The 288,358-nt window shown below is 35.8% G+C and overlaps 6 protein-coding genes, 4 long non-coding RNA genes and 1 other non-coding gene across 44 annotated transcripts; 8 read left to right on the top strand and 3 right to left on the bottom strand.

Moving 5' to 3' along the window:
* Positions 1-6,904: 6,904 nt before the first annotated feature.
* Positions 6,905-19,334, bottom strand: LOC145788711 (histone-lysine N-methyltransferase SUVR5-like). Of its 7 annotated transcripts, XR_014342860.1 has the most exons (8): positions 19,127-19,334; positions 18,674-18,801; positions 17,976-18,257; positions 17,755-17,865; positions 16,042-16,159; positions 10,795-10,834; positions 8,568-8,679; positions 6,905-7,152 (listed from the first exon to the last, which is right to left on the bottom strand). XR_014342860.1 is itself a non-coding variant. In XM_082892778.1 (7 exons), the coding sequence occupies exons 3-6, from the start codon at positions 18,171-18,173 to the stop codon at positions 10,800-10,802; spliced, it is 462 nt and encodes a 153-aa protein (XP_082748904.1). In that variant the 5' UTR covers positions 18,174-18,257; positions 18,674-18,801; positions 19,127-19,334; the 3' UTR covers positions 8,345-8,679; positions 10,795-10,799. The 7 variants fall into 7 exon arrangements, 6 of the variants coding, with proteins under 6 accessions (XP_082748904.1, XP_082748905.1, XP_082748908.1 ...); XM_082892778.1 differs by lacking the exon at positions 6,905-7,152 and having other exon boundaries at positions 8,345-8,679; XM_082892779.1 differs by lacking the exon at positions 6,905-7,152 and having other exon boundaries at positions 8,345-8,679; positions 17,976-18,252.
* Positions 19,335-52,305: 32,971 nt separating this feature from the next.
* LOC114268873 (uncharacterized) lies at positions 52,306-204,655 on the top strand. 20 transcript variants are annotated; one of them, XR_014342864.1, is made up of 7 exons: positions 199,764-200,000; positions 200,627-200,840; positions 201,134-201,177; positions 201,424-201,516; positions 201,797-201,847; positions 202,283-202,482; positions 204,333-204,655. XR_014342864.1 is itself a non-coding variant. In XM_082892785.1 (5 exons), the coding sequence occupies exons 2-4, from the start codon at positions 200,645-200,647 to the stop codon at positions 201,496-201,498; spliced, it is 315 nt and encodes a 104-aa protein (XP_082748911.1). In that variant the 5' UTR covers positions 199,763-200,000; positions 200,627-200,644; the 3' UTR covers positions 201,499-201,516; positions 204,333-204,655. The 20 variants fall into 20 exon arrangements, 3 of the variants coding, with proteins under 3 accessions (XP_028065907.2, XP_082748911.1, XP_082748910.1); XR_014342863.1 differs by having other exon boundaries at positions 202,283-202,598; XR_014342872.1 differs by lacking the exons at positions 199,764-200,000; positions 200,627-200,840; positions 201,134-201,177; ... (2 more) ...; positions 202,283-202,482; positions 204,333-204,655 and adding exons at positions 52,306-52,578; positions 53,068-53,321; positions 53,856-53,951; ... (1 more) ...; positions 56,149-56,225; positions 58,207-58,529.
* On the top strand, positions 100,403-125,421 carry LOC114279673 (WAT1-related protein At3g28050). 3 transcript variants are annotated; one of them, XM_082892774.1, is made up of 7 exons: positions 100,403-100,699; positions 100,958-101,022; positions 101,387-101,500; positions 124,177-124,408; positions 124,499-124,657; positions 124,843-124,937; positions 125,051-125,421. In XM_082892774.1, the coding sequence occupies exons 1-7, from the start codon at positions 100,526-100,528 to the stop codon at positions 125,202-125,204; spliced, it is 993 nt and encodes a 330-aa protein (XP_082748900.1). In that variant the 5' UTR covers positions 100,403-100,525; the 3' UTR covers positions 125,205-125,421. The 3 variants fall into 3 exon arrangements, with proteins under 3 accessions (XP_082748900.1, XP_082748899.1, XP_082748901.1); XM_082892773.1 differs by having other exon boundaries at positions 124,786-124,937; XM_082892775.1 differs by lacking the exon at positions 100,958-101,022 and having other exon boundaries at positions 100,403-100,698; positions 124,786-124,937.
* LOC114270631 (uncharacterized) lies at positions 138,880-146,508 on the bottom strand. 5 transcript variants are annotated; one of them, XR_014342877.1, is made up of 6 exons: positions 146,437-146,504; positions 146,151-146,247; positions 145,995-146,034; positions 145,428-145,511; positions 140,865-142,867; positions 138,880-139,289 (listed from the first exon to the last, which is right to left on the bottom strand). It is a non-coding gene; the product is annotated as an uncharacterized LOC114270631 (transcript). The 5 variants fall into 5 exon arrangements; XR_014342879.1 differs by having other exon boundaries at positions 140,865-141,864; XR_014342878.1 differs by lacking the exon at positions 146,151-146,247 and having other exon boundaries at positions 146,437-146,507.
* LOC114268904 (WAT1-related protein At3g28050) lies at positions 166,817-175,704 on the top strand. Of its 2 annotated transcripts, none has more exons than XM_082892776.1 (7): positions 166,817-167,166; positions 167,266-167,331; positions 167,696-167,809; positions 174,326-174,557; positions 174,662-174,820; positions 174,939-175,090; positions 175,228-175,704. In XM_082892776.1, exons 1-7 carry the CDS (start codon positions 166,991-166,993, stop codon positions 175,379-175,381), a joined length of 1,053 nt encoding a protein of 350 aa, XP_082748902.1. In that variant the 5' UTR covers positions 166,817-166,990; the 3' UTR covers positions 175,382-175,704. The 2 variants fall into 2 exon arrangements, with proteins under 2 accessions (XP_082748902.1, XP_082748903.1); XM_082892777.1 differs by having other exon boundaries at positions 166,844-167,166; positions 167,308-167,331.
* Positions 204,656-224,424: 19,769 nt separating the features above from the next.
* On the top strand, positions 224,425-225,013 carry LOC145801420 (uncharacterized). The gene is made up of 2 exons (XR_014342859.1): positions 224,425-224,690; positions 224,791-225,013. It is a non-coding gene; the product is annotated as an uncharacterized LOC145801420 (long non-coding RNA).
* A 182-nt stretch (positions 225,014-225,195) lies between these two features.
* On the top strand, positions 225,196-238,661 carry LOC145800837 (WAT1-related protein At5g40240-like). The gene is made up of 7 exons (XM_082890583.1): positions 225,196-225,298; positions 233,957-234,182; positions 234,283-234,441; positions 234,575-234,726; positions 234,838-234,907; positions 237,670-237,849; positions 238,452-238,661. Exons 1-7 carry the CDS (start codon positions 225,204-225,206, stop codon positions 238,659-238,661), a joined length of 1,092 nt encoding a protein of 363 aa, XP_082746709.1. The 5' UTR covers positions 225,196-225,203.
* A 268-nt stretch (positions 238,662-238,929) lies between these two features.
* LOC114281669 (uncharacterized) lies at positions 238,930-240,391 on the top strand. Its single transcript, XR_014343435.1, has 3 exons — positions 238,930-239,054; positions 239,219-239,278; positions 240,324-240,391. It is a non-coding gene; the product is annotated as an uncharacterized LOC114281669 (long non-coding RNA).
* An 11,056-nt stretch (positions 240,392-251,447) lies between these two features.
* Positions 251,448-254,147, top strand: LOC145801782 (uncharacterized). Its single transcript, XR_014343434.1, has 3 exons — positions 251,448-251,543; positions 253,726-253,805; positions 253,909-254,147. It is a non-coding gene; the product is annotated as an uncharacterized LOC145801782 (long non-coding RNA).
* Positions 254,148-258,920: 4,773 nt separating this feature from the next.
* On the bottom strand, positions 258,921-264,721 carry LOC145801418 (uncharacterized). The gene is made up of 3 exons (XR_014342857.1): positions 264,409-264,721; positions 259,571-259,617; positions 258,921-259,161 (listed from the first exon to the last, which is right to left on the bottom strand). It is a non-coding gene; the product is annotated as an uncharacterized LOC145801418 (long non-coding RNA).
* Positions 264,722-267,238: 2,517 nt separating this feature from the next.
* On the top strand, positions 267,239-286,820 carry LOC114264223 (WAT1-related protein At3g28050). 2 transcript variants are annotated; one of them, XM_082892769.1, is made up of 7 exons: positions 267,239-267,603; positions 267,705-267,770; positions 268,130-268,243; positions 285,455-285,686; positions 285,782-285,940; positions 286,059-286,210; positions 286,348-286,820. In XM_082892769.1, the coding sequence occupies exons 1-7, from the start codon at positions 267,428-267,430 to the stop codon at positions 286,499-286,501; spliced, it is 1,053 nt and encodes a 350-aa protein (XP_082748895.1). In that variant the 5' UTR covers positions 267,239-267,427; the 3' UTR covers positions 286,502-286,820. The 2 variants fall into 2 exon arrangements, with proteins under 2 accessions (XP_082748895.1, XP_082748896.1); XM_082892770.1 differs by having other exon boundaries at positions 267,304-267,603; positions 267,747-267,770.
* The last annotated feature ends 1,538 nt before the right edge of the window (positions 286,821-288,358 follow it).

Genomic DNA, 288,358 nt, shown 5'->3' with positions numbered 1-288,358 from the left:
AGAACTTGTGGGTTTGTTAACAAAAGAGTTGCCTTGCTTCAAGAGGTATAATTTTGAGCATCTTCGCACTCTTCCTCTCCTATCTTTTCTTGTTATTTTTATGTGTTAGTTTTATTTATGCTTTGTATATCATGCTTTTAGTGTAATAGTCCTCATAAGTTTGGTGTTTTAGGCATTAGACACCAACTTATTCGAGTTAATAGTATTTATTTCAAGCTTTCCATACTTGTGTTCACCTCTAAGCATCTCTGCAACTTCCCTCATTTCTTGATTTTTCATTCATTTTGAGAGTTATTTCAACCGATGGATTGTTTAAGTTTGAGATTGAGGTCGTTGTGCTTAATGTTTTATGTACATGATATGAGATCAGCCTCTACTAATCATGATATGATTTTTATGTACATTATATACTCTTGTTCCAGTTTATTTAGGCTAGCATTTACTATGTGATGCGCACACGCACAAGTATAGACTAAAATTGCAAGAATTGGAACAACTCGAGTCATGTTTGTTTTTGAAAATTGTTTCAAAATACGTACTATTTGAAAAAGTGATCGCATATGAACATAACTCAAATTATTCTAATTCAAGCAATAAACCTTCATCCACAGACATTCAAGCAGTTTATCAATTAAGCATTTAGCCTCATGGCAAGCATGCTAGACATGGCAACATTCACACGCATGCGATTTATGCTAAAGCAAATAAAAGCTTACCTAGTACTCCAAGCAAAAATAAACAAAAGAGTTAGAAAAATGCATGATCCTAACTTTATGCAATATGACTAATGCAACACATGTGATATGCAATTAGATAGGGTCGGCTACTAAATATGGCATATGAATCGATTTGATAACATGCCGTCTATGCACGTATTCAAAGAAGTATTGAAACGACAATGCAGTTAGAATGATGAACCGAGTCTCGGTGTATGCAATACGAATGGATGCAAACATGGAGAATGCTAATCGAAACATTATGTTCCTAAACTAACCATCATAAGCAGTTAAATAAAATGAAGAAAGGCGTGGGGTTGAAAGACATACACATTATTACATTGCGCTCTCACGAAGAAAAGTCCGAATAAACAAACTAGCTAGCTAATTTACTTAACTAATTAAAGCTAAGCTAATTATTACAAAACAAATGAAATTAGCTAAACTACTTAACTAATTATTAGAGCACTTGAATTAATTAACTAACTATTACTAATTAACTAAAATAAATACAACACTTGAATAAAATATACTGGCTATCACTAATTAATTACAACAAGATTTATTCACAACTACGATAATAATACTAATGAAACAATTAATCGCATTTGACAAGAGCGTAATGGAAGTTAGATGAAGGTTGTATGCGCATCGCCTGAAAGCTACTCTGTCTGCCCAAGTCGCCTCTGTTTCACTTTCAACCACTGCCTCTGTTTTCTGCAAAACTGCACTACTGGCCACACACTGAGGGCCGGCTGTGCATCACTGATGGCCGGCCGTGCATCAATTTGGTGCAAAGCTCTGTTTTTGTGTTCTGAGGTGAAACCAGTGCAGAGAGAGCATTCTCAAGCTCTGTTTGTCCCTTCTTCCTTCTCTGTCATGGGAAAGCCTCAAGAGACGGTTGAAATTAATTCCAAAGCCATCAATGAGCAAATTGATTGCTTGATGGTCTCGAATGCAATTTTGGACAAAAGTTAATAAAATGCAAAGACTAAGACCACCCTTCCCTCTTGTCATCGTGTGAACTCAAAGAGGGAAGTTGCAACGCTTCAAGAATCATCAAAATGCCATGGATTAGCATGTGATGACTCTTGACACAAGTAACTTGGCATAACGTCCAGCCAAGTTGAAGCAATTTAAGCCACTTTCTTTATGTGTGTTGATCCAAGTTTTAAACCAATTTTATTAAGCCTTGCCATTCTTTAGTCCATTTGTCCATGGTGATATTAAAGTCCTCTAAACAAGAAGTAATGTCAAACGAGAAGTTCTTTTAAAGCACGAGAGAAAGACTATACCGTTGGCAATGAATCTTCGAAATGATTAAGCCATTAAGTAGGAATCTTTCTTGCATATCTTGAACAACCTCAATCAGTTGAAATCATTGTTAAGAATGAAAAAGATGGATGGTGGATTGATTGTTAAACTTAGACTATTAAACATGGAAATGAGTAAAGGATTGCTTGGAACAACATGTAACAAGTTACATATGCTAACTTGTGAGACCACAAATGAACTAAACAAAGCATGAACCAATTTAAAAGGATTGGACAGCCCTAAAATAGTCCTTAATACATAAAAAAATAGAGGCTAGACATGCATGAAAAGAGCTTAAAAAGCTAAACAATAAAGAGAAGAATGAAGGCTAGTAAGCAAAAGGAAGGAAGGGTGGCTAATCCTTCAACTTTTGAAACCTCAAAACATGAGTTTTAGCCTTTTGAAAACTTTGAAAATCAGTGTAAATATCAAAGAAAAAGAGTGAAAAATGGGTAAAGGTGTAGACAGAGCAAGCTCTTTCTACACTTTTGGTAGCTTTTCAAACCCAACCTTAAATACTTCAAATAGACTCAAAACAATACAAAATAGTAAGAATTATGAAGCAAGTGTAAGAAATGAAAGCGAGAGAAGATAACAAGCTTATACCTTACAAGGGGTAAGCTTGTTGTTAATGATCCAAACTTGGTTTCAACTCACTCTCAAGCTTGAATTATGCTTCTCCAAGATCAACAAAGACTCTAAGGTGGTGAGACAAGGTTGTATATGGAGTATAGAGATGATACAAGGAAGCTAGCTTAGCTTAAAGGTTGCTTGCAATGGAAGAAGGAGGAGGGAGGAGCTCTCAAGGTGTATATAGGCTCTCTAAATTTTGTTCAACCCTCAAAACAATCACATAGCTTTGTTTTTGTAGAATTTGAGCTCAAAAGGTGATAAATATCTTCAAAAATGGACAGTTGGCGGGCTCCTGCCCAGAATAGTGTTTTTCACCACTGAGGGTCGGCCGACCATTCATAGCCATGGCCGGCCATCACTGATGCACGGCCAGGCCTTGATGCCATCTCCTTTTTTTTTTTTGTTCAAATTCAACTTAGAGTGAAAAAAGGTCCAAAAATGAAACTCACAGATTTTTACAAGGTAAATGTTGAAGATTTGAGGTTATTTCGAGAGCCTAATTGAATCTAAATCGTTGTGAATTCACAATTCAACTTTCATCATCGAGTGTATTGAACCAAGCGCCTAAGTCTTGCAGGAGGTCAAAAATGGGATGTCTACAGTGCTTTGTTTGTCCTCTGACATCAATGGCCGGCATGCCACTTTTATTGGACAGCAACCTACTATTAGTAGCCTGCCGGCCACTACTTCTGGGTTGCCGGCCACTTTTTCTAGCCAGGCAGCATCTTTTTTCCAGTAGAGCAGAGCAGAGGCTAAGGTGAAAACATAGTGCAATTTTCCAACTGTGCAACAGAGGCATTCCGGTAGTAAAACGGAGAGCATTATAGGGTGGAAATCCATATCCACGCATGAGTTGTCCCTTGATTCTCGGGATCCGTGAAGTGATGTTATAATATTAGTGTTGTAATATAGTGGACTTGTAATTAATTAGTTAGAATAGTTAGTTAAATTTGTTGTTTTAATAATTACTTAATTAGCTTGTATAGTTAATTTATTTCATTTGGGTTTGTAATAGTTAGTTAATTAGGTAATTAATTAGCTAGGTTATTTATTCGGACCCTTTTGTGTGAGGGCCAAATTGTAATAATGTGTATGTCTTCTAACCCCACGTCTTTCTCCCTTTTATTTGCTTGCTTATGATGGATAGTGTAGAACATCATATTTCTTTTAGCATAATCCATGATTTGCATCCACTTGTCTTGCATGCATTAAGGCTTGGTTCATCATTTTAACAAAGCATTGTAGTTTGCATGCTTCGTTGAATACGTGTTTAAACCACATGCTATCAAGTTGTTTCAAATGTCATAATTAGTAGCCAAGCCTATTAGTTGCATCATTGTATCTGTTGCATTAATCATGTTGTATTAGTTAGAGGCATGCATGTTTTTTAACTCTTTTGATTCTTTTGACTCGCCTTGGAGTATGAGGTGAGTATTTTTATGCTTTAGCATATTGCATGAGTGTGATTGTTGTCATGTCTAGCATGCTTACCATGAGGCTAAGTGCTTAAGTGTTATATCTGCTTAAATGCCTGTGGATGAAGGCTAATTGCTTGAATTTGAATAATTTGAGTAATGTACATATGTGATCGCTTTTTCAAGTGGTACATATTCAAAACAATTTTTAAAAAACAAGCATGAATCAAAGTGTTCTAACTTTTGCAAATTAGTCTATACTTGTGTGCAACACATAGTAATATTAGCCTAATAACTTGAACAAGAGCATATAATATAAATAAGAATCGCATCATGATTAGTAGAGACCGATCTTTGGTCAGGCGAGTGAGAGTACTCAATTCATGATTTCCCCTCTCATAGCTAAGTTCTTGAGCCGAGACACTTTGGTGATGACGGACACGTGGCCTTTGGCATGAGTCATGGTTTTCCTAAATTTTTCAAAAATATTTAGGTGGCGACTCTTTAATCTAGCAAAGCAGTCTATTTTTGGCATTTTGATTCAAAATTGATTTTTCAAAAGATTTGCCGAATTTGGATTCTTTTGTGTTTATCTATTTCACATTGCACTTGTGAGATCAAATTCAGAACCACGGGAGTCCGAACTGTAGGGCTATCATATCCGAAAGGAGCACGAAAAGCCGAGCTATAGTTTCTGGCGACTCTGCTGGGGACATTAGGGAACTTGACTCGAACTTCGTGATGTGATTTTTTATCTACACATAAATGTTCTTTGTATTGCATTTGCATTGGTGTACTTAAGTCACTGTGTTTTCCATCTGCTATTCCTGGATGGTTTACCGAAGGCTTGCCTAAAAGCTTGCCAAAAGGCTAACCAATCGTGGGCTTTGCCATGTTGGGAACACAACCCTTGGATCTGGACTATTGTTGTACCGTTTGATTCTCCTTTCACTTCTCGGTGTTAGGTGTGAGAGGTACATTAGGTAGTCTTACCGAGGTACCCTTTTTGACCATTTGGTCTAGTAGAAAGTCATAGTGACAGTTCCAGACTAGGACATGATGCTCACCCGAATATTGGATTTTGTGAAACTACTTGCTTGAAATAGTGAAATCCTAGTTCATGCCAAAACTAGGACTGGGTAACCCTACCCCCTCATAAGAGTGTTTTGACTCTCTTTAATTGGTATGTGCTTTATAGTGAAACTATACAAGGGTGCTTCATATTAGTGGTACAGTTGGTGTCTATTTTGGGACAAAATTAAGCGGGGAGTACAGTCACTCAATTGTGATCATATTTGTTCTAGTGAAATTGGGCTGAGGTGCTATTTGTTTTCTCTTTTGCTAGGTAGTCCTAGAACCATAGCTTCAAAAGGCTCCGATATTTCCTGGGTACTCTGAACTTGTGTCGATAGACTTTGTAAGGTCGGGGACCCTAGTTCAGGGGCAACCAGTGTTTGCTTCAGAGCCGCCGGTTACAAGGCGAACAAGGATTAGACAGAATTCACCAGTCCAATTCCTACAGTAGTCACCCCTCGGCTCACCTGTGTCTTGTCCGATTCAGGAACAATCATCTACTTCCAGTCTAGTACAAGACCAGTCACGTATTCCAATGGCACAGTATCCCCTGCCCAGTATGGAGGAACTAATACATCATTTGCAACAAATAGTCAAGATATTGTAGGATGACGCAGTTCGTCAAGCTGAGGTTACGGCCCTCAGGCCGAGGTTATAGTCAGGCTACAGCAACAATAACCGCAACCAATAGCGGCCACTACATCACATAAACCCACCGCAGCTATCTCTGTTCCCGGTGCCACTACTAATACTACCAATGTCAAAGAAAAATAGGGCAATCCAACAGAGCCAATCCCAGCACAAGCTTTCAAAGCACTGGTTTATCAGACTAAGGCACCATTTGAATTCGAAGTCGATCCAACTGTGCTCAAAGTCAACAAATTAGAGAAATTGTTCAAAAGAGCACAAGGGGTTAACTCCATCCCGGACATAGAGGATGGATACACTGATTCTGCAGTTACATTGCCAAATCAGTTTAAGATTCTGCACATTGATCGTTTTGACGGCTCCGAGGATCCGATGGTCCACTTGCAATTGTTTTCTGATATCTCGCGACCAATGGACTTAACTAGACCACAAAAGTTATCTCTCTTTGGTCGCACCATGTCAAGTATAGCGGCCATTTAGTATGCTAAGTTGGAAGAATCCGTCAAACAGAATTGGTAGGAGATGGCCGAAGCCTTCATTGCTCAGTACTCTTACAATACACAAATTAAGGTCACAACTCGTGATCTCGAGACAACTCGTCAAGAGTTGAATGAGGGTTTCTCTGAGTTTGTGACAAGATGAAGGGCCAAAGCCTCGATGATGACCACAAGACCTTCCGAGAAAGATCAGATAAGAATGGTTGTTCGGAATCTACATGGCAAGTTACTGTAAAAGATGATTGTTCTACCTCTATTTACCTTTACAGAGCTTCATGAAATGGGGGTTCAAATCGAGGATGCCATCAGACGAGGGATCATTGTGGAAGATAATGAGCCTTTGAAGAAGAATATTTTTCGCAGTTCCAATACTACTACCAGTGGTAGCACAACTTTGAAATGCTCAGAAGTAAATATTGTCATCACTCCCATCAATAGCCAAAAACCAACCTGTCACAACCCAAACCCGTCCCTATAAATTTAACGTCATAACCAGCCAGTAATCCTTGGATTACAAAAGACCTCTTAACAGAATTTCATGTAATTAGGGACTGCAGAAGCAAATATATAAACATACATAGTCTATTGAGATGTGGAGACATACATAGGACAAATAATTTTAAACTTCTACAAATTTATGAGTGACGTCAAAAGGCACAATAATTACACGTCACTCCATACACTATACATGCAAGTAGGACTTGTCCATAGTCAAAATAAAGAACCAAATTCTGAAATACAAAAATGTGGCCACAGGACTTGACATGATCCGGAACCTCCTCGAGAGGCGCGAAGGATGTTTGACAAAATGGAATTCCAGGCCATCAACTTTGAGCTGGTCACGCGCTTGATCACCTACATACATAATATAAATAGTGAGCGGGCGCCCAATGAATAATAACAAAGTAAAGAGGTTTTAATGAATGCTGTCCATACTGTTACAGAAAACAGAAATAGGTTCATGATCATGTTCAGAAATCAAAGTTCATAACAGAAACAGATTCAGAATCATACTCATAATTAGAATTTGCAGTTAATCATACGTAGTACATCCATTAGCACTAGCAGAAATAGTTGACCCATAAAGGGACGGCCATAAAGGCATATAGTTGACTCACGTGCATGGAGACGGTACAATTGACTCATGAGATATACAATTGGCCTATAATTGGGACGTATACAGAAGGATCCATAACAGTTGGCTCATGAGACGTACAGTTGACCCATAATTGGGACATAACAGAACAGATAACAAATGTCATCTGAAGCTAATGATGCCACGAATAAATTTCAGCAACATTGGACAACCATTCATTTATACAGAAAATAATATTTCAAAAAAAAAAAACAAAAAACAAATCATCTTATATCATTCAGAAAATACTTATAAATTGAACATAACTTTACAAAATTATTACTCACAGATAACCAGTGGCTTCAAATAGACGAGTAGAGTAGGCAATGCACTTAACTTGACGGATACATACATTGAAACACACGCTCGAATTGTACATAACTTATTTCATTTGTTATTAATATGTTTCTAGTCTTTATCCTCATTATAATGTTTTAATCTTGGCCTGACACTACAACAAAAAAAGGTTTTTACGGCACGCAATACACGCCGTAAAAACCCTTCTACGACGTGCAGGCGCACGTCATATTATGACCAGTCATGGAAAGTCATTCACTTTTAACGATATGTTTTGTACGCCGTTAAAAACTATTTAACGACAGATTTTGTACGTCGTCGTTACTTTTTCTACGACATGCTATAGTACGTTAAAAATTATTTAACGAGAGATTTTATACGTCGTTGATACTTTTTTTACGCCTACTTTTACACGCCGTTAATTGGTGAAACAAATAAAGACGCTGATTGCAGGCCGTAAAATATGTAATACAACGACTTATTATGCCTGACGTAGAACATGCAATTTTTTTTTTTTAAAAAAAAAAAAAATTCAACAAGTTCCATTTAACCAATTTTGTACAATCTAACAAATATTACAAATAAGTATCACAAAACATTAATCAACCATCAAAATATTGCTTGAAACATCAAAAAGAAACTATATTTATAAATTATAAATATTCAACAATTGTCTATACATTCCAAACATTTAAAAATTATATCATTGAGTTCTAAACTGTACAAAAAGTTTAAACTATCAAAAACTATACATATCTAACTTACTAAACATATCAACAACTATTAAGAGATTATCTAAAACTACCGACAACAGTTCCTATAGCAATTGCAGCTGTACCTGTAGCAAATCCACTTGTTCCTATCACAAGAACGAGGGTGCCCAATGTATGTGTTAAGGCATGTAAACCCGCGGCAATAGCTGGAACAACTAACCCTGTTGCATTTCTTGTCTGCATGACAAAGAAAACTTCACATATTATTACAAAATCATAAATAGATAACACTTTTTTTATGTGATGTATGTTATTTAATCACACTTTTTAAGTTTTGTCAAAGTGTGATAATAAATATTTAGATCGCATCTTTTAAGTATGATTAATAACATTTAGATAATATCTTTTAAGTGTGATTAATAACTAATAAAACTTGTGATGATATACATTTAAATCACAGATTTTAAATATTATTAATATAAAAGATTGGTCTTTAGATTAGTGTGTTATGCATCCCATGGGGTACAGGTTAAACACAACCGCTGTGTTATGTACGAGATAATTATAGATATTTAGTTAGAAAACATTTGAATATTTGAGAAATACTTGAGAGTTTGCAAAGCAATTCTAATGATCAAGTTAAAGAGTTTAGCATATTTTAGAAAGCTTCTTTTTTTTTTTTTTAACCTATTAACTTTTTTTTAAAAAAAATACATATTAAAAAAAAGTGAAGAAGTGATATAATTTAAATAAACTAATAAACCAATAAGTTTTTTTTTTTTTTTCAGTTACCAAAATAGGCCCTTGTCAAAATTAAAAAATGATTTAGAGGTTTAGGAATTGATCTTTCACTTTCTTTGATTTACTTTTCAAAAATTTATTTCAGAAATTAAACCAAAATGACTAATTTTTTTACCAAAAAACATGAAAAAAATATTTTAAAAAAATAATATGACAATTTACAATAATTTTTTGGCCAAAAACTTATCTTCTCAAATGAGGTCTTAGAGTTCACAAATACTCATCTCTTTCAGGGAGCTAAATTTATTATCAAAAAAAAAATCCAATCAAATCTTGTGCTAAATTTAACTCAATATTTTTAATTAATTTCTAAATTAGTGACCCAATTCTGCCCATAAACCAACTTATGATCTCACTTTCTAAACAATCAGAGCTCTAATATCACTTCTCACTACTTAGCTTATTGGCCCAACAATTTGTTTACCAACATGACTCAACAAGCGCAAATCAATAATAATAGCCTAATTCATTCATGATATATCATTCTAATATTTCATATTCGATCGATGTATGATGAATGATTTAATGAAGATGTCAAAGTTGATAAATAATGTGTAATTCAAGTAAACAAGTTAACGGTAATTTCATAATTATAAATAATAATAAAAAATTCCTAAATTCTCATCTTACCCAAATGCATACGGTAAATTAATTTTATTTTTTTTTATTTTTTATTTCACTTCACTTTCTATACTTTTCATTTTTATCATATTTAATTACTTGAGTTGAATGCATGATTGAGCATTTTAAAATATATTTTTATTTTAAATCATTTAAATCTTCATAAGGGTTCTCAATAAAAACGCATAAATAAATAAAATATTATTTTCTTTAGTATACAATTTTAGTTCTACACTCAAACTACCATATTTGCACAGGTTAAACACACATATACACGGCTTTTGAAGACATTCATAATTTGATATATATGGTATATTCTGTGCCTACTAAGTATTAAACTCATGTAAATCTGAAGAATGTCTCTTTTGTTGGGCAGTCAATATTGAAGGCATACTTATTTGTCAAAGACGTAGCAAATATTTAGCAGCATACAACAGGAGGTGATTCAGTTGACTGGGAGTACAGCAATTGCTACATAAGACACATAATGAGGTAATTGTACTCTCCTGTGGTTCAATATGATAAGCAATATCCAGAAAGGAAATTACAGTGGGACACTCTCGCAGAAGTTGGATTAGGAACATCACAAACCACTAGAATGCATTATGTTGCCTGTTTTCTTTCTTTCATCAACAATTCAAATCATTCCAATTGCTATTGCATTAAGGTGGCATAGCTGTATTTTTTTTTTTTTTGGGCCCATCGGTATGTCTGTACCCTAGGTATAACTTTGAATTTTGCATATGCATGTTTGTTATTCCTCTCATATATGAATGCCTAAGTTAATTAAGTGGTTAATAGTTGAGAATGTTTTGTACTTGCTATAAATGTGACATCAGATTCTAAAGTGATACGGGTCATATAATGTATTCTAGAACAGTGATGCTCAATGAAACTATGAACAAGTCGCCACAAAAATTTACTCCTTACCTTAGTCACAGAAGTCTGCCCCATTCACTTTCTTCAGTACTGTTAATATAATATTGTTAATTTGTTAATTGTTGTATAGCTGTCTAGCTTTCTTGCTAATTGTATAGCTGGCTTCTTTCTGCTTTCGGTGGTAATGGATTGGCATCCAATGTACATTGCCTCTCTCTATAAAGAGAGAGTTCATTTCTCTTGTAATAGATAACACACATATACAGAAACACTCTTTTGCTCTCTAGCCTCTCTTTCAAATTAATCTTTCATGGTATCAGAGCGCATAAATCTGTTCGAAATTTTCTCCTGAGTCCAACGGCACCAAGCCCGTTCTCAGAAAAGCCAACACGCGCCCACACGCGCCGCCCTTAGCCTCTGCGCGTCAACACGACCGCCACCACTCTCACACGCGCTCGCACGCGCCAACTCCTGTCGCTCACTTCCGCCACGCGCCCACACGCGCCCACACATCCGCGGCTCCCATACGCCGCGCCTGCTACCGTACGCGTACCGTGCGCCACTTTGCTATTGTGCACCCGCGTGCGCCAAACCAGCTCCTGTGCGCCGCGCCTGCGCTTTCTGCTAACGTGCGCCGTTACCTTCCTGCTAACGTGCTCCTCCCTGCACTCTGCTAACGTGCGCCGCTGACATCATTGCTGACATCATCTCTGTCCAGCATACCTTTCCTTGCTATTTTCGACCTTCCGGACTCACTGGTACACTCTGTTTTACCAAATTTTGCTCCTACGGATCTATTTCTATTACTTTAACCCTACTCAACTAGTATTATGGATCGTCATGATGCCTCCCATCCCATTTCCGTCATTTTAAATGGTTCAAACTATGTTCTGTGGGCCCAAGCTATGTCCTCTTTCCTCAAAGGCAAGAAGCTCTGGCGAATTGTCACCGGGGATGTGGCTAAACCAGTAAAAGACAGTGCCACTACTGAAACTCCTGTTCATACTGCTACTTATGAAGACCGACTTGAGGAATGGGACAGTAAGAATTACCAAATCATTACCTGGTTTCGTAATACCTCTATTACCTCTATCAGTCTTCAATTTGGCCGCTTTCAGCTTGACTCTGTAACTACTCCTGCGAAAGACATCTGGGATTTTTTGAAAGAACGATACCAGACTACTGGTCTTGCCCATCAATATCAACTTCAGAACCAACTTCACCGCATGCGCCAAGAATCCACTCAGTCCATTAATGACTTCCTTTCTCAAATATACTCTGTTTGGGATCAGCTTGCTCTTTCCGAACCAGCATGGCATGACCCCGAAGATGCCGTTTTATTTACTATCCATCGCAACCAGCAAAGGTTGGTGCAATTTCTCATGGCTCTTACCTCATCTTTTGAGCCCGTACGTGCCTCTCTGCTTCATCGCCATCCATTGCCCACTCTTGAACAAGCAATTTCTGAGTTGCTCTCCGAAGAGACTCGTCTCGGTACTCTTCAAACTCATCATGTGGACTCTGTTCTTGCCACTCCTCCGTCCCGGCCATCCTTTCCCCAGCAGACTACTGCTTGCCTCTACTGTCAGAATCGGGGCCTTCCTTCAACCCATCTCCTGGTCCATTGCCCCGTCAGATCCTGCCGCTACTGCAACAAACTTGGTCCTGGCCATCTGCAACAGGATTGTTTTCGCAATCCCTCTCGCTCATCCTCCAATAGCCACTCCTCTCGCGGTGGCTCTTCCCGGGGAAACTTTCACCGTTCCGGCAATCAGTCTCATCACACTGCTGCTGCTGCTTTCGGGAATCAGTCTCATCACACTGACACTGCCACCTCTGCCGGGTTCTCTGAGTCACCTACTCCATCTACCCCTCGCTTTTCTCCAACAGATGTAGAGGCCATGCTCAAACAGCTTCTCTCCCCCTCTGGTACACCTCCTCCTACTGCTTTGTCTGTCATTCCAGGTAACTCTTCTTGGTATTTTGACTCTGCCTGTTGTAATCATATGACCTCCAGTTCTACTATTTTTTCTTCCTTATCTTCCTCTCCTCATATTCCCTCAATACATACTGCTGATGGTTCTCTCATGTCTGTTCGTCATGTTGGTACTGTTTCCACCTCTTCTTTATCCATACCTCACGTTTATCATATCCCTGCTCTTACCTTAAACCTTATTTCCATTGGTCAATTATGTGAACTTGGTCTAACTGTCACATTTTCTGCTACTGATTGTTTGGTACAGGACCCTCAGACAGGGCAGACTATTGGGATCGGCCGTAAGCATGGACGTCTCTATGAACTCATTCACCTTCATGTTCCTGCCTCTCCTCAAATTGCTGCTCCTACATCTACTTCCTCATTATCTCCCTTTCATCTTTGGCATTGTCGCTTAGGGCATATTTCTGTTAATCGCTTAAGGTCTTTGGTTTCTAGTGGACAGTTGGGTCATGTAATTCCCGATAATTTCGATTGTATACCCTGTCAACTGGCCAAACAACCTGCTTTATCATTTAATAAAAGTACTTCTGTTTCTCTTGCACCTTTTGATCTTATACATTCGGACATTTGGGGACCCTCACCTACTACTACTATGGGGGGATCCCGCTATTTTGTTGTTTTTATTGATGATTTTTCCCGATTTACTTGGCTTTTTCTCATGAAACATAGGTCTGAATTGAAACACATTTATTATCGTTTTGCACAAATGGTCCACACCCAATTCTCCAAAACCATCAAAATTTTTCGCTCTGACAATGCTATGGAATATCGGGATTCAGATTTCCTTTCCTTTCTTCAGCATCATGGTACATTGCCTCATCGTTCCTGTGCTGGCACATCACAGCAAAATGGCCGCGCTGAACGGAAACATAGGCATATTCTTGACACTACTCGCGCTCTCCTTCTCTCTTCTTCCTGCCCTGAAAACTTTTGGGGCGAAGCTGCCCTCACTGCTGTTTACACTATCAACTGTTCTCCTACACCTGTCATCCATAATCAAACTCCCTTTGAACGTCTGCATGGCACTCCCCCTCCATACGCCAATCTCCGGGTTTTTGGTTCTGCTTGCTTTGTTCTACTTCAATCCCATGAACACACCAAACTTGAACCTCGCTCTCGTCTTTGTTGCTTTCTTGGGTATGGCATTGAACATAAAGGCTTCCGCTGTTGGGATCCTCTCTCTAAACGTCTTCGTATCTCCCGCCATGTCGTTTTCTGGGAACACCAAATGTTTTCCTCGTTATCCTCTTTTCACTTACCCGGACTTTCCACTACTGCACTATTTACTGATCCTTCCATCGATCTTTTCTCTGCTGATTTTGATACAGGTTCCTCCTCCATCGAGACGCCCTTGCTCACCCCTGATCCTGTCCAGCCTGCTCTCCCTGAAGGTCTACCTCTTGCAACCACACCTCCTTCTCCACCGGCTCTTCCTCCCACCGATCCTTCTCCAGGTCGGCCACGCCGGGTAACTCAACCTCCTATCCATCTTCGTGATTATATTGTTGGATCTGCTGCCTTCTCTACTTATGAACCTACCTCCTATCGTGAGGCTTGTACTAATCCTCTTTGGCAGCAAGCTATGACTGATGAACTTCATGCCTTGGATAAAGCTCATACTTGGGATCTTGTTGATCTTCCTCCTGGCAAGACTGCAATTGGCTGCAAATGGGTTTACAAAATCAAAACACATTCTGATGGCTCTATTGAACGCTACAAAGCTCGTCTTGTTGCCAAGGGCTTCAACCAAGAATATGGCATTGATTATGAGGAGACATTCTCTCCTGTTGCTCGGCTTACATCTGTTCGCAGTTTACTTGCTGTTGCTACTGCTCGCCACTGGGGGCTCTTTCAGATGGATGTCAAAAATGCTTTCCTCAATGGTCATCTCCTTGAGGAGGTCTACATGCAACCTCCACCTGGGTCCACTTTTCAACCTCATCAGGTTTGCAAACTACAGCGTGCTCTCTATGGTCTCAAGCAAGCACCTCGTGCTTGGTTTGCTACGTTCAGTTCTACCATTCTTGACTTCGGATTCACCTCTAGTTCCTATGACTCTGCTCTCTTTATACGGACTACTGCTCATGGTACTACTCTTCTTCTTCTGTATGTGGATGATATGATTATCACTGGTAATGATACAGCTGGTATTCTCCACCTCAAACAATTTCTCCACCAACAATTTGAGATGAAGGACCTTGGTACTCTTAACTACTTCTTAGGCCTTGAAGTCTCTCATGATTCTACTGGTTCCTATTTGTCCCAGGCCAAATATGCATCCGATCTTCTGGCTCGTGCTGGTCTTACTGATTGCAAAACTGCCTCTACTCCGATTGATCCTCAGATTCGTCTCACTCCTCTCGATGGCACTCTTCTCTCTGATGCTACTCTTTATCGCCAGCTCGTCGGCAGTCTTGTCTATCTCACAGTCACTCGTCCTGACATTGCCTATGCTGTTCACATTGTCAGTCAGTACATGTCGGCTCCTCGCACTCCCCACTATACTGCTCTACTCCGCATCCTTCGCTACCTCAAAGGCACTCTGTTCCATGGTCTTCACTTCTCGGCTTCTTCCTCTCTTGACCTACGTGCCTTTTCCGATGCTGATTGGGCTGGGGATCCTATGGATCGACGCTCCACCACGGGATTCTGCTTCTTCTTAGGGGATTCTCTTCTTGCTTGGCGTAGCAAAAAACAATCTCTCACTGCCCGCTCTAGCACCGAAGCTGAATACCGAGCTCTTGCTGATACTACTCAGGAACTTCTCTGGCTTCGCTGGCTCCTTGCTGATATGGGAGTTTCTTCATCTACTCCTACTCCTCTCTACTGTGACAATCGGAGTGCTATTCAGATTGCTCACAATGATGTTTTTCATGATCGCACCAAACATATTGAGATTGATTGTCATTTCATTCGCCAGCATGTTACTTGTGGAACTGTTCATCTTCTTCCTATTGCTTCAGTCGATCAACCCGCTGATATCTTCACTAAGGCTCATCCTCCTGGCCGCTTTACTGATCTTGTTTCCAAACTCAACTTGGTAGATGCTTTCCCTCCTTGAGTTTGCGGGGGGCTGTTAATATAATATTGTTAATTTGTTAATTGTTGTATAGCTGTCTAGCTTTCTTGCTAATTGTATAGCTGGCTTCTTTCTGCTTTCGGTGGTAATGGATTGGCATCCAATGTACATTGCCTCTCTCTATAAAGAGAGAGTTCATTTCTCTTGTAATAGATAACACACATATACAGAAACACTCTTTTGCTCTCTAGCCTCTCTTTCAAATTAATCTTTCAAGTACCATTAACTGGATTATCCTCTTTCTTTTCGGAACTTTGTGCACAAGGATCATTAGCAACAACAGGAGGTGATTCAGCTCCCCCTTGTTCTTCAGTTTGTTCCTCATTCCATTCCAATGACTGGTTGGAAAGGATAATGTGGAAATTGATAGTAGGAAACAGCAATCAACATGTAAGTATTTTGTAAAACTCAAAGTTCAAAAGCTAGCGCTATAGTTCAGTCAAAAATACAAACAAGAGATAGCAGGAGTGATATAGATGCAACCATCTAGCCAATAAGGCAAAATAAAACAAAAGGCAAAATAAACACCAAATCAGTGAATACCAAAGGCAAAATAAAACAGTGAATACCAAAGGCAAAATAAAACAAAACCAAAACCACCTATATATCTCAACTCTTACTCATTTGCTCCACAAAAAAATCATTGTGTCATTTGCAAAAAGAAAATGGGAAACAAACACCATTGCTCCATCCTTTACTCCCACCCCAAAGCCACTAAGTATCCACCACGAGATGCCCTATCTATCATGTGACTCAAAGCAGGGCCGGCCCTGCCTTAAGGCAGGTAAGGCTTGTGCCTTAGACTCCATATTTTGGCCAAAAAATAGGGCTCCAAATTTAAAAAATTGTTATAGGTTCAATCTTTTTTTTTTTGGTTTTAAGATCAATTTAAAGGGCCCCAAATGTTTTATTGGGCCCATGTATAATTTAGCCCATATTTATTTATAAATGTGTTTGGCCCATATTTATTAAAATGAAAATATATAAATAAATAAATAAAAAACAATAGGGCCCCTAAATTTGGTAAAATATTATAGATTCAATGTTTTTTTTTTTTTGGTTTTAGGATCAATTTAAAGGGCCTCAAAATATTTTTTTGGGTCCATGTATAATTTACTCCATATTTATTTATAAGTGTAATTTGGTCCATATTTATTAAAACGAAAATATATATTAAAAAAAAGTGTTTGGGCTCAAGAAAAATAATACATACAATATATGGGCCCTATTTTTTTTATTTTTTATTTTTACCTTCTTTATCTATTAGATTTTAGTGGAATAAATAATTTTTTGCTCAAATTTTTTTACCTAGGTGTTTATCAATTTTAATTGAATAATTTTTTCCTAATTTTTTTGTTCTAATTTTGTTTTATTAAATTGTTTTATTTATAATTTTAATGATTATATGTGTAAGTAAATTTTTTTATGGTTACAAACAAATAAAAAAATTGTAACTTATCATTTTATTCATAATTTTTTTTCAATATAAAAGGCCTCCATTTTCGAAATTCACCTTAGGCTCCGACGAAACCGGCCCTGACTCAAAGCTTCCATAATTAACAAAAGTGAAAAGCCTTTGCCATCTAGAGCTCTCGAAAAAGCCTCTTACCAACCCATTCACTACCTTAGAGATGCAAAATCAAATCCACCTCCACCTCCACCTCTCACCAAAGTCCATCCTCTGCAAAATATTACATAAGAAATCAAATAAAGATTCCAGTGATAAAAATTCCTCCACAATATCACGCCTTATGTATGATCTTTTAACACCTTATAATATTCCAGTGATAAAAATGAATCAAATAAAGACGATGGACTCCAAAATAACCTATCAATCTTATCAATTTGGAAAAACAAATGGAATGTGAAGCAGACAAATAACACATCTTTGTACTTCTACTTCTCTGTCATTTAGCTATAGAAAGGGAGTTACATTATGAAGTTTCAGAAGCATCCTTCCAAGATCAGAATAACCCTTGCAGCGAGAAGCCTCCATTGCAAATTCCTTCCAAACCATCACGCTGTGAGCAGTCTCTGACAGAGCCTAAATAAGTTTGAAGGATCTCAATTAAGAATGGACATGAAAGTAAGATTCAAAATTAGATGAACAGGAAAAAAGAATAAATCAAAAAATGTGCAACAAGCAACGAGCACCTTGGTATGTAATTGGTCAATAATATTTAGCATGCTAACAGGGCAAGAGTCAAATCTTTCACCATTTTCATTCCAACTTTGTGTCCTATATGCAATGGGCTCTGGAAATTCATTAATTGGGCGGACAAGTAGCACATCTGCCCAAGAGTAATTTCTTTTGCGTGGAAAAAATATCACAAGATACTTTTTTCCTGTCATGAGTTGGTTTTGCTTTCACTGTCGACAATGGCCAGTCTGCCCTTGCACATTTGATTGTTGCTTGCCACTTCCCTCTACACTATCCTTGGTAAAACAGAGAGATATAAACACAAAAACAAAATCAGCATTATATCCATAAGTTATACCATGTAAAATTAGATGCAAAAGCTTAAAGCAGTACTGTGTACAAGAAAAATAAGCATAAAATGAAATAAAATATGGTGTCAAAGAACATGGTGATGCACACGAGAGTTGATCTGATTTTCTGGCAACTAGCCAGTTTTCAGACCATCTAAATGCAGCATATGCCAGAGTCAGGTGGAGTTTTAATTTCTACTTCACCAGCCATCATACTAATCTGTACAATCAAACCTCAATCAACAAGGCAACCACATTGAGAAACAGCACCCCAGAACTATCAAACTTGCATATGTGCACTATACTAATGATACAATAAAAGAGAACGAGATAGAAGTCAAAGCAACAACATTAATATATACCTTGACCCAAACAGCCAAAGATTCATCATGTTCTAACCACTTGGATTCTGAAAGAGAAGACTCTCCCTCCTTGTTACTCAACATAGTATCTACAAGTAAATGGTCGGTCTCAGAGGCCAGGCAAGACTCTGTGCAAAAATCATGTCCATTCACGTTCCCATCATTTGCATCTTGATTTAAAAATAGAAACATTTCCAATAGACATTATTGAAAATATATATATATATATATATCAGTATATATCATTTCTGTATCTGCACATTGATACAGAAATCCCTCCCTCCAGGACCAAACTCAGTAATCCCCTCGCCTATCCTCTAAAATCCGACGATCTACCTACCCCTTCCCAGCCCCTCCGCTATCGCAGAACCATAAGAGAGAGAGAGAGAGAGAGAGAGAGAGAGATGAAGGGAACAACAAATAATCGTACAAATTGAGTCAATCCGAACATACCTCAAGAATCGAACTGAGATTTTTTCCAGATCGAAGCGAAGAGAAGAATGAAACCCTTCCCCTTTGAACCATCGATCGTCGTCGCCGCCGCCGAACTAGTCTTGCCACCGAAGAGAGAGCATCGTTCAAGTTAGAAGAGAAGTTGCCTAGTCTACCTTTCTAACCCTCTCTCTTCCCCCTCTCTTGTTTGCTTAATAGCAACTATTACAATTTTTCACCTTTGTATTTTGATCAACTTTTTATTTTTTAATATATTTTTGTAGTTGGCGCTAAATTATTTTGTTTTGCCGCCTCTCTTCTCTTTTCTTTTCTTTTTTTTTTTTTTTTTTTTTTGTCATATCATTTACGACATAAATTGTGCGTCGTAAAAAATACAATACTTTTAACGACAGGCATTATGTGTGTCGTGAAAAATATTCACTTTTCACGACTGGCGTATGTGCGTCCTGTATAAGTAATATATTAACGGCACGTCATATACACGTCGTAGAAAATTTTATTATTTACGGCGTACATTGCAAGTCGTAAAAAAATTATCGTTATTACCATTCACGGCCTACACAATAGACACGCCGTGGTTGGAAAAGTATTTACGACGTGCAAAAAAAGCAAGTCGTAAAAGTGAGAAATTACAGCGTGCATTTATTGTATGCCATTGATGTGGTGTCGTAAAAAGTCTGCTTTGTTGTAGTGTATGGATGCCTAGGATGGAATAAGGATGCAAAAATGTACTTAAAAATATTTTTCAAAACTTACTGAAAATAGGGTCCACGTTGGAGCGTGGCTTTCCTCGCTCAAGCAGACATACAAAATGTGAGGGTAAGCTCGAGCGCAACTTCCTTCGCTCGAGTGGTCTACAAACTTTGAAAAAGTACTGGTTGTTTGATTTTCACGGTTGACGGACACTCGATCCTCGCTTGAGCGTGAGACTCAGACCTTCGCTCGAGCGTGACTTTTGTTGCTCGAGCGATCTGCAAAAACACATAAACTTCTGGGAGCATACATATCATGCTCGAGCGGACTTCTAGTTGCTTGAGCGAAGGTGCAAAAACAAAGGTGATCGCTTGAGCGTAAAATACTTCACTCGAGCGGAGGGTGTAAATTCTGGAATTTCCAGATTTGCTTCCAAAGTCCAAAACTCGATCTTAAAGCATCAAAACTTGATTTTTTGGGCCAAAACTTGAGGAAACACTTAAAAACTCATAAAACATCATGAATTAGGGATCATCTCAAGGAATCATGGCCCAATAGCTTGCCAATTGTGCAAAACTTTAACTTAAAATTTATGAATGTTCCATGAACATGACATGCATGAATTTCTTTGAACTTAAGCTTCTCAAAACATGATCAAATGCTACAAAACAACATGAAACTTGATGATTTCCCAAAATTAAGGTGAATTCAAGACATGCATGGGGAAATTCTTGGGAATTAAACTCAAAATATGAGAAAATATGCATGAATGCATGGTATGGCTCAATACTCTACATTTCTAATTCAATTCTTACATTAATCAACTCAATTCTCTAGAGTTTATGTCTTACACTTCATAGTTTCTCAATCAAAGGGTTGGATTCTTACCTAAACTTGTCAAGATGAGAGCTAGAAGTTTGGTCCTTGAGTTCCTAAGTCCAAATTCAGAAGTTCTCTAGAAATCCCTATAATTTGAGCTCAAATTCTCTTCTTTCTCCCTTTCTCACGTTTTGATGATCAAGCAAGAGAAAATGGAAATGTAAAAGTGTCTAGGAGTCAATGAGATGGCCTTATATAGGCTTGACTAACAAATTCATTAATTTGGGCTTAACTGAGCATTAATCATTCTAATTATTTCGTTCCGAATCAAATTTCAATTAAACCTACCACAAAATTCTAAAAATTCTAATTAACACATAAATCAAGTCAATTTTTTAATCGGATGCCGATAAGGTCTTCAATTTGCGGAACAGATCATTCTATGTTAAATAGATAAGACAACACAAATAAGGCAACACACATGCAATTTAATTCAGGTTTTGATCTCAAGAATTAAAGCATGGATTAATGTTAATTATGGGTCAGGGTTGTTATAGTCTCTCCGCTTAAAGAGTTTAGTCCTCCAAACTCAAGTTACCTTCATTTTGGAAGAATAACGGGTCTAACGGAAACAAATTTGGATATCTCTTCATCATATCTTCGTTCGTTTCCCATGTAGCATACGTTCGTCCATGGTTTTGCTAATCAACTTTCACCAACGGTATTTTTTTATTCCTCAATCTTTTAATCTGGCGATTCACAATCTGAACAGGTCTTTCTTCGTACATATAATCATCCTTCAGAAGCACATGTGTCGGCTTAATAACATGGTGCGGATCTCGTAAGTAATCCCGTAAGATTAAGGCATGAAAAACGTTGTGCATGTTTTCCATCACCGGAGGTAAGGCTACTCGGTATGTTACCAAATTGATCCTTTCAAAGATTTCATATGACCCAATGTATCTCGGTGCCAACTTGCCTTTTACCCCAAACCATGTTTGCCCTTTCATGGGAGTTATTTTTATGAACACATGATCCTTGACTTCATATTCTTTGTCTCTTCTTCGGACATCAGCATAACTCTTTTGGCGGCTCTGTGCAATTTTCAGACGTTGTTAAATCAGCTTCACTTTTTCAGTTGTTTCTTACACAAGGTCTAGGCCCAACAATGGTCAATCACCTACTTCAGCCCAACAGATAGGAGATCGACATTTTCTTTCATACAAAGCTTCATAAGGAGCCATTCCAATGCTTGAATGATAGCTGTTATTATATACAAATTCAGTTAAAGGAAGATAAGTCTCTTAATTCCCTTGGAAGTCTAACACACACATCCGCAGCATATCTTCCAAAGTCTGATTGGTTCTTTCGAATTGACCATCTGTCTGTGGATGGTAGGCACTGCTCAATCATAATTTGGTTTCTAAAGCCTGTTGCAAACTCTACCAAAATCTTGATGTAAACTTCAAATCACTGTAAGATACAATAGATACTAGTACACTATGTAATCTCACAATTTCATTCACATATATGTTAGCTAGCTTGTCCGCATTATAAATAGTTTTAACAAGCAGAAAATGGGCAGACTTAGTTAAACGATCAACAATGACCCAAATAGAATCCATACCTCAAAAGGAGCGGGGAAATCCAACGATAAAGTCCATCGAGACGTGTTTCCACTTCCATCCGGGTATTAGAAGCGACTGTAGTAAACCAGCGGGTCATTGATGTTCGGCTTTAACTTGTTGGCAATGCAAACATCTAGCCACGAAATCTGCAATACACTTTTTCATTCCCCAGCCACCAGAAATTCTGTTTCAAGTCATGGTACATCTTTGTGTTTCCTGAATGCATAGCAAATTTAGAATTATGAGCTTTAGCCATAAGGCATTTTCTCAAGTCACAACAATCTGGTACACAAAGGTGATCTTGAAATTTCAACACATTATTCTCAAGTACAAACCTGGGCCTTGGTTTGGAGTCAATTTCTTCCACGATCTTTTTCAAGAATTCATCTTGCAACTGAGTCTCTCTAATTTCTTCAATGATTGTAGGTTAAGCAGAAATGGCGGCTAAGACATTGCCTTGTTCTTGCAATACCACCTCAATCTCACTCTATTTCAAGTTACATAATAACTCTTTCTGACCGGTGAGTAAACATGACAAATTCCCAATAGATTTTCAACTCAATGCATCTGCAACGGTATTTGCCTTCCCTGGATGGCATAAAATTTGCAAGTCATAGTCTTTGATCAACTCTAGCCATCTTCTCTGTCTCATGTTCAGTTCTTTTTGGGTGAAGAAATATTTGAGGCTTTTATGGTCCGTATACACTTCACAAGTCACACCATACAGATAGTGTCGCCAAATTTTCAAAGCAAACACCAAGGCTACTAGTCAAGATCATGAGTTCGGTAGTTTTTTTCATGAGGACGGAGTTGCTGAAATGCGTAAGCAATTACCTTTCCAGTTTGCATTAGTACACAACCCAAACCTTTGTAAGATACATCACTGTAAATCTGAAATCCATCAATACCATTAGGCAAAACCAAAATCGGTGCAGTTACTAATCTGGTTTTCAATTTTTGGAAGGCAAACTTTTTTTGATCATTCCAATCAAATGACACATTTTTCTAGATTAACTGAGTCAATGGCATAGCAAGTTTTGAAAAGTCTTTTACAAAACTTCTGTAGTAACTTGCAAGTTCCAGAAAACTCCTAACTTCTGACACATTGTCGGTTTAGGCTAGTCCACTATAGTTTTAATTTTTTGTGGGTCCACTGAAATACCATCCCTATTGATCACATGCCCCAGAAACGTCACATTGTCAAGCTAGAATTCACATTTAGAAAATTTCGCATACAAATTCTTTTCTCTTAGGATCTACAAAGTGGTTCTCAAATGGTTCCCATGTTCTTCCTTGCTTTTGGAGTATATCAAAATATCATCTATAAACACAACAAAAAATTCATCTAGATATGATTTAAACACTCTGTTCATAAGGTCCATAAAGGCTTTAGGTGCATTTGTTACCCCAAACGGCGTGACTAAAAATTCATAGTGCCCGTATCTAGTTTTGAATGCAGTTTTCTCTGTCTTCTACCTTAACCTTTAACTGGTGATACCCGGATCTAAGGTCTATCTTGGAGAACACTTGTGCCCCCTGAAGTTGGTTAAATAGATCATCTATTCGAGGTAATGGGTATTTATTCTTCACAGTCACTTTGTTCAGTTCTCTGTAATCTATACACAATCATAAGGACCCATCTTTCTTTTTAACAAATACAACTGGAGCACCCCAAGGTGAAGTGCTCGGGCGAATGAGTTTCTTGTCTAAGAGTTTTTGGAGCTGAGCTTTCAACTCTTTCAGTTGAGAAATTGACATTCTATATGGCGTTTTGAAAATAGGTTGCGTTCTAAGTACTACATCAATTGTAAACTCAATTTCCTTATCAATTAAAATCCTTGGTAAGTCATTAGGAAACATATCAGGAAAGTCACAAACCATAAGAATAGTTTCCATACTGGCACTATCTGAAGACTCAGTCAACACACTACACAGGTAGCCCCTACAATCTTTTCTCAATAATTTTCTAGCTTTCATGGATGAAATCAAATATGGGGGAGGTACTACACCAATTCCAATAAATATAAATTCGGACAATCTAGGTAGTAGACATCCCATTTTTGACCGTCTTCAAGATTTGGACGTCATCGTTTGAACACTCGATGATCTTGTACGCTCGTGTTCGTTTTGAGTGGCTGAAGTTCTTGGCGGAGTGCCTTGTCTTCGAGCCTCTCAACTTGTCTATTTTGTGCTTGGTTATAGACTAAGAGCTTGTTGTTTCAAATCTGGAGGAAAGGGTGGCCTGTCGGCCATCCCCACAGTCCATCGGCCATGACTTGTGCCTGTCGGCCATCAGTGGTGGCCGGTCGGCCACTGGTGATGGCCGATGGCCATTTTTCTTCTTTTTCAGATATTTGTTTGCCAGTTGTGCCAGTTGTTGCTCACTGAAGGCCATCTCCATACACGTGTATGGAGGGATGAATACAAGCTCTAAGCTTGTTTTTCTATATATAGGGGGGGTCTCTCCCCCATTTTGGAGGGTTAGATAATTTGGAGCAAAATTCTTTCTCTCTCTCTCTCTCTCTCTCGCTCTCTTCTTATTTTGTACCTTGTAGTTGGTTTCCTTTACACTTTTGCACATATGCTCTTAACCAAACACCACCCTTTTGGTGTTGAGGTTCCTTGGAGCTTTATTTAAGTCTTGAAAGAGGTTTTGAGCTTGAATTTGTGGCTGAAGTGCTCTTTGCTTCAAAGGTACTAAATCTATCTTGTTTAAGCTTATTGTATGTACTTGATTTACCATCTTTTTCAACTACTTTAAGGTTGTTTTTGAGGTATAAAAATAGTAGTTTAAGTCTTTGTGAGCTAGGGGGTTGTTTTTCCCTTTTGGTCTCTTTGCTTGTGAAGCATTTTGTGCCATTTTCTATCACATTTAAATCAAACCTTTTGGCCCTTTTAACCATTGAAAAACAGAGTTATTTCAGTGGTAAAAAGCATATTTTGAAGTCCAAAAATGGAGAGGTTAGCCTCCCCTCTTTGTGTCTCACTTCCATGCCTAGTTAGCATCACATGGTAGCATGTTTTATGGCTTAACTTAGCTTATTTCCAGCATGTGTTTGCCACTGATTTGACATGATTTAGCTCTATTTTGGGCTGCTTTGGTCATGTGAGCCTTGTTTTGCATAGTTGTAGTGCAAATGGCTTCATTAGCTTGGCATTTTAGGCCTTTAAACATGTTTTGCTTGGAATGATTACATGTTATAGTGTCTTTTAACATGTAATTTTAGTGTATATAGCTCTGTCACATGCTCATTTTTTTTTCACTCTTTCATTGCTTTTGAGAGTTGTGTTTTGAGTCTTGTTTGAAAGCTAACACATGAGCTTGTTTTTCTAGCATTTTGTACCTCAATCTCAGCATGTTTTAGCTATTGTTTTGACTAGTTTTAACTCTATTTTGAGTTAGTTTGGTTCTTTGAGACTTGTATTGTATGGTTGTAATGCAATCTCTTTCACAAGCTTAGTGAGTTAGGCCTTTTAGTATGTATTGCATAAGTTGCTTGCATGATTTAGTGCTATGTTGCACTCCATTTCAACACTGAAATCTCTGTAATCTCCCTTTATTCTTCACTCTTCCTTTTGTTTTGAAAGTGGCTTTGAGCCTCTTGTTGGCTTGAGTGTGGAATTGAGACCCTCATGCCTAATAGTTTAATTCCTTCGGGAGTTTATTACCAACAGTATGAGGCTTCTTTCATGGTCAAGGTACTTGTGGCTTAAGCTCTCTTTCCATTAGAGGACTTTCACCTTGGACTTAACCGGTTAAAGAATGGATCGGTAATTAAAATGAGTAAATAAAATGTGGCAAGTAAAACTTGAGCAAGATAAGGATGTTGTGTTGCATTGCATGTGTTCAATCGAACGTTATATTGAACACAAGGAAGATTGGAGCATTTCATACTCAAAGTGATGAAATGAGCCAATCTCCTTAGTCTCCATTGCCTTTGATCACACATGATAAGGCGATGGTTTTGAGTCTTGTTTTTGACATACAATGAAGTTGTACTTCTTGGTTCTTTGGCCATCATGCATTGAGGATGCTTGGTTGGTGGTTTTGGAGCCAAGAATTACACTCTTTTGACTTTGTGTAATGATAAGGAGGGTAATAGTACACATATATTCCTTGGAATACACTGTTTTGTCTCTGTTTTCTCTCTGTTGCAGTACAAAGGGAAGTCCAGGAAAGCAGTGGCCGACCGGCCACCATTGGTAGTCAACTGGCCAGAGATGAATTTTGCACCAGTGTGTTCCTGAGTTAGAGCAAAGGCATTTTGGGAGTTGACACAATTTTCAGAGATCAAACAAGTGCAAACAGAGGCATCCAAAGGCAAGGCGATAGATTTTCGGGAGGAAGAAAACCGAGCATGCATGCATCCCTCGTTTCTCGAAGCCGTTCATTTAAATTGTCTAGCTAATTAGTTCATTAGCCTAGTCGTTTTGTAATTAATTAGTTAAGTGTTTAATTAATTAATTCGGTTTGCAACATTTTAATTAGCTAAGTTAGTTAATTAATTGTGTTGTAATAGCTTAGATTAATTAGCGTAGCTAGTTAGGTAGCCTTTATTCATTCAAACCGTCCTTCGCGAGGGCGTAATGTTGTAATAAGCGTGCGTACATGTGTGCATGTCTTCCAACCCCACATCTTTCTCCCTTTTATTTAATTGCTTTCGATGGTTAGATTAGGGATCATTTTCAATTAACATACCTTATGCTTACATGTTTGCATCATTCATTTGTATTGCATGCAGCGGGACTCGGCACATCATTCAAACTGCATTGGCATTTCAATACTTCTTTGAATACATGTTTCACAGCATGTTATCAAATTATTGCAAATACCATGATTAGTAGCTGAGCCTATTAATTACATTATCGCATATGTTGCATTAGTCATTTAACATAGTTAGGATTAGGCATCTTTCTAACTAGTTTTTGTTTTGGTCTGGAGTACTCGGTGAGTTTTATGCTTTAGAATACTTGCATGAGTGTGATAGCCATATTATCATGTTTAACATGCTTGTCATGAGGCTATGTGCTTACTTGCTAAACTGCATGAATGCTTGTGGATGAAGACTTTGTTGCTTGGATTGGAACAATTCATCAAATGTGTGTTTTAAGCCCACTTTGTGAAGTAACAAATCACGTTTTAAGCCCACTTGAGGTAGCAAATCCGCATTTTCTAAGCCCACTTGAGGGTGGCAAATTCAAACCATTTTCGAAAACAAACAAGAGTTGAATTCGTTCTAAGTTTTGCGACTAGTCTATATTTGTTTGTGTGTTATATAGTAAAGTTAGCTAATAACTGGAACAAGAACACATGAGGTTTATAAAACAACATATCATGATTAGTAGAGGCCAATCTTTGATCGGGCGAGCAGGGGTGCTCATTTTAGGACCTTCCCCTCTCGTATCCAAGTTCTCGAGCCGAGACAACTTTGGTGATGACGGACACGTGGCCTTTGGCATGAGTCAGGGTTTCCTAAATTTTTCCAAAATAAAATACTTAGGTGGCAACTCTGTAATCTGACAAAGCAATCCAATTTTGGCATTATTTGATTCCAAAATTGATTTTCCGAAATGATTTTTCGGATTGGACTCTTTGGTGTTTATCAGTTTCACATTGCACTTTATGAGATTAGATTCAGAACCGTTACAAGAGTCCAAACTGTAGGACCAATTTGAGCTCTCCGAAAGAGGGCACGAAAAAGTCAAGCTACACAGGTAGACGAAACACAACTTGTTTTGTTACACAATCAATGGAGGCATGATATTTTGTTAACCAATCCATTCCCAAAATTTCATTAAAATGATCAAGATTCAAAGGCAATAAGTCAACATACAAAAGCATATCTCCAATAACAATCTCACATGCATGATACACATAAGCACAAGTCATGGACCCCCCAGCAGGTGAAGATATAGCTAATAAGTAATTCATAGGTGCCAGTGGTCTCTTTAGTTTTCGTGAAAAAGCATGCGAGACAAATGAATGTGTAAACCATGAATCAATCAGAATATAGGCATTTTGAGCACAAATTGAAAGCATACCTGACACCACTGTCTCGGTGTTCTACACATCCCTTGGTACAAATGCGAACACCTGGCTTGCCTCAAAGGTTCCTTTCCCGTATTAGTTCAAACATTTGGTCTTGATCCAGAAGCAGATCTTGCTGAACTTGCTACAGGACGGTTGGCATTCTCTGACCTGATTAGACAATCTCTTATCATGTGGCTAGTTTTGCTGCACCGGAAATAGGCACCAGACACTCGATGGCAAACTCCTCTATGTCTCCTCCCACATTGAGTACAAACAGGTACAAACCCACTGCTTTGACTTGAGCTGCTATAGGATCTTGTATCTTGTTTCTTGTTTATAGTAAATGAACGACCCTTCTTGAAATTAAATCCAGATCTTTTCCCTTTTTCATTTAGTGATCGGGGCTGGAGTTTGTTTCTTCGCTACCAAAGTGGCTTCTGCCATCAATGCCCTATCGAGCGTATTCATATACGTAAGTAGGTTGAAGACTCTTACTCAATCTAATGTCTCCAAATCCAATCCACCCTCAAATTTCCGAGCTTTCTTGTACTCCGTGTCCACCATATGAGGTGCAAACCGAGCTAGTTTAGTAAATTTCACCTCATACTCAGTTACAGACATTTTGTCATGCTTAAGTTCTTGAAACTCTGAAACCTTTAGGTCCCGAAAGTACTAAGGGAAGTACTTGTCATAGAAGATCGCATTAAATTGAGCCCATGTCAAGTTCTCATTACTATTTCAGATAAACAACCACCATCTCTGGGCTTTGTCCTTCAAAGTGTAGGTGGCCAAAAGAACTTTCTAGATCTCAGAACAGGGAAACATTTCGAATAATTTCTCCATCTCCAACAACCATGTTTCAGCTTTTAGTGGTTCAATACCACCAGGGAAAGTTAGCTGCTTCATTTTCATGAACTTCTATGTCAGGTTCGTCATATCATTATTATCTGGCTCATGTTGTGCTGGTGGAGGTGGAGGGAGCAAAGGTTGTTGCCTCTGTTGTTATGTCAATGTTTCAGTCAAGGCTGCGAGCATCTATTCTATCCGGCTCATGCGAGCCTCTGAGGATTCACTTGTATCATTTCCCCTTACATTCTCTATGTTGCTATAGAGACACCACGTAACAATAAACATAGGAATAATCTTGTTCATTTCTTTCAATTTATTTATCCAAATTCAATTCAGTTTTCACATTTATAAGATTACTACACACTCACACATGCAAATGGAATGCCCCTACTTCTTCTAGGACATCCTAAGCTCATATGGACTCGTGTGTGCGGTAGAACACGTGCTCTGATACCACTCTGTCACGACCTAAACCCGCCCCTATAGGTTTAGCATCTTAACCGACCAGTAATCCTTAGATTACCAAAAGTCTCTTAACAGAATTTCGTGTAATTAGGGGCAGTGGAGGAAAATATATAAACATACATAGTCCATTGAGCTGTGGAGACATACATGGGACAGATAATTTTAACATTTTATAAATTTATGAGTGACATCAAAAGGCACAGTAATTACACGTCACTCCATACACTATACATACAAGTAGGACTTGTCCATAGTCAAAACAAAGAACCAAATTTTGAAATGCAAAAATGTGGCCACGGGACTTGACATGATCCGGAACCTCCTCGGGAGGCGCGAAGGGTGGCAGACAAAACAGAATTCCATGCCATCAACTTTAAGCCTAGTTACGCGCCTGATCACCTACATACATAATATAAATAGTGAGCGGCCGCCCAGTGAATAATAACAAAGTAAAGGGGTTTTAATAAATATTGTCCATACAATTACAGAAAACAGAAATAGGTTCATGATTATGCTTAGAAATCGAAGTTCATAACAGAAACAGATTCAAAATCATACTCATAATCAGAATTTGCAGTTAATCATACGTGGTACATGCATTAGCACTAGCAGAAATAGTTAACCCATAAAGAGATGGCCATAAAGGCATACAGTTGACTCACATGCATGGAGACGGTACAATTGGCTAATGAGACGTACAGTTGGCCTATAATTGGGACATATACAGAAGGATCCATAACAGTTGGCTCATGAGACGTACAGTTGACCCATAATTGGGACATAACAGAACAGATAACAAATGTCCTCTGAAGCTAATGATACCACGAGTACATTTCAGCAACATTGGACAACCATTCATTCATACAGAAAATAATATTTCAAAAAAAAAAGAAAAGATCACCTTATATCATTAAGAAAATACTTATAAATTGAACATACCTTTACAAAGTTATTACTCACAGATAACCGGTGGCTTCAAATAGACGAGTAGAGTAGGCAATTCACTTAACTTGAGGTGCGTGACCTACATAACATGATAGATACATACATTGAAACACACGCTCGAATTGTACATAACTTATTTCATTTGTTCTTAGTGTGTTTCTAGCCTTTATCCTCATTATAGTGTTTTAATCTTGGCCTACGAATGCCTAGGATGGAATGAGGATGCAAAAATGTACTTGAAAACATTTTTCAAAACTTGCTGAAAACAAGGTCCATGCTCGAGGGTGGCTTTTTTCGCCTGAGTGGACATTTAAAATGTGAGGGTATGCTCAAGCGCAACTTCCTTCACTTGAGCGGTCTGCAAACTTTGAAAAATTACTGGTTGTTTTATTTTCTCGCTCAACGAACACTTGATCCTCTCTTGAGCGTGAGACTCAGACCTTCGCTTGAGCATGACTTTTGTCACTCAAGCGATCTGCAAAAACACATGAACTTCTGGGAGCATGCATATCACTCTCGAGCGGACTTCTAGTCGCTCGAGCGAAGGTGCAAAAACAAAGGTGATCGCTTGAGCGTACAATATTTCGCTCGAGCGTACAATATTTCGCTTGAGCGGAGGGTGTAAATTCTGGAATTTTTAGATTTGCTTCCAAAGTCCAAAACTCGATCTTAAAGCATCAAAACTTGATTTTCTGGGCCAAAACTTAAGGAAACACTTAGAAACTCATAAAACATCATGAATTAAGGATTATCTCAAGGAATTATGGCCCAATAGCTTGCTAATTGTGCAAAACTTTAACTTAAAATTTATGAATGTTCCATGAACATGACATGCATGAATTTCTTTGAACTTAACCTTCTCAAAACATGATCAAATGCTACAAAATGACATGAAACTTGATGATTTCCCAAAATTAAGGTGAATTCAAGACGTGCAGGGGGAAATTCTTGGGAATTAGACTCAAAATATGAGAAAATATGCATGCATGCATGGTATGGCTCAATACTCTACATTTCTAACTCAATTCTTACATTAATCAACTCAATTCTCTAGAGTTCATGTCTTACAATTCATAGTTGCTCAATCAAAGGGCTGGATTCTTACCTGAACTTGTCAAAATGAGAGCTAAAAGTTTGGTCCTTGAGTTCCTAAGTCCAAATTCACAAGTTCTCTAGAAATCCTATAATTTGAGCTCAACTTTTCTTCTCTAGAAATCCTATAATTTGAGCTCAACTTTTCTTCTTTCTCCCTTTCTCACGTTTTGATGATCAAGCAAGAGGAAATGGAAGTGTAAAAATGTGTAGGAGTCAATGAGATGGCCTTATATAGGCTTGACTAATAAATTCATTAATTTGGACTTAACTGAGCATTAATCATTCTAATTATTTTGTTCCGAATCGAATTTCAATTAAACCTACCATAAAATTCTAAAGATTCTAATTAACACATAAATCAAGTCAATTTCTGAATCGGATGCTGATAAGGCCTTCAATTTGCAGAACATATTGCAAATGTGAATAGATCATTCTACGTTAAACAGATAAGGCAACACACATGCAATTTAATTCAGGTTTTGATCTCAAGACCTTATTAGGCATATTAAAGCATGGATTAATGTTAATCATGGGTCAGGTTGTTACACAACCACTTCAACTCGGCCACAAGCTCAAAATTTCTATCCTCTTTACATGAGTCTCTCTCAAGCCTTGAAAATGCTACAAGAAAAAGAGCACCTAGAGCTCCTAGAACCCCAACCCCTCCCAAATCCTTTTCCACCAAGACATGACCCCGCTAAGTCCTGTGTTTATCATTAACAACTCGGTCATGATACAAACCGCTGTAGCTGCCTCCGTCGTAAGATTCAGGATCTTATTGACAACGAGATCATAGCTCCACCAAAATGACCTCAAGTTAACACTAACCCATTACCTCTACACCTCAACCTAATCCATACACTGCCATCCACCTACAACCCCAACATATACAACATCCCAGTCCATTTACCCAAGCCTGATGTGTTCATTCTAAAAAGCACGGACTTGTGTATGGTGGATGTACTTGAACCCCAATCATCTCAAACCCATGAACCCACTACTTCTGAGCTAATGAGCATGATTGAAGATTTGTAGAGAACTGTAGCAGATTTAGCCTTTGGGATTTTGGCTCCATTATTGACCACATCACATGCCAGAAATTTCACACCAAAAGGCTCCCCAATCTTGGGGCGAGCTGCAATTGAAAAGGGCCAACCTAAAGCTATCTCGAGTCTGGATGATCACATGTCAATAATGAAAGGGCCTCGCTTTAATATAGCCACTTAATCCCTTGGCAAAGAAAAGGCAATGGGCAAGAACAAGGTCAGGGCAAGCATTGATCCCTATGAACATCTTCAGTGGGTTATTGAGGCTTTGAAGGTCAAAGGGCTGAACAAGCAGTAAGTGCTTGCAGTTGTTTCAAAAACTGTGGATGACACTTTTGTCGTTTAGGATGGGAGCATTTTGAATCAAGGAGCAAGCCAGGGAAAGAGATGTCTTACCAGAAACACCGCTTTCAGCTCCAAACCTACACTTACAAGAGATCACCAAACCCAATCAACACCTGTTGACCCCTCTGTCAATCCTGTCTAGACTAGTAACCGCACCTTTAATCCCCTTTATATGATCTTATCCAAAGCTCTCGGAATCCTTATAGGACAAGGCTATCTCAATCCCCTTGACCCTTGGCCTCTCTCTGATACCCTTCCAGCCAAGTATAAAGCTGCCAAGTATTGCGCCTTCCATCAACAAACTAGCCATGACACCAACCATTGTTTTCGTCTTCGCCATGAAGTTCAAGATCTGATTGACAATAAGGTCATCACTCTACTAGGTCCTCCAAAGTCTATCGGCGCTGGATCAATGAACGTGGGAGATAATGTGACTATGTGATCGGGGATGGACCACCTGTTGATGGTGCTCATTTTACTCCAAATGTGGTGGATGGTACACACTATTTTAGCACTTTGAAAATGTTGTTTATTGTACTTTCCGACTTGAGTATTGAGTCAGTCTTATTGTGCTGTATTGAGTCAGTCTTGTTGTGTCGGAGGTAGGTGATTTCGAGTATGTTAACTCGGATATCACTTCCCTGTTTGTTTTTGTTTGTCTTTTCACTCTTTCTTTTGTGTTTGTTTCTATCATTGAGCCAGTTGAGCCAAAAGATCTGAATGGAACGACAGCGATTTTCACCTATTTTTCTGTGCTTTCAAATCATTGCATTAACCAAAGTTTTTCAAAACTTTTCTGCACTACAAAATTTAATCAGCTGAGAGGAAGAAAGGCGTGCTAAGTCCTCAATAAATGAGATCATGTCTGTTAATGTGAGTACCGCGAAGGATCTTGGCTTGATCCAGATTAGTTCTACATTGTCTTCAGAAGAGCATGAATGACTAGTCGCTTTATTAAAAGATTTCAAAAAATGTTTTGCGTGGTCCCATGAAGATATGCCTGGAATTGATCTTGAGATTATACAGCATAGGATCACTCTTGGCCTCGAGACTCGACCCCTTTGCTTTCAAGCCTTGAACTGTGATTCAGAATGTTTTATGGTCAACCACAATATGAGGCTTGCGTGGCCGAATTCGAAACAATCCTTGAACTAGGGGCAAGAAGATTAGATGTGATCAAAGGAAGCTTTTATAGCTGGATGAGAAGCAGCCCTTGAACTATGGGGAAAAAAATGTTAGATGTGATCAAAGATTAAAAAATGGGTCATTTCTCAAGCCAATAGAGATCGGTAAGAAAGCCAAATCCCATAAATGGAGAGAAGAAAATTATTGAAAGGACAATCGAGTTCTTATCCACAACACTAGGGGCAAATTTAGACCCCAATCGGATGGGCCCTTACATCATCAAGACTATTTAGTCAGGGACATCAGCCATTCTCGTGGATCTAGATGGCGTAGGGATCCTACGGCCAATTAACATGGACAAGTTAAACTTTTCTATCCTTGAGAGGCTCGCTGGACCGAAAACCCGGAAGGGCGACCCAGGTAAAAGTTAGAGCAAGAAGAAAAAGAAAAGAACAAAAATGAAAAAATAGAAACAAAGAAGAAGAAATGAAAAAAAATGAAAAATGAAAAATAAAGAAAAATGAAAAGAGAAAAATAGCTCGCAAGGTTGAAAACCCGGAAGGGCGGCCTTGGCAAAAGTTAGAGCGCAAAAGTAGAGTGTTAATACCCGAGTGTACCTTAACCCTGGGACCTACGTACAGCCTGATTCCTATCTTTGGGATACGTAGGCAACTTCATCCTGAATTTCGGCCCCAACCATTTTCAACTTGCTTGTCTTATCCATGTTGATTGGCTTATCCTTGTTCAACTCGGCTATCTTATCTATGTCCAATTGACTCATCTTTATTCAAATTCGGTTGTCCTATTCCGTTAGAAGATTCAACTGCAAGACAAATCAAGTTCAGATCTGAGGTTGTACATCTCAATAGTTAATTCCTTGTTGGTTGAGCAGTGGCCATTTGCAAAAATAATTTTTGAGGATTTTTAATAAAGTTGACCTATTTTCTCAAAAATTATTCCATTTTTTTCCAAAATCGAATCACTTCTTGGACCCAAAAAAGAAAAATTTTAGGTGCTCACAGTTTGATTTACATGATTTCAAATTAGAAAGTCGAACAACCATGCTAATTTAACTCTCATGTTGGTCAAAATTGTTTTAGGAGAAAGCCAAAAATAAAAAATGGTCAAAATGATGAATTGGGGGCATAGTTAAGTCTAGTTTTCTGTCTTTTCCCGTTGTCAGCGTACTCGCCAGAAAGGGCACAACTGAACCTAACCGCAGAGGCCAAAAGTTCTCTCACCCTCCAAGCAGTGAGGTATTGAACCAAGTGCAAAGAACGAACTGGAAATGGAGCTGGATATTTGACCCTCCTCATAAGGTCGACAACTTTCAGCTTATTCATCAACCGCCCCAGGGAGGGATAAAACAATAAGAGAGATTAAAGAATAGAGAGATGTAAGCTGAGAGAAAAAGTAAGGAAAGGGCTTTTAAGAGAAAATAGAGATTGAGTGCCAAAGTGATATAAGAATCACAAATGAGAAAGGGTGGGACATAATACTTGGAGAAGTAGTAGGCTCCCTGTGAACTGAGAGGTCTTCCACCGATGGGAAATATCCAAGTGTTGTGTTTGTTGTTTTTGTTTGTCCCGATTCTTGTTTTGAGTCGTTTTGAGTGTAAATAGACATGTTTAGGTAGTTTTACTTTGTTTTTCCTTTGTTGAGTTCTGGTGTACTGTGGTCAGTCGTAGGCTTAATACCTAGTTAAGAATTCATTCTTGGTTCCAATTTCAAGAAAATAAATCGTTTTGTGCTCAGAGTGTCGTGTTATTCTCAACATAATGTACAAACATGATTCTTTCTTTCATAAACTATAGGGTCCAACCCAGATCAAAAGAGAGAACAATAAAACAAGCACCTATCTGAAGCTACATAGGTTACAGACTACAAGGCAACAGAAAAAGAGGGAAAATTAGAGCATCTGAGTTTGTTTTAATTTCAGCATTTCTGGGATTGCAGTCCGAAAGCACATTTTCAGGCCTTGCAATTTCTCTGAAGTATGAGTGTATCTCGACCTCAAGCTCAAGCCTACTTCAAGCTAGAATAGAGATCAAAGTGCTATCCCCGAACAACATTCCCTGCCAGAGCCATCTTGGCTGTGTTTTGCAATGAGTTCCTAGGAGATCAACTACAACGGTGGAAACTAGAGTTCGAATGACGACGCCTAGAACACAAAGGTTTGGAATTTCTGAGACTAAAGTTTGGTTTAAATACCTAGGGGTGTATCATCGGCTTGAAATCTGTATGGCAGCCCTATAAGTTGAGGTAGCGTGTATGTGCCTCAATTCTGGATACTGAACTAACCTAGTCTGTCACCTCCTCGGAGAATAGAGAAAGTTGTGAATATGATCAGGAAGAAAAGCGGCATCTGTGGCTTCTATATGCAGAGGTTACCCCTTATCAGCATTTGAGGGCCTTTGAACTGTGAGTTGAAGGTAAGAGTTCGGAGAACACAAGAGGGAGATTCCTATCAGAGTAGAGCGGTTCATCGCCACTTACTCCATGAGGTACTTTCTAAAGTGCCACTTTATTTGTTTACTGTATTTTCTAAGCATCATCCACTACATAATCACATCACCTACGTACATCTATCGCATAATCTCACCATTTTCATGCATCTACCGCACAATCTCATCATAGTCTTTGTATCCATCGCATCATCTTAGGACCTCTTCTCACGATTTTAGCGTGGTTTGAGTGTTCCATTCCTCACACAATTTCAACGTGTTTGGAATCTATCTTAGGATGCGTGGAATGCGACCCTGAGCGATTTTCTCAAGACCTCTTCTTACGATTTCAGCGTCGTTAGAGTGTTCCTTTCCTCACACGATTTCAGCATGTTTGGGATTTGTTCTTTCTCTTCTCACGATTTTAGCGTGGTTAGAGTATTCCTTTCCTCACACGATATCAGCGTGTTTGGGATTTATTCTTCCTTTTCTCATGATTTTAGCGTGGTTAAAGTGTTCCTTTCCTCACTCTATTTCAGCGTGTTTGGGATTTATTCTTCATTTTCTCATGATTTTAAAGGTTAAAGTGTTCTTTTCCTCACACAATTTCAGCGTGTTTGGGATTTGTTCTTCCTCTTCTCACGATTTCAGCGTGGTTAGAGTGTTCCTTTCCTCACACGATTTCAGCATGTTTGGGATTTATTCCTCCTCTTCTCATGATTTCAGCATGGTTAGAGTGTTCCTTTCCTCACACGATTTCAGCGTGTTTGGGATTTGTTCTTCCTCTTCTCACGATTTTAGCGTGGTTAGAGTGTTCTTTTCCTCACACGATGTCAGCGTGTTTGGGATTTATCCCTCATCTTCTCATGATTTCAGCGTGGTTAGAGTGTTCCTTTCCTCACACGATTTCAGCGTGTTTGGGATTTATTTCTTCCTCTCCTCACGATTTCAGCGTGGTTAAAGTGTTTTTTTCCTCACACGATTTTAGCATGTTTGGGATTTATTCTTCCTCTTTTCACGATTTCAGTGTGGTTTGAGTATTCCATTCCTCACATAATTTCAGTGTATTTGGGATTTATTCTTCCTCCTCTCATGATTCCAGCGTGGTTAGAGTATGTCACCCTATTCATCTACTACATTATCCATCGCATACATTACATTATGCATCCTTTCTATGTTAAGCTTAGTTTGACATGTGCTCATACCTTTTCCTCGTTGAAACATGGTTCTGTCATGTGTAAGTACTCATGTTGCGCTGAGGCCAGTATTGAGGGTGTTAACACATTTTCTGTGTTATACATGGTTTGTTTTGTGTCCATGCATTTTCTAGGTAAGATGTGGTTCGGCATGCGCCTTTTATTCACTGCATCCATTGCATTGTACTTTGCCTTGTTGCATTTAGTATTTAGGATCATTATCTTTCCCTAGCAGATCATTCCTCACTTATATCATACCACCCAATTCCTTGTACCCTCTCTACGAAAAAACATAGTTCTGTAAGTGCTCGCACACCTTGCACGTTAAAAACATGGTTCTTTTATGTGTAAGCATCCATGTTGCACTGAGGCCAGTATTGAGGATGTAGGCACGTAGCCTGTGTTAGGCATCATTTGGCTGTGCCCACTTCTTTTCTATATAAAATGTAGTTTGATTTGCATCTCCATCCCTTTATGGTATTTGTGTGGTAAGCACTGCTAGTGGTTTGATTATATTATTGCATTGCACTGCATATCATTTGCATGATTTCATTACATTGTATATCATTTGCATGATTTCGTTGCATTGTATATTATTTGCATGATTGCATTACAATTGTGTATCATTTGCATACTGCCCCTGAACTACGCTAGTTTGATTCCTTGCAACAGGCTACGTAGGCAACCCTCAGGTTTAACTAACTGCATTTGCATTTTATTTGTTTGCCCAAGTCTTACGGCCTTGTCAAAATGGGTCGTCTTCGGGCTTTGATATTCACTCACGTCATTTCATGACTTCGAGCTCTGTCAAAGAGGGGTAACTGTAGATATCCCATTTTTGACCACCCTTAAGACTTAGACGCCTCAAGTTGATCACTCGATGATAAAAGATACGCTGTACAAATGTTCGATTTCTTCAGCAAGAAGAGTTTCTAAATCCCAACCTAACGCCCCATTTTGGACCAAAACTATTTTAGACCTTAAAACCCTTTTTTACAAAAATATTTTTGAAAATGTTTCGACGATGTTCTGAGACTTGCATTTTGTTAAAAATTATACTTTTCGATAAACCGAGTAAGGACAAAGTAGATATAAATGGAAGTGAGGTGAACTTTTTGAAAAATCTCAAAAACATCTTATTTATAGGCTTGGAGTTAAAGAAAATAGGAGGGAAGGAAAGAAAACTAGTTGGGGAAATGGTTTAGCATGAAACCGTTAAGAGATAATTGAGCAGCCTTCACCAAATCAGGCCTATCTTTTTTTACACTTAGACTTTAGTTATGAGGCCATAACCATTGGAAATTGGACTTCCGGAGCTTCAATTTAGACTCAAGAATCTCCTAAAGCCGAGTCCGGATGAGGGAGATATGGCCGTTTGAAGTTAGGCATCAATCCGATTAAGATAGAAATGAGCAACCTTCACTAAAATAAGCATATCTCTTTGAAAACTTAGAATTTGGATTTAAGGCTATCTCCATAGGAAATTAGACTTCTGGGGCTTCAATTTAGACTCAAGAATGACCTAAAACCGAGTCCGGATGAAGGAGATATACCCATTTGAAGTCGGGCCTAAAAGCAGATTTTTATGGCTGGCAACCCACTATTTGTGACCACCCACCCACCCACTTGTGTAAATTGCAGATATTTTTAGCCAACTGTCCCCCCAAAGCTTCAATTGTTCCTATATAGATATTTTCGACATGAGAGACTATTTTTCTATATATACTTGACCTTCACTCATGTTTTTAGGTTACAAAAATTCCTTAAGAACCAAAACTTGAAATTCTCTCTCTATCTCTATCTTGCAACATACACACCTTACCCAAACACTTCCTAAACCAATATTGGAGCTCTCCTTGCTGAGATTATTGAGTCCAAATTTCAGCCCTTGAGAGTGAGAACTTGTGGGTTTGTTAACAAAAGAGTTGTCTTGCTTCAAGAGATATAATTTTGAGCATCTTTGCACTACTTCTCTCCTATCTTTTCTTGCTATTTTTGAACTATTTTTACACTGGTTTTATGGGCTGAAGCTTGTGGTTTAAGGCTATTAAAGGTAAAGTGGTTAATCACCCTTCTTTGAACATTGTCTCCTCAGCTTTTACACTTGTGTTTCCCATCTCTTCCTCAACTCTTTTTGAGCTTTTTACCACTGATTTTTAGAGGTTTTCAGAGGCTAACATGTAGTTTTGATGTTTCAAAAATAGAGGGGTTAGCCTCCCCTTTTTGTGCCTGTTTACTAGCTGAAATTCCTCAATATTGTAACTAACTTTTTCAAGCTTTTCCATGTGAATTTCATCACTGTTTTAGCTTAATTTAGGACTGTTTTTATGTGTTAGTTTCATTTATGCTTTATATAGCATGCTTGTAGTGTAATGGTCCTTATAGGTTTAGTGTTTTAGGCATTAGACACCAACCTATTTAAGTTGATAGTATTTATTTCAACCTTTCCATATTTATGTTCACCTTTAAGCACCTCTGCAACCTCCCTCATTTCTTGATTTTTCATTCGTTTTGAGAGTTGTTTCAACCGTTGGATTGTTAAAGCTTGCGATTGAGGTCATTGTGCTTAATGGTTTAATCTCTTCGAAGGTTCATTACCAATGGCATGACCTCTCTCTCATGCCTAAAACAACCTTTCGTTTGACACTTCTTTCCATCAGAGGACTTAATTTTCATTTTTGGACTAAATGAATTAAGGAATAGAAAGTAATTAAAATGAAGTAATAAAACTTGGACTAAAATGGAACAAGATACTAAGGTAATATGGTGTTCAATCGAACGTTAATTGAACACATGAAAACTTAAGTCATTCCATACTTATTAGTGATGAAATGGTTCAAGTTTCCAAAGTCAACCACTTTCCTTAATCAATCCATGATAAGGAGAAGGTTTTGTTGGTCTTTCTTTATCATTTATTGAAATTGTGTCCCTTGATTCATAAGTCATTATGCAATGAAATTGCGTCGATTGATGACTTGCAAATAGAGCCTACTCCTCATTTGACCTGTTTGCTGATAATGAGAGGCAGGGTGGACAAATACCCCCTAAGAATGCTCTGGTTTGTGCTTTGTTTGTCCTTTGTTACTGCAGGAAAGAACCAACATCAGTGGTCAATAGGCAACTTTTACTGGACCGCAACCCACTATTAGTGGCCTGTCGGCTACTACTTCTAGGTTGCCGGTCACTTTTTCTAGCCAGGCAGTGTCGTTTTTCCAACAGAGCAGAGCAGAGGCTAAGGTGAAAACATAGTGCAATTTTCCAACTGTGCAATAGGGGCATTCTGGTAGCAAAACGGAGAGCATTATCGGGTAGAAATCCACATCTATGCATGAGTTGTCTCTCGATTCTCGGGATTTGTGAAGTGATGTTGTAATATTAGTGTTGTAATATAACAGACTTGTAATTAATTAGTTAGAATAGTTAGTTAAATTTGTTGTTGTAATAATTAGTTAATTAGCTAGTATTGTTAATTTATTTCATTTGGGTTTGTAATAGTTAGTTAATTAAGTAATTAATTAGCTAGATTATTCATTCGGACTCTCTTGTGTAAGGGCCAAATTGTAATAATGTGTATTTCTTCTAACCCTACGTCTTTCTCCATTTTATTTACTTGCTTATGATGGATAGTGTAGAACATCATGTTTCTTTTAGCATATTCCATGATTTGCATCCATTTGTCTTGAATGCATTGAGGCTCGGTTCATCATTCTAACAAAGCATTGTAGTTTGCATGTTTTGTTGAATACGTGTTTAAACCGCATGCTATCAAGTTGTTTCAAATGACATAATTAGTAGCCAAGCCTATTAATTGCATCATTGCATGTGTTGCATTAATCATGTTGCATTAGTTAGGGGCATGCATGTTTTCTAACTCTTTTGATTCTTTTGGCTTGCCTTGGAGTATGAGGTGAGCATTTTTATGTTTTAGCATATTACATGAGTGTGATTGTTGCCATGTCTAGCTTGCTTACCATAAGGCCAAGTGCTTAAGTGCTATATCTGCTTGAATGCCTGTGGATGAAGGATAATTACTTGAATTGGAATAATTTGAGTAATGTACATATTTGATCACTTTTTCAAGTGGTACATATTTGAAGCAATTTTCAAAAAACAAACATGAATCAAAATGTTCCAACTTTTACAAATAAGTCTATACTTGTATGCAACAAATAGTAATGTTAGCTTAATAAGCGGAACAAGAGCATGTAATGCGAATAAGAATCACATCATGATTAGTAGAGGCCGATCTTTGATCGGGCGAGCGGGGGTGCTCAATTCACGACCTTCCCATCTCATACCTAAGTTCTCAAGTCAAGACACTTTGGTGATGACGGACACGTGGCCTTTGGCACGAGTCATGGGTTTCTTAAATTTTTCAAAAATATTTAGGTAGCGACTTTGTAATCTGGAAAAGCAGTCTATTTTTGACATTTTGATTCAAAATCGATTTTTCAAAAGATTTGTTGGATTTGGACCCTTTGTGTTTATCTATTTCACATTACACTTGTGAGATCAGATTCAGAACCATGGGAGTACGAACTATAGGGCTATCGTATCCGAAAGGAGCACGAAAAGTCGAGCTACAGTCTTATATTGAGTTTTGGCTGCTAAAACCATTTAGTCACCTACTAGAAAATAAAAAATTATTTTTTATCTTTGGCCACCAAATGTTTGGTCGCCAAAAACTTATTTTCAGCGACAAAAAAATTTTTTAGTCGCCGTATATTGAGTTTTGACTACTAAAACCATTTAGTCGCTGAATGGAAAATAAAAAATTATTTTTTATCTTTGGCGACCAAAAGTTTGGTTTTGGTCGCCAAAAACTTATTTTCAGGGACAAAAAGAAATTTTAGTCGTCAAAAAACTAAAATATTTAGAGGGAGACATTTCAAATTTTGGAGGGATTTACAAAATTAATTAGCGACTAAAAATATTAATCGCTAATGGTGCAATATATATAAATATATATTTGGTTTCCAAACTACAAACTAGTGCCTCTGCCTCTCTCTCTCTCTCTCTCTGCCTCTCCCTCTTCGTTGTTTCTTTCCTTCAAATCGAGGCTTGATTCTAAGTTCAAGGAGAGTAACCAGAAGGGTCCATTATGGGATGAAGTCTCTAGGTACACTTTTACCCTATCTTCAACTCTCTCTCTCTCCCTCTCTCTGTTGGTTCAAGTCATCTCATGAGTTTGAAGTTGAACACTACTAAACTGTCATTTTTTTACATTCGATTGTTAGTCCCTGTCCCCTCAAACTCACAAAACAAGAGAACTGAATTTAGGTATTTGAACATGTTCCTTGATTCTGCTAAACACATTTATGCATAACTATATATATTTGTCTCTATATTTATGTATATAGAACAGAGACCTCTACTTAACTGTCCATATGTTATTCAAATCGAAAATCTAGACCCTATTTTGTGATTTTGAAAATAGGGTAATCACTGGCCTACTACCATACCACTGTTAGCCACCATTGTCCTTGCCAGGTATTTCCTCTTTCCTCTATGTTTCAATTTGAAAACTTTTACTTCTTATCAATAGTTTTTTCTTCTCTTATTAGACCCATTTTGCATGTGTGTTTGATTTTTTGTTTTATTTAATAAATTGTGTTTTTTTTATATAATTTTACATTAATATTTATGGGCATTTTTTATTGATGGGTTTGCTTGGATTGAATGCTTTTAACAACAATATTGATGAGCTTTGAGGTAAATTTTTTTGAGAATGGAAGTCTCTCAATGAATGTAGCGATTAGGATTGTAGATAATGTGCTTGTCAAATTGCCAACAAGAGTGTTCTTTGTCAAGTATGGCGTACAGAACTGGTTTTAATAGGCAGTATTCTTGTATTCAATCTCACTGTTATAATCTAATGCTGCATGACACATCTTAATTTCAAGAGAGATCAGTACATAAAGTGTCCAAACAATATACAATACTTAATTTAAGATTAAAGAATATTAATTCTAATTGTGGTTATGCTTTTAAGGTATTGATAAGGATTTCAAGTATTTGAGGAGTTTTGGTATCAATATGGGTAAACACGGATATAGTGATTCCCTTACAGAATTATCTGTGGTTCATAAGCTTCCATCATTGCTAAATGCATGTAAGAAAAGCTTATGATGGTTTTTTTAAGGTATGAATTGCTGATTGAAACTTCTTATTTCCTTGACTTTTATATATTTTTTTAAATGAATTTATTGATAAATTATCTTGTTAAGAAGTTGCTTGATTCATTAATTCTTTAATGATTTCCAGTTTCAATCACAAAACAGGAGCTAAAGATGTGCACTTTGCCTCTATATCTTCTCATCTTGCACCTAAAGATGATACTGAAGACAACCACGAAGTGATGAGTATGAAAGTACAGATGATAGTGAAGACAACCACAAAAGAGATGAGTATTAAAATATTGGTGACGGTGGACAATTATCTCAAAATTCTTAATCAAGAAAGGGTGTGTAGACCGCCTGAACTCTCTCCGCGCGCGAGGGCGCGGATTGGGTTCTAGCTACTACAGTTCAAACTCCTGTCACGGTTCTGAATCTAATCTCACAAAGTGCAATGTAAGACTGATAAATCACCAAAGAGTCCAAATCCGGCAAATCGTTTTGAAAAATCAATTTTGAATCAAAAAGCACCAAACATGGACTGCTTTGCCAGATTTCAGAGTCGCTACCTAAATATTTTGTTTTGGAAAATTTAGGAAACCCTGACTCGTGCCTAAGGCCACGTGTCCGTCATCACCAAAGTTGCCTCGACTCAGGAACTTGGGTACGAGAGGGGAAGGTCCTGAAATGAGCACCCCTGCTCGCCCGATCAAAGGATCGGCCTCTACTAAACATGATATGTTATTTTTGAAAACACATGTGTTCTTGTTTTAGTTATTAGCTAACTTACTACGTGATGCGTACAACATACAAGTATAAACTAAATCACTCAATTTGGAACAAAAAATCTCATGCTTGTTTTTCGAAAATGGTTTGGAATTGTTACTCACAAGTAGGCTAAAGCGCGGATTTGCCACCAAACAAGGTGGGCTTAAAACACGATGATTTGCCATTTCAAGTGAACTTAAAACTCACATTTTGATGAATTGTTCCAATTCAGGCAATGAAGCCTTCATCCATAGGCATTCATGCAGTTATAGCAGTTAAGCAAATAGACTCATGGCAAGCATGCTAACATGGCAACATACACATCTCATGCAGTATGCTAAAGCGTAAACACTTGTAGTGTACTCCGAGCCAAAGAAAGGAAAGTTAAAAATCAATGCATGATCCTAGCTAAGTTAAGATGCCTAATGCAACACATGCACAATGCAGCTAAATATGCTTAGCTATTCTAAGATGGCATATGAATGCAACACTCAATAACATGCTTTGAAACACGTATTCAAGTAAGTATTGAAATTCAATGCAGTTTGAATGATGCACCGAGCTCGGTGCATGCAATATGAATGAATGATGCACGCATGCAAAGCATAAGTATGCTAATTGAAACATGTCGTAAAACTAACCATCAAAAGCTGGTAAAGAAAAGGGAGAAAGACGTGGGGTTGGAAGACATTCACACACACACGCACAGTTATTACAGCACTTACCCTCTTGACGGAGGGTTCGAATGAAATGAAAGCTAACTAGCTATGCTAATTAAGCTAATTATTACAAATCACAACTAATTAACTAACTAGTTAACTAATTACAAACACAAATGAATAGTTAAGCGCATTAACTATTTAAGTATAGAACCCAACGAATTGACTAGCTAAGTAAAGCAGTTAAAAGGCCTCGAGAACGAGAGATGCATGCATGCTCGGTCGGCTTCCTCCTGAAATCCCGTCATCTTGCCACCGGTTGCCTTTGTTTGCATTCGCTTTGGTTCCTGAACACTGAACCAATTCCCAGACTGCTTCTGTTCCAAAACCAGAATCACTTTGAACCATCTTCAAGCTGGTGGATTGTCGGCCACCAGGGGAGGCTGTAGGCCACTTGTTGGCCACTTAAGGAGGTTGTAGGCCACTTAAACTGGCCAGTTGGCCAGTTGCTTCTGCATACTTCAGTTTTGCTGCAAACAGAGTATAAAATGGGCAAGGCAAGGCATTTGCAGGGTATGTGTGTACAACTACCCTCCTTATCATTTCTCAAACTCAAATGAGTGCGGAACTCTACTCTCAAGCCACCAACCGAGCATCGCAATACACGGTGGCTGAGAAGCCGAGTTTGTACAAGTTAATGAATGCACAAGTAACACACAGGACTCAAGAGGCCTCCACCCTATCATGCACAATCAAGGGGGACGGCGATTAAGAAATGAGGCACGTTTCATCACTTCAAGTATGAAACGTCTCTCATTTCTTGTGTTTGGATTAACGTCTGATCCAAACACATGCAATGCAACGCAAACATGTTATCTTGGCATGTTTTACTTTGATTCATTTTGTTTACTCGTTTTAGATTACCGATAAGCCTTTTAACCAGTTAAGTCTAAAAGTGAGAAGTCCTCTAATTTGAAAGATGGACCAAGCCACAAGCTTCTTGAGCATGAAAGAAGCATCATGCCATTGGGCATGAACGCCTCGGTTTTGTGCTCAAACCAACGAGGGCTTAGGAGCATTTTCAAAGCACATGAAAGAGTAAACAATGGAGTGCAATGTCATGTATTTCAGCTCCGAAGTGACATGCTAAACAACATTAAATCATGTAAACAATGCATACAATGCATGCTAAGGGGCCAAGAACACTAAAGCAAGTGAAGGACATTACACATGAGGCATGCATTATCAATCTCAAATGGTCAAACCAACTATGGACAGACCTACACCATGCCAACATAGTGGCAAAATCATGCTAGGAATGAAGCACCAAAAGCTACAACAACATGCTCATGCATTGGCTCGCAAGCTAGACATTAAACACAACTCTCAAACACAATGAAAGAGTGATAAATAAGAGAGTATGACAGAGATATAGGCACTGAAATCATATGCCAAATGATGACATATCATGCAAACAACACAAGTATATCATGCAAGAGGATTTTATGCATTAACACTAGTGAAGTACACAACACTAGGACTATGCAATACATTGTTCAATGGACTAAACCAACCCTCAACAGACCTCATGTATGCCAAAATAGTGTCCAAAATGATCTGAAATGATAGCATGAAAGGCAAGAGAATGATGTTCATGCATTGGCTCATAAGCGAGGCATAAGGCTCAACTCTCAAACACAATTAAAGAGCGATATATATGAGTGTATGATGGAAGTATATGCTCTGAAATTTCATACCAAATGATACAATATCATGCGCACGCCACAAATATAGCATGCTAAGGGCCTCCAAACTCAAGACTAGTAAAGCCATCTATGCCATAGCTATACAAAACAAGCCCCAAAGGCCCAAGAACACTCAAAATAGTCTTAAAGTATGTCAAAATAATGCCAAAACATGCATGGAGTATAGCTAACACATGCTAGAATGAAAGGCCAAAACACCAAGTATGTAAAACTAGTGAGCATGATTGCACTACAAGTGCAAAAACCAAGCAAGAGGTGACCCCACCAACCAAAATCAGAGCTAAGGCATGTTAAATAATGGCCAAAAATATGCTGGAATGAAGCCAATACATGCTAGAATAATATGCCAAATCATGAAGCATGCTAGGCTTATGAGTAGGATTACACTACAAGTGTATGAAGCATGCATAAGGTGACTCAACCAAGCCAAAACGGAGCTACAACATACTGAAATAAGACCAAAAATAGGCTGAAACCAAGCTAACACATGCTAGAAAAATATGCTCAAGTATGAGGCCAACAAGACCTAGAACCAAGAAGCAAGGAGGGGAGGCCACCCACTCCTTATTTAGACCTTAAAACATGGTTTCTACCACTGAAATTCCTCTGAGTTTCAGTGGTAGAAAGACTAAACAAAGGGTGCCTCCAAAGCTTTAAAAGATGGCACCAAGCTTAAGCAAATAAGGCACACAAGAGGGTAGAACACCCTTAACACCAAAGAGGCCTTAAATAACCATTTTTAACACTTAAAAATAAAAGTTTTTATAGTTGAAAGCTAAGCCAAAAGAAGCATGCAAAGATGGTTAAACACTTAAGCAAAACAAAGCTTAAAGAGGATAACTACTCACCCTTGAAGAACCACAGCAAAACAGGCACTTCTGAGGAAAAAACCAAGCTTTGAGAGCTCAAACAAGCCTTATGGAATCTCAGCTCTAAGGTCAAGATGTTAGGCTAAGAGGGTTGTGTGCAAATATGCGAAGAACACTCACTTTCAAACAGTATAGAGCATAATATATATATATATAGAGAGAGAGAGATATAGAGAGATAGAGATATTTGCCTCTGAAATTTTCTCAACCCCTAGAAAGGGAGAGGAAGCTCCCCTTATATAGAGCAATGCAAGCACAAGCTTGCTTGACAAGCTTAGAGCTTGTTTGAATCCCACCATACATGTATGGAGGATGCATTCTGTGCCTAACAACTGGCACCAAAAATATCTGTAAAAATAGAAAAATGGCCGTTGGCCACTTCAAGTAGCTTACCGGCCACTTAAAGTGGCCTACAAGAGGAGAAAGTGGCCTACAATTTCAAAAAGTGGCCGACAGACCCTCCCCTCCCTCTAGGCAAGGGGTAACAAGGTATGGTCCAAAAACAAACCAAAAAGAAGAGAGCTAAGAGGCCCCAAGACAAGGCACTCAGCCGAAAGCCTCGGAAACTAGCCTATCGGCCACTGCAAGTGGCCTACAAGAGGAAAAAGTAGCCTACAACTACAAAAAGTGGCCTACAAGCCTCTCTCTCCCTCCAGGCAAAGGCACCAGGGCATGGTCCAAAAACAAACTAAGAAGAAGAGAGTTAAGAGGTCCTGAGACAAGGCGTTCAGCCAAAAGCTCCGGAAACTCATAATTAGCACAAACATGCGCAATCACCGAGTGCACAAACGAAGACATCAAAGTCTTAAGGTCGGTCAAAAATGGGGTGTCTATAGGGTACTTCTAATGGTGGTAACTTGGAGTGTTCTTTTTCTAGGGATGATCCCATAGTTTTGGAAATGATTATTGTTAAAGATGTCAAAAGTGGGGCTAAGGTTAGTGTTGGGTATATCTCCTTATTGAAGTATGAGACCCAATTGGTTTATTAAACTATTTAGTTTGGTTTGGTGTTGGTTATAATATATTTTTAATATATTATATCTAACTTTTGGAGGCCCAATGGGTATTTTATAATCAGTTTGGTAACAGCTAGAGTTTTGATAAAAAAAAATCCTAAATTTAACAATATATATATAAATATTATCTTTGTTTTTTTTCGGAGGAGAGTGACAGCTACAAATTCTGTTCGGTGAGAGTGCTTGGTGTATAACTCAATTTGATGGGTTTCAATTGGTGTTGATTGTTGCTATGTATTTGACTTGGTCAAATTCAAGAATTTGTGCCTTCGTTGTTGCTCTGCTTTGAAGCGTCTGGTTCGGTGTTTGGTGTTGATTTGGGTATATTGTTTTGGGTCTTCTACAACTCTGTTTTGAAGATAATTTATTCGTCTATTTGGTGAGGTCTTTCCTCTTGTTTATTTGTGATTATTTGGAATTCACCTAAGGGTGGTTTGTGAGACCATTTGTGTCTCGTTTGTAATCGTTTGAAAACTCTTTGGTTGATAGTGGAATCGGATTTCGATCTCGTGGACGTACCTCACATTAAGGGAACCACGTAAAATTCTTGTGTCGTTATTGATTTAATTTTTCTACATTAGTTTTTATTCCCATTGCTTGATTTACTTGTGGGAAATCATATATTTTCCCTAACAACTAGTATCAGAGCTTACGGTTTATTTGAGTTTATTTATTTGTGTAAATTAATGGAGGGGAATGTGGGTCGTATGTCTAGTTTCAATTGAAGTAATTGGGTAACTTGGAAAACTAAAATGGAGGACCTATTATTCTGTAAAGATTTGTATGGGCTTATTGAGGGTGACAATGGTAAACCTGAGGGTATGCAAGATGATGCAAGGAAGAGTCTTAATCGCAAAGTCGTTGGTGTTATCCGTCAATGGATTGATGATAGTGTGTTTCATCATGTTGCTACTGAAACTTCAGCACATGATTTATGGAAAAAATTAGAAAGCCTTTATAATAGAAAATCAGCCACAAATAAAGTTTTTTTGTTTCATAAGTTGGTTAATTTAAAATATAAAGAGGGTAGCCCTATTTCGGAATATTTGAATGAAAGAAAGAATATTGTTAACCAACTTAATTCTATGAAAATTGTTTTTAATGATGAGTTGTAGACTTTGATGCTACTTAGTTTTTTGTCCGAAAGTTTGGAGACTTTGGTTGTGACGGTTAATAATTCTGCGCCCGATGGAGATGTCACAATGAGCCAAGTCACTAGTAGTTTGTTGAATGAAGAAACTAGAAGAAAATCAGCGGGTTCCTCTCATTCAGAAGCATTTATTGTGAGAGGCCGAAGCAAAACAAGGGGGTGGCGTAAGACTCGTCATGGTCGTGATCAAAGTTGTGGCAAGTCAAGAGATGGTTCTTTTTTAAAGAAAGACATTGTAGTGCTATTACTGCCATGAAAAAGGTTACATAAAGCGGGAATGCCAAATGCTCAAGAACAAGGTGAAAAGGCGTGACAAAAGTGTGGATAAGAAGAAAGAAGACACAATCACTAGAACAAAATTGAGTTTTTACGACTTCACATCAACAACATACAGTAAATGCAAACCGTGGTTTCTCACTTTTATGACTTGTTTTTTTGCATGTCGTAAATAATTTTCCAACCACGACGTGTCTGTTGCATAGGTCGTGAATGCTAATAACAATAATTTTTTTATGACTTGCAATGTTAGTCGTAAATAATAAAATTTTCTATGACGTGTATATGACATGTCGTTAATACATTAACTATACACGACATGCGTACACTAACTATTAAAAATATTGAACATTTCACGACGCACAAAAAGCCAATCGTTAAAAATTACACTTTTCACGATGCACAAAAAGTCAGTCGTTTAAAATATTGCACTTTCCACGACACGCAATTGCTGTCGTGAAAGGTACGACCAAAAAAAAAGTAACGCCAAAATAAAAAATTTGGGCGCCAAACACTACGTGTGTGTTTGGTAACGTTTACGTTTTCAGTTTATATTTACAAAAATTTTATAAACTGGTTTTTGTTTATTTTTTATTTATTTTTAAAAAAACATAAACTACAAACGCGTTTGGTAATTGACAAAATGTTTAAAAAATTTTAAAAATATAAAAAAGAGTGAGAAATGGCAAGTGGTGGCAAGTGGCGGCGGAAGACGGTGATGGAAAGTGGTGACGGTGGGTGGTGGTGGTGGGTGGGTGGGTGACGGTAGCGAGTGATGGGTGGTAGCGAGTGGGTGACTGTGGCGGGTGGTGGCGGGTGGGTGGTGGTGACGGGCGGTGGTGGTGGGTGGTGGGTGGATGGGTGACTATGGCGGGTGGTGGGTGGTAGCGAGTGGGTGGTGATGGTGGTAGTGGTGGCAGCAGGTGGGTGGTGGATGGCGGGTGGGTGGTGGTGACGGGTGGCGGTAGTGGGTGGATGGGTGACTGTGGCGGGTGGTGGGTGGTAGCGAGTGGGTGGTAGTGGTGGTGGTGGCAGCAGGTGGGTGGTGGATGGCGGGTGGTGGTGGTAGTGGTGGTGGCGGCGGCAGCGGGTGGTGGTGGCAGGTGGGTGGCGGATTGCGGGTGGTGGTGGATGGTGGGTAGGTGGGTGACGGTGGCGGGTGGTAGCGAGTGGGTGGTAGTGGTGGCAGGTGGTAGGTAGTAGTGGCAGATGGGTGGTGATGGTGGGTGGGTGGGTGACAGTGGCGGGTGGTAGGTGGTAGCGAGTGGGTGGTGGCGGGTGGTGGTGGCAGGTGGGTGGCGGATGGCGGGTGGTAATGGGTGGTGGTGGTGGTGGGTGGGTGGGTGATAGTGGCGGGTGGTAAGTGGTAACGAGTGGGTGGTGGTAACGAGTGGGTGGTGGTGGTAGGTGGGTGGCGGGTGGGTGGTGGTGGTGGTGGTGGGTGGTGGTGGCGGGTGGGTGGCAGGTAGCTGGTGGTGGCTAGTGGGTGACAGGTGGGTGGTTAGTGGGTGGTGGTGGCGGGTGTTTGTGGCAGATGGGTGGTGAGTGGTGGTGGCAGGTGGTGGTGGGGGGTGGTGGCGGAAGACGGTGGTAGAAAATAGTGGCGGGTGGTGACTAGTGTTGGGTGGTAAAAAAAAAAAACTTAAAACTCAAAACGGAACACATTTTTTGTATTTTTATTTTTTGGCCAAATTTATAAACTGAAACCACCGATTTATAAATCAAAAATTTTACCAAATAAATTTTATTTAAATTTTTTAAATTTTTATAAATATAAACAAAAAATAAAAAATGTAAGTATTACCCAACGGCACCAACAAAATTAAAAAATAAATAAATTAAAAGCCCTAACTCTTCAGCCGCCAACATCAATCCAACAAAAAAAAAAAAAAAGAAAAGAAAAACTTCCCTCTCTAAAGGAACATTTATCTGAAAAAAAAAACCCTCTAGCTTTCGTTGCATATACTAGTGTCTCTATACTGCCTCTTTCTTCATCCCTTTACTCTCTAATCCTCTGTCTCTTCTCCACTCCACAGCTTTCCACTATTGCCATTGCGCCACCGTGACCACCAGTGAGCCACCTGCATCGTCTTCACCTACGTGCTTCTGCTACCTGGGCCCCTACTTTTGCCAAAGTTGAAACCCCATTGGGTATCTTACAATCTTCATCTCCTCTCTCTCTCTCTCTCTCTCTCTCTCAAACAATCTGCCTCTCAACCTCAATCTCTTTCTCTCTATCTTACCCAATTTCAAAACCCTAACATCGTCTAGCTTATTCTAATGATGGGTCAGATTCCACCGTTTTGAAGCTTCTTTTTTCTTTTTTTTTTTACCTCAACAACTGTGAATTTGTTGAAATGGCAGTTCTTTGCTTGTAATTTTGTCTCTAGAGAGTGCTCTACTGTATGGAAGTGTTCAATTAGGGTTTGTTTTGGTGTAACTGTCGTTGTCGGGGTGACTATCTGAGAAATCTAGGGTTCGTGAAAGTTGTTTGATTGATGTGTAGATATGGTTGTCATGGCTTCGCATTTCAAGTGGCACTGGAATTTCAGTTATTATGATGATTTTTGATGTTGCTGAGTGAGTTTCGAGCCAGTGCTTTTGATTTTTGATTTTTGTCGTTATTGTGCAATGAAATAGGAAGGTGGAGATGCCTCCTTCTCCAGTAATGAGGTGTTCCCTTGTGAGGGAGATCCAAGGGGATAATCACAGAAGAGGGCGCAGTCTCGAGGGCGAGATACTCCTCAGGGAGAAAAATGACGATCTTGCTCCATTCAATGAGATGGAGACCAGAGAAAGAGACAGTTTCTTACTTCCATCAAACGATGATTTTGAAGATACATTCAATAAGTTTCCATTCTATTGAAATTGGGTTTTGTGGGTTTCTTCTATTGGTAAGTATGGAATTTAGAGTTTTGTTGTTTCCTCTGGTTTGGGGGCTAGGGTTCAGTGTTAAAAGCTCAGTCTTTTAAATTTGAGGTTATAGTTTCATTCATGAGGTTAGCTACTTTGTGCAAATATTTTAGGTTTGTACCCAATTTACCCACCCAATGGGGCTAAGCTGGGTGTATTTTGTTGTGCTTATTTCCTATGGCTTTTGATTTGCTTTAAACAACCATGAAATTGAGATACTTGTCAGATTACAAGCTTGGAATGAATCACAAAATAAGAAAGGAAGACAAGGTTCAATATCACTTCTCTTCTCATATTATGTATATATATTTATTTCTTCATAAACATATCTTTATAGCAATTTTATTGATTTCTTCATGCTCATTACATTGGTGGTGCTGGGTTTATGGAATACTAATGAAATGATGCAGTCTACCTTGATATGTTCCAATTAATATAGTTCCTTTATTTCGTAATTACTTCTAGGAATATGGTCACTCAATGGCTCTTATTTTATTTTTGGTGTTGGTAATCAGGTGCCTATGATGATGAAGAAGCTGCTGCTGCTTATGCTTATTTATGATTTGGCTACATTGAAATATTGGGGTCCATAAACCATTCTCAACTTTCCGGTGATTAATATTCATTGCATTTAGAGAGTTTTTTTTATTTTATTTTTTGGCCTATAATTTCTTCACCTATTCTATTAAGATTAACAAATTAGGTGATAAGCATTAATAAATATAGTTACCAACTTACCAAAAACAACTGATAGAAATGGAGGGTATATCTAGAGATGAATTTATTGGATCACTGAGAAGGTAAACTTCATTACTAATTAAAAGCTATAGGAAAGAAAAGTAATAAACTATATATTTTGAATTAAGGTAAATTTTTGTGTTGATCCTGCAGGAAAAGCAGTGCTTTTTCTCGAGGAGTGTCAAAATATAGAGGAGTTGCAAGGTAACAAAAAGAATTGCATATTATCTGTTAATTACTTGTTTATTTGTCTGTCATTGAAAAAATAGTTCTTTGATAATTTTCCTTTTATTTATTTATTTTTTATTTTTTGTGTGTGGTCGTTATCAACAGAAAGCTAAACCTATTATTTTCCAATAATACTATAAATCTCCTAATCAAATGCATGATATGATTCAACACGCAACTTGTTTCTTTTTAATGTTTCTTCAAATTTTATGAACATAAATTTTAATTATTGACTTTGAGATGCAAGTAAAGGATTGATTGTCGATTTCAGTGTTTTTAAAGGCTCAAGGCGCACTAATGCGCCGAAGGTCTCTTGGAGCCTAGGCGCAAGGCGAGGCGCGGGCTTTATTGAAGTAAGGCGCACAGTATTCGTAAAAAATAGAAAAATTAATATAGACTAATCATTCATAGTACTAAGACAATTTTTTAAAAAATAAAAAGTAATCAAGATTCAAGACAAAATATAGAATAATTCTCAAAGCCATGTATGTAATTTAATGTATGTAATGTATGAATTAATTAATGTTATGAATCAATTTTCAATTTTTTTAATTAATGGTGAATTATGTTACATTCAATTTTCTATTAATGTATAATATAATGTATGTAATTTAATGTATGTAATGTATGAATTAATTAATGTTATGAATCAATTTTCAATTTTTTTAATTAATGGTGAATTATGTTACATTCAATTTTCTATTAATGTATAATGTATGTAATTTAATGTATGTAATGTATGAATTAATTAATGTTATGAATCAATTTTCAATTTTTTTAATTAATGGTGAATTAATTAATTTCAGTATAATGATGAATCAATTTCAGTATAATATAATCATAATAAATGTAAAATATCTATTTTTTTATTTATGTATGTATGAATTAATTAATTAATTTATTTGTTTATGTAATAATCAGGGTCATGAAAGTCAAATAATTGAAAAAAAAAATTATTTATTTATTTATCATAATCAATTTATTTATTTATTTATTTATTTATGAATTAATTAATTTATCATAATCAATTAATTAAGTTATTTATGAATTTATTTATCAATTAATTAAGTTATTTATGGATTTATTTATTTATTATTTATCATAATCAAAAGAAAAGAAAAGAAAAAAAAATAAAAAATAAAAAATAAAAACAGATAACCTTCAACGAAGGTAAAAGAAAAGAAAAGAAAAAAAAAAAGAAAAAAAAAAAACAGAGAACCTGCGAAGAAGACGATCGAAGAAGAAGGAGAAGGGGAGAGAGTCGATCTGCGAAGCCCAGACGTTGTCGATCGAAGTTGAACTCGAGCCTGCGAAGTCGATCTCGAACCTGCGAAGTCGAACCTGCGAGAAGTCGATCGAAGTCGAGTCGCGAGAAGTCGAGTCGCAGACTTCTTTTTTGGAACACAGGTTCGTAATCGATCGATTAGGGTTCGTATTTGTCTCATATGCTACATGGGTCGTAATCCTCTGTGATTACGAGCCATTCGAAAGGTTATCTGAGTCGTTAGATCTGATCTACGACTTGAACACTGAGTCGCGCCTAGGCGATCGACTTGCGCCTCTCTCGCCTTGATCAAGTCGCGTCTAAGGCGAGCGCCTGGTTCAATCCGCCTCGCCTGGTACCTGTACAGGCGCAGATACTGAGCCTCGACTCGCCTTGCGCCTAGGCGTGCCTTTGACAACACTGGTCGATTTAATGTTAATTTATTTATAATTTAAATTTTGGCATTTTTGCCACTATTATAATCCATATATAGCTCAAGTTGCCTATTTTCTTATCACAAATTCAAGATGGCAAATGTGTTGTTCTTTTTACTATTGTATTTTTATGTCAATAAGCAGACATCATCATAATGGAAGATGGGAAGCAAGGATTGGCATAGTTTTTGGCAACAAATACTTCTATCTTGGGATATATGGTAATTCCTGTTATTATTATTTGATGATGATGATAAATGATGATGAAACTCCTTCACCTTCCAAAAACCCTAAACAACTTTGGACCTTCGAAAAACTTAAATGAACTTGGACCCTTTCTGGCGATAATGACTTTGCGCTCTTGGGCAAGGCCTTAATCTCTCTCTTTTACAAATGGCTACATGTCAAAGACCAACAGGTGCCATGTGTTGAATGAATTATTAATGTGATTTATATCTAAGGTACAAACACAAATGCATTGACAATTTTATATTTAAATTTTGAGCATTTCTATTCAAGACAAAAAAATTAGATTCACTTTTTAAGTTTAATGATGTGGCAATTAATTAGGATATTAAATGTTACACTTTATCTTATATTTTCTCTAATTATTAACCAATTATATTACTTATACATCATTGGGTTCGGCCTTTTGGTGATACAAAACATTATTGGCATCCAATGCTTGTTATATGCCTTCAAGAACAATTGCGCTATCATTCCTTTTATTGTCTCTCTCTCTCTCTCTCTCTCTCTCTCTCTCTCTCTAACTTTTTTAAGAAGCAATTTTATCTATCAAGCAACTTTAATAAATGATAAATGACTAATATCAGTTTTTCGAGTTCTCTTGTTTATTTTTTTCTTTTGACATGCATGACTAATATCAGTTTGGCTTGACTTTTTAAGTGGAATGGTTAATATAATTTATTCTTGGCTAACTTATGCACACGCCTTTTGAATGCTTTTTTTTTTTTTTTGTTCATGTAAGAACACTTGCATGATAGTTTCTTTGCTTGGGTTTCGGTTGTCTAGGAGTTCAGACATCAACTTCACCTCCTTCCCTACATGCCAATAAAAAAGGAAAAAATTATGAAACCAAACAATTGATTTTGTATAAAGTGTCTTTTCTTTCACTGAAGGATTGAAATTTTTCTATGAAATGAGCATGGTATTTTGCTTTTGTCTTGCTGCTTATGCTAGAATTCTAAGGACTGGTAGCAAATAACAGTTGATGAATTTAATGTGATTACAAAAAAGGCTAGTGTTTAAGGTTTTCTCTAACAATTATCATCACATGGGTATTTAAGGTTTTCTCTGACAACTATCATCACATGGGATGGTTAACTTGAAACTAAAATGAATAAGACACTGAAATTTGATTTGAGCTCAATTCCATATTTTATAAAAGTGCCCCCATTCTTTAGTAATAGCTTGGGATTGAATTAGATACTTGTGAAAAATTAGAGAAGAAGAAAAAGATTAGCTTAGGAATTATTCTTATAGTTCCTTATCTTATGTATTTGTTACAAAGTACTTAGGTAGAATTACATCACATTGTCCCAAAAAGCGCCTAAAGCTACTAAAACTTACCTAAATTTCTTCTATAATGGATTGAAAATTTCTTTTTAAACTTGTAACAATATAAACTCTAATTTGACTTGGACTCTTTATTTTAAAACGTACAATAGTAATGAATAAAACCTATACCAACCTAAACCTCATACATAGAGATCCTTTAACATAATAATGCAAGTCCCAAGTAGGTGTTGCATTGAAGTAGATTAATTCCACCTCTTCCTCTTTTTAAATTTAATTTTTCTCTTGAACTTTTTATGGCTTGGATTTAGTAGTAAACTATATTTTCCTGTACAAACTTAATGATTTGTTTGAAGATTCCTACACATTTCCCTCTAGAAACATTGCAACAAAAGAGGTAACTTCATTAAAGGTAACTTCATTTGAGGTATGAAAAAAAAAGGTTTTGCTTTGTGTGAATATACGTTGAGACTATTGAGATCTTGAATTTTTGCTAATTTTTCATTATGACATTGCTTTTATAGGGCCATTGAATTATCTTATTAATTTTGGAAATGTTTTGTTGATGTTTTAAAATTTCTTGATCATTTCTTAATACCTCAAGAAATATTTTTGTCCCTGAGTCGTTGGTTTTTGTACTTATGTGAAGTTTCCTTTGTTATGCAGACAAGAAATGCAACAGGGTTAGTTACTCCAGCTATTGCCGCGGGTTTAGGTGACATACATTGGGCACCCTCATCTCTGTGATAGGAGCAAGTGGATTTGCTACAGATGCTGTTGCAACTGCTATAGGAATTGTTGTCAGTAATTTTAGATAATCTCTTAATAGTTGTCGATATGTTTAGAAAGTTAGATATGCATAATTTTGGATGGTTTAAACTTTTTGTACAGTTTAAGAACTTAAGGATATAGTTTTCGAGTGTTTGGAATGTATAGACAATTGTTGAATGTTTATAATTTATGGATATAGTTTCTTTTGATGTTTTAAATAATATTTTGATGGTTGATTGATGTTTTGTGATGGTTGTTTGTAATATTTGTTAGATTGTACAAAATTGGTTAAATAGAATTTACTGAATTTTAAAACAAAAATAAAAAATTACATATTCTACGGCAGACATAATAAATCGTTGTATTACATATTTTACGATGCACAATCAGCATCGTTATTTGTCTCACCAATTGACGACATGCAAAAGTAGTCGTAAAAAAAGTAGCAACGATACACAAAATTTGTAGTTAAATAGTTTTTAACGGCGTACTATAACATGTCGTAGAAAAAGTAACACCGATGTGCAAAATTTGCTGTTAAATAGTTTTTAACGGCGTACAAAGCATGTCATTGAAAATGAATGAATTTTCATGACTAATCATAATATGACACACGCTGCACGTCGTAGAAGAGTTTTTACGGCAAGCATTGTGCGTCGTAAAAACCTTTTTTTGGTTGTAGTGCATGGCGGTTACTACTGATGATCTCATGGTTGTTTGTGAAGATGATTGTATCAATTTTGTCAGCCAAGAGAGCAATTAGATAATTGATTTCGGTGCTTCTTTTCATGTGACTTATCGAGTTGATTTCTTTACTACCTACACAAAATGAGATTATGGTTCTGTTTGAATGGGTAATAAAGGTTTGTCCAAGATTATTGGCATGGGTGATGTTTGCTTGGAAACAAATTTGGGCTGCAAGTTGTTATTTAAAGATGTGAGACATGTTCTGACATTCACCTCAATTTGATCTCTACCAAGAAGCTAGATGATGAAGGCTATAACAACAAATTTGGTGATGGATTATGGAAGCTCACAAAGGGTTCTTTGGTGGTGGCTAAGTGCATGAAGACTCATACACTTTATTCGATACAAAGAAAATTTTGTAAAGGTGTTGTCAATGCACTTGAGAATGATACTTCTACTGAATTGTGGCACAAGCGGCTTGGGTACATGAGTGAAAAAGGGCTACAAGTTTTGTTCAAGAAAGAGTTTCTGCCTGATTTAAAAGGAATATATCTTAAAACTTGTGTTCATTGTTTGGTGTGTAAACAACATAGAGTTTCTTTTTATAAAAATGTTGTTTTTAGAAAAGAAAATATTTTGGAGTTGATTCATTCAGATGTTTGTGGTCCTTTAAAAGTTAGAAGACATAGTGGTGCACTTTATTTTGTTACTTTCATTGATGATTATTCAAGGAAAGTTTGAGCTTTTATACTAAAAACTAAAGATCAAGTTCTAGATGTATTTAAGCATTTTCAAGCCATGGTTGAAAGAGAAATAGGGCAGAAATTAAAGTGCATCTGATCAGACAATGGTGGTGAATATATACATTGGGCCATTTGATGAGTATTGTCGCAGCCAAGGTATTTGGCACCAAAAGACAGTTAAGAAGACTATTTAACAAAATGGCGTTGCCGAAAGGATGAACCGCACCATTGTGGAAAGAACAAGGTGTTTGCTTTCACAAGCTAAATTGCCAAGATCCTTTTGGGGTGAGGCAATGAAGACAACGGTTGACGTGATCAATTTGTCTCTTTCCTATCTTTTGAATGGTGATGTTCCTAAAAGAGTTTGGACCGACAAAGATGTGTCTTATGAGTACTTGAGAGTATTTGGTTGCCGAGCTTTTGTTCACATTTCAGAGGATGAGAGGTCCAAGCTTGATAGTAAGTCAAGACAATGTATTTTTTTTTGGCTATGGGCGTGATGAATTCGGGTATAGATTGTGGGATTTAGTCGACAAGAAAGTCATTTGAAACCGTGATGTTGTGTTTCTTGAAGACCAAACAATTGAATACTTTGGCAAAGGTGATCAACCAGAGCAAAAAACTAGTGATCTCATTGATATGGATCCATCTCCTTCATTTTCAGTTGATGATGAAAATAGGGGAGATGTGCAGCCATCTATTGAAGATGTGGAGGATGATACTAATCCTATGAAGTTGAGCTAAAAATTGAGGAAAAGCATCTAACTCAAGAATCGCTACCACAACTTGAGTTGAGGAAATCTACAAAAGACTGGCAACATTCGAGAAAGTATCCTCCCAATGAATTTGTGTTGATTTTCGATTAAGGGGAGCCTAAGAGCTACCAAGAAGCAATGGAGCATGCAAAGAAAGATGATTGGAAAAAGGTTATGGAAGAGGAGAAGAATTCCTTACTTGAAAATCACACTTATGATTTAGTGAAGTTGCCTAAGAGGAGGAAAATTCTAAAAAATAAGTAGGTTTTCAAATTAAAGAATGATAGTAAGAATCTAAGGTACAAAGCACGTTTTGTTGTGAAAGGCTTTGGGCAAAAGAAATGTATTGATTTTGATGAGATTTTCTCGCCGATTGTGAAGATGTCTTCTATTCGAGTTGTACTTGGCATGGCTGCAAATATGAACCTTGAAGTTGAGCAACTTGATGTGAAGACCACATTTCTTCGTGGTGACCTTGAAGAAGAAATTTACATGGAGCAACCAGAGGGTTTTGTAGAGAAAGGGAAAGAGAAATTTGTTTGCACATTGAAGAAAAGTTTGTATGGCCTCAAGCAAGTCCCACGGCAATGGTACACAAAATTTGACTCTTTCATGATGAATAATGATTTTTCTAAAATCACTTCAGATCATTGTGTGTTTGTGAAAAATTTCACGGATGGCAAATTTATTATTCTTTTGCTTTATGTTGATGACATGTTAATTGTGGGTCAAGATTCTACCATGATTAACATGTTGAAATTGGAGTTGAGCAAGTCTTTTGCTATGAAAGATTTGGGACCAGTAAAGCAAATACTTGGTATGAAAATTATTCGTCATCGCAAAGACGGACTGATTTGGTTGTCTCAAGAAAGCTACATTGAGAAAGTTCTTGAGAGGTTCAACATGGATAAGGCAAAGCCGGTTGGTTGTCCACTTGCGGGTCACTTCAAGCTTAGTTTGAATCAATGTCCTACAAGTGAGAAAGACAAGAAAGAGATGCAAAAAATTCCTTATGCTTCAGCGGTTGGTTCTTTGATGTACGCCATGGTTTGTACAAGGCCAGATATTGCTCACGCAGTTGGTGTGGTGAGTCGTTTTCTCTCTAATCCGGGTAAAGAATATTGGGCAGCGGTTAAATGGATTCTAAGGTATCTTCAAGGGACTTCGAAGATGTTTGTGTTTTGGATATGGTAAGCCGATGCTTGATGGGTTCATGGATTTTGGCATGGCCGGAGATGTTGATTCTAGAAAATCTACTTCGGGGTATTTGATGGCATTTACAGGGAGAGCTATGGCATGACAATTTAAATTACAAAAATGTGTTACTTTCTCAACTACTAAAGCTAAATTTATTGCCATTACGGAAGCTTGCAAAGAAGAGTTATGGTTGAAGAAATTTTTGCAAGAGTTAGGTTTGAAGCAAGAGAGGTATGTGTTTTATTATGATAGTCAAAGTGCTATTCATTTGAGTAAAATTTCACTTTTCATGTGAGATCGAAACACATTGATGTGAGATACCATTGGATTCGTGATGTGTTAGACTCAAAATTGTTGCAACTCGAAAAGGTTCACACGGATGATTATATTTCGAATATGTTGACTAAGACTTTATCGAGAGACAAACATTTGAAGTGTCGAACTTTAGCGCATATGGTTGATGTCTTCACCTAAGTCGATAAGAGGAGAATTGTTGGGTATACCTCCTTATTGGAGTATGGGACCCGATTGGTTTATTAAAATATTTAGTTTGGTTTGGTGTTGGTTATAATATATTTTTAATATATTCTACCTAACTTTTGGAGGCCCAATGGGTATTTTATAATCAGTTTGGTAACAGCTAGAGTTTTGATAAAAAAAAAAAAAAATCCTAAATTTAACAATATATATAAATATTATCTTTGTTTTTTTCTCGGAGGGGAGCTGTAGTAGCAAATTCTTTTCGATGAGAATGATTGGTGTATAACTCAATTTGGTGGGTTTCAATTGGTGTTGATTGTTGCTATGTATTTGACTTGGTCAAATTCAAGAATTTGTGCCTTCGTTGCTACTCTGCTTTGAAGCGTCTGGTTCGGTGTTCGGTGTTGATTTGGGTATATTATTTTGGGTCTTCTACAACTCTATTTCGAAGATAATTTATTCGTCTATTTGGTGAGGTATTTCCTCTTATTTATTTGTGATTATTTAGAATTCACTTAAGGGTGGTTTGTGAGACCATTTGTGTCTCGTTTGTAATCGTTTGGAAACTCTTTGGTTGATAGTGGAATCGGATTTCGATCCCATGGACGTATCTCACATTGAGGGAACCACGTAAAATTCTTGTGTCGTTATTGATTTAATTTTTTCGCATTAATTTTTATTCCTATTGCTTGATTTACTTGTGAAAAATTATATATTTTCCCTAACAGTTAGCACCTTTTTTTTTCTTTGACAGACCCTTTTTCTTGGATTTTGAAATAAATTTCTCGAAACCATTATTTAAATATGCGCAAAGTGTGTTATCTATATTCACAAATTGAAGTCTGTTAATTGGTTTTTAGCAAAAGGAGGCTGATATTGTTATATATTGACATTATGTGGTTGGTTAATTTTACCTACTTCTCTGAAGGTTTTGTAAATAGAAAAGGGCCTCCTTTGTTCTTACCCTTTTTTGAACGAAATATTGTTTCTTGGTTTTTTTTAATCAATCAATTAAAATGCCCTCAATGCCGTTGTTAGATATACTGATATAGGAAAAATAATATTAATAACCCAACACATTGTGGAATGAGTTAAATAATGGATCACCCAGTAAAATAATGGGTCACCCAATTTACATGGGAAAACCCATGTTGCAATCTGTTTGGCTGTTACCTATCGTTTTCGATTCTTGCATTCATTTTCACAGTTATAATTGTGTTCTTTTCCTATATATGAGATCCCAAAGTCCACACCTTAGCTTGAAATCATCTTTTCCAATACACGGATCTCACACACAAACATCTGATATGTTTCTATACTGTAGGCCTCTCAATCAATAAAGGCTAGTGTTGTACAGCCCTTACAATTGCTTTCTCTTCGAGCCAGTTTCTTCTACTCTCTCCCTTTCTCTCTCTCTCTCTCTCACTTTGTTTGTTGGGTAACATGATGACATATAACTGTTTCTCATTGGAGGAATATTCGTGTGTATCCTTCAAAGTCTCGTTGGTACTAAAAACACCTTTTGACACTTTTATTTTGTTTAACTATTGGATATAAATATTACGGTATGAGCAAGCATTTTATGTATTTGCATTATAAAATGGGTGACCTTAAATGCATCAACTCAAACATGGAAACAGTTCCTACATCTACACATGCTTTACCATATATATCATGTAAATATTAGAATAGGTATGGGTAGTTTAGTTTTGGTTACAAAATTTATATCTTTCTTACGGCAATCAGGGGATGTAATTAGGTTATGATTGGTTAATTTCTAGCATCCGTGATATCTTGGTAGGAAAGTGAAGCACGAGGATGAAAACAAAGTTTAGACAAGTTGGATTATTTTCTTTAGGTCCAGGAATAGCACCATGCAAAGATGCCTATGTCATATGTGGTACGCTTTTTCAATTGTTTTAGGTAAAATGATTTATCATCTTATTATAAGATAAGGGCACAACTACATGATAGGTTGGACCTAACACATAACTTTTTTAGAATAAAGGGAATGGAAATTGGATTTATATTTGACAATTTGTAGAAAGATGCTTTCCTAACTAATCTGGAAAGTGTCAGATAGTAACTAATGACAAAGCCACGGAGGAAATTGAGATACATGGTGAAATTTTATTTGTCTGACTCATTTTGCCTTCCTTTTTTTTTTTTTCGATTAACACTACAAGAAAAGGAGGCAAAAAAGACGGAAGCTTTTGCGACGGCTTATTTTCCGTCACAAAAGATGATCTTTTGCAATGGCAGATTAACCCGTCGCTAAAAAAGGTATTTAGCGACGGCAGTTTTACCGTCGACAATAAACTGTACGGGGAGTGTCATAATATGGGATTATTAGTGACGGCGTTTTCCACTGTCGCAAAAAAATAATTTTTTTGAGACGGCAGAATGTTGCTGTCGCAAATAGTTAGTCATTTGCGACGGCAAAATGTCCGTCGCAAAAAAAATATCAAAACGGCGCCGGTTTAGCAATACGTATTTATCATTTGCGACGGTTTAAAATTTACCGTCGCAAAAAAGTAATAACAAAACTTTTGCCCCGCTCTCCCCAATTTTGGTGCTCGGTCATTTCAATAGAAATCCCTAATTCTTCGAAATCCCTAAATCTATGAAGTCCCTCAAACTTTGAATCATTTGGATCGAAATCCCTAAATCTTCGACTTCGCCTATCAGCCGTCGCCAGCCATCTTCAACCCAGCTTTCAGAGCTCCTTCTCCGGCGAAGTTCTTCGGCTTCGGCGACCCCTCCAATCGATCCTCTCTCTACATGCTCAAAGCCGTAGTTCTTGGAAGCTTCGAAAATCGCAGCAATGGTGCTTCTGCTGACTCTTCTCTGAGGACTCAAATTCAACTTCAACTTCGTTCAACTTCACTTCGTTCAGGTATCTGTTCACATTCTCAAAATAGAGGTTGAACTCATTTTTTTTTATTACCTATGTTTTGTATCATATCATCATTCTCAAAATAGAAGATGAAGCTCACTGTATATTAACCTTGTTGTATACAAAAGTATGCTTTTCTATTATCACAAATTTTCAACTACTACTAAGACAAGGTTCAGTCCTTGTATTGGGTTTTTAATATAAATCTTTTGTTGCTTCTCAAAAAAAAAAAAAATACCATTTGTCATTCTTAGTCTTAGGGATGTCTATTTATTTGCTCTGTTATTTTGTTGTTTTCATTTCTGTTTGAGGACATCTTGGCCTCCCTATGTTACTGTTTTTCCTTATTAATATATATCTTTTGTTGCTTCTCAAAAAAAAAAAAAAAAGAGAGTTCAAAATCACATGAAAAACCTCTCAGCATGTTAGTGGAACTTAGGAAACTGGCATTACCACAAGATGCAGTCAATTGCTGTTGTTTCTTATAGATAACGGCAACAAATAAACATACAGGAGAGAGAGAGAGAGAGAGAGAGAGAGAGAGAGGTTGAGATTTATATGAAAGGGGCCAGTAGCATCTGCCCTTTTTCTTTTCCTTTCCATTTTCTCTGTTTCATTCAGATTGTGTTCCACTACTCAAATGGTTGAAAGTGGCACTTCTGTTATACAAATATTATGGATGACCAACAAATTATCTCACTTCCAAGTATATAATGAAAAGGTTTTCTAATATGATATTTGTTGACAGCTAAATAGCCAGAGAGAAACCCTTATATATGTATGCGTGCACAAAATCTTTCTGCCAGAGCATGGTACTGAACTGTTTTCTATATGTGCCTTTTATCGGACTGATGGATCAACGTCATTTTCCCGTTTGAATTCAGTTTTTGCACTCACTGTTCTGTTTAGATGTTATATATGGACCATTTCCCACAGTTTCACTGTGCGTGAACATTTTTGTTTGATTATGAAGTTAATCATGGTTGAAATATTTTGCCAGAATTGGTGACCCGGGTATCGAGAATGGTTTTGAATTTTTCCTTCTAAGACAGAAGTTGTACCTTTCCTGTCAATTGATTTTTTATCACACAAATAATGTTCTTTATGCTAAGACAAATAATGGTTTAAATTCACTCTCTTGTGTTCCAATGTTGCCAATCAATGACTAATGAAGTTAAATCTTTTGGAAGACCATCAATGTAACTCAGCTACATCCCTTGATTTCAGATCTTTTGTGTTCCAATGTAACTCATTTCTGGTGCATTTGCGCAGACATTCTGTTGGAAGACCAGCCCCAGCTACATCCCTTGATTTCAGATTATCAGTTTTTGATCATCAGATTACTGCCCATTGGTTTTTAGGTTAGCTACAAGATACATATACTTCCATCGTACTTTTTTAAGTTCATTTACATGTGTCCATGCTTCTCTGTTGGTATTGAAGACATTAATGCTGGTGAGGTTTCACGTATTTTACTTTTGCTTTTTCGTATGCTGAATATCAATAAATTCCATTGAAGCATTCTCAGCAGTTCAATATTGAATGGTTGGTTTGGCAAGCAATGCAACTTACTTATTTTGAAACAATTTTGTCTCCTATGTAATATGTATAGCTAGAATTTTTTACGAAGTATTTAAATTTTCCTTTTAATTAGCTGATCTCTGGACTTAAGAATATCCAAGATCCCATAAAGCATAGTAGCATGTCTAGCCTATTCATCTAGCAAATTGCGGCAGTTTGTCCTCAATATTAGACATACACCTTGAAACAAAGACAAATAGAATGATCACTTTCTCTTGGTCTGGAGAAGATTTTTTCTGACTATTAAACTCAGGAAATTTTTATCTCAACTATTTATTCATTTGTCAAAAAATTTCCATCACTTTGCTTTTTCTAGGCTGTAGTTCCTTTTCTACTTGTCTTCTAGTCCTTTATTTATTTTATTTTCTAGTGGAGGGGGTTCTTCTCTGTTGAAGTGGTTTTCTATATATTAGACCTTTTTTTTCATAATCTCTCTCTCTCTCTCTGTGTATGTAGACGTGTACAAAATACATGTTTATGTTCTTAAAATTATTTTATAAATTTAATTGTATTTTTGTGCTAAGTATGGCTTATTTTGTGTTTTTTTGTGGGGAGGTTTCTGCCTCACCTTTATTCATGACTGCACAGTTGAGGTCATTCAGGCGGATTCTTTTTTTTTTATTAAGTGCCTCTCTCTCATGCATGCACATCCAGTGCTTACTCTTTAGTTTATTATTTTTATGTTTTGTTTTGCCTCTTTTGAAAGGATTCTCTTGCTTTATTCTCATTCCTTTCCCACTCTCTTCAGTAAAGTCCCCTTTCCTCCTTATCCTTTTACTCAATTTACTTTTCTTTTGGAGCTTTGCATCTCAATTGTCTAAAATAAAACTAAAAATAAAAAAAATACAAGAGTGCTTGTGTGTTAAAACATTTGCTTCTTACTGGTATTTTTCTAGTCTTATAGGAATATGACCTATGTACTTAATATCTTTATCCTTGTTGATTTTCTATTTAGAGTCCCCATAAATGCTTGTTTTACTAGTCGCATTGTTTCTGCTTGCAATTCATCCACCCTGCCTTGTCGATTTGCCTACTCATTTTATGGACTCTTGAAATGTCTTAAATGAAAGCTACCACAAACAATTTATATGGATGTTAGCCTCTAGGGACCTTCCTTTTATATTTAATTCAGGAAAGTTTGTTATATTTGTCTTGCTTTTATTTATTAAACTTATCAGATTTATTAAATTTTTTTAAAACATGAAATATTATTGTATTTATTCTAAAATTGATTGACATACTAAATTGATATTCATATTCCGTCTCAAATCAATTCATTTTAGATCCTTAAAATTTAATGAATAGCTATATTCATTGCTATGGAATGGAAGTGTACTACTTGTTTTGAGAGATGAGGGTGTAATACGTAGGTATTATATTTAGAGTTACTTTGATGAGATATTTTTGTGGATGTGTACAGATGATGGATAAGAATTGGATTGATTTGCCAAATAGGATGTCGAGCGAATACATTAATGGGATTGATGAATTCCTTGTGTTTGCCCATACCAATAGGGTTGAAGGTTTGATGATCAGTTGTCCGTGTAGGAAGTGTGAGAATCGATACTATTTTGTACGAGAGGGTGTACGGGAGCATCTGATTTTGACTGGTTTTTTTAAAAAATACAAACATTGGATTAATCATGGGGAATCTTACGTATCTCTGCATGGTAATCGAGAGAATGAAACATTAGCTAATTTAGACATTGGGGATGATATGATTGGAATGATACAAGGGGCTATGGGAAATCCACATGCCGGTACAAGTGTTGAGGGTGATGAACCACAGGGGCCCGATCCCCATGCATCTGAACCCCAGCTCAGTCCAAATGCAAAGACTGCAAAGTATTTCAAACTTCTTCAAGATGCACAAAGTGAATTGTATCCAGGTTGTCAGAAGTTCACATCTTTGTCATTCATTGTTCGACTTCTACATTTGAAGGTGCTTAATCAGTGGACAGACAAGTCTGTTGACATGTTGCTTGAGTTATTGAATGAGGCGTTCCCGTTGGGTGTGAAACTCCCGGACTCATATTATAAAGCTCAAAAGGTCACAACAGATTTGGGCTGCACGTATGAGACGTGGGATGCATGTCCCAACAGTTGCATATTGTTTCGAAACGAGGACGCCAATCTTGATAAATGTGTCATATGCAACAGTTCTAGATGGAAATCAAATGGTGATGGTGGTTCAAATGGTCCTAACAAAGGTGGCAAACAAATAGCTGCAAAACAGATGAGGTATTTTCCTTTAAAGCCAAGGTTGCAGAGGTTGTTTATGTCATCCAAGACGGCCAAGTTCATGAGATGGCATGCAGAGGAACGAATTGATGATGGTGTCTTCAGGCATCCTGTTGACTCCCTTGCATGGAAAGATTTTGACCGTCGGAATATTGACTTTAGTAATGATTGCCGAAGTGTAAGGCTTGGCTTAGCATATGATGGTTTTAACCCATTCAGGACGATGAACATAGTTCATAGCACTTGGCTTGTTGTGCTCATTCCATACAACTTGCCGCCATAGATGTGTATGAAGCAACCATTTCTAATTTTATCCGTGCTTATTGACGGCCCGAAAGAACCTGGTGACAAGATTGATGTGTATATGCAACCGTTGATTGAGGAGTTGAACGAACTATGGAATGAGGGTGTGTCAACATTTGATGCATCAACAAATCAAATGTTTCAAATGCATGCAGCTTTACTGTGGACAATTAGTGATTTTCATGCATACGCAAACTTGTCAAGATGGAGCACTAAAAGCGAATATGCATGTCCTTGTTGTAATAAGGAAACTACATCGTGTTGGTTGAAGCATAGTAGGAAACAATCATACTTGGGTCATCGCAGATTTTTACCTACTGACCATAAATTTTGAAAGGATAAAGTATCATTTGATGGTAGTTGGGAAGTCAAACTCAAACCAAAATTGTTGTCTGGAACTGAGATGTTGCTACAATTAGAATCTGAGGGTATTTTAACCCAATACAAGAGGGATGACCTTAAGGAGAGGCATAGGAGACAGGTAGAGAAGGAGAAAGTTAGACATCGCATCCATAGTTAGAAGAAAAAGAGTATCTTTTATGAATTGCCATATTGGGAGCACAATCTAATAAGACACAATCTCGATGTGATGCATATAGAGAAGAATGTTTGTGACAATGTGTTGTGGACAATATTAGGGGTTGCAGGAAAATCGAAGGATGGTGTTAATGCTCGGCGTGATTTACAAGATATGAATATTAGAAAACCCCTACATTTGCAGTTAAGAGGGTCGAATAAAGCCTATTTACCACCAGCACAATTCACGATGACCAAGGATGAAAAAGATTTGTTCTTGAAAGTGTTGAAGGAAGTAAGAGTTCCCAACGGGTATTCATCCAATATATCACGTCGTGTGCGCTCACATGATAGAAATATTGGGGGTCTTAAGAGCCACGATAGTCATATTCTGATGCAACAACTTATTCCATTAGCTATTCGAAGATCGTTACCGAAGAATGTAATTGAACGCTTGATTGAATTGAGCAATTTCTTTAGACAATTGTGTTTGAAAGTGAATCGTGCGACGGATTTGCAATATATTCAAGATCGTATCGCTCTAACACTTTGTCATCTAGAGAAAATATTTCCTCCGAGTTTTTTTGATATAATGGAGCACTTGCCTATACATCTAGCTGATGAAGCCTTATTGGGTGGAGCGATTCAGTTTCGATGGATGTATCCAATTGAGAGGTATCTTCTTACTTTGAAACAATACATGCGTAATAGAGCTCATCCTGAAGGATTAATTGCTAAAGGATATCTTATGGAAGAATGCATAAATTTTTGTGCACAATATCTCAATGATGTAGAAACCAAATCTAGTCGGCCCGTGAGGAATTATAGTGGTGCTGATAATTTGGGTCATGCTATTGGTGAAAACACAAGCTTTTATCGTGATAATACTTCTTGGGTACAAGCTCATCGGTACATCTTATTCAATACAAGCGTGGTTCAACCATTCATAAAGTAGGTTAAGTCACTCACTCAATATTTTATTATGTTTTATTGAATTTTCAACAAAATTTTTTGTATTGCTAAAATCTCAATCTACACAGCAAACACCTTGAAGTACTTCAGCTCAAAATGCCTCGTGTCGACGATCATCAGCTTCGGCGTGAACATTTTGAAACTTTTCACATTTGGTTCAAGGAACATGTATGTATTTAACTCTATAGATTCTAGTTACTTAAGTCGATTTACATTTTAAATTTTACATTTTCGTGTTAAATAGGTCCAAACTTTGCGAAGGACTACTGATGTCATATTTTCTGAAGAGATTATTCTATTGTCAAATGGTCCTCATAACCTGGCAAGGAGGTTGAACGGGTTTCGGTATCGAGTAAAGGCCATGGATGATCGTCGAGCCACACAAAATTGTGGTGTAGCTTTGAAGGCAAATACCATAAGTTATGCTAGTCGAAAAGACAAGAATCCTCGTGTGGGGTCTGTGTACTATTATGGACAATTGACAGATATTGTTGAGCTTCGATATTCCATTGAGAAGAAACATGTGTTGTTTAAGTGTGATTGGATTGACAACATTCACGGAAAGAAAGAAGATGTCTTCAATTTCACGTTAGTGAACTTCAATTATTTGTTGTACCGAGATGATCGAATTACCAATGAACCTTTCATTTTGGCGTCCCAAGCAGAACAAGTTTGGTATGTTGTAGACCCGTTACAACCAGACTGGCAAGTCGTGGTGAAGATGTCTCAAAGAGGTTTATTTGATATGAGTTCGACTGATCCACAAATCGAGCCATACATGAGCGAACAATTGGAAGAAAATATAATGCTTCGTGATGAAGAAGTTAGTTGGGTGAGGGAAGCCGCAGAAGGGGAAACAAGTGATGTTCAAATAGGCTGATATTTAATCAACATTAGTAATTCAATTAAGGCCAAGGTTGTAGTTAATCATCAATTTCTTAATGTACTTTGTCTTTGTAATTGTATTAGTTCAATTAATGTCATATTATAGTTGATGACAACCCGTTGTCTATGTTTCTAATGTCAATTAATGTTATATTGCATGCAGATTATTATGGGAAGGAAGAGGAAGCCTGATCATCCCCAGCGCATGATGTCTGATGTGCTACATAACAGGACATCAGTAGCACCACCATCAGAGGAGGCATCACATCGGCCACCATCGGAGGGGCCATTAGTGCCACCACCATCTGAGGGGCCATTAGTACCACCGCATCGACCACCATCAGTGGCACCACGGCAGCTACCATGTACTCAACCTCCACGCCTACCATCGGTGCGTCCACCATCAGTGGCACCACAGTAACTAGCATCCCGACTAGAGTCATCAGCTTATGAGCCATCCGCAGGTATATAAATTTGCTTTGATTTGTATGAAAATTATTTAAACATACATTTATTTATGCTCATTATATATAACTTGTTTATTCTCATTGTATTTTGCAAACCCTTCGACTTCTTCACAGCCTACATCAGGTATAAGAATTCGATTTGTATTCACATTATTTAAATTTGCATTTGTTTATTACCGTTGCATATTGTTTATTGTTTTTGTATCTCGCAGGTCATGTTAGTTCTTCATCAACCTCGACTAGGCGTGGTAGAGGATGTGCCAAGGGCATTAAAGAGTGGGGTACTGGTAAAAAGCTGGACATACAATTTGATGAAAATTACTGCCCAATAAGGGATAACGTCTCTAAGTTAACTACTCAACTTGGCATCATTGTGCGGAATGGTAACATTGTTCCTCTTACTTTTCTTGACTGGAACAACGTGCTTGATGATATTGTTGATGCTATCTGGAAGGATGTGAAGGTAAAAGTATATTTTTGTCCACAAATTCGAATTCCAAAATTGTGTTATTATTATTTACACTTTGAAATTGTGTTTTATAGGACAATTTGAATATATGTCCAGAGGAGTACAAGCCAATCTGCATGAAAAACTACAACAACATATGGAAGGATCACAAGAACAAGATTAAGGTTAGAAGTTCTGATCCTAATCTGAAGGATGATGTTCCTTTGCACATTGTGCCAAGCCAGTGGGAAGAACTTGTGGAGTATTGGCGTACTTCTGATGCTGAGGTATACAAATAAGTTATATTTATGATATGTAAACATACAAATCATATTTACATACTTACATTTGTTGAACCTGTTATAGAAAATTGCAAGTAGGAACGCTAAAAATCGGCGAGCTCACGGCATAGCTCATACCACAGGGCGTACTAGTTTCTCTCAGATACGACATGAGGTTTACATTTTATTGTTTTATTTTTGTATATAAATAAACATTGTATATTTGCAAATTATTTGGATTCTAATTTTCATATTTCTAAAAAAATGTAGATGACCAATAAGGGGGAGTCTACTGATAAGATAAATGTTTGGCTTATGACACGTAGAGCAGATGACCCAGAGGTTATCCAGACCTTGGTAGTTTCCAAACAGCTTTGATTGTATTTGAAGTTTATTTTTTGTGTGTCAACCATCTTAATTTGGTATATACTTGTATGTCTTATTCAATACAGGATGAGTTTAATCGTCAACTCTATATGCTACCTGAGGATGGTTGGACTTTGGAGGCTAGGAATGCCATTTTCCATGAGTTGATAGGTCATGACGGACATGGATATTGTCGCACATACGGGAGAATTATGCCTCGAAGAGCGGTGTATAAAGATGGTGTTGGGCCATCACAGTCAACACCCCAGCCATCGACTATGGAGCAGATCACACAATAGGTTCGTGCACAGCTAAGGGATGAGTTAAGGGAGGACCTGCGAGTAGAGTTTTCTACACATTTACAGCAGATGAGAGCTGAGATAATGGCCTTTGTGTCACAGGGGGCGAGTGTGGATCCCAACAAACAGGTTCGATATAAATTAAATTGTTTGATAGTTCAATTTTCACACAAGATTATGTATAAAATTCGAATATGATTAACACATTATGCATTGACTATCATAGGTTCCTGATGCATCGAGTGGCCACCGGGCATTTAGGGAATCTGCAGAAGACGAGAATCCATATGCACCACCACTAGAAGATCAGGTATAAAATGTATCTTTGTATTCTAAGCTAAAATGTATCTTTGCATTCTTTACATTGTAAGTTAAGAGACTTGTGGGAAAAGACGGGACTCAAATCGGGTTCCCGGATTGGGAGTTAGAGCTGAATTTAGCACGAAACTTAGCACACACGACTGCCTAGGCACGAGAGACTTGTGGGAGAAGACGGGGCTCGAATCAGGTTCCGGTTTGGGAGTTAGAGCCAGATTTCACTTTAGGCAAACTAGTTCATTAAGAAACTTGAACTCGAGGTGTTAACGCCCCAAAATCATCAAACGGCGTCAGTTTGGCACGAAACTTGGCACACACGACCGCCTAGGCATGAGAGACTTGTGAGAGAAGACAGGGCTTGAATCGGGTTCCCGGTTTGGGAGTTAGAGCCGGATTTCACTTTAGGCAAACTAGTTCCTTAAGAAACTTGAACTTAAGGTGTTAACGCCCCAAAATCACCAAACGATGTCGGTTTGGCACGAAACGTGGTACACACGACCGCCTAGGCACGAGAGACTTGTGGGAGAAAACGGGGCTTGAATCGGGTTCCCGGTTTGGGAGTTAGAGCCGGATTTCACTTTAGGCAAACTAGTTCCTTAATAAACTTGAACTCGAGGTGTTAATGCCCCAAAATCACCAAACGGCATCGGTTTGGCACGAAACTTGGCACACACGACCGCCTAGGCACGAGAGACTTGTGGGAGAAGACGGGGCTCGAATCGGGTTCCCGGTTTGGGAGTTAGAGCCGGATTTCACTTTAGGCAAACTGGTTCCTTAAGAAACTTGAACTCGAGGTGTTAACGCCCCAAAATCACCAAACGGCGTTGGTTTGGCACGAAACGTGGTAAACACGACCACCTAGGCATGAGAGACTTGTGGGAGAAGACGGGGCTCGAATCGGGTTCCCGATTTGAGAGTTAGAACCGGATTTCACTTTAGGCAAACTAGTTCCTTAAGAAACTTGAACTCGAGGTGTTAACGCTCCAAAATCACCAAACGGCGTCGATTTGGCACAAAACTTGGCACACATGACCGCCTAGGCACGATAGACTTGTGGGAGAAGACGGGGCTTGAATCAGGTTCCCGGTTTAGGAGTTATAGCCGGATTTCACTTTAGGCAAACTAGTTCCTTAAGAAACTTGAACTCGAGGTGTTAACGCCCCAAAATCATCAAACGGCGTCGGTTTGGCATGAAACTTGGCACACATGATCACCTAGGCACGAGAGACTTGTGGGAGAAGATGGGGCTTGAATCAGGTTCCCGGTTTGGGAGTTAGAGCCGGATTTCACTTTAGGCAAACTAGTTCCTTAAGAAACTTAAACTCGAGGTGTTAACGCCCCAAAATCACCAAACGGCGTCGGTTTGGCACGAAACTTGGCACACATGACCGCCTAGGCACGAGAGACTTGTGGGAAAGATGGGGCTCGAATTGGGTTCCTGGTTTGAGAGTTAGAGCCGGATTTCACTTTAGGCAAACTAGTTCCTTAAGAAACTTGAACTCGAGGTGTTAACGCCCCAAAATCAACAAATGGCATCAGTTTGGCACGAAACTTGGCACACATGACCGCCTAGGCACGATATACTTGTGGGAGAAGACGGGGCTTGAATCGGGTTCCCGATTTAGGAGTTACAGCCCGATTTCACTTTAGGCAAACTAGTTCCTTAAGAAACTTGAACTCGAGGTGTTAACGCCCCAAAATCATCAAACGGCGTCGGTTTGGCACGAAACTTGGCACACACGACCGCCTAGGCACGAGAGACTTGTGGGAGAAGACAGGGCTCGAATCGGGTTCCCGGTTTGGGAGTTAGAGCCGGATTTCACTTTAGGCAAACTAGTTCCTTAAGAAACTTGAATTCGAGGTGTTAACGCCCCGAAATTACCAAACAGCGTCGGTTTGGCACGAAACGTGGCACACACGACCGCCTAGGCACGATAGACTTGTGGGAGAAGACGGGGCTCGAATCGGGTTCCCGGTTTGGGAGTTAGAGTCAGAGTCAGATTTCGGTCTAGTCAAAATTATTTACTAAACTATCTTTGTAATTATATAGTAGTTAATTTTTTTATATTTTTCTGTAATTAAAATATTAACACCATTATATTGTTATTAATTATTTTTATTTTGTTTTTTTTAGATATTTCCTTAGTAGCAGTTTGCTTCTTGTGGAATGTGGACGTATAAAGATTACGACCAACTTTTATTTTTTTAACCCACGAAAGAATCAAGACGAAAACTTTTGGTTTTGATTTTGATTTATGTTATTTAAATTTGTGAACAACATTATGTATGTATTATGCGACATTATGTAGTGGAATAATTTTTGTTGTTATGAATTTTTATTTATGTATTGTTATGAATGGAACAACATTATGAATGTTCATCATGTGCCAACTTTTGTTTATGTATGTATTTATATTATTATGTAATTTTTGGATTTTTTTTAGTTATTTTTCATTTAATATAGGTTATTTTTATATTTTTAATAATTTTAATACAGGGGTTTTTTTTTAAAATTTTTTTTTGAGACGGCAGAGCACCCCGTCGCAAAAAGAAAATGGTAGTAACTTTTTGTGACGGCATCAATACTGTCGCAAAAGGTAGGAATTAAACTGAAAATAAGGCCTTTAGCTACGACTTAGGTTGCCGTCGCCAATAGTCATTAGCGACGACACTTTTAGCAACGGAAAAATGCCGTCGCAAAAACCTATTTTAGTGACGGCAAGACTTTACCGTCGCAAGAAAACCCAGATTTTCGTGGCTTATTGGCGACAGAAATTTGCCGTCGCAAAAAAAAAATCTTACCGTCACAAAAACAATGGCGACGGCACTTCCCGTCGCTAAAGCCCTTTTGCAACCCCCTTTGTTGCAACCTCCACATGCTGTCGCGAAAAACTATTTTACCGTCGTAAAAACCTTTAGCGACGGTGTTTGGGGTATTTGCGACGGCGTTTTGCCGTCGCAAAAAATAATTTTTTTGTAGTGTAAGGTGCTGAGAATTATGGTACAATTTAAAATACTTCTATTTTGGCTACAAGGTTTTGCCTAATAGATGGTTCAATCCTCAACTTCTTTCTGTCCATCAGAGCCCTTGTTCTTTGAATTATGTTTGGTTATGGATGAAACAAGGGAGAGAGGAGACTTTGTCCAGCGTCGTATATCATAGGCTCTTTTGGTTGGCTTCTTCTCCTTCGCTTGTCTTTTCTATAATTGCTATAATTTGTTAATTTTATAATTGTTATAATTTGAAATGTCAATTTTATTGAATAAGTGCTAATGGATTTTTTTTTACAGACTGCTTTTGCGTGGGCTATTGTGGATATTTATTTTTGTGTATAAAGAGCATTTCTTTTATATATGGAAGACATTTATTTTTGTATAATCCTCTTTTTTGGAAATCCAATGTTCTTGTATGTAATATTTAATTTAGATATATTATATTTGGTTTGTATGGATTTATATGATATTTGGAATATGATGCTACAAGTTAAAGTTTTTGAATAGTTGATAATGAAATGGGTATTATTGATAATGGATTTAGATTATAATTGATAGATGTATTACTCTGTATACGTACAGATTACAGGTTGCATTGATAATGAAATACATATAATTTAGAAATTAATGAAAAATATTCAATTTGTGCATTTAAAAAAAAATTAATAAATAGAGCTTGAGCTTTTGGGGACTAAATATTTAATAGCCAAAAAATAAAAAAAGAACTTATTACTAAACAATTAGTAGCAAAAAAAAAAAAATGAAAGTTTTTGGCAACTAAAAAATTGATAGCCAAAAAGGAGTGTCACGTTTTTAGCGACTAAAAAATTGGTAGCTAAAAACCTGAAAATGGAAAGAAAAAAAAAATTGGTGACTAAATATTTTCTTTTGGGCGACTAAATTTGTAGTCACCAATTGGTGACTTTCGGCGACTAAAAAAAAATTAGTCACCAATACCTTTCCCGACAATCATCTAGCGACGAAGTTGACGACTAAAAAATGACTTTTGGCGCCTAAAAAAATTAGCCACCAAAAGTGTAGTTTGTTGTAGTGCTTGGAGGCTTGAATTGTTGAAGTTTGTAGGAGAGGGTTCAAGAAAGGAGTTGGAAAATTCGAAGATCTTCGAAGATCCTTGAAGAACAACTTCGAATTCTCTAGAAGAAATGTGAGAGGCTTAAATTCTTCAATGGTCTCAACTCAAGAACACAAGAGTAAAGGAGATGATGGAGATAAGAGATTGGGTGAAGAAGAAGGCAAAATGGCTAGAGAGAGAATAATGGCAAGGCTTTCTCATGGATCTCCCACTTTCACTCTCAAGGTTGATAATGGAGATGGGAAATTAGTTCTTTCCCAAGAGTTAACTCTCCAAAATCCATCCCTTGTAAAGCTATGGGTGGGTGCTATTTATAGGCACCTCATGATGTAGGATGGAGCGCATGTGCAAGGCACATGGGGAATATTCTCTCTAACCACCTTGTCCAAGGAGGTGACCTCTCCGAGGATGAGGAAATCTCCGAAGAGGAGATCAACCTCTCGGCGAACCCTTCTTCTTAGCCACACCTAACCAATGATCCCCAATCATCCCAAAAGGGTCAGGGGTAGTCCCAGAGGACGTCCTACCGCAAAATATTGCCGAGTCTCATGGACTGCCCGGGGTCGTGCCACCTCGACCCGAGTATAGGCTAGTTTAACCGAAGAGTGAATTTATCTCCACTCACCGTCCTCGGGATCGGGTCCTTTGTTTGAACTCCATTATGCCCATGGTTCTGATGCGTAGATCCCGGAAAGCTCCGAGCCCGCAAGTGTTCTGGGACTCATTAACGGAGCGGCTTCTAGATTGCGTTTGAATCTATTCGAAGCCAAGTGCTTCGGATCTCTAGATTCGTGGATCCGAATCCTTTCGAGTCCGAGTGCCTCGGATCTCTAGGATAGCTCAATACCCTTTCGAGTCCGGGTCCGAGTAAGTCTCTAAGTTCGTGGATCCGAACCCTTTCGAGGCCTAGAGCAATTCAGCCCGTTTGATGGCGATAAATCCAGGCCCCTCAATCTTAGACTTGCGATAAATTCGGGCCCACTAATCTTGGGCTATTGGGCCTAATTAATTTAGCGGACTGAAATTAGCTCCTCTTACATTTGCCCCTTGCATGTATGAGGATTTTTTTTTTTTTTAAATTTTTCGGGCACGCATATTGTCATTTTTCGGCCCTGCTTCACATCACGTTCCCCAAAAAAAAAAAACATGTTGTCACGACAAAGCCTATGGATAAAGTTGATGACGCACTTCAATTTACAGAAAAAATTGACCTGCAATTTTTTTTTTTGTACTTTTTTTTTTTTTTGAAATACACATTATTATAACATCTGAGAAAAATATATATATATAAATTTTTATTCTAACCAAAGAATAATAAAGCATTTTTTATACAAGGCTCACAGACGTTTTTCTTTGTTGTTTGGCAAACACGGCATACACATATTTAGAATATTCTAACAGCATATTCAAGGATAATGCTCCCCCTTTTTTTCTATTTAAAGAAAGGCCAAAACCCTATTTCACCAACTTTTTTGCCTCAGCCGCTGAAATCACTAACCTTCCTCTTTCTTTTATTTTTCTTTGAAACCAGTGGCATACGCTTTCTCTCTCTCTATATTGAGAGACCCAGCTTCATCCTCAAGAAAGCTCTGCTTCTACAATACTAGAGCAAACTGTAGTGCTCTCATTTTTCAACAACACAGAGGCTCTAACCTACGCTAAAGACCATCGCCACTTGCATGCCGTCCGTCGTCGCAGCCTCAAGCAACGCCATTGACTTGTCCCAGTTTTAACCATTGTGTATGTCGCGAGATCCATACACTTCGGAGCTCGCTGACCAGCACCAACGCCAACTCCTCAGCGATGTTACAGCCGCTTCTGCCTTTCGACTGCCGAGCTCAACCACTGTCGGCTTCTCTCTGTTGCGACTTTGCCTCCTGTTTCGGTTGTCCAGCGCCACCCACACACGTCGCCCACTCAACGCGTCATGTGTGGTTTGCACCGTAGCTCTAGGCACCGCCGGTAATGCGACCCGAGCTGTCGTTACATCACCAACACCGGCACAACTCGCAATTGGTTCCCGTGGCCATTGGTTTTCTTTCTCATCTCTACTTTTGGTTGGCATTTCAAATACATATATATATATATATTGATTATCATATATATTTTTTGTTTAGAGCTCGGATTACCCAGATTTTTGTTCTACTTGCACGCGACTACATTGCCGTGGCCCCAGCTTCCGTCGGCCTCTCACTGTTCCAGCTCCGACCAAACCGCCATGGGCCTCTCTCTACTGAAACTCTGTAGATGGCTTCAACTGTTCCAACGCAGACCACACACGTTGCCCACTCAACGTGACGTGTGTGGTTGCCGACTCTTTTGTGGTACCACTGTTGCTTACGGCTTCAACTTGTCTGATGCCGACCACGCACGTTCGCCACTCAACGCAACGTGTGTGGTCTTGCCCAGCCTAGCTCAGTCTTGTTGATCAATGTCGATGCCAACTCTGCTACATCTTCAACACTGCCTTCGGCCTCAACTGTAACCGGTTATTGACCACGCCGCCCACTCAACGCGGTGTCAGTCTAATTATATTATTTCTTGCCCACTGTCGGCGCTGTTATTGATTTACTCCGGCTATCTTCAGTACTGGTTCCACCTATTCGTGGCCTATTTTTTGATTCCACATTGACTCTAACACAGCCGTGTACTTCCTCCGTTGGCCCAAACTTGTGAGTAAGCTCTTTAATTGTTTTATTTATTTTATTATTATTATTTTTTTTTGGTGGCAGCTTCTGCATGAACCTTCCTTCTTATTGTTTTGGACCGTTTGGCCCACTGCTACACATTACGGTTGGCTTTTGGGCTTACCTATTCTTGGGAGCTCTTTTGGACCCATATAGTTTTGGTGGGTTTTTTAGCCACTTGGATTGAGCAATTAACATTGACTTGAGAGGAATATTCTTGTAATTTGCATGACAATTCATTGAATCTTGCCACTGATGAAAAATGAGAAATGAGAAATACTTCGGATCTTGGGTTTGAAATTTGCTATTGACATACTTCGGATCTTGGGCCTGAAATTTGCTATTGAACTTCACTCTATCCAAATTTTGAGCCCCGTAGAAATTGGATCTTTAATATGGAATGTAGTGATTTTGAGAAAATGATCCGCTTGAACTTCATCACAAAACGGCCTATGACATTGCACCTCTTATTGATGATAGAAACTGAAAATCTGTATGTTGATGATACACCCATCATGTTGCATGTAAATTTTATTATAAAAAAAATGACTGATTGTCGCGACCCTTAGCGTAGTTGACATCGTGCCTGAATTCTTGGCGTAAAAAATTCCTCGTAGGATTTGTTAAATTCATGGATTCTCTGAGAAACGAATAGTTGATGCCGAAATTTCATTCAAATGTGTTGCTTCAATTCCAATATTCTGAATTTTAATACGGTCACCTCCTTGCAATTGATACCTGTTATTTCAGTCATATGTCTTCTCGAAAGAAACCCGTTGTCCCGGGGTCATCAGAACCGGCTCTCATGAAAGAGAGAGATGTACCTCCGGCATCTGAGTGGAGGAAATCTCCTTATTTTGGTCGGAAGGACCCCTTCTGGCGGGCGGCTACCTCCACCACTTCTCTTCTGACTCCGAAGGGAGCTCCATTATGTCTCACTGAGGACACTGACTCCGGACATGAGGCCCCTATTTCAACTTCCTCGGTGCTACGCTTCCGGATTGAGCGAGGGGACTTTCCATACTGTTATCCTCAGTTCAAGTCAAACCCTCCTTTTGGTTGGCAGGAGTGGGTCGATGATGTCCTCTTGGACAAGAGCCTCTGTCAGCGGCTTCAGGAGGCCCGACTATTGATCCCGGTGAAAATATCTCGATCCCTATCCATCCGTCGCAACAATGCTAGCCTGGAAGCCATGGCTCTTCGGTGGAGCACCGAGACACACACCTTTATACTTGGCCAGCACGTGATGGGGCCCACCATTGAAGATGTGTTCATGTTGCTGCGTTTGGAAGGGACCGGCCCTGATGCCTTCAACCCTGAGCAGACACCCCCCGAAGATGATTTTTTGATCCAATCTCTGAAGCTAAATCTTCAAACTTGTGGTCGGTGGAGTTCCGTTTTTGATGGTTCAGCAAGGAGGACTAGTCGAGTAAGGACGGACCGTGCCTCCTATACTGCATGGATCCGCCACTTCTTCAAGGATCTTCAGCCCTTGGCCAGAGATGCTGACCCTAACTCTCGGGAGTATGAGGCCGGTCCGATGTATGGCTCCAGGCTCTATTTCTTGGGATTTCTGGCTTGCTTCCTTTCATTCTTCATTCTTCCGAGCACACCTCCGGATTCCCTCAATCCTTTCGTCTTCCCCTTAGCAGTCAGGCTCTTCAGAGGAGATCAGATCCCTTTGGATCCACTATTTCTTGGAAATCTCTACTATCGGCTGGATCTACTATATCGAGATATGGTTCATTCCGTGGGTCGATATGAGCCTGTCTCCTTCATTCACAGCCAGTTCTTGCTTTGTTTCTTCTTCGAGAGGTTCCCAAAATTTTCCCCTGCTCCGACTGTATTCGAGGCAGAGGTTCTTCAGGAGATAGTGGATAAAGATGGCATCCCCGTGCTCGGTACTGGGTCTCGGACATTTGAGAAAGCGAAGTCTTGCCAGCCGTTGATTACACGTTGGTCACGTACCATTTCCACCTTATCCTTGAATACTCTGGTGGATGATCCCCGGCGCTTTGTGCCACGGCTGTATGTATGCCCACCGGTGGGTGTGGCCACACCGCTTATGTATCATGGTTCCTCTCGCTCGGTGTCATTTCCTTTGCCGAAGAACATCCCTGCACCCTTTGTTGATATGCTGATCATGATCCGTCCGAGTTCATTACCAGTATGGCATGAGGAAGGCGTTGATAGTGCCGTTTATAGACCTGACCGTGTAGCATGTCAGTTTGGGTTTGACCAATGTGCCTCGGGGCCAGCACCTCCTTTGTTATCATTTTCAGAGAGCTATGGGCGCTTCAGTCGTGGACTTATACACATCGTGCTTCCTATATCCGGCTCTTTGACGATGCCAGGCTTGAGCCGAGTAGGGGGTTTCACCCCCTCTTTCAGGCGATATTGGCAGAAGAATATCGATGCATTTATTGCATTTATCTAGAGCAGACCGACCATATGTTTGCCTCTGCCGATCTATAAAAGGGACTCTTCTCTTCGGCTGCCTAAGAGCCAGAAATCGGATCACATGTACGAGAGTTTCTTTACTTCATCTGCTCCAACTAACCCTTCGGCTCGGGCGTCTGCTTCTAGCTTGGCAGTTACTTCTCCAGAGCCCGTCCCTTTGAATAGGGCCTCTGGTCCTTGGACGACCCGCCTTAAGAAGATGGCTCATAAGAGGGCTTCTGATGCCAGTCCTTCCACTCCTCGCCTTTCCAAAAGGCTTCATGAGGTATCCGAAATTTTTTGATTTGAAGTTACTTTCCTTTTTGCGACCATACCTTCTAAAAATGAAAACTTTTATTTGCCCATGTTGTGTAAGACCCTGCAGTTGTTGACGTTCTCAGTACCGTGGCTCCTGGCCATGCTGCCTCCCCCAGGCCGGACTCAGACTTGGACAACACCCTCCCCTTGTCTGCAAGACTTGTGAAGATGCACACCCCTCGTATAGCAGTTATAGGTGACGATGATGATGAGGTTGAGTCCTTCGATCATTTTTGTGACCTTATTCCACACATGCGTCGTCACTGCCCTACCGTAGCTGAGGAGGAGCGCTATCTTGGTGACGAGGTTATTGGGGCTCACCGTTCTGATGTTGAGATTACTGGAGGGACTGATGCTACATAAATTGATGCCGCAGGCCATGCTTCTAGAAGCAATGTAGAGATGAGGTACGCCTCTGGGAATGGTGTGGAGGTGGGTGTGCTAGAAATCTCTGAGACTCGCTCTGGCACTTATGGTGATTCTCATCCTCCGGCCCTCCTTCCTTCTTCAGGGATGACTGCTACTGTTCAGGCTTCATCAGACATTGAGATCGATCAGGTGGTCTCTATACGACCAAGTGACTTTGTTGATGCTAGAAGTCCTTCAGTTGCTCCGGCTTTGCATATTGATTCTCCCTCTGGTAATCTTTCTTTCTGAAGTTTGTCATTTACTTCTATCTGTGAGAAATCTTTACTCAAATGGCTTTACTGTTCCCTACCCCTAATAAGACATCCTTATCTTTTCTTTAGTGTTAGCTGCTACCGGGGTCCTGTCTTCACCTACCTCAGACTCTGCTCCGACTCTCTTTGTGACTCCTCATGGTTCCCCTTCTCAAGGGGGGACACCTGCCATTGAGACGACTGCTAGAGGTTCTTCCTTGCCAGTGCCTTCGAATATTTTGGATTTGAATATTAGTGATTTCCACATTAATAGTGATGCTTTTGGTCTTTCCCCTTATCGCTCCGCATTCTCAGGCTCGAGACCTCTGCCGGGAGTTACCCCTCCGGGTGGTTCATCTAATCCGATAGACATTGGGGAGATTCCTGAGACTAGCAGCTTTCCGGCCCCAATTCCTCCTTCGGCTTTTGGCAAAGTATCATTTCTTCATTATTGGGTAGCTCCTGAGTTTGCTTCAGTTCTACAGCTTGTGCATTCGAGTTACCCGGAGACTTTTGCTTCATTTGCTTGCCAGTGTCTACTCATTCAGACTGCTCTTCTCGAGTTTTTTGCCACTATCTTATATAGTTTAGACAGGCAACGGTTGTGTGACCTTAATGGGAAAGTAGTCGAGAGGGAGTATCAGGGGATCTTTGACATGGAGCATCACCAAGTGGACTTATCATGGCTTCGGAAGCGCTTGGATATAGCTTCGAACGCCCGTCATCGGGTGGAACTTATGTCTGTGCTTGCCTGTTATCGGACCTCCATAGATGAGACAAAGGCAACTCTTCATGAACTTGAGTCGGGTTATGCTCGGGCCTTGGAGACTTTAGAGGCACACTCTACTATTTGTCCTCCAAATGTAGATGCGGCGGGCAGTTTCTTCGAGGGTGTCTTTAGGAGAGATTGATTTTTTTTTTATTACTTTCTTGCCCCTTTCGATAAAAATGTTTTATCTAGGGCAATGCAATGAAATGATAAATGTTTTTGCTGTTTGGAAATTTTCGCATTGTTTTCTCATTCTACTTGATAAAATATTTATTTCGAATGATACAATGGAAAGAACAATCATACGCACATGTTTATAAAAGCTGAAATATTCTCATTAGTTCTTCAACTTTCTTGATAAAAGTATAATAGATTCACTGCAAGTGATGGGATAAAACATACACCATAGAGAAAACCAGCTTCTTCATAACGTAAGGGAAATACAACTTTTAGACAAAGTAAGAAAATGAAAATGAATTTCAACATAGATGAGTCTAACTATGGGTAGTAATGCTTGATAAACTTTGCATTGAGCGGGCCAGTTCGGAAGCCATCTTCAACCCTTACAAGCTTGTAGTACCCGCTTGAGCTCGCCTGAACCACCCTGTAGGGCCCTTCCTATTTTGGAGAAAACTTGGGCAAAGGTTGTCCTCGCATGATTGGGTCTACAATCTTTTATACTAGATCACCTTCTTCAAACTTCCTTGGTACCACAGTCTGGTTATAGGCTCGGGCAATGGACTCATGATACCTTTCCATGACTTTTGCAGCTCTGTCATGCTTTTCCTCTAATGCTTCTAATTTGGTGGTTTAAGGCTCCAATACCATCCCTGAGGCGAGAGCCATCCGAGCAGATGGTGTTTCCAACTCTATAGGTAACACTGCCTCAGACCCATACACAACGGAGTAAGGAGTTGCTTGAGTCGGCTTTCTCTTTGAAGTGCGATACGCCCATAGGGCTACTATCAACTGTTCGGACCAAGTTCCCCCAAATTCATCCATCATCTTGCTTAGAATCCTTATCAGTGTCTTGTTTGTGGCCTCCGCTTGTCTGTTCCCTTTTGTATAATATGGTGTGGATTTGTGATGCTTCACTTGGTATGTCTCTAGGAGGCTCTTCACATATTTGTTTATGAAGGGAGCACCGTTATCCGAGAGGATGGTGTTTGGTACTCCAAACTGGCAAATGATATTCTCCTTGATGAAGTTCGCGACTGCAGGCCCCGTAGCATTCTTCAGAGGAATTGCTTCGACCCACTTTGTACTCAATTCTGTGGCTGCGAGAATCCACTTGTACCCCTTAGAAGGTGTGGAGATGGGCCCTATCAGATCAAACGCCCAAGTATGGAATGACCATGGAATTTAGATACTATGTAGGTCTACAGTTGGAGCATGGATCAAATTTCTGTGTTTCTGACAAGTCTAGCACCTCTTCACGTGATGGGACGCATCTGACTCCATGGTCGGCCAGTAATACCCAAGGTGTATAAGTTGGTCGAATAGCCGAGCCCCTCATTGATGCTCAATTTCGTGGGCTCTTCCGAGGACTAGATCTGACTCCTCCTTGGAGAGACACCTCAGGGGAGTGCCCTCAATACTTCTTCTATAAAGCTTGTTCTGATCAAGAAAGTACCGCCTTGCTCTCCTCTTGAGGTGTGCAATGTCCCTTGGGCTTTCAGGTAGTGTTCCCTCTTTGAGATAGTCAATGTAGACTTGCCTCCAGTCAGGGGTGTCAATTTCAAAGCAACTCTCATCCTCCTGGATGTATGACTGACACTTGGGGCATTCCTTCTGTAATTGATTCGAGGCCTTCTCCATCTTGGGCTAATAATAGTCTTGTCTTTGGATTCTTCTATACAGACTGATATCCTCATCCCCGCAAGACTTTTCATGGATCTGTTGTAGTCGGAAGCTCGCTTCTTGTTGGCCAACACACCGGGATAGGAATCCTGTACCCCATCGGAAGTAAAGTTCTCCTTGAATAATTATGAATTGGGCAAGCTTGGCCATAGTCAGTTTTCCAACTTTGCTTCTGCGTTGTTCGAGGAGTTCTCCTCTCCAGTCCTCCCGAAGGCCTTTGTCTTCGGGAATTATTGAAGGTTCTGTTCTCTTCTTGATAACAATTGTCGCCTCTTCCTCTAGAATGTCAACTCTTGCTCCTAATGTTGCGAGGGCATCTGAAAACTTGTTGTCGGAGCGAGGCACATGCTCTATTTCGACCTTTTGAAATTTGTCAAGAAGCCTTTGGACTGTTGTTCGATATGTGGCCAAGACAGGCTCCTTCAAGATGAACTGTCCTGAAACTTGCTTCACTATCAGTTTTGAGTCCCCCCGAATCCGAATCTTCTTGATACTGTGCCTCTCAGCTGCTATCAAGTCTAAAATAAGAGCCTCATACTCGGCTTCATTATTTGAGCAATGGAAATCCAGTTTATAAGACAAATATAACTTTTCCCCACTTTTGCGTGTAAGGACTATCCCGGTTCCTCCTTTCCCTCCGGCTGCTGCTCCGTCAAAGCTCAGTGTCCAAAAGCTTTCCTTGGAAGCCATAACTGCATGCACCTCTCCTCTTAATTCTTCATTCACTGGTTCATAGTCACCACTTGGAAATTGAGCAAGGAGGTCAGCTAAGGCTTGGCTTTTGATCGCCTTGGGGGCTATACATGTGATCTCAAATTCACCCAGTGCTAACAACCATCTTGCCATCTTCCCGGTTAGAGCAGGCTTGCTGAGGAGGTATTGGATTGGATCACTTCTAGTAACAATCTGAATCTGATGTGCTAAGAAGTAATGTCTGAGCTTTTGGGCAGTGAATACCAAAGCTAAACAATGTCTCTCTACCGGAGTATATCGGACTTCTGCTCCTCGAATCTTCTGACTGATGTAATACACCGGGCGTTTTGCTCCATCTACATCTTGGACCAATAATGCCCCTATGGACTTGGGGGTTGAAGTTAAGTACAACATTAGAGGTACCCCGGGCTGCGGGGCTATCATGGTCTGAGGCGAGGTCAAGGCCGCCTTGATTCTCTCGAAGGCTTTTTGGTGCTCTTGGTTCCACTCAAACTTGGCATCTCCTTTTAACAATGAACTGAAAAGGGCAGAGATCTCTGCAAGTGCTGGGATAAACCTCCAAATATAAGACACCTTCCCGAGGAACTTCTTTAACTCCTTCTGAGAATGTGGGGGAGGCATTGCTTTGATAGACTTGACCTTGTCTTCATCTGCCTCGATACCATGCCTATGTACAAGAAACCCGAGGAACTTCCCAGCCGTCACCCCGAAAGCACATTTGAGAGGATTCATCCTCATTTTGAATTTCTGGCACCTCTTGAATACTTTCTCAAGGTCTCGGAGATGGTCGTCTTCTTTCTTGGATTTCACCACTAGATCATCGACATAATCTTCCACCTCATGATGGATCATGTCATGAAAGATTGCAGTCATAGCCCTTTGGTAAGTTGCTCCGGCATTCTTGAGTCCGAAAGGTATGACTGTATAGAAGAAGTTTCCGAGAGGTGTTCTAAAAGCGGTCTTTTCTGCCTCTTCTTCAGCCATCTTAATTTGATTGTATCCATTAAATCCATCCATGAATGAGAACATCTGGTGTCCCGAGGTGGCATCTACGAGGGTGTCGATGTGTGGTAGAGGGAATTCATCCTTCGGGCAAGATTTGTTCAAATCTCGAAAGTCTACACATACTCTGATTTGACCATTCTTCTTCTTTACTGGCACTATGTTTGCCAACCACGTGGGGTACTGTATTGGCCGGATGAAACCTGCTTGTTGAAGTTTTTCAATCTCCTCCTTAATCTTCTCTTCGAGATCCGGATGATATTTTCGAGCAGCTTGCTTAATTGGCTTGGAGTTTGGGAACACATCAAGATAATGGGAGACTAGGTCAGGATCTAGTCCGGGCATTTCCTTATATGACCAAGCGAACACATCTGAATATCGGCTTATCAACTTTAACAACTGTTCCCGCTTCTCTGGGCTAAGGCTCGAACTTATGAATGCCGGCCTTGGAGCATCTTGTCCATCACTCAGATCTATTTCAATAAGTTGTTCGGGCTGAGGCTTCGGCCCATCTTGCATGCATTCTGGAGCCACTTCAGGCTTTATCACTATATCATTATCAGGAGGCTTTTCTTTTGACTCGGAGTCGGTGACTGAAGAAACCGACTCCCCGCACCTTCATAAATAGTACACCATCTTGCCCCCTTCTCGGACTTTCATCACCTTCCGAGGAATAGGCGGACTTTCTGGTCTAGAGATCGTTCGTTTACTTGATTCTGCCCTTGGATCCTTGTCATCTTTGATATCCTCCCAACGAGGAATTTTGACCCCCAGAGGCTTAGAGGTGGTGGGAACTTCTTCGACAGCCAGTTCGGTGAAGTAGATGGCATCAGAATAATGAGCTTCATGGACCTCGAAAGGCCTTTCTGTAGCCTGAATTGTTACCGTCTTCTTTCCCTATTTAGCCTTAACACACTGATGATAACTTGATGGTACAACCCCATATCTATGCATCTAGGTCCTCCCTAGAATGATGTGATAATTTGCCTCAGAATCGATAATATGGAACTTGGTGGCCGAGCGAATCTCTCCGACGGCTAAATCAACTGTTACGCATCCGATAGTAACTCTCCTTTCTCCACCGAAGCCAGTGATGACTATCGGCTGCTTCACAATGCGTTCTTCAAAGATTTCGGCCTTTTCTAGAGTAGCGCGAGTCATAATGTTGATAGAGGCTCCACTATCTAGAAAGGCCCTTTTGAACTCAACCCCGTTAATAAAAGTAGTCACATAAAGCGGGCGATTGTGAGAACAAGGATACTTCCGATCAGCCTCAGAGAAAGTAATGGCACTAGATTGCTCTTTTGCCTTCCTCGGGATAGATCCCTCAGTCGACATGCATTCCTCATGGTGTGCCTCGGCTATATTAATGATAGACTTGGTGATTTCTGTTCTTGCCTCCCTGGAAAGTCCAAGCTAGTCAAAGAACTGCTTGAACTTTACACAGTCTTGCAAGGTTTTGGCATAGTGATCCGGATCTTTTTCCACTCTTGGAGGCCCTTAGTTAACCATCTCCTCGGTCTCTTCAAAATAAGATGCCACATAAACATGGTGTCCTCCTCTTCCATAGTACTCTTCTCCTCCTTCTGGATCAAAGGGATCGTCGACATGAGTTATGAAGGCTCCGCCCTCTGGATCGAGAGCACTTCCATAGTAAACTTGCTCACCCTCGGGCTTGAGGATGTCGTCCACATAATAATCATTGTCATCGAGATTGGAGATAGCCTCGATCATAGGGCCTTCATAAGCTATCATAGCAACATTCTTTCCCTTGTCTCGGTGCAGAGGATATGGTTGTTCTTGGATGTCTTGAGTCCCTTACTTTTTGAACCTCAATTCGTCTACCTCGACTTTATCTCTGAAGATTTTCCTGAGAGTCCAACACTTCTCTGTCGGATGTTTCAATGTACGATGGTAGACACAAAATTCAGGGCTCTCACGGTCCTTTTTTGATGGCATTTCTTCGACATAAGGCAATTTTAGCTCTCCGTCGGCCACCCATTCCTTAACTAGAGCTTTCACTTCCTTGATTGCACATGGATAAGAAACATTCCCCTTTTCACCATTATATTGCTTTCTCTTCTGGCCTCTATGACCTCCTCCTTGTGACTTTCGGGTATCTGGGCTAGAGGCAGCAGCAACAATAGGTCCACGAGACGATTTGAAGCTAGTCTTGTAACTGGCCTTAAATCCGGACTCCTGAGCATGAGGAATGCTAATGTTCCGAGCTGCTTCTATTAATGCCGAGAAGGTGGGTAGCTTGTGATTAACTATAAACATTTTGTACCTGCTCAACGCCCCTTCTAGACAGATTTGAACCAGATAACTCTCCTCCACTGTTTCATGGCAATCCACGGCCTTGTCCTGAAACCTTTTGACGTAGTCAAGGATGTCTTCATTTTCCTGCTGCTTTTCTTTACACAACGTAAGTGTGGTCACCTTCTCCGCCACTTGAAAGAACTTAGAGTGAAATTTGTTAACCATTTCCTCCCAACTTCGAACAGAGTTTGGGGCCAAATTAACATACCAACTATATGCTCGGTCGGTAAGGGACTCAGAGAATTCTCTCAGCCGGAGGACGTGGTTTGAACCATGAATACCCAGAGTCTCAATGAATCGCACAACATGTTCTCGTGCATTTCCTTATTTGCCATCGAACTTGATGAACTTCGGCACTGTATACCCCTCAGGGTATGGATAGCTCAGCATCTCAATGGGGTAAGGCGGCTTGACATCCGGATCAGGCAAAGAGGGTAAAGTCCTCTTGCCTCGTTCGAGATCGAACATGGCTTGCACATCGGCGAGAGTGAGAAACTGTTGAGGGAGAGAGTTTGATGGTGGTATTCCCGGAACTTGGCTTATGGACCCAAAGACTAAGCTAGGGGCGACTTGGCCATTCTGGTACTGTGAATTCATCATTGGTGAGGACATTTGATGATACTGGCCATCAGCGCCTATACACAAGCCAGTTGGTGATGTGACATTGAATTGAGGCCCGTAAAGTCCACCGCACGGCGCCGCTATACCGGGTTGTGCTTGTAAATTTGTTGTTGGCACCAAAGGAGGCCCGTTTGGTGCTTGGGTAACATTTACTGGTGGCGTAACAAGATTAGGTACAGGTAGAGCTCCCTTTTGCGCCATCATGCTCCTCATGTTTTCCTGGACACCAACAGTCGTCGGAGTATCATTCATTACACCAGAACCTCCCCTAGTCACCATTGGATCTTGGATTGGAACGCCATGGAGCCCGGGCAAGGGCAAACTGCTGCCGCCTACTGCGGTTTGAGCATGTGTTACTGTGGCCATGTTGCCATGAGCCATAGGCCGATTGGGGCCTACTTCTCCTTGGATTTGATTTTGCGCTTCAGCGGGAATAACTCCACCACCAGTTTGATTTCCGTTTGGCGCTGGTGCAAAGTTAGAACTCATCACCAACATGGTGTGAGTGAGATTCTGAAGAGTGGTAAGAATCTCCTGCTAAGTATTTTGAAGTCCTTGAATGGCCTTAAGCAAAAGTGGTTGATCTGGAGCCATGGTTCTGTCATCACCACCATTAGAGGATCCTTGTTGGTGAACTTCATCTTCTCCCGCCATCCTTGTTGGAGTTATGTGGATTCCAGATCTCGTTGAGACCATTAACCAATCCGCCTTCCCCAGCGGAGTCGCCAAAATGTAGGAGAGGGTTCAAGAAAGGAGTTGAAAAATTCGAAGATCTTCGAAGATCCTTGAAGAACAACTTCGAATTCTCTAGAAGAAATGTGAGAGGCTTAGATTCTTCAATGGTCTCAACTCAAGAACACAAGAGTAAAGGAGATGATGGAGATAAGAGATTGGGTGAAGAAGAAGGCAAAATGGCTAGAGAGAGAATAATGGCATGGCTCTCCCATGGATCTCCCACTTTCACTCTCAAGGTTGATAATGGAGATGGGAAATTAGTTATTTCCCAAGAGTTAACTCTCCAAAATCCATCCCTTGTAAAGCTATGGGTGGGTGCTATTTATAGGCACCTCATGATGTAGGATGGAGCCCATGTGCAAGGCACATGGGGAATATTCTCTCTAACCACCTTGTCCGAGGAGGTGACCTCTCCGAGGATGAGAAAATCCCCGAAGAGGAGATCAACCTCTCGGCGAACCCTTCTTCTTAGCCACACCTAACCAATGATCCCCAATCATCCCAAAAGGGTCAGGGGTAGTCCCAGAAGACATCCTGCCATAAAATATTGCCGAGTCTCATGGACTCCCCGGGGTCGTGCCACATCGACCCGAGTATAGGCTAGTTTAACCGAAAAGTGAATTTATCTCCACTCACCGTCCTCGGGATTGGGTCCTTTGTTCGAACTCCATTACGCCCATGGTTCTGATGCGTAGATCCCGGAAAGCTCCGAGCCCGCAAGTGTTCTGGGACTCATTAACGGAGCGGCTTCTAGATTGCGTTTGAATCTATTCGAAGCCAAGTGCTTCGGATCTCTAGATTCGTGGATCCGAATCATTTCGAGTCCGAGTGCCTCGGATCTCTAGGATAACTCAATACCCTTTCGAGTTCGGGTCCGAGTAAGTCTCTAAGTTCATGGATCCGAACCCTTTCGAGGCCTAGAGCGATTCAGCCCGTTTGATGGCGATAAATTCGGGCTCACTAATCTTGGGCTATTGGTCCTAATTAATTTAGCGGACTGAAATTAGCTCCTCTTACAAAGTTCTTCCTAGCTCTCTTCTTCCTCTTCTTTTCCTCTTCTTTGGTGAGCTCTCTAGAACTCCCTCAAGTTTTGTCTTCAGTAAAACACACTTGGTCTCTCTCTCTCTCTTCGGTTCCTTTTCTTTGTTCAACTTGATGAGTAGAAATTAGGATTATAATAAATTTTCTAATTCTTCTTGAATTACCTATTAAGTTAAATTAAACTATATTACTTTCAATCAAATTAAATTAAGTCTCATCGTAATCTAACTAATTAGACCATACTTAATTACACCATTATGAATTAAGCTCTAATTACTTATCCTAGTATTCAATTCTAACTTGTTTAAATTACTGAATTAGACAGGTTTATTTCATATCTAAACACATCTGTTCACAATAACAATACAAGACATATACCACATGGCACATAATTCATAATTAACACATAACCACATGATCAATGCAAATCACATAATTAACTTAATTAATTAAGGAGGTAGTTGTCAACTATATTTATGTATTTTTTTTGCTATCCGTTATTACATAAGTAATTTGTCATATTTTTATGTATTCCATAGGGAGAAGCACACTTTAGGTAGGTTATAGTATGCACCACTGCTATAAGTCAAAAGGAGGTTTTAACTTTTTATGCCTCGGATATGTATTTGGAAATGTCCTTGTATAAATTTTTGTGCCTTTGATGATATTCACAATTAGAATACTGCATTATGTGTTATCAATTATATATATTTGGAAAGGTGTGTTGTAGTGAAAATCTGAAAATAGAGACCAAGAAGTAATACATAGTTGTGCGGTTTATGTTGAATTGTTAGTATTTTCTGAGAACAGAGCTTTGATTTTCGGCAAAGGATTGAATTTGGATTGGTTTATATCTTTCTTTTCAAAAACACAATCCAAGGAAATAATATGGCAATAATTCAAAGCCCCTACTCACTTTAATCAATCCAATACTGCTTATGAAGTAGTAAAGTCCTAAATTTTACTTTTTTTGAAAAATTAATTGCCTTGCATAAGAGCAGAAAGTGTGATGTTGGATAAATTATCGTATATATATATATATATTTTATGGAACTACAATAGTTTTTTTTCCCCTCTTCAAAGCAATCTTCTGTGGAACGTGTACTTGTAGGTTTGTGTTCTTTTCATATTTGCTTAAACAGATATGCAAAATCTACTAGTATGCCATTGTCATTTCTTGAGTTCATACCCTGTTGAAACCATTTTCACAGTTGTTCTTGTGCTTGCATGAGTTATTTTGCATCTATTATTTTTCAAAATCTGTTATTTCTTGTTCTTGCATCAGTTATGTTCAATGTTGGCTGCATTGGCTAAATGCCCTTTTGATATTTTGGCCTCATTTGTCAATTTCATATATGTGGCTGAAAGGTATGAAACAAGATTTGTGGGGGCTTTGTTTTGGATGTTTGAGATATAGAGGAGCTAGTGTCAAAGCTCATTCTGAAAGGTAGTATGAGGCCAAAGGGGATTTGTACTTGGTAGTACTGAATAGTTTTACGCATACACAAGTTTTTAGTCGTATAACATGTAACACATTTATGACTCTGTGCTGTGGTTTAGCTTTATTGGGATAGGGGAAAAGACTCACTTTATCTTAACATCTCGAAAGAATTCTTGGAACTGCTTGCATGTATTTTATGAAAAGAAAGGCTTAACGTTTCCAGATGTATTTTGGGTACTTGTGCATTTTTTTGCTTAAGTAGCAAGGGAATTTTTATTTGATGTCTTTAAATTTATATGACACTACTTGTTCTTGCATCAGTTATTTTGCAACTTTATTTTTTAGCCAGCTATGTCTTTTGCAGTTATTTTTCAGCCATTTCAGGCACGTGTGCTTCAGTTGTTCCAGCCATTTCAACCTTATTTTCCAGCCATTTCAACCTTTTTTTTTTTTTATTATCCATTTCAGCGATCTCAATTCAAAAATAATATTTTCATTGTCTTCATTTACAGATTGACAAAGAATGTTGCAAGTTCAGAACCAAAATCTTAGAGCATCCGGAGTTGATGATTCGCATCTTCACTGGGCTTGTGGCAACAGGTAAAAATGCATGGACGCCCGGCAAGACTCATAACTAGTTGGAGCTAGAAGGGGAGTCCGAAAGTCCTAAATTTTCCAGTGATAGCAATGAATTGGGAGCATAAAAAATGGCTGACATGATGAACTCCGCCAACATCAATGCCTCAGGTAGTGGAAGCAAACGGAAACATTCATTGGCAAAACATTGCAAAACAAGCGTATAACCAGGTCAGCAACGTTGGCAAGCAGCATGGATGACTTGGTAAATTCTGTAAAGACACAAAACAAGAAACTAACTGTCAACCACGTTGTTGCGCACAATTACATTATGGGCCAGGCTGTTACATGGCTTTATGAAATACAGGGACTGGACCCCACTGATTCACTTCTTCATTTCGGCGTCATGCTTATGGAGGTTTCGAACAATCGGGAGATGGTTATGAGTATTCCCACAGACCAAGGCATTATCAGGTGGCTGCAGGCGAAGAAAGAGGACAAAGACAGGAGTGGGGGTCTAACTCTTGCGAGTTTGTTGCGTAATAAAGGCCTTCGCTTTTAAATCCACCGAAGCTGCAACTCTAATGATTCGGTTTCGTTTTAGTTGAACGATTATACGTGTTTTATTTTACTTTTATTTTTTTTATGCTTCAGGTATTATCGTTGGTTAAGAAACTCAATAATGGCATATGCAAGTGGTGCAAAACAATGGACATGGTGGTTTGATTTTTTTAGATTTTTTTTTTTTTTTAAGGTTTGTTGATGCACAGATTCTATCAAGTTATGCAAGTAATTGATTTTCTTTGGTTGTTTTAAAAATTTTTTGCACACGGGACATAGATGTGGTGCATACGACACTGTTTGTTGACATTTTGTTTTTCCCATTGTTTATGGTAACCATGTTTGTCATGGTAGTTTATGAAATGTTTTTTTTAATTGTGGCTGCCCAATTTTTTTTTTTCGAAGACCCATTATCAACAGGTTATGAAATTATGAAATTCTGAAATTTTGTAACGTTACGTTTATGAAAATTTTGTTCATAACCCATGTGTGTTAGGGGTTTGAACATTCTTTGTTTATTATTTAAAAAATTATGTGCTAACCCATGTTTGTTATGAATTAAATAGGTTTGTATACAAATTTTTATATCATGACATCTCTGCAATCAATGTTTTGTGCTAACCATTGTTCGTATTATTACTAGGCATGAAACATGACAATGACGATGATACAAGCGTGAAGTGAATGATAGATGATGTCGTTGCGCTCTCAATACAGTGGCAGAATCAAATGAATTGTGCTTATGTTGAAGCATATAGAATTGCCATTGACTACTACAAGGCCTACGTACTTAAAGTCCTGTGTCGCACTTCCATCTTGACGGGAGGGCATGGATAGCAGAATTGTATAATGGTCACAGTGGCTGATTTTGATACGAATTGTGCATGCCCAAATATGTGTTCAATCAGTTGTGTGCGACATTGGTAAACGACTTCCAGTTGTGTGCACCTGAGCGTAAGCACGACTTGCACATTGAGGAGAATGTTGCAATATTCGTTCATGTGGTAAAAAACTTGTCAAACCGGGAGCTACAAAAAAGATTCCAACACTCCAGTGAAGCAACTTCACAGCATTTTCATAACGTATTGAAAGTAATGAAAAAATTCAATGTCGCTCACTGCAGGCCCTCTGCTAATTTCCAGACCCCAAGGGATCCCTATCTGCAGTCCCAACCACAATATTTGCCATTTAAGATGCACAAAACTATGCTTTAATTTTTCGGATATTGTTTGGTATGAAGATGTGAGTTTAAAAATGCCATTAGACATTGAATTTATTTTTTGATAGCGATGTGCGACTGCTGTTTATGTGATGTGTAGGATTGCTTAGGTGTCTTGGACAGGACACACGTGCCAGCATGCATAAGGAGTTAGAAACAGCTTCGTATTTTAGCCGAAAGGGGTGCCATAATTAGAATATTTTGGCGGTGTGTGATTTCAACATGTGCTTCGTGTTTGTATCGTGCGGTTGGAAGGGCAGCATGTATGATAGCTGGGTTTTAAGCAAAGTCATCGAGGATCCACAATACAATTTTCCAACTCCCGTTGTTGGTATATGTGCGCCCAACCCAAAAATTTTGTGAATAACTTTTGATTTGTTGAGATCAAATTGTTCAACTTTAATTTACGTTGTTATGGTGAATTAAAATTTATCTTGTATGAAAAATTGAAGATAGTTCACGAGTAATGTATACCTCATTTTTTTCGAAAATAAACTGACACCAATCAGATTTATAGTTTACATTTGCAATGATGTTCAAATTTGTGAACACAAGATCAGTTGGAAGCATATAAAAGACATGAACAAATCTTGCAACGTAAAAAATATCAAAAAATTGCAACGTTAATAACTGTGTATATTTCTTTCATACAAACTGAAAAAATATTTTCATTTTTTTTACTGTAATAGGTTCCATTTGTTTGCTCATACGTGAAACAATATAAATGTTATTAACATGTGACCTTCGATAGGCTGATATTATCTTGTGGATAATGGATATAACAATAAGAAGGGTTTCTTGGCACCATACAAAGGCAGCCAATACCACTAACTGAAGTCTCAAAGGAACAACCTAAGGAATCATGATGAGTTGTTCAACCGTGCACAATTTTCTTTGCGGAGTGTGATTGAGCGGACCTTTGGCGCTTGGAAGGCGTGGTGGAGATTTCTTAAAGACATGCCTCGATTTGACTTCCGTAAAGTGTAGGTGCCATTGGTTGCAGCATCCATGGCTTTACATAATTTTATATGAAGAAATAGTCAGGACGATGAGTTAGTTGTTTTTGTCACCATTGCGACCGAGTACACTTATCCGGATATGCCTGACCAGGATGATTTGGTTGCTGTTGACAATGCAATGGTGCCTAGGGACGTCGACGTTGAGAAGGCGTAGGTGCGGGCTCAGATCAGGGCAGAGTTGGTCCAAATTAGGCGAAATGCTCAGTAGCTGGAAATATTATGTGATACATGCAAACACTGTTTTATGTTTCATGTAATTGGAGAAGACAAATTGTGTATGGAAAACTGTTATTTTTTTTTTTCCACAACTTCTTGGTGACAGACATTGTATGCTGCCCATGATAACCTCTATTTAATTTTCATCCTCTGTATGTTGGCTTACCTTTTCCAAAGCATTCCTATTGACACCATTATAAGAAAAAAGGAATATCATTTTACACATGCCAAGCGATTTTAGTTATATTTTTTACAAATAAAAAATATATATTTGTTTTCATAATTGGACAAATTTTGAAATTTTTATGAAGCAGTTGGGTTGGCCAATATAGAATTCATAACAAATTTTAAAATTAAAATATAAAAATAATTTTTTCCAACCAACATCTGAAATCTTTTGGTTATTTTATGCAAACAATTTTTCTTTTGTGTAATCTTGTTATGCAAAACCACTCACATATACTATCAAATTGATTTTTCTATTTTTCTTTGTTTGGAAAATCATTTGTTTAGCAAAGAGTTTGCTTAGAGTTTGTTAATGAGTTTTTGTTCTTGTTTTGAAAAAACTTTTGAAATATTTATTATTAATGAAGTTCTTAACACAGTTTGGTTGTGAATTTTGAGAACACTTTTGCTTGAAATAAAAATTTAACAAAATTATTACATTATGCAAATTACAATTAAACATTCTCGTCAATGAAGGATATACCAAATTGTATACTTTTGGTGCAGTCCAATATTTTGTTTATTTTTAGATATTATTTTCAAAAAATAACAAGACACTTTTTAGTAAAAAATTAAACAAAATTATTACATTCCATGAATTACAAGGAAACATTTTCATCAATAACTAAATTTTGTCAACATGATTACATTCCACAAATTATAACTCAATTTTTTTTCGATGAAGGACGGATTATTTATGAGTATTTTTGGGGAAAAATATATGAGAGCGAAGTCCCATATTAGATTTCCTATTTATATATTTGTTTCGAAAAACAGAGTTTTATATAGAGTTTGGTTAGGTTTGGTCATGTTTTTTTTTTTTTGATCTGTCACAAAAGAGTTCTGCAAAATTTTTGGTTGTCAATTTTGAGAACACTATAAACCAAAGATTAACAAAATTAATTATTGTATTTCGTTTAAATTTTGTGGATTAAAAATGTGCTATATTAAAAAATTTCAGTGAAAATAAAATAACACATACGAGTATATATATATATATATATATATATATATCTATATATGTATATCCTGAAAAGTGATTAAAAACCAAACTCAACTCCTTTTTGTTAGATTTCATAAACTATAACATAATATTTTCGTCAATTAGATTATAACACTTTTTTTTATTAACGACAATATTTTAGAAATAATGAATTGCTATCGTTCAATATGTACATATATTTTTACATAAATTTTTGAAAAAATAGAAATTTTTGAAGAGAGTTTGATTATAATTTGTCCATAATTTTGGAATGAAAATTTGAAAAGAGTTTAGAAATATTTACAATTTGTAATCAAGTTGTGCAAATAATTTAATTATGAAATTTGAAAATATTTTTAAAAAAATGTTAACAACATTATTTCATAAATTACATCACATTTTCGTCAATCAACTTGTAAATTTTTTTTTTTATTTATGAGTATTTTTTCCGAATTACAGGTCAAGTCCAATTTTTACATTTTATTTTTATATATTGTTATGTATTTTTCAGTTAACTCCAATTGGTGAGTCGACTGCAATTTGTCAACAACCCCATCTGCCGCATTACTTCATCTGACACCAGGTTAGGTTGAGAGGGCAAATATGTCAATTTACTCACTTTTTATTATATATATTATGTTTTTTTACATCTTTTTAAAAAATATTAATTTTTTTTCTTAAATATACTAAATTTTTTACATTATATTTTAATTAAAAAATTAAAGAATTATTAAAATAATATATTCTTAAAGGAGATCTAAGTATAACTCAGGATGCTTATGTAATTTACCCTAGTTTGTTTTGAGTTCTTTTGGCAATTGGATTTGGCTTTTTAGTTTTTTTTTTAACGTGTGACTAAAAGTCTCATTTAAAAAGAATTTTGTTTTTATTTTTTTGACTTTTTATAAGAAAAATAATGTAATAATTATGAGTTGAATATGATATTTTATTTTATTAAATTAAAAAATCTATACGATGTTTTAAAAAGTTGATAAAAAATTGACTTTTTAACTTTTTTGATGGATTTTTTGACGACTTTCTCGTGGCTTTTTTTAGAAGAACTTAATAAAAGGTAAAAAAAAACTGACTTTCTGCTTAGTTTCCAAATTACTCCTTTATCTTTTTTATGATTAAAATAGTCTCAAACCCAATCAACCCAACCCAACCCAACCCTTCTTTCAAACGAAGCATTTGTTGTCCAGTATCAGAAAAGGTGTAGTCTTGGTTCCTTCTGTTCTCTGGAAGTCAAGAAGGTGTCTTCTTCACTTGTTTTAGAGAGAGAGAAAGAGATGTGGGCCGCGGGGATGATAGCAGTGATGGTGGGAATAGAGTGTATGGAAGCAGGCTCAAACACTTTAAGCAAAGCAGCCATGACAAATGGAATGAGTGACTGTGTATTTGTTTTCTATTCAAACTCCCTTGCTTTGCTCTTCATTCTTCCTTCTACTCTCATCTACCACAGGTCTCTCTCTCTCTCTCTCTCTCTCATGTTCATCACTTCGAGCAAGGATCCTCTAGAGTTTTTTCTTCCTAAAGTTTCTTAAAGTGGTGCATTGTGTGGTTGAGATTTAATGATAAGTCACATCAATTTTTTAGCATTAAATCTCAACCACACAATACACCACTTTAAAAAAAAAACACTCTAGAGAATCCTTGGTGCATCACTTCTATCTCCTCAATAATCCCCCCCCCCCCTCTTTTTTGATTGATTAATTTGCGGGAAAAGACCATGCCCAAAACTTACTTTCTTGATTGTTTGTAGAATCTTCATCCTAGGCCTCCTCAGGTGTGAAATTGCCCCCATCTAAATTTGGTTTTCTTTGGAGTAAAGTATTTTAGTAATTTCACACTTATAATCTGTAATTCTAATTATATTTATAATTTATGTAATTGAGAGGCACAACTATCTGTATATATGGTTACTAATGCAACTCATTTTGATCATAGTAAAGGTATATTATGTAATTGAGGAAAGTGACTATCCCTGTATCTGATTTATAACTCAACTTGATCTTAATAAAATTACTCTAATAACGACTATAAATCTTGTATTATTTTATGTATTAGTGATTTGTTGTTAATTATGAGTTTTTTTATTTATTTATTTATTAATTTTTGGGTGTGTGTGTGTGTGTGTGTGGGGGAATCAGTTGTACTTTGCAGATTTTAATTTATATTGGAATAGGGTATAGCTCTCCAACCATGGCCTCAGCAATGAATAGCCTCATCCCAGCCTTCACCTTCATACTTGCACTTGTGACCAGGTACTGTTCCTATTCCTGCTTTTTCTTTTTCCTTTTTTCAATCTCACTCATTTTCTCCAATCAATTACCAAACGCCATGTGTCAATTATGGCTTGTCCTTTGTCTTTGTTTGATAGTGCTTGTGCTTTTTTGTGAGGCCTGTTTTTCATGTTCGTATTTCAATAATTTATTATTATTCTAATAGTTTTCAACTATGGTTCCCTTGTTTGAGATGGTGGCAACAACCTGTTAGGCATTATATAGGTCTATTTGTTTGGACGGGTTGGATAAAAGGAATTATAATCTATTGAACGGTTAGTCTTGAGATATATTGAATAAAAGGGAATTATAATCTATCGGATTGTTAGTCCTGTAATACATTGTTCATAGATTATTTGGGTAGATTGAATTTGTATTTTTTGTTTGTTTAGTCATGGGATTGGATGTCTGGATTAGACTATTTTTAGTGAATCCAATATTTGGTTGGATGGACTAGATAAGGATAAATCACTACAAAAAAAATGACTTTTTGCGACGGTAAAATACCGTCGCTAATACTTTTTGCTACGGCAAAATGACTTTTTGCGACGACAAGAGGGGGGTCGCAACTGCAGGGGTTGCAAAAGAGTTTTTGCGACGGTAAATGCCATCGCTAATGTTTTGCGACGGCATTTTTTGTCTTTTTGCGACGGCACCGTGCAGTCGCTAATAACGTTTGAAATTTCTTGACTTTTTTGCGACGGCCCTATTTTACCGTCGCTAAAAATGTTATTTGAGACGGCAAAAAAATACCGTCGCCAATAGTCTTTTTTTTATAAAAAAAACTCTACTTTTTGCGACGGTGTGGTGCCGTCGCAAAAAATATAAAAATATGAAATTTTTTATTTTTTGCGACAGTGTAATGCCGTCGCAAAAAATATTAAAAAATAATAAATTTTTATTTTTTACGACAGTATAACACTACTAAAAAAAATACTTTTTTGCGATAATTATGTTTTACTGTCGCAGATAATTATTTCTTAAAAAAAAATCATATACGAATTTGCTACAACAAAAAAATTAATTACAAGCACCAAACAATTTTTTGTTAATGAAAAATAACAAAATTAACAAATTAATTAAATTTATAATAAACATTATCCATTAACCATCCTTAAATACACTGTACTAAAAAATTCAAGTCTTAAAAAAAAAAAAAAAAGAGCAACATAATCTTCGGCTACCAACACCACCCGCTCGATCATATCAACTATTCCCTCAACAAAATCTGCAAAAACATATATCAAACTCAACCAGGTTCCTTCATACTATAAAATGCTATGTAGTTAAACACAATATAAATTCAGAGAGACAGAGCCATTCTTCAAAGTGTGAAATCCCAACTATTGAAATTCTAAAAATAAAATAACATATGAGTTGAGTTTATTGGGGGCAACTGAAAATAAAAAGTTACTAAATCTTTTGAAACCAAATAGACTCGTCAAAAAAAATGTAATAACATAATTAAATATATATTTTTTAAATTCCTTCATTTTGTATTTAAAAGTAAAATTTATTTTTCCTTTTCCACAATTCTCTCTCAAAAAATTTCCTCTTTGGCTTCGGCTGTGAAATTTGAGAAAAGATCAATTACGCAGAGGATTTACTAATGGCAGTATGAACAGAATTAACAAAAAAAATAAAAGCAAAAACAAGGATCCTGGTGCATTAATAATTAAAAAACAAACTATAAAAGCCGTAAAAATTTATTCCCCTATCATGAAAAGGGGTTAATTGAAAACCTGATGTTTCATTATGGGGAAGAAATACAAAAAATTAAAATAAAAAATTAAAAACTTATCATCATCAGGTAGTAGATAATCTGCTGCCTTTGCCATTTGAGCAGCACATAAAAAATCTGTTATTTCATCAATTGAGGCATCTGGACCTGCAATATTTTACAGGCATTATTAAGAGAAAGATTAAATCTAATGAAATGAGCAACTACAACACACAGGAGGATAGACAAAGTTTAGCAATATCATCCAGCAGAAATAACTGGTTAACAGGACCCAAACGAGTATATACATGACAATCAGTATCACAATTCAGTGGAAGATGGAAATGTAAGATGTCCAGTATATTAATTTAAGTTTGACAGGGTTTCAGAGTATAAGAAAGGTGTGGCTATGTACCAAAAAAACCAATTGCAATCTTCTTTGATTCATTATAATAACATGCTTGTGCAATTTACAAGACACTAGAAACCAAAGAAGCACCGACATGGACAAAAGAATACAAGATATGATATGACATGTGGGGGACACAATATATATATTTTTATCATATGACATATTTGAATATTTCATTCAAAGATAATAAAAGAGTACAACGTAACAATATTTCCTAAAGTCTACAGTAGGAGAGATTGTTATTCTTTTATCATTGAATCCTAAGTTATTTTCTTCAAGCTTGTAATGCGTTTCATGTGTGTCTCCCAAGCATGTAAAGCGTGTCCAAGTCTAAAAGAATTTAAAAAATAATAAGACATGTTTGCATGTATGTTCAACTCACTTCACGAAGTGTCCGACGAGTGTCAATGTCTGACACATGTCCAAAATGAACACGAGAAGTGTCCGTACTTCTTGGCTAGAAACTATAGTAACATAAAGCATCAAAGACCAGTGTAGTGAGAAAAGATATCAAGTAAATAATGTAGTTATCTAGTGTCTCACAATAATAACCCATTCACAATAAAAATAAAAATAAAAAAGGTCAGAATATGCTTTAGGAATCAAATGGAAGGAGACCTAATTCTTTCTCTCAGCAAAGCACACAAAAAGAGAAGAGAACCCAGGAAATTCAGACATCATTCTTTAAAGCAGCTTCAAAAAAAATATGCAGTGTAAATAGCAAGTCCCATGAGGAAATGGAATGCAGATTATGACAACAAAATTTAACAACCAAAACAAAAAGAAACCACAACCAACTATTCACATGTTGACAGATAATGGACAAAACAAAACATACATGGAAAGATACATGTGGCAGAATATAAATCCAAAAACCTGAATGATCTCCAGAACAAACAATATCAAAACCAAAAATAGCATAAAACAAACATATTATCAAATATGCACCACATCTATCCATAGCTATTGACGCCTCTTCCACCATATACCCCATCTTTGCTAGGGATAACAAGGTCTTCTCCTTATCAGACAAAGACTCCGTATTTTCCTGCCAAGAAAAATCAATCAAAAAAACCAAAATCAAACCAGGAAGGACGTGCATCCCAAGGGAATTACAATAGACTCAATTCATTGCTGTTAGTATGAATACTACTTCCCAAAAGCTTAAGAAATCACTCCGATGGCATATCAGATGAAACCTTTTAAGGCTGATAAAGGAAAAGTTACGATTACAAAACAATTACAATCGTAACTACATTTATTTTTCAATTCCATTTAAGGCTGATAAAGCCAAAGAGGAAATCTTGCAACTACATTTATTTTTCAATTCCATCTTCATAATTAGGATTTGCAATTTAACTTGGAACTCAAGATTGAGTATTTGTTTCTCTTTATTCATTAGATTAACTATAGTATTTTAATTTTCTGGTTTCTTGCACATAGCCAAATCATTGAAACTGATGTGCTTGTAGTCCAGAAATCATGTGCATAAAACGGTTCCATAATGCAAGCCCAATTTTATCTACCTATTTCCAAACCCAATTTTAGATCCAACAAAAAATTTTCAACCCAATGAATAAACTATCCCTGTTTTCTGTTATTTTTAAGAAATGCAGTGCTAAAACTTAATCAGCACAAGTCAGCATGCACACCCAACTAATTAAATAGAATCTATCACCAAAGAACATAAAAAAACAGAGTAATATGCAGGCAAAAACACAACAAAAATATAAAGGTTTCACTTCAAAAGGCTATCATACCTCACCTCACCAAGAGGTAGGGTTATGTGTTGGCTCAAGGTAAGATGCATATGTACATAAAAAATATTATAAATTGCAAACTAGTGTTATATTTATCCGATTAGTGAAGTTTGATCACCAAAAAATTAGAAGCTTTGCCTCATTTTTTGCTGCCATAGCTCTTTGGCATCGATCTCAGTCATCGATCTCCATCACCATCTGCAATGCCATGAAGAGAAAGATTCCTATCAGCCTCGACATCTCCAGCATGAAATAGAAAAAAGAAAGAAAGACTTAAGTGGGTTATTGGACAACACTAAAGAGATGATATAAAGCTCCAGATCTATATAAAAAAAGAGATGAAGTAAAAAAAAACAGATCATATATATATATATATATGTAACAGATCAAAAACCCCCCCTATATACACTCACAGATGTATATATATATATGTGTGTGTGTATGAAAACCCCCTATATCCGAAATCCCGACATAGAGAGAGAGAGAGAGAGAGATACCCTTTGAAATCGGCGGTGAGGGAAGATCGCCGGTGAGGGAGGAGTGGCGGTGAGGGGCGGTGAGGAGAGAGAGAGGGAGGCAGCAGCGGCGGTAAGGGAGGAACAGATTAGGGATTTTTGGGTTTGAGAGATTGGGGATTTTTTTGCTTTTGGGGGCGAGGGAGCGGAAAGCTAAAAAAAGAGGAGCGGGAACAAAAAAAATATATATATATATATTTTTTTTTTTTTAAGGGTCAAAAATATATATTTTTTCTAGTTAATGAATTTTTTTTTTTTTTTTTAGTTACGAAGATTGAAAATTTATTTGTTTCATTTTTATTTTAATGAAAAAAAAATATTATTTTTTTTTATTTGGTAGAAGTAGGGGCAATATTTTAATGAAAAAAAGGTGAAAGAGAGATGGTGGTGGTGTTGGTGATAGCGAAAGAAATTAGTGGTGAAGTTGTGGTAGTGGTAGTGTAAATGGAGTGGCAGGGGTGAAAGAGAGGTAATGGTAGTAGTAGTGGCAGTAGTGGTAGTGGTGGTAGTGAAGTGGTGGCAATGGTAGTAGTAGTGGTAGTCGTAGAGGTGAAGTTGGTAAAAGAGATGAGTAGTGAGAGAGAGAGAGAGAGATGAGTGAGAGACAGATAGAGGAGAAAAAGCGAGAGAGAGAGACAGAAACAGAGTGATGAGCGAGAGAGAGACAAAGTGGTCGCTAAAAGTGCATTTTCTTGTAGTGGAGAGCTCAGTAAATAGAGAAGCGATGAGGGAGAGAGTGAGTAATGTGAACACAATGGGGGAGAGAGACAAACAAACAGACAGACACATAGAGAGAAAGAGAGAGAAACAAAAGAGTGAGAGACAAACAAACAGACACAGAGAGAGAAAGAAAGAGAGAAAAGTGATAAGTGAGAGAGAGATAAAGAGAGAAAGAGATATAGAGAGACAAAGAGAGAAAGAGATAGAGAGAGACATATAGAAAAATAGAGAAAAACAAGAGATGAGAGAGACATATAGAAAGAAAGCGAAAAGAGATGAACGAGAGAGAGAATAGAAAAATAGAGAGATAGAGAGAAGAGAGATGAACGAGAGAAACAGAGAGAGAAAAAAGAGATGAGCGAGAGAGACAGAGAGAGAAAAGAGATGAGAGAGACAGAGAGAGAAAAGAGATGAGAGAGATAGAGAGAAGAGAGATGAGCGAGAGAGACATAGAGAGAAGACAAATGAGAGAGATAGAAAGAAGAAAGATGAACGAAAGACACACAGACAGACAGACAAACAGACAGATAGACAAACAGACAGAGAAAGAAGAGTGATGAGTGAAAGAGAGAAAGAGAAGAGTGGTGGTAGTTAAATGGCATTTGCAGTAGTGGTAAATGTGGTAGAGAAGATGGGTGGTGAGAAAGAGAGATGAGTGAGAGACGAATAGAGAAAAAAGATAGAGAGACAGAGAAAGAGACAGAATGATGAGCGAGAAAGAGACAAAGTGGTCGCTAAAAATGTATTTTTTTGTAGTGGATCGATAAATCGAAAGGGAGCTCAATAAATAAAGAAGACAGATAATTCAAAACTCTTTTCAAAACTTAATTCAAATCAATTTTTTAAATATTTTAAAAATATTTTAATTTTGTGAGAGACAGATAAAGAAGAGAGATAGAGAGAGACAGAGACAGAGATAGAGTGATGAGCGAGAGAGAGAGAGAGAGATAGACAAAGTGATTGCTAAAAGTTTATTTTCTTATAGTGGATCGATAAATCGAGAAGGAGCTCGATAAATAGAGAAGATGAGAGTAAGAGAGTGAACAAGGCGAACATAGTGAGGGAGAAATAGACAAATAGACAAGTAAACAGAGAGAGAGTGAGAGGAGAGTGATGAGTGAGAGAGAGACAGGAAGAGAGAGATAGACAGAAAAAGAGATAGAGAGAGAGATAAAGAGATAGAAAAAGAGAGAGAAACAAGAGATAAGCGAGTGATAGACAAAAAGAAAGAGAAATAGAGCGAAAAGAGATGAGCGGGAGAGAGACACAGAAAAAGAGAGAGACAGAAAGAGAAGAGAAATGAGCGAGAGAGATAGAGAGAGATAGAAAGATAAGAGAGAGAGAGAAAAAAGAAATGAGAGAGATAGAGAGAAGAGAGATATGCGAGAGACACAGAGAGAATGAGAGAGAGAAACAGGCAGACATAGAAAGAAGAGTGATAAGTGAAAGAGATAAAGAGAAGAGAGAGAGAGATAGAGACAGAGAGACGGGAAGATGAAAAAATGAATGAAAAGAGAAATGGTATATCAAAAGAGTAAGACGACATTGTTTTTTTTAATTTTTTTTGCGACAGAAAAATACCGTTGAATTTATTCAAACCATTTTGTGACTGTATATATATGAAGCTATCTCAAAACCACAATCACTATGCTAGGTTAGAGTTTTCCAAAAACTTTTTTGAGAAAATTAAACTTTCTTGTTTTCCGTGTTATAGTGTTTTTACTGAATTTTGAAATATTTTAAGTATTTTTAAAAATTTTTAGACACACCTAACATAAATACACCTAAAAATTAAAAAAAATTGTAAAAAAAATCTTTTAAAAATTCACTAAATACCAAAAATACAATAATTCAATACATTTTTTTGTATTTTTATGTATTTATTAATTTTTAAAAAAAAAATTTCATAATTTTTTTTATTTTGTAGATACATCTAAGTAAGGTACATCTAAAAAAAATATTTAAAATTTTAAGAATATTCACTAAAAAAAAAAAACACGAAAGTCACTTTTTGCGACGGCAGAAAATGCCGTCTCAAAAAAGCAGAGTATTTGCGACGGCACCATTTACCGTCTCAAAAAAACAAAGCATTTGCGACGGCACTATTTGCCGTCTCAAAAAATGAGAGTATTTGTGACGGTATTTAGTGCCGTCGCAAATGCTCTGCTTTTTTTAGACGGCAAATGATGCCGTCGCAAATACTCTGCTTTTTTGAGACGGCATTTTCTGCCGTCGCAAAAAGTGACTTTTTGAGATGGCAAGTGTGCCGTCGCAAATAGTTCCGTCTCATATACCCAGTTTTCTTGTAGTGAATGTTCAAAAGACTATTTTACCTTTGTAATTTATAATTTTTATTTAATATATAATTTTAAATTTGTAATCTATAATTTATAATTTAACAACACTAAAAAAAATTTAATTTATAAGATCATAATTTTTAATTTATTATTGTCAATTAAATTAAATTTATAATTTATATTTTTAATTTAATATATAATTTTATATTAACAACACTAAAAAAATAATTTTATTTAATATATAAATTTAATTTTTTAACAACACTAAAAAAATTTAATTTATAAGGCCATAATTTTTAATTTATTATTTTTAATTAAATTTAATTTATAATTTATACTTTATATTTTTAATTTAATATATAATTTTAAATTAACAACACTAAAAAAATAATTTTATTTAATATATAAATTTAATTTTTTAACAACACTAAAAAAATTATAAGGCCATAATTTATAATTTATTATTTTTAATTAAATTAAATTTATAATTTATATTTTTTATTTAATATATAATTTTAAATTAACAACATTAAAAAAATAATTTATAAATGTTTAAAAGATTATTTTATTCTTTTCTAATTGTTTATTAAGTAATATCATGCGGGTAAAATAGACATTTTATATGTTAGTCTCATGAGATACTAATCCCATGAAAATAATCTCACCTCCTCCCTTAGGATATAATAATCCCTCATATGAGGGATTTATAGTGTAAAGGAACAATTAATCCGGAGTAAAAAAATTGAACCAAACAATGAACTATTAATCCGAATAGACTACCAATCCCATAGAATAATCTCTCAAAACAAACACAGTCTAATTAAAATGACTTCATCATTCATTTAATTATGACGATAAATGATAATTCTATTTTTAATATATATTTTTCATAACTTTTGTTTTAGTGAATTAAATGTAAGACTGAACTTCCTTTAAAAACAAAAATATATAAGATTAAACATTTTGATAAAATAATTATTTTATTTTGATTTATTTTAATGAACTAAACATAACATTAACATAATAATCATGCATGGTTGCTTTTGTGCTAATGCTAAATAGGAGATCTTCCATTTAAATTTCTCTTGTTTGAATGATTCACACTTTTATGGCGTGTCTGATTGGGTGAATTAGAGTATGGAATTGGGATTATTAATTCGTGGGCCCAATTATCCCATGTTTGTTTTAACATTTTGATTTAGGATTATTAATCTAATGGATAATTAATCCAACAAATTTGTAGGATTATTAGTAATGGGGGTAGTGGTGAAATTATTAATCCAATTGATATTAATCCAATTAGATAATAAATACCACACTAATTTAATAAGATTATTTATACTTCACTATTAATCTTATGAATCAAACATGAGCTTATTGTATTAAGTTAAGGAGATTCATCGTGTAGTAGAGATGTTTTAGCATAAAAACACAATACAACTAGCATAATGGTGACTCCTATCGTTTAAAATTGGATTCTCTCTCTCTAATCTATTATTTGGAAAGTAGATTATAGGGAACTATAGTAGATTGGACACACTTGGAATTTAGGCCCATTAGTCCATCATGGGTTCAATTCTAACAATCTTTCATTTTGTTGGTCATTGTATGAGATTATTTTAAAAAAAATGAAGTTAGATAGGTTTGATATCATTTTTGTCCTAAAATAATAGGTAGCATATTTTTAAAAAAACAAGTGATAAATTTATAATTTTAAAGAAAATGTGATTAAATCACATGTTTACTATTATCTAATCAATTAAAAAAATTCTTATTCTTAAATTATATATACATAACAAAATATAAAATTGGAAGAGATTATTAGAGTTTATAGCTAGAGACAAATTTTCCACCTACCACCTGTTTTTATCTTTTGTTCTTAAATGATGCCGGAAGAATCATGGCATCTTTAAAGGTGGTTCCCACATCCACCAAACAGCCAAGGTGAACAATTACTAATTGCAGGTGGCGGTGGATCCCAATCCATCTTTATAACAATACAATTTAAATAATGGGCAAATTACGCAAATAGTTTTTATAGTTTGGATCTTGTGTCATTTTAATCTTTGGTTTTTTAATTATGACACATTTGATTCTGAATTTTGAATCTAATCCAAATAAGGACAATCGAATATATAATTAAATTTTTCAAAGGTAAAATTGTCAATTTGATAAAATATAAACTAATTTGATAAAAATAAATGTCAAACAAAAAATTATTTCTACCTACTAAAAATAAAATTATGGAAAATTAATAAATCTTTTAGACATTTATTTATTTTTTTACCAAATTAATTTTTATTATGTATTTCAATGATGATCATGTAAAATTAATTTTAAAAAATTAATCATGTAATTTTTATTAATTTTACATAATTTTATCATTGGTGAATAAAAATAATTTTAAAAAAATTAAAAATATTTTTTTGACATTTATTTTTGTCAAATTAGTTTATATTTTATCAAATTGATGGTTTTACTCTTGAAAAGTCTAATGATATTTTTAATTGTCTTTATTTGGAACAAGATTCAAAATTCATGGTTAAATGTGTCATAATTGAAAAGTTGTGGACCAAAATGACACAAGTCCCAAACTATAAGGTCTATCAGTGTAATTAACCCTTGAATAATTTTAGTTCAAGTAATGTTAGAAATTTAAAAGTTTTGTTAAATTTTTTGTTAAATATTTTATATAGATGTGAGATTTATATCATGTAGGTACTATAATCATGTGAGATATTTAGTAAAAATTTTAATAATTTTTTTAAAATTTCTAACATTTTTATTTTGGTTGCATAGTCATAAGGTACTTTGATTTTGATGAATTGCTTGACCTCCTTTCTTATCTCATGGTACAATCATCTTCCTGCGGAGTCCCTTTCATCTTTGGTCCACAGAGACAAAATATAAGACTGATGCCAACAATTTATAACAATAGAAATGACTCACTAAGCGGGATCATTAACTAAAAATAATTTTATTTTAATAAAACGCAAGTATCTTCTGTCTTTCCTGTGTCTTGGGGTGAATTTATCATACACTTAAAACAGTTATATATATATATATATATATTTTGAATTTTTTTCTTTAATATTTTTTTTTTCGAAATTATGTTATTATTATTATTATTATTATTTTAAACTTTTCAGGTCTATTTGTATAAAAAAATCTAAAAAGTTTAAAAAAAGAAAGAAAGAAAATCTAAAAAATCCAAAAAAAGTTTTTAAAAAAAAGGGCACCCAAAAATGCTAACTATTCTTGGTTTTTTTTTCTTTTTTCTTTTTTTCCAGGTACTTTTTTTTTTTAAAAAAAATTAACGTTATTGGTCCATCTAGTTACAAATGTGCTGGAGACCCCCCAGTCTCCAAGCACCCCCACCACCCCCACACACACGTTGGGGTTGGTCATTAGATCCAAAAAAAAGAAAAAGAAAAAGAAAATGGACCAATCACACCCCACTAGGAGCCTAGGGTCACCCCTAGAAGGGGTCTGAGGCTTTTTCCGTCTAGTTAAATAGAATCCAAAAGTATATACTAAAAAAAAAAGTCACTAACTATGAAAAAACCCAACAAAACCACTTTGCACAAAATATATTTGAATTAATTATCTAAAAGCCTTATTTACTAATGTTATGATAGTTCGGATCCTATTTAAAATTTTTGAACTAATAAATCCTATATAGTAAAATTAAAAATATTATCAATTTTTGAAATGAAGAACATTATCAATTTTCCACCTACTGCCTGTTTTTATCTTTTGTTCTTAAACGATGCCGGAAGAATCATAGCATCTTTAAAGGTGGTTCCCACCATTCACCAAACAGCCAAGGTGAACAATACTAATTGGAGGTAGCGGTGGATCCCAATCCATCTTTATAACAATATAATTTGAACAATTTTAGTTGGAGTAATGTTATAAATTTTAAAAGTTTTATTAAAATATTTATTAAATTTCTTATATAGATTTGAAATTTATATCTTGTGAGAATTATACTCATGTGAGATATTTAGGCCTTGTTTGGTAAGTACTCATTTTAGTCAAAAAGTCAAAAAGTTATTAAAAAAATAAAAAAGTTAACAATCCATACCAAAAAGTCAAAGACTCTACTTTTTGTATATCTTTTCGTAAAAAGTCAAAAAGTCATCCCAAACATACTAATTTTTTTTACATAACATTTTAGTTAAAAAATCAAAAAAATTACTAAAAAAATCTATTTCCAAACGAGACCTAATAAAAATTTTAATAAAATTTTTAAAATTTCTAACATTTTTATTTTGGTTGCATAGTCATAACGTAATTTGATTTTGATGAATTGCTCGACCTACTTTCTTCTCTCATGTACAATCATCTTCTGGCTGAGTTCCTTTCCTCTTTGGGCCACAGAGACAAGATATAAGTAGCAATGATACATCCCTCTAATTTTAAAATTTTAATTAAAATCTAATAATGTGATAGTAAATATAAAAAATAAAAAATAACAGACGCAAGACGAAAACATCACATCACAGTGAAACCCACTTTAATTAGAGCTCATTTATTAGAGCTGACATTCATTTTTGAAACATAAGACTGATGCCAACAATTTATAACAATAGAAATGACTCACTAAGCCGGGATCATTAATTAAAAATAATTTTATTTTAATAAAACGCAAGTATCTTCTGTCTTTCCTGTGTCTTGGGGTGAATTTAGCATACACTTAAAAAAGTTACATTTTTTTTTTTTTGAATTTTTTTTCCTTCATATTTTTTTTTTTCGAAATTATGTTATTATTATTATTATTATTTTAAACTTTTCAGGTCTATTTGTATAAACAAATCTAAAAAGTTTAAAAAAAGAAAGAAAGAAAATCTAAAAAATCCAAAAAAAAGTCCCCAAAAAAAAAAAAGGGCACCCAAAAATGCTAACTATTTTTGGTTTTTTTTTTCTTTTTTCTTTTTTTCCAGTTACTTTTTTCAAAAAAAAAAAAAAATTAACTTTTTTGGTCCGTCTAGTTAAATAGAATCCAAAAGTATAAACTAAAAAAAAAAAAAACACTAAATATGAAAAAAGCCAACAAAACCACTTTGCACAAAATATATTTGAATTAATTACCTAAAAGTCTTATTTACAAATGTTATAGTAGTTTAGGTCCTATTTAAGATTTTTTGAACTAATAAATCCTATTTAGTAAAGCTGATAATATTATCAGTTTTTCTCAATTTTTAAAACAAAGAACATTATTAATTTTGCATAGTACTGTTCCACATAATTATTTTACTAACTGATGAAAAAAAAAGAGCGCATGAGATTAAACCTTTTTGTCCTTCAACTAATTGGTTTGATTTAACTATCTAATAAAATCGAAAATATTATCAGTTTTTTTCTAATTTTAAAACTGAAAACATCATCAATTTTTTTATTTTTAAAGTTTTTTCCCCTACTTTTACACATCAATATTCTATTATCATGCTCTATTATAAATACAAAATTTTCAGTTTTGCACAAAATTTTAATATAATTTTTTCAATTTTTTCAAAAAAAAAAAAAAAAATCAACTTGTTTGGTTTGGTTTTCAAAAAATATTTTTCAGAAAATTCATTTATTTTTTATTTTCCACATTTTTTTTCAATTTTTTTTTATTTTCAATCAACTTTTTTTTTTAATTTTTAGACACACATAACGTAAATACACTTAAAAAGTATAATATTTATAAAATAATCTTTAAAAAATTCACTAAATATCAAAAATATAAATAAAAAAATACAAAAATTTAGTACGTTTTTCATATTTAAGTAAGTTGCATCTAAAAAAAATAAAAAATTTGTTTAAAAATTTAAAAATATTAACTAAAAAAAAACCCCAAAAAACAAAAAACATAAATTTTAGAAAACTGAAATCCAGCACTTTGATTAAATTTTTTTTTTTTGCACATAATTTTTTTGTTTTAATTTTTCAATTTAAAAATTGATATTTTGAAGTTGAATAAAGCTCGGTAGCTCAAAAGTTTTAGGCTCGAGTGGCCCGAAACTCAGTCAAAATGAGTCAAATATATTTCTGTCAATATTTTTTCTCTCCTCTCTATTTTACTTTCTACCTCTATCCTCCCAAGTCAAAACCCATTGCTGCTGCTCTCATCCTCTCAGCAGAATGCTCTATGATTATCATTTTTGGTTTGTTTCCTAGTCAAAAAATGAATCATGCTTGGAACTTGGAAGATGCTAAGCCCATTAATTAACCATAAACTTAGACCATGAGTTAGTCTTAGTCTAAACTCAAAGAAGTTAGCCCCCCAACAATTAAGAACTAGGAAATTTCAGGTATTTGAATCCTTTTTGTAAATACAGCAATCGATACAAGCACAGTCCAACTAAAAAAAAAATGAGAAAATCAAACAGAAAAAACCCTTCCTTTTGTTCTTCACCGAAATCTCTACAACAGAAGAAGATGATTAAAAAAGCAGAGTATAAAATAACTTCTGTATACTATTATTATCAGACTCAAATGAAAGCTTTACAATTTGAAGGAAACCAAAAAACAGAGATCTCATAAACAATCTCTGAGAACTCAAAACAAAAATAAAAGAATCAATTTCAATCCCCCTGAAATAATAGTTTGAGAGAGTGAGAGAGGATCGAGAGAGAGAAAGAGAGAGACACTAAATTGTTTCTGTAATTGTATATATTTACAAAGAGATGTACACTCTTTATAGAGAGAATAAGACAACATAGGATGCCAATTGAGGCACCGAAAGCATAAAGCAAGGGGGGACACTAATTATTAAAGTTAAACACTAACATATAATAATATACTAACAATACTAACATATAATAATATACTAACATCCCCCCGCAAACTCAAGGAGGGAAAGCATCAACCAAGTTGAGTTTGGAAACAAGATCATTGAAGCGGCCAGAAGGATAAGCCTTAGTGAAGATATCAGCGGGTTGATCGACTGAAGTAATAGGGAGAAGATGAACAGTACCACAGGTAACATGCTGGCGAATGAAATGACAATCAATCTCAATATGTTTGGTGCGATCATGAAAAACATCATTGTGAGCAATCTGAATGGCACTTTGATTGTCACAATAGAGAGGGGTAGGACCAGAAGAAGAAACACCCATATCAGCAAGGAGCCAGGAAAGCAAGAGAAGTTCCTGAGTAGTATCAGCAAGAGCTCAGTATTCAGCTTCGGTGCTAGAGCGGGCAGTGAGGGATTGTTTTTTGCTACGCCAAGCAAGAAGAGAATCCCCTAAGAAGAAGCAGAAACCCGTGGTAGAGCGTCGATCCGTAGGATTCCCAGCCCAATCAACATCGGAAAAGGCACGCAGTTCAAGAGAGGAAGAAGCAGAGAAGTGAAGGCCATGGAACAGAGTGCCTTTGAGGTAAAGAAGGATGCGGAGTAGAGTAGTATAGTGGGGAGTGCGGGGAGCCGACATGTACTGACTGACAATGTGAACAGCATAGGCAATGTCAGGACGAGTTACTGTGAGATAGACAAGACTGCCGACGAGCTGGCGATAAAGAGTAGCATCAGAGAGAAGAGTCCCATCGAGAGGAGTGAGACGAATCTGAGGATCAACTGGAGTAGAGGTAGTTTTGCAATTAGTAAGACCAGTACGAGCCAGAAGATCGGATGCATATTTGGCCTGGGACAAATAGGAACCAGTAGAATCATGAGAGACTTCAAGGCCTAAGAAGTAGTTAAGAGTACCAAGGTCCTTCATCTCAAACTGTCGGTGGAGAAATTGTTTGAGGTGGAGAATACCAGCTTCATCATTACCAGTGATAATCATATCATCCACATACAGAAGAAGAAGAGTGGTACCATGAGAAGTAGTCCGTATAAAAAGAGCAGAGTCATAGGAGCTAGAGGTAAACCCGAAGTCATGAATGGTAGAATTGAACGTAGCAAACCAAGCACGAGGCGCTTGCTTGAGGCCATAGAGAGCACGCTGTAGTTTGCAAACCTGATGAGGTGGAAAAGTGGACCCAGGTGGAGGTTGCATGTAGACCTCCTCAAGAAGATGACCATTGAGAAAAGCATTTTTGACATCCATCTGAAAGAGCCCCCAGTGGCGAGCAGCAGCAACAGCAAGTAAACTGCGAACAGAGGTAAGCCGAGCAACAGGAGAGAATGTCTCCTCATAATCAATACCATATTCCTGGTTGAAACCCTTGGCAACAAGACAAGCTTTGTAGCGTTCAATAGAGCCATCAGAATGTGTTTTGATTTTGTAAACCCATTTGTAGCCAATCGCAGTCTTGCCAGGAGGAAGATCAACAAGATCCCAAGTATGAGCTTTGTCCAAGGCCTGGAGTTCATCAGTCATAGCTTGCTGCCAAAGAGGATTAGTACAAGCCTCACGATAGGAGGTAGGTTCATAAGTAGAGAAGGCAACAGATCCAACAATATAATCACGAAGATGGATAGGAGGTTGAGTTACCCGGCGGGGTCGACCCGTAGGAGGATCGGTGGGAGGAAGAACCGGTGGAGAAGGAGGTGTGGCAATAAGAGGTAGACCTTCAGGGAGAGCAGGCTGGACGGGATCAGAAGTGAGCAAGGGCGTCTCGATGAAGGAGGAACCTATATCAAAATCAGCAGAGAAAAGATCTATGGAAGGATTAGTAACAGTACAGTAGTGGAAAGTGCGGGTAAGTGAAAGGAGGATAGCGAGGAAAACATTTGGTGCTCCTAGAAAACGACATGGCGGGAGATATGAAGACGTTTAGAGAGAGGATCCCAACAGCGAAAGCCTTTATGTTCAATTCCATACCCAAGAAAGCAACAAAGACGAGAACGAGGTTCAAGCTTGGTGTGTTCATGGGATTAAAGTAGAACAAAGCAAGTAGAGCCAAAAACCCGGAGATTGGTGTAAGGAGGGGGAGTGCCATGCAGACGTTCAAAGGGAGTTTGATTATGGATGATAGGGGTAGGAGCACAGTTGATAGTGTAAACAGCAGTGAGGGCAGCTTCCCCCTAAAAGTTTTCAGGACAGGAAGAAGAGAGAAGGAGAGCGCAAGTAGTGTCAAGAATATGCCTATGTTTCCGTTCAGCGCGGCCATTTTGTTGGGATGTGCCAGCATAAGAATGATGAGGCAGTGTACCATGATGCTGAAGAAATGAAAGGAAATCTGAATCCCGATATTCCATAGCATTGTCAGAGTGAAAAATTTTGATGGCTTTGGAGAATTGGGTGTGGACCATTTGGGCAAATCTATAATAAATGTGTTTAAGTTCAAACCTATTTTTCATGAGAAAAAGCCAAGTAAATCGGGAAAAATCATCAATAAAAACAACAAAATAGCGGGATCCCCCCATAGTAGTAGTAGGGGAGGGTCCCCAAATATCCGAATGTATAAGATCAAAAGGTGCAAGGGAAACAGAAGTACTTTTATTAAATGATAAAGCAGGTTGTTTGGCAAGTTGACAGGGTATACAATCGAAATGATCGGGAATTACATGACCCAACTGTCCACTAGAAACCAAAGACTTTAAGCGATTAACAGAAATATGCCCTAAGCGACAATGCCAAAGATGAAAGGGAGATAATGAGGAAGTAGATGTAGGAGCAGCGATCTGAGGAGAGGCAGGAACATGAAGGTGAATGAGTTCATAGAGACGTCCACGCTTACGGTCGATCCCAATAGTCTGCCCTGTCTGAGGGTCCTGTACCAAACAATCAGTAGCAGAAAATGTGACAGTTAGACCAAGTTCACATAATTGACCAATGGAAATAAGGTTTAAGGTGAGAGCAGGGATATGATAAACTTGAGGTATAGATAAAGACGAGGTGGAAATAGTACCAACATGACGGACAGACATGAGGGAACCATCAGCAGTATGAATTGAGAGAAAATGAGGAGATGAGGAGAAGGAAGAAAAGATAGTAGAACTGGAGGTCATATGATTACAACAGGCAGAGTCAAAATACCAAGAAGAGTTACCTGGGATTACAGACAAAGCAGTAGAAGGAGGTGTACCAGAAGGGGAGAGAAGTTGTTTGAGCATGGCCTCTACATCTGTCGGACAAAAGCGAGGGGTAGACGGAGCAGGTGACTCAGAGAACCCCACAGAGGCAGAAGCATCAGTGTGATGAGACTGATTCCCGGAAGTAGCAGCAGCAGTGTAATGAGACTGATTCCCGGAAACAGCAGTAGCAGTGTGATGAGACTGATTCCCGGAATGATGAAAGCTTCCCCGGGAAGAGCCACCGCGAGAGGAGTGGCTATTGGAGGATGATCGGGATGGATGGCGAAAATAATCCTGTTGCAGATGACCAGGACCAAGTTTGTTGCAGTAGCGGCAGGATCTGACGGGGCAATTAACCAGGGGATGGGTTGAAGGAAGGCCTCGATTCTGACAATAGAGGCAAGCAGTGGTCCGCTGGGTAAATGATGGCCGGTACGGAGGAGTGACAAGAACAGACTCCACATGATGAGTTTGAAGTGTACCGAGACGAGTCTCCTCTGATAGCAACTCAGAAATTGCTTGTTCAAGAGTGGGCAATAGATGGCGATGAAACAGAGAGGCACGTACGGGCTCAAAAAAGGAAGTAAGAGCCATGAGAAAGTGCACCAACCTTTGCTGGTTGCGATAGATAGTAAATAAAACAGCATCTTCGTGGTTATGCCAAGTTGGTTCTGAAAGAGCAAGCTGATCCCAAACAGAGTACATTTGAGAAAGGAAGTCATTAATGGACTAAGTGGATTCTTGGCGCATGCGGCGAAGTTGGTTCTGAAGTTGATATTGATGGGCAAGACCAGTAGGCTGGTATCGTTCTTTCAAAAAATCCCAGATGTCTTTTGTAGGAGTAGTTACAGAGTCAAGTTGAAAGCGACCAAACTGAAGACTGATAGAGGTAACAGAGGTATTACGAAACCAGGTAATGATTTGGTAATTCTTACTGTCCCATTCCTCAAGTCGGTCTTCATATGTAGCAGTAAGAGCAGTAGTTTCATTAGTGGCACTGTCTTTCACCGGTTTAGTCACATCCCCGGTGACAATTCGCCAGAGTTTCTTGCCTTTGAGGAATGAGGACATGGCTTGGGCCCACAGAACATAGTTTGAACCATTCAAAATAACGGAAAAGGGATGAGAGGCATCATGACGATCCATAATACTAGTTGAGTAGGGTTAAAACAATAGGAATAGACCTGTAGGAGCAAAATTGGGTAAAACAGAGTGTACCAGTGAGTCCGGAAGGTTGAAAATAGCAAGGAAAGGTATGCTGGACAGAGATGATGTCAGCAATGATGTTAGCGGCGCACGTTAGCAGAGTGCAGGGAGGAGCACGTTAGCAGGAAGGCGGCGGTGCACGGTAGCGGACAGGCGCAGGCGCGGCGCACGGTAGTTGTTTTGGCGCACGCGGGTGCACACTAGTGAAGCGATGCACGAGAGACGTACAGTAGCAGGCGTGGCGTACGGGAGAGGCAGGGCTGACGTCAGCCGCGGACGTGTGGGCGCGTGGCGGAAGTGAGCAACAACAGATGGCGCGTGCGGGCGCGTGTGAGAGTGGTGGCGGAAGTGGTGACGCGCAGAGGACAAAGACGGCGCGTGTGGGAGCGTGGAAGGTTTTCTGAGAATGGGCTTGGTGCCGTTGGAATCGTGAGGAAATTCCGAGCGGTTTTATGTAGTGCCACTGTGTACGGGACTAAACACCAAAATCGAAAATTGCCAGAAATGTAACATTGGGCTCTGATACCATGAAATAATAGTTTGAGAGAGTGAGAGAGGATAGAGAGAGAGAGAGAGACACTAAATTGTTTCTGTAATTGTATATATTTACAAAGAGATGTACACTCTCTTTATAGAGAGGAGAAGACAACATAGGATGCCAATTGAGGCACCGAAAGCATAAAGCAAGGGGGGACACTAATTATTAAAGCTAAACACTAACATATAATAATATACTAACAATACTAACATATAATAATATACTAACACCCTCCCCCCCAAAAAAAAGTACAAAGTCATTGAAGAAGCTTTAGCCAATGACAATCCCTCAATCCTCTATACTCGCATAGCTCTTCCTCCCCATCAGTCCACCATTCCTCTTCTTCCCCAAATTCGCATCCTTCTAGGTAAGAAGTACAAAGTCATTGAAGAAACTTTAGTTTTTGTTGGGGATGTACACGATGCAAGTCGTTTTGTTTCACCTGATAATCTTTATGGTTCCTATTCACAACCATTTGGATCCAGATCAGTGCTCAGCGGGGACACACAAATCTGTTACCCGCTCCTCTCACTGTTCCGCTACAAAGCTTTATCCCTGTTCTTATAGGTTACGAAGGAGACGGTGCTCCTCTCTCTCTATTCTCTGTTTTTTTCTTTTTCTCTTTTCAAATGAAATGTGTGGATGTGGAAGTTGAGTTTAGCACACGCACACAGCAGATAAAAAATAAAATTCGAGCCACTCGAGCCACATAGTTTCGAGCTATGTAGCGGAGCCGTTTGGAGTTTTAAAAATCAAAACAAATATCAAATCATCATGTTCCTTTATAGATAATCATAAATGGTGAATAATCATTGTTTGAAGGGCAATTCTAACTATTAAAAATTTAATGAGACTTAAAAATTTTAATTAAGAGAGTATAAATTCATAAATTAAATTTTATATTTAAATGTCCCTATATATTTTTATTTACAGTGCAATTACTTTAAGAGAAATGTTTGAGGGCTACAATTTTGTGGCTACAATGGCTCAAAACTACTAAAACGACGTCGTTTTAGGTGCAAAACATGTCAAAACGACGTCGTTTTGACAATTTTGAGCTATTGTGATCACAAAAATTGTAACTCCCAAGCATTGTTGTTACTTTAAAACTGCTTCACTGAAATACTGCTTCCCAATACAACTTATATATATTTCAAATCTTCTCAGAAATTAATCAGTATTGTGTTCGAAAAAGTTGTAGTTGACTTTTTTTTATCCAGTCCCCAAATGCCCACTGAATTTAAATTTACTCCAAACGCTTTATTTTTTAATAATTTTGTAGACTACTTTTCAGGCCACCCAATTTTTTCCAAAACCAAAATGAAGGAGCCAAAATTTAGGCATCCAAATTTTGGGACACCGAGTGAACCCCTGTAATCTTTGAAGCTTCGACGGCTTCAACTACCGAGTGAACAATTTTCTTAATTTTTTTTTAATAAGTCCTATATTCTCTTAAAGTTTTTATTAATAGTCCTATTAGCACGTAAATCATCATTTTAACACATTGCTCGGCCCTATTTATTGTTAGAAGTGTCAAAAGTGAGATCAAACTTTATACATTAAGTATTTATTAATTTAGAGTGAAAGTGTATTACAATGAAGATGTTAAAAGTGTTTTAAAATGTGTCCCCCCAGGCCTTTGTTAAACCACTGGCCACAATTAATATTGCGGATAGCATCTAACACCATTGGCATTTACTTTAAAAGATACACCGGAGAGAAAAAGGTTATATTTTCCGTTAAACTAATTTAACAACTAACACACCGTTTACATATTCCATTAAAGATGCTCTAACATTTGATATGGCTATAAATAATATAGCAACTTGGGTAAAACAAAGAATTCAATGCAATTGCTATTGGAGCTGCTAAAATTTGATATTGTTATATCTTGTGCCAAATTTAGTAAGGTTTGGATGATTTGGCAAAAGTCTTCTCTCTTGATGAGCTAATAAATGTATTTGTATTTGGTTTTTGTGAAAAAAAAAAAGAAATAGCATTTCTTCTATACAGTGGTGGAGCCACAATGGGTCCAAGGGATTACGTGCCCCCCTTAGGTTTTGAAATAATAATTTTTTTTTTTTTTGTAAACATAAAGAAAATATTTTAAATAAAAAAAATTATAAAATATTATTTGGAGTGAAATATCAATGACATTTTTAAAATTATGAGAATAATAATGGTTGTTTTTTTATTAAAAATAAAGATATTGCGATTAATCATATTATTATTTATGAAAATTTCAATACAATGATGATGTATATCATCATTGACATACAATTATAATTAATCTTAATGAAGATATGGAATTTATTGAATAGTTAGTTACATTTAACATTTGGGGTTGATCCTCTATGTGTTTTTTTACTATTGGTTTGTGATACCATATGTCAATGATAACGTGATATTACTATTATATTGATTTTTCACTGAAATTTTGATATATATATATATATATATTTCTTGAATTAATCGTAAAAATTTATGTTAAATATTTTTGTAAAAATTTTCAATGTTATAGTTAATAAGTGCCCCTCTGATTTAATTTCTTGGCTCCGCTACTACTCCTATATATTGAAGTGTGATTGTCATATTTTGGCATATTGGGTGGTGTTTTGGGAAGTTGGTAAAAAATTGACTTTTTAGTTTTTTGACTTTTTTAGTGGCTCTTTTGGCAAAAAGATGAGTTGTTTTGGGTAAAAAAAACTGGCTAAAAAAATTGACTTTTTTTATCTAAAAAAGTTGAAAAGCCAAAAAATTGGCTTTTTACTGATGTTCCCAAAAGTTGGCTTAAAATTTGACTTTAGGGTGACATATGGGCAATTTCAACATTCGAGATTTTCTTGGCAACAATGTTAGGTACACATAAATCATTGAGTGTCATACATTCATTTTACATGTAAACCCTACAACACTTGAGTTAAATCTGAACCACACAAATTCTGTGCACATACCTTTTTTGGTTCTCTTAAGCATTGCTTATGAGTTAGGACTTCATTATATTGGTGTATTATTCAGTTAGGAATCACTCATGAATTATTATGCATTCATGTATCATGGTAATCTCTTTAGCGGATGCATGAGATTAATGTAGTTAGTTTTGTGTTTAATGACAATCTTTAGGAAGAATTTCCCTTTTGTTTTTGATCAATGTAAACAAAGTACGTAATCTTCTTTTGTCTCTCTTTTTTTTATTTTTTATTTAATGTGAAGAAAAAAGAAAAATGCACATAATTCTCGTTTGATAGAACTTTATTGTCAATATTGAACGCATATAGTTTAGCTCTCTGAATAAATCTTGTGTTTGCCACTGGTAGAGGACCCGCCTTGGTGCAATTGGATGCTTGATGGAATTAGTACTAGTTAAAACCTATCAATTAATAAAATTATTAATTAACATACATAGCTACCTAGTTTTCCTTGCCTCCACATTGTGATTAACCCCAACAACATAGAATCTAGCTTTGTGAACTTCAACTAGAAAGAATTTAAATGTTCATCTAATTCACGTTGAATCAAATGGGTATTTTTTCAGGATGGAAAAGCTGGACTTAAAAGTTCAGAGCAGTCAGGCCAAGTCCATTGGCACCATTTTGTCAATCACAGGAGCATACATTGTAGTTTTTTACCAAGGGCCACCAATCTTGTTCTCTCGACCTCTACCTAACCTTCATTCGTTCTCTGTGTCACTGCAATCTAATTGGATCGTTGGAGGCTTTCTCCTTGCAACATCCAGCTTCTTGATTTCATTACTATATATTGTGCAGGTAGAGCTTGTCAAAAGTCTTTATAACTCTTATTACAATGTAAAAATAAAAAATAAAAAATAAAAAAAATTAATCATTCCGTGTCATCAGACGTGGATCATCAAAGACTACCCTGCAGAGATGGTCGTAACGCTTTTTGGATGTATCTTTGTGACAATCCTATCAGCCATAGTTGCTTTGATTGTAGAAAGGGATCCAAATGCTTGGACACTAAAACCCGATGTGGAGTTGATAACTATTGTCTACTCGGTAAGAATAACAATCAACCTGTTTTGTCAAAGGTGGTGTCTAAATATTAGCATATATTTATATATATATATATATATTTTGGGGGGGTAAAAACTAACAATTTGCTATAATTGTGAATTAACATCTAGGCAGTTTTTATGGTTTCAATTCGGAGTGTGATTTATGCATGGGTTTGTCGCATAAAGGGCCCTGTCTTTGTTTCGACGTTTAGACCACTGGGGATGGCCTTTGCAGTTTTCATGGGGGTTACTTTTCTGAAAGATACTCTCCATATTGGAAGGTCAGTTTTTTTTTTTTTTTTTTAAATAAATAAAAATGACAAAAGAAGAAGAGAAAATTAGATAAGTTTGGGAAAAAATGAAAAACATGGTTTATTTTTTATGCTATGTGTAGTGTAATTGGAGCAGTGACAATTGCTCTTGGCCTCTATGCTGTGATGTGGGGAAAAGCCAATGAAGTTCAGATCATTGAAGAAAATGTCATCTCTAGGGTTGATTCATCGTCGGATAAAGTCCCCCTCTTGCAAAACAAAAGCATGGAGGTATAAAATAATTGTACGTACGGGTGTTTTGGGAAATTAGCTTTTAGTCACTTTTTTGAGTTTGTAACAAAAGTTAAAAGTTGACTTTTTTGTATTTTTTTTTTTCATTTGGGAAGTTGGTTTTCAGCCACTAATAAAATTACAATTCTACTCCTCATGGGTTAAAATATACTACATGAGTGAAGTTGTAAATATTTTAAATTGAATGGGGGTAGTTTGGTCATTTTATTGTGATTTGACATCATAAACAAATATTAATCAAAAAAGTCAAAAATAACTTTTTATTAATTTCTCAAATCATTTGTCTAAAAAAGTCAAAAAGTTGATTAAAAGTAAAAAAAAAATTAATTTTTACCATCTTTTCGAAATAGACTATAATATACTATTATTACTTGTTCCTAATTTACTTCCATCAGACCTTCATCGAGTGAGGATCGTACATAAGGTACTTACTCATTTTCTGTGATTGTATTAGTGTACACCATTATTTTTAAAAAAATTTAAGACACAAAAAAAAATTTCTTATAATTTAAGCTATAATGATGGGATATAATATATATCAATTTTTGATTTGTTGCATAATCAATTGTGGAGCTTATCTCGCCACATCATTTTGAATAAATTTAGAAATCTAATTTATGAGTTTCTAACACTGTTCATTATTATATATATATATATATATATATGTGTACATATGATATATTTTTGACATAAGACTCAAATTGTAGTATTGTTTTATTTGTCTCTCCTTCCTTGTCCCCTTCTAATTCTTTTTGATTCACTGTCTCCAAATTTAGCAATGTTGGGGGAAAAAAAAATCTAAAACATAGGTTTGTTTGTTTGTTTGGACGGAAAATATTTAAAAAATATTTTTTTTATGTTTGGTGGTGGTGGTGGTGAAATGAATGTGGAGATGGTGGTATGGTGGCGGGGCAGCAGTAGTGATAGCGACAGTAATGGTTGCAGTGGCTGTGGTGATGGCAGTGTGGTGGTGGAGATGAGAGTGACGGTAGTAGTATAATAACATTGGTAATCCTTTAGTCTGAAAAAGGTTTTCCGTACTTTAAAAGTAAAAAGTATATTCTACCCATATAAATTTATTTTCTGTTGATCATCAAAAAAATATTTTCATTTGATTTTCGTTTTTTATTATATCAAATGCCAAAAAATATTTAATGCCCAAACAAATGGAGCGTCAGTTCAATTCGCCTTGAACAGTTTTAATCCAGGTTATTGAATTAACATCGTCTTTTTACCTTGAGATATTATGATTAGATAAATAATATAAACTAACAAAAAAAGTAAGGCGCACACAATGCATTTGTGTGATGTATATTCGGGGGGAGACGGAACCAAAAATAAAAAATTGTGAATCATGCGTTGAATGATAGGGCTGACCAAGGAATCCGTGAAATCCGTAATCCGATCCAATCCAGTCCAATCCGATAGGTTTGGATTGGTTTTTTGAATCCGTGGTTCGGTTCCGGATTGAATAATTAAAAATCCGTAGTTCACGGATTGGTTCCGGATTGAATCCCACGGTTCCGGATTGGAACCGATCCGGACCGTATACAAATAGTCTATATTTTTATTATACATCCTCCCCCATAGTATCTTTTCTTATTCTATGTAAAATCTAAACTCAAACCTAAAATCGTATAATATCTTCTTTTATTACTTTTGTTTGTTAGTTTTAAGTTTTAAGTTTTAATTTGCAATGGTCTAAATACTTATGGTGAAACCAGTTTTCTTATGGTTGTTTAAATTCTAGAACAGTATGCCGTTATTATAGAAAAACATGTTGCTATTATGAAACTAATATAGCGCTATGTTTATATTTTTATGAAATTCAAGTGTTATATATATTTTTGTTATTTAATTATGTGAATCCGTGGTCCTAAACCGATCCAATCCGTATTTAAATGGATTGGTTCGGATTGGTTCCATGATTTAAACGGATTGGATTGGTTCCAATTTTTTAGGAACCGTAAATAACGGATTGGTCCTGGTTTTATCCCAATCCGGTCCAATCCGGACCATGCTCACCCCTATTGAATGATATGATAAAATTATAAATAACATAATTAATGGCTGACTTATTATTTAAAAATTCATTTATTTTATTTACGAGATTATATTTGATGTAAACATTTAAAAATTTTATAATTTTTACAAGATTTGATGTAGACAAGATTAGTAATATATATAACTAATTGTTCTGACAAGATTTTGTTGGAAATGGTAGAAAATTTTGGGTAAGATCAGAATTTTTTCTTAAGTTTGGTCTATTTTTCAGGTGGGTCCCGAGTGTCGATTTACTCGGGTCAAAGTGGTAACGCGTTCTATGCCGCGTTGTGATTCACGTGGTATATTTGGTTGCTCAAAACCATTACCGATTGAATGGGAAACTGAAGCCAAAGTGTGCTCCATGGAAATGGAGTTTTGGTGAAAATTCCTTAAGGTTGTAAATTGGCTTGTCCCACATTAATTTGGTGGGAAGTTTTGAAAGGGTTTATAAGGCTTGGGTGAGATACTTGGGGTGTGCCCCAAGGGGTACCCAAGTGTTTTAGAGGGAGAGGTTATGGGCAAAATGGGCTAGACCCATCGGACCCAAAAATCACCACACGCGCGCACCGCCTCCGTCCGGTGGGGTTGGGCTTCTAATCTTTTTGGGCCAAAAACATTTGAATTTAATTTTATTTTTTGGTAAAATAAAATCCAGAATTCAAATTAAACTGATTTTGGCTAAAAACATTTGAATTTAATTTTATTTTTTGGTAAAACAAAATCCAGAATTCAAATTAAACTGATTTGAATTTTCTGTATATCCAAACAGGGCCCTTCCCGTTTTCAAACAGAAATAAACTAGTTTGGAATTAGTGCACACCTAAATAGGGCCCTTCCCGTTTTTTGCTATCTGTTTGAATTCAAAACCAACAGGTGTCATACCTGTTCAATTTAAAACCAAGAGCCACCTTTACATCTATAAGTAGGACCACCCTCATTTGATGTTAAAAATTAGAAAATTTCGTATTTCACCTCTGCTTATTCTATTCTTTATTTTGTTGCATTTTATTTCTGAAAGAAAGAGTGTAAACACTTAGTGTGTTCGTAAGGCAAACAATTTGTAGTGCTGCTATTGTTTGTGGTAGATCATTTCATCCCGGGAGATAGACGTCCAAATTCTGATAGCACCGTGGAGAAGACGAATCTGTCTTAAGGACACAGTGTCAAACACTGGACTTGATCAGAAAATAATTCGAAAAAATTAAATCAAGTAAGTTATATAATTTATTTTCAGTGTTGTTTTTATTTATTAAATCAGATTTAAATTTTGTTTTTGTAACAAAATAAAATCTGTTATTTATTTATTTATTTATTTATTATTTTGAGTTTGATTTTTATAATCAAACAAATTCTTTCCTTTTTCTTTATTTCTTTAAATTCTAATTGTTGTTGTGTACACAATAGAATTAAATCTTTTAAATACAGTGAAGATTGTCCAACAGATTTTAACAAAATAATTTTGTAATTAGGAATATTTTATGGGCTTTGAATATTACCTCCACTTCGCTCAAGAGAACTAGATTGTCCAGTTCACCCCTGGTAAAAAAAATCAAATTAATTTAATAATTGAAACTACACCATTTTATACTTTTTCCAAGAAATGCACTTCGATTATGATTTTAAAAATATGCCATTCATTAATTTAAAAACAAATTAATAAAATAATGTGGATATTTATGAATGAATGATCCACACAAAATCCTCGCTTAAATAGAGAAAATAACAATATATTTACTTTTCAACCACATAGGATGTATATTCACTACTAATTACAGCATGAGTAATTTTTCTATAATTATGAATGAATGTGCACCTTATAAAAAGGCATATGATATGCACTTATTGTATGGCCCATATCGTGCCACATCATAAACAATGACCTGCTAAACCGGTCATGTAACAGGTTACGGAAAGAATCATAACATTCATTGTAATATCATAACAATCACTGCTGGAAAATTCACTTTTAGCGGCGTTTAAAAAACGCCGCTAAAAGTATTAAAAACGTCGTTAATTTTTTTTGTGGCGTTTAGTACCAAACGTCGAGGACGCGGCCGTCGCTATAACTTTATGGCGTTTAAAAAACGTCGTTATATTAGTATAGGCGGCGTTTTAAAAAACGCCGCAAAATGTCCTACCCTAACTGTACTGTGACGTCACTCTGACATTTAGCGACGTTTTTGAAAACGCCGTCATAGACATTTATTCATTTTAAAATCTAGCCGTTGGGATGGGATATAGTGACGTTTTTTAAACGCCACCATCGCCTTTTTTTTAATTTTTAGATTGTGTTAATTTTATATGGTTGAACAAAAAAAAAACCTGACAAACAATTATTAAGAACTAATAATTATTGTTTATTAAAATAATAAATAAACTAAGCTTGAAAACAAAATTAAAAATAAAAAACAACAATTCCTACCAAACTGCTTAGTATTGATCAAAATCTCCAAATACATCACACCAAACTCCTTATACTAAGTACAAAGATCAAACCCACCTATCACATATCACCCTCTAAATCAAATTCATTGATAGAAAACTCCCAAAAGCAAAAACAATTAAAATCAAACAATGTTTTCTACAACATTTAATTGAGTTCTACAACAATAATGTTTGAAGAAAGATAAAAAGCAGAGTGAACAAAGAACTGAGGCGGTACAATAAGAGACAGTACCATTTTAAGCTCTTCATCAGTGTTAGTTGAGACCAGTCTTTGCTGCTTTCCCAGTAAGAGATTGGCCGCCTTCTTAGGAGTAGTATTATTATTGTTTTTGATGGGTTTTGATAAGTCCAAGAACAACCCAAAAATGAAACCAATGACTAGACCTGGAATGAAATTCTCTGGCTTGAAACTCACTGCAAACCATTCTCTTTCCTGTTTTGGCCTCTTAAATCTAGCAGTTCTCCAGAATCCGGGCAACATTGGATGATCTCTTGGATTATGTTGGTATGGCCTCTGTATGCCGCGACATGAAGTGGTGACAGCCCATCTTGATCGGACATGTATACTATGTCGGTGTGAAGTTGAAGTAATCTTTGAACTGTCCTGTGGTCTCCCATAGATGCTGCGTAGTAGAGTGGGGTTCTACCATGATGATCAGCTTCTTTTATTAGTTCTGGCTTCGCTCTAACAAGGGCTTCCATGGCATCTAAATAACATATAAAATGAAACGGTAAAATGTGGGTTTATTTATGAAATCATATAGTTACGATTATCAAATTGATTTGATATTTTTGATAAACAATCAACATATACCTCAAAGACCAATTAAATGTATCATCAAAATAGGCTCTATAGTAGGCCCACAACTAAAAACTGGATGGTCCAGTCATTTACTGGAGGCAAGCTGCATTCTTGTTTGTTTTTATAATAAATGCATAAAAAAAATAAATGAGAGAAGTATAAAATTACCAAAATTCCCCTCTACGATGGTAGCATGCAAAGCTGTTTGGCCATCTGACCCGCCATAAGCCGAATAACAAGCTGCCATCAGTATGCGCTTCACAATTTCCAGCATTCCATCTCTAGCAGCCAGATACAATGGGGATTCACCCGTGTTGTTCTCGAAACAGGCCAGCTCAGGATCAACCTTTATCAAAAACTCAGCCACTCTGAGATTATGGTTCCTCACAGCCTCATGCAAAACTGTGTTGCCCCACTTATTTCTCATCCTCAGAATCTCAGTCTCTCTGTTTCCTCTGTTTTCGATGTCTCCATAAGACAAAGATAACAGCTCGTTGACTAGAAAACTAACAATGGAGATGCGGCCAGCTCTCGCAGCGACATGTAGAGGTGTGTCTCCGTCCAAGTTCGGCTGAGCAAGGAGGAACTGCTGCCGATTGTAAATCTCAGCAACAATGTTTTTGTGTCCAAACTGTGTGGCGATATGAAGTGGTGTGTTTTCATGAGGTGTTAGTTTTAGAAGTAGGCTTGGATTTTCATTGAGGAGTTTGAAGTGAAGAATGTCTTCTGGTTTCTCAAATACCACAAATGTTTGTCCTGGTGAATCATATGGAAGAGATCTTAGAGGCCTTGTTGACACTTCAGTAAATTTCTCGGTGTCAGAAGCATCCACAACAACGGTGACCTGGCAGTAAGCACAAAAATATTGAGAGATTATCCCAAAATAATTTCAGAATAAAGGAACTACTACTTTTTTTAAGATGGTCATTACATTTTCCAGTAATTGCTCGGGAATTGAATTTGTGCAGTTGTACTGGAACACCACATGCCTATCAAAAATGTGCTGAACAGCATTAACTGCATATTCTGTTTCAGCCTCTGTAAGCTCCACAGGTGCCGAAGACTGGTACAGGAAACAAAAATTTATATGAAAAAAAAACCTGAATCAGCAGATTATCAACAATAGTCAAAATCAGTATATATAATGGAAGGAGTGTCTGGTAAAAAACCTTGAAAAGCTTCCCAAAGCTCGAGAACTCTAGGATAGAGGAAAGAAGCTTTTCATAAGCATCAACAGTGGACGTGGGAGCAGTTGGAGCAGCACCTAAACCAGTTGGCTTTTTACCAGGGGCCTTTTTACCAGGGGCTTTTTACCAGGAGCAGTTGGGCCTTCTTCTATCACGAACCTGCAAACAAATGGTTAACCATTCCTCTTCTCAGAATAAAGAAAACATAGTGAATTATGAGATATCGCAAAATTCACAAAGGTGAAGTAGCCCATTTTCTTTGGCATCTGGGATGTCTCTTATAAGGATAACAATTGAATCAACAATTGCTTTCTTGTAATCAAAACCGCCCTCTTCAAACTACTCACCTGTTGTCTTATAGATTGTCAAACTATCACTTTGTAGAACACAAAGTGATGCCTCAGACATATCACCCATATGACACCAGCATGCCTATAATTTGAATTAAAATATTTGTGAAAATGATTGAACTTGGTAAAATCAAACAATGATTTAAAAGCAAGTATAACATATAAGATAGACAAATTGATGAGGATAATTAAGCAAGTTTTTTTAACAGAGACATGCTGTATAATTACATTCTACGACAAATACATCCAATTCAAGTCACAGACCTCTGCATCTTTGAAAGACAAGCACTGCTGCACCCCAGCCCCAGACTTGACTAGAATTAAATCACCCATAAGATCGTGAAGAGATAAACTCACAAAAGTAATCACACATCTCACTCTTCCATACAAAAACCAAACTGTTTGGTGTCTTCAAAACTGAAATAACCAAACTCCCAAAAGCAATTTTGTTTGCAGCAATAACATAACAGTCATTCCATTCGGTATTACAACTTTTTCTCCTGTTAATTTGGAAGCTTAACTGAACAAGAAGAGGAAAGGACTGGAAAAATGACTCCACACACTTGACGTAAAGTACAAAGAGATGTAGATGTTAGAAAGGGAAAAGATTAACCCAGACAGCTAATAATTACACTGTCACAGTTCTGTAATGTAGCCAAAACTTTTATATGAGATTAAAAAAATCTATAAAGAAGCAAAAATGTCAGGGTATGCCATCATCTACGAAGTGTTATTATGAATGGAAAAGAGGTAAGAAACTTTAGTTTACTTAGAAGTACCATAATCACTGAGGAGGGCAAGGTGAATCTCTTATACACTCGTGAACCTGTACTCCATATTATCCTGTGGCAAAGTTAAAAATTGAATTAATAACAAATCCAGAAATATAATGAACTATTTGATTCAAACTTGAAAGTAAAGTAAATTGTTTATATATTATATTAAATAAAATAAAAAAATTTAAAAAAAGGATCCATAGAACTCAAAGTTAGTCAGCCTCTGGAGGAGCTGCTTGAAATGGGTTGCCAATGATTCTGCACGAGTTTGCCTTCTGGTGAATATGATAAATAGTTATGGGACTAATACAAAATAAGATTTTAGAATATACTGTTAATTTGAAAAGTGTTTGACAACTTATTCTTCGTAACGTGTATCTAAGCAAAAGAATAAATTGTTCTTCTTAAGGTTTGAAGAGGATTAAATCCCAAACCCTCCCAATGATTGTCTAACGGACATTTTGGAAATTTTCATTAGCCACCCGCTTAGATTAGGTGATTTGGAAAGAAAAGAAAATAAATAGAAATCTCTTGCCCCTAATTACCTGTTTGGATAATTAGCCACTTCCACTAGAATGCCATCAAGACTACTTTCAGACCACCACAATGCTAGGCAGACACAATAACTGTTTTTCTTCAGCTGGTTGTTTGAAAAACTGATATTTTGTAAAAAAACAAAAAAAAATTTAAAAAATTAACATTTATATCATTTAATGGTGCCAAAAGCATAAAAATCTCGAGCATCACCATCCATAACAAAGCAATGTATAAACTGGAAAAGGGTTCAAAACTAACCAGTTACCATGGATTTAGAGAAGTTTTTGCATTTTGAAAACGTTATGGAAGAGAAGTCTACCTGTTTGAGTCCAATAATGTTGTCACCCCCCATTATTTTATCCCAATCAAACCTCTCAGCAATACCATTGAGCAACTCTGCAATTTGTTCATAGTTCATTGGCCGTAAAGTTCCAAACTCAAAGCCAAATACCTCCTAAATTCATTTTATTTTAAAATTTTCTGGAATTAAGAGGAAAGTCCATAAAATGATCTACTGATCAGCAATGAGATGGTTGAAATGAATAATTATGTACAACTAATCTTATAACTATGTCTCAATCATCAATTCACTGAATATAAAAAATTAAATGCATGGAATGGACTAGTGATGAGCCAAACACATGATTTGTTTCAGCTTAGAACTATTAAGAAAAAAAGCAGTCATGTAAATTGTAACAGTGATTTCCCTAGGAGATAATAAACAAAACATCAAAGTATCTCCAAGTAAAATACACCACAAGAGATGCCACTTGAATCTAAGTACCAATAAAAGCTAGAAGTTGAACCTCCATTTCTCCTCAGAGATGAACGGTCTGTATTCGAAAACCAAAGTCTTACACTGCCCAAAGAATTGAAATAACAGAATCAAAAAAAGAGAGGAGCATAAATTGGAGTCACAAAATGGATTGTTCATCTTACTTAAGCTACTAAAATGTTTCTAACCTTTTTGACATAGTTCTCTACAGCCAAGATCACATTCTAAGATATGGTCTTTTCTGGTATTGGTGAGGGTGGATTTGGGTTTTCTCTCAAGCAATTCATATTAATCAACTGATGCTCTATGCTACCTAACGTAAAATCCTATTGCTAAATAGACAGGTATTCATATCAAAATAAGGCAATGATTCTCCAAATTATGTGATGTTGTTCACAAGATCACAAAATTGCTTGGAGAGCATATGACTTATTGAGCTTTTTAGGCCTTGGTTTTATTATTATAAATCAAGCAAAAATAATGATATGAAACCTTATATGAAGAACCTGTATAGTAATTATTCGGAATTGAAAGCATTGGCTGTCGTTGTCATATAATCTGCTAATTAAGGTGCTTCTCTCGTTGGAGAAGCTTGGTACAGTGATAAGTGTGATATTGTTGTGTTATGTCCTTCACATTATGAATCGAGAGTGGCGTTGAACCGGATAGAGAGTGTATCTGGATAGACATTATTTTTTAGTGTTTTGTGTTTATTTCTAAATTTTGTTTATGTGTTCGTAGCAAAACTGTTAAATTATTGGTATTTTTTTGAATTGACAGGTATTAGAGGTGATGTTTGAAAGGGAAATGGATAGAGAAAAGTGGAAAATGCCAAAGGAAAATTCAACATGCTAATTTAGGGTAATTCAACATTCAATATGATGAATACAAAATCACAATCCATTCCAAGATATAATGAACTGTTCTATATTTTAGAATTCAAAATAATAATAATAATAATGTAACCAGATATTCTACCTAAATATCTAAGCTACACTGATTGATCAATCCAAACTGATGCTAATTTAGGGTAATAAAAAAACAGAGATTAAAATTCAACATGCTAGGAAAATTCAACATGCTAATTTAGGGAAAAAAAACAAGCGAATCTGAAGCGATGGTGCTCACCTTGGTAGATGATGGTGCTCACTTTCCTCGCTGAACGAATCTGAGATTGAATCACCGAGCTTTGAAATCGAGAGAACTTCGAAATCGCCGAACGAATCTGAGATTGAATCACCGAACGAATCTGAGAGAACTTCGAAATCACCGAACGAATCTGAGAGAACTTCGAAATCACCGAACGAATCTGAGAGAACTTTGAAATCGCCGAACGAATCTGAGAGAACTTCGAAATCGCCGAACGAATCTGAGCTTTGAAATCGAGAGAACTTCGGGTTCGATGGAGAGGGTTGAGAGAGAGAGATCTGAATCAGGTTTTGTTCAGATCGGGGCTTCGATCTGAATCTTGCAGATTAATCGATTACGGTATGACTTTTATTTGGAATAACTTAGCAAACGAAGAGGTGAATCGAATAGTCGAGAGAGAGAGATCTGTGCGCATGTAGGCTCTGATTCAAAATAAGGTTTTCACAGAAAGGCGCGCGTGTGGGTCACCACATTCGGAGGCGTTTTTAAACGCCTCCCATTATAAAACGGTATCGTTTTGTTTAATAGAATATGCAGCGTTTATAAAACGCCGTTAAATGATAATAATAGTGACGTTTATAGAAACGTCGTTAAAAAAACGCCACAAAATCCCCCTTTTCTTGTAGTGAATATTATAATGAATCATAACAATGTCATAATATTCACCAAAGTGTCATAACAAAGACACTATAAATCATAACAATATGATAACAACTCATAACAAATATAGTTATTTGTAATTAATTATCATAACATTTGAATCGTAACATTTTTTATTATGATTCACCATGGCAAATCATAACTTTTGGTGGTACAAATCATAACTTTTAGTGACGATTCATAACATAACACATTGAGTATAACTTTTTTTTCCACAATCATAACGACATTAACAAACTATCATAACTTTTATCAATGAATCATAACATTGCATGTTGATTATAATTTTGTCCCAAAAATCGTAACAACATCAACAAAACATCATAACTTTTAAATTTTCAAACACAATTGATTGTGTAATCAATTGGTATAGCATATTGGAGTGAATGGAAAATCATAATTGATTGCAAAATCGATTGGATTGAAAGACCACAATTGATTATACAATCGATTAGTGGCTAGAGTTTTGAACTTTCACAATTGATTGTACAATCCATTAGAATATAAGGGAGATTGAAATATGACAATTGATTGGACAATTGATTGTACAATTGATTGTAGGGATCCTTGATATAATAAACCTAATTGATTCAATAATCAATTAGTTTTCATAAACCACACTAAACCAATTAATTCCCAACTTATTCATAGTTCCCAATGAATTAGTAAAAGCCTAATCATTAATATCAATTTAGTCAATATTCGAATAGTAATTGATCGGTTTATCGGTTGCCATTTATATGTAATTTTGTTGTTGTGTTTTCATTACCTCAAACATTATCACTAACAAAAACGCATGACACTCCAACTACGTTTCTCGTTTTTAATTCTCTCTCTCTCACTCTCACTCTTTCTTTCGTTGTCATTATTAGTGAATTAAACAGCAATGTTATTGTTACCAACTTCAATTAATCATGCCCTTTGATCCACTGAAACACAACCATCATCATCGACTTAGCCCATTATAATCGCATTGTTGCCACTACTAGTGTCATGTTGTCATTATGTCCAAATGATGACGTCAGGTATAAATGACTTTGACACACACTACAAGAATTTTCACTTTTGGCGACTAAATTTTTAGTCGCCAAAAGTCAATTTTTGTATACAAAAAATAAATAACTTTAACTGTCAAAGTACACACAAACCAACTATTGTCCAAATTAAAATAATAATTTCATACAAAATATAGAATCATACAAAAAGTAAAGCCTTCCATATACAAAAAATATATTTAGTACCATGTGAAATGACTATTTGGCATGGTACAAATTACAACGTAATCTGTACCACGACAAAAGGTGATGTATGTACCAAGACAAAAGTACATCTATGTACCACGACAAAAAATCATATATATGTACGATGACAAAAGGTGATCCATGTACCATGCCTGTAATTATCTGTTGGCTGCCAAAAGTTTTTTGTATCAGTAATAGTGAACTGCACAAACGCCGGGGATAACAAAAGTATTACATTAGTTCTATACAAAAGTGAAATTTCTTCTCCATACACCAAAATATTACTCTGAAAGTCCACGCAACAAAGTCATCTACAACAAACAAAAAAAACAAAAAAATGTTAGAATTGGACCCAAAAATGCCCAACTTCATGAATGAATTTGGGAACAAGTTACAAATAACATATCAAAGAAGCAACCTTCCATGATGAATCAATTATCAGTCTTTCTAAAGTCTTTTGTTATAAGGAACATTGTTAAATGCAGAACAATCATTACTAAATCTGTCATTACTAACATAAAGCTAATGTAACAATCTTTTATTTGTATGCAACATGTATCCAAATTCTATGGCTAAACCAATATCAAAGCCCGATGTGAATAGAAACTATTCTTTTTACCAACTTCCTCATTAATTGTTTGCAAAAAACACTTGAATCATTAGATTGGATATAAAACTATCCCTACTTATGAATGTCTGTCAGTGCCATTTCATTGAAGATATTAGAACATGTGAGAAAAATAATAACCAAAATAAAGTTCAATCACAAAAGGAAATATGTAGAAATGTATGTTCAATCACAAAAGCAACCTTCCATGATGAATCAATTATCAATTTTGGGCATATTCGGCTCTAACTCCCAACCAACGGATCCGAATTACATTCCGTTAGTTGTCACAAGTCCTATTTGTCATGAGGAAGCTGCCCATGAGAGTCACACGGTGGTTCGGGGGCTGTTTTGAATTTTTGCCCCCAAAATGCCATTTTTCGAGTAAGTTTTGGGCGTATTCGGCTCTAACTCCCAACCTACGGGTCCGGATTATATTCTGTCAGTTGTCACAAGTCCTATTTGTCATGGGAAAGCTGCCCGTGAGAGTCACATGGTAGTTCGGGGGCTGTTTTGATTTTTCGCCTCCGAAACGCCCTTTTTCGAGTAAGTTTTGGTCGTATTCGGCTCTAACTCCCAACCTACGAATCCGAATTACATTCCGTCAATTATCACAAGTCCTATTTATCATGGGGAAGCTGCCCGTGAGAGCCACATGGCGGTTCGGGGGCTAAAAGCTTGAAAAACGCCGTAAAAAGTTATAGCGACGTTTAAAATTTTCGTCGTTGATACAGCCACCGCAATAGGTTTGCAGCGTATAATAAATGTCGCTAAAACTATTAGACGATGTTTTTAAAAACACCACAAAATGTTGACGTCCGCTTCTATTACCGTCACAAACTAACGTGTGACGTGAGCATGACGTCATTTAGTGGCGTTTTTCAAAAACGCCACTTTTTTTCTTTTTTTTATTTAAATTATTTATTTATTTATTTATTTATTTATTTATTTATTATTATGTCCAAAGCATACCATTTTAGAAAATATGCATTATAATGAATCTGAAAAAACAAATCTTCCACTAGACTAAGCCAAATACATTATAATGAAATCCAAAAAAACAAAATTCAAATTCACACTCCAGATACTTCAAATACCACATGAAATTAGACAACAATCTACACAAATCATCCAATTTCAAAGCCATATTACTCATCTATGATATGTACACACTTATAACTTGGTAATTATATATGCATACCAATAGTTAATAGAACTGTATCTTAACAACCAATACATCAAACAGTACATAGAGAAGCAGAAGACAGATCATTAAATGTCAGAAAGTCTTGGTAATTGTATTGAAATATCAACTCTAAAATCACAAGTTTTCATTTCAATTTTGACTAAATCTGATCACGTCTTCTTGGGTCAGCAGAATTCACAGCCGTTGTGAGCTGTGGGAGATTCTTGCAATTTTCTTCTTGAATTGGACTTTATTGGTACCACAAGATTCTGAGCACCTTGGAGGATGAGATCAATGGCTTCCAACAAGCTGCAAAACAACAATGAAACATAGATAATGCTTAATTTTGATTTGTATAATATATACATTCAAATGCTTATTTCTTGTACCATTTCTTTAATTAGAGATTTTATTGAAAGTATAAATAACAAAATCAATATTTCCATCACATGTGTAGCAAAATCAAAACAGAGAAGAGCTCAGAATGCAAATAGAATTGAAAACAAGCTAGCTTACTCCTAACAGTCAACAAGGCAATACATACCTACCTCATCTATGAGAATATGGGATGTCAGATCATTGTTGTCCCACATATTACACCAAAGTAATAGACACAATGAAAAGAAGAAAAAGAGGAAATGTTTCTTCTATCTGGATGGGTGGGGGTGGGGGTGGTGTTGTGTGTGTCCACTGTATAATTTAGTCTAGAATAATGTAAAATTGTATCATTTTTTTTTATTTGAAATAATTTAATTTTCTTATGTTATTAGTTTTGATTTAATATCTTATTTCATCAATTTTTTGATTCTCCCATATGATGCCAGAACAAGCCTCGTAATCTTTTATGACCTATATAGAACCTTTTAAACTCTTTTCTCTCCGTAATATGGATCCTTAGTTAATACCATCTTTCCTTGGTCACTAACTACTATTCTGGCAAGTTCTTAGTTCATTTCTTTCTCTAATAATAATCATCATAAGTAAACCAAAAGACCAAAGCACACACAAATGAGTTTTTAGACATGCTTTGGACCAAAAGACCAAAGCAGACAAACAGATCCATATATAGATTAACAATCCGTGAAAACAAACTATCCCCGAAACCAACTCATTCTCTTTATGTGATATTGTTTTGTGATATTGTTTTTTTTTTGTTTGTTTTCGGGAAGGCAAGTGGCTATTGGTTCAAAGGTTAAAACTCAGCTTATTAACCTGATAGATTGTGGGTTCAAACCCGAGGACACCCACTTCGTGCAAAGAGTGCAAAAGGTCAAGTCTATGCCCAATCTACTTCCTCACAGACCCCAATCCAATGGAGACTAAAGTACTATTTTTTACCACCACCATAACTAGTCCTAACACTATTATTTGAATGGTATTTGTTCTAAAACTAAAAAGCATAAATTTTTTGTTTGTTTTCGGGAAGGCAAGTTGCTTTCTTCAATTGGTATGGTTGAATGTTTGTTTGCATAAATCCTATATATTATAGACCTAGACAAGTATCATAAATATCTGTATGGGTGCATTTATATTTGGAGAGAGAGAGAGAGAGAGAGAGTGAGAGAATTCCAGAAGTACTTAATCCATGCAAATCAAATTCCTCACCAATCACCAAGATTTAATACTTTTGAGTCGAATGAAAACCACAAAATAGCCTTTTTCCTCCACGAAAACTTCACAACTACTTAATTCCATGCAGACATTTCAGTATATTCATATACAAGTGTTTAATGTTGATAAAAGAAACCAAAATCCAATGTAAGAAACAATAGCACAAGTACAAGAAATGACTCAAATATGTCCCCATAAACAAGGTGATTGAAAAAACAAAATAAGTCATAATTCAAGTCGACTATGCATGAGATGTTATAGGAATTTCCGCACCTGGTCTTGGAAAACCTGGAGGATACTCATTGATACCCAAGAATCCATCTCCAAATTCATATGCTAGATCACAAGGCTGCTCTGTTGACATCACTTCATTATGTTGTCTCACCGCAAAATACAGTGGATAACGGGAACTTGCAAATTTAGCAATAACTGATCTACTTGACATGTTTCAAGTGTTTGTTACAAAAACCAATGATTACCCATAAATTAAGTCATAAGCAAATAAAGTGTAAAATGCAGAAGAAAAATCATTTAGCATAAGAACAATCAAAAGGAGTAAAAAAAGACATGACAATGAGTACATGCGCACGACAGCATTTTTTTTTTCTCGATTAAAATATGTATGTACTGGGGCAAAAGTTGAAAAATCATAAAACAACAACTTGGAACAAATTGTTTAACCAGTACCATCAGCTAGCATTTATGCTCTACATGATCTATTCAGCTACTACAACATTACAAAAATGGAACTCCACTAAGGGAAAATGAAAGCTAGAAGAAAGTATGCCCATTTTATGTATGAGTAAATGAAAGTCCGATTGAAAGTGCTAGAAGACCTATTTAGCTGCCATGGACATCACTATTTGATCCACGTCATGGATCAATCCAATAATATCAACACTAAAAAAGCAGCTAAATTCTAGCAGTTTAGTATAGACTGTTGTAAAGATTTTTTGAGTCTTGGGCAGTAGAGCAAAATATATATTTGAAGTAAAAAAAAATACCAATGAGTCGTCCATATGTCATCACATCCTTGACATGAAATATAGCTTGACATATACGAGAATAAAAAGAAACAATGACCCTAAGTTCGTTGCTCAATGATTAGCAAGAAGAGAAGAAGAAAAAAAAAGAAAAAGAAAACTCAAATGAATGAAAAGATAGTAACTATGGCTCAAAAAAGGTCCTTATGAGAGAGAGAGAGAGAGAGAGAGACAGAGAGAGAGAGAGTTCACCTTCTTGAAGAAATTTATCCAAGCAATAGGAATTGGCCCTAGTTTACAAATATTCAAATGTCACAAAATTTCAAGAAGTTCTAAGATGTTAATCATAACAAAGATATTAAAGAAAGAACTACAAAATACTTCTAGTAATCTCAAATTTAAATCAGTCAATCCATCAATCAATGTATAGGTGAATGGGAACTACTAAGATACAGGATATGAATCAGATGATGCATACAACATGAAGAAAGTGATCAACAACATGAAGCATGCATATCAAACACTAATTTGAGATAAGAATAAGTAATTCTTATTTGAGGGCAATAACATAGTATAGGTCAACCCATGCCTTAATTTTATTCTTTGTTCCATCCACTTATCAAAGATTTTTGTATCATATCCTTTGGAGTTTACAAATCTTCTTTTATTACATTAACAAATTGGGGTATGCCCTTTGTTCAGTGTGGGTGAGTTCAAATGGAAGGTGGTAAAACTTGTGAAATGGCATGCAGGAGTTTTGGGGCAGGCTAAGTGAGAGACAAGGTAGCCTAAGAGAAAGAGAGGCATGGAATGATTTAGAGCTCTGTTCTTGTTTGTGATGGGGGAGCAAGGACGTGCTATTTATAATAGGTAGGGAGTGACATGTGATGGCGTCTACACAATCTTAAGAGATCATTAGGATCCAATGTGCTCCCCTTGGTGAAAACATGCCTTGCAACCCAAATGATCAAAATTTCAAGAATAAGATGGATAAATCTCCCCCTTGCTTATGAAAGCTGCAAGGGGGTGAAGTACCTCACAGAACCTAGCTCTAGCCACAAAGGACTATCCCAGTGTTACTTAGTACTTGACTCTCAAAGGACAATCAAGAAGTGCCTCATCAGGAGGACTCTCATTAGGTGATTTTGACCCACACAAACACCAAGTGCATTTGGTCTCGATCTTAGTGTTGTAGTGCTGTTGTCCTAAAAGGGGTATTGAGATGTCTTTTAGCTCGGGTGTCCATGTGCCTCATATCGTGTGCCAGCTATCTCCCAAGCTCGTGATATAAGCCTGCATCAATGAAGAAAAAGTAAATAAATGAATAATTGGCAATGTTAACACCACTCTTCAGTATCAAACCACAGATGCTCATGTTGGAGACAAGTCCAAGAACTTTAAACCCATTTACCGAACATTTGCATTAAACAAACGTATCACAGAACAATTCCCTACTTCACTAGAAGTTCCACAGATCAGTTCCTATTCTTTCTTATTTTGGCCATGTACCATGTTACATTGATATTATAAAAGAAGCTGATTTTGCATTTCCTAAAAGCGCAGTTCATAGATTCAAATCACTAAAACTTAGAAGTAAAATAAGAAAATGACAGTTTTAAATCACTAAAACTTAGAAGTAAATGAATAATTGGCAATGCTACAACTCCCAAACGAGAAGCCAAGGGTGTATACCCGTCAATCACTTGGTTCAACTCATTAGGCACAATATGTAAAATGCCACCACTTGGGTTCCAATCAATACCATGCATGAGTGTTGGGCTTCTCGAACTATGACCTACTCATCCAAATATCAATATCAAGTTAGAAGATACTAGAAAGAATGATAAAAATTGATAAGATACTTGGGTTCCAGTCACAAAATTGCCAAAGAAATTAATGTAATTGTCAACAAAACATCACATCATCGATAAATTATTCATTGTCGTCGCGAGAGGGTGACATTCAAGTGGCTCTGTCCATGTCAGTAAAGGTGTATTGGAGGTCTTAAATTAGAGTTTTTCATCATAATTATTCACAAAGCAGAACTTCATGTTCTTTAGAGAGCCATAATAACCTTCAATAAATTTTTCTAGGAAACTAATACAAGAATAGAGGGATCAAGAGCAAGGCAATAAAATCACAAATGTGTTCTACAACTATTTCATAACAAAAATTGGGCAGTCAATGAAGGAAACATTTACATACAATGATCATCCATAGCAATATTGATCTCCTAATGTGTTCTATATACTGCTCTGCTCAACATTCACTGCTATATTTAATCACTCTGTTTTTGTTCTGTTTTCCTTTTTTTGTTTTCTGTTTTCACTCTGCTTTGATCAAGTGTCCCAAATCAGTCCCAAATCATTGCAACAGCAATCACCCCAATGCCCAACATGACAGTTTCAAGCATCATAGATTTTTGTATCATCTGCCGGCAGTGTAAATGACAGTTTCAAGCATTTGACTGGTTCTGAAGCATCTGACTTAGAATCAACTGCAACTTCTACCATCAAGAGGGCCTAGAATTGAGGTATAGTTTCTTGTTTGATATTTTCTTTAGTAACAATTGAGTTCTTTTCCTAGCCAATGACATCCATAGAAAAACTGTGCTGAACCCATCAGCAAATCAGTTTGGCATATTCTTTATATGTTTCACCCTGATAAGTAGCATACTCTTCATCATGACCACATGATTAAGCATACGTAAAACTTTTCACCAGGGGTTACAGTTTTAGGATCAGCAGTCATTTAGAAATTTTACCATCCAGTAATGGTCCTCTTGCTTTAATACACCTATGGGCAAAATTATAGGGCCGAAGGTGAATGCTTAGACTGTAACTTGACTTCACAACACCATAAAAACTAAAAAGCAATGGGATACATAGTCAGGTTAAAGAATAACAATGATCCAAATCTGTATTTCTTGGTGATTTGGGACAGCAACACCAAAAGCTCAAAAATGCAATACCATTAAAACTTGAATAATAAAAGTTTTCACACTACTATAGGATACTCAGAGACAGCTAGCTAGGTTAGATTCTAGTTAAAGAGGAAGAAGAAGAAATAGAAAAAGAGAAGACAACTTGTAGAGATGCATAAGATATTAACTTAATTATAGTACCTAGAGTTGAACACGATGTAAAAAACAAAGTGGGAAAGACAGCTAGAGAACACAACTTTTTTTTTTTTTTGATAAATTAGAGAACACAACTATTTGCTCATCTACGCCGTCTAGATCTCCATATAATGGCAACAAAATATCTTCTAATGCATAAACAAATTATAAAAGGCTGAATAAATCAACTAATAGACTTCTGGATTTGGAAGTAATGCACTTCAACAGGCATCAGCAGGTCACAAGTGGAAAGTTTCCCCCAAAACAGCAACTTTTTCCTTTGCAAATAAACAAGCAGTTAACTAGATAAAAACAAGAATTTACTTTTCATGTGTTTTGGTTTTGTTATTTCACTAGACTTGCATGAAAGATATAGTTTTGAGGAGCAATTATCTTTGGCTTCCACCTCCTCCTTGGAAAGCTATTGCAAGGATTCACTATTTATTGAAGTGAAAATTTAGATTAATTTGTTACCAAAGCAGTTAGTTTAGCTAGGGACACTTGGGGTGGGCAGCTATGAACCAAGATTTCGGATACTCCTACTTCAGACTGGATGATGAATAAGTTGTACTTTATATGAAAAATATGGGTCCTGTTTAATTTGCATATTAAAGCTTTCCTTAATATTTGGGAACAAAACTAGTTAATCAACTTCATTATTTCAAAAAGACAGATTTCTTTGTCAATTAATACTGCTGAACAAATTATACACAAAAAATGCTGAGGAATTTGTACCTGGGTCACAATTGTCCACTGCAAATCCGGCAGAAGTTGGACAAAATCATTGAATTTGGTCCCGATTAGTATAGGAATTGCCGTCTGCAAACAAAAATTAAAGCAAAAAAATTAAAAATTTTATATGAAAATATGTTCATACTCTTTTAAGAATGAATAGTATCCAAATAATGAAATTCTGCAACTTCATTCTTTTCAATACAAAAATAGAGATTGCTGTCGATATCATCCATAACACACTTATTAATGATCAAATTATTGACATAAATCTTTTTCTCTCCCACAATTGCATTAAACAAGTACTTTTTCTATTGTAATTTTTTTTTATTTTTTATTTTCTTTTGAGGAATATATGATTGGATAATTAATAATCTTAAATGTTTGGCACTTCACTAGTAAAGACCCCCATCAACAAAATGAAGTTCTACCCACTTTCATAATGTGTTCGTTGCCATTATATTTATCCATTCACTACTGCTATAGGAGAAAAAATATTACAGAAAAATGCATAGAATAATCTAAACCACACATTCCAATTGATGCAAATTTAGAAGATAGATTTAGTACTTGATTCCACTTTCTTGCTTGATTGTACCATCCAATAACACTGTAATAATCCAGAAAACACAAAATTATATCAAATTAGTGGTTCTTTAAACTTAAAACTGTGTATGTATCACTATTAAAAGGAGTATTGATTTAATGATGAAATAATTAACATACATATTTAGAGTACACCGGCTAGTAAGATCAAACATAAACAAAATTGCTACTGCATCTTTGCAAGCAATAGGAATTTGATTAAGCGACCTATTGTCTCCTACATCCAAATTAAAATTACAAACAAACAAACATTTTAAGTAACTAGAATCCACTAAGACTTCGGCAATTACAAACATTTTAAGTAAATAGAATCCAAATTTTTTAAACTAAAGAACAAAAAAATTACAGAGAAAGTAGAACAGATCAGCAGATTTGACAATGAGAAAGTAGAGAATGAAAAATATACCTGATATAAGAGCAAGAGAGATCAGCTAGAACAGATCGATTTTGGATTTTGGATCTGCGATTTGATGAAGAATAGAACAGATCGATTTGATAAAGAACAGATCGAGTTCGAGTTCAATGAAGAACAACTCGAGCGACAGAGATCGATGAAGAATAGCTAGAGAGTTCGATTGCGAGCGACATAGATCGATGAAACGCAAACCATCGAGCGTTTTGGATCTGCAATCGAGCAAATCGAGGGTTGAGAATGAGAAATTGAGCGAGCGAGCGAGAGAGTGTGTGTTTGAAACTGAGCGAGAGAGAGAGAGAGCTTCAAATCGAGGGTTTTGGAAGAGAGGGAAACTGAGTTGTGGTAGAGACTGAGTTCAAAGAGACGGAGGTTTTGACGGTCAATACATTGACCCAATACGGCGCCGTTCACTGAGATCAGACACAACGTGTTTCGAAAACGTTGTGTTTCGTTAATTTATAGTGGCGTTTCCCTAAACGCCACAAAAAAACGTTGCTGTAGACCATTTTTCCTGTAGTGAAAGGTCACCGGTTGAAGAGGTTGTCAATATTCCTAATCAAATTATTCAGTGGCTGAGATTAATTTATAAAAATCTAATGGTTTAAAATAGATGTGTATATGATGTGCACATCTTATTGAGGTGCACATCTTAACAGCTCCCTATATTTACTTTTCAACAACATAAGTTTAGCATATTACCCATATTATGCACGGAAATAAATAAATAATCAAAAATTAATTTTTAAATTTAAATAATGATATAAAATTTATTTAAAATATGTAGTAAAAATAATTTATAATAATTTAAATTTTATTCATTTTTATTAGAATTACACATAAGACAAGTTTTTATTCTGATGCCATTAAATGCGTGTTCTAAGTTCTTAATATAAATACATGTCATAATTTAATTGGTAAAAATATTAGAATAAATTACAAACGTTATATTTACAATAAAATACAAATATATTTCGTTTTTTAAGTATTCTAATTTTAATTTATAATATGATAGTAGTAAATAATATTTGTTAATATACTAATTTTTTTTTGTTTTGTAAAGCTTAAAAATTTGTCTATTCAAAATTATAAATTGTTTTATGTCATAACTCTTACATGAGAATGGATTAGGTTGACTTGTAATGTTATAGTTGGATTAAATATTATAAGTGACCTAAAAGTTAGTTGACTCAGTATTTATATCAATGTGATATTCACCAAATCATTAAAAATCGTCGACTCAGTATTTATATCAATGTGATCTTCATCAAATCATTAAAAAATTTCTTAAATCATTTGATCTATTTATTTATTAAATTGGTAAATAAACATTTGTGAATATATTTTATAATAAAAATGCGAACATATGAACATATTTTATGCGTATTTATTAAAACTTTGAACTTAGGTAAAAAATTATATATTTACATTAACACTATGAAATGAATAGTTATGTATATTTATGTATAAAAAAATTATCTAAGATAAAACCACCTTAAATTTTAAGTCATATTCTAGTCCTAAGCTTACACTTAATTTAAAAAATTAATAAGTTAATTAGTAAAAACATCTGATAATAATAAATTCAAACATTATGTATAAATTATATCATAGTTCATCAGTTTTTGACCTGTATAAGCTAATTTGGAGGTTTCAATATTATATTAAATACTAAAAATGAGCTCGGAAATCTAGTTCAAGTCAATTTTTTTTTACATGAATATTAGGGTATTTTATTTATGAAAAATTATCCAAAGTTGATCTAGCTATACAGTGGGTCATGTTCTAACTCTAACCCTAGACGTGATAAAAACTGATTGGCCGATTAGTAGAATATTTTATAATAATTAATTTAAATCTAAAAAATAATAATAAAGTATCTATTACATCAATATTAAAGTATATTTATATATATATTTTTAAATATCAAAGGTTAAACGAGGCTAACTCATGGACTATGTTTTAGCCTAAAAAATACAACAGACCATAAAAGTTTATCCTGAAAGTGAGTGTATTATATAAGTTTAAAATTAGTAAGATGTGAACCACACTCACAATAGATGTAGACCATTATTTTTCATTTTTTGAATAATATTTTTTGGTAGTCAAGTGAAGTTGCATGTCAAATTTATTAACTTGAAGTTCGTACTTCAATTTTAAACTTTTCATTATAATATTTTTCTCAATAGCACTATGACATGTGTACTTGAAATTTTTGACCATTTGATAAATTAAAAACAAATTTAAGTATTTTAAAATTATGTATGACTCAAATTTTCTTTGGACTATCTTTTTAAATTTAAAATTAAATATAGTTTAGACATAGCTAAAAAAAATTACTACCTAACCAAAAAGATATAGCTAAAACTATTTTTTGACATTTTATGTACATTTTTTTTTATTGAATTCGAATTTGAAAATTAGATATGATTAGATAAGTCAATAGTTTTAAATTATATTTATTTTTTAGTTTCAAATATTAAAAAAATGAATAATATTTTGATGTAAATATTTTTATAATTTTAAATTAATACTAAAATTAAATGTAGAATTTCCTTTTAAGGATTTTCAAATATCAAATTAGATGTGGCTTAGAGATAATTAAATTTATTTATTTGGCTTTCTATATATAAATATTTTTTAATATATAAAATTATGAAAACAGACTAATTGATAAATTAAATATTAACTAAATTGAATTTAAACTATAAATTATGAAAAATATAGTTATTGGCTTTTAAGAATTTCATATATATAATAAAAAAAAAGATACAATTCTTTTTTTTATTATATTTATAATCAATCACAAACTCTAATTTTTTTAATAATATTGACAATTTAAAGATTGTATATGATTCATTGATTCATTACATGTTTTATAAATAACAAACATGCAAAAAAATCTCACACCTAATCTTAACACCGAGGCCAACAATTATTTATAGTTACCTTTTAATTTGAAAGAGACATCCATGGTCATTTTCACATATGAGTCTGGTCTATTATTGTTTCATTGTTAATGGGGGCTAGACGGCCGTGGAGAAAAAACAAAAATAAAAAATATTTAAATACCAAATGAAATCTTAACAATCACCATTTTAAAAGAGATAAAAATGTGTAAAAATATTTATTTTGGGAGAGATGAAGCAATGGAGAAGATTATACATGAAAGTAGTAAAAGATGTTGTGTAAACTCTTTTTTTTTTTTTTAATAGTAAATTTTTGCTGAAAGAAAGATTAATTAGCTAGGCAAAATATATATTATATCTTTATTATGGAAAAAAATTCGTTAAATCAAGTGTATTTTGAAATTTAAATCCCTAAATTATAGGTGAATTCAATAGATTCTTTGTCGGCTATAATTTAAAATTTTAATTTTTAGTAGCTAATTGATGTTTTTTTCTTTACAAAAAATAACCAAAAATCGACATGATTGGGTTGGGATTTTGAAACTTCTAGAACTCTCATGATTAGAAACTTCATTTTCCTTAATATATATATATATATATATAGAGAGAGGGAGAGATAGATGTATATTTACTACTAATTACAACTAAATGATTTTTCTATAATGGAGTAGGAATGGAGCTGCAAATGAACAGACTCGAATTCGGCTCGGTAAAAGCTCATTCGAACTCGATTCGTTAATTTTTTTTTTTTTTTTTTTTTTTTTTAACATTCGAGCTCGTTAATTTTTTTTATAAATAAGTCCACACATTCTAAAACTCAACTCGTTAGCTGGCTCGTTTAATATTTATTATTTATATATTAAATAATGTAAAAATATGTATAAAAAATAAGATAAATATGCTAGCTATATATTGAAAAAATATAAATGTAATTAATAGTTAACTATAAATAGTACATTTATATAATAGTGATAGTAGATATTATTATTTTAATAAAATATTGACTTTTTTTAGTATGTATATATATATATATATATTGTATATATAATAGTATAATCAAAGTTTTAATTGTAACTTTAGTCTCATACGCAAATATGAATTTATAAATTTTTTGACTTATTAAGGCTCGTGAATAGGCTCGATCTCAAGTCAAGCTTAAGCTAACTCGGCTCAAGCTCGGTTCGTTAAATTTTTATTCAGCTCGAACTCGAACTTGAGCTCGTTAAAATTTTAATAAGCAAGTCCAAACATATTAAAGCTCGGCTCAACTCGACTAGTTTGCAATCCTAGATAGGAATACCCATGATGAAAAGCACTTCTCAAAATAAAGTTTACTCTCTATATTTTTTGGAAGGCTTCTTTTCAGTCCATATCAAACTAGAGGGTACTGTTGGGTCTTTGTAGATCCATCACGGAACTCACATTGATGACCCGAACCGTTCAATTGTAGGGCTCATTGAGTAATTCATTGTGATTTCTCAGGTTTTGGGGCTTCAATAGTATTGTATAGTTGAGTAGTATGCACTTCTTTCGGTTTTTTGTTCATTGTTTCAAGTCGTTGAAATCTTTTTCTACTCTTACTTAACCTCTCTTTACTTTTCCCTGCTGTAAATTTTGAATTTTGGGCATTGGAGCTTGCCTTGGTTTGCAAAATCATTTTTTGAGTTTTTGGGCAAAACTGCTCGTGCGGAATTAGAATCCGCCCGAGTGGATCCTCACAGAGTTTTTCAAAATTTTAGTATTTTCTAGACAAAAAAACCGCTTGGGTAGATTTTGGGTTTCACTTGAGCAGATTTTGGTGGTATTTTCTGGGCAACTCTCTAGAGCAATCTGCCCTTGAGGCGAAAATTTCCGCTCGTGCGGAATTTAAACTGCTCTGGTAGATTTCAGCGTGTTTGTTTCGATTTTCATGCTCTTTTCCTCAAAACTGATGCCAAGAGCACTTTTGAGTCAGATTTTCTTTTCTCTCTCTCTCTCTCTGTCTCTGTGTAACAACCCTCGTCACTGTTTACCGAATAACCACTGATTACCGTTAAACTGAAACTGATTATGACTGATAAGTGAACTGAATAAACTACTGAACTGACTGACTGAAATTGAAACTGAATTGACTAAGTATACCGGTTTAATTGTAATTCTATCTGTTTCGTTATTTGATTATCTGTTCATGCTTTTGTGTTTAAATTGCGAATTGAAGGCCTTATCGGCGGCCGAATCTGAAATTGATTGATGTTCTATGATCGTTAGAATTAATGTGAATTTATGGCATATTTATCTAAAAATTGATTTGGTATGATTAAATTAGAGTAATTAAGCCAAATTAATAGAGTTGGACTTATTTACCATTAGGCCATTGAGTGGACCACTACCTAATATCTTTTGAGCCATATTACACTTAGGCACACATTTGTTCAGCCACATTTGAGAAGCAAAACCGACTAAGAGAGAGAGGTAGAGGAACTTAGCTTTATCTTGAATTTTGGTTTCAAATTTGAAGGAATTGAAGGATTGAGTGCATATTTGAGCCTCCATACCTCTAATTCAAGACCTAAGGTAGTGTTATTACCCTCTTGTTTGTGAATTGAACTTGCTCTTACATGATTCATGTCAATTTAGTGGATTAAGTCAAGAATTGGTTCCTTAATGTTGAATTGGAGCTCATTCCATGCATGCATGTTTGAATTGTTGAATTTTAAGTTGTTTTCATGACAAATTGTCACATGCATGCTCATGGTTATGTTAAGTCCATGTTTTCATCTTGTTTTTGTAAGAGTTAGCTCATTAGAGCATGAAATTGAAGCTTTGAAATGGTTTAAATTCATGCATGTTTGCATGTTCTCCATATTCATGAAAATTGGTTTGAATTGAGTTATTTGAAACACCCTTGGGCTTTGATTTTACAAATTGAGCTTTGAATAATGTTAAAGTAGGAGTTTTGATGTGTTTTCTGAAAAATTGGCCCAAGAAGATCGAATTTATGGTTTAAAAACTTGGTTTTGAGCTTGAGGTTCAAATCTGGAATTTCCAGAATTTGGACTCACGCTCGAGCGGGGTGACTGGCGCTCGAGCGTGGAAATCGTGCTCCCAGCATTTTGTTCTGTTTTGAAGTCCGCTCGAGCGGGACATTGTGTCTCATGCTCGAGCGGGTGTCAAGCGCCCAATCGAGCGTGATTTTCACCTATCCAGCACTTTTGACTGTTTTGCAGAACGCTCGAGCGAGTAAGTATACACTCGAGCGGAAACCTTTGTCTGCATGTCCGCTCGAGCAGAGTAACCCACGCTCGAGCGTGACCCCTGTTTTCTGAAAATTCTGAAAATATTTTTAAAGTACATCTTTGCATCTTCATCTCATCCTAGGCATTATTAGGCCTAGTTTAAGGCATCTTAATGAGGATATAGATGTAGAACCACACCGAGGCAAATTAGGGATTAAGTTATTATCTTTCCTAATTGTGTAGCTTAGTGTGTGTTCAATCTGTAACTGTGTAGGGTTGGCGACTGGGGACGCGCTCTAGCTTACTGTACCCCAGAACTCTGTAAGTAACAACTGTGTAAAGATATGTTCAAAATGATTATCTTCTGAACAACTGAACTGTACTGCTTTCTGAACTGATTACTATTAACTGAATGAATGTATGTTCTATATTCTGAACTGTATTGTGGCATCCTTAGTAACTACTGTTTACTGTTACTGCTACAGAGATCTCTGTCGGTTCCCTTGTTGGAACCACTACTGTTACTGATTGATGGCCATCATTTACTGTTCGGTCTTTTAAGACTTACTGTTTACTGTACTGTTATGCTAATGGATGTACCACATATGACTGAATGACTGATATACTGAATTAACGAACTATTTTCATTACTGTAAGTACATTCATTCTTAACCTCTTACGCATTGTGTTATTCACTGGGCTTTAGCTCACTGCTCATATATATATGTAGGTGTACAGGCACCAGACCGCAGCTAGAAGCGTCGGGGTAAACTCCAGTTTTGTCGAGCCAACCTATGTGCCTCAATGCGAGGTTCCGAGCCTGTCAAGTTACGGCTTAGGGGTGTTTTTAATTTCCCCGTCTGTCTCTGTATCTGTTTTGTACGACTGTATAGACTGTTACGGTACTGTTTAATAGGGATTAGGTCCCTGAACTGAATGATTGTATATATGTACATACTGTTTTGTCTGACTGTATATATTTGAATGAAAAGTCTTTTTACATACAAACTGTCATAGCTCATTGGACATTGTTTATTTACTGTATTGGCTTCCGCCAGCCCATGTACTCTGTATTACTGTATTACTGTTAAGCAGGTGTAACAACCCTCATACTGTTTACTGATGAAGGACTGATTGATTACCGATAATCACCGATTACTGCTAAACGGAACTGATAACTGACTGATAATCGAACTGAATGAAATACTGAACTGACTGACTGAAATTGAAACTGAATTGACTGAGTATATGTTAGTTAATTGCATTCTATCTGTTTGATTGTCTGATTATCTGTTCATGTTTATATGTTTAAACTGCTAATTGAAGGCCTTATCGGCGGCCGAATTCGAAACCGATTAGTGTTCCGTGACCCTCATATTTAATGTGATTTTATGGTATAATTATCTGAAAATTGATTAAGTATGATTAAATTAGATTAAATAAGCTAATTAAAGAGTTGGACTTATTTACCGTTATGCCCTTGAGTGGGCCACTATCTCAAATACACATACTTGAGCCTTATACTTGAATCAAAACACATTTGCTCAGCCATTTCTTCTTGTTCTAGCCGAATTTAGAGAGAGAGAAAGTGAGATTCTTGAGTTCATTTCAATATTGCTTAGAATTTGAAGAGAACTGAAGGTTGATTGTTGCTTTGTGGTCCTACACTTGTAATTGAGGCTCTAGGTAAGAGAATCCAACCCCTCTTTGTTGTGTTTAAGCTCATTCATGTAAGATTCTTGAGCCTCTAGTGATTCAAGTCTAGAATTGGTTCATTGTTGTTGATTTGAAGCTCATTTCATGCATGCATGTTTGTATTGTTGGTTTTTGAGTTGTTCTCATGGCAAAATGTCACATGCATGTTCACAAATATGTTTAAGTCCATGATTTCATCATGTTTTGGAAAGATTTGGCTCATAAGAGCATGAAATTGAAGCTTTGAAATAATTTAAATGCATGCATGTTTGCATGTTTATATTGTTCTTGAAATTGGTTTGAACATTGGGTTTCAATTAAATACCTTTGGGCTTTGATTTCTCAAATTGAGCTTTGAATCATGTTTAACTATGTGTTTACAAATGTTTTCTGGAAATTCAGCCCAAGAGGTCGAGTTTTGAGTTGTTTAAACTTGGTTTTGAGCTTGGAGGTGCAATCTGGGTTTTCCAGATTCTGCACTTCCGCTCGAGCGGAGGAAGTGCCGCTCGAGCATAGAATTCGAGCAACCAGCATCTCTCTGCACTGTTTTGCAGTCCGCTCGAGCGGAGGATTGGGCGCTCGAGCGAAGTCTTGTCTCAAGCTCGAGCGGGCGTTGAGCGGAGATTTCACCCATCCAGTACTTTTACAGTACGCTCGAGCGGGAAAGTTTGCGCTCGAGCGTGTACCTTTGTTTGCCTGTACGCTCGAGCGGGGAAACCTGAGCTCGAGCGGGACTCTGTTTTTCTGAAAATCCTGAACATGCTTTTAAATGTACATCTGTGCATCCTCATCCCATTCTAGGCATTCTTAGGCCTAGTTTAAGGCATCTTGTTGAGGATATAGATGTAGAACACACCAAGGCAAATTAGGGATTAAGTTATGAGTTTTCCCAACTGTGTAGCTTAGTGTGTTCAACCTGTGAACTGTGTAGGGTTGGCGACTGGGGAGACACGCTCTAGCATACTGTAGCCCAGAACTCTGTGAGTAACAATTGTGTAAAGATATGTTCAACTGATTATCTTCTGAATACTGAACTGAACTGTTTACTGAACTGGTATTATTTACTGAATGAATGTATGTCCTTTATTTCTGAACTGTACTGTGGCATCCTTAGTATCTACGGTTTACTGTTACTGTTACTGTCACAGAGATCTCTGTCGGTTTCCTTGTGGAACCACTACTGTTTACTGACTGATGGCCATCATTACTGTTCGGTCTTTTAAGACCTACTGTTACTGTTATGCTAATGGATGTACCAAATATGACTGTTTACTGTACTGAGCAACTGAATTACTGATTGAAATGAACTGTTTTCATTACTGTAAGGACATTCATTCTAAACCCCTTTACGCTTTATGTTATTCACTGGGCTTTAGCTCACTGCTCATATATATATGTAGGTGTACAGGCACCAGACCGCAGCTAGAGGCGTCAGGGTTACTCCAGTTTTGTCAAGCCAGCCTTTGTGCCTCACTGCGAGGTTCCGAGCCTACTGTTAAGGCTTAGGGGTGTTTTAGAATTTCCCCCTTTTTGTACTGTTTCACTGTTTTGTATAGACTGACTGTTTACTGTACTGTTATACAGGGATTAGGTCCCTGTACTGTGTGACTGTTAATTTTGTATACTGTGTTGTACAGACGGAATGTTTTCTGTACTGTTATGTGGGGTTGAGTCCCTAGTTAAGTGGATGTGAATATTGTGTATACTGTTCTGTACTGTTTTTGTATAATGTATGAAAAGCCTTTTTGCATACAGACTGTCACAGCTCAATGGACACTATTTATTTACTGTATTGGCTTCCGCCAGGCCCTGTACTCTGTTTCACTGTATTACTATTCAGCAGGCCTTCGGTAATCTCGGATTACTGGCCGGTTACGGTGCTAAACCCATAGGGCCGGGTTTGGGTCGTGACAGAGTGGTATCAGAGCGATACTTACCACGAGTTATACCGCACACACGTGTCCAAATGAGCTATAGGGTGTCCTAGAAAAGTTATTAGGGCATCTCATGAGCATGATAAGTGTGTGGTTATGTTATGACTGAATACATACTAATGTGGTAAACTGTTAAACAAATGACTGCTTATGTTTAAAACTGTTATAACTGCTTATAGTGAAATGGACAATGCAAATGAACCTGAATCCTCGTCTACCGAGGCAAGAATGGAAAGAATGGAAAGAATGATAGAACTGATAACTGCTAGACTTGAACAACAGAACCAACAACCTCCTCCTCCTCCGGTACAGCCGGAACCTAATGTTAATGTGAATGATGGGGACATTATTGCTCTCACCCAGAAGTTCAGCAAAATGAAACCGCCATCCTTTCAGGGAGGCCTCGAACCGTTAAAGGCTGAAGCTTGGGTGCTTGAAACAGAAAAATTATTTGAAGTGTTTCCGTGCTCGGAAGCGAATAAGGTATTGTTAGCTACCTTCACCCTCCAAGAAGAAGCTAGAAGGTGGTGGATGTTGATCCGTGATACAAATACTGTTATGACTTGGGCTCAGTTCAAGGAGTCCTTCTTTGAAAAGTACTTCCCTCAGTGTGTCAGGGATAGGAAAGTGACTGAATTTGAGCAACTGAAACAGGGCACCACGTCGGTTGCCGAATATGAAACGAAATTTACTGAACTTGCCCGTTATGCACCGCACATGGTGGATACTGAATATAAGAAGGCCAGAAAATTTGAAGGTGGCCTTAATGTGGCAATACTTGACCGGATAAATGTTTTGAAATTACCGACTTTTGTAGGTGTTCTCGACCGGGCATTGATGGCCGAGTCGAACATTGCAGCAGTGAAACAATCTGAAACACCAACAACTGAATGGCATGGTAAAAGGCAGGGTTTCAAATTCAAGAAAGGCAAGCACAACCCAGCCAATAAGAAACAGAACACGGGATCAATGACTAGCCCCAGCCAAGGGAGTGGGTTCATTCCACCCTGCTCTGTATGTGGTAACAAGCATAAAGGGGTTTGTCACAAATTATCTGGAGCCTGTTACAGGTGTGGCAAGGTGGGCCACATGGTTAAAGATTGCCCTTCTGCTCCTCAAGGCAATAGCAAAGCTGCAGCCAGCGGCGCAGCATCAAATGCTCCACCAAAGCCTAACCCTAAAGCTACCGGGAAAGAGCCTATGAGGCAAGGCCGAGTGTTCGCACTAGTACCGGGAGATGTGCAGAATACCGAGACCGTTGTGTCAGGTATTCTCTCTATCTGTACTCAAAATGCATATGTACTGATTGATTCGGGGTCTACGCATTCTTATGTATCATATGCTTTTTCACGGAAATTGGATAGACCCTTAGAGCCCATGAACTATCTGCTAGCCGTATCATCACCCGTAGGGGGATCCATGACATGTGCTTATATGTACCCCGCATGTGAAATTATTGTTGGGGATATGCATCTGTTTATTGATTTACTGCCATTGAACATTGATCATTTTGACGTAATATTGGGGATGGATTGGTTACAAAAATATCATGCCACTATTGACTGTGTGACCAAGCAAGTTGTTTTCCGTCCACCTGATTTGCCTGAATTTGTGTTTAATGGGAGTGGAGTAGTACCTCCTCCGTATTTGATTTCGTCAGTGAAAGCTGTTAAATTAATTAGAAAGGGGTGTAAAGGATATCTGTGTTCTGTACTGACTGTGTCTACTGATGATAGTGTTAAAACTGATGTGAATTGTATTCCTATAGTCAGGGAATTTCCAGATGTTTTTCCAGATAATCTTCTAGGAGATTTGACTGATAGGGAGGTTGAATTTACCGTTGATGTGATTCCCGGAACACAACCAGTTTCTAAAGCTCCTTACAGAATGGCTCCAACTGAACTGAAGGAACTGAAAGTGCAATTGCAAGAACTGTTAGATAAAAAGTTCATCAGACCTAGCACTTCGCCATGGGGTGCTCCTGTTTTGTTTGTCAAGAAGAAAGATGGCTCACTGAGACTGTGCATCGACTACCGTGAACTGAATAAGGTAACTGTAAAGAACAAATACCCATTACCACGCATTGATGATTTATTTGATCAGTTACAGGGTGCACAAGTGTTTTCTAAGATTGATCTCAGATCGGGGTATCATCAACTGAAGGTTAAACCGGAAGACATTGATAAAACTGCTTTTAGAACAAGGTATGGACATTATGAATTTCTAGTTATGCCTTTTGGAGTCACGAACGCACCAGCTGCTTTTATGGACCTCATGAACAGAGTTTTTAAACCGTACCTTGATGACTTTATTGTTGTATTTATCGATGACATATTGATTTACTCCAAAAGTATAGAACAGCATGAACATCATCTGAGACTTGCCCTACAAACCTTAAGAGAACAGAAACTGTATGCTAAACTGTCTAAGTGTGAATTTTGGCTTGACCATGTTATGTTTTTGGGGCATGTTGTTAGCAAAGATGGAATTTCTGTTGATCCACAGAAAATTGAAGCCGTAGTGAACTGGCCTAGACCAACGAATGTGACTGAAGTCCGAAGCTTTTTGGGACTGGCTGGATATTACAGAAGATTTGTCAAGGATTTCTCCAAAATTGCCCTACCATTGACTCAGTTAACTCAGAAGGGGACATCATTTGACTGGACTGACCAAAGAGAATCTGCTTTTCAGGAGTTGAAAACTCGATTAGTGACTGCACCAGTTCTTACCTTACCTTCAGGTACGGATGGTTATACTGTATTTAGTGATGCTTCTCATAAGGGTCTGGGGTGTGTTTTAATGCAGAATGGGAGAGTTATTGCTTATGCTTCCCGACAGTTGAGACCACATGAAAAGAACTACCCGACTCATGATCTGGAACTTGCTGCAGTAGTATTTGCACTGAAAATCTGGCGTCACTATCTGTACGGGGTGACATGTGAAGTATACACCGACCACAAGAGTTTAAAGTATTTCTTCACACAGAAAGAACTGAATATGAGACAGCGGAGATGGCTGGAACTGATTAAAGATTATGACCTACAGATATTGTACCATCCGGGAAAAGCCAATACCGTTGCCGATGCATTGAGCCGGAAATCGATTGGAAACTTAGCCTATTTGCTTACAGGACAGAAAGAGTTGCTTTGTGACCTTGAAAAATCTGAAATCGAAATTGTTTTGAGAGAACAAGGTGGAATCTTAGCTGCTATTTCTGCTCAACCGGCACTGATTGAAGAGGTTAAAGAAAAACAGCAACTGGATGATTTCTTGAAGAAGATCATCGAGGAAAGAGAATCCAAACCGAGACCGGGATTCAAATTTGAGAACAACGTACTGAAATTTCAAGAAAGACTGTGTGTACCAAATGATACTGAACTGAAAAGAAAAGTTCTGCAAGAAGGCCACAATTCGAAATTGTCTATCCATCCGGGGAATACGAAAATGTACCAAGATCTGAAACAGAATTTCTGGTGGCCGGGAATGAAGAAAGAAATTGCCGATTTTGTGTCCAAATGCCTTCATTGCCAACAGGTCAAAGCTGAACATCAACGACCTGCCGGATTATTGCAACCCTTACCCATACCAGAGTAGAAATGGGAGCATATCACGATGGATTTTATCGTTGGATTACCTCGCTCCAGAAAAGGTATGGATTCAATTTGGGTTATTGTTGATAGACTAACCAAATCTGCTCACTTCTTACCTGTCAAGACAATCTATAATGCGGACAAATTGGCTGTTATCTATATTGATGAAATTGTTAGACTGCATGGAGTGCCTGTGTCTATTGTTTCTGACAGGGATTCGAAGTTTACATCGAGGTTTTGGCAGAGTCTACAGACTGCATTGGGTACCGAATTGAGGCTGAGTAGTGCCTACCATCCTCAGACAGATGGACAGTCAGAAAGGACCATCTAAACTCTGGAGGATTTACTGAGAATGTGTGTCCTTGATTTTCAGGGAAACTGGGAAAGTCACTTGCCCTTAGCTGAATTCGCCTACAACAACAGTTACCATTCGAGTATTGGTATGGCACCTTTTGAGGCATTGTATGGCAGAAAATGTAGATCTCCAATTTGCTGGGCAGAAGTTGGAGATGGGCCTTTGCTTGGGCCCGAGATTGTGTATGAAACAACTGAAAAAGTGAAACTGATACAGCAAAGACTGAAAACTGCACAGAGTAGACAGAAAAGTTATGCAGATGTCAGAAGACGGGACAGAGAGTATGAAGTGGGTGATCACGTTTTTGTGAAAGTGACACCAATGAAAGGCCAGACTCGTTTTGGAGTCAAAGGCAAGTTAGCACCGAGATACGTCGGACCTTATGAGATTATTGAGAAAATCAATCCGGTGGCGTATCAAGTTGCGCTCCCTCCTGAAATGGAACACATGCATAATGTTTTCCACATTTCTATGTTAAGAGACTATCTTTGGGATCCTTTCCATGTAATAGAGCCTACCCACGTAGTGTTGAGTGATGACTACACTTACGAGGAACGGCCCATACAGATTGTAAACAGACGGATCAAGAAACTGAGGAACAAAGAGATCCCACTAGTGAAAGTTGACTGGCAGAACCATGGTGGTGTGTACGCCACTTGGGAAAGGGAAGATGACATGGCTAAACGATATCCCGAACTGTTTCCACTGAATCCTGTTTTCTTCCAGAATGAAGGTAACTCGAGTTTAGAGGACTAAACTCTTTATAAGGAGGGGAGACTGTAACAACCCTCATACTGTTTACTGATGAAGGACTGATTGATTACCGATAATCACCGATTACTGCTAAACGGAACTGATAACTGACTGATAATCGAACTGAATGAAATACTGAACTGACTGACTGAAATTGAAACTGAATTGACTGAGTATATGTTAGTTAATTGCATTCTATCTGTTTGATTGTCTGATTATCTGTTCATGTTTATATGTTTAAACTGCTAATTGAAGGCCTTATCGGCGGCCGAATTCGAAACCGATTAGTGTTCCGTGACCCTCATATTTAATGTGATTTTATGGTATAATTATCTGAAAATTGATTAAGTATGATTAAATTAGATTAAATAAGCTAATTAAAGAGTTGGACTTATTTACCGTTATGCCCTTGAGTGGGCCACTATCTCAAATACACATACTTGAGCCTTATACTTGAATCAAAACACATTTGCTCAGCCATTTCTTCTTGTTCTAGCCGAATTTAGAGAGAGAGAAAGTGAGATTCTTGAGTTCATTTCAATATTGCTTAGAATTTGAAGAGAACTGAAGGTTGATTGTTGCTTTGTGGTCCTACACTTGTAATTGAGGCTCTAGGTAAGAGAATCCAACCCCTCTTTGTTGTGTTTAAGCTCATTCATGTAAGATTCTTGAGCCTCTAGTGATTCAAGTCTAGAATTGGTTCATTGTTGTTGATTTGAAGCTCATTTCATGCATGCATGTTTGTATTGTTGGTTTTTGAGTTGTTCTCATGGCAAAATGTCACATGCATGTTCACAAATATGTTTAAGTCCATGATTTCATCATGTTTTGGAAAGATTTGGCTCATAAGAGCATGAAATTGAAGCTTTGAAATAATTTAAATGCATGCATGTTTGCATGTTTATATTGTTCTTGAAATTGGTTTGAACATTGGGTTTCAATTAAATACCTTTGGGCTTTGATTTCTCAAATTGAGCTTTGAATCATGTTTAACTATGTGTTTACAAATGTTTTCTGGAAATTCAGCCCAAGAGGTCGAGTTTTGAGTTGTTTAAACTTGGTTTTGAGCTTGGAGGTGCAATCTGGGTTTTCCAGATTCTGCACTTCCGCTCGAGCGGAGGAAGTGCCGCTCGAGCATAGAATTCGAGCAACCAGCATCTCTCTGCACTGTTTTGCAGTCCGCTCGAGCGGAGGATTGGGCGCTCGAGCGAAGTCTTGTCTCAAGCTCGAGCGGGCGTCGAGCGGAGATTTCACCCATCCAGTACTTTTACAGTACGCTCGAGCGGGAAAGTTTGCGCTCGAGCGTGTACCTTTGTTTGCCTGTACGCTCGAGCGGGGAAACCTGAGCTCGAGCGGGACTCTGTTTTTCTGAAAATCCTGAACATGCTTTTAAATGTACATCTGTGCATCCTCATCCCATTCTAGGCATTCTTAGGCCTAGTTTAAGGCATCTTGTTGAGGATATAGATGTAGAACACACCAAGGCAAATTAGGGATTAAGTTATGAGTTTTCCCAACTGTGTAGCTTAGTGTGTTCAACCTGTGAACTGTGTAGGGTTGGCGACTGGGGAGACACGCTCTAGCATACTGTAGCCCAGAACTCTGTGAGTAACAATTGTGTAAAGATATGTTCAACTGATTATCTTCTGAATACTGAACTGAACTGTTTACTGAACTGGTATTATTTACTGAATGAATGTATGTCCTTTATTTCTGAACTGTACTGTGGCATCCTTAGTATCTACGGTTTACTGTTACTGTTACTGTCACAGAGATCTCTGTCGGTTTCCTTGTGGAACCACTACTGTTTACTGACTGATGGCCATCATTACTGTTCGGTCTTTTAAGACCTACTGTTACTGTTATGCTAATGAATGTACCACATATGACTGTTTACTGTACTGAGCAACTGAATTACTGATTGAAATGAACTGTTTTCATTACTGTAAGGACATTCATTCTAAACCCCTTTACGCTTTATGTTATTCACTGGGCTTTAGCTCACTGCTCATATATATATGTAGGTGTACAGGCACCAGACCGCAGCTAGAGGCGTCAGGGTTACTCCAGTTTTGTCAAGCCAGCCTTTGTGCCTCACTGCGAGGTTCCGAGCCTACTGTTAAGGCTTAGGGGTGTTTTAGAATTTCCCCCTTTTTGTACTGTTTCACTGTTTTGTATAGACTGACTGTTTACTGTACTGTTATACAGGGATTAGGTCCCTGTACTGTGTGACTGTTAATTTTGTATACTGTGTTGTACAGACGGAATGTTTTCTGTACTGTTATGTGGGGTTGAGTCCCTAGTTAAGTGGATGTGAATATTGTGTATACTGTTCTGTACTGTTTTTGTATAATGTATGAAAAGCCTTTTTGCATACAGACTGTCACAGCTCAATGGACACTATTTATTTACTGTATTGGCTTCCGCCAGGCCCTGTACTCTGTTTCACTGTATTACTGTTCAGCAGGCCTTCGGTAATCTCGGATTACTGGCCGGTTACGGTGCTAAACCCATAGGGCCGGGTTTGGGTCGTGACAGCAGGCCTTCGGTAATCTCGGATTACTGGCCGGTTACGGTGCTAAACCCATAGGGACGAGTTTGGGTCGTGACACTCTGTCTTTCTCTCTCTCTCTCTCTCTATATATATATATATATATCTATTCTTTCCCTTCTCTCTAAAAAAAACACACCAAAAATCTAATTTCTCACTAAGATTTAGCTCAAATCTTCAAGAGTTTGAGGAAGGTTCTTACACCAAATCAAAAAAGGGAGACGAGGGTTACGTTTATAACGATTGGATTGTGTTTTTGTCGACTTTGATTTCTAGGGTTTCATTCTTTTTATCTCTAAAGCTTGAGGTAGGGATAATCTTTGAGTTATATATACATTTTTCAAGTTTATACATGTTTGGAGTATTTTATCATGTTTTGAGTTATAATTTTGGGTGGTTGAACCTTCGATGATGTTTGGAGTTGATTTCATCTGCTTTTTTCCCAAAACTCTTGAGAATATGAGTATGTTGTAATGTGTGGGTGTTGTTTTGGAAAAATCTTTTAAAAAATAGAACAAAAATCTTGTTTTGATGAAAACCCTAGAATTTGGAAATTTTGAAAAAAAGTTGCGAGATTGGCAAATTGATGCTTGATAATTTACCATGTGAGTAAATGATGGAGGAAATTCTATAATCGTATCAAATAAAGAGATTTCATGAGAAAATGAGGAATTATAGAATCTGAAAAGCTTGAGCTTGTTGTTGTTATTGTGGAAGAACAAATGCTAAAAATGATATTTAACATGTGGAGAATTCATGAATGTTGTTATTGTTATATTGTCTCTTAGAAAATATACTATGATGTTATATGGATAAGAGATGTGGAATATGATCACAATGAAAGATTGTGTGGATGAATTGAGAAATTGAGAAATTTCAAGATATTGATATAGAAATGTATGGCATTGGCTCGTGATTTAATTATTATCACCTTTCGAATTGGCATTGTTGAGATGTTTAAATGGAACCTTATTATTGCATTAGGCATTTGCATAGTCATTCTATTTTGTCATAAAACAATTGATTTTGAATATTACATTGGAAAAATGTATTGTTTTGAAAAAGGAAATTGTTTTGTGAAACAAGATCGTATTGATTTGTTTTGGAGGTAAATACATTGGTAAGTTTGGATAGGGGGTGTAGTTGGTATTGGTTAAGTTGGCCTGAGTGTCTATGTGAGAGACTGAAAACATGCGCGGAGGAGGTACCACGTGCCTTCCGATTAGCAACTGGTGAAGTGGGGATTGGTAGTGCTTGTTATGCCTACTTGCAGATACCAATCTAGGAATTACTTGAGTCGTATTTACCACCCCTTCGAACTACATTGACATTATTGAATTGTTAAATTCTCAAGATTGCGTTATGCACAAAAGTTTCAAAAGATAAAGATATATGTTTTTGAACATGGTATGGCATATGCATTCATCCCGTGAGATTGTATATAATGTATATATTTTGTTAAGATTTTTCTACTAGGCTTTATACTCATTCTTATGAGATTTTGTGCAGGAAAGGATCCCACCGAGTTAGAGGCGTAGGATATGTTTTGAGGCACAAAACTCTTTTCTTTGTTGTAATTATTTTTGATGAATTAAGGGCTTTATATGTATGGGTTTGAAAATCACTTTTACGTAATCAGGCATAAGCCTTGAAATTTGTAACCCTTGAGGGCATATATTTGTATTTCATATACTAGGGATGTTGAATATATATTCGCACGTGGAATGTTCTTTTGTAAATCTCTTGATGGTTATGAATACAAATGTTGGAGATTTGAGAATGATATTAATATTGAGACTTAATTCCGTTTACATTAAACAATAGAAGTTGATGAATTTAGATTGTTTAAATTTTCAAGACGTAACATTCATCATTAAAAAAAATCAGATTAATCGAATATCGATAACCACTTAAAATATTATACTATGTGCATTTTTTAAAAAGAACATATAACATATTCTTCATAAACAATATAAATCATAAAATGATATAAGTTATTTAACTTTTTACTTATCACAAAAATTGCAACTTACTTTTAGGTTATATATGAATAACAGTAATCGTGAGAATAAATGAAAATGTAATTCTGAATCCATATATGTTTATACCATTCGGAACCAACTGAGATAAGAAAGTGGTTCTTAATTATCTATTTTAATAAAATTTACAACACTGTTGCAGACTCCCATTTAGAGGTGACCCCCACCACCCCCATATACACGTGGGGTCAAAGAGAAGAGAAAAACAAAAAATAAAAAACAAAAAAATTTGGCCAATCAACACCGACTGAGGGTGTTGGGATCTCCCCCATTTTCCTAAAACTTAAGTAGGAATCAAAATTTTCCACTTTCGCATGAGTAGGGGTGTGCGCGGTGCAGGTCGGTGCGGTTTGAGAGAAAAATAGAAACCGTATGGCGGGTGGCGGATTGATATAAGTGTCACTAGAATTTGTCATTTTTCTTATAAAAAATCGGCGGTTCGGTTGGCAAATAATGGTGGATTTGCCTTGGCGGTTCGGGCGGATTGGCGGTTTATAAAAAATAAAATTCAAATTACAAAACTTAAATCAAAGAGTAAAAAAAAGACGAGAGATACCGTGATGTTAAGCATCTTGCGAAACTTTCTTCTGATGCAGCAAGTGTAGCAACAACATGATAATATCAACGACTATGCCATCAGTTCATTACAAGCATCTGTGTAAGCTACAATGATCAAATACAATACATAAAATTCATATCATTCAGGATTTATAATATATTGAAAATGTTTACTGTTGAAAAGTATTTAGATTGAAAAGTAAGCTGATGCAAGTTTGCAACATGGCCAGAAAAAAAAAAAAAAAGATTGAAAAATGAATTGGAATCCAATTTTATTTTGGATTACTGACATCTTGAATTCCCCTCGAGCAGTAATGTAATACTATATTCTAAGGTATAGAACAACAAGCAAACTTAAGTAAAAAAAAAAAATTTAAATCTTATAAAACATGATTTAATAGCGGTGCGGGTCGGTGCGGTTTGGAAGAAAAATAGAAACTGACGGATTGATAAAAGTGTCACTAAAATTTGCCATTTTTCTTACTAAAAACCGACAGTTCGATTGGCAAATAATAACAAATTTGCCTTGGCGGTGCGGTTCGATGCGGTTTCAGCGATTTTGACAATTTCGGTGATTTCGGCGGTGTTATACACACCCCTACCCATGAGTATCTCACATTTGTGGAGGTATATAATAAAATAATAATAATAAAAAGTTAAGCTCACAATATATTTAATATTTTATTATTTGTCATAATTTTTGATAACTATGATCACAAAAAATTATAAATTTCTCAATATATATGGAATCAACATCATAGATTTCCAATATCAAAAATTTGCTTTATTTATATGTACAATTTTTTATTGTCCCACTTTCAGAAAAGGTGTACACTTGCCACTTGTGTTACTTCTGTGGAAGTCAACAAGGTGTCATGTACTGAACCAGAAAGGTGTATTCAATTGAAGCGGTGCACTCTGTTCTTCACTTGTTTAGAGAGAGAGAGAGATGTGGATTTCATGGATGATAATAGCAGTGATGGTGGGAATAGAGTGTGTGGAAGCAGGTTTAAACACTTTAACTAAAGTAGCCATGACTAGTGGAATGAGTGACTTTGTGTTTGTTGTCTATTCAAACTCCCTAGCCTTGCTCTTCCTTCTTCCTTCTACTCTCATCTACCACAGGTCACTCTCTCTCTCTCTCTCTCTCTCTCTCTCTCTCCACTATCTTCATCATCTCTATCACTTCAACACTTCTTTTTTTTTTCATTGATTAATTTACAGGAAAAGACCATCCCCAAAACTTACTTTCTTGATTGTCTGCAGAATCTTCATTCTAGGCCTCCTCAGGTATACATTTGAATTGTCCGCCACTAAATTCTAGTTTTTTTTTGACGAAATATTTTTAATGCACAAAATTCGATCACAAGATTGAATATAATGTTCAAATCTTAAAAAAAAAAAAAAAAAAAAATTATATCAAATTATGTGATCGAATTGTGCGGATGTTGAGTCTTGTTCCGATGAGGTGGGTTTTTTGTTTTGGGAAAATTACTATTCAGGTGAAGTTTTAAAAAATTATTACATATTAATAAAAATACTTATAATTTTAATTATTAATATTTATAATGTTTACTATGTTTTTGTAAATAAATTTTTTGATTACCACTTATTGGTAATTCTTCCTTTTGTTTTTTGGTTCTTGGGAAATCAGTTGTACTGCACAGATTTTGTTATACACTGGAATTGGGTTTAGCTCTCCAACTATGGCCTCAGCAATGACTGGCCTCATTCCTGCCTTTACCTTTGTTCTCGCTCTTATCACCAGGTTTCTACCCTCTGTTTTATTTTATTTTATTTTATTTTTTTAGGGACTAATTAGATGGATAGTTCTTATATTTTATTTGTTCTTATAATTTTAATTAATTCAATTTTAATTAAATATCAATTTTGTCTAATGGATAATGCTCATCACTGTTTATTAAAAAAAAACCACTGAATTAGTTAAGGTTGATTTGCCAAGTTGAAAAAGTTAATAATTTTACTTATTAAGTAGAACAAATGTCATATATATATATATATATATATTTCAGAAAAAAAAACTAACTAACAATTATAATTAATTAAATCAAATTGAGATAAAATCATAAATTTTATGTCAAAAATCGTATCAATAGAATTTACAAAGACCAAAATGAAAAAAATTCAGTATAATGTGACTTTTTTTCAACATTTAGTTTACTACCTCATATCAATATTGTACAAAAAAAAAATTTAATCACATTTTGTTTACCAACTTATGTGTTAATACTAGGTATGGTAAATAAAATATGCAAAAAACAAATATAATTCTTCAAGCAGTGATGTTACACTCATACGTTATTTTTATTTATTTTTATCACATAATTTATTTTTTGCTTTTTTTTCATAATTTTAAAATAATTTGTATGCGATAAAAAATGGTACTAACTATTCTGAACTTTGTTAATTGTATTGTTAACAAAATCTTTTAGTTATTTATTTGGGACGATGTATCACAAAGTCTACAATAGTAGAATATTAATGTAATTTATTAAATAGTTACAATAAAGTTAGGATGATCTTATATTTGTCATATTTTATTTATTGTTTCGTTTCTCAATGTTGTATTAGTATAATAAGTCTTATCGGTCATGCCTATTCGCAATGCAATGTTGACATATATATATAAAGGCTTGTTTTGAGAAGTTGACTTTTGGTCATTTTTTTAGTTTGTATCAAAGTTAAAAGTTGATATTTTTGAATTTTTTTTTTTCATTTGAGAAGTTGGTTTTTAGTTAATGCTGAAATTATAATTCTACTCCTCATAGGTCAAAATGTGTTACATGAATGAAGTTGTAAATATTTTAATCAAAAATAATTTGAAATCATAAACAAATATTAATCAAAAAAGTTAAAAAATAATTTTTTACTAACTTTTCAAATCATTTGTTTAAAAAAGCCAAAAACTTAATTAATAGTCAAAAATTCACTTTTTATCGTCTTTTCAAAATAGGCCAAAATAATTACTGTCATGATAACTAGTGCATACAATATATGTTTTACTAAATTCAGTATAATTTTTATTAAAATTTATACTTTTTAGAATTAAGATTAAAAAAAAAATTAAAAAGTATGTTAAGCATAGGTATACACTCTTTAACATCGGCCAAGTAATTAACAAAATGTAATAGTCATGGGACTATACCACATCAACGGAATGCTCATTATATGGCTTGCCCACTCTTTGAAAAAAAAAAAAAAGAGGCTTCCTTGAGATTTAAAAAATATATAATAAATTCAACAGTTTTGACATAAATATTTTGATTTTTTTTTAGTAAAATTAAATGGATCAAAATTAAATTAGATGATGTGAAAATACAAAAATAAACAACATAAAATATATATTTTTGTGTACAAGAGATGAAAATATTATTTTTTATTCAAATAATTAACAAATTATTAATAAAACTGTGAAAAGTGTTATTAATTAAAATTTCATGGGATCATTCAATATAATTATATTAAAATCATAAAATTTATTGTATTTTCTCTAATTTATCCTCAAAAAACGCGCGTCATTGAATATATCATTTTGTCAAGGAACCGCCGGGTATTTGGGGAAAGAAGTTTAAAATGGAGAAATCAATTATAGAACTAAATAATCGATTCTATTATCAGTTTGCCGAACTTTTTATTTTTTTCTTTTTAAATTTTTTATCTAAATTTATGATTTAAATATATTATTATTATTTAGATCATTAATTTATCAATGAAATAAAAGTCAGTTTTGTTGCTTTGTTTCTTGATGGAGTATTTATCCTGAAGTATTAGTTTATACTATTTATCACTTTAACACTTATTAAGGGTCCGTTTGGGAAGGGTTTTTTCGGGTTTTTTTGGCTATTTTAGCCACAGAAGACAAAATAGGCTATTTTAGCCACAAAAAACAAAACATCACATCCAACTCATAATCATTACATTATTCTCTCACAAAAAAAATCAAAAAAACTAAAAAGTCAAAAAGCCCTTCCCAAACCAAGCTTTTTAGCCCAGGTTAAAATAGTCAAAAAAGTTAAAAAGTCAAAAAGCCAACCTACTTCCCAAACGGAGGCTAAGTTAATTCTCAAAAATCTAACAAAAATTGTAAAATTATACATTGCTAGGGGAGAAAAAAATAATTTATCTTCTTGGTGACTACGTCCTTGATTTCACGTTAATTGACGTTTTGGAAGTTTCAATGCCTTTAATGTGACAAGACAGACAATAGGCTTAAATTTTAAGAGTAATGCTAGAGACCCTAAATATTCTACCAAAAGTTTTACCAAATGTCTCACATAGGTGTAGGACCCACACAATGTGGGTCCCATGTGGGTCCCACACCCATGTGAGACATTTGGTAAAACTTTTGGTAGAATTTTTGGGACCTCTAGCATTTTTGAAATTTTAAAACTTTTATCTCTTAAGAGATTTGAAAACTGGTAGCGAAAGAAAGAGACATAACAAATTAATTTTTATTTTATTTTATTTTATTTTGATGTCACGTTAATTGACTTTTGGGTTTGGTTATGGTGTGCAACTTACACCTTATACCTTACACTTACACCTTACATTTACACCTTTTGTAAAAAATTAAACCTTACACTTACATCTTTTTTGAGGTTGCACACCATGTGCAACCCACTTACACCTTACACCTTACACTTACACCTTACACTTACACTTACACCTTATACTTATACTTACACCTTACACTTACACTTTTTGTGTAAGTGGCACATAGTGTGCACTTGCACACTTAAGAAAACTCCTTGACTTTTTGGAAGTTTCAATTTCAATGCCTTTAATGTGACAAGACAGACAATAGGTTTAAATTTTAAAACTTTTATCTCTCAAGAGATTTGAAAACTGGTTAAAAATTGATACCGTAAGTGGTGTTTTAGAAAGTTAATAAAAAATTAAATTTTAATTTTTTTAGTTAAAAAAGTTAATTTTTGTGAATAGTGATTTGGATAAAAAAATTAATTTTTTTCACTAAAAAAATTTAAAAGTTAACTTTTTGCTAACTTCTCAAAATAGCCCTGAGAAATAAACATAACAAGTTATTTTTTTTTTTTTAAATTTTTTGTCAAAGATAGTATTATGTTAGTATAATTGAATTACAACTGAATAATTTTTTGTTGTTATTTTATAAATTCAAATCTTTAACCTCTCATTCATTACATTTTAAAATATGACTATTAATATTTTTTCTTTTTTTGTTCACGCTAATTTTTTTAAACTACAAATGGTAATGATTTAATAGTCATTACCATTTATATGTCCGTATTGATGTAACTCGGATACTTATTTATTTATTTATTTTCATTAATAATTTTTTATTTCTATATGACTAATGAAAGTCACATTAATTCATCAGAAGGCATACGATGTTGTTCTTAACCTGGGCTCGGTTTGAAACTAGGGATGGCAATGTGTCGGCATAGGAGTGTAACTGGAATGAATTAATTTTTTTAAACTTTAGGATGACAGAACTAATAAAAGTGATATGATCAATTACACATAAAAAACTTCTAAGTGATGAGTTTTAAAAGACGGAAGATGAGAAATAAAAAAAATAAAAATATATATGTATATATAGATAATAAATATATTTAATAAATATAATCGAAGTGGAGATGAGTAGAACAAAGGATGGGAAAAGGCTGCACTGCCAGAGCGAAGTAGAATAGAGAAAAATTTGTCATTCCTAATTTGAACTATCAAAAGTAGAAAATGTGGTGTTTTGGGAAGTTGGTAAAAAATTGAATTTTTTGGCCAAAAAAGCTAGGGAAAATTAGTGTAGGGTCCCTCTCCCACTTTTCATAATGGAAGAGATCCACAAAATTATTTTCTGATGTCTAAGGTCCCTAAACATATATCAGAGAAATTTGTCTCTCCTCTCTCTCTCTTCTCTGCTCCTCCACCCTCCTCTCCACCATTCTCTACGACATCTTCCTCAATACCTTCTCCTCCGACTCCTCCCTCCGCTCTACCACCGTCAGCCGGTTGAATCCGATAAGGAAGAAGAGACTTTCTTCGATTTGGAATTTGTTGTGCCAGGTTCTGACGAAAAGGAAGACCAGGACGATGGTTCGGACACTGACGAAGATTCGTACAACGATTTGGCTATAAAAAGGACGGCGTGCTCGAGTCCGATTTTGTTGAATCTCCTAACGATGTGTTTTTTAAAGGAACCAAGCCTTTGTCTCCGATTTCGTTCCTGAAATCTCCGCCGAAGTTTCGTGTGTTTATGCTGTTTAAGAAGCCGAAATTGGAGAAAATCGAGTCCGCCGATGCGTCGCCGGCGACTCACTAGCAGAGCAAGCATTTTGCTGAGAAATGTAAGGTTGAGGAAGTTTCGATTTTCTCACTGCTTGCAAGAGTGAACAGTTCTCGAGAAGCAATTCACGGAAGCAGATCTCTGAGAACGGTTCGTCGAAGCGTTTCGCCAAGGATGTGGTCCAGAAGTATCTGAAGCTTTTAAGGCTCCATCCTCACATGAAGAACCAAAGGAATGGCAGGTTTACAGTGGCAGTGAAAAGCTGATTCAGGTAATCCATTATCAGAAAGAAATGGTAAATCACGATCACCTGAATTGAATTTTCTCTGGGTTGAAACCAGAGAAATTCTCTAGTTTGAACTGAAATTTCTCTGGGTTGGTCCGGAGAAATTTTCTGGCTTAAAGTGAATTTTCTCTGGATTGGTCCAGAGAAATTCTTTGATTTGAACTGAATTTTCTCTGGGTTGATCCAGAGAAATTCTCTGGTTTGACGGAGAATTTAGTTTCTTCGACAGCTATGATTTCTGGATATGCCCGAAGTGGATGAAAATCGGAAGCTGTTGAACTCTTGCGTAGTATGGCGAAGAAGAATTTGTTTTCTTGGACGACTTTGATATCTGGGTTGGTACAGAGTGGACAATGGATTGATGGGTTTAATCTCTTCATTGAAATGAGGAGAGCAGGGGTTGATATTCTAGTCCCTTTTATTCTTTCAAGCATTGTTGGAGCCTCAGCTAATTTAGCAGCATTGGAGCTTTGAAAACAGATTCATTGCTTAGTTTTATCTCTTGGTTATGAATCTAGTTTATTTGTTAGTAATGCACTTGTTGATATGTATGCTAAATGTAGTGACATACTAGCAGCAAAGACCATTTTTGATACTATGTGCCGAAGAGATATAGTTTCTTGGACTTTAATTATAGTTGGGATGGCCCAGCATGGACGAGCAAACGAATCATTGTCTCTGCATGATGAGGTAATTTCAGCTGAATTTTCTTTGGTTTTTTAACTGAATTTTCTCTAGGTTGAAATCAGAGAAATTCTTTGATTTTTTAACTGAATTTTCTCTGGGTTGGTTCAGAGAAATTCTTTGGTTTTACTGAAGTTTCTCAGGGTTGATCCAGAGAAATTCTTTGGTTTTTAAACTGAATTTTCCCAATTCAAGAATTTCAGTATTATGGAGATCCAGGTAGATTTCGGCAAATCATCACAAATCTCATGGGTAATTCAATCAAGGTAAGTATGCATCAGCTTCTCAAATTTCAGTCCAACAACCCAGAGAAAATTCAGACCAACCAAACCAGAGAAATTCTCTGGACCAACCCAGAGAAAGTCTAGAGAAAATTCAGTTCAGACCAAAGAAAATTTAGTCTAAACCAAAGAATTTCTCTGGACCATGTAAACAAACCCATGGTGGTAACGCTGCAAATTCAAACAGGTGAAGAAATTATGAAAATATTGAGGAATTTTCACTGGACCAATTTTCTCTAGACAAATTTTCTCTGGATCAATTTTCTCTGGACCAAATTTCTTTGGATCAATTTTCTCTGGACCAAATTTCTCTGGATCAATTTTCTCTGGACCAATTTTCTCTGGATCAATTTGAGGGACCTTAGACATTATGAAAATATTAAGTGTCCTTTATGCTGTAAAGTCTTAATACCAGGGACCTGAAAAAAAATTCCCCAAAAAGCTAACTTTTTTTGTGATTTTTTGTGTAAAAAAAAAAAAAAAAAGCCAAAAAGTTAATTTTTTCAGTAACTTCCCAAATGACCCCGATGTCAGGGATTATCTTTGTGTGCTTCTTAGTGGTTCCCTAATTGTAGGGAAATTATTATTATTATTATTATTTTGACTCTGCCGTAGATTTAAAACATGATTAAACAATTAAAATATGAATTTAATTGTGTACCATTTGATTCTACTATCATTTTTAGAATTTAACTCGAAAAATTTTCATGTATTTTATCTAATTCATGTTAAATCAAATGGGTATTTTTTCAGGATGGAAAAACTAGATTTAAAAGTTCAGAGCAGCCAAGCCAAGTCCATTGGCACCATAGTATCGATCGTAGGGGCATACATTGTGATCTTTTACCAAGGGCCGCCAATCATGTTCTCTCAATCTCTTCCCATCCTTCACTCGCCCTCTGAATCGCCACTATCAAATTGGATCATCGGGGGCTTTCTCCTTGCAACATCTAGCTTCGTGATTTCAGTACTATACATTGTTCAGGTAGACCTTGTCAAAAGTCTTTTGAACTTTGTCTACAACATAACAAAAAAATAAAAAAGAATAAGTAAATATATTTGAATTTTAATCATTTTCGATGTCCTCAGACGTGGATAATTAAGGACTACCCTGCAGAGATGGTGGTAACACTTATTGCGTGTATCTTTGTGGCAATCCTATCGGCTATAATCGCTTTGATTGTAGAAAGTGATCCAAAAGCTTGGACACTAAGACCTGATGTGGAGTTGGTAACTATTGTCTACTCGGTAAGCATAAAAATAAATCCATTTTGTCTATGGTTGTGTCTAATATTAGCATTTATGTCTATATGAAATTTTTGTAATAAAAACTAACAATTTGATATAATGGTGAATTAATCTATAGGCATTTCTTATGGTTACAATTCGGAGCGTGATTCATGCATGGGCTTGTCGCACAAAGGGTCCTGTCTTTGTTACGACGTTTAGACCACTGGGGATGGTCTTTGCAGTTTTCATGGGAGTTACCTTTTTAAAGGATACTCTCCATGTTGGAAGGTCACTTTCTTCATTTTTTAAGTTCTTCTAAATGAAACTGATGAAAACAAAAAAAATGAAATTAGATAAATTTGGTAAAACATGAAAATCATAAGAACTAACAAACATGTTTTTTTTATTTTTAATGGTATTTACAGTGTAATTGGAGCAATCATAATAGCTCTTGGTCTCTATTCTGTGATGTGGGGAAAAGCCAAAGAAGTTGACATTATCGAAAACAGCTTTATCTGTAGGATTAATTCATCTTCCGAAGAAGTTCCTCTCTTGCAAAATAAAAGCATAGACGTATAGAAATAATTGTACATAGTGGGGGTGTTTAGCGTGGATTATAGGGGGGTGATTATAGTTTATTTTAATTTTGAAATCTGTGTCAGATTGTTTGGTGCAATTTCTGCTTATAGCTTTTTAGACAGAAATAGCTTAAATAAGCGAAAAGCTGATTATTTAGAAACTGTGGAAGGGATGATTTTGATTTCTGTTTTCTGATTATCAACTTTTAACTTACAATAAACTGCACTAACCACCACCACCAGTATAAAATGTTTATGAGTTTTTGTGATTGTATTTATGTATGACATTGTTATATATCTATACACGAGTATGCTTGAACTTTATTGCGGTCGTTTAATTTTCATTCCCCAGATTTTGGTAGAGTTTTGGGCTCTTGGTGTAACTAATTTTCGACCAAAAGGAGTGTTCATGCCTCATAATTTTCTTAAAATAAAGTATTGAATTATGGGTAAGTATAGATTTTTGAAATATATATATATATATATATTATTTGTGAATCTCTTAATATCATGCTGAGCCAAATAAATATTTTTTGTTTTATTTTATATGTTTTTTTTCTCTGTTTTGCACAATAACTGGGACATAGCACAGATATTATCCGACACCTCTCTCTGGAAGGCAATTTTGGCAAGAGCCTCTTCTATCCCTTCCAACTACCAAAAAGTCTGTCAAATTCTTTCAAAAATCCCAAAACCAATCTGTATTCATCTTCTATTTAATTATGTACATTATATTAGGATTAGGGTTAGGATTGTTTTAGATATGATTTATAAATTGATTTTTTTTATTTATTATGAAAAGACGTATAAAAAAATTAGAAAGATAAAGCAATCAAAAACACTCAATATGTCAATAATTTTTTTTTTTTCTTGCACTACCCAGAAGAGGCCTAGTAATTAGCAAGATAATTTAAATTAGAGTATTTTGTACCTTCAAAATTTCAATAGTTTATATATACTCTCAAAATTATAAAGATTCGCGAAATTAAAGATTATTTGCACTACAAGAAATTAAAATTTTAGAGACAAAAATTTGTAGACAAAATTACTTTTTAGGGACAAAATGTTTTTGTTGCAAAAAATGTTAATATTTTAGTTTTAGTGACAAAATTGGATATTTAGTGATGAACATGAATCACTAACCTTTTATGATAAAAAATTTTGTCTCAAAAAGCAAACCTTTTTAGGACCAAGTTCCTTTGTCTCTAAAAGTGCATTTATTATTGATATTTCTAAAAATTTGTTCATAAAAGCTTATTTTTGAACTTTTCGAAACGATTTTTTAGCGACTATCTTCGCAACAACTGAAATTAGTGTTTAAATATTTTTTGCAACAAAATTTATACTTTTAGAAAGAAAAAATATGGTTTCTAAAACTCTTATATGTTGTAGTATTAACATTACAAAATAAAAAATAAAAAAAAAAAGTTTCCAAAAAAAGTTTTATTAAATATTGATCTATTCTATTTGTTATTTGTATTATTTATTATATTTCTATATTATTTAGAGTTAATTATATTCTTCTATTTGTTCTTATTCTTGTTTGTTTCTGTTCATATGCCATTTATTATTTATTGCCTTTTATAAATCACACTTCAATTTGCTTATGCACCTTATTTGGCATTCATATTTTTTTAATTTTTTTTGGGTTCATTCTTTAGAAACACAAATATTGTCTACTTCTTTTTTCATTAGCAAAAAAAAACTTTATTGATAGAAAACATACAGAGTATGGAAAAGAACATCAATAAAGAGGAGGGTGCAACAAGCATCACAATGACATATCAAGATCCCAACCAGGTTGGCACCAAGATGGGCACCAAATCATTTGCTAGCACAAACTCCAAGCTCGAAATTAGTGAGTAACCAACAAACAGAGCAAACAAACAGGTACAACGCAAAGCACCCTAAAAATTGCAACCTATAGGATCAAACTAGAGACAAATCAACCCTATCAACTATAATCACCACCTAGCAAAAAATAACAGCAGCAACTCAAGCATCAACATTAGCAAACTAGAAACAACCAACAACATCAGCACACTTCAACCTAGAAACAACTATCAACCAACACAACTAAAGCAGCAAAACAACAGAACAAAAACAGAACACCCGCAGAACAGAACTCACACAGCAGTAAAAAGCAACAGCAACCAACACAAACAGCAGGAAAAATCAACAGCACCTCTACCTTATCAACAGCAAAATCTTAAATGCTGAAAGAGCTTGTAAATAAAAAGAAAACACTAACACCACAAACACTCCCGGAGTAGCAGTGGTAGCAAGGCTCCCAACCATTAACTAGGACAACCATCTTATATCAACCAAGTTGCAACCTTCTCCTCCCAACACAAGCCTTGATCTGATGCAAATTAGTAACTATCTGCTGCACTGAGTAGTGCATCCCCTTAATATTCAATTTACTCCAAAGTGCTACCCTTACATTCACCAACTCTGCTAATTCATTCCACTCAACCGGTTTGCCACTAAAAAGACATTCATTCCTAGCTTTCCATAATGACCACATAACAACTAAAGGTATTACTTTCCACATTCTGAGGACTATCTTGCTGAATTTGACTCCTGACCACCAAAGCAATAAATCCTTAACTAAACCGGGTAAAACCCACACCAGACCCCACCATTGCATCATATCAAACCATACTTTCCAAACAAATGGACAAAACAACATAAGATGATGAACTGACTCCTCCTCTGATTTGCAAAACAGGCACAATGAATCTGAGTCCTCATTTAACACTCCTAAATTTTTTAGAACAGCTGCAGTTTTAAGCCTACCTCTCCAAACTAACCACCCACAGAATTTTACCTTAGATGGAGCAAAATTTATCCATAATTCCTTAGTAACATTGAGATTCGGACCTTTTGAATACATCCACCACTTCCATGTTGCTGCTACTGTAAAAGATCCTTATGGATTGGCCACCCACTGACATGAGTCCTTAGACTCCAAAGAAAGAGTAGGTGTTTCCCTGAGCAACTCATGCAATCTTAGTACCTCATCTTCCTCCCATGCTAGCAATGGTCTTCTGAAAATTAAATTCCACTCATTTGGTTGACCCCTCCTTTGGTAAATCTGCTAAACAGTGTTACCTTTCTCCTCTAATAAGCTATACAATCTAGGAAACTCCTCCTTCAGGTATAAATTATTCAACCACTTGTCCTCCCAAAGATGAATTCTATCCTCATTCCCTACTGATAGTTTAAGGTTTGATAGGTAAAATTCAACAGGAGTAGGTCTTTTATGAACAAGTTGAAGAATATCACTCCAAACCCTGAACATTGAAACATTAGTGGAATCCAACTGCCCCTAACCGCACCATACTTACAACACACAATCTGTTTCCATAAAGCTCTGACCTCTAACCCAAACCTCCACCACCATTTGAGCAAAAGACAGTCATTGACTTTTGCAAGATTTCTAACCCCTAAACCCCCTTGCTCAATATTTGCTAATATCTCTCTCCAATTAACCATGTAAAGTTTCCTCTTTGTATCAGAATCACCTCACAGAAGTGCTGCCTGAATCCTCTCTAGTTGCTTAGCCACACCCACAGGTAATTTGAAAATTGATAGGAAATAGGATGGTAAGCTGGATATAACTGCTTTAATCAGTGTGAGTCTGCCAGCAAAAGAGAGCATTTTTCTTTTCCATGAAGCCAATTTCTTCTTTACTTTCTCACTCACTGGTTTACAAGTAATCTTGCTTCTTGGATTTGCTCCAAGAGGAATGCCCATATAAGTAATAGGAAGTTTTTGGTTGTGCTAGTGCAGAACTGAGATAAAATCATTAATAACCTCATCATTAACACCAACCCCACACATCATACTCTTATGGAAATTGATTTTTAACCTAGACATTGTAATAGCCCTCACCACTGTTTACTGATAAGCCATTGATTACTGTTAAACTGAGGCTAAATATGTTAATTGACTGACTGACTGAAAACTGAAGCCGAATTGATTGAGTATATTAGTTAAATTACAACTCTATCTGTTTGACTATTTAATTATCTGTTCATGTTTTATGCTTTAAACTGCAAATTGAAGGCCTTATCGGCGGCCGAATCCGAAATTGATTGATGATTTATGATCATTAGAATTTATGTGATTTTATGGTGTATTTATCCGAAATGTGATTTGGTATGCTTAAATTAGATTAAACGTTGATAAATTGCACCAATTGACTTAATTCACCAAAATGCCACACTAGTGGCCCACTATCTAAACACATTTGAGCCTTCTTCAAACATACTTCTTCAGCCATTTTGAGTCCCATAGCCGACTAGAGTGAGGGAGTGTGAGGAATTGAGTTCAACTTAGAGAATTGGCTAGAGAACTTGAAGAAATTGTTAAGGATTTGTGCAATTGAGTTTCTGTACTTGAATACAAGACTTAAAGTAGAAATTCATCTTCTCATTCTTGTGTTTAAATTGATTCTTGCATGGTTTAGAGCAAAGTTGAAGACTAGAGCCAATTTATGGCTCAAATTGTTGTGTTGAAGCTTAATTGTTGCATGCATGTATATATATATTGAAGTTATGAGGTTGTAGTTCATAATTCCTTACATGCATGTCCATGTTTTGAGAGTAGACCATGATTTCATCTTGATTTTGTAAGAATTAGCTCATTAGAGCAAGTGTTGGAAGCTTTGAATTTGTTAAATTCATGCATGTTTGCATGTTCTTCATATTCATGAAATTTAGTTTCAATTTGGGCTCAATTGATCTTCGTTTGGGGCTTTGATTTTACATTTGAGCTTTGAATCATGTTAAACTTTGAGTTTTGGAATGTTTTCTGGAAAATTGGCCCAAATAGTATGGTTTTGATGCATCTAAGGTTGAATTTGAGCTTGAGGTTCAAATCTGGGAAATCCAGATTTTGAACTCACGCTCGAACGGGGTGACTGGGGCTCGAGCGTGGAAATCGTGCTCCCAGCATTTTGTTCTGTTTTTAAGTCAGCTTGAGCGGGACCTTGTGTATTACGCTCGAGCGGGTGTCGAGCACCCAATCGAGCGTGAATTTCACCTATCCAGCACTTTTGATTGTTTTGCAGAACGCTCGAGTAGGTAAGTCTGCGCTCGAGCGTAAACCTTTGTCTGCATGTCCGCTCGAGCAGAGCAACCTACGCTCGAGCGTGACCCCTGTTTTCTGAAAATGCTTTTAAAGTGCATCTTTGCATCCTCATTTCATCCTAGGCATTCTTAGGCCTAGTTTAAGGCATCTTAATGAGGATAGTGATGTAGAACCACACCAATGCAAAGTAGGGACTAAGTCTTTGTTTCCCGAATGTGAACTTAGTGTGTGTTCATCCTGTAAACTGTGTAGGGTTGGCATCTGAGGACGCGCTCTAGCTCAACTATAGCCCAAAACTCTGTGAGTAACAACTGTGTAAAGATATGTTCAAATATGATTACCTTCTGAACAATTGAACTGTACTGTTTTCTGAAATGATACTGTTGCTAAATGAATGATGTCCTAATTGTGAACTGTATTGTGGCATCCTTAGCAACTACTGTTACTGTTACTGCTACTGTTACAGAGATCTCTGTCGGTTCCCATGTTTGGAACCATTACTGATGGCCATCATTGACTGTTCGGTCTCTTAAGACCTACTGTTTACTGTACTGCTATGCTAATGGATGTACCACATATGACTGTAATGACTGAATAACTGATATACTGATTGAAATGATTATTTTCAATATTGTAAGGACATTTATTCTTAACCTCTTTACGCATTATGTTATTCACTGGGCTTTAGCTCACTGTTTATATATATATATATATATATATATGTAGGTGCACAGGCACCAGACCGGAGCTAGGAGCGTGGGTTAGACTCCTTTTTTGTCAAGCCAACCACTGTGCCTCACTGCGAGGTTCCGAGCCTGCCAAGTTATGGCTTAGGGGTGTTTTAATTTCCTCCGTCTGTCTCTGTATCTGTTTTGTAATAACTGTATAGACTGATAACACTGTACTGTACTGTACTGTCTACCAGGGATTAGGTCCCTGTTCTGGTCGACTATAAATGTTGTACATACTGTTCTGTATTGTTCATGTATATACGTATGAAAAATCTTTTTGCATACAGACTGTCATAGCACATTGGACACTGTTTATTTACTGTTTTGGCTTCCGCCATCTCCCTGTACTCTGTATTATTTTCTGACTGTTAAGCAGGCCTTTGGTAATCTCGGATTACTGGCCGGTTACGGTGCTAAACCCATAGGGGCGGGTTTGGGTCGTGACAGAGTGGTATCAGAGCGATACTTAACCACGAGTTATACCGCACACACGTGTCCAAATGAGCTATAGGGTGTCCTAGGAAAGCAATTAGGGCATCACATGAGCATGAAAAGTGTGTGGACATGACATGTATATGTGTTAATATGTTGAAACATATAACTGCTTATGTTTAAATGTTTAAAGTATGCAACTTCCTATGTTTATTATTTTAATGTTGCATATAGTGAAATGGATAATGCAAGAACTGCTAATGAAACTGAATCCTCTGAGGCAAGAATGGCGAGGTTGGAGAGAATGGTGGAACTACTAACCGCAAGACTAGAACAACAGCAGAACCAATAGCCCCCACCTCTTCCTCCGGTACAACTGAAACCGAATGTTAATGATGGGGATATAATTGCTCTCACCCAGGAGTTCAGCAAAATGAAACCGCCATCCTTTCAGGGAGGCCTTGAACCCTTAAAGGCTGAAGCTTAGGTCTTTGAGACAGAAAAATTGTTCGAAGTTTTTCCATGTTCTGAAGCACACAAAGTGCTATTGGCCACCTTTACACTACAAGAAGAGGCCAGAAGGTGGTGGATGTTAGTCTGCGACACCGATACTGTTATGACTTGGGCTCAATTCAAGGAGTCCTTCTTCGAAAAGTATTTCCCTCAGTGTGTCAGGGATAAAAAAGGGACTGAGTTTGAACAGCTGAAACAGGGTACCATGTCCGTTGCTGAATATGAAACAAAGTTCACCGAACTTGCTAGATATGCACCACACATGGTGGGCACCGACTACAAGAAGGCCAGAAAGTTTGAGGGCGGCCTTAATGTTGCGATACTGGACAGAATAAATGTTTTAAAGCTACCAAACTATGTAAATGTTCTTGACCGAGCATTAATGGCTGAGTCGAACATCGAGGCACTGAAACAAACTGAAGCACCAGCGTCTGAATGGCATGGTAAAAGGCAGGGTTTTAAGTTCAAGAAAGGAAAAAATAACCTATTGAACAAGAAACAGAATACGGGGTCAACAATTTGCCCCAGCCAGGGGAGTGGTTCCATACCACCCTGTTCTGAGTGTGGCAAGAAGCACAAAGGGGTTTATTACAAAATATATGGAGCTTGTTACAGGTGTGGCAAGGTGGGCCACATGGTTAAAGACTGCCCCTCTGCCCCGCAGGCCACTAGTAAAGCTGCACCTAGCGCAGCAGCATCGACTGCCACACCAAAGCCTAACCCCAAAGCTACCGAGAAAGAGACTATGAGGCAACGCCGAGTGTTCGCACTAGTACCGGGAGATGCGCAGAATACCGAGACCGTTGTGTCAAGTATTCTCTCTATTTGTACTCAAAATGCATATGTTCTGATTGATTCGGGGTCTACACACTCATATGTATCGCATGCTTTTTCGCGAAAATTGAGTAGACCATTAGAACCCATGAATTATTTGTTAGCTATATCTTCACTTGTTGGGGGATCTGTAACTTGTGCCTATATGTACCCTGCATGTGAAATTATTGTTGGGGATATGCATCTGTATATTGACTTACTGCCTCTGAACATAGATCATTTTGATGTTATATTGGGGATGGACTGGTTAACGAAATATCATGCTACCATAGACTGTGTAACGAAACAAGTAGTTTTTCGTCCACCGGGTTTACCTGAATTTGTGTTTAATGGGGTTGGAGTAGTACCTCCTCCATATCTGATTTCATCCATGAAAGCCTGTAAATTGATTAAGAAGGGGTGTAAAGGGTATCTGTGTTACGTATTGACTGCACCTACTAATGATAATGCTAATGTGAACAGTATTCCTATAGTTAGAGAATTCCCAGATATTTTCCCATATAGTCTACTAGGGGATTTGATTGATAGGGAGATTGAGTTCACTGTTGATGTAATTCCGGGTACACAGCCAGTATCTAAAGCTCCATACAGAATGGCAACTACCGAATTGAAAGAACTAAAAGTCCAGCTGCAAGAACTGTTAGACAAAAAGTTCATCAGGCCTAGTACTTCACCGTGGGGCGCACCTGTCTTATTTGTGAAAAAGAAAGACGGCTCACTGAGACTCTGTATCGACTACCGTGAACTGAACAAGGTAACCGTGAAAAATAAATATCCATTACCGCATATTGATGATTTATTTGATCAGTTATAGGGTGCTCAAGTTTTCTCTAAGATTGATCTCAGATCCGGATATAATCAGCTGAAAGTTAAACCAGAAGACATTGATAAAACTGCTTTTCAAACGAGGTATGGACATTATGAATTTTTAGTTATGCCTTTCGGAGTTACCAATGCACCTACTTCATTTATGGACCTCATGAACAGAATCTTTAAACCATTCCTTGATGACTTTATTGTTGTATTCATTGACGACATTCTGATTTATTCCAAGAGTAGAGAAGAACATGAACATCATATGAGACTTGCCCTACAGACCCTAAGAGAACAGAAACTGTTTGCTAAACTGTCTAAATGTGAATTTTGGCTTGATCATGTTATGTTTTTGGGATATGTTATTAGTAAGGATGGAATTTCAGTTGATCCACAGAAAGTTGAAGCAGTAGTAAATTGGCCTAGACCAACAAATGTGACAGAAGTCCGAAGCTTTTTGGGATTAGCCGGCTACTACAGAAGATTTCTCCAAAATTGCCTTACCGTTGACTCAATTAACTTAAAAGGGGATATCATTTGACTGGACTGACCAAAGAGAATCAGCTTTCTAAGAGTTGAAAACTCGACTAGTGACTGCACCTATTCTTACCCTATCTTCAGGTACGGATGGTTTTTACCATTTTTAGTGATGCTTCTCATAAGGGTTTGGGGTGTGTTTTAATGCAGAATGGGAAAGTAATTGCCTATGCTTCCCGACAACTGAGACCGCACGAAAAGAACTACCCGACCCATGATCTGGAACTTGCTGCAGTAGTATTTGCACTGAAAATCTGGCGTCACTACCTTTATGGGGCTACATGTGAAGTATATACCAACCACAAGAGTTTAAAATATTTCTTCACACAGAAAGGATTGAACATAAGACAGCGGAGATAGCTAGAATTGATTAAAGACTATGACCTACAGATTTTGTACCATCCGGGAAAAGCCAACACCATTGCCGATGCATTGAGTCGGAAATCGATTGGGAGCTTAGCCTGTTTACTCACCGGACAGAAAGAGTTGCTATGTGACCTTGAAAAGTCTGAAATTGAAATTGTTTTGCGAGAACAAGGTGGAACAATAGCTGCTATTTCTGTTCAACCGGCACTGATTGAAGAGATTAAAGAGAAATAGCAACAGGGTGACTTCTTAAAGAAGATCATCGAAGAACAGGAATCTAACCGAGACCGGGTTTCAAATTTGAAAATAATGTACTGAAATTTCAGGGAAGATTGTGTGTACCAAATGATACTGAACTGAAAAGAAGAGTTCTGCAAGAGGGTCACAATTCGAAACTGTCTATCCATCCAGGGAATACAAAAATGTATCAAGATTTGAAACTGAATTTCTGGCGGCCGGGAATGAAGAAAGAAATTGTTGATTTTGTATCGAAATGTCTTCATTGCCAACAAGTCAAAGCGGAACATCAACGACCCGCAGGCTTACTGCAACCCTTACCCATACCGAGTGGAAATGGGAACATATTACCATGGATTTTATTGTGGGTTTACCTCGCTCCAGTAAAGGTATGGACTCAATTTGGGTTATAGTTGATAGACTGACTAAATCTGTTCACTTTTTACCTGTCAAAACAATTTATAATGACGATAAATTGGCTATACTCTATTTTGATGAGATTGTTAGACTGCATGGAGTGCCTGTGTCCATTGTTTCTGATAGGGACTCGAAGTTTACATCGAGATTCTGGCAAATCTTACAGACTGCATTGGGTACTGAACTGAGACTGAGTAGTGCCTATCATCCTCAGACAGATGGCCAGTCAAAAAGAACCATCCAGACTCTGGAGGATTTACTGAGAATGTGTGTCCTTGATTTTCAGGAAAACTGGGAAAACCATTTGCCATTGGCTGAATTCGCCTACAATAACAGCTTCCATTCAAATATTGGTATGGCGCCTTTCGAGGCATTGTATGGCAGGAAATGTAGATCTCTGATTTGCTGGACAGAAGTTGGAGATGGGCCTTTGCTTGGGCCCGAGATTGTATATGAAACGACTGAGAAAGTAAAACTGATACAACAGAGATTGAAAACTGCATAGAGCCGACAAAAAAGTTATGCAGATGTCAGAAGACGGGACAGAGAGTATGAAGTGGGTGATCACGTTTTTGTGAAAGTGACACCGATGAAAGGCCAGACTCGTTTTGGAGTCAAGGGCAAGCTGCCGCTGAGATACGTCGGACCGTATGAAATTATTGAGAAAATCATTCCGGTGGCGTATCAAGTTGCGCTTCCTCCTGAAATGGAGCATATGCATAACGTCTTCCATGTTTATATGTTGAGGGACTACCTCCGGGATCCTTTCCATGTGATAGAGCCTACTCGTGTAGTGCTGAGTGATGACTACACTTATGAGGAACGACCTATTCAGATTGTAAACAGACGGATCAAGAAGTTGAGAAACAAAGAGATCCCGTTAGTGAAAGTTGACTGGCAAAACCGCGGTGGCGTGTATGCCACCTGGGAAAGGGAAGATGACATGGCCAAGAGATATCCTGAACTGTTCTTTCTGAATCCTATTTTCTTCCAGAATGAAGGTAACTCGAGTTTAGAGGACTAAACTTTTTATAAGGAGGGGACACTGTAATAACCCTCACCACTGTTTACTGATAAGCCATTGCTTACTGTTAAACTGAGGCTAAATATGTTAATTGACTGACTGACTGAAAACTGAAGCCGAATTGATTGAGTATATTAGTTAAATTGCAACTCTATCTGTTTGACTGTTTAATTATATGTTCATGTTTTATGCTTTAAACTGCAAATTGAAGGCCTTATCGGCAGCCGAATTCGAAATTGATTGATGATTTATGATCATTAGAATTTATGTGATTTATGGTGTATTTATCCGAAATGTGATTTGGTATGCTTAAATTAGATTAAACGTTGATAAATTGCACCAATTGACTTAATTCACCAAAATGCCACACTAGTGGCCCACTATCTAAACACATTTGAGCCTTCTTCAAACATACTTCTTCAGCCATTTTGAGTCCCATAGCCAACTAGAGTGAGGGAGTGTGAGGAATTGAGTTCAACTTAGAGAATTGGCTAGAGAACTTAAAGAAATTGTTAAGGATTTGTGCAATTGAGTTTCTATACTTCAATACAAGACTTAAAGTAGAAATTCATCTTCTCATTCTTGTGTTTAAATTGATTCTTGCATGGTTTAGAGCAAAGTTGAAGACTAGAGCCAATTTATGGCTCAAATTGTTGTGTTGAAGCTTAATTGTTGCATGCATGTACATATATATTGAAGTTATGAGGTTGTAGTTCATAATTCCTCACATGCATGTCCATGTTTTGAGAGTAGACCATGATTTCATCTTGATTTTGTAAGAATTGGCTCATTAGAGCAAGTGTTGGAAGCGTTGAATTGGTTTAATTCATGCATGCTTGCATGTTCTTCATATTCATGAAATTTAGTTTCAATTTGGGCTCAATTGGTCTTCATTTGGGGCTTTGATTTTACATTTGAGCTTTGAATCATGTTAAACTTTGAGTTTTGGAATGTTTTCTGGAACCATATATTACACTTGCACCCCTGCAACAGCTATTTAGGCATCAACAGCCATTCTCCTGCATTCAATCCTTTCCAAATCCTTTCTTTCCATCTGAATAATTTTGTCTATAGCTTCATCTTCTTTCCCTTCAAAATTTATGCCAAATGACTTTTCCATCTGGACTGTTGCCTTAGCTTCCATAATTAACCTTCTACTTCTTCTATTCAACTCACTATTAATTGATAATGAATTTGAGAGAGCTACCGCAGTGGCTCTGAAAATAGCACCCCTATTAAAGCTTTGTGGAAGCACTCTACCCCTCTGTAAGGGCAGTGACTTATCTTTCAACAAAACTCCTCTATCTCTCCCATTATTTCACTTTTTTCTACTAAGAACCCTTCTTTTAACCATTATATAGCTGCTCTCTCCACCCTTATGGGCTGCTGATGAGCCTACTTGATTGAACTGTGTTTGGGCTATACAATCACTCAAGTTTGACTATGAATGACCATTGGGCCTACTTTGATTGGCATCACTCTGGGCTCCCTGCAACACTACTTCTAACTTAATATTGGGCCTAACCATTTCTGGCCCACTCAAGCTCTTCATAAATCTGGGTGTGGAGACATTGGCATCAATATTTTGAATGCTCTTAACCACCTTCTCTCTTGGACTTTCCACAATCTTCATCATACCATTATTGCCAGAGCCCCTACCTGTTGAGTTTCCCAAGCCTTCGTCTGATGCCCCAATGATGATGCTGCCCCCATGCTTCCCCTTCTTGCTAGCTCAAACGTTCCCCTCTCCAATGAGTCCTTAACACTGCTTGTCATTTCAGCACTAAGTGACACATCATCACCACCTTCACATTCCTTTACTAGTTCCTTCCAACCACCAATTGTGTCGGATAACGTATCTTGTTTGCTGCTGGAATTTGAATTCATAACCTCATTAAGCTGAGTACTGCCTAGCCCTGTGGTTATCCCTATTGGGAAGCCTATCTCCTCACACACTCTAACTGGATAATGCTTTCCTTTGCATTCGAGTGTTACCACTTCGTTAATAAACTCTCTGTTTTTTGTGATTATCCTTACTTTACCCCATTGAAAAGAAACTGGGTTGTTTGTATCCTCATAGCTGAACTACTTCGCCCTAAACTCTTCCAATGTTGTTAAAAGTTCTTCTGTTCCACAGATTAAAAGGTATGCCGGAGTAAAACAACCAAACACACCTTTCATTTTCAACCATTCTCTATTTTTCCCATTCCTCCATTGATATGCACCATTCATATGACATTCACCTCCTTTAACCCTCTTTTACTACACTCTTTTTTAAAATTAACAAAGATAAAGAATGCTTGTAGCTGAACTACTAGACTCTCATGAAGCCAACCATTACCAAACCTCTTCAGCTTGAACATATATCCTATTGATATCTCTATTTAATCCACGTACTGCGTCCGCATAAGAGCTCTGACCTTTACCCCCATCTATTGTTTGCCATTGCACCTTCTATTTGATGACACTGGTATTCTCCTTTCCTGACTCCTGCATCTTCGGATTCTGAACTTTACTTTCGTATGTAGCCATCCGTACCTTCAGTTCCTTATCATCACACCACAACCCTTCAATTTTTTGAATGCCATGCTTGCTGCAACCTGACAATCATATCAAATGAACCCAAATCTTGTTCCCAAAACTTTCCTTCTTTTCTTTGGAATAAATACATCCTTCACCACTCCATAGTTACTAAATAGGTTGAGCAATCCTCTTGGTTCCATCGATTCTGGTAAGTTGTCTACGAAAACGGTGAACAATCCTGGTCCCCTTAATCTAGCTTGCTGATAACTCACTGATCTTCTCCTAATCACTGGTTTCCACCATCTTCCTTCCATTAAACAAATTTCTTATTTGATAGCGAATATGCAGTACTACTTTGCATGATTAGTTAATCATAACTTTTATACATCATTGGTTCTAAGAAATGAATTTATATATCATTTTCCTTATTGGGTAAATTTCCCATACTTAGAGGTAATTCACATCACACTAAATTTGACAAAAGCAGTTAATTTTCGAGAAATTTTTTAAATGATTGTTTTTGCTCTTAATAATTTTCTTCCTAACGGAAAAGGAAATCAGCTAGCTAGGTTTTGTATGAAATGGTTATACAAACAGAAAATATGATGAAAATGCAAGATTTCTCTTGTGAATATTTATTGTTTTTGGAAAAAAAAAAGATAAAAAAAATTGCAACATGACATTCTTAAAAGTAAGTTCATAAAATTTAATACCGCTTATTGAAATAGATTATAATTTTACTCATAAAAATATACATTTTCAACTATGAAAATTTTTCGAAACTAAATTGTGTAATAAGATGGAAGATGATTTTGTAACAATATTTATTGAAAAAGATATTACTTAAAGTTTCAATATCGAGCCTATCGTAAATGTTTTTATATATATTATAAAAAGTGGTGGTTACAATTTTTTCAAATAATTAACTCTAGTAGACGGCGACATAATAATATTATTATTTTTGTTAAGTTAATGCAAATAAAAAACAAATATGTCCAATTATATTTTTGTTATCAATTCTGTTAACAAAGAATATCCAATTAATAGTAGAGCAATATTATTTTCTTTTTTATACTAGTTTAAACTTTTATTATAATTTTTTTCAATAAAAAGTTGTGTGCTTTTGCGTCCCCGAAGTTCGAATCCTGAATCCATTTGGATGACATTCGCAACCCATACAACATATTGTATTGTAGATGACATTTTCTTGGCTCTGTTGTTCTTTTATACATGAAACAAAAAAAGCTCCCAACAACTTTTTGGGCATTTCAAAATTGAATAAATCCTCTCCAGATGAGAAAGGATATCCCATAATGTTGTGTTTGGAGAATTAATTTGGGAAGAGATTTGAAAAGAAAAAGGAAAAAAAGTATGTGAAATGTAATTATATTTCATTTACATTACACTTAACTTTTCTCTCTTTCTTTTCAAATTTCTATCCAAATTCATACTTCAAATACAGGATGTAGTGGTTAAGTTGATTTTAGGTTTCTCCGGTCGCAGTGGCGATGTTCATTCAACTCCATTTTTCCTTGATCAACACTTGGTTTCTGGAAGGCTATATGGTAACTCAGTGGTAGGGAAATTGGCAGTATTACTTCAAAGTTGTCTCTGAGGTAATAAAGGCACTTCCTACAGGTTTTCAATGTTTTACATGCAATGGCGACCTCCGTTTGACTTGAATCCCATCGGAGTTTGCATATTTGCTTATGGGGGTTCCTTGTTAGATATTAGCCCTGTTTGGTAGAGCTTAAAATTAGTTTATTTAAGCTTTTAGCTTAAATTAAGTAGTTTTTGCGTGTTTGGTCTAGCTTAAGTGATCAATTTTTAGCTTAAATTAAGTCAAAAAGGAGATTATTCTTTGAGTGGCTCCAGAGGTGCTCTTCTAAAGTAGCTTAAGTGGGCAACTAGAATTGAGGGGCAAAATGACTTAAATGCCCCTCATCAATCTCAAATATTACCAAATGCCCACTATATAAATAACAGTGAAAACACTGTTCACTCTTCTTAGAGACTGATTGGCGATTTCCGGTGTGTGGAGGCGATTTTCAACGTTGTGCTCTTTCTCTCTCTCTCTCTCTCTCTTACCGCAATGGGATCTGGGTTGCTTTTGATGAAGATGAAGATCTGGGTTGGTCGTCAATGAAGATGAAGATCTGCAATCTCTCTCTCTCTCTCTCTCTCTCTCTCTCTCTCTCTTTGTGTGTATGCATGGTTGGGTCGATAGGGTTTGGAAGCACGATTGCAACGGGGATGACGACACGACGGGATCAGGATTGCTCGTTGATGAAGATGAAGATCTGGGTTGATCGTCGATGAAGATGAAGATCTATGTACCCAGAGTCACCGTTGTCGCGATCTCAAGGCAAAACCCACAATCGCGATCTGAACCAGAATCGCTGTCGTACTGCCGTCATCTCTCTCTCTCTCACCAGTTCCCATCTCTGTTGTGCTGCTGTCGATCTGAACCAGCGACGACGGTGGCTAGGGTTGCAGACCACCGGTGGCGTACGGATGGTTCATGAAGGAAGAGAAGAAAAAAACAATAATAAAAATTAAATAAATTAAACAAAAATAATAATTAAAAACAAAATAATAAAAATAATAATTAAAAAAATAAAAATTAAATAACAAAAACAATAATAATAATTAATTGTAATGAATTAATAAATTAAACAAAATTAAATAAATTGCACAATTTATTTCACAATTTAAATAAATTGCACAATTTTATTTCAATTAATATTGATATAAATTTATTTCAATTAAATAACTTCTTTGGTATTGTAATAATAATATAAAAAAAACAATTGTTCTAATTAATATTTTTTAAATTAATGAAATACAATTGTTCTATTAATAAAAACAATTTATAATCCCACAACAAATAATGAAAATAATGAAACACTAATTAAATAATTGTTCTATTAATGGAATATAATCCCACAGCAATTGTTCTATTAATTGTTCTAACAATTGTTCTAAAGAAAATAAAAAATAAAAGAAAGAAGAAAAAGAAAAAAAAAATTAAGAGAAGAAAAGAAAAAAATAGAAAAAGAAATAGGAACAAAAAAATTAATTGTTAATATTAATTGATACTAATTAATAATTTTAGTATTAAATGTATCAATTTTTATATTAATTGATACTAATTAATAGTAATTATATTAACTTTTATTAATGAAATAATTTTTTTTAAATTAAAACTTAAAAAAATGACAAAATTATCATTTTTATATCATATAAGAGCAAAAAGGACAATTATACAGTGAAAAACTATTTTACAACTTATCAACCAAACACTACATTGCTGCTTAAATTCATAATCCCATAGCTGAACCAAAGAGGTTAACAGTTTATGTGCACAGCTGTAAGTCATAATCTGTTAAGTTATAATCTATAATCACTTTCTCATAACTTTACCAAACAGTCACATTTCGGTGAGAGTTTTTTTCGAGTCTTTTTTATAATCCGAATCGTTCATTTAGAATTTATTGAGTACATTATTTATGCAAAAAAATAAATTGATTGGACATCAGTAACTCTGTAACAAGAGCACATTTGTTTCTTAAAAAATAAGCGGTTAACATGATGTTGATAATTAGGCATTAATCCGATTACGAGAGAAATGAGCAACCTTCACTAAAATAGGCATATCTCTTTGAAAACTTAGAATTTAGATGTAAGGCTATCTCCATTGGAAATTATACTTCTGGGACTTTAATTTAGACTCAAGAATGACCTAAAATCGAGTCCGGATGACGGAGATATACCCGTTTGAAGTCGGGTCTGGAAGCAGATTTTTGTGGCCGGAAACCCACTGTTTGTGGCCAGCCACCCACTTGTGTAAACCGCAAATATTTTTGGCCAACTGTCCCCCAAAAGCTCCAATTGTTCCTATATAGATATTTGCGACCTAAGAGACTGCTTTTCTATATATACTTGACATTCCCTCATGTTTTGAGGTTACAAAAATTCTTTAAGGACCAAAACTTGAAATTCTCTCTCTGTCTCTATCTTGCAACACACACCCCTTACCCAAATACTTCCTAAACCAATATTGGAACTCTCCTTGCTGAGATTATTGAGTCCAAATTTCAGCCATTGAGAGTGAGAACTTGTGGGTTTGTTAACAAAAGAGTTGCCTTGCTTCAAGAGGTATAATTTTGAGCATCTTTGCACTATTTCTCTCCTATATTTTCTTGCTATTTTTGAACTATTTTTACACTATTTTTATGGGCTGAAGCTTGTGGTTTAAGACTATTAAAGGTAAAGGGGTTAATCACCATTCTTTGAACCTTGTCTCCTAAGCCTTTACACTTGTATTTCCTATCTCTTCCTCAACTCTTTTTAAGCTTTTTACCACTGATTTTTAGAGGTTTTCAGAGGCTAACATGCAGTTTTGATGTTTCAAAAATAGAGGGGTTAGCCTCCCCTCCTTGTGCCTGTTTACTAGCTTAAATTCCTCAATATTGTAACTAACTTTTTCAAGCTTTTCCATGTGAATTTCATCACAGTTTTAGCTTAATTTAGGGCTATTTTTATTTGTTAGTTTCATTTATGCTTTGTATAGCATGCTTGTAGTGTAATGGTCCTCATAGGTTTAATGTTTTAGGCATTAGACACCAACCTATTTGAGTTGATAGTATTTATTTCAACCTTTCCATACTTGTGTTCACCTTTAAGCACCTCTGTAACCTCCCGCATTTCTTGATTTTTCATTTGTTTTGAGAGTTGTTTCAATCGATGGATTGTTTAAGCTTGAGATTGAGGTCGTTGTGCTTAATGGTTTAATATTTTCGGAGGTTCATTACCAATAGCATGACATCTTTCTCATGCCTAAAACAACCCTTCGTTTGACATTTCTTTCCATTACAGAACTTAATCTTCATTTTTGGACTAAATGGATTAAGGAATAGAAGGTAATTAAAATGAAGTAATAAAACTTGGACTAAAATGGAACAAGATACTAAGGTAATTTGGTGTTCAATCGGATGTTAATTGAACACATGAAAACTTAAGTCATTCCATACTTGTTAGTGATGAAATGGTTCAAGTTTCCAAGGTCAACCACTTCCTTTGATCAATCCATGATAGAGATGAGGTTTTGTTGGTCTTTCCTTACCATTTGTTGAAATTGTGTCCCTTGATTCATAAGTCATCATGCAATGAAATTACGTCGATTGATGATTTGCAAATAGAGTATACCCCTCCTTTGACCTGTTTGCTGATAATGAGAGGCAGGGTGGACAAACATCCCCTGAGAATACTCTAGTTTGTGCTCTGTTTGTCCTCTGTTGCTGTACGAAAGAACCAACATCAGTGGTCGGTAGGCCACTTTTACTGGACCACAACCCATTATTAATGGCCCGCCGGCTACTACTTCTGGGTTGCTAGCCACTTTTTCTAGCCAGGCAGTGTCGTTTTTCTAGCAGAGCAGAGCAGAGGCTAAGGTGAAAACACAGTGCAATTTTCCAACTGTGCAACAGAGGCATTTTGGTAACAAAACGGAGAGCATTATCGGGTAGAAATCTACATCCATGCATGAGTCGTCCCTCGATTCTCAGGTTCCGTGAAGTGATGTTGTAATATTAGTGTTGTAATATAACGGACTTGTAATTAATTAGTTAGAATAGTTAGTTAAATTTGTTGTTGTATTAATTAGTTAATTTTTATTTCATTTGGGTTTGTAATAGTTAGTTAATTAGGTAATTAATTAGCTAGATTATTCATTTGGACTCTCTTGTGCGAGGGCCAAATTGTAATAATGTGTATGTCGTTTAACCTTACGTCTTTCTCCCTTTTATTTACTTGCTTATGATGGATAGTGTAGAACATCATGTTTCTTTTAGCATATTCCATGATTTACATCCATTTGTCGTACATGCATTGAGGCTCGGTTCATCATTCTAACAAAGCATTGTAGTTTGCATGCTTCATTGAATACGTGTTTAAACCACATGCTATCAAGTTGTTTCAAATGGCATAATTAGTAGCCAAGTCTATTAGTTGCATCATTGTATCTGTTGCATTAATCATATTGCATTAGTTAGGGGCATGCATGTTTTCTAACCCTTTTGATTCTTTTGGCTTGCCTTGAAGTACGAGGTGAGCATTTTTATGCTTTAGCATATTGTATGAGTGTGATTGTTGCCATGTCTAGCATGCTTACCGTGAGGCTAAGTGCTTAAGTGCTATATTTGCTTGAATGCCTGTGGATGAAGGCTAATTACTTGAATTGCAATAATTTGAGTAATGTACATATGTGATCACTTTTTCAAGTGGTACATATTCGAAACAATTTTCAAAAAACAAACATGAATCGAAGTGTTCCAACTTTTGCAAATTAGTCTATACTTGTGTGCAACACATACTAATGTTAGCTTAATAACTGAAACAAGAGCATGTAATGTAAATAAGAATCACATCATGATTACTAGAGGCCGATCTTTGATCAGGCGAGTGGGGGTGCTCAATTCATGACCTTCCCCTCTCGTACCTAAGTTCCCGAGCCAAGACACTTTGGTGATGACGGACACGTGGCCTTTGGCACGAGTCATGGGTTTCCTAAATTTTCCAAAATATTTAGGTGGCGACTCTATAATCTGGCAAAACAGTCCATTTTTGGCATTTTGATTCAAAATTTATTTTTCAAAAAATTTGCCGAATTTGGACTCTTTTGTGTTTATTTATTTCACATTGCACTTGTGAGATCAGATTCAGAACCACGAGAGTCCGAACTGTAGGGCTATCGTATCCGAAAGGAGCACGAAAAGTCGAGCTACAGCCTTATATTGAGTTTTGGCTGCTAAAACCATTTAGTTGCCTAATAGAAAATAAAAAATTATTTTTTATCTTTGGCAACCAAATGTTTGGTCGCCAAAAACTTATTTTCAGCGACAAAATTTTTTTAGTCGCCGTATATTAAGTTTTGGCTACTAAAACCATTTAGTCGCTGAATGGAAAATAATTTTTTTTTTCTCTGGCGACCAAAAGTTTGGGTTTGGGCGCCAAAAACTTATTTTCAATGATAAAAAGAAATTTTAGTCGTCAAAAAACTAAAATATTTGGAGGGAGATATATCAAATTTTTTAGGGATTTACAAAATTAATTAGCGACTAAAAATTTTCAGTCGCTAATGGCGTAATATATATATAAATATATATTTGGTTTCCAAACCACAAACCAGCGCCTCTATCTCTCTCTCTCTCCCCCTCTGCCTCTCCCTCTTCGCTGCTTCTCTCATTTAGATCGAGGCTTGATTCTAAGTTCAAGGAGAGTAACCAGAAGGGTCCATTGTGGGATAAAGTCTCTAGGTACACTTTTACCCTATCTTCAGCTCTCTCTCTCTCTCTCTGGGTTCAAGTCATCTCATGAGGTTGAAGTTGAACACTACTAAACTATCAATTTTTTACATTTGATTGTCAGTCCTTGTCCTCTCAAACTCACAAAACAAGAGAACTGAATTTAGGTATTTGAACATGTTCCTTGATTCTGCTGAACACATTTATGCACAACTATATATATTTGTCTTTATACTTATGTATATAGAACAGAGACCTCTACTCAATTGTCCATATATACTTATTCAAATCGAAAATCTAGACCCTATTTTGTGATTTTGAAAATAGGGTAATCACTGGCCTACTACCACACCACTGTTAGCCACCGTTGTTCTTGCCAGGTATTTCCTCTTTCCTTTATGTTTCAATTTGAAAACTTTTACTTCTTATCAATATTTTTTTCTTCTCTTATTAGACCCATTTTGCATGTGTGTCTGCTTTTTTGTTTTATTTAATCAATTGTGATTTTTTTATATGATTTTACATTAATATTCGTGGGCATTTTTTATTGATGGGTTTGTTTGGATTGAATGCTTTTAACAACAATATTAATGAGCTTTAAGGTAAATTTTTTTGAGAATGGAAGTCTCTTAATGAATGTAGCGATTAGGATTGAACTGTTGTTAACAATAGCGCATAAACTTTTGTAGATAATGTGCTTGTCAAATTGCCAACAAGAGTGTTCTTTGTCAAGTAGGGCGTACAGAGCTGGTTTTAATAGGCAGTATTCTTGCATTCAATCTCACAGTTATAATCTAATGCTGCATGACACATCTTAATTTCAAGAGAGATCAGTACATAGAGTGTCCAAACAATATACAATACTTAATTTAAGATTAAAGAATATTAATTCTAATTGTGGATATGCTTTTAAGGTATTGATAACGATTTTCAAGTATCTGAGGAGTTTTGGTATCAATATGGGTAAACACGGATATAGTGATTCCCTTACAGAATTATCTGTGGTTCATAAGCTTCCATCATTGCTAAATGCATGTAAGAAAAGCTTATGATGGTTTTTTTAAGGTATGAATTGCTTATTGAAACCTCTTATTTCCTTGACTTTTTTTTTTAAATGAATTTCTTGATAAATTATCTTGTCAAGAAGTTGCTTGATTCATTAATTCTTTAATGATTTCTAGTTTCAATCACCAAACAGGAGCTGAAGATGTGCACTTTGCCTCTATATCTTCTCATCTTGCACCTGAAGATGATGCTAAAGACAACCACGAAAGTGATGAGTATGAAAGTACAGATGATAGTGAAGACAACCACAAAAGAGATGAGTATTAAAATATTGGTGACTGTGGACAATTATCTCAAAATTCTTAATCAAGAAAGGGTGCTTCTAATGGTGGTAACTTGGAGTGTTCTTCTTCTGGGGATGATCCCACAGTTTTGGAAATGATTATTGTCAAAGATGTCAAAAGTGGGGCTAAGGTTAGTGTTGGGTATACCTCCTTATTGGAGTATGGGACCCAATTGATTTATTAAAATATTTAGTTTGGTTTGGTGTTGGTTATAATATATTTTAATATATTATACCTAACTTTTGAAGGGCCAATGGGTGTTTTATAATCAGTTTGGTAATAGCTAGGGTTTTGATAAAAAAAAACTCTAAATTCAACAATATATAAATATTATCTTTGTTTTTTTCCCGGAGGGGAGTGACAACAGCAAATTCTTTTCAGTGAGAGTGCTTGGTGTATAACTCAATTTGGTGGGTTTCAATTGGTGTTGATTGTTGCTATGTATTTGACTTGGTCAAATTCAAGAATTTGTCCCTTCGTTGCTGCTCTGCTTTGAAGCGTCTGGTTCGGTGTTTGGTGTTGATTTGGATATATTATTTTGGGTCTTCTACAACTCTGTTTCGAAGATAATTTATTCGTCTATTTGGTGAGGTCTTTCTTCTTGTTTATTTGTGATTATTTGGAATTCACCTAAGGGTGGTTTGTGAGACCATTTGTATCTCGTTTGTAATCGTTTAGAAACTCTTTGGTTGATAGTGGAATCAGATTTCGATCTCGTGGACGAACCTCACATTGAGAGAACTACGTAAAATTCTTGTGTTGTTATTGATTTATTTTTTCTGCATTAGTTTTTATTCCCATTGCTCGATTTACTTGTGGGAAATCATATATTTTCCCTAACAACTAGTATCAGAGCTTACGATTTATTTGAGTTTATTTATTTGTGTAAATTAATGGAGGGGAATGTGGGTCGTATGTCTAGCTTCAATTGAAGTAATTGAGTAACTTGAAAAACTAAAATGGTGGACCTATTAGTTTGTAAAGATTTGTATGGGCCTATTGAGGGTGACAATGGCAAACCTAAGGGTATGCAAGATGATACATGGAAGAGGTTTAATTGCAAAGCCGTTGGTGTTATCCGTAATGGATTAATGATAGTGTGTTTCATCATGTTGCTACTGAAACTTCAGCACATAATTTATGAAAAAAATTAGAAGGCCTTTATAATAGGAAGTCAGCCACAAATAAAGTTTTTCTGTTTCGTAAGTTGGTTAATTTAAAATATAAAGAGGGTAGCCCTATTCCAGAACATTTGAATGAAATAAAGAGTATTGTTAACCAACTTGCTTTTATGAAAATTATTTTTGATGATGAGTTGCAGGCTTTGCTGCTACTTAGTTTTTTGTCCGAAAGTTGGGAGACTTTGGTTGTGACAGTTAGTAATTCGGCACCCGATGGAGTTGTCATAATGAGCCAAGTCACTAGTAGCTTGTTGAATGAAGAAACTAGAAGAAAATCAACGGGTTCCTCTTATTCAGAAGCATTTGTTGTGAGAGGCTGAAGCAAAACAAGGGGGTGGAGTAAGACTCCTCATGGTCGTGATCAAAGCTGTGAAAAATCAAGAGATGGTTCTTTTTCAAAAGAAAGACATTGAGTGCTATTACTGCCATGAAAAAGGTTACATGAAGCGGGAATGTCGAATGCTCAAGTACAAGGAGAAAAGGCGTGACAAAAGTGTGGATAAGAAGCAAGAAGACACAGCCACAGCCACTACAAGAAAACAGAGTTTTTACGGCTTCACATCAACAACATACAGTAAATGCAAACTGTGGTTTCTCACTTTACGACTTGCTTTTTTTGCATGTCGTAAATAATTTCTCAACCATGACGTGCGCATTGCATAGTTCATGAATGCTAATAACTACGATTTTTTTACGGCTTACAACATTAGTCGTAAATAATAAAATTTTCTATGACGTGCATATGAGATGTCGTTAATACATTAACTATACACGACACGCGTACACTAACTGTTAAAAATATTGAACATTTCACGACGCACAAAAAGCCGGTCGTTAAAAATTATACTTTCCACGATGCACAAAAAGTCAGTCGTTTAAAATATTGTACTTTCCCCGACATGTAATTGTTGCTGTGAAAGGTACGACAAAAAAAAAAGTAATGCCAAAATAAAAAATTTGAGGGCCAAACACTAAAAAATTAAAAAAAAAAATTAAAATTAAAAGCCCTAACTCTTCGGCCCCCAACATCAATCTAAAAAAAAAAAAAAACCAACCTCTAGCTTTCGTTCCATATACTAGTATCTCTACACTGCCTCTCTCTTCATCCCTTTACTCTCTAATCCTCTGTCTCTTCTCTACTCCACAACTTTCCACTATTGCCATTGCGCCACCGTGACCACTAGTGAGCCACCTGCATCATCTTCACCTACGTACTTCTGCTACCTGGGCTGCTACTTTTGCCAAAGTTGAAACCCCATCAGGTATCTTACAATCTTCATCTCCCCCCCCCCCTCTCTCTCTCTCTCTCTCTCAAACAATCTGCCTCTCAATTTCAATCTCTTTCCGTCTATCTTACCCAATTTCAAAACCCTAACATCGTCTAGCTTATTCTAATGATGGGTCAGATTCCACCATTTTGAAGCTTCTTTTTTTTTTACCTCAACAACTGTGAATTTGTTGAAATGACAGTTCTTTGCTTGTAATGTTGTCTCTAGAGAGTGCTCTGCTGTATGGAAGTGTTCAATTAGGGTTTGTTTGGTGTAACTGTCGTTGTCGGGATGACTATCTGAGAAATCTAGGGTTCGTGAAAGTTGTTTGATTGATGTGTAGATATGGTTGTTATGGCTTCGCATTTCAAGTGGCACTGGAATTTCAATTATTATGATGATTTTTGATGTTGCTGAGTGAGTTTCAAGCCAATTTAAATGCAAGATAGATTTTTTATGGAAACGGAAGTGAAGTTGATTGAATTTGATTGAGTTTGAGTTCATTTTGACTCTCATATTTATATCAATTGGGACTTGAGTTTGGTTCTGGTTATCGATTAGGAGGGTTTAGTGAGGTTTTTCATTTCGATTTTATAGAAGCTTGAAGTGTTATTGTGCAGTGAAATAGGAAGGTGGAGATGCCTCATTCTCCAGTGATGAGGTGTTCCCCTGTGAGGGAGATCCGAGGGGATAATCACAGAAGAGGGCGCAGTCTCGAGGGCGGGATACTCCTTAGGGAGAAAAATGACGATCTTGCTCTGTTCAATGAGCTGGAGACCAGAGAAAGAGACAGTTTCTTACTTCCATCAAATGATGATTTTGAAGATACATTCAGTAAGTTTCCATTCTATTGAAATTGGGTTTTGTGGGTTTCTTCTATTAGTAAGTATGGAATTTAGAGTTTTGTTGTTTCCTCTGGTTTAGGGGCTAGGGTTCAGTGTTAAAAGCCTAGTCTTTTAAATTTGAGGTTATAGTTTCGTTCATGAGGTTAGCTACTTTGTGCAAATATTTTAGGTTTGTACCCAATTTACCCACCCAATGGGGCTAAGATGGGTGTATTTTGTTGTGCTTATTTCCTATGGCTTTTGATTTGCTTTAAACAACCATGAAATTGAGATACTTATCAGATTACAAGCTTGGAATGAATCACAAAACAAGAAAGGAAGACAAGGTTCAATATCACTTCTCTCCTCATATTATGTATATATATTTATTTCTTCATAAACATATCTTTATAGCAATTTTATTAATTTCTTTATGCTTATTGCATTGGTGGTGCTGGGTTTGTGGAATCCTAATGAAATGATGCAGTCTATCTTGGTATGTTCCAATTAATATAGTTCATTTATTTCTTAATTATTTCTAGGAATATGGTCACTCAGTGGCTCTTATTTTATTTTTGGTGTTGGTAATTCAGGTGCCTATGATGATGAAGAAGCTGCTGCTTATGCTTATTTATGATTTGGCTGCATTGAAATATTGGGGTCCATAAACCATTCTCAACTTTCCGGTGATTAATATTCATTGCCTTTAGAGAGTTTTTTTGATTTTATTTTTTGGCCTATAATTTCTTCACCTATTCTATTAAGATTAACAAATTAAGTGATAAGCATTAATAAATATAGTTACCAACTTACCAAAAACAACTGATAGAAATGGAGGGTATATCTAGAGATGAATTTATTGGATCACTGAGAAGGTAAACTTCATTACTAATTAAAAGCTATAGGAAAGAAAAGTAATAAACTATATATTTTGAATTAAGGTAAATTTTTGTGTTGATCCTGCAGGAAAAGCAGTGCTTTTTCTCGAGGAGTGTCAAAATATAGAGGAGTTGCAAGGTAACAAAAAGAATTGCATATTATTTGTTAATTACTTGTTTATTTGTCTATCATTGAAAAAACAGTTCTTTGATAATTTTCCTTTTTTTTTTTTTGCGTGTGTGTGTGTGGTCGTTATCAACAGAAAGCTAAACCTATTTTTTTCCAATAATACTATAAGTCTCCTAATCAAATGCATGATATGATTCAACACACAACTTGTTTCTTTTTAATATTTCTTCAAATTTTATGAACACAAATTTTAATTATTGACTTTGAGATGTAAGTAAAGGATTGATTGTCGATTTAATGTTAATTTATTTATAATTTAAATTTTGGCATTTTTGCCACTATTATAATCCATATATAGCTCAAGTTGCCTATTTTCTTATCACAAATTCAAGATGGCAAATGTGTTGTTCTTTTTACTTATTGTATTTTTATGTCAATAAGCAGACATCATCATAATGGAAGATGGGAAGCAAGGATTGGCATACTTTTTGGCAACAAATACCTCTATCATGGGACATATGATAATTCCTATTATTATTATTTGATGATGATGATAAATGATGATGAAACTCCTTCACCTTCCAAAAACCCTGAACAACTTTGGACCTTCGAAAAACTTTAATGAACTTCGACCCTTTCTGGCGGTAATGACTTTGGCTCTTGGGCAAGGCCTTTATCTTTCTCTTTTACAAATGGCTACATGTCAAAGACCAACAGGTGCCATGTGTTGAATGAATTATTAATGTGATTTATATCTAAGGTACAAACACAAATGCATTGACAATTTTATATTTAAATTTTGAGCATTGCTACTCAAGAAAAAAAATTAGATTCATTTTTTAAGTTTAATGATGTGGCAATTAATTAGGATATTAAATGTTACACTTTATCTCATATTTTCTCTAATTATTAACCAATTATATTACTTATAGATAATTGGGTTTGGCCTTTTGGTGATACAAAACATTATTCGCATCCAATGCTTGTTATATGCCTTCAAGAAAATTGCACTATCATTCCTTTTATTCTCTCTCTCTCTCTCTCTCTCTCTCTTAACTTTTTTAAGAAGCAATTTTATCTATCAAGCAACTTTAATAAATGATAAATGACTAATATCAGTTTTTCGAGTTCTCTCGTTTATTTTTTTCTTTTGACATGCATGACTAATATCAGTTTGGCTTGACTTTTTAAGTGGAATGGTTAATATAATTTATTCTTGGCTAACTTATGCACACGCCTTTTGAATGCTTTTTTTTTTTCTTTTTTTTGTTCATGTAAGAACACTTGCATGATAGTTTCTTTGCTTCGGTTTCAGTTGTCTAAGAGTTCAGACATCAACTTCACCTTCTTCCCTACATGCCAATAAAAAGGAAAAAAATTATGAAACCAAACAATTGATTTTGTATAAAGTGTCTTTTCTTTCACTGAAGGATTAAAATTTTTCTATGAAATGAGCGTGGTATTTTACTTTTGTCTTGCTGCTTATGTCAGAATTCTAAGGACTGGTAACAAATAACAGTTGATGAATTTAATGTGATTACAAAAAAGGCTAGTGTTCAAGGTTTTCTCTAACAATTATCATCACATGGGTATTTAAGGTTTTCTCTGACAACTATCATCACATGGAATGGTTAACTTGAAACTAAAATGAATATGACACTGAAATTTGATTTGAGCTCAATTTCATATTTTATAAAAGTGCCCCCATTCTTTAGTAATAGCTTGTGATTGAATTAGTTACTAGTGAAAAATTAGAGAAGAAGAAAAAGATTAGCTTATGGATTATTTCTGTAGTTCCTTATCTTATGTATTTGTTACTAAGTATTTAGGTAGAATTATATTACATTGTCCCAAAAAGTGCCTAAAGCTACTAAAACTTACCTAAATTTCTTCTATAATGGATTGAAAGTTTCTTTTTAAACTTGTAAACAATATAGACTCTAATTTGACTTGGACTTTTTATTTTGAAACTTACAATGGTAATGGATAAAACCTATACAAACCTAAACCTCATACATAGAGATCCTTTAACATAATCATGCAAGTCCCAAGTAGGTGTTGCGTTGAAGTAGATTAATTCCACCTCTTTCTCTTTTTAAATTTAATTTTTCTCTTGAGTTTTTTCTAGCCTGGATTTAGTAGTATATTATATTTTCCTTGTACAAACGTAATGGTTTGTTTGAAGATTCTTACTCATTTCCCTCTAGAAACATTGCAGCAAAAGAGGTAACTTCATTAGAGGTAACTTTATTTGAGGTATGAAAAAAAAAAAGATTTTTCTTTGTGTGGATATACGTTGAGACTATTGAGATCTTGAATTTTTGCTAATTTTTCGTTATGACATTACTTTTATGGGGCCATTGAATTATCTTGTTAATTTTGGAAATATTTTGTTGATGTTTTAAAATTTCTCGATCATTTCTTAATACCTCAAGAAATATTTTTGCCCTTGAGTCGATTTTTGTACTTATGTGAAGTTTCCTTTGTCATGCAGACAAGAAATGCAACAGGGTTAGTTACTCCAACTATCGTCGCGGGTTTAGGTGACATACATTGGGCACCTTCGTCCCTATGATAGGAGCAAGTAGATTTGCTACTGATGCTGCTGCAACTGCTATAGGAACTGTTGTTAGTAGTTTTAGATAATCTCTTAATAGTTGTCGATATGTTTAGAAAGTTAGATATGCATAGTTTTGGATGGTTTAAACTTTTTGTACAATTTAAAAACTTAAGGATATAGTTTTCGAGTGTTTGGAATGTATAGACAATTGTTAAATGTTAATAATTTATGGATATAGTTTCTTTTGATGTTTTAAACAATATTTGATGGTTGATTGATATTTTGTGATGCTTGTTTGTAATATTTGTTAGATTGTACAAAATTGGTTAAATACAACTTACTGAATTTTAAAATAAAAATAAAAAACTGCATATTCTACAGTAGGCATAATAAGTCGTTGTATTACATATTTTACGACTCGCAATCAGCATTGTTATTTGTCTCACCAATTAACGACGTGCAAAAGTAGTCATAGAAAAAGTAACAACGATGCACAAAATTCGCAGTTAAATAGTTTTTAACGGCGTATTATAGCATGTCGTAGAATGAGTAACAACGACACACAAAAATTGTTGTTAAATAGTTTTTAACGGCGTACGAAGCATGTCGTTGAAAATAAATGACTTTCCATGACTGATCATAATATGACGCGCGCTGCACGTCGTAGAAGAGTTTTTACGGCATTCATTGCGCGTCGTAAAAATCCTTTTTTTGTTGTAATGAACGGCGGTTACTACCGATGATATCATGGTCGTTTGTGAAAATGATTGTATCAATTTTGTGGGCCAAGAGAGCAATTAGATAATTGATTCTAGTGCTTCTTTTTATGTGACTTCTCGAGTTGATTTCTTCACTACCTACACCAAAGGAGATTATGGTTCTGTTTGAATGGGTAATGAAGGTTTGTCCAAGATTATTGGTATGGGTGATGTTTGCTTGGAAACAAATTTTGGCTGTAAGTTGTTGCTTAAAGATGTGAGGCATGTTCCCGACATTCGCCTCAATTTGATCTCTACCAAGAAGCTAGATGATGAAGGTTACAACAACAAATTTGGTGATGGACTATGGAAGCTCATAAATGGTTCTTTGGTGGTGGCTAAGTGTAAGAAGACTCATACACTTTATTCGATGCGAAGAAAAAATTGTAAAGGTGTTGTCAATGCAGTTGAAGATGATACTTCTACTGAATTGTAGCACAAGCAGCTTGGGCACATGAGTGAAAAAGGGCTACAAGTTTTGGTCAAGAAAGAGCTTCCACCTTATTTGAAAGGTACATATCTTAAAACTTGTGTTCATTGTTTAGTGTGTAAACAACATAGAATTTTTTTTCATAAAAATGTTGCTTTTAGAAAAGAAAATGTTTTGGAGTTGATTCATTCGGATGTTTGTGGTCCTTTAAAAGTTAGAACACATAGTGGTGCACTTTATTTTGTTACTTTCATTGATGATTATTCAAGGAAAGTTTGGGCTTTTATACTAAAAACTAAAGATCAAGTTCTAGATGTATTTAAGCATTTTCAAGCCATGGTTGAAAGAGAAACATGACAGAAATTAAAGTGCATCCGATCAGACAATGATGGTGAATACATTGGACCATTTGATGAGTATTGTTGCAGCCAAGGTATTCGGCACCAAAAGACAGTTCAGAAGACTCCTCAACAAAATCGTGTTGCCGAAAGGATGAACTGCACCATTGTGGAAAGAACAAGGTGTTTGCTTTCACAAGCTAAATTACCAAGATCTTTTTGGGGTGAGGCAATGAAGATAGCGGTTGACTTGATCAATTTGTTTCCTTCCTATCCTTTGAATGGTGATATTCCTAAAAGAGTTTGGACCGACAAAGATGTGTCTTATGAGCACTTGAGAGTGTTTGGTTGCCAAGTTTTTGTTCACATTCCAGAGCATGAGAGGTCCAAGCTTGATAGTAAGTCAAGTAAATGTATTTTTCTTGGCTATGGACATGATGAATTCAGGTATAGATTATGGGATTCGGTCGACAAGAAAGTCATTCAAAGCCATGATGTTGTGTTTCTTGAAGACCAAACAATTGAAAACTTTGGCAAAGGTGATCAACCGAAACCAAAAACTAGTGATCTCATTGTCATTGATCCATCTCTTTCATCTTCAGTTGATGATGAAAATGAGGGAGATGTGCAGCCACCTATTAAAGATGTGGAGGATGATACTAATCCTATTGAGCCAGAAATTGAGGAAGAGCATCCAACTTAAGAACCGCCACCACAACTTGAGTTGAGGAAATCTACAAAAGACCGGCAACCGTCGAGAAAGTATCCTCCCAATGAATTTGTGTTGATTTCCGATCAAGGGGAGCTTGAGAGCTACCAAGAAGCAATTGAGTATGCAAAGAAAAAGATTGGAAAAAGGCCATGGAAGAGTAGATGAATTTCTTACTTAAAAATCACATTTATGATTTAGTGAAGTTGCCTAAGGGGAGGAAAATTTTGAAAAATAAGTGGGTTTTCAAATTGAAGAATGATAGCAAGAATCTAAGGTACAAAGTACGTCTTGTTGTGAAAGGCTTTGGGCAAAAGTAAGGTATTGACTTTGATGAGATTTTCTCGCCGGTTGTGAAGATGTCTTCTATTCGAGTTGTACTTGGCATAGCCGCAAGTATGAATCTTGAAGTTGAATAATTTGATGTGAAGACCACATTTCTTCATGGTGACCTTGAAGAAGAAATTTACATGGAGCAACCAGAGGGTTTTGTAGAGAAAGGAAAAGAGAAATTTGTCTGCAAATTGAAGAAAAGTTTGCATGACCTCAAGAAAGCCCCACGGCAATGGTACAAAAAATTTGACTCTTTCATCATGAATAATGATTTTTCTAAAACCACTTCGGATCATTGTGTGCTTGTGAAAAATTTCCCGGATGGCAAATTTATATTCTTTTGCTTTATGTTTATGAAATGTTAATTGTCGGTCAAGATTCTACCATGATTAACAGGTTGAAATTGGAGTTGAGCAAGTCTTTTGTTTTGAAAGATTTGGGACCAGCAAAGCAAATACTAGGTATGAAAATTATTCGTGATTGCAAAGACGGATTGATTTGGTTGTCTCAAGAAAGCTACATTGAGAAAGTTCTTGAGAGGTTCAACATGGATAAGGCAAAGCCAGTTGGTTGTCCACTTGCGGGTCACTTCAAGCTTAGTTCGTATCAATATCCTACAAGTGAGAAAGACAAGGAAGAGATGCAGAAAATTCCTTATGCTTCAGTGGTTGGTTCTTTGATATACGCCATGGTTTGTACAAGGCCAGATATTGCTCACGCCGTTAGTGTGGTGAGTCGTTTTCTCTCTAATCCAGGTCAAGAACATTTGGCATCGGTTAAATGGATTCTAAGGTATCTTCAAGGGATTTCGAAGGTGTGTTTGTGTTTTGGGGATGGTAAGCCGGTGCTTGATGGGTTCACGGATTCTTACATGGCCGGAGATGTTGATTCTAGAAAATCTACTTCGGGGTATTTGATAACATTTATAGGGAGAGCTGTGCCATGTCAATCTAAATTACAAAAATGTGTTGCTCTCTCAACTACCGAAGCTGAATTTATTGCCATTACGGAAGCTTGCAAAGAAGAGTTATGGTTGAAGAAATTTTTGCAAGAGTTGAGTTTGAAGCAAGAGAGGTATGTGTTTTATTATGATAGTCAAAGTGCTATTCATTTGAGTAAAATTTCACTTTTCATTCGAGATTGAAACACATTGATGTGAGATACCATTGGATTCGTGATGTGTTAAACTCAAAATTGTTGCAACTCGAAAAGGTTCACACGGATGATAATATTTCGGATATGTTGACTAAGACTTTGTCGAGAGACAAACATTTGAAGTGTCGAACTTTGGCAGGTATGGTTGATGTCTTCACCTAAGTCGGTAGGGGGAGAATTGTTGGGTATACCTCCTTATTGGAGTATGGGACCCAATTGGTTTATTAGAATATTTAGTTTGGTCTAGTGTTGGTTATAATATATTTTTAATATATTATACCTAACTTATGGAGGCTCAATGGGTATTTTATAATCAATTTGGTAACAGCTAGAGTTTTGATAAAAAAAAAATCCTAAATTCAACAATACATATATAAATATTATCTTTGTTTTTTTCCCGGAGGGGAGGGGCATCAGCAAATTCTTTTCGATGAGAGTGCTTGGTGTATAACTCAATTTGGTGGGTTTCAATTGGTGTTGATTGTTGCCATGTATTTGACTTGGTCAAATTCAAGAATTTGTGCCTTCGTTGTTGCTCTGCTTTGAAGTGTCTAGTTCGGTGTTCGGTATTGATTTGGGTGTATTATTTTGGGTCTTCTATAACTTTGTTTCGAATATAATTTATTCGTCTATTTGGTGAGGTCTTTTCTCTTGTTTATTTGTGATTGTTTGGAATTCACTTAAGGGTGGTTTGTGAGACCATTTGTATCTCGTTTGTAATCATTTGGAAACTCTTTGGTTGATAGTGGAATCGGATTTTGATCCCATGGACGTACCTCACATTGAGGGAACCACGTAAAATTCTTGTGTCGTTATTGATTTAATTTTTTCGCATTAGTTTTTATTTTCATTGCTTGATTTACTTGTGAGAAATCATATATTTTCCCTAACAGTTAGCACCTTTTCTTTTTTTTCGCAGACCCCTTTTCTTAGATTTTGAAATAAATTTCTCGAAACCATTATTTAAATATGCGCAAAATGTGTTATCTATATTCACAAATTGAAGTCTGTTAATTGGTTTTTAGCAAAAGGAGGCTGATATTGTTAAATATTGACATTCTGTGGTTGGTTAATCTTCCCTACTTCTCTGAAGGTTTTGTAAATAGGAAAGGGCCTCCTTTGTTCTTACCCTTTTTTGAATGAAATATTGTTTCTTGGTTTTTTTTAATCAATCAATTAAAATGCCCTCAATGTCGTTGTTAGATATACTGATATAGGAAAAATAATATTAATAACCCAACACATTGTTGAATGAGTTAAATAATGGATCACCGAGTAAAATAATGGGTCACCCAATTTACATGGGAAAACCCATGTTGCAATCTGTTTGTCTGTTACCTATCCTTTTCGATTCTTGCATTCATTCTCACAGTTATAACTGTGTTCTTTTCCTGTATATGAGATCCCAAAGTCCACACCTTAGCTTGAAATTATCTTTTCCAATACACGGATCTCACACACAAACATCTTATATGTTTCTGTACTGTAGGCCTCTCTAGTGTTGTACAGCCCTTACAATTGCTTTCTCTTCAAGCCATTTTCTTCTACTCTCTCCCTCTCTCTTTCTCTTTCTCACTTTGTTTGTCGGGTAACATGATGACATATAACTGTTTCTCATTTGAGGAATATTCGTGTGTATCCTTCAAAGTCTCATTGGTACTAAAAACACCTTTCGACACTTTCATTTTGTTTAACTATTGGATATAAATATTAGGGTATGGGCAAGCATTTTATGTATTTGCATTATAAAATGGGTGACCTTAAATGCATCAACTCAAACATGGAAACAGTTCCTACATCTATACATGCTTTACCATATATATCATGTAAATATTAGGCTAGGTATGGATAGTTTAGTTTTGGTTACAAAATTTATATCTTTCTTACGGCAATCAGGGGATGTAATTGGGTTATGATTGGTTAATTTCTAGCATCCGTGATATCTTGGTAGGGAAGTGAACCACGAGGATGAAAACAAAGTTTAGACAAGTTGGATTATTTTCTTTAGGTCCAGGAATGGCACCATGCAAAGATGCCTATATCATATGTGGTACGCTTTTTCAATTGTTTTAGGTAAAATGATTTGTCATCTTATTATAAGATGAGGGCACAACTACATGATAAGTTGGACCTACCACATAACTTTTTTTGAATAAAGGGAATGGAAATTGGATTTCTATTTGACAATTTGTAGAAAGATCCTTTCCTAACTAATCTGGAAAGTGTCAGATAGTAACTAATTACAAAGCCACGGAGGGGATTGAGATACATGGTGAAATTTTATTTGTCTGACACCTTTTGCCTTTTTTTTTTTTTTTTTTGGATTAAGGTGCTGAGAATTATGGTGCAATTTAAAATACTTCTATTTTGGCTGCAAGGTTTTGCCTAACAGATGGTTCAATCCTCAACTTCTTTCTGTCCATCAGAGTCCTTGTTCTTTGAATTATGTTTGGTTATGGATGAAACAAGGGAGAGAGGAGACTTTGTCCAGCGTCGTATATCATAGGCTCTTTTGGTTGGCTTCTTCTCCTTCACTTGTCTTTTCTATAATTACTATAATTTGTTAATTTTATAATTGTTATAATTTGAAATGTCAATTTTATTGAATAAGTTCTAATGGATTTTTTTTTTAAATATATATATTTTTTTACAGATTGCTTTTGTGTGGACTATTGTGGATATTTATTTTTGTGTATAAAGAGCATTTCTTTTATATATAGAAGACATTTATTTTTGTATAATCCTCTATTTTGGAAATCCAATGTTCTTGTATGTACTATTTAATTTAGAAAGATTATATTTGGTTTGTTTGCATTTATATGATATTTGGAATATGATGTTACAAGTTAAAGTTTTTGAATAGTTGATAATGAAATGGGTATTATTGATAATGGATTTAGATTATAATTGATAGATGTATTATTCTGTATACGTACAGATTACAGGTTGCATTGATAATGAAATGCATATAATTTAGAAATTAATGAAAAATATTCAATTTGTGCATTTTAAAAAAAAATAATAAATAGAGCTTGAGCTTTTGGCGACTAAATATTTAGTAGCCAAAAATAAAAAAAGAACTTATTGGCGACTAAACAATTAGTAGCCAAAAAAAATGAAAGTTTTTGGCAACTAAAAAATTGATAGCCAAAAAGGAGTGTCACGTTTTTAGCGACTAAAAAATTGGTAGCTAAAAACCTGAAAATGGAAAGACAAAAAAAATTGGCGACTAAATATTTTCTTTTGGGCGACTAAATTTTTAGTCATCAATTGGTGACTTTCGGTGACTAAAAAAAATTAGTCGCCAATACCTTTCCCGACAATCATCTAGCGACGAAGTTGGCGACTAAAAAATGACTTTTGGCACCTAAAAAAATTAGCCGCCAAAAGTATAATTTGTTGTAGTGCTTGAAGGCTTGAATTGTTGAAGTTCTTCCTAGCTCTCTTCTTCCTCTTCTTTTACTCTTCTTTGGTGAGCTCTCTAGAACTCCCTCAACTTTTGTCTTCAGTAAAACACACACACACACTCTCTCTCTCTCTCTCTCTCTCTCTCTCCGGTTCCTTTTCTTTGTTCAACTTGATGAGCAGAAATTAGGATTATAATAAATTTTCTAATTCTTCTTGAATTACCTATTAAGTTAAATTAAACTATATTAATTTCACTCAAATTAAATTAAGCTTCATCGTAATCTAACTAATTAGACCATACTTAATTACACCATTGTGAATTAAGCTCTAATTACTTATCCTAGTATTCAATTCTAACTTGTTTAAATTACTGAATCAGACAGGTTTATTTCATATCTAAACATATCTGCTCACAATAACAATGCAAGACATATACCACATGGCACATAATTCATAATTAACACATAACCACATGATCAATGCAAATCACATAATTAACTTAATTAATCAAGGAGGCAGTTGTCAACTATATTTATGTATTTTTTTTGCTATCCCTTATTACATAAGTAATTTGTCATATTTTTATGTATTCCATAGGGAGAAGCACACTTTAGGTAGGTTATAGTATGCACCACTGCTATAAGTCAAAAGGAGGTTTTAACTTTTTATGCCTCGGTTATGTATTTGGAAATGTCCTTGTATAAATTTTTGTGCCTTTGATGATATTCACAATTAGAATACTGCATTATGTGTTATCAATTATATATATTTGGAAAGGTATGTTGTAGTGAAAATCTGAAAATAGAGACCAAGAAGTAGTACATAGTTGTGCGGTTTATGTTGAATTGTTAGTATTTTCTGAGAACAGAGCTTTGATTTTCGGCAAAGGATTGAATTTGGATTGGTTTATATCTTTCTTTTCAAAAACACAATCCAATGAAATAATATGGCAATAATTCAAAGCCCCTACTCACTTTAATCAGTCCAATACTGCTTATGAAGTAGTAAAGTCCTAAATTTTACTTTTTTTGAAAAATTAATTGCCTTGCATATGAGCAGAAAGTGTGATGTTGGATAAATTATCGTATATATATATATTTTTTATGGAACTACAATAGTTTTTTTTTTCCCCTCTTCAAAGCAATCTTCTGTGGAACGCGTACTTGTAGGTTTGTGTTCTTCTCATATTTGCTTAAACAGATATGCAAAATCTACTAGTATGCCATTGTCATTTCTTGAGTTCATTCCCTGTTGAAACCATTTTCACAGTTGTTCTTGTGCTTGTATCAGTTATTTTGCATCAATTATTTTGCAAAATCTGTTATTTCTTGTTCTTGCATCAGTTATGTTCAATGTTGGCTGCATTGGCTAAATGCCCTTTTGATATTTTGGCCTCATTTGTCAATTTCATATATGTGGCTGAAAGGTATGAAACAAGATTTGTGGGGACTTTGTTTTGGATGTTGAGATACAGAGGAGCTATTGTCAAAGCTCATTCTGAAAGGTAGTATGAGGCCAAAGGGGATTTGTACTTGGTAATACCCTTGACGAGTAGACCTACTCCTAGACTGAATAGTTTTACGCATACACAAGTTTTTAGTCGTATAACATGTAACACATTAATGACTCTGTGCTGTGGTTTAGCTTTATTGGGATAGGGGAAAAGACTCACTTTATCTTAACATCTTGAAAGAATTCTTGGAACTGCTTGCATGTATTTTATGAAAAGAAAGGCTTAACGTTTCCAGATGTATTTTGGGTACTTGTGCATTTTTTTGCTTAAGTAGCAAGGGAATTTTTATTTGATGTCTTTAAATTCATATGACACTACTTGTTCTTGCATCAGTTATTTTGCAACTTTATTTTATAGCCAGCTATGTCTTTTGCAGTTATTTTTTAGCCATTTCAGGCACGTGTGCTTCAGTTGTTCCAGCCATTTCAACCTTATTTTCCAGCCATTTTAACCCTTTTTTTTTTTTATCCATTTCAGCGATGTCAATTCGAAAATAATATTTTCATTGTCTTCATTTACAGATTGACAAAGAATGTTGCAAGTTCAGAACCAAAATCTTAGAACATCCGGAGTTGATGCTTCGCATCTTCACTGGGCTTGTGGCAACAGGTAAAAATGCATGGACGCCCGGCAAGACTCATAACTAGTTGGAGCTAGAAGGGGAGTCCGAAAGTCCTAAATTTTCCAGTGATAGCAATGAATTGGGAGCATCAAAAATGGCTGACATGATGAACTCCGCCAACATCAATGTCTCAGGTAGTGGAAGCAAACGGAAACATTCATTGGCAAAACATTGCAAAACAAGCGTATAACCAGGTCAACGACGTTGGCAAGCAGTATGGATGACTTGGTAAATTCTGTAAAGACACAAAACAAGAAACTAACTGTCAACCACGTTGTTGCGCACAATTACATTATGGGCCAGGCTGTTACATGGCTTTATGAAATACAGGGACTGGACCCCACTGATTCACTTCTTCATTTCGGCGTCATGCTTATGGAGGTTTCGAACAATCGGGAGATGGTTATGAGTATTCCCACAGACCAAGGCATTATCAGGTGGCTGCAGGCGAAGAAAGAGGACAAAGACAGGAGTGGGGTCTAACTCTTGCAAGTTTGTTGCGTAATGAAGGCCTTCGCTTTTAAATCCACCGAAGCTACAACTCTAATGACTCGGTTTCGTTTTAGTTGAACGATTATACGTGTTTTATTTTACTTTTATTTTTTTTATGCTTCGGGTATTATCGTTGGTTAAGAAACTCAATAATGGCATATGCAAGTGGTGCAAAACAATGGACGTGGTGGTTTGATTTTTTTAGATTTTTTTTTTTTTTTTTTGGGTTTGTTGATGCACAGATTCTATCAAGTTATGCAAGTAATTGATTTTCTTTGGTTGGTAACCATGTTTGTCATGGTAGTTTATGAAATGTTTTTTTTAATTGTGGCTGCCCAATTTTTTTTTTTGAAGACCCATTATCAACAGGTTATGAAATTATGAAATTATGAAATTACAAAGTATTTATGAAATTCTGAAATTTTGTAACGTTACGTTTATGAAAATTTTGTTCATAACCCATGTGTGTTAGGGGTTTGAACATTCTCTGTTTATTATTTAAAAAATTATGTGCTAACCCATGTTTGTTATGAATTAAATAGGTTTGTATACAAATTTTTATATCATGACATCTCTGCAATCAATGTTTTGTGCTAACCATTGTTCGTATTATTACTGGGCATGAACCACGACAATGACGATGATACAAGCGTGAAGTGAATGTTAGATGATGTCGTTGCGCTCTCAATACAGTGGCAGAATCAAATGAATTGTGCTTATGTTGAAGCATATAGAATTGCCACTGACTACTACAAGGCCCACGTACTTAAAGTCCTGTGTCGCACTTCCATCTTGACGGGAGGGCATGGATAGCAGAATTGTATAATGGTCACAGTGGCTGATTCTGATACGAATTGTGCATGCCCAAACATGTGTTCAATCAGTTGTGTGCGACATTGGTAAACGACTTCCAGTTGTGTGCACTTGAGCGTAAGCACGACTTGCACATTGAGGAGAATGTTGCAATATTCGTTCATGTGGTAAAAAACTTGTCAAACCGGGAGCTACAAGAAAGATTCCAACACTCCAGTGAAACAATTTCACAGCATTTTCATAACGTATTGAAAGTAATGAAAAAGTTCAATGTCGCTCACTGTAGGCCCTCTGCTAATTTCCAGACCCCAAGGGATCCCTATCTGCAGTCCCAACCACAATATTTGCCATTTAAGATGCACAAAACTATGCTTTAATTTTTCGGATATTGTTTGGTATGAAGATGTGAGTTTAAAAATGCCATTAGACATTAAATTTATTTTTTGATATCAATGTGCGACTGCCGTTTACGTGATGTGTAGGATTGCTTAGGTGTCTTGGACAGGACACACGTGCCAGCATGCATAAGGAGTTAGAAACAGCTTCGTATTTTAGCCGAAAGGAGTGCCATAATTAGAATATTTTGGCGGTGTGTGATTTCAACATGTGCTTCGTGTTTGTATCGTGCGGTTAGAAGGGCAGCATGCATGATAGCTGGGTTTTAAGCAATGTCACCGAGGATCCACAATACAATTTTCCAACTCCCGTTGATGGTATATGTACGCCCAACCCAAAAATTTTGTGAATAACTTTTGATTTGTTGAGATCAAATTGTTCAACTTTAATTTACGTTGTTATGGTGAATTAAAATTTATCTTGTATGAAAAATTGAAGATAGTTCACGAGTAATGTATACCTCATTTTTTTCGAAAATAAACTGACACCAATCAGTTTTATAGTTTGCATTTGCAATGATGTTCAAATTTGTGAACACAAGTTCAGTTGGAAGCATATAAAAGACATGAACAAATCTTGCAACGTAAAAAATATCAAAAAATTGCAACGTTAATAACTGTGTATATTTCTTTCATACAAACTGAAAAATATTTTCATTTTCTTTTACTGTACTAGGTTCCATTTGTTTGCTCATACGTGAAACAATATAAATGTTATTAACATGTGACCTTTGATAGGCTGATATTATCTTGTGGATAATGAATATAACAATAAGAAGGGTTTCTTGGCACCATACAAGGGCAGCCAATACCACTAACTGAAGTCTCAAAGGAACAACCTAAGGAATCATGATGAGTTGTTCAACCGTGCACAATTTTCTTTGCGGAGTGTGATTGAGCGGACCTTTGGCGCTTGGAAGGCGTGGTGGAGATTTCTTAAAGACATGCCTCGATTTGACTTCCGTAAAGTGTAGGTGCCATTGGTTGCAGCATCCATGGCTTTACATAATTTATATGAAGAAATAGTCAGGACGATGAGTTAGTTGTTTTTGTCACCATTGCGGCCGAGTACACTCATCCGGATATGCCTGATCAGGATGATTTGGTTGCTGTTGACAATGCAATGGTGCCTAGGGACGACGACGTTGAGAAGGCGTAGGTGCGGGCTCAGATCAGGGCAGAGTTGGTCCAAATTAGGCGAAATGCTCAGTAGCTGGAAATATTATGTGATACATGCAAACACTGTTTTATGTTTCATGTAATTGGAGAAGACAAATTGTGTATGGAAAACTGTTTTTTTTTTTTTTCCCACAACTTGTTGGTGACAGACATTGTATGCTGCCCATGATAACCTTTATTTAATTTTCATCCTCTGTATGTTGGCTTACCTTTTCCAAAGTATTCCTATTGAAATCATTATAAGAAAAAAGGAATATCATTTTACACATGCCAAGCGATTTTAGTTATATTTTTTACAAATAAAAAATATATATTTGTTTTCATAATTGGACAAATTTTGAAATTTTTATGAAGCAGTTGCGTTGGCCAATATAGAATTCATAACAAATTTTAAAATTAAAATATAAAAATAATTTTTTCCAACCAACATCTGAAATCTTCTGGTTATTTTATGCAAACAATTTTTCTTTTGTGTAATCTTGTTATGCAAAACCACTCACATATACTATCAAATTGATTTTTCTATTTTTCTTTTTTTGGAAAATCATTTGTTTAGCAGAGAGTTTGCTTAGAGTTTGTTAATGAGTTTTTGTTCTTGTTTTGAAAAGACTTTTGAAATATTTATTTTTAATGAAGTTCTTAACACTGTTTGGTTGTGAATTTTGAGAACACTTTTGTTTGAAATAAAAATTTAACAAAATTAGTACATTATGCAAATTACAACTAAACATTCTCGTCAACGAAGGATATAACAAATTGTATACTTTTGGTGCAGTCCAATATTTTGTTTATTTTTAGATATTATTTTCAAAAAATAACAAGACAATTTTTAGTAAAAAATTAAACAAAATTATTACATTCCATGAATTACAAGGAAACATTTTCATCAATAAAAGATGTAACAGATTTTATTTATTAGTATTTATTGGTAACAATAAAGTTGGTCAAGTTTGGTTATCAAATCCCAGAAGACTTTTTTAAAAAAAATTATTTGTCAACATGATTACATTCCACAAATTATAACTAAATTTTTTTTCGATGAAGGACGGATTATTTATGAGTATTTTTGGGGAAAAATATATGAGAGCGAAGTCCCATATTAGATTTCCTATTTATATATTTGTTTCGAAAAACAGAGTTTTATATAGAGTTTGGTTAGGTTTGGTCATGTTTTTTTTTTTGATCTGTCACAAAAGAGTTCTGCAAAATTTTTGGTTGTCAATTTTGAGAACACTATAAACCAAAGATTAACAAAATTAATTATTGTATTTCGTTTAAATTTTGTGGATTAAAATTTATTGGAAATTGGTTGTTGGTTTTCCTTTTTTTTTTTTTTTTTGTAGTATATTAAAAATTTGAAGCAAATTTTTTACATTTTTAGATGCACTGTTTTGTACATGTATTTGAAAAGTAAAATATTTGTTCAGAAATATTTATAAAAACTAATAAATACACAACAATGTATGGTTTTTGTATTTTTCGTTCTAAAAATTTACAAAAATATTTCTATACGTTTGTATCGTATTTATGTTTAGTGTTTAAAAATGTGCTATATTAAAAAATTTCAGTAAAAATAAAATAACACAAACAAATATATATATATATATATATATATATATATATATCCTGAAAAGTGATTAAGGCCTCGTTTGGCAAGAGACTATTTTAGCCAATTAGCCAAAAAGTTACTAAATTAGCCAAAAAGCCAACAACCCATACCAAAAAGTCAAAGATTTTCTTTTCTCTCTACTTTTTGCACATCTTTTCGTAATTAGCCAAAAAGTTATCCTAAACATACAAGTTTTTTTTACCTACATTTTTAGCCAAATAGCCAAAAAGTTACTAAATTAGCCTGTTCCCAAACGAAAACTCAACTCCTTTTTGTTAGATTTCATAAATTATAACATAATATTTTCGTCAATTAAATTGTAACACTTTTTTTATTAACAACAATATTTTAGAAATAATGAATTGCTATCGTTCAATATGTACATATATTTTTACATAAATTTTTGAAAAAATAGAATTTTTGTAGAGAGTTTGATTATAATTTGTTCATAATTTTGGAATGAAAATTTGAAAAGAGTTTAGAAATATTTACAATTTGTAATCAAGTTGTGCAAATAATTTAATTATGAAATTTGAAAATATTTTTAAAAAAATGTTAACAACATTGTTTCATAAATTACAACATCACATTTTCGTCAATCAACTTGTAAATTTTTTTTTATTTATGAGTATTTTTTCCGAATTACAGGTCAAGTCCAATTTTTACATTTTATTTTTATATATTGTTATGTATTTTTCAGTTAACTCCAATTGGTGAGTCCAGTGCAATTTGTCAACAACCCCATCTGCCACATTACTTCATCTGACACCGGGTTAGGTTCAGAGGCAGATATGTCAATTTACTCACTTTTTATTATATATATTATGTTTTTTTACATCTTTTTAAAAAATATTAAAATTTTTTTCTTAAATATATTTACATCATATTTTAGTTAAAAAATTAAAGAATTATTAAAATAATATATTCTTAAAGGAGATCTAAGTATAACTCAGGATGCTTATGTAATTCACCCTAGTTTTTTTGAATTCTTTTGGCAAGTGGATTTGGGTTTTTTGTTTTTTTTAACCTGTGATTAAAAGTCTCATTTGAAAAGAATTTTGTTTTGACTTTTTTGACTTTTTATAAGAGAAAGAATGTAATAATTATGAGTAAAATATGATATTTTATTTTATTAAATTAAAAAACATATACAGTGTTTTAAAAAATTAATAAAAAATTAACTTTTTAACTGAGAGGGAGATTTATGATCTAGTTTCGGCCAAACAAGATTGGGCCGAGGTATTTGGCTTCAAGATTGTACCGTGGTTTTGCTCAGTAATGGCAAAGGGCCTGCGGAGCCGAGCTACTTGGGCTCTTTGGTATGAAGGCCGGTCAAGTGAGAGCTCGGCTAAGACGTCCGCAGCCTAGAAAGGCTTCACGGTTCGTGCGTTGCTCGGTCGGAACGCGCACCCATAGCTCGGCATGAAGATTCGTGCCTGAAGCTCGGCAGGAAGGCCTTTGGTTGACCGGAATGACCAATCCCGTGCTCGGCGTCGCCGGAATGCGGTCGAGCACGGCTGAAACGAAGCTCGGTTATTGGAAGCACTTGGTCTTGAAGTGCAGTATGGCTGTTGGCAGCCGAGAAGCTGCAGCCCGGCTACCGAGCTCCCAATAGAGTGGGCTGGCAGTTGGGTTAGGTGATGTTCAGCGTGATTTGTGCTGACAGATGGGATAGCAGCACCAGGTGTCGAGAGACTAATGAGAGTAGATTTGGGGCGCAGAAGGTATATAAGCGGGTCTGCGCCCCCCATACGCGGACACACGAACATCTCTGTAAGAAATTTTTACACTCAAACACTCTCTCGCTTCTCTCTATCCATCCCAAGGTATGTGCTAACTTGATCGTCGGAGGGTTTTTCCGGCCACACACCGCCGGGTAGCTCACCGTTACTTGCTCGCAGGTGATCGGACATCGACGGAGCTCGGAAGAAAGGAGTACGGGCTTGCCGGAATATTTGCACCCCGTACAATTGGCGCCGTCTGTAGGAAACTTGACAGACAAAACCTTGTCTTCCAGGTTCATCTGATCGCCGTCCATGGCGAACAACGACGAGTTTCCGTTGTCCGCCATCAACGGAGCCACCCCGGAGTATACCCGAAGGAGAGAGGGACCTCCAGCTGTCCACCCAATGGCTGACTTGGGAACGCCCACTGGCGGACAGTCTGGAGATGCGCGGGACAAGCGCGGACGAAGTCACGGACATTCACGGAGTCCAGACGGTCACCGGCGGGGGAGAGACTTGCACGCCAGGCGACTGGAAAGCAAGTTGAGGGATCAAGATACTGTCATTCGGCGAATGGCGGCGGAGATGGAAGATCTCAAGCGGCATGTCAAATGGAAGGGTGTAGTTGGAGTGGGAGACCACAGTGAGCGCACCCCGTCCCGCCGTTCAGGTAGTCAGAGTCAGCGACGTACTCAGTCAATATCCATTACCAGAAGTTACCAGGTTGGTGATTCCGACGTGGGTGCAGGGAAGTCTAGTGCGCAAGACAGCACCTACAAACCCTCACGTCCGGAGACGACGTCGAGGTACTCTTACTCTGCTCAGTCAGATGATTTACGGGCGGTCTTAAAGGAGCGGGCCCGCCGGCGCGAAGCACAGAGAATACCGGCGCTCCAGCGGTTATCTTATGGGGTACACGCCAGTGAGGAGGTCGGAATGCCTCCACCTCGCCATGCAGTGCCGCTCTTTGAGGATACGGACTTGGCCAGGCTGAACGCCACCCCATTTTCCCTGGATATAGAAACAACACCGCTTCCGGCAGGCTTCCACCAGCCTAAGTTCACACTTTATAACGGGAAAACCGATCCTTACATGCATGTGAGTCACTTCCGACAGGTTATGGCCGGACATAGGCGGAATGACGGACTTATGTGCTTAATCTTCCCGTCAAGTTTGGGCGAGCTGGGTTTGAAATGGTTTGAGAGGCTGCCGGAGGGGAGCATAGAAAGGTGGCGACAGTTGGCCGAAGCTTTTGTGACGCGCTTCAAAACAAACACTAAAACGCCAAAGGAAGTTGACCACCTTCTCAGTGTCAAGATGGAGCCGAGCGACACACTGAAGGCATACAACTCTAGATATTGGGAAACCTTCAACGAGATCTTGGATTGCCCGGTCAACCTGGCAATCACCCAATACAAGCGCGGTCTCCCGGTCGAACATAGGCTGAGGGACTCGCTTACAATGAAACAGCCGCCATCCATGGGGCAACTAATGCAGCGCATTAATGAGCACATCCGAGTAGAGGATGATGCAGCGGCGACCACCGCGAAGACAACCCCGGTGGCAACAGACAAACAGGGCTTACAAGATAACCGGACTGGCGGGTAAAGGGGCATACCACTAAGAAGATTTGGATGGCAAAGGCGTACCCCGGCCATGGAATGCGGCCTTATGTAATTTTTTTTTGAGGGACTTGTTTCCCCTACACTTCTGAATGCAAATGCTCTTTTTGTCAATGTGATAGAAGTGAATTACTTTTGCTGAAGAGCTTTGTTGTGTCCAAAATAATAGTGGATGAGGGGCCTACTCTTCTGTTCCAGCCGAGATGTTTTACTCCGGCTAAAGAGTTGATGATTTGCTCAACTCCGAGGGTCCAGCCGAGATGATTTACTCCGGCTGAAAAGTTGATGATTTGCTCAACTGCGAGGTTCCCGCCGAGATGTTTTACTCCGGCTGACGGGTTGATGATTTGCTCGACTCCGAGGGTCCAGCCGAGATGTTTTACTCCGGCTGAAGAGTTGATGATTTGCTTAACTCCGAGGGTCCAGCCGAGATGATTTACTCCGGCTGAAGAGTTGATGATTTGCTCAACTGCGAGGTTCCCGCCGAGATGTTTTACTCCGGTTGAAGAGTTGATGATTTGCTCGACTCCGAGGGTCCAGCCGAGATGATTTACTCCGGCTGAAGAGTTGATGATTTTCTCAACTGCGAGGTTCCAGCCGAGATGTTTTACTCCGACTGAAGAGTTGATGATTTGCTCAACTGCGAGGTTCTAGCCGAGATGTTTTACTCCGGCTGAAGAGTTGATGATTTGCTCGACTGCGAGGTTCCAGCCCAGATATTTTACTCCGGCTGGCGAGTTGATGATTTGTTCAACTCCGAGGTTCCAGCCGAGATGATTTGCTCCAGCTGACGGGTTGATGATTTGTTCAACTCCGAAGTTTCAGCCGAGCTAATGTTGCTCGCCTTCTTTGGAGTTCCTTGGCCGAGCTGATCTTGTCCGCCAAGAAGGAAGTCGCGGAGCGGACCTTGCTCCCCTTCTTTGGAGTTCCTTGGCCGAGCTGATCTTGTCCGCCAAGAAGGAAGTCACGGAGCGGACCTAGCTCGCCTTCTTTGGAGTTCCTTGGCCGAGCTGATCTTGTCCGCCAAGAAGGAAGAGGCGGAGCGGACCTTGCTCGCCTTCTTTGGAGTTCCTTGGCCGAGCTGATCTTGTCCGCCAAGAAGGAATTCGCGGAGCGGACCTTGCTCGCCTTCTTTGGAGTTCCTTGGCCGAGCTGATCTTGTCCGCCAAGAAGGAAGTCGCGGAGCGGACCTTGCTCCCCTTCTTTGGAGTTCCTTGGCCGAGCTGATCTTGTCCGCCAAGAAGGAAGTCGCGAAGCGGACCTTGCTCGCCTTCTTTGGAGTTCCTTGGCCGAGCTGATCTTGTCCGCCAAGAAGGAAGAGGCGGAGCGGACCTTGCTCGCCTTCTTTGGAGTTTCTTGGCCGAGTTGATCTTGTCCGCCAAGAAAGAAGTCACGGAGCGGACCTTGGTCGCCTTCTTTGGAATTCCTTGTCCGAGCTGATCTTGTCCGCCAAGAAGGAAGTCGCGGAGCGGACCTAGCTCGCCTTCTTTGGAGTTCCTTGGCTGAGCTGATCTTGTCCGCCAAGAAGGAAGTCGCGGAGCGGACCTTGCTCCCCTTCTTTGGAGTTACTTGGCCAAGCTGATCTTGTCCGCCAAGAAGGAAGAGGCGGAGCGGACCTTGCTCGCCTTCTTTGGAGTTCCTTGGCCGAGCTGATCTTGTCTGCCAAGAAGGAAGTCGCGGAGCGGACCTTGCTCCCCTTCTTTGGAGTTCCTTGGCCGAGCTGATCTCTTCCGCCAAGAAGGAAGTGGCGGAGCGGACCTTGCTCGCCTTCTTTGGAGTTCCTTGGCCGAGCTGATCTTGCTCGCCAAGAGGGAAGTCGCCGAGCGGACCTTGCTCACCTTCCTTGGGGTTCCTTGTCGAAGAAAGTGGATCACCAAGCAAAAAGCCTAGCCTGGCCTTGAAATGTAATCCCAGTCACGCTAGCGCGGACGGAATTAAGGGGCAATTGAGAGGGAGATTTATGATCTAGTTTCGGCCAAACAAGATTGGGCCGAGGTATTTGGCTTCAAGATTGTGTCGTGGTTTTGCTCAGTAATGGCAAAGGGCCTGCGGAACCGAGCTACTTGGGCTCTTTGGTATGAAGGCCGGTCAAGTGAGAGCTCGGCTGAGACGTCCGCAGCCTAGAAAGGCTTCACGGTTCATGCGTTGCTCGGTCGGAAGGTGCGCACCCATAGCTCGGCATGAAGATTCGTGCCTGAAGCTCGGTAGGAAGGCCTTTGGTTGACTGGAATGACCAATCTCGTGCTCGGCGTCGCCGGAATGCGGTCGAGCACGGCTGAAACGAAGCTCGGTTATTGGAAGCACTTGGTCTTGAAGTGCAGTATGGCTGTTGGCAGCCGAGAAGCTGCAACCCGGCTGCCGAGCTCCCAATAGAGTGGGCTGGCAGTTGGGTTAGGTGATGTTCAGGGTGATTTGTGCTGACAGATGGGATAGCAGCACCAGGTGTCGAGAGACTAATGAGAGTAGATTTGGGGCGCAGAAGGTATATAAGCGGGTCTGCGCCCCCCATACGCGGACACACGAACATCTCTGTAAGGAATTTTTACACTCAAACACTCTCTCGCTTCTCTCTATCCATCCCAAGGTGTGTGCTAACTTGATTGTCGGAGGGTTTTTCCGGCCACACACCGCCGGGTAGCTCACCGTTACTTGCTCGCAGGTGATCGGACATCGACGGAGCTCGGAAGAAAGGAGTACGGGCTTGCCGGAATATTTGCACCCCGTACATTAACTTTTTAACTTTTTTGGTGAGTTTTTTTGATGACTTTCTCGTGGCTTTTTTTAGAAGAACTTAATAAAAGGTAAAAAAAAAACGGACTTTCTACTAAGTTCCCAAATTACTCCTTTATCTTTTTTATGATTAAAATAGTCCCAAACCCAACCAACCCAACCCAACCCAACCCTTCTTTCAAACGAAGCATTTGTTGTCCAGTATCAGAAAAGGTGTAGTCTTGGTTCCTTCTGTTCTCTGGAAGTCAAGAAGGTGTCTTCTTCACTTGTTTTAGAGAGAGAGAAAGAGATGTGGGCCGCAGGGATGATAGCAGTGATGGTGGGAATAGAGTGTATGGAAGCAGGTTCAAACACTTTAAGCAAAGCAACCATGACAAATGGAATGAGTGACTATGTATTTGTTGTCTATTCAAACTCCCTTGCTTTGCTCTTCATTCTTCCTTCTACTCTTATCTACCACAGGTCTCTCTCTCTCTCTCTCTCTCTCTCTCTCTCTCTCTCATGTTCATCACTTCTATCTCTTCAATAATCCCCCCATCTTTTTTGATTGATTAATTTGCAGGAAAAGACCATGCCCAAAACTTACTTTCTTGATTGTTTGTAGAATCTTCATCCTAGGCCTCCTCAGGTGTGAAATTACCCCATCTAAATTTGGTTTTCTTTGGAGTAAAGTATTTTAGTAATTTCACACATATAATCTGTAATTCTAATTATATGTATAATTTATGCAATTGAGAGGCACAACTATCCCTATATATGGTTTCTAATGCAACTCATTTTGATCATAGTAAAGGTATATTACGTGATTGAGGAAAGTGACTATCCTTGTATCTGATTTATAACTCAACTGGGGGGAATCCTTTGCAGATTTTAATGTATATTGAAAAGGTATATTATGTGATTGAGGAAAGTGACTATCCTTGTATCTGATTTATAACTCAACTGGGGGGAGGGGGGAATCCTTTGCAGATTTTAATGTATATTGGAATAGGGTATAGCTCTCCAACTATGGCCTCAGCAATGAATAGCCTCATCCCAGCCTTCACCTTCATACTTGCACTTGTGACCGGGTACTGTTCCTATTCCTGCTTTTTCATTTTCCTTTTTTCAATCACTCATTTTCTCCAACCAATTACCAAACGCCATGTGTCAATTATGGCTTGTCCTTTCTCTTTGTTTGATGGTGCTTGTGCTTTTTTGTGAGGCCTGCTTTTCATGTTCGTATTTCAATAATTTATTATTATTCTAATAGTTTTCAACTATGGTTCCCTTGTTTGAGATGGTGGCAACAACCTGTTAGGCATTATCCAATAAAGGTCTATTTGTTTGGACGGGTTAGATAAGAGGAATTATAATCTATTGAACGGTTAGTCTTAAGATATATTGGATAAATGAGGATTATAATCTATCGAATTGTTAGTCCTGTGATCTATTGTTCCTAGATTATTTGGGTAGATTAAATTTGTATTTTATGTTTGTTTAGTCATGGGATTGGATGTCTGGATTGGATTATTTTTAGTGAATTCAATGTTTGGTTGGATAGACTAGATAAAGATAAATGTTCAAAAGACTATTTTACTCTTGTAATTTATAATTTTTATTTAATATATAATTTTAAATTTGTAATCTATAATTTATAATTTAACAACACTAAAAAAAATTTAATTTATAAGATCATAATTTTTAATTTATTATTGTCAATTAAATTAAATTTATAATTTATATTTTTAATTTAATATATAATTTTATATTAGCAACACTAACAAAATAATTTTATTTAATATATAAATTTAATTTTTTAACAACACTAAAAAAATTTAATTTATAAGGCCATAATTTTTAATTTATTATTTTTAATTAAATTTAATTTATAATTTATACTTTATATTTTTAATTTAATATATAATTTTAAATTAACAACACTAAAAAAAAATTTATTTAATATATAAATTTTATTTTTAACAACACTAAAAAAATTATAAGCCCATAATTTATAATTTATTATTTTTAATTAAATTAAATTTATAATTTATATTTTTTATTTAATATATAATTTTAAATTAACAACACTAAAAAAATAATTTATAAATGTTTAAAAGATTATTTTATCCTTTTCTAATTATTTAATAAGTAATAGCATGCGGGTAAAATAGACATTTCACATGTTAGTCTCATGAGATACTAATCCCATGAAAATAATCTCACCTCCTTCCTTAGGATATAATAATCCCTCATATGAGGGATTAATAGTGTAAAAGAACAATTAATCCGGAGTAAAAAAATTGAACCAAACAATGAACTGTTAATCCGAATAGACTACCAATCCCATAGAATAATCCCTCAAAACAAACACACTCTAATTAAAATGACTTCATCATTCATTTAATTATGACGATAAATGATAATTCTAATTTTAATATATATTTTTCATAACTTTTTTTTTTAGTGAATTAAATGTAAGACTGAACTTCCTTTAAAAACAAAAAATATATAAGATTAAACATTTTAATAAAATAATTATTTTATTTTGATTTATTTTAATGAACTAAACATAACATTAACATAATAATCATGTATGGTTGCTTTTGTGCTAATGCTAAATAGGAGATCTTCCATTTAAATTTCTCTTGTTTGAATGATTCACACTTTTATTGTATTAAGTTAAGGAGATTCATCGTGTAATAGAGATGTTTTAACACAAAAACACAGTACAACTAGCATAATGGTGACTCGTATAGTTTAAAATTGGATTCTCTCTCTCTCTAATCTATTATTTGGAAAGTAGATTATAGGGGAACTATAGTAGATTGGACACACGTGGAATTTAGGCCCATTAGTCCATCATGGTTTCAATTTTAACAATCGTTGGTCATTGTATGAGATTATTTTTTAAAAAATAAAGTTAGATAGATTTGATATCATTTTTGTCCTAAAACAATAGGTAGCATATTTTTAAAAAACAAGTGATAAGTTTATAATTTTAAAGAAAATATGATTAAATCACATGTTTACTATTATCTAATCAATTAAAAAAATTCTTATTCTTAAATTATATATACAACAAAAATTGGAAGAGATTATTAGAGTTTATAGCTAGAGACAAATTTTCCACCTACTGCCTGTTTTTATCTTTTGTTCTTAAATGATGCCGGAAGAATCGTAGCATCTTTAAAGGTGGTTCCCACCATCCACAAAACAGCCAAGGTGAACAATTACTAATTGGAGGTGGCGGTGGATCCCAATCCATCTTTATAACAATACAATTTGAATAGTGGACAAGTTATACAATAGTTCATATAACTTATGTCGCTTTAGTTTTTGATTTTTTAATTGTGACATATTTGATTCTGAATTTTGAATCTTGTTCTAAATAAGAATAATTGAATATATAATTAAATTTTTCAAAGGAAAAATTATCAATTTGATAAAATATAAACTAATTTGATAAAAATAAATGTCAAACAAATATTTTTAAATTTTCAAAAATTATTTCTACCTACTAAAAATAAAATTATGTAAAATTAATAAATCCTTTAGACATTTATTTATTTTTTTACCAAATTAATTTTTATTTTGTATTTCGATGATGATCATGTAAAATTAATTTTAAAAAATTAATCATGTAATTTTTATTAATTTTACATAATTTTATCATTGGTGGATAAAAATAATTTTAAAAAAATAAAAAATATTTTTTTGACATTTATTTTTGTCAAATTAGTTTATATTTTATCAAATTGATGATTTTACCCTTGAAAAATCTAATGATATTTTCAATTGTCTTTATTTGGAACAAGTTCAAAATTCATGGTCAAATGTGTCATAATTGAAAAGTTGGGGACTAAAATGACACAAGTCCCAAACTATAGGGACTGTCAGTGTAATTAACCTTTGACTAATTTTAGTTCAAGTAATGTTAGAAATTTAAAAATTCTGTTAAAATTTTTGTTAAATGTTTTATATAGATGTGAGATTTATATCATGTAGGTGCTATAGTCATGTGAGATATTTAGTAAAAATTTTAATAATTTTTTTAAAATTTCTAACATTTTTATTTTGGTTGCATAGTCATAAGGTACTTTGATTTTAATGAATTGCTTGACCTCCTTTCTTATCTCATGGTACAATCTTCTTGCTGCGGAGACCCTTTCCTCTTTGGTCCACAGAGAAAAAAAAAGACTGATGCCAACAATTTATAACAATAGAAATGACTCACTAAGCGGGATCATTAACTAAAAATAATTTTATTTTAATAAAACGCAAGTATCTTCTGTCTTTCCTGTGTCTTTACACTTAAAAAAGTTACATTTTTTTTTTTTGAATTTTTTTCCTTAATATTTTTTTTTCGAAATTATGTTATTATTATTATTATTATTTTAAACTTTTCAGGTCTATTTGTATAAACAAATCTAAAAAGTTTAAAAAAAGAAAGAAAGAAAATCTAAAAAATCCAAAAAAAAGTCCACAAAAAAAAAGGGCACCCAAAAATGCTAACTATTTTTGGTTTTTTTTCTTTTTTCTTTTTTTCCAGGTACTTTTTTCAAAAAAAAAAAAAAAAAAACTTTTTTGGTCCGTCTAGTTAAATAGAATCCAAAAGTATAAACTAAAAAAAAAAAAAAAAAAAACACTAAATATGAAAAAAGCCAACAAAACCACTTTGCACAAAATATGTTTGAATTAATTACCTAAAAGTCTTATTTACAAATGTTATAGTAGTTTAGGTCCTATTTAAGATTTTTTGAACTAATAAATCTTATTTAGTAAAGTTGAGAATATTATCAGTTTTTCTCAATTTTTAAAACAAAGAACATTATTAATTTTGCATAGTAATGTTCTACATAATTGTTTTACTAACTGATGAAAAAAAAAGAGAGCATGAGATTAAACCTTTTTGCCCTTCAACTTATTGGTTTAATTCAACTATCTAATAAAATCGAAAATATTATCAATTTTTTCTAATTTTAAAACTGAAAATATCATCAATTTTTTTATTTTAAAAGTTTTTTCCCCTACTTTTACACATCAATATTCTATTATCATGCTCCATTATAGACACAAAATTTTCAGTTTTGCACAAAATTTTAATATAATTTTTTCAATTTTTTCAAAAAAAAAAAAATCAACTTGTTTGGTTTGGTTTCCAAAAAATATTTTTCAGAAAATTCATTTTTTTTATTTTCCGAATTTTCTTTTTGTTTTCAATGATTTTTTTAATATTTTTTGTTTTCAATGAATTTATTTTCCGCATTTTTTTTCAATTTTTTTATTTTCAATCAATTTTTTTTTTAATTTTTAGACACACATAACGTAAATACACTTAAAAAGTATAATATTTATGAAAATAATCTTTAAAAAATTCACTAAATATCAAAAATATAAATAAAAAAATACAAAAATTTAGTACGTTTTTCATATTTAAGTAAGGTGCATCTAAAAAAAATAAAAATTTGTTTAAAAATTTAAAAATATTAACTAAAAAAAACCCCCAAAAAACAAAAAACATAATTTTTAGAAAACTGAAATCCAACACTTTGTTTAATTTTTTTTTTTTTTTTGAACATAATTTTTTTGTTTTAATTTTTCAATTTGAAAGTTGATATTTTGAAGTTGAATAAAGCTCCGTAGCTCAAAAGTTTCAGGCTCGAGTGACCCGAAACTCAGTCAAAATGAGTCAAATATATTTTTGTCAATATTTTTTCTCTCCTCTCTATGTTTTACTTTCGACCTCTATCCTCCGAAGTCAAAACCCATTGCTGCTGCTCTCATCCTCTCAGCAGAATGCTCTATGATTATCATTTTTGGTTTGTTTTCTATTCAAAAAATGAATCATGCTTGGAACTTGGAAGATGCTAAGCCCGTTAATTAACCATAAACTTAGACCATGAGTTAGTCTTAGTCTAAACTCAAAGAAGTTAGCCCCCCAACAATTAAGAACTAGGAAATTTCAGGTATTTGAATCCTTTTTGTAAATACAGCAATCGATACAAGCACAGTCCAACTAAAAAAAAAATAGAGAAAATCAAACAGAAAAAACCCTTCCTTTTGTTCTTTACCGAAATCTCTACAAGAAGAAGATGATTAAAAAAGCAGAGTATAAAATAACTTCTGTATACTATTATTATCAGACTCAAATGAAAGCTTTACAATCTGAAGGAAACCCAAAAACAGAGATCTCATAAACGATCTCTGAGAACTCAAAACAAAAATAAAAGAATCAATTTCAATCTCCCCCCCAAAAAAAAGTACAAAGTCATTGAAGAAGCTTTAGCCGATGACAATCCCTCAATCCTCTATAGTCGCATAGCTCTTCCTCCCCATCAATCCACCATTCCTCTTCTTCCCTAAATTCGCATCCTGCCAGGTAAGAAGTACAAAGTCATTGAAGAAACTTTAGCTTTTGTTGGGGATGTACACGATGCAAGTCGTTTTGTTTCACTTGATAATCTTTATGGTTCCTATCCACAACCATTTGGATCCAGATCGGTGCTCAGCGGCGACACACAAATCTGTTACTCGCTCCTCTCACTGTTCCGCTACAAAGCTTTATCCCTGTTCTTATAGGTTACGAAGGAGACGGTGCTCCTCTCTCTCTATTCTCTGTTTTTTTCTTTTTCTCTTTTCAAATGAAATGTGTGGGTGTGAAAGTTGAGTTGAGCACACGCACACAGCAGATAAAAAATAAAATTCGGGCTACTCGAGCCACATAGTTTCGAGCTATGTAGCGGAGCTGTTTGAAGTTTTAAAAATCAAAACAAATATCAAATCATCATATTCCTTTATAGATAATCATAAATGATGAATAATCATTATTTGAAGGGCAATTCTAACTATTAAAAATTTAATGAGACTTTAAAATTTTAATTAAGAGAGTATAAATTCATAAATTAAATTTTATATTTAAATGTCCCTATATATTTTTACTTACAGTGCAATTACTTTAAAACTGCTTCACTGAAATGCTGTTTCCCAATGCAACTTATATATATTTCAAATCTTCTCAGAAATTAATCAGTATTGTGTTCGAAAAAGTTGTAGTTGACTTTTTTTTGTCCAGTCCCCAAATGCCCACTGAATTTAAATTTACTCCAAACGCTTTATTTTTTAATAATTTTGTAGACTACTTTTCAGGCCACCCAATTTTTTCCAAAACCAAAATGAAGGAGCCAAAATTGAGGCATCCAAATTTTGGGACACCGAGTGAACCCCTGTAATCTTTGAAGCTTCGACGGCTTCAACTACCGAGTGAACAATTTTCTTAATTTTTTTTTAATAAGTCCTATATTCTCTTATGTTGTGTTTGGTTGGGGGATTTGAGCAAGGATTTGGAAAGGGAAATGAAAAAGGTAAGTGAAATGTGAATAAATCATGCCTATATTTCACATAGTTTCACACACCTTTTCCCTTTCCCTTTTCAAATCCCTCCGTAAATCCCCCAACCAAACACAGCATTAAAGTTTTTATTAATAGTCCTATTAACACGTAAATCATCCTTTTAACACGTTGCTCGGCCCTATTTATTGTTAGAAGTGTCAAAAGTGAGATCGAACTTTATACATTAAGTATTTGTTAATTTAGAGCGAAAGTGTATTACAATGAAGATGCTAAAAGTGTTTTAAAATGTGTCCCCCCTGGGCCTTTGTTAAACCACTGGCCACAATTAATATTGCAGATAGCATCTAACACCATTGGCATTTACTTTAAAAGATACACGGGAGAGAAAGAGGTTATATTTTCTGTTAAACTAATTTAACAACTAACACACCGTTTACATATTCCGTTAAAGATGCTCTAACATTTGATATGGCTATAAATAATATAGCAACTTGGGTAAAACAGAGAATTCAATGCAACATGGTAGTGGAGCTGCTAAAATTTGATATTGTTATATCTTGTGCCAAATTTAGTAAGGTTTGGATGATTTGGCAAAAGTCTTCTCTCTTGATGAGCTAACAAATGTATTTGTATTTGGTTTTTGTGAAAAAATAAAAGAAATAACATTTCTCCTATACAGTGGTGGAGCCACAATGGGTCCAAGGGATTACGTGCCCCCCTTAGGTTTTGAAATAATAATTTTTTTTTTTTTTTGTAAACATAAAGAAAATATTTTAAATAAAAAAAATTGTAAAATATTATTTAGAGTGAAATATCAATGACATTTTTAAAATTATGAGAATAGTAATGGTTGTTTTTTTTATTAAAAATAAAGATATTGCGATTAATCATATTATTATTTATGAAAATTTCAATACAATGGTGATGTATATCATTATTGACATACAATTATAATTAATCTTAATGAAGATATGAAATTTATTGAATAGTTAGATACATGTAACATTTGGGTTCATCCTCTATGTGTTTTTTCACTATTGGTTTGTGATACCATATGTCAATGATAACGTAGTATTACTATTATATTGATTTTTTACTGAAATTTTGATATATATATATATATATATATCTCTTGAAGTTAATCGTAAAAATTTATGTGAAATATTTTTGTAAAAATTGTCAATGTTATAGTTAATAAGTGTCCCTCTGATTTAATTTCTTGACTCCGCTACTACTCCTATATATTGGCTTCGTTTGGGAAGTTACTATTTTAGTAGGCTAAAATTTTTGTGTTTGAGAAGATAATTGGATTTTTTTATGGTTGGATGTGATGTTTGTGAAAGAAAAAGTGAAATGATTATGGGTTTGATGTGATATTTTGTCTTATTAGCTATTTTAGCCTATTTTGTCTTTTTGTGAATTTAACCTAAATTAGGCTATTTTTTTTCGTCCCAAACTTTGAAGTGTGATTGTCATATTTTGGCATATTGGATGGTGTTTTGAGAAGTTGGTAAAAAATTGACTTTTTAGTTTTTTGACTTTTTTAGTGGCTTTTTTAGCAAAAAAAACTGGCTAAAAAAATTGACTTTTTTGTCTAAAAAAGCTAAAAAGCCAAAAAATTCACTTTTTATTGATGTTCCCAAAAGTTGGCTTAAAATTTGACTTTAGGGTGACATTTGGGCAATTTCAACATTCGAGATTCTCTTGGCAACAATGTTAGGTCCACATAAATCATTGAGTGTCATAAATTCATTTTACATGTAAACCCTACAATACTTGAGTTAAATCTGAACCACACAAATTCTGTACACATACCTTTTTTGTTCTCTTAAGCATTGCTTATGAGTTAGGACTTCATTATATTGGTCTATTATTCACTTAGGAATCACTCATGAATTATTATGCATTCATGTATCATGGTAATCTCTTTAGCGGATGCATGAGATTAATGTAGTTAGTTTTGTGTTTAATGACAATCTTTAGGAAGAATTTCCCTTTTGTTTTTTGTCAATGTAAAAAAAGTACGTAATCTTCTTTTGTCTCTCTCTTTTTTTTTAATTTATTTAATGTGAAGAAAAAAGAAAAATGCACATAATTCTCGTTTGATAGAACTTTATTGTCAATATTGAACGCATATAGTTTAGCTCTCTGAATAAATCTTGTGTTTGCCACTGGTAGAGGACTCGACTTGGTGCGATTGGATGCTTGATGGAATTAGTACTAGTTAAAACCTATCAATTAATAAAATTATTAATTAAGATACATAGCTACCTAGTTTTCCTTGCCTCCACATTGTGATTAACCCCAACAACATAGAATCTAGCTTTGTGAACTTCAACTAGAAAGAATTTAAATGTTCATCTAATTCACGTTGAATCAAATGGGTATTTTTTCAGGATGGAAAAGCTGGACTTAAAAGTTCAGAGCAGTCAGGTCAAGTCCATTGGCACCATTTTATCAATCACAGGAGCATACATTGTAGTTTTTTACCACGGGCCACCAATCTTGTTCTCTCGACCTCTACCTAACCTTCATTCGTTCTCTGTGTCACTGCAATCTAATTGGATCGTTGGAGGCTTTCTCCTTGCAACATCCAGCTTCTTGATTTTATTACTATATATTGTGTAGGTAGAGCTTGTCAAAAGTCTTTATAACTCCTATTACAATGTTAAAAAATAAAAAATTAAAAAATAAAAAAAAATTAATCATTCCGTGTCATCAGACGTGGATCATCAAAGACCACCATGCAGAGATGGTGGTAACGCTTTTTGGATGTATCTTTGTGACAATCCTATCAGCCATAGTTGCTTTGATTGTAGAAAGGGATCCAAATGCTTGGACACTAAAACCCGATGTGGAGTTGATAACTATTGTCTACTCGGTAAGAATAACAATCAACCTGTTTTGTCAAAGGTTGTGTCTAAATATTAGCATATATTTATATATATATATATATATATATTTTTGGGGGGGTAAAAACTAACAATTTGCTATAATTGTGAATTAAAATCTAGGCAGTTTTTATGGTTTCAATTCGGAGTGTGATTTATGCATGGGTTTGTCGCATAAAGGGCCCTGTCTTTGTTTCGACGTTTAGACCACTGGGGATGGCCTTCGCAGTTTTCATGGGGGTTACTTTTCTGAAAAATACTCTCCATATTGGAAGGTCAGTTTTTTTTTTTTTTTTAAATAAATAAAAATGACAAAAGAAGAAGAGAAAATTAGATAAGTTTGGGAAAAAATGAAAAACATGGTTTATTTTTTATGCTATGTGTAGTGTAATTGGAGCAGTGATAATAGCTCTTGGCCTAGATGCTGTGATGTGGGGAAAAGCCAATGAAGTCCAGGTCATTGAAGGAAACAACAATGATTTAGACCACTAAAAAATACATCACTAATAGCACTAATACATTGGAAATGACAAAAAAAAAATAATAAAAAAATAAAAACAAGGCATAGAAAGTGGGCGGGGCCCACTGTCACATCATTAGTGCTCCCTTTAGTGATTCCCTTTTAATGCTCCCAAGCATTTTTCTTGAAGAAAATGTCATCTCTAGGGTTGGCTCATCGTGGATAAAGTCCCCCTCTTGCAAAACATGGACAAGTTAGTTTTCAGCCACTAGTGAAATTACAATTCTACTCCTCATGGGTTAAAATGTACTAAATGAGTGAAGTTGTAAATATTTTTAAATTGAATGGGGATAGTTTGGTCATTTTATTATGATTTGACATCATAAACAAATATTAATAAAAAAGTCAAAAGTAACTTTTTACTAACTTTTCAAATCATTTGTCTAAAAAAGTCAAAAACTTGATTAAAAGTCAAAAAAATTAATTTTTACCATCCTTTCGAAATAGATCATAATATAATATTATTTCTTGCTCCTAATTTACTTCCATCAGACCTTCATCGAGTGAGGATGGTACATAAGGTACTTAGGTCAAGTTTGGGATACTTAAAAAAAGTCAAAAAGTCAAAAAGTTACTTAAAAAGTTAAAAAGTTAACACTCACTATAAGAAATTGCACTTTTGGCAACTACTTTTGGCGACACAGTGATCAATTTCGTTGGTAAAAGTATACCTTTACCAACGCAATTTGCTATCGTCGCTAAAAAAGCATAACATTCTTTTAGCACCAAAATTTTTGGTTGGCGCCAAAATTTTAGAACTTTTAGCTACGAGACTTATGTTTTAACAACACAATGAGCGTTGCTATTAGTGTGCATTCTTTTGGCGATGACAAGTTGGCGTGGGCAAAGAGTTAACCATTTAGCGACGATAACACTATTCATCGGTAAAAGTTTTGCTAGTGGAATGATGTGATTTAGTGATTTGTATTTTTTATTACAATTTTTCAAAAAGTTTTAAATATTCGAATTACTGAATTATAAAATTAAAATGATCATTGAATTAGATCACAAAATGAACGGATTAACACTACAACAAAACTAAGTTTTTACGGCTTCACATCAACGACATACAGTAAATGCAAGCCGTGGTTTCTCATTTTTACGATTTACTTTTTTTGCATGTCGTAAATAATTTTCCAATCACGACATGTCTATTGCGTAGGTCGTGAATGCTAATAATGATGATTTTTTAACACTTGCAATGTTAGTCGTAAATAATAAAGTTTTTTATGACATGCATATAGCATGCCGTTAATAGATTAACTATACACGACACATGTATGTTAGCTGTTAAATATATTTCACTTTTTACGGCGCATAATTTATGTCATGAATAATATGACAAAAACATAGACGCCAAAGTAAAAAAAAAAAAAATTAGGCGCCAAACACTAAAATACATATTAAAAAAAAAAAGTCAAATACATTCAACTCTTGGGCTTTTTATAATCAAAAGAACTAGGGTTCGTCAAAAGGCAGAGAGTGACCGACCGTAACCCTTGCTCCACCATTATTGCTCTTTCTGTAGTGAGAAACAAAGGCAAAGGCAAAATCAAAAGCCCCATCACAATTTTGAACCATCGAATTGCCTTCCTCTAAATCCCTCAAATGCGTCCATCAATCGCTTACTCTATAGTTTTTCCAGTCGACAAGATGACCGAATCGACATGTCGAAGTACCAAGAAGCTTTTGCGAAGAGGATGGCCACGGCTGGTCTCAAATCTCATCACCGTATCGGTCTCTCTCTCCATACTCTCTTCTATTTGTTTGAGTCTTTTTTTTTTCCACAAATATTTAGATTTGTTGAGTTTATTTGTTTTCATTTTCATGGGTGAATTGGATTCTGGACTGTTAAATTTCACCAATCGTTGGGCTGATGTTGATGACTAGGGCTACCGCTACAGTTTCTCTGTTGCTGTATTTGTGTTGTCTAGGTTGTCTCCGCACTGTGCTGCCTTTGTGTTTGTTGAATTGGCCTTTTGTGGCTTGTTTATCTCATTTGCTGGTTGTAGTTTTCTTTTTGTTGTTGGTTGCTTTGTGTAAGACCCCTATCCTCTGCTGGACATGGTTCTTGAACAATATTTTGTTCGGTTTGCTCTGTGTGGTGCCTATGCTCAATGAAGATGGTTGAAGGCAGGTTTTGTTAGATAGTTTGTTAATTTTTTTCCCTTGTTTTAGATGTTTTTTTTGTTGGCTGTTGTTGTGTGGCTTTGCTTCCGCGGTTTCGTTACATGTGGCTTCTTAGCTGTTGTGTTGTGTGGGTAGGGCCTGGGGCATGCCCCTTGTAAACTTGTAAATTTTTCTGTTCTATTTTAGTCTTATTCACCCAAATTTTTTTTTTTTCACCAATTGAAGCCAATTAGTTGTTCGCATTAGGCAATACCAGTGAGATTTTACTTCATTCTTTCCAAATGACCTAAATATGAGCAAATATCAAAATGAGGAATCAGTAAAAATTGAGTATTTTCCTCAGCTACTCCATTTGGTAATTGGGAAACAGAGGATAGTCTATAAAAACCAAATCTTGAATCTTTTTTTTCTTCTATATTTTCTGAAATAATTTTTAGCTTTCACTGTGAATATTTCTTCTCCTCCTAAGTAGTTGCAACCTGCAAGGCAGTTCTATTATATTGAACAATTCTTGACCAAGATGAAATCATATTTTCAGATTCTAACTGCTCCAAATTTTTCTTGTTAGGTGAATATGAGCATTGCAATACTTCCATTGTCACAGGAGTTTAACTGGAACAGTGCAACAGTTGGTCTCATTCACTCTTCCTTTTTCTGGGGCTATTCTCTCACTCAGATTGACTCAAACATTGGCAGTTTTATTGCAATACTTCCAATGTCACAGGAGTTTAACTGGAACAGTGCAACAGTTGGTCTCATTCACTTTTCCTTTTTCTAGGGCTATCTCCTCACTCAGGTTGACTCAAACATTGGTAGTTTTTGCTTTTTAGAAAAGGCAATTTTAGAATTTATGTTAAACTCCATAAAAGTGCTTTTTCTAACTTCCACCACCCACATATATGGTTCTAAGGGGTTTAAAATTGTTATTTTTTTTTTCACTAACTCAGAACTAGCAATTGGTTCTAATCTTCAAATGTCATTTATATGTTGTATCAACCCTGATACTTGGACTTTTAGAATTGTAATGCAGATATATCTAGCGTGCACACACATACTCACACTACCCTTCTTGTTTATCACCTATAGTGGGTCTTGGTCCTTTTATCGAGGAATAATTAACTGTCACGATTTTGAATCTGTATGTCTCTGGCTGTCATCATCTAAGCCAGTGGTTGAAATTGTAATCCACACACTTTGGTGATTGTACATTTGAAATAGTGATCAACTCTTCATTGCTCTTGATGAGATATTGTCCTTCCATGTAATTTTTTGTTTTATTGAAGGTCAAAACTTAATTCTTGCCATCCTTCTTTACTAACTGCATTTTGTTTATATTTCTTTGGCAAATAGATTCTTGGAGATATCTGGGCAGATAAAATTAGTGGGAAACTAGTATTGGGTTTTGGAGTGATCTGGTGGTCAGCTACAACAGTTTTGACACCTATTGCTGCCAGAGTTGGGCTTCCTTTCTTGCTTGTCATGTGTGCCTTTATGGGGATTGGTGAGGTTAGCCTATTCTTATGCTTCTTTGAGGTGCTTTTATGGTTTACTGGACTATGATGAGCTTCACATTCCCGTGTTTCATCCTTCAATTTGGGGTTTCTTCCAAGTACTCTTCAACCATCTCCAGAAACCATGGTTTTTTTGTCTTCTCCACCAACAAAAGAAGATATAGTACACCTAAACCCTTATTGTCTCAACAGGTAACAAATTTTTACAAACCTAAATGTATGCATGAGTGACTACATACGTATACACAAACAAATTCAGAGGATTGTGAGTTTTGTTTCTGACTTATGTATCTGTATATTAATCAGTGGGTAGTCAAGTGAAGCAGAGTTACTGGTGGTGGTTGGCGGTGGAGCAGCAGGAATTTATGGAGCAATTAGGGCTAAAACCATTGCACCAAATCTGAATGTGGTTGTTATTGAAAAGGGGAAGCCCTTGTCAAAGGTTTGTTTTGTTTTTGGAGTGTATATATTTGGGTTATTGTGCATAGTTAGATAATTAGAACACTATTGAATTTTTTGTGTAACTTAAAACAATATTCATTTGTTCAGTTAGTAAATTATATGTGTTTGTAATTTTGCTGAAGTAAATGATTTTCTATTTGGAAGTTTAAAATTTCTGGAGGTGGCCGATGCAATGTGACAAATGGGCATTGTAGTGACAATTTGGTGAGCATTTTTATGTTTCAAATTTACTATGTCTACACATACATTTCTGTAATGTGAATTTGTTATTTAATGAGACCATTATGGTTATAACTAATTCTTGAACATCATATAGTTCTTTGAGTTTAATAATGGGCCTAGAGTCCTTTTGATTTTAAAAAAAATATCATTTTGGCTTATATGTAGTCCATGCCACCAGAGTAATTTTGTGAAGCCTGTTTGTATTACTTGATATGTATAAAGAATAAACATTTGTTATCTTGTTGAGGACTTTAGCCAAGCACTCCATGCTTTGTCCAGTTTTTGATCAGCTCTTATATGGTGGGTTGAACTCTCACTTGATGGCAGTTTTGCCCTTGATTGAAAGGAAAAATGTCTACTGCATTTGACTTTCTTAAAGTGATTCAACTGATATCAAACGCTTGTTCTATTTTTCTTTTTGCTGACTTGATCAATATCTGGATCCTGTGTTAGTATTGTATTCTCAATTTTTATTTATCAATTTTATTTATTTATTTTTATTGTAATCTCAATTTCTCTCGTGCCATAATCTTAAGGCTATATGTTTTATATATAGAGATTACTCAGCTTGTCATTGTTTTCTTTGACGTGGAATAAGATGTACATCAGTGGGAAGAGTGTAGAAAATCATTACTGCGAGATCCTGGGCTCCCCAGTTCTAGCTTTGGATTTTCACATGGGTTTCTCACACTAGAGGTTATGACATTTTTTGGCCCATGTTGGGCTTTGGTGGAGTATCTTTAAATTGAAGTAGCTATGATTAAGACAAAAAGGAAATTAAATAATCCAATGATTTTTTTGAATATTCTTGACTTTGAAGTTCCCCTGTTATCTTACATGCTAAATGAAACCAAAATACAAAATAATTTCACTAAATAGCTTGTTTTAATTGCATGGATTGAACTCAATCTGCCCTCTTTAGTTGCCTTTGTGTATATATATTTTAATTTCTATAAATAAAGTATTCAGTTTAGCTGAAGTGTCTTACGTAATCATATGATGTTCATAATGCTGACTTTCTGAATAGATTTTGGCAGAACATTATCCTAGGGGTAATAAGGAACTAGGCTCTTTCTTCAGTATGCATGGTCCCAAGGATACCATGTCCTAGTTTTCTGATCTTGGGGTGAAACTGAAGGTCATCTAGAAACTACACACTTTTGCTTTCTTTCTTCTACTTCATTTATGCTGTTAATGTTTTCTTTTACAATATCATGAATTGGCTTCAGTCATTTATGCTTAGAATCAAGTGTTACCATTCTGGTGTCAGACTGAGGATGATGGAAGGGTATTTCCAATCAGTAACAACTCATCTTCTGTAGTCGATTGCCTTTTGTCAGAAGCAAAGCAAAGGGAGGTATGTATTTGTATTAACTATTGCATGTACCGTCTGTGTACTTCTCGTACTATATTTATTTTCATAGTTCAATTTATTTATCTTTTTCGGTAGATGCTGTTTGGACCCTTTTTTCCACCAAACCTCAGTCAACCAATCCTAACATATGAGTTAATTTAAAGGTTTGAACTGTCAGATGGTTAGGTTTCCTAATCAGGCACTTTGATAATACCTTTCTTAAGGCAGCCATTGGTGCCAAGTTCAAATATTGCATATAAATTCTATTATTTAGCGTTAATATACATACATATATTAGTGAATGTGAAAGATGAAACTCATCATGGAATACGTGTATTTTTTTTTGTTTGGTGCGACTTACTGGGGTTGCTTTTGATTTTTAGTTATTTATATTTTTGAAAATTTGTGGCAACATAGGTCCACAATTGATTGTTGCGGCATGGGAAACAACAAGGACTATCTGTTTAGTAATTGATTGGTGATATGAGTCACGTGGTGTCCCTAGAGCATCAAATAATTTTCCAAGATTAACATTACCATGTTCACAGGAGGTTAGAGACTGGCAATTATGTGCTCTTGATGTCAATAGTAGAATTATTAGTGGGGTCTGATTGTCACCATCCTGATTTTTTCAAATCATTGTTATAGCTTTAGCAAAGATGCATGCACTCATCATGGTTGATTGAAGACAAGCAATTGGACAATTCAACAGCTTAAAATGCTGAAAAGAATAAGAAAAATGATTGGTAGGTTAAATTTGAGTTTGTCTCAAAGTCTGAATTTGTGTTTGCCGGTTGATCGTTTGGTTGACAGGTGAAATATTTGTCTACCGCGGTTGTCACCCAGCACTGGTGGCTAATGGTTGTTGCTTGTTAGTCTACTGTTGCTGCTGCTAGTGTGCTGTTGCAGAATTTTGCTGGGCTGCTGCTGCTGTAACGTTGCTGTGAAGTTGGCTGCTACTAGATGTTGGTCTGCTGCAAATTTTGGGGGTTGTTAGTTTCATGTTTTCATTTTATTATCTGTTGTTTTTACTATGGGTTCACAATCTGGATGTATTTGAGTATTTTAGTGAGTTTACCCTTTCAGGTTTTATACACCGCTTCCAAAAGCATGTTTTTTAGCAGTGTTTTTTTGCCTACACATACTCTTTAGGTGATTTAATATCAATGTTCTTAGAATGTAATAGTAGTGCCCGAGGGATGCCTCTTGTAAATATGTAAATCTTATAAAAAAAATATAAATGATTTTCAATTTTTTTTGCCGCTACAAATTTGTCGTTTCCAAAAAGTAAAGCTTTCTTGACAAACAACTTGTCGGTAAATGTGTAGCCAAAAGTTTATTTTTGCCCACTCATATTTTGTTGCTAAAAGTGTATTTTTTTCCAATGCCAATTTGTTGTTGCCAAAAGTAAAGCTTTTTCGACAACCAAATCGTTGGCAAATGGCAACATTTACCGACGTAAATGTGTCGCCAAAAGTTTACTTTTGCCGACGCATATTTTGTTGCTAAAAGTATATTTTTTGCCCATGTAAATTTGTGTTGCGAAAAGTGCCACACAATCATCATATTTGAATGACTTTTACCAACGCAAGGTAAATTGCCGACGATGGATGAAGGCTTTTATCGACGACTATGTTCGTCGCTAAAGGCATTACTTTTACCAATGCAATGATAACTTCGTCGGCAAAAACTTTTGCCGACTTACTTTTGCCTACGGGTTGCCAACGTAGCTTTGTGTGTCGGCAAAACTCTTTGCCAACGAATTTTCCCTTTTAGCAACATATTTTGTTGCGTTGCGAAAAATGCAATTTCTTGTAGTGACTATTTACCAAAAGTCAACAATTACGGCTGCACAACTCCCAATCCTAATTTTCTTCTACAAATCAATTTTTACAATTTTTTATTATATATTTTTTCATAAAAAGTCAAAAAATTAACCCAAACATTCATATTTTTTTTCTCAACTTTTTAGTTCAAAAAGATAAAAAGTACACTTATTTAGGACATCCCAAACAACCCCTTACTCATTTTCTGTGATTGTATTAGTGTACACCATTATTTTAAAAAAATATTTAGGGTTGTTTGGGGTGTCTTAAAAAAGTATATTTTTTGTCTTTTTATGAAAATATGTGCAAAAAAGTAAAGAAGTGATGTGATGGAAAAAAGATAAAAAGATAAAAAGATGGATTATATAGTCTATGCCAAACCAGCCCTTAAGACTCACAAAAAAATTTCTTATAATTTAAGCTATAATGATGTGATATAATATATGTCAATTTTTGATTTGTCACATAATCAATTGTGGAGCTTATCTCGCCACATCATTTTGAATAAAGAAAAATGCTTGGGAGCACTAATTAGTGCTCCCACTAATTAGGTGGCAGTGGGTCCCGCCATTAATGATGTGATGTTTTGGTCTTGGAGTTGTATTTTTTTTTATTTTTTTTATTTTTTTAATGCGTTAGTGCTATTAGTGGTGGTGTTTTTAGTGGGATGAATCATTGTTGTTGAATAAATTTAGAAGTCTAATTTATGAGTTTCTAACACTGTTTATTATTTTATATATATATATATAGAAAAATGCTTGGGAGCACTAATTAGTGCTCCCACTAATTAGGTGGCAGTGGGTCCCGCCATTAATGATGTGATGTTTTGGTCTTGGAGTTGTGTTTTTTTTTTACTTTTTTAATGCATTAGTGCTATTAGTGATGGTGTTTTTAGTGGGATGAATCATTGTTATATATATATATATATGTATGTATGATATATTTTTGACATAAGACTCAAATTGTAGTATTGTTTTATTTGTCTCTCCTTCCTTGTCCCCTTCTAGTTCTTTTTGATTCACTGTCTCCAAATTTAGCAATGTTGGGGGAAAAAAAATCTAAAACACAAGTTTGTTTGTTTGTTTAGACGGAAAATATTTAAAAAATATTTTTTTTTATGTTTGGTGGTGGTGGTGGTGGTGAAATGAATGTGGAGGTGGTGGTATGGTGGCGGGACAGCAGCGGTGATAGCGACAGTAATGGCGGCAGTGGCCGTGGTGATGGCAGTGTGGTGGTGGAGATGAGAGTGACGGTAGTAGTATGCTATATTGATAATACTTAGTCTGAAAAAGGTTTTCCGTACTTTAAAAGTAAAAAACATATTCTACCTATATAAATTTATTTTCTGTTGATCATAAAAAAATATTTTCGATTGATTTTTGTTTTTTAGTATATCAAATGCCAAAAAATATTTAATGCCCAAACAAATGGAGCGTCAGTTCAATTCGACTTGAACTGTTTTAATCCAGGTTATTGAGTTAGCATCGTCTTTTTACCTTGAGATATTATGATTAGATAAATAATATAAACTAACAAAAAAAAGTGAGGCACACACAATGCATTTGTGTGATGTATATTCGGGGGGAGACGTAACCAAAAATAAAAAATAAAAAATTGTGAATCATGCGTTGAATGATATGATAAAATTATAAATAACATAATTAATGGCTGACTTATTATTTAAAAATTCATTTATTTTATTTATGAGATTATATTTGATGTTGGCATTTAAAAATTTTATAATTTATACAAGATTTGATGTAGACAAGATTAGTAATATATATAACTAATTGTTCAGACAAGATTTTAACAAAATAATTTTGTAATTAGGAATATTTTATGGGCTTTGAATATTACCTCCACTTCGCTCAAGAGAACTAGATTGTCCAGTTCACCCCTGGTAAAAATACATCAAATTAATTTAATAATTGAAACTACACCATTTTATACTTTGTCAAAGAAATGCACTTTGATTATGATTTTAAAAATATGCCATTCATTAATTTAAAAACAAATTAATAAAATCATGTGGATATTTATGAATGAATGATCTACACATAAAATCCTCGCTTAAATAGAGAAAATAACAATATATTTACTTTTCAACCACATAGGATGTATATTCACTACTAATTACAGCATGAGTAATTTTTCTATAATTATGAATGAATGGTCTACGCAAAAAGTCCTCGCTTAAATGGAAAAAATAACAATATATTTACTTTTCAACAACATAAGTTTAGCGTATTACCCGTGTCATGCATAAGAGTAAATAAATAATTCAAAATTAATTTTTAAATTTAAATAATGATATAAAATTTATTTAAAATATGTAGTAAAAATAATTTATAATAATTTAAATTTTATTCATTTTTATTAAAATTACACATAAGACAAGTTTTTATCCTGATGCCATTAAATGCGTGTTCTAAGTTCTTAATATAAATACATGTCATAATTTAATTAGTAAAAATATTAGAATAAATTACAAGCGTTATATTTACAATAAAATATAAATATATATATTTTTTTAAGTATTCTAATTTTAATTTATAATATGATAGCAATAAATAACATTTGTTAATATACTAATTTTTTCTTGTTTTGCAAAGCTTAAAAATTTGTCTATTCAAAATTATAAATTGTTTTATGTCATAACTCTTACGTGAGAATGGATTAAGTTGACTTGTAATGTTAGAGTTGGATTAAATATTATAAGTGACCTAAGAGTTAGTTGACTCAGTAGTTATATCAATGTGATATTCACCAAATCATTAAAAATAGTCGACTCAGTATTTATATCAATGTGATCTTCATCAAATCATTAAAAAATTTCTTAAATCATTTGATCTATTTATTTATTAAATTGGTAAATAAACATTTGTGAATATATTTTATGTTGGAAATGGTTAATTTTTCCTCTAGTTAGGTCTATTTTTAGGTGGGCCCCGAGTGTCGATTAACTCGGGTTAAAGTGGTAACGCGTTCTATGCCGCGTTGTGATTCACGTGGTATATTTGGTTGCTCAAAACCATTACCGAGTGAATGGGAAATTGAAGCCAAAGTGTGCTCCATGAAAATGGAGTTTTGGTGGAAATTCCTTAAGGTTGTAAATTGGCTTGTCCCACATTGATTTGGTGGGAGGTTTTGAAAGGGTTTATAAGGCTTAGGGTGAGATACTTGGGGTGTGCCCCAAGGGGTACCCAAGTGTTTTAGAGGGAGAGGTTATGGGCAAAATGGGCTAGACCCATTGGACCCAAAAATCACCACACACGCGCGCGCCGCCGCCGCCGCCGTCCGTCCGGGCGGGGCTTGGGCGCGGGTGCGTGGTGTGTGGTTGGGTTGGGCTTCTAATCTTTTTGGGCCAAAAACATTTGAATTTAATTTTATTTTTTATTAAAATAAAATCCAGAATTCAAATTAAATTAGTTTGGATTTTTTGTTCATCCAAACAGGGCCCTTCCCGGTTTCAAACAGAAATAAACTGTTTTGGAATTAATGCACACCCAAACAGGGCCCTTCCCGTTTTACTATCTGTTTGAATTAATTCAAATCTGTTTGAATTCAAAACCCAACAGGTATGATACCTGTTCAATTCAAAACCAAGAGTTACATACCTGTTTAATTCAAAATGAAGAGCCACCTTCACATCTATAAATAGGACCACCCTCATTTGATGTTTTACATTCAGAAATTTCGTATTTCACTTCTGTTTTCTATTCTTCATCTTGCTGCATTTTATTTTCAAAAGAAAGAGTGTAAACACTAAGTGTGTTCGTAAGGCAAACAATTAGTAGTGCTGCTATTGTTTGTGGAAGATCATTTCATCCTGGGAGATAGACGTCCGAATTCTGAAAGCACCGTGGAGAGGACGAATCTGTCTTAAGGAGACAGTGTTAAACACTGGACTTGATCAGAAAAATAATTCGAAGAAATTAAATCAAGTAAGTTATTTAATTACTTTCAGTGTTGTTTTTATTTGTTTATTTATTCAGATTTTAATTTTGTTTTTGTAACAAAATAAAATCTGTTTTGTTTTTTTATTTTTATTTTTTATTTCGAGTTTGATTTTTGTAATCAAACATATTCTCTCCTTTTCTCTATTTCTTTTATTCTTATTGTTGTTTTGTACACAACAGAATTAAATCTTTTTAAATACAGTGAAGATTGTCCAACATTTTATAATAAAAATGCGAACATATGAACATATTTTATGCGTATTTATTAAAAATTTGAACTTAGGTAAAAAATTATATATTTACATTAACACTATGAAATGAATAGTTATGTATATTTATGTATAAAAAAATTATCTAAGATAAAACCACCTTAAATTTTAAGTCATATTCTAGTCCTAAGCTTACACTTAATTTAAAAAATTAATAAGTTAATTGGTAAAAATATCTGATAATAATAAATTCAAACATTATGTATAAATTATATCATAGTTTATCAGTTTTTGACCTGTATGAGCTAATTTGGAGGTTTCAATATTAGATTAAATACTAAAAATGAGCTCGGAAATCTAGTTCAAGTCAATTTTTTTTTACATGAATATTAGGGTATTTTATTTATGAAAAATTATCCAAAGTTAATCTAGCTATATAGTGGGTCATGTTCTAACTCTAACCCTAGACGTGATAAAAATTGATTGGCCGATTAGTAGAATATTTTATAATAATCAATTTAAATATAAAAAATAATAATAAAGTATCTATTACATCAATATTAAAGTATATTTATATATATTTTTTAAATATCAAAGGTTAAATGAGGCTAACTCATGGACTATGTTTTAGCCTAAAAAATACAACGGACCATAAAAGTTTATCGTGAAAGTGAGTGTATTATATAAGTTTAAAATTAGTAAGATGTGAACCACACTCACAATAGATGTAGACCACTATTTTTCATTTTTTAAATAATATTTTTTGGTAGTCAAGTGAAGTTGTATGTCAAATTTATTAACTTGAAGTTCATACTTAAATTTTAAACTTTTCATTATAATATTTTTCTCAATAGCATTATGACATGTGTACTTGAAATTTTTGACCATTTGATAAATTAAAAACAAAGTTAAATATTTTAAAATTATGTATGACTCAAATTTTCTTTGGACTATCTTTTTAAATTTAAAATTAAATATAGTTTAGACATAGCTAAAAAAAATTACTACCTAACCAAAAAGATATAGCTAAAACTATTTTTTGACATTTTATGTACATTTTTTTTATTGAATTCGAATTTGAAAATTAGATATGATTAGATAAGTCAATAGTTTTAAATTATATTTATTTTTTAGTTTCAAATATTAAAAAAATGAATAATATTTTGATGTAAATATTTTTATAATTTTAAATTAATACTAAAATTAAATGTAGAATTTCCTTTTAAGGATTTTCAAATATCAAATTAGATGTGGCTTAGAGATAATTAAATTTATTTATTTGGCTTTCTATATATAAATATTTTTTAATATATAAAATTATGAAAACAGACTAATTTATAAATTAAATATTAACTGAATTGAATTTAAACTAAAAATTATGAAAAATATAATTATTGGCTTTTAAGAATTACATATATATAATCAAAAAAAAGATACAATTCCTTTTTTTTATTATATTTAAAATCAATCACAAACTCTAATTTTTTTTAATAATATTGACAATTTAAAAGATTGTATATGATTCATTGATTCATTACATGTTTCACTACAAGAAAACTGGGTATATGAGACGGAACTATTTGTGACGGCACACTTGCCGTCTCAAAAAGTCACTTTTTGTGATGGTATTTTCTGCCGTCGCAAATACTCTCATTTTTTGAGACGGCAAATAGTGCCGTCGCAAATACTCTGCTTTTTGAGACGGCAAATGATGCCGTCGCAAATACTCTGCTTTTTTGAGACGGCATTTTCTGTCGTCACAAAAAGTGGCTTTCGTGTTTTTTTTTTATTGAATATTTTTAAAATTTTAAATATTTTTTTAGATGTACCTTACTTAGATGTATCTAAAAAATAAAAAATTTATGAAAAAATATTTTTAAAAATTAATAAATACATAAAAATACAAAAAAAAAATGTATTGAATTATGGTATTTTTTTTGTATTTTTGGTATTTAGTGAATTTTTAAAAGATTTTGGTGATTGTGGTTTTGAGATAGCTTCATATATATACAGTCACAAAATGATTTGAATAAATTCAATGGTATTTTTCTGTCGCAAAAAAAATTAAAAAAAACAATGTCGTCTTACTCTTTTGATATAACATTTCTCTTGTCATTCATTTTTTCATTTTCCTGTCTCTCTGTCTCTATCTCTCTCTCTTCTCTTTATCTCTTTTCATTCATTTCTCTCTATCTCTATCTCTCTCTCTTTCTATGTCTGCCTGTTTCTCTCTCTCTCATTTTCTCTCTGTGTCTCTCGCCTATCTCTCTCATCTGTTTTCTCTCTCTGTCTCTCTCGCTCATCTCTCTTATCTCTATCTCTTTCATTTCTTTTTTTCTCTCTCTCTTTCTCTCTCTCTCTTATCTCTCTATCTCTCTCTATCTCTCTCGCTCATTTCTCTTCTCCTTCTGTCTCTCTCTTTTTCTGTGTTTCTCTCTCGCTCATCTCTTTTCGCTCTATTTCTCTCTTTTTTTGTCTATCTCTCGCTCATCTCTTGTTTCTCTCTCTTTTTCTATCTTTCCATCTCTCTCTTTCTTTCTCTCTCTATCTCTTTTTCTGTCTATCTCTCTCTCCCTGTCTCTCTCTCACTCATCACTCTTTTCTCTCTCTGTGTCTACTTGTCCATTTCTCCCTCACTATGTTCGACTTGCTCACTCTCTTACTCCTATCTTCTCTATTTATCGAGCTTCTTCTCGATTTATCGATCCACTATAAGAAAATACACTTTTGGCAACCACTTTGTCTATCTCTCTCTCGCTCATCACTCTATCTCTGTGTCTCTCTCTCTATCTCTCTTCTTTATCTGTCTCTCACAAAATTAAAATATTTTTAAAATATTTAAATATTTAAAATATTAAAAAAATTGATTTGAATTAAGTTTTGAACAGAGTTTTGAATTATCTGTCTTCTTTATTTATTGAGCTCCCTATCGATTTATCGATCCACTACAAGAAAATGCACTTTTAGCGACCACTTTGTCTCTTTCTCGCTCATCACTCTGTCTCTCTATCTCTTTTCTCTATTCGTCTCTCACTCATGTTTCTCTCTCACTACCCATCTTCTCTACCACATTTACCACTACTACAAATGCCATTCAACTACCACCACTCTTCTCTTTCTCTCTTTCACTCATCACTCTTATTTCTCTGTCTGTTTGTCTATCTATCTGTTTGTCTGTTTGTCTGTGTATCTTTCGTTCATCTTTCTTCTCTCTATCTCTCTCATTTGTCTTCTCTCTGTGTCTCCCTCGCTCATCTCTCTTCTCTCTATCTCTCTCATCTCTTTTCTCTCTCTGTCTCTCTATTTTTCTATTCTCTCTATCGTTCATCTCTTTTCACTCTCTTTCTATATGTCTCTCTCATCTCTTGTTTATCTTTATTTTTCTATATGTCTCTCTCTATCAATTTCTCTCTCTGCCTCTCTATCGATCTCTATATCTCTTTCTCTCTTTATCTCTCTCTCGCTCATCACTTTGTCTTTCTCTCTCTTCTCTATCTGTCTCTCACTCATTTCTCTCTCTCACCACCCATCTCCTTAAGTGCAATCTCCACTTCAAAGTTTATAATCCTGCGATAGAACCTATAGTCTTGGTTTATCGTATTATTGACTATTTCTTCCCCTATTGTCGTACCTCAATGTTCCTCATTTAATAGTTTCTCAAAATAATTCTTTCATATTTCCTTAATCTCATCATCCTTCACCAATACCTTAGAATCCTCACTCACTTTACTTGATTAAAATCTCTTGTTTTCCACTCCCGTATCTTAGCAAGTTTGTATACCCTCTTCTCTCCCTCCTTACTATATAGTCTAGTGTATAGGTCATTATAAGCTTTCAACTTAGTCTCTCTCACTACTTTTTTGACCTCCTTATTAGCCAATCTATAACTCAAGGTTTTCTTCAGTTCTATCATTCTGTCACTTTTTAAAGCATTTTTTTTTTTGCCTTAATTACCACTTGAACCTCTTCCCTTCACCACCAAGTTTCCCTAGAGCTGGGTCCCATTTCTTTCGACTCTCCAAGCACTTCCCTTGAGATTCTCCTTATACAATTAGCCATCGAGTTCCACATAGTGTTAGCATCACCTTCTAAGTCCCAAGTATCTTCCTTATCCATTCGATTCATAAATATTTCTATTTTATCCCTTTTTAGGTCCCACCATCTCGTCCTATGACGCCCACTGTCCTTCCTAGTTTGGTATTGCCCTCTAAAACATAAATCTAGTACCAAAATCTTATGTTGAGAGACCAGACTCTCTCCAGGGATCACCTTACAAAAAAGTATTAAAAAAATTTAATAAAAATAAAAAAAATACGAAAAATAAAAATGTAAAATTTTTAAAAAAATAAAAACAAGCAAGCTTTCTTTGAAATTAATGGAGGTGCGTTCGGAAAACCAATTATTAAAAGAAATTGGAGATTTATTTTTTATTTTTTTAGTCATGTTTGTGGCGGTGGACTGGGCTTATTACACGGGTTAGGAGGTCTCAGTGCACTCTCAGTGCACCCAGATAGATATATATTCTCTCCTCCGTTGATCTAGCAAAAGCTTCCCACCCCCATTTTACTCTCTCTCTTTCTCTCTTCACACACACAGACCCACACTCTCTCTCACACTGTTTCTCCGCCAAATTCACCGACTTGAACCGCTCAATCCACCGCAGATCCGAGCCCTCCGCCGCCAGATCCAACCAGAGAAACCCTAAATCTTCGAAAATTGCGGCAATGGAGGAGGCGCTGGAGATGGAACCTGTCGCCAGATCCAACCAGATCCGAGCCCTCCGCCGCCAGATCCAACCAGAGAAACCCTCCAGAAAGAGCCTGTCGTCGTCGGAGGTCACTTCTCTCGTCGACTGTTGCTTGGATCTCTTGAAGGACAACAATTTTAGGGTTTCTCAAGGTGCTCTTCAGGCTCTTGCCTCCGCCGCTGTTCTCTCCGGCGAGCACTTGAAGCTTCACTTCAATGCCTTGGTTCCTGCCACTGTTGAGCGTTTAGGCGATGCTAAACAGCCCGTTCGTGACGCTGCTAGGCGCCTCTTGCTCACTCTCATGGAGGTTCGCTCGCACACTCCTTCTCTTTAATGCGTGTGGATATATATTTCGTTTTAGTAAATATGTGATCTAATTATGGTCGTTTGGGCCAAATTGCATACATGCAGGGTTCGAAATTGTTGAATTTATTTTTATTTTTTATTTTTGGGGGGTGAATTCCAGTGTTTGTTGATTATAATATTTTTATTTTAATAGTTGAATTTCGGTGAACTGAAATTCAGGTTAAGTGCGTATAGGTATTTTTTTTAATTTTTTTTTTTTAAATTTCTTTCATATTTGGAAATGAACTTAACTGAAGTGCACTGCTGTATAAATCTGTTGAATCAATGATTTCGAATCAAATCTTTTGATTTGATTTAAATATCTTGAATATTCTTTTTTTTTCTTTTTTTTTCTTTTTTTTTTGAACTTTCTCAAGTCAGCGGATGTTGATTTTGTCTGGTAATCATGTTTGTTTAATTCCATTCTTGTTCCACTATGTAGTTAATAGAGATATTTATAGTTTTAGACTAGAAACATTCAATTTTGATATTTCTCAAGTCAACTTACTAGGTTTTTTTGGATTATCAGATTTTGCAGATGTTGAATGATCCAAATCATGGTGTAAGGGAAGCGGCTATATCATGTATTGAGGTTTGTAAAACTTATGGTGGAATTGTTTTTATTGTACACACTACTGACTACTCGTCTAAACCTGAACTGTATTTCCCATTGGTCTTGATAAATATGAACTTTGTTATATTTTCTACAGTAACGGAGTTGCAAAAACTTTATTGCTCTTTTCAGGAATTTAATTTTGTGTGTGTGTGTGTGTGTGTGTGTGTGTGTGTGTGTGTGTTCGGGGTTGCTTGAAAAGGGAAATTAGTTTTAATAATGGTGCTCTTGAGGGAGTTATCTGAGCCTCCAAGATTCCAATTTTGTTTTACGGGGTGGCAGTTTTTTTACTAGTGATTCCTCTGCGCAAGATGGATTGAAGGGGTTTCTATGACCAGACAGCAACGAATGAGTAATTTGATGAGACATGAGAGGCTATGCAACAAATCAAATCTGCGGTAGAAGCTACCCTAAACATTGGACATTTAGCTCAAACTGTTCACTCTTTGTTCTGACGACGAGATGCTGCTTTAATGCTTCTTTGAATTATTAATGAACCATTTCCATTGTCTTCTAATTATAAATTTGATAATTAAGCCCCAGTCAAATCAACCTCTGCTTCTTCAATGGTAGAAGGATATCGAGCACCTTTCATTCCTAAGGCTTTCCTATAACTTGAGCTGAAACTTAGTAGAAGGATATATGCAAAGTTTGAACATCATATTATGCATTTAAAACGACTTTGTTAGTAGTGGTATGTGTTGTATACATAGGGTGCTTATAAAGAATATTCTATGAGAAGTTGTTTGGAAGAATGAGGAGGTAATAAGATAGTATGTAGAGAAGATTGCATCTTTTATTTTTAATCTGGATAATGAATGAGAGTTTCTGAATTTTTCTGCTCAATTATTCAAGTTTGTTTTGTTAGGGAATTTATCTGATTTTTGTTCCCTTCTCAGGAGATGTATACTCAGGCTGGGCCTCAGTTTCGTGATGAACTTCAGCGTCATCATCTTCCCACATCACTGGTGAGTATAATTTGTATGCAAAGCTATTTGAATCTGCTCTCTCCTTCCCCCAATAGTTTCAAGGTCAAGAACTCCTGAGATTGAGGTTTTATGTTTATATATGTTTCAATTTTAGATGATGATGTTTTAGTGTAGGATAAAATTTGAGCCTTACTGTATGCATTCCTACTTGTTATTGCCCATTCCTACTTGGTATGATGCATCGCGTTACTGTATGCATTGATCACTTAAATATCTAAGACTATTAACTTACTGTATTTTTGTCAATTGGTTTGAGTTTGCTAGGTTATGCAAAAAACTAAATTGCCTATATTCTTTGTGGTTGATATCCTTAAGGTTGGAGCAAGGTTGGTGGATGGTGTGGAGGATTATTGGTGTTAACTTTGGTTTGTTCTTTGTGATGTTCAGGAGATAGTGATGTCACAGAAAAACCAGTAGACCCGATTAAAGTTTACTCTGAGAGATATGCAGTTGTTCCTGATGACAACGTAAGTGTTCTTTCCACAGTTTTCATTGTCTTCATTACTGGTGTTTAAATAGTTGGTTTCTCCAAAAGATTATAATTTGCAACGGTTATCTATTTATTTGTAGGTCAAAAGGATAAATTTTGTAAAGGGGAAGATCTGAGTCTAGAAGTAAGGAATTTGCAGCTTAATTTTTGAAATATGCTCAAAATTGAGATCTTGTTGGAAATTTTTTATTTTTTTATTTTTTGTAAGAGCATTTAAATATCCAATGTGCTGATTGGTGAATTTTAGATTTTACTTTATTATTTTATTTTTTTTAGGATTTGGGTGAATTTTATAATTTAAATATGCTTTTATGAACATGTACAGTTTAATTATTCTTTGTAAAATATTGAATTTGATGGTTTGATCAATTTTTATTTTCATTTTCTGTTATGATGTTTTTGTGAATGGAATGTAAATAATCAGCTCTTAGAGAGTGAGAGACGGCACCATCGTCGGAAAAAAATAGAAATTTTTAATATTTTTATTAATTTTGTTATAGGTTTTCCTTTTTGCGACGACATTATACTGTCGCAAAAAATAGAAATTTTGTTATTTAAAATAAAAATTTTATTATTTTTTAATATTTTTTGTGACGGTATTACACTGTCGCAAAAATAGAAAATTTCATATTTTTTATATTTTTTGCGACGGCACCACACCGTCGCAAAAAAAGTGTTTTTTTTTTAAAAAAAATACTATTAGCAACGGTATTTTTTGCCGTCTCAAATAACATTTTTAGCAACAGTAAAATAGGGCCGTCGCAAAAAAGTCAAGAAATTTTAAACGTTATTAGCGACTGCACGGTGCCGTCCCAAAAAGGTAAAAAATGCCGTCGCAAAACATTAGCGACGGCACTTACCGTCGCAAAAACTCTTTTGCAACCCCTGCAGTTGCCACCCCCCTCTTGCCGTCGCAAAAAGTCATTTTGCCGTCGCAAAAAGTATTAGCGACGGCATTAAGAGTATTAGCGACGGTATTTTACCGTCGCAAAAAGTCAATTTTTTTGTAGTGTTTTATAAATAACAAACATGCAAAAAAATCTCACACCTAATCTTAACACCGAGGCCAACAATTATTTATAGTTACCTTTTAATTTGAAAGAGACATCCATGGTCATTTTCACATATGAGTCTGGTTTATTATTGTTTCATTGTTAACGGAGTCCAGACGGACGTGGAGAAAAAACAAAAATAAAAAATATTTAAATACCAAATGAAATCTTAACAATCACCATTTTAAAAGAGATAAAAATGTGTAAAAATATTTATTTTGGGAGAGATGAAGTAATGGAGAAGACTATACATGAAAGTAGTAAAAGATGTTGTGTAAACTCTTTTTTTTTTTAATAGTAAATTTTTGCTGAAAGAAAGATTAATTAGCTAGGTAAAATATATATTATATCTTTATTATGGAAAAAAATTCGTTAAATCAAGTGTATTTTGAAATTTAAATCCCTAAATTATAGGTGAATTCAATAGATTCTTTGTTAACTATAATTTAAAAATTCAATTTTTAGTAGCCAATTGATGTTTTTTTCTTTACAAAAAATAACCAAAAATCAACATGATTGGGTTGGGATTTTGAAACTTCTAGAACTCTCATGATTAGAAACTTCATTTTCCTTAATATATATATAGAGATAGATGTCTATTTACTACTAATTACAACTAAATGATTTTTCTATAATGGGGTAGAATGGAGCTGCAAATGAACGTGAACAGACTCGAATTTGGCTCGGTAAAAACTCATTCGAACTCGATTCGTTATTTTATTTATTTATTTTATTTATTTATTTTTTACATTCGAGCTCGTTAAATTTTTTATAAGTAAGCCCACACATTCTAAAACTCAACTCGTTAGCTGGCTTGTTTAATATTTATTATTTATATATTAAATAATGTAAAAATATGTATAAAAAATAAGATAAATATGCTAGCTATATATTGAAAAAATATAAATGTAATTAATAGTTAACTATAAATAGTACATTTATATAATAGTGATAGTAGATATTATTATTTTAATAAAATATTGACAGTTTTTAGTATGTATATATATATATATATATATTTTATATATATATATATTTTATATATAATAGTATAATCAAAGTTTTAATTGTGACTTTAGTCTCATACGCAAATATGAATTTATAAATTTTTTGACTTATTAAGGCTCGTGAATAGGCTCGATCTCAAGTCAAGTTTAAGCTAACTCGGCTCAAGCTCGGTTCATTAAATTTTTATTCAGCTCGAACTCGAACTTGAGCTCGTTAAAATTTTAATAAACAAGTCCAAACATATTAAAGTTCGGCTCGACTCGACTCGTCTTGACTTGGCTCGTTTGCAATCCTAGATAGGAATACCCATGATGAAAAGCACTTCTCAAAATAAAATTTACCCTCTATATTTTTTGGAAGGCTTATTTTCAGTCCATATCAAACTAGAGGGTACTATTGGGTCTTTGTAGATCCATCACGAACTCACATTGATGACCCGAACCGTTCAATTGTAGGGCTCATTGAGTAATTCATTGTGATGTCTCAGGTTTTGGGGCTTTAATAGTATTGTATAGTTGAGTAGTATGCACTTCTTTCGGTGTTTTGTTCATTGTTTCAAGTCGTTGAAATCTTTTTCTACTCTTACTTAACCTCTCTTTACTTTTCCCTGTTGTAAATTTTGAATTTTGGGCATTGGAACTTGCCTTGGTTTGCAAAATCATTTTTTGAGTTTTTGGGCAAAACTGCTCGTGCGGAATTAGAATCCGCCCGAGTGGATCCTCACAGAGTTTTTCAAAATTTTAGTATTTTCTGGACAAAAAACCGCTTGGGTTGATTTTGGGTTTCACTTGAGCAGATTTTGGTGGTATTTTCTGGGCAACTCTTTGGAGCAATCCGCCCTTGAGGCGAAAATTTCCGCTCGTGCAGAATTTAAACTGCTCTGGTAGATTTCAGCGCGTTTGTCTCGATTTTCATGCTCTTTTCCTCAAAACTGATGCCAAGAGCACTTTTGAGTCTGATTTTCTTCTCTCTCTCTCTCTCTCTGTCTCTCTCTCTCTTTATATATATATATATATCTATTCTTTCCCTTCTCTCCTAAAAAAACACACCAAAAATCTAACTTCTCACTAAGATTTAGCTCAAATCTTCAAGAGTTTGAGGAAGGTTCTTACACCAAATCAAAAGAGGGAGACGAGGGTTACGTTTATAACGATTGGATTGTGTTTTTGTCGACTTTGATTTCTAGGGTTTCATTCTTTTTATCTCTAAAGCTTGAGGTAGGGATAATCTTTGAGTTATATATACATTTTTCAAGTTTATACATGTTTGGAGTATTTTATCATGTTTTGAGTTATAATTTTGGGTGGTTGAACCTTAGATGATGTTTGGAGTTGATTTAATCTGTTTTTTTTCCAAAACTCTTGAGAATATGAGTATGTTGTAAGGTGTGGGTGTTGTTTTGAAAAAATCTTTTAAAAAATAGAACAAAAATCTTGTTTTGATGAAAACCCTAGAATTTGGAAATTTTGGAAAAAAGTTGCGAGATTGGCAAATTGATGCTTGATAATTTACGATGTGAGTAAATGATGGAGGAAATTCTATAATTGTATCAAATAAAGAGATTTCATGAGAAAATGAGGAATTATAGAATTTGAAAAGCTTGAGCTTGTTGTTGTTATTGTGGAAGAACAAATGCTAAAAATGATATTTAACATGTAGAGAATTCATGAATGTTGTTATTGTTATACTGTCTCTTAGAAAATATAGTATGATGTTATATTGATAAGAGATGTGGAATATGATCACAATGAAGGATTGTGTGGATGAATTGAGAAATTGAGAAATTTCAAGATATTGATCTAGAAATGTATGGCATTGGCTCATGATTTAATTATTATCACCTTTCGAATTGGCATTGTTGAGATGTTTAAATGGAACCTTATTATTGCATTGGGCATTTGCATAGTCATTCTATTTTGTCATAAAACAATTGATTTTGAATATTACATTGGAAAAATGTATTGTTTTGAAAAAGGAAATTGTTTTGTGAAACAAAATCGTATTGATTTGTTTTGGAGGTAAATACATTGGTAAGTTTGGATAGGGGGTGTAGTTGGTATTGGTTAAGTTGGCCTGAGTGTCTATGATGAGAGACTGAAAACATGCGCGGAGGAGGTACCACGTGCCTTCCGATTAGCAACTGGTGAAGTGGGGATTGGTAGTGCTTGTTATGCCTACTTGCAGATACCAACATAGGAACTACTTGAGTCGTATTTACCACCCCTTCGAACTACATTGACATTATTGAATTGTTAAATTCTCAAGATTGCGTTATGCACAAAAGTTTCAAACACTACAACAAGTTGGGTTTTGAATGACGGAATTTTTTTGTCTCGAAAGAGCTAATTTCGTCACTATAGATATTTGTGACGAAATATTTTCGTCACCAGTTTCGTCATTGAATGTTTGTCACTAAAAACCACCGTGACGAAAAATAATTTCGTCACCAATGAAATTAGTTCAGTGACGAAATTTTTTGTCACCAATAAAACAAGATTTTGTCGCCAAAAATTCTCATTTTTGTCACCAAATAATTATTCAGTACCATATTTATAATTTTAGATGACGAATAAATTTGTCACAAATGTTGATCATTTATGAGGAAATAATTTCGTCACAGTAAGATGCAAAGGTGACGAAATTTTTCGTCTCCAAAAGTCATACATGGGTGACGAAATATATTTCGTCGCAAATATATTTATATACGTGATGAAATTTATTTTGTCACAAATATATTTATCTACATGACGAAATATATTTTGTCACCAAACAACAAAATCAATGAAAATTTTCATATATGTGCTGTAATAAATTGTCACAAAAAAATGTTTATTAACGACGAATAATCATTTTGTCATAATAACAAGTACAAATGACGAAATAAATTCGTCACTAAATATGTACCATATTTTATATTTCAATTTCAATTTCAATTTCAATTATTATTTCACAAATATCCCTGCTCATATCCCAATAGCTTTTTAATTGTATTAAGAAATCCACTAGCTATTATACATCACTCCACAAAAAAATTCAGTAAACAATTTATATTATAAATCAAATATATCCATCAAACAACTTTAATAATATAAACCATTAAGTATAACAAAAAAACCATCAAAGCAAATCCTAAAATGAACTAACGTGGAATCCACAAAAAAAATCAACACTCAATCTTGATTTGCAACTACAACTAAGTATCAGTTCAGGAAACAAAATTCAACAGTTGATCTTCATTTGCAAGTATACTTCCAAACGTTATCAAAAACCAATCTGCAAAGAAAATAAACAAAGAAAACATTAATATATTATCAATTACATCTAAACTCATATATAAATAATTTTATTTTATAAACCAATTTAGTAGAAATGCATCTAACAAATCAAAACTTCAAAGAGTTGAGGTGATCCTTGATAACAAAGCAACACGGATAACATAAGATGCCAAAAGATTGCAAGAATACCATATATCACTATCACTAATGGTAAAATATAACGTAGCATTGAGGTACATTTGATTCACGACAATGGGCTATATTCATTCATTTGGACACTCGCATAATAATAATGCAGAAGCACTTGCCTCTGGAGACTCAATTAAATTAATAAATAAAGCAAAAATGAAAACATGATTTTCCAGAGAAACAAAATGAGGCAAATCAAAAGACCAGCATTTACATACCTACCAAAGTACAACTTTTTGATAATGTATGCGCAGAGTAATCCAATCTGCAAGAACAAGTAAAATGGCTTACAGATTTGCACAAATATTTTTTTTTTGTCAGCAAGAGACAATTCACAAGTAGCATACATTAAGTTTTGAGTGGAAGCAGCAGAAGCCATGACAGCTTTAAGAGCACATCTATGAGGCCCAAAAAAAACTTTTTCCTGGGGCGTATGCAGTCACAAACCACTCTAATAAGCTAAGAGTGTGTTTGGATTAAAGGGTTTAGAATTCTAGAGATATTTGAAATAATGATTCAAAATCATATAATTTAAAATCCAAAAAACTCTTCTTTGAACTAGTTTCGTATATCTGGATATTTGCATACTTTCAGTCGAACTGAAAGAATTACAACATAAGGCTGTATTATTAAAAATTCATAGAATCATGTAACAAGGATAGTCATAATTTTGATGAGCTAAAAAGAAAAGGAGAAAAACAAAAAAATATGAAAAGAATATGAAAATACGAGTGCTTTGGTACGCAACTCAAGCTAGCACCAGCTAAAAATAAAGTTTGCTAAATATTCCTCTTTTGCTTCTTATATAGTCCAATTGAGCACAATGAAGACAATATATGATTGGTTGGCTAACACGAATTGAATGTTTGTGTCAAATAACAAGGACAGCACCACTAAGAGGGAGAAGTTGAAGCCTTAAGAACAAGAGATAGACCAATAGATATGAATGTAAGTTGTGAGAAAGCACATGATCTCAAGAAAAGACTTCTTTAGCCAAGACAAAGTGGTTGAAATGTGGCTTCACTAGGTTGAGTATAGGGAAAACCTTCAAATGGATCAATCTATACTAATATATAATGGGAAGCCTCAACTTGGTGTCCACATTTTCTGGAAGTTGTGTCATGGTAGTTTTGTTGACCAAAAAACCATACTATTTAATGACTTTGGCATTTTACCCATAGGGGTAAACATGTAATACACAAAACCTTATAAAGCAGTGAACTTAACAAACCACTTTCCAAAGGCCACGTTCTCATGACAGTTGCATTCCTGAGAAGGCTATGTTCTCCTCTTTACTGTTCCATTTTTTGCTAGAAAAAGAAGACATTAATTATGGTGGCTTTGTTGAGCGAAGTATTTTCCATTTTCGCTGCTTTCAAGTTTCATCTGGCCTTCCAAATTGCACATTGCTATAGCTATAGACGGATTTGAGAGATATAATTTGATATGATTTTTCCAATTCTTAATGTACTGAAGAAAACATTCAACCATATAGAAAGCAGGACAAATGAAGAAAGTACAAATGAGTCATGCACTGGATTTCTGCAATTAAAATGTAAGTATTCCTTTTATCTTTCGCATCACATTTGCACCCAGATTCGGTTTCACAAACTTTGGAGCCAAGCATGGAAACTAAAATTTTACATTAACCATACTATTTCCACAATTGAAAAACTGTTACACTTCTTAGATTTTAAATTCAATCAATATGCATATACATCATGTGTGCCACCACCTATTAAAAGTCCTTATTATGCTAAATCATCCTAATGATATATACAAAACAGCAACAATCATAAAGTGATATACAAACTTGACCAACCCACTGCCTGAGACTCAATAAATGTTCCTTCATTTCTTCTACTGTGAAAAACTCAATCAAAGACACACTCATTATTAATCACATCACTAACTTAGAGCAACTCCAACACTGCCTAGCAAAAATACACAAAAAAGTAAACACATAGTCTTGTCTCTACTTTGGTTAGTGTGTATTTTAACTAGGGTCATGCTAAGTAAGAATTTTGATAATGAATCTATTTTCATTAAATACATCTTCAAACTTGTTACATCTTAGTTAATAAGTAGTCAAACTACTGTACTTTAACTAGTATATACTAACCAACATGAGAAAAATAAAAAGATAAACAAGCTAGACTTACCAAAAAGGCGATGTACGAGTTCATGGGATACCTCCTCCTCTAAATTGTCCTCTAAAACCTTGTTTCTTAAGAAACTCCATGATGTTGATCATTATGGATGGGGAATGCATTATAGTCCCTGTAGCTGGCTATTTCTTTTGATTGGTCACAGGAGTTGCAATCAATCCAGCTGCTCTGTCAACTTCTACGGATGGTGTAAAGAGGGCAGACCTTTCTTAAGATTAGTTTTTCCTTGCAGATGGTACTAATGTTACAAAATTGATTCATCTATATTTCAAATTTAATTTTTCATTACATGCTAGCTTTTTTATCATTCTTGCTAAGAAGATTTAGATGCTAATCTCAAAATTGTTTATACTTTCATAAATATTAAATTGTTAGAAGTGTTGTAGCTTGTAAATATGACTTATCAATAATTATGGAAGAACATTGATCTAGGGTTCAAGTCTTTGCGAAATCTGTATTATTCATTCTTTGAAACATGGCAAAACAATGCAACATGTAGTACCACATTTTTTCCTAGCTGCTGTGTCTAAACACATTTGGTTCCTTGTTTCGGGGGGTGAGCAATCCATGTGGTGCCAATGGTTAAATCCTACCTTTTAAAAGGCTATAGTTTTTGGAGAGTCAGGGTCCCTAGTAATCCCTCATGGGTTTGGAGGAAACTGTTCTCGTAGGAGCCTCATATACCCTCTGATCAAATGTTTGATAGGCTCTAGTGAGAATACCTTTCTCTGGTATGACAATTGGCAACCATTAGATTCGCTATGGTCTAAGTATGGGGATAGGCTCATTTATGATACTACTCTTGATAGAATTCTAAAGTTAGGTCTATTGTGACTGATAGTGGGTGGCAGTGGCCCAATGATTCCTCTTGGGAGGTACAAGAGATCATCTCTACCACTCCCCCTGATTTGACACCTTCCCCGTTGAGGGTTGACAAAGTTATTTCGGCTTCTAATAAGGATGGTAAGTTTAGTATTGGGTCTGCCTGGCAGCAATGGCTTTCCAAGTGGCCTAAGAATCAATGGGCTGGATTACTCTAGGGCCCTCATTCCATACTTGAAGTTAGCTTTATTGTGTGGATGGCTATCCTTGGTAAACTCAATACGAGTGATAGGCTTACTATATTTGGCATTAACATTGCCCCCACATGCCCTCTGTGTGGGCAGATTGGGGAAGATCATAACCACTTGTTTTTTCAATGCCCTTTTTCCTCTAAAATTTGGGCTGCTATCCTTGGGAAATGCAATGTGAGAAATGCAATGTGAACTGGACTTGTAATAGCTGGAATGATTGGGTGGGTATGGTGGCTAGAGATTGCAAGGGTAAATCTCTATCTACCATTATTAAGAAACTTGGCTTCTGCTGCACTGTTTATCAAATCTGGTTGGAAAGAAATAACAGGGTGTTCAATAAAGAAAGGAAGCCTGAAGAGGTTGTCCTTTAGAGTATCATATGCATGGTTAGATACAGGTGTCTGGCCTTAAAGAACATCAAGAATTCACCCACTGATGATTGGTTTCAGCAAGAATGGAGGCTCCCAGCCACCATTCTTAAATTGAGTGGAGTGTAGCTTTTAGAGGGTTGAGTGTTGGTGAGTTAGCAATTGAGGGTTGTGTGATGAGAGGCTCTACAGGGAGGTGTACTAATCTTTATATCTATATCTGTTACAGCTGCAGGTACAGGAGGATGCTTACCAAGAGTGAGGTATGTGAGTTCAGATATAGTGGGTTGAGTGCTGTGAGCCTGAAAATGTGTGTTATACTAATGCTATTAACTCTCTATAATATTCTTGAAGGAATTTGGTGCAGGTGCAGTGGCAAGAACAAGGAAAACCTACATGAATAACTTCAAAGTTCTCAATATTTGCATCTAATGTTTGCAACCACTGACTGGTATTCCCTCAACAAACCTTGTCTAGTTAATTGAGATGGATTTTGAGGCTTTAAAGCGAATTTTCAAATGCCTTTTTCAGGCTGGATTACCATATGCATTGGTTAAATATCAATAAATAAGCTACCTAACCATAGCTGACACTGAGTTTTTCTTTTCTGGTTTTCGTCATGTATGTATTTGCAAGCAGGAGTAATTTTCTAATAAGTAACTCTTTTAGCAGTTTAAACCTAATCAATTAGTCAAATTTGCAATGTTGGCAATAATGCAAGACATATAATGACAATCATGGTATAAAGTGACCATCGTATCAACTAGTAGAGCTTTTGTTTACATCTTTAATTTTTCAAGTGTTCTGACAGCTTTATATCCGTAATTTAGGGATAAACAAGATAAATCAAGTCAATGTGGGGGTATTCATGATAATGGTAAGCCATGACGAAAGGGTTAAGCAAAATTGGGCATTGTATTATCGTAAGTATGCAGTACCAAAGAGGCAAGAATTGCATAAAATGAGTCTTCCTATGAAAAAAAAATAATATGGTGACAACTTGATCAATCTACTCCATTATATGCACTATGAAAAAAATAAGCTATTTGAACCAAATCGATTATAATGGTAAACAAATTAAGCTTGAACATATTTTCTTGCCTGTTGAGTTTTCAAACCAAGCTTTGACAACCTACTACTCGCTCGACTTGAATCGACTCAACTCGTTTACAATATGAAACGCTAAAAAGGGAAAAGAAAGATAGTACTCATGATTTTACTCTTTCAATTTGAACCAATTTCAAATCTAACATGAACAACAACCAAATAAACCAAAAAAAAAAAAAAACTATATATATCCAAATTATAGCAAATATTAACAAACCCAGAAACATCAGACATTTAATTTATCAAAATTATATTCAATTGCACATGGGTTTTCCCAAACTCTTGAATCTACAACCATAATTGAATCGAATACAGAGAAAGGAGGTCAAAAGATGGTGACCTGTTGTTGAATCCTGGCCATCTCAGTGGGCGACATGACTCATCTGCTCCTGGGCGAGTCTCATCAATTCAGGATCCATCATTCCGTTGAACAATCTCGAAGCCCTTTCACGCAATCGATGATCAACAACAACTATTAAATTGCAATAGATCTTCGAATGTTCGAACGAAGAACTACGGTTTGAATTCGAGGAAACAGAGAATTTCGAGAATCGGAGAGAATTTTTTGATTGGGTTTTTTAGATTTCGATTGAGAGAGCATCTAACTTTGGCACATCTAACCAATGTGTATATATATATATATACACACGGCCGGGCACATGCGATGTGCAATCGCTTTTTGAATTATAATATTAATTTTATATTATTTTTTTTAATAATATACATATAAATCATATGATTAGTAATTATGTACAATGTAACAGTTGATATTAATGTATTTGATAAATGAAGTATATGTACAAATCTTTAAAAAAATATAATATTTACTAATCTTAACTAAAAAATCTGTAAAACAAAAATTCATATAAATTCTGAATTTGGTAACATGAGACTGGAGATCCTGTAAACCCTGCAAAAATATATATATATATATATATATATATAACATATATGTAAAGATTAGTTTGATAATAATATAAATTGATTAAATTAAAATTTTACGTTCTTAAAGTGAGCCATAATTATACATATGCGTACTTTAGCTAATAAAGTACCATAATAACTTTGATTTTTTAATTGACTATTATGTGTAAAGACACAAAAGGTAATTATTGTGTTAATTTTTTATAAACAAAATTAAAAACTTACATTTTAACATAGATTGACATAGTCCAAATCACATGTCACGTTCAACTTTTTTTCTCACCAAAAGTCTCAAAATTTTGACGCTACCCAAAAAAATTAGAGGGAAAATCTTTGGTGGCGAATTTATTTTTTTCTCACCTAAAAGAAGTTTTTATTGTCGAAAATAAATTTTGTCACCTATTATTTTTACATTTTTATTATATGTGACAAAATTTTATAATTCGTCACGGATTATCCTTATTTAGTATCGAAATTTATTTTATTCACTACCTTTCGTCATCATAGGTTATTTAGAGAGCTAATTAACTTGTGTTTTGTTTTGAGAGAGAGGAGATAGGAAAACTGATATATAAAAAATAAAAATAAAAATAAAAAGAGGAAAAAGTTAGTAGTCTATTTTTTTTCATTACCGCCAAATATGTCAAAATTTTCCTTTCAAAATTAGTGACAAAATAATTTCCTCACTAAAAAATCTCACAATATTAAAAATTATTAGTGATAAGAATATATTTCTCACCAAATGTTCTTCAAATATTTAAAATCAAGTTTTCAAAAAATATATATATAAAATTATTAGTGATGAAAATATATTCCTCACTAATAATTTTATAATTTGTGACAAATTTTTTTCTCACCAAAAGTTTCAAAATTTTGGCGCCACCAAACAAGAATTAGCGGGAAAACCTTTGGTGACGAAACTTAATATTTCCTCACCTAAAAAAAAATGTTTGTTGACGAAAATAAATTTCATCACCTATTATTTTTATTTTTTATTATATGTGACAAAATTTTATAATTTGTCACAGATTATTCTTATTTAGTGACGAAATTTATTTTCTTCACTACTTTTCGTCACCATAGGTTACTTTTGTTGTAGTGAAAAGATAAAGATATATATTTTTGAAAGTGGTATGGCATATGCATTCATCCCGTGAGATTGTATATAATGTATATATTTTGTTAAGATTTTTCTACTAGGCTTTATACTCATCCTTATGAGATTTTGTGTAGGAAAGGATCCCACCGAGTTAGAGGCGTAGGATATGTTTTGAGGCACAAAACTTTTTTCTTTGTTGTAATTATTTTTGATGAATTAAGGGCTTTATATGTATGGGTTTGAAAATCACTTTTACGTAATCGGGCATAAGCTTTGGAATTTGTAACCCTTGAGGGCATTTATTTGTATTTCATATACTAGGGATGTTGAATATATATTCGCATGTGGAATGTTCTTTTGTAAATCTCTTGATGGTTATGAATACAAATGTTAGAGATTTGAGAATGATATTAATATTGAGACTTAATTCCGTTTACATTAAACAATGGAAGTTGATGAATTTAGATTGTTTAAATTTTCAGGACGTGACATTCATCATTAAAAAAAATCACATTAATCGAATATCGATGGCCACTTGAAATATTATACTATGCGCATTTTTTAAAAAGAACATATAACATATTCTTCATAAACAATATAAATCATAAAATGATATACGTTATATAACTTTTTACTTATCACAAAAATTGCAACTTACTTTTAGGTTGTATATGAATAACAGTAATTGTGAGAAGAAATGAAAATGTGATTCTGAATCCATATATGTTTATAGCATTTGGAACCTACTGAGATAAGAAAGTGATTCTTAATTATCTATTTTAATAAAATTTACAACACTGCTGTAGACCCAGTTAGAAGTGACTCCCACCACCCCATATACATGTGGGGGTCAAAGAAAAGAAAAAAACAAAGACAAAAGATAAAAAATTTTGGCGAATCCACGCCCACTAGGGGGTGCTGGGATCTCCCCATTTTCCTAAAACTTAAGTAGGAATCAAAATTTTCCACTTTCGCATGAGTATCTCACATTTGTGGAGGAATATAATAAAATAATAATAATAAAAAGTTAAGCTCACAATATATTTAATATTTTATTATTTCTCATAATTTTTGATAACTATGAATCTATGATCACAAAAAATTATAAATTTCTCAATATTTAAGGAATCAACATCATAGATTTCCCATATCAAAGATTTGCTTTATTTATATACAATTTTTTATTGTCCCATTTTCAGAAAAGGTGTACACTTGCCACTTGTGTTTCTTCTGTGGAAGTCAACAAGGTGTCATGAACTGAACCAGAAAGGTGTATTCAATTGAAGCGGTGCACTCTGTTCTTCACTTGTTTAGAGAGAGAGAGAGAGAGAGAGAGATGTGGATTTCATGGATGATAATAGCAGTGATGGTGGGAATAGAGTGTGTGGAAGCAGGTTTAAACACTTTAATTAAAGTAGCCATGACTAGTGGAATGAGTGACTTTGTGTTTGTTGTCTATTCAAACTCCCTAGCCTTGCTCTTCCTTCTTCCTTCTACTCTCATCTACCACAGGTCACTCACTCTCTCTCTCTCTCTCTCTCTCTCTCTCTCCACTATCTTCATCATCTCTATCACTTCAACACTTCTTTTTTTTTTCATTGATTAATTTACAGGAAAAGACCATCCCCAAAACTTACTTTCTTGATTGTCTGCAGAATCTTCATTCTAGGCCTCCTCAGGTATAAATTTGAATTGTCCGCCACTAAATTCTAGTTTTTCTTTGACGAAATATTTTTAATGCACAAAATTCGATCACAAGATTGAATATAATGTTCTAATCTTTAAAAAAAAAAAAAAATTATATCAAATTATGTGATCGAATTGTGCGGATGTTGAGTCTTGTTCCGATGAGGTGGGTTTTTTGTTTTGGGAAAATTACTATTCAGGTGGAGTTTTAAAAAATTATTACATATTAATAAAAATACTTATAATTTTAATTATTAATATTTATAATGTTTACCATGTTTTTGTAAATAAATTTTTTGATTACCACTTATTGGTAATTCTTCCTTTTGTTTTTTGGTTCTTGGGAAATCAGTTGTACTGCACAGATTTTGTTATACACTGGAATTGGGTTTAGCTCTCCAACTATGGCCTCAGCAATGACTGGCCTCATTCCTGCCTCTACCTTTGTTCTCGCTCTTATCACCAGGTTTCTACCCTCTGTTTTATTTGTTTTTATTTTATTTTTTTAGGGACTAATTAGACGGATAGTTCTTATGTTTTATTTGTTCTTATAATTTTAATTAATTCAATTTTAATTTTTAATTTTAATTAAATATCAATTTTGTCTAATGGATAATGCTCATCACTGTTTATGAAAAAAAAACCACTGAATTAGGCCTCGTTCCTTAATTTAGTAACTTTTTGGCTATTTGGCTAAAATATGAGCTAAAAAAATTAATATGTTTGGGATGACTTTTTAACTTTTTACGAAAAGATGTGCAAAAAGTAGAGAGAAAAAAGAATCTTTGACTTTTTGGTATGAGTTGTTAGCTTTTTGATTAATTTAGTAATTTTTTGATTTTTTAACTAAAAAGTTCAGTTGCCAAACGAGGGCTAAGGTTGACTTGCCAAGTTGAATAAGTTAAAATAATTTTACTTATTAAGTAGAACAAATGTCATATATATATATATATATATATTTCAGAAAAAAAAAACTAACTAACAATTGTAATCAATTAAATCAAATTGAGATAAAATTATAAATTTTATGTCCAAAATCGTATCAATAGAATTTACAATGACCAAAATGAAAAAAATTCAGTATAATGTGACTTTTTTTCAACATTTTAGTTTACTACCTCATATCAATATTGTACAAAAAAAAAATTTAATCACATTTTGTTTACCAACTTATGTATTAATACTAGGTATAGTAAATAAAATGTGCAAAAAACAAATATATTTTTTCAAGCAGTAATGTTACACTCATACTTTATTTTTATTTATTTTTATCACATAATTTATTTTTTGCTTTTTTTTCATAATTTAAAATAATTTGTATGCGATAAAAAATGGTACTAACTATTCTGAACTTTGTTAATGGCATTGTTAACAAAATCTTTTAGTTATTTATTTGGGACGATGTATCACAAAGTCTACAATAGTAGAATATTAATGTAATTTATTAAATAGTTACAATAAAGTTAGGATGATCATATATTTGTCATATTTTATTTATTATTTCGTTCGTCAATATTGTATTAGACCATCTCCAACGGTGAACCAAACCCAGCATCAGATTTGAATTTTGATGAAAAACCCACTTTTTCACGCTCCAACGGTTGCACCAAAGTCATATCAAAATGAGAATTCAGCAAACAAGACATCAAACTGAGATCAAGACACAGATTTTACCAAATCACTGTTACTGACCGTTGAAAATGGTACACCGGTCGACCAACCGGTTGCCCGGCCGGTTGACCAACCGGTCAACCAGTAAAAGATTCAAACAGTTCAAGAAAAAAAGTTCAAACCGTTAAAAAAAAAAAAAAAAAAAATTTTTTGCCTAACCGGTCAACCGGCCGGTCGACCACCCCGGTTGTCCCGAAAAAAGTTCAGAAAGTTCAAAAAAAGTTCAGACAATTCGAAAAAAAAAAAAAAAAAAAAAATTTTGGCCTAACCGGTCAACCGGCCGGTCAATCGGCTGGTCGACCACCCGGTTGTCCCGAGATAGATTTGGTGAAGGTGAACCGTTGGAGCCTGAAGTATCAAATTCAGGAAATGACCATTTTTTAACTCAGATTTGGTGAAATTTTTGATTCACCGTTGGAGATGCTCTTAGTATGATAAGTCTTATCGGTCATACCTATTCGCAATGCAATGTTGACATATATATATAGAGGCTTGTTGTGAGAAGTTGACTTTTAGGCCTCGTTTGGCAAGAGGTTATTTTAGTCAAAAAGTCAAAAAGTTATTAAAAAAATTAAAAAGTCAACAACTCATACCAAAAAGTCAAAGATTCTCTTTTCTCTCTACTTTTTGCACTTCTTTTCGTAAAAAACCAAAAAGTCATCCCAAACATACTAGTTTTTTTTACATCACATTTTAGCCAAATAGCCAAAAAGTTATTAAATTAGCCTGTTTCCAAACGAGGCCTCATTTTTTTGGTTTGTACCAAAACTTAAAAGTTGGCTTTTTTGAAATTTTTTTCATTTGAAAAGTTAGTTTTTAGTTAATGGTGAAATTATAATTCTACTATTCATGGGTCAAAATGTGTTACATGAGTGAAGTTGTAAATATTTTAAACTAAGGGGTTGTTTGGGATGACCTAAATAAGTGTACTTTTTGTCTTTTTACGAAAAGATGTGTAAAAAAGTAAAGAAATAATGTGATGAAAAAAAGATAAAAAGATAGTAAAAAGATTGATTATTTTGTAGTAGCCAAACTTGGCCTAAATAGCGGTAGTTTGGTTATTTTATTATGATTTGAAATCATAAACAAATATTAATAAAAAAAAGTCAAAAAATAATTTTTTATCAACTTCTCAAATCATTTATCTAAAAAAGCTAAAAGCTTAATTAATAGTCAAAAAGTCACTTTTTATAATCTTTTCAAAATAGGCCAAAATAATTACGGTCATGATAACTAGTGCATACACTATATTTTTTACTAAATCAGTATATTTTTTATTAAAATTTATACTTTTTAGAATTAAGATTAAAAAAAAAAATTAAAAAGTATGTTAAGCATAGGTATACACTCTTTAACATCTGCCAAATAATTAACAAAATGTAATAGTCATGGGACTATACCACATCAACGGAATGCGGCATATGCCTCTGTTTGGCAAGTGAGGTTGGAGGCTTTTTTGGTTATTTTAGCCACAAAAAATAAAATAGGCTATTTTAGTCATAACAAACAAAACATCACATCCAACCCATAATCATTACATTCTTCTCTCACAAAAAAATTCAAAAAAGCCAAAAAGCCAAAAAGCCTTTCCCAAACCAAGCTTTTAAGCCCAGGCTAAAATAGCCAAAAAAGCCAAAAAGCCAAAAAGCCAACCCACTTCCCAAACCAAGCCTAAATGGCTTGCCCACTCTTTGAAAAAAAAAAAAAAAAAAAAGGCTTCCTTGGGATTTAAAAAATATATAATAAATTTAACAGTTTTGACATAAATATTTTGATTTTTTTTAGTAAAATTAAATGGACCAAAATTAAATTGGATGATATGAAAATACAAAAATAAATAACATAAAATATATATTTTTGTGTACAAGAGATGAAAATATTATTTTTTATTCAAATAATTAACAAATTATTAATAAAAATGTGAAAAGTGTTATTAATTAAAATTTCATGGGATCATTCAATATAATTATATTAAAATCATAAAATTTATTGTATTTTCTCTAATTTATCCTCAAAAAACACGTGCGTCATTGAATATATCATTTTGTCAAGGAACCGACAGGTATTTGGGGAAAGAAAAAGTTTAAAATGAAGAAATCAATTATAGAACTAAGGCCTTGTTTGAGAACATGTTATTTTAATAATTTTTTTAGTTTTTTACGAAAAGATGTGTAGAAAAGTAGAGAGGTGATGTGACAACTTTTAGTAACTTTTTGACTTTTTAGCTAAAATAGTTACTCTCCAAACGAGGTCTAAATAATCGATTCTATTATCAGTTTGCCGAACTTTTTATTTTTTTCTTTTTAAATTTTTTATCTAAATTTACGATTTAAATATATTATCATTATTTAGATCATTAATTTATCAATGAAATAAAAGTCAGTTTTGTTGCTTTGTTTCTTGATGGAGTGTTTGTCCTGGAGTATTAGTTTATACTATTTATCACCTTAACACTTATTAAGTTAATTCTCAAAAATCTAACAAAAATTGTAAAATTATACATTGCTGGGGGAGAAAAAAATAATTTATCTTCTTGGTGACTACGTCCTTGATTTCACGCTAATTGACGTTTTGGAAGTTTCAATGCCTTTAATGTGACAAGACAGACAATAGGCTTAAATTTTAAAACTTTTAAGAGAAAAATGTTTGGGAGCATTAATTAGTGCTCTTACTAATTAGGTGGCAGTGGGTCTCGCCATTAATGATGTGATGTTTTGGTCTTGGAGTTGTATTTTTTTTTTTTTTTTACTTTTTTAATGCATTAGTGCTATTAGTGGTGATATTTTTAATGGGATGAATCATTATTGTATCTCTGAAGAGATTTGAAAACTGATAGGGACAGAAAGAGACATAACAAATTAATTTTTATTTTATTTTATTTTATTTTGATGTCACGTTAATTGACGTTTTGGAAGTTTCAATTTCAATGCCTTTAATGTGACAAGACAGACAATAGGTTTAAATTTTAAAACTTTTATCTCTTTAGAGATTTGAAAATTGGTACCGTAGGTGTTGTTTTAGAAAGTTGATAAAAAATTAATTTTTTGAGTAGTGTTTTAGATAAAAAAATTAATTTTTTTGACTAAAAAAGTTAAAAGTTAATTTTTTGCTAACTTCTCAAAATGGTCCTAAGAAATAGACATAACAAGTTAATTTTTTTAAAATTTTTTTTTGTCAAAGATAGTATTATGAGAGGGTAATTTTTGGTAAAAATTGGGCCAAGCTACAGAGATGGACTTTATGACCCAAAGTACGAAGGACTGGACAAAAAGGCCCAATGGAAATGTAAAAGTTACTCCGGCCCAATGGAAATGTAAAAGTTACTCCGGTCCAAGAGTAAGAAAGTTACTCCGGTTGAAGAATGGTAAAGCTACTTCGGCCCAGAAGAGATGTTAAGTTACTCCGGTCCGTACAACTTTTCTAGTAAGGTCGGTTTCGGAGATAGTCTGGCCATGATGTATTCTGGGTAGGTCGGTCGGAATGTTGCTACTCGGTAGACCGGTCCAACCACACCATGGTTCGTGCATAAAGAGAACCGAAATATGATGTAGAAAGAAGAAGAACCGAACTACTGTTACTACGGCCTACTCCGTGGCTCGGTATAGCCAGTATTATTTCGGTCATATGGTAATTCGGCCAAAGTAAAAACCATCTCACTTGGTTTAAGCAGTGGGGGGTGTAAAAGGATAAGCATTATCCTTTAGGAATATGAATCCTAGGAGGACTCTGCATGGAGAAATAAAAGTCCTACTAGGATTATGCCACTCGAAACCTATAAAAGCTCACAAGCATCACCTTGGAGGAGGTAACATAATACAACATACAATTTTGCTTTCTGAACACATTGAGCTTTGTCTATTTGTCAAGTTTTCTGACTTAGGCATCGGAGAGGTTTCCGGCACACACCCGCCGGCTAGCTCACGTTTGTGTTTTCAGGTGACAAAGCGACATCGTACGGAGGAGCGTGGACTTAGTCAACAGGATTATACGAGGAGAATTATTTCTTCCCCGTACAATTGGCGCCGTCTGTGGGAAAAACAGACAGAACGAAACCTCTTGACTAAGCTTCTCCTTTTCTCATTTAATGGCACACATTGAAGAATTGCCGCAGTCCGCCGTCGACCGACTAACTCCAGAAGGGGGCGCAAGTCGTGAAGGATTACCTTCTGTCCCTCCCATGGCGGACTTGGAGCCCCAACGACATACCTCCAGGAGGGATGCTAGGGAAAGGCGGAATAACAGCCCCCATCGCTCTCATTCACAAAGTCCAGACAGGCAAAGATGGAGGATTGACCCTCAAGCTCTGGAAGACCGCGTGAAAGAACAAGATGAATTGATAAGAAAGATGGCAGCGGACATGGAGGCCTTGAAACGCCAGATGAAGAAAAAAGAAGTGGCGACAGGAGAGGGGCGCAAAAACAAGACGCCCTTTCGCCACTCAGAAAATCGTAGTAAGAATACTACACCCTCACAAGGAGAGAGCAGAAGCCTCAGGACAGGCGACACTCAATCCTGGTCTTCCAGAACTCGTCACTCCAGGTCTGAGAGGACGAGATCTGAAAGGTCATACACTGAAGGAAGCACATATTGGCCCTCACATTCGCACCAAACCAGATCTAAACAGACGGAATTACCCAGGTCATCCGACTTACGAACCATGCTCGAAGAGAAAACACGATACAAAGAGGATGCCAGGGCAAAGGATCCACATAGAGTTTCAGCCTTGCAGCGCTTGGCTCTTCAGACGCATGGAAGCGTCGAGATGGGAATGCCAATACCGCGCCCTGCCTATGAACCGACGGACAAGGCATTAGCAAGACTGCAGACTTCACCGTTTGTTCCAGCGATCGAAAACACGCCCCTACCATCAGGCTTCCTTCAGCCGAAATTCACCACATATGAAGGGAAGACGGACCCGTACTCACACTTGAGCCACTTCCGCCAAGTCATGGCTGTATACAGACGAAACGAGGCCTTAATGTGCATACTCTTCCCATCAAGTCTTGGCGACCTAGGCTTGACTTGGTTTGAGAAGCTCCTAGAAGGTAGCATAGCCTCTTGGGCACAATTAGCAGAAGCCTTTGTGACAAGGTTTCGAACAAACACTAAAACCCCGGTGGAGATCGATCAGCTACTCTCCATCGACATGGGTGATAAAGAGACCCTAAGATCCTACAACAGTCACTACTGGGAGACATTCAATCAGATTGGGGACTGCCCCACCAATCTTGCCATTGCACAGTATAAAAAAGGCCTTCTAGTTGGGAACAGACTGAGGGACTCGATCACCATGACGCCACCCCTCACTATGGAAGCCCTGATGGAAAGAGTGCATCAGCACATCAGGGTAGAAGAGGATGGCGCACGAGCCAAAGCAAAATCTAGTGCGACCGCAGTACCAGAAAAGAAGACCTCAGCAAAGGTCAATACAGTAGATCGACAGAGCAAAAACGGGCGTGGCAGACGAGATAACGGAGAAGACCCTAATAAAAGATGGTTGAGAATCCGTACTGCCATAACCACGGTGTTCAAGAAACCGATATATCGGATTCTGAGCGAAATAAGAGATGAGCCTTTCGTCAAGTGGCCAGCCAAGCTGGGAGAAGCTCAGAAAGACTATGACGACAGATCACGATGCACCTTCCACAAAAAAAAAGGGACACCGAACTGAGAATTGCACGCCACTGAGACAGCACTTGGAAGAACTGGTGGCAGCAGGCCACTTGGACAAATACATTGAAGGAGGGACACAGCCAGCCCCCTAGGATCATAATAACCCCAATGGGATGCCGATCGACGCCCCACCACAAGGCATCATCAATGTAATACATGGAATCTTTGAACCTGAGCGTGTATGCGAGCTCAAGGGATCAATCAAAAAGGCAGAGCACTTTAGAGAAGTACAAAGTGCCCAACCTGCCGTTAAGAAGGGGAAGACAGAGACAAAAAACGTCATGTCCTTTTCGGACAAAGACTTAGATCGAATATATTGCCCCCACAATGATGCCTTGGTCGTCACTCTCCGAGTCAAGGATTTTGACGTCAAGCGGATTTTGATTGACCAGGGTAGTTCATGTGAGATCATGTACTACGAAACATTCAAACAGCTGAAGCTACAAGACAAAGACTTGGCGCCAGCCGTGTCTCCCCTAATTGGATTCAACTCAATGCCAGAATGGCCCGTCGGCAAGATAATTCTTCCAGTCAGAGCAGGAAGCGTGACAAAACAAGTGGAGTTCTGGGTGTTGAAAGTCCCCTCCACTTACAACATCATCTTGGGCAGAACATGGCTGCACGCCATGCGCTCGGTGGCGTCATCCTACCATCAGGTAATGCGGTTCCCCAACGACACCGGTGTAATTGAAGAAGTCTATGGAGATCAGATCATGTCAAAACAATGTTTCGCCACAGTAAATGGCAGCCGCGCTGCCAAAGGATACGTTCATTCAGTGGAGGAACCTGGAAGTAATGAACTATTCGCGGATGTCGGTAAAGAGGCTGATCAGAAAGCGGTGGAGGACTTGGTGGAGGTAAAAATAGATGAGAAGAACCCGGATAAGTTCTTCTTGCTTGGCTCATCGTTATCCAGCGCTGAGAGATTAGAGGTCTTGGAATTCTTGACCTCTAACATCGAAGTGTTTGCCTGGACGCCCTACGACATGCCAGGCATTGATCCAAACTTCATCAGTCACCAAATCAATGTCCACCCATCCGCCAGACCAGTCATTCAACGCACACGCAGATCGGCACTCCACCACGCCGAAATAGTGGCGGAAGAAGTAGGCAACCTGCTAGAAGCAGGAGCAATTAGAGAAGTGCACTACCCAAGATGGATCTCCAACACAGTCGTAGTGCCAAAGAAAAATGGCAAATGGCGAGTCTGCGTCGACTACAAAACAGTCAACAAGGCGTGCCCAAAAGACAGCTTTCCTCTACCCCGGATAGATCAACTAGTGGACCTGACGGTAGGGCACAACCGACTTAGCTTTCTGGATGCATACAGAGGCTATCACCAAATCGCCATGCATGAACCAGACCAGGAGGTCACATCCTTTACAACACCAAGGGGGTTGTACTGCTACAAGGTCATGCCCTTTGGCCTAAAGAACGCAGGGGCGACATTCCAATGGATGGTCATCAAGATGTTTGAACCATTGTTAGGCAGAACAATGGAGGCTTACATCGATGACATGGTGGTCAAAAGCAATGATGAGAATGATCATCTTAGGGACTTGGGACAAATGTTTGAAGTCTTGAAGAAACACAAGTTGCGCCTCAATGCATCCAAGTGTGCGTTCGGTGTAGGATCCGGCAAATTCTTGGGCTTCCTTGTGACCAACCGGGGTATAGAAACAGACCCCTCCCAGATCAAAGCAATCCAAGAGTTGGAGAGACCAAACTCAGTCAAAGAAGTGCAGCATCTCACCGGCATGGCGGCTGCGCTCAATCGGTTCATAAGCAGATCATCAGACAGACTACGACCATTCTTTCAAGCTTTGAAGGCCAAGTTTGAATGGGATGAAGAATGCGACCAAGCTCTGGAAAGCTTGAAGGAATACATGTCTTCCCCACCTCTGCTTGTTACCCCAATACCTGGTGAAGAGCTCTTCTTGTACCTGGCAGTCTCTCAGCATGCAGTCAGCGCAGTGTTGGTACGTGCAGAAGGAATCCAACACCTGCCCATCTATTATGTCAGCAAGACATTGCTGGGAGCCGAAACGAGGTATTTACCACTGGAAAAATTGGCATTAGCCTTGATGATGGCCTCCAGAAAATTGACACACTACTTTCACGCCCACGCCATAGTCGTCCTCACAGCTTTCCCACTAAAAGCTTTGTTTGAAAGGGCAAACTTTTCTGGACGAATTTTGAAGTGGGCAGTAGAGTTGGGACAATTCGACATCAAGTTCCAACCTAGGACGGCAATAAAAGCCCAATCTTTGGCAGACTTCATCGCAGAGTTTACTCCTGGAAGTCATCATATATGCCCAGTCGACCTAACTGACACAACTGAACTAGGGATGGAAGTTGACACCGAAATAGCGCAATCCCTAGTAGAAGATACTCAGTCAAACTCCAAGGCAGACCAAACTAAGGACAACAAGGAAGAAACAAACAAAGATTCACCAACAGTACAATCAGATGACGAAGGGCAGACAACAAACATGGACCTTGAAGAAAACACCATCCTTGACCCCACGACATCATCTGACCCCTCCACGTGCTGGAAGTTGTTCGTTGGGGAGATGTGGAAGCTCTTTGTGGATGGAGCATCCAACCGGCATGGTGCAGGGCTTGGCATAGTCCTCATCTCCCTAGACGGCCTGGTTGTAGAGCAAGCAATCAACCTTGGTTTCCCAGTATCAAACAACGAAGCGGAGTATGAAGCGCTTCTCGCAGGACTCAAATCAGCATACTACATGAAGGCCACCGAACTAATGGTTTACAGCGACTCACAACTGGTGGTAAATCAAATTTCTGGCGACTATGAAGCGAAGGATGACAGGATGGCCAAGTACCAAGAGTTGGTCAGAACAGAGATCAAGAAATTTGAAGTAGTAAGGATAGAGCAAATCGGCAGGGAGGAAAACAGCAGAGCAGACGAACTAGCAGGCTTCGCCTCAATGGAAGATTCCTCCATACCTCATCCACTACTGATCGACTATTTACCAAGACCAAGCATATAAGATCCCGAAACAGAAGAAGTATGTTGCGCAGAATTAGGCCCCTCTTGGATGGATCCCATCATTCTGTTCCTAAAAGACGGCATTCTACCAGAAGAAAAAAAAGAAGCCAACAGAATAAGGGCGAAGTCGCAGCGATTTTGGCTATCTCCATCTCTGGCATTATACAAGAAGTCATTCTCAGGGCCTTACCTAAAGTGAGTTCATCCCAGCAAAGTAGAAGCATTCTTGTTCGAAATACACGAAGGAGTGTGCGGAAGCCATCAAGGGGGAAGGTCACTAGCTTACAGGGCCATTTCACAAGGTTATTGGTGGCCATATATGCAAGCAGACTCAGAGAAATATGTGAAAAAGTGTGAGAAATGCCAAAAATTCGCACTCCAAATACATCAACCAGCAAGAGAACTCCTACCATTAACTAGCCCATGGCCTTTCGCAATGTGGGGCTTGGACATAGTAGGACCACTTCTAACAGCACCCGGCAACAGAAAATTCTTTCTCGCAGCAACAGACTACTTCACAAAGTGGGTGGAAGCAGAAGCAGAAGCATTGGCATCAATCAAAGAAAAAGATGTGAAGAAGTTCGTTTGGCAGAATATCATCACTCGGTTTAGCATACCAAAAGCACTGATCTCAGACAATGGTACTCAGTTCGACGGCAGAATCTTCAGAAGCTTTTGTGAAGAATACAAGATAGAATTCTACAATTCTACACCGGCATATCCTCAAGCAAATGGGCAAGCAGAAGCATCAAATAAAGTCGTCCTGGATGGACTAAAGAAAAGGCTAGAAAAGGCAAAAGGCAAGTGGGCGGATGAACTTCCTCATGTTTTATGGGCTTACCTTACCGCACCACATCTCGGCGATCAACAGGAGAAACACCATTTTCCTTAGCCTACGGAATGGAAGCAGTAATCCCACTGGAAGTTGGCCTCCCCACAATTCGAAGCGAAAATTTTGATCCAGACTTGAATGGAGAATCCATAACATTGGAACTCGACCTTGCAGAAGAAAGAAGAGAAAGAGCACTGGTTCACATCGCCGCATACCAACGAGAGTTAATCAGAAAATACAACAAAAAGGTGCATCTAAGACAATTCAAGATCGGCGATTGGGTACTGCGCAAAGTAATGGGAAACACCTTGGTTCCAGGAGACGGCAAGTTAGGGCCAAACTGGGAAGGTCCTTACAAGGTGGTTGGGTTAGCAGGCAAAGGGGCATACCACCTAGAAGACAAGGATGGCAAAGCAATTCCTAGGCCATGGAACACGGCCAATCTCAAGTTATTTTACTTTTAGCTTTTCTTTTTCAAACATGTAATTTTTTCTTTTTTCAATAAAACAAGCAATTCTTTTCAGCATAAATTGTTCTTTGTAAAAGTTAGTTTTAGTGAAGATTAGGTACATTGCAAGCATTTTATTCTAAGTTAGCTGGAAAAACTAACTTAGAGGTTGGCTAGAATAAACCAACACCCTTCCTAAGCCCAGGATAAGGATCCAGGCTGCAGGACGTTTGGTCGGAATAACCAAACATTATTCTAAGTTGGCTGGAAAAACTAACTTAGAGGTTGGCTGGAATAAACCAACACCCCTCCTAAGCCCAGGATAAGGATCCAGGCTGCAGGACGTTTGGTCGGACTAACCAAACACTATTCTAAGTTGGCTGGAAAAACTAACTTAGAGGTTAAACCAACTCTTTGTACTTTTCATCCGAAGTAAGGGTATGGCTGAAGAGTGGTTGGCTGGAATAAACCAACTCTTTGTACTCTTCAGCCGAAGTAAGGGTATGGCTGAATAGTGGTTGGCTGGAATAAACCAACTCTTGTTGCTCTTCAGCCGAAGTAAGGGTATGACTGAAAAGTGGTTGGCTGGAATAAACCAACTCTTGTTACTCTTCAACCGAAGTAAGGGTATGGCTGAAATTGGATCGGCTGGATTAAACCAACTGTGTACTCCTCAGCCGAAGTAAATATGTCGGCTACGGAGTGGTTGGCTTGTAAGTATAGTTTAACCAGCTAAAACCGAAATAACAGTTGGAGTAATAGAAGACATTACAAGCGCAAGCATATGAATTAAAACCGGAATAAGAGTTAAAGTAAAATTTTTCATTCATTGAAAACCCATTACAAAGAAGGGGCATAGCCCGGCTACAAGAACAAAAAATAACGAAAGGAAAAAATACATAATCAAGAAAAAAGTTCTTCAATTTCGGCGTCAAAAGCTACATCACCATCAACTTGAAGACCGGTTTCAAGAGGAAGTTCGCTCTCGGTTGCCAGGATGGTTTCGGTTCGAACCACGGTTTCACTTGGCTGTTCAATAGGTAGGTCCTCTACCATGGGCTCCAACCGAAGTGATGGGTCTGCACTAACAACCGGAGTATCTTCGAAAGCAGAGGAGTCGTCGGAATCTGAGTCTTCTAGAAACTGCTGCTGCAGGGCATTGGCATACTTCCCAAGGGAGCTCGGTATGAAGTAGGCTGGAGGGTTGAAAACCTCAGTCTGCGGTTCGTGACCGAGCTTCTCAACAGCTGCCCTCCAGCCACACTTGAAGAACAGCTCCTTGGCAGCATCGCACTGTTTGACATAAGCATCCTCTGCCTTCTTGTAGCCCTGCTTTTCGGCTCCCTTCGCGCTCTTTTTTAGTTGGGTTATTTTGGTATCTTTTCTCTTTTCAAGTTTTACCAACTCGCGCAGATACTTGTCTTTCATAGCGATGGCGGCTTTCTGCTTCTCTGCTTCAGCCGAACTAACCAGACCGGCAAGTCGGCCGTTCTCAGCTTGTAGCTCGGCCATTTTCTTTTTGGCTTCTTCTAGCTCAGCCACCTTTGCTTCGGCTTCTGCCATTGCTTGTCTTGTGGCTTTTCTAAGCTCTTGAACTTTCTTGTAAGTAATGTTGTTTTTCTGCAAGGCCTGACAAAACGAAGACTTTCCTTGAGCCGAAGTAAAAGTTGGAAAAATTAGACAGAAAAACGGACAGAGCTACTTACCAAAATCATTGACTTCGACGAAGACCGAATGGACTTCAATTCGGTGTTTAATTGCTTTAGGTGGTGCTCCATATCTTTGGGGAGGCACACACTCTTGGCCAAGTTGAAGGCCAATTGATGATCTTTTTCAGCAACAACCGAATCAGAATCTTTGATATCTCGGTCGTTGAAGGTTAGCTTCGGAGCCCATTTGGAAGATTCTGCTCGGTCAGTTTGCTCCGGTTGAAAGGTTGGTCGAGGACTTTGGGGGATGGATTTAACCTCATCGATAAGTTGTTGTTCGGTCGATGTAGATCGGGCGTGTTTAGAAGGGTGAGATGAAGAAGGCTGTTGAGAAGGGAGGGCCACAACGGCAGGCTGCGTTTGGATTAATGGTGGTACTTCGGCCCTGGTTGTTGCGGTCAGAAGGGCCCTAACTCTGCTTTTCTTTGCCATCTCTTCTTCAGCGGTTAGTGGGACAAGTCGTATTTCGGGCAAGGTTGGGTCCGGTTCAGGTGCGTCTTCAAGAAGGAAATCGGTCACTCGGGCTTTTCGGCGACCGCTATATCTGTAGGTCGGCTCAAAGTTTAGAAGCTTAGCCCAACTCCTTTCTTTAACACGTAATGCGGCTCGGAGTGTGTTCAGATTTGGGTAACTATAATGGGAAGCAAGATGAGCTGAGTCTGCAAAAAGGATACAACTGTTAGATCGGTTATGACATCTGAAACCCAAGTACAAGAAAAAACATACATAAAACCAAAGTAAACTCTACCAGGTTTTCCTTTCTTCCAGTTTATACTTCGGCCTGGGATTTGGGCTTGCTGATCTTCAAAATTGCCCGATACCCAGAAAAAGTCATCATCATTAACGTCCTTATCCGGCGTGTCTTGTATTATCTTTTCTCTACGGCGGCGTATCCTAAGGTAATAAACCCAGCCATCTTCTTTGGAACCTATGGAGTACTGGTGGAAGATTTCGGCTAAACCGAGGTTCAGGCCTGCTTGGCGGTTTAGCTCGGCTATACCCATTATTATCCGGTATGTATTGGTGGATAGCTGGGTTGGGCATAGTCTAGTTTGCCTAAGAAATTCACAAATTAAAGGCTGGACTGGGAACCTTAGTCCGGTCTCTATTATTGAAAGCAGGGTAAAGGGTACAAAGCCTGCCTCACCCCAGGGTATGATATCCTTCTTGGCTAGGGTAAGGTGTACATCGTCTGGAATGCCATAATCCCTTCGGAATTCGGCCATGCCACCAAGGGTCTGATGTATAATTTACGAATAAATTATATCGGTGCAAAAATCGTGCTCAGTAGCTCAGTTGAGCGCACGTAGGAGTGCCTGGGTAACCTAAGTCTGCAAAGTAAAAAACAAAGGGGTTAAGCACTGATCATTGGACCGTGCTACAATTTAAAAGCAAGGTATAAGAGCCTTACTTTGGCCTCATGAACTGGTTCTACCTCGGTTCGTCAAAAGGTTTGGTAGCTCGGTTTGAGCAGGTTGCTCGTTAGACCGGTTCATCGTCTAGGGGCAGCTTTCTGAGTTCGGTCTAAAAAACTAAGAAAGCTGGTTTAGCCCCAAAGGCCTAAATCGGTTGAAGTATGAATAAAGTTACTTCGGTTGAGCCTCTAGGGGCAGCTTTCTGAGTTCGGTTTAGAAACTAAGAAAGCTGGCTTAGCCCCAAAAGCTTAGTTCGGTTGAAAACCGAGGTTCCTAGTTTAATATGTTCAAACCTCGGTGATCTTATTTCAGCTAAAGTGAATCAGGAGTTGGTGACTCATTGAAACTTTTGTTATTTATTCAAGTTCTAGTTCGGTTATTGACTAAAGTGATCTACCTATATAGGACAAACAGTATCCTAGTTCGGTTGCTACCTAATTTTGGATCTAAGACTAGTTTTCTACAGAAGTTCATACACACATGGGTTCTGCTAATGTTTTTTCATAAAAGTACTGAAGCAAACCAGAAAATGGGCAAAAATGTTTCGCATAAACATTAAAAGCAAAATACGAAAGCAAGACAAAGGAGGAAAAATGGATTAGCTTACCAGATTGAAGAAGAAGGAACTAGAGATGGAGACAGTAGCTGCAAATAAAGAACACAAACACAGGTTGGAAAGGCAGAAGCACGGAGAGAGAAGAAGGTAAGAAGTACGAGTGAATGATTCAAGAATAGAAATGTTTGTTTTGTGGAAAGAGAAAGGGAAAGGGCGGGAACTGTTCAAAAAATTTCGTAGTACGAGGGCGGCGTGACAGCTGCCCCCAGCCTATCAGAATCTGCCACGTGTTATTGGAAAAGGAAGCGTTACAGTCATGATTGAAGAGACGTTTTGACCGGACAAAACAATGCCCGAAGTAAGAATTAGCTCGGCTTAAAAAGCTTGGAGTTTTTAGCTCGGCTGGAGAAGCTAAAGGGTTTTTAGTCCGGCTGGAAAAGCTTAAAAAACTGTAGTTCGGCTAGTAGACTGGTAATCCCAATCATGCTGTGCAGATGGAATTAAGGGGCAATTGAGAGGGTAATTTTTGGTAAAAATTGGGCCGAGCTACAGAGATGGACTTTATGACCCAAAGTACGAAGGACTGGATAAAAAGGCCCAATGGAAATGTAAAAGTTACTCCGGCCCAATGGAAATGTAAAAGTTACTCCAGTCCAAGAGTAAGAAAGTTACTCCGGTTGAAGAATGGTAAAGTTACTTCGGCCCAGAAGAGATGTTAAGTTACTCTGGTCCGTACAACTTTTCTAGTAAGGTCGGTCTCGGAGATAGTCTGGCCATGATGTATTCTGGGTAGGTCAGTCGGAATGTTGCTACTCGGTAGACCGGTCCAACCACACCATGGTTCGTGCATAAAGAGAACCGAAATATGATGTAGAAAGAAGAAGAACCGAACTACTGTTAGTACGGCCTACTCCGTGGCTCGGTATAGCCAGTATTATTTCGGTCATATGGTAATTCGGCCAATGTAAAAACCATCCCACTTGGTTTAAGCATGGGGGGTGTAAAAGATAAGCATTATTCTTTAGGAATATGAATCCTAGGAGGACTCTGCATGGAGAAATAAAAGTCCTACTAGGATTATGCCACTCGAAACCTATAAAAGCTCACAAGCATCACCTTGGAGGGGGTAACATAATACAACATACAATTTTGCTTTCTGAACACATTGAGCTTTGTCTATTTGTCAAGTTTTCTGACTTAGGCATCGAAGAGGTTTCCGGCACACACCCGCCGGCTAGCTCACGTTTGTGTTTTCAGGTGACAAAGCGACATTGTACGGAGGAGCGTGGACTTAGTCAACAGGATTATACGAGGAGAATTATTTCTTCCCCGTACAGTTAGTATAATTGAATTACAACTGAATAATTTTTTGTTGTTATTTTATAAATTCAAATCTTTAACCTCTCACTCATTATATTTTAAAATATGACTATTAAATCATTGAGTCACACTGCAATATACTTCAATATTTTTTCTTTTGTTGTTCACGCTAATTTTTTTAAACTACAAATGGTAATGATTTAATAGTCATTACCATTTATATGTCCCTATTGACGTAACTCAGATACTTATTTATTTATTTATTTTCATTAATAATTTTTTATTTCTATATGACTAATGAAAGTCACATTAATTCATCAGAAGGCATACGATGTTGTTCTTAACCTGGGCTCGGTTTGAAACTAGGGATGGCAATGTGTCGACGTAGGAGTGTAACTGGAATGAATTAATTTTTTTAAACTTTAGGATGACAGAACTAATAAAAGTGATATGATCAATTACACAAAAAAAACTTCTAAGTGATGAGTTTTAAAAGACGGAAGATGAGAAATAAAAAAAATAAAAATATATATGTATATATACATAATAAATATATTTAATAAATATAATCGAAGTGGAGATGAGTAGAACAAAGGATGGGAAAAGGCTGCAATGCTAGAGCGAAACAGAATAGAGAAAAATATGTCATTCCTAAGTGGAACTATTAAAAGTAGAAAATGTACTGTTTTCGAAAATTGGTAAAAAGTTGATTTTTTTGACAAAAAAAACGAACTTTTTTTGTGATTTTTTGTGTTAAAAAAAACAAAGCCAAAAAGTTGATTTTTTTAGCAACTTCCCAAAAGACCCGATGTCAGGGATAATCTTTGTGTGCTTCTTAGTGGTTCCCTAATTGTAGGGAAATTATTATTATTATTATTATTATTATTTTGACTCCGCCGTAGATTTAAAACATGATTAAACAATTAAAATATGAATTTAATTGTGTACCGTTTGATTCTACCATCATTTTTAGAATTTAACTAGAAAAATTTTCTTGTATTTTATCTAATTCATGTTAAATCAAATGGGTATTTTTTCAGGATGGAAAAACTAGATTTAAAAGTTCAGAGCAGCCAAGCCAAGTCCATTGGCACCGTAGTATCGATCGTAGGGGCATACATTGTGATCTTTTACCAAGGGCCGCCAATCATGTTCTCTCAATCTCTTCCCATCCTTCACTCGCCCTCTGAATCGCCACTATCAAATTGGATCATCGGGGGCTTTCTCCTTGCAACATCTAGCTTTGTGATTTCAGTACTATACATTGTTCAGGTAGAGCTTGTCAAAAGTCTTTTGAACTTTGTCTACAACATAACAAAAAAATAAGTAAAATATATTTGAATTTTAATCATTTTCGATGTCCTCAGACGTGGATAATTAAGGACTACCCTGCAGAGATGGTGGTAACACTTATTGCGCGCGTCTTTGTGGCAATCCTATCGGCTATAATCGCTTTGATTGTAGAAAGCGATCCAAAAGCTTGGACACTAAGACCTGATATGGAGTTGGTAACTATTGTCTACTCGGTAAGCATAAAAATAAATCCATTTTGTCTATGGTTGTGGCTAATATTAGCATATATGTCTATATGAAATTTTTGTAATAAAAACTAACAATTTGATATAATGGTGAATTAATCTATAGGCATTTCTTATGGTTACAATTCGGAGCGTGATTTATACATGGGCTTGTCGAACAAAGGGTCCTGTCTTTGTTACGACGTTTAGACCACTGGGGATGGTCTTTGCAGTTTTCATGGGAGTTACCTTTTTAAAGGATACTCTCCATGTTGGAAGGTCACTTTCTTCATTTTTTAAGTTCTTCTAAATGAAACTGATGAAAACAAAAAAAAATGAAATTAGATAAATTTGGTAAAACATGAAAATCATAAGAACTAACAAACATGTTTTTTTATTTTTAATGATATTTACAGTGTAATTGGAGCAATCATAATAGCTCTTGGTCTCTATTCTGTGATGTGGGGAAAAGCCAAAGAAGTTGAGATTATCGAAAACAGCTTTATCTGTAGGATTAATTCATCTTCCGAAGAAGTTCCTCTCTTGCAAAATAAAAGCATAGACGTATAGAAATAATTGTACATAGTGGGGGTGTTTAGTGTGGATTATAAAGGGTGATTATAGTTTATTTTAATTTTGAAATCTGTGCCAGACTGTTTGATGTAATTTCTGCTTATAATTTTTTAGACAGAAATAGCTTAAATAAACGAAAAGCTGATTATTTAGAAACTGTGGAAGGGATGGTTTTGATTTCTGTTTTCTGATTATCAACTTTTAACTTACAATAAACTGCACTAACCACCACCAGTATAAAATGTTTATGAGTTTTTGTGATTGTATTTATGTATGACATTGTTATATATCTATACACGAGTATGCTTGAACTTTATTGCGGTCGTTTAATTTTCATTCCCCAGATTTTGGTAGAGTTTTGGGCTCTTGGTGTAACTAATTTTCGACCAAAAGGAGTGTTCATGCCTCATAATTTTCTTAAAATAAAGTATTGAATTATGGGTAAGTATAGATTTTTGAAATATATATATATATATATATTATTTGTGAATCTCTTAATATCATGCTGAGCCAAATAAATATTTTTTGTTTTATTTTATATGTTTTTTTCTCTGTTTTGCACAATAACTGGGACATAGCACAGATATTATCCGACACCTCTCTCTGGAAGGCAATTTTGGCAAGAGCCTCTTCTATCCCTTCCAACTACCAAAAAGTCTGTCAAATTCTTTCAAAAATTCCAAAACCAATCTGTATTCATCTTCTATTTAATTATGTACATTATATTAGGATTAGGGTTAGGATTGTTTTAGATATGATTTATAAATTGATTTTTTTTATTTATTATGAAAAGACGTGTAAAAAAATTAGAAAGATAAAGCAATCAAAAAAACTCAATAAGTCAATAATTTTTTTTTTTTCTTGCACTACCCAGAAGAGGCCTAGTAATTAGCAAGATAATTTAAATTAGAGTATTTTGTACCTTCAAAATTTCAATAGTTTATATATACTCTCAAAATTCAAAATTATAAAGATTCGCGAAATTAAAGATTATTTGCACTACAAGAATTCAATATTATTTCTAAAGTTTTAAAATGTTTTTGTCGCAAAAAATATTAATATTTTAGTTTTAGTGACAAAATTGGATATTTAGTGATGAACATGAATCACTAACCTTTTATGATAAAAAATTTTGTCTCAAAAAGCAAACCTTTTTAGGACCAAGTTCCTTTGTCTCTAAAAGTGCGTTTATTATTGGTATTTCTAAAAATTTGTTCATAAAAGCTTATTTTTGAACTTTTTGAGACGATTTTTTAGCGACTATCTTCGCAACAACTGAAATTAGTGTCTAAATATTTTTTGCAACAAAATTTTTACTTTTAGAAAGAAAAAATATGGTTTCTAAAACTCTTATATGTTGTAGTATTAACATTACAAAATAAAAAAATAAAAAAAAAAGTTTCCAAAAAAAGTTTTATTAAATATTGATCTATTCTATTTGTTATCTGTATTATTTATTATATTTCTATATTATTTAGAGTTAATTATATTCTTCTATTTGTTCTTATTCTTGTTTGTTTCTGTTCATATGCCATTTATTATTTATTGCCTTTTATAAATCACACTTCAATTTGCTTATGCACCTTATTTGGCATTCATATTTTTTAATTTTTTTTTGGGTTCATTCTTTAGAAACACAAATATTGTCCACTTCTTTTTTGATCAGCAAAAAGAAACTTTATTGATAGAAAACATACAGAGTATGGAAAAGAACATCAATAAAGACGAGGGTGCAACAAGCATCACAATGACATATCAAGATCCCAACCAGGTTGGCACCAAGATGGGCACCAAATCATTTGCTAGCACAAACTCCAAGCTCAAAATTAGTGAGTAACCAACAAACAGAGCAAA

This window comes from Camellia sinensis, chromosome 10 (genome assembly GCF_055761805.1).
Source record: "Camellia sinensis isolate YWXY chromosome 10, ASM5576180v1, whole genome shotgun sequence".
Lineage (NCBI taxonomy): Eukaryota > Viridiplantae > Streptophyta > Magnoliopsida > Ericales > Theaceae > Camellia > Camellia sinensis.
The sequence above is the reverse complement of the archived record's forward strand: the minus strand, read 5'-3'. Positions and strand labels throughout refer to the sequence as shown.

Bases quoted from the DNA above. Each gene is read 5' to 3' on its own strand.
- LOC145788711 (XM_082892778.1), bottom strand. From the start codon at position 18,173: ATGACAGGAAAAAAGTATCTTGTGATATTTTTTCCACGCAAAAGAAAT. The intron at 17,866-17,975 runs GTGCTCGTTGCT...AAACTTATTTAG, and splicing joins TTGACCAATTACATACCAAG to GCTCTGTCAGAGACTGCTCA. The intron at 16,160-17,754 runs GTAACTCCCTTT...CTTTCCAACCAG, and splicing joins TGCTTCTGAAACTTCATAAT to TCATTGGAATGGAATGAGGA.
- LOC114268873 (XM_082892784.1), top strand. From the start codon at position 200,645: ATGCCTCATTCTCCAGTGATGAGGTGTTCCCCTGTGAGGGAGATCCGA. The intron at 200,841-201,796 runs GTAAGTTTCCAT...TTGATCCTGCAG, and splicing joins TGATTTTGAAGATACATTCA to GAAAAGCAGTGCTTTTTCTC. The intron at 201,848-202,282 runs GTAACAAAAAGA...GTCAATAAGCAG, and splicing joins AAATATAGAGGAGTTGCAAG to ACATCATCATAATGGAAGAT.
- LOC114264223 (XM_082892769.1), top strand. From the start codon at position 267,428: ATGTGGATTTCATGGATGATAATAGCAGTGATGGTGGGAATAGAGTGT. The intron at 267,604-267,704 runs GTCACTCACTCT...ATTAATTTACAG, and splicing joins TCTACTCTCATCTACCACAG to GAAAAGACCATCCCCAAAAC. The intron at 285,941-286,058 runs GTAAGCATAAAA...ATTAATCTATAG, and splicing joins TGGTAACTATTGTCTACTCG to GCATTTCTTATGGTTACAAT.
- LOC114279673 (XM_082892773.1), top strand. From the start codon at position 100,526: ATGTGGGCCGCGGGGATGATAGCAGTGATGGTGGGAATAGAGTGTATG. The intron at 100,700-100,957 runs TCTCTCTCTCTC...TTAATTTGCGGG, and splicing joins CTACTCTCATCTACCACAGG to AAAAGACCATGCCCAAAACT. The intron at 101,023-101,386 runs GTGTGAAATTGC...TGGGGGAATCAG, and splicing joins TTCATCCTAGGCCTCCTCAG to TTGTACTTTGCAGATTTTAA.
- LOC114268904 (XM_082892776.1), top strand. From the start codon at position 166,991: ATGTGGATTTCATGGATGATAATAGCAGTGATGGTGGGAATAGAGTGT. The intron at 167,810-174,325 runs GTTTCTACCCTC...GTATTTTTTCAG, and splicing joins GTTCTCGCTCTTATCACCAG to GATGGAAAAACTAGATTTAA. The intron at 174,821-174,938 runs GTAAGCATAAAA...ATTAATCTATAG, and splicing joins TGGTAACTATTGTCTACTCG to GCATTTCTTATGGTTACAAT.
- LOC145800837 (XM_082890583.1), top strand. From the start codon at position 225,204: ATGTATATTGGAATAGGGTATAGCTCTCCAACTATGGCCTCAGCAATG. The intron at 234,183-234,282 runs GTGTAGGTAGAG...CCGTGTCATCAG, and splicing joins TGATTTTATTACTATATATT to ACGTGGATCATCAAAGACCA. The intron at 234,442-234,574 runs GTAAGAATAACA...ATTAAAATCTAG, and splicing joins TGATAACTATTGTCTACTCG to GCAGTTTTTATGGTTTCAAT.